Here is a 270,037-nt window from a genome sequence, read left to right as displayed (position 1 = left end):
TCCTCGGGGTGCTGGCAGAGTCCTGGAGGGAGTGGGGTGCTGGAGCTGGAGGTTCTGCTGGGGATGGGGGGATTTGGTGGGAGTGCCACTGAAGGGTGCTGGGGGCGCTGGAGGAAGGGGTGCTGAATAAAGGGGTGCTGGAGAGGGGTGCTGGAGGAGGAGGCGGCACCGGGAGCGCCGGGAGCTGCCGGGTGGGGATGGTGAAGGAGGATGGTGCAGGAGGGAGCGATGAAGAGCGCTGGGGGGCTGGGGGCGGCAGAGCAGGGGATGCCGGGGTGCAGGGGGTGCTGCAGGTGGTGCTGGGGTGCAGGGGGTGCTGCGGGGGAGCAGCAGGAGATGCAGAGCTGCAGGGGCAGCAGAGGGGGCGCTGCTGGGTGCCGGGGTTGGAGGGGGCGGTCTGAGGGTGCAGGGGGGCAGGAGCAGAGCACAGGGCGCTGAGGAGGGGGCGCAGCCCGAGTAGGGAGCGTCGGAGGGTGAGAATGGGGTGCAAGGGAAAGGGAGCGAGGGGCTTTGTCGGGATGTTGGGGATCCTGGGGATGCCGGGGGACAGGTCAGGGCGCTCCCAGAGGTTCCGAGGAGGAGGTCCGGGTGCTCTGGGGTGCCGGGGGTGCCGGCCCCACTCCTGGCGCTGTCCAGCCGAGCTGGTGCTGAAGGGGCGGGCGGGACGGGGGGGACCGGCTGCTTCTTTTGGGGGCGGGGGGCTTGGCACGGGACGGCCCTGCCTGGCACAGGGCTCTGCGGGCACGGAAAATCCTCGGGGAACACGGAGCGTCCTGAGAGTCCTGAGAACTCTGAAGGACGTGGAGAGTCCAGAGCACCCTGGGAGCTCTGCTGGGGATGGAGAATATAGCAAGTTCCTGGGTTGTGGGGTCACAGAAAGCCCCATGGGCTCTGTAGACCATGGGCACCCTCGTGGGTTTCTGTGGGACATCAGGGTTCCATGGTGATGCTGAGATGTTCAGACCTAGACCCAATTCAGTTCTTCTGCCCACCTCAGGGTGGAGGCCAAGGGGACCAGCTCCCTTTCCTTCCTGAGAAATCCACTCTGGCTGACCCTCTTCTCCTGTGTCCACTGCTAAGGACAGTGTCCACTCAGGGGCTTTCTCTTATTATTATTTTGTTATGCATGATTTTTCAGGCATGAAATTGCTCTAAGAGGATTATGGTCCATTATCATCAACAGAAGTGTTTTGCTGGGGTTTTCAATTAATATTCCAGTGCATCTCAGTGGTGTCCATGTGGACCAGGCCATGCCAGTGGGGCACTCAACCCACAGCATGGTTTGCCTGGTTTGCCTCCTGTCCCTTGGCCAGCACTGCAAGTGAGTGAGGCAAGCGCCCTTTCAGCCCATTTTGGAGGCTCAGTGCTGTTTTTATCTCCATCTCTCAGAGAAGTCAGCCTTCCCTAACGCAGAAAAACTTGTTCTATTGTTGAAGAGGGTGAAAAACCCATTATCTCCCCCCATCCACTCTGCACACTGCCTCTGCCGTGATTTACTGCGACTCGTGGAGGATGTTTTGCTCTATATTACACAGATGCAGCTTAATAGCATGGGGGAGGGAGAGGGACACAGAGTCCAGACTCCTGCCTTCTCTGTTTTCTTGTTGATATACTGTGTGACTCAAGGGAGACAGCTCTGTGCCGCAATTTCCTTTAGAAAATAGGGACATTGGTCACCTGGCCTGGTGAAACCTCTTTGAGATTCCTGGATGACCAGTTCTGCAGGGGAAAGCAAACCCTTACTACTACAGCTAATATGATAGTAATTATGATTATTAATCACCAGGCAGCCAGGATTTAAGGCTGGCCTCCTGCCCTCCTCTCATGCCATAAATCAGCCCGGGATGTTCATGGGCACATCACGTGGAGGAGGATGAGTCTGACACAAAGGGCACGTGCCAGCCCAGAGCCTTTCTGGGGGGGGTCCCCAGAGTGGAGGGTGGGGGCACCAGCACAGCTCTGGGGCAGGGAACAGCCCCGTCCCTCCAGCCCCTCTGCAGTGACCCCAGAAAGGCTTGTCCTGCTCCAGCCATAGCTGTGGGGCCCCTCTGATCCCCCTTTCTCCAAGCAGGGCGTTTGTCCCAGCACGTGGAGGAGCCTCTCCTACCAGCCCTCTTCCCCACATTGCATTTGGAGCTGAGTCATGTCATTCCCTTCCAGGTTATTATTGACCGAGCTCCAGGAGCCTCCCAGTGCACCCACGGTTGTTCCAGTCCCCTCAGAGCTCCCCAGGCCCCTCAGTGCATCCCTGCAGGGCCAGGTCACCCATGCAGCTGCCACTCCATGCCCTGCCCTCTTTGGAGCACTCTGTGCCCAGACTTCTTTCAATTCCCTGGGTTTTAAGCATATGCTTGTGGTTAATCCCGCGCTTACATTTTATCCCAAATTGGAAAAATTGGGGTCTTTGGGCAAATTCTCCTGCTGTTCAAGTCAGCTGAAGGGCTCCCTCTAATTTAACTGAGCAGTAATCCTCTCTCTCCCTGCCCTGCTCTCCTCCTCCTCCTCCCTCACTCAGTTCTACTTCTCCCTCCTCCTCCTCCTCCTCCTCCTCCTCCTTTTTCTCCTCACTGAACGTTTTGGAGGTTTTACTCCTTTCCCCTTATTTTTTTTTTTTCCCTTCCTTCCCACACCCTGGGGAATCAGTGGGAGATTACCTGGTTTCCAAGGGCAAAGGAGACCTGGGTGCTTCCCGAGGGTGTCCTCCCCCTCCCTGCTCCTGGCATTTCTGATCTGCGCAGGAAATCATCACCTGCTCAGTGAGGGGTTGCACAGGCACGTTGGGAGAGGAGTGCAGCCTTACTGGGGTATGGATTTATGGTGGGAGGTGTGGGATGGAGGGGCTGGGAGCCCGCCTGGATGCCAGCATGGCAGCTGCCGGCTGGCACTTGCCAGGAGAAATGTTTGCCAACCGAGACGCGACATTTCTGCCTCTCTCTGTAATTAGAGCCACACTGCAAACACAGCTGGGAAGGGAGAGACAGGGCTCTCGTGGTCCCCAAAGCTGCCTCCAGCCACCAGGACTGTCCCCAGGCACTTCAGGCGTCCTTCTGCCTGGCATGGCTCATGCCTCTGCCTTGCCCTTCACCTTTGGAAGATGCTCCACGGATTTGACACGGGATGGAGGAATTTGGGCTGTAAATTTATTTTTGCAGGTGGAAGGATGCTCCTTGTTTTGGCTTCTTTCTCTGCCTCACCACTCCAAATCTTGATGCATTTTTTCAGGCTCTCACCTCCGCGCTGTTTGTTTGTTAAGTATGAAACAAAAGCCCAAAACAAAGGTAAAAATGTGCAGCCAAATCGAACTCTCATCAGCTTGGGCCTTCCCAGCCCTGGGAGACTGCAAATCTGGAAAGGACTCGGTGACATTAAACCAAGTCACAGACGTTGTTTCCTGACAAAGCCACTTCCACTTGTGAGTGGCAGGGAATGCCACGGGGACTCTGCTCTGGGCCGTGGCCACTCCGGTCATGGCATCCCCCTGGCACCCTGCCTGTCCCCCCTGCCCAGCAGGGGAAACTGAGGCACGGGGCAGGCTCGTGACTCACCTGCCAGGAGGATGGATGGGGCCTGCAGGCTGCGAGAGCTCGTGATGCTGCAGGGAGGAGCAGGGAGAGGCAGCAGGCAGCGGGTCTGTCTGACTGGAAACTCCCCTGGAAAGGAGCCCTTGCCGAGTTCCCAGCTCTTTTGGTGGGGACAATTCTCTCCCTGTCACCTGGGATGCCTCAGTGGGACAGTGCCAGCTCAGGGGGGAGCCCCAAAGGGTGGGGACAGTTCCCCGCCAGCAGTGGGACATGGGCAGAGCCCGTTTGGGGTGCTGCTGCTGAGGCACCCTGGGACAGGGCCATGGGGCTCTGTGGGGCTGGGGAGGCGGTCAGCACATCTGGAACCCCTGGATGCATCCCCTGGGGAGGATGGCACCCCACTGGGTGCCCAGTGCGTCCAGCCACAGGCGGGGATGGCACCCCTCCATCAAGGCTGGACATCAGGAGGGTAGCGCTGTCATTTGCCTTGGATCTGGCCCTGTCCCCCTTGGTAGGGAATTCCAGCTGAGCCATGGGGCTGGGAAGAGTCTGAACTTGCTTAGGGGGGGAATAAGGGGTCTTTCCTTCACCCCCCAAATTCACCTTTACTCCCCTCAGCCCTGCTTGAGCAGTGGGAGGGAAGGATGGTGCTGACCTGAGCTCCCAGGGATCTGCAGGGATGGAGCTCTCCCAGCCCCTCCTGCATCTCACTGCATCCCTTCCACAATTCCTGTCCCCTGCGACCCCCCCGAGGCCACCTGGCCCCTCTGTCCTGCCCACGGTGGCCCCTTGTGATGGCCCCAGCTGCTGCCAAGCTGTGGCTGCGCCTTTCCAGGCGCTCCCTGTCCCCCGGAGGGGAATGTGAGGAACGCAGCCCGTGCACCCTGCCTGCTCCTGCCTGGCCACCCGCCGGCTAAGAATAGACCTGCCCTGGCCAGGCCCCACCAGCACCACGGGGCTGTGGCTGTGGGAACCCCAGCTGCCTTCCTGAGGGGAAAAATGGACCTAAAAATCCCAAAAAATCGGTTATTCTGATGGCCCAAGGGTCCTTGTGCTGGTGAAGGGAGCCCAGAGTGTTTCTTGCTTTGAATTAATGTGATTTTACAGCAAATCTCCTCTGGAAGCTCCATGTACAGGCAGGGGGGTGCAAAGCAGCCCCTCAAGCTTGGTACCTGCTGCCTCCTGAGCTCCCCTCCAGGAGCTCTGTGAATTAAGGGGGAATCTCCTCCTTTTTTCTGCTTTTACGTTTCTTTTTTCTCCTTAGGGAATGATTTCGCTGAGCCTCCTAATTTCAGCTGCAGGCATGATGCAGAAGGCAGAAGGCAGCAAAATCTCTCCAGATGTTATCACAACGGGGAAGGGAAATCATCCTTGGTTTAAAGCTATCTTGTAAAACACTGCTGCTGGCTTGGCAGAGCCCTTGGGGCACGAGCTGGTCCTCGCTGCCCTCAAAAGTCTCACCCAGGCCCCCCATCTCAGCCAAGAAGCTCCAGTGGAGCTCAAGGTGGGACCTTCAGCCTCCCCCTGGGCTGGACTGGGCATAACCTTGTGTCCAGCCCCATCTCCTGGGTGGACTTTGCACCTGTGTTGAAGGCAGCCTGGTGGCCAACCCCATCCCATCTGCTGCGTGGACCTTGGCCCCGTGTGGAAGGTTGGCTGGTGTCCAATCCCACCTGCTGCACACAGCTTGGACCTGTGCTGAAGGAGCCTCTGGATTCTGCACGGCTGGTGGGCCTGGGCTGCGTGTGTGCCTCTGGACACAGCTCAGGGCACCCTCATCCACCCTCGTGTCCCTGGCAGGACAAACTCAGCTCCTGTGTGGATTCTCTGATGTCTAACCAGTGCTGAGTGTGTGTTGCACTCCCTCAGTGACAACGTTCAGCGTGGCTCTATTTTTTTCTTCCTTTTTAATCCTCTTCTCCAGAAAGCAATTTTCATGAAACTCACAGGATCTTGATGACCTTGGAGACCTCCTTTCCTCCACTAATGGGGCAGAAAAGGAGCCAAGGAGCTCAAAATCACCAGCGAGGATCCGAGCTGGATGGAGCACACCTGCACCAGCCTGCTTTCCCAGGCTGAAAATACACTTGGCTCCCAGCTCAGCTCTCACCGTGCCAGGTCTGTGCTCCGTGAGGAGGGAGCCTGGTGTGCCGGGATGGAAAGCAGATGCCCCGGGGTGTGAGAGCTGCTGGGGCTGCTGCTCGGGGCCTGGGATTGTCACAGAACCAGGGAAGGTTGGGGTGCCACCTCGCCGTGGGCGTCCTGCGCTCGGGGAGATGGAAAGCAAACAAACACCCGAGCGTGGGCGGGCAGACACCTGCCTTGTGCTCCTCTGCCAGGTGCAGGGAGCCGCTCCCAAGCCTCAGCTTCCCGTGACCGAGGGCAGAGGCCACGGGATGGGATAGGGACGGGTGGATCAGCCAGATCCCCTCATTTCCCCTGCTGCTCCGGGCTGCAGCAGATCACAGCTCTTTAAGGCTGCAATAATCCCCGGCCTGGGATTAGTTTTGCGCCTAATCACTGCAGAACAAATAGGAAGTTTTATTTACAGAAGCAGAAGAAAGACGAGGCCGGGGATGGGGAGGACGGGGGGGGGGGGGGGGGGGGACGGTTGGGCCTCAAAGCACGGCTGATCCCAAGATAATCAGGAGCTGGAGGGCAGGAGGCGATCGCTGACCTTGGAACCCCCTCCCCAGCTCTTACGTAAGCGCGGCACTGCTGCTGGAGTCACAGCAGCGGTGAGCTCCAGCCTGGTGACCCCCAGCCCTTTAAACAGCTCGTGTCTGGACTTTGGGGATGCCTGGCCCTGATTCAGCCCCTCCCTGAGGCACGTGCTGCGCTGGGAACCCACGAGCTGTCAGCTCTGACGGAGCCGCGGTTCAGGGGAGGATGGAGGTGCTGCAAAGGGATGCTCATCTTTCACCTGCAAGAAGAAGCTGAGCTGCTGCTCCAAGGGGTACAAGACACAGGTTTATTTTTCATCCATGCAAGCGAACAGCCTGGTAGCAGGCAAACCAGGATGTGCTCCATCCCTCCCCAAACTGCCCTCTGTCACTCAAGTCTCTGTGGCTTTGCCCACAGATCAGATTTGGCTGGTGGGTGACCAGGCTGGACCAGCTCCAGCCCTGGGCACAGGGGCAGCTTGTGACGGCTCCGTGCCTGCCGGAGCCTCAACTTCTCTTTCCCCTGATTCAGACATTGGCAAATAAATAGCTCTTCTCTGCTCTGGCTCTTGCATAGTGGAAAGGAATGTCTGACCTGATAGGAGAGAGTAATCCTGGGTTGTGGAAACCCATGGCTTCCTTGGCAAGTGTGCCCATGGCATGGCTGCCAGCCTGGCCAAGTGCCCGTGCTTACACCCTGTCTGTTGCCCTGCTGGTGGCTCTGCCTTATTTCAGTTCCATTTCTGAGATGGATGTGAAGGCCTTTCCCCTGACTAAGAAGAACTTGACACCAAAGAAGATGGTGGTGATCAGGAAGAGGAGTGCCAGGGCGAGCAGGACCCAGCCCCCAGCTGTGGCTTGACTTTTGGTCAGGGACATTCCCAGGAAATCAGTTTTGCTGGAGTCATCTTGCTGGGCTGGAAAAGAGAGAAAAGAGAGACATGGGCTGTGGTATGTTGGGCCACCTTTCTGGTCTCTTGGATGCCCTTTGGCCTCAGCTCCACGAGGAATCAAGGAGAAGTATCCAAACACCCTGTGGTTTTTGGGATGGCCGAGCGGCACCAAGAGAGCTCCATTTCATTCTGCCCCTGGTGAGGGCTGAGCCCTGGCCAGTCGTGGGCCTGCTGTGCTTGGCTGAGCCCTGCATACCTGTGTAAGGAGTCCAGCTGTACTCGGGCCAGCCCAGGACCTCCCCGTTCTTCTGGTTCTCTTTCTCCAGCCACGTCATGAGTGGCTCGAAGTAGCTCATCAGGGCCTCTGCTGACATGTTGGGCTGTCCTGTGATGAGCTGCATGGCTTCGGGCCACGGCTTGCTGAAGCCCAGCTTCAGGGCATCCCTGTGGCAGGAGAAATCAGCTCCAGCGCGTTCCCCATCACCCTCTTGGCTGCCAGCCCCTCCCTTTCCCTTGGAGCTCTTGGTGTCAGCATCCCCGGGTACAGTCTGAGCCCCCAGAACCATAGGGCTGCCAGCCTGGAGCACAGGGAAGGACATTTATCTGTGGGGGAAAGAGGGCTTTGCATGGGTTAAAAACCTCTTGTGAATCCAGCCTGATGCTGAGCAGTCCCTGGGTGAAAGAGTTAATTTTGCAGGTGCTTTGCTTGCAGCAAGGGGGTTGTTTTCCCTAAGGAACTGGGGGCTGGGAGGAGGAGGAGGAGGAGGAGGGAGCCTTCCCCCTGTCAGGGGCCTAGCTACCATCTAGTGGCTGCCTTTGCAATCACAGCCCCAGCGCCCAGCCCAGGGTGTCCCCCCAGGTATGGGATGGGAGGGATGAGCAGGGGCTCTGCTGCCTCCTGTCTTGCTGGGCTGGCTTTAAGGTATTTGGGGATATTTTTGCCTTGGCTTTACCCTGCCCACACACCTACCCCAAGATCTTCCCAGCCTCCTTGGACTGGTAGATGTCACAGGTGTGCAGGGGACCCTTGTGGCCAGCTGCATTGCAGAGTGCCTGGTGGAACTGGAACTGGATCACAAAGCTGACAAAGTACCTGGTGGAGAGGGATGAAGAGATGGGAATGGACCCTGCTTGTGCCTGTGCAACAGAGGATGCGGCTCCCCTCATTCTCTGGCTGCACCCTCCCAGTCTGGAGGAGCATCAGTGGCTTTGGAGCTACACCTTCTCCAGCTCAGCTCAACCTGCTGAGGCCATTTCTCCCATAATGTGTTTTATGTTTGTTGGAGTGGATGAGCTCGTCTTCCTTGGATAGGGAGAAATTCCCCTAAATTCAGACTTCTTAGGGTCTCTGGAGCTGCCCAGCCCATGCAGGATGATACCACCAGCCATGGAGAAAGGTGTCATTGCTGGCATCTGACCTGGGGATCCTGCTTCTATGTCCAGGTGGTGTCCCTCGTGCCCCAGCCCTGCTGGCTCACCTAATGTAAGGGACGTTGGCAGGAATGTGAAACTTTGCCCCGGGGTCAAAGTCATCTTCTGACCTCAGTGCTGGTGGGCACAAGCCCTGGTACTTCATCCTGTGTGAGAGAGGGAGAGTCAGGCCAGCTGGGGAGGAGGAGATGGGGCAAAGTGGGAAGGAACAGAGTGGGGTGTGAGGACAGAGGGAGGGGCTGTGCATCTCATCATTCCCATTGCAGTCGGCTGGACCACAGGGAGAAAACACCCAGTGGGATGACAGCCTTGTTTCAGAGAGGAGTCTGAATTCAATCCTACCTGAGGTTCCACCACTCCTTGTTGTACTCATCCTCCTTGATCCGCCCATCAAACACCTTCCAGCGCCACTGGTCCATGAGGTACCCGAAGGGCAGGAAGGCAATTTTGTCCAGGGCGATGCTCATCAGGTAGTTAATATCACTTTCTGCCCAGGGCATGAAGATGTGAGCAAGTCAGTGCTGTACCCGCCTCTCCTCCCTCCGTGGGTCATTCTGCCCCAGAACTGGGTGTCCCCAACAGCTCCTGTCCCCTCCATTCATGCAAAGCCACCATGTGTGTCCCCGAGCCCTTCAACCTTGCCCAGCCCCTCCTGACCATGTGCATTTCCAGCTGTTCCCATCAGCATCCCCACATTTGCTCTCCAATTGCACATTGTGGCCCTCCAGCTCACCTTTGTTTTCCATGACCTGGTCCAGCAGATTGATGCTGTGGAGGTGTTTGGGGGTGGAGACAGACAAGGCCATGACATCCCCAACAGCCTCATGGAAGCCAGGGTTGGCCCCGTCACGGAAGGAGACAGGCTGGTCCTTGTACTGCAGGAAGTACTGGACGTGGCCCATCTCGTGGTGCACTGTGATGAGGTCGTCCATGTTCACCACGGTGCACTGCTTGATCCTGGACCAGGACACAGGGGTTGGGGGAAAAGGGAGGGAAATGGTGGCATGAAAACCTCCAGGAACCATCAGATCCCCTTGAGCTATTTTTCCTTTCTATGTGCCCCCTCCCCACATCTGATGCCACGCCAGGCTGGTCCTACTCCACTGGGTTGGTCTCTTCCTCCTCCTGCATCTCCTGCTGCCCATTCCCTGTCCCTGTTCATCAGCTTTTCCATTCTCCAGGGCAGGGCAGGCATGAATTGCCCTCCATCCACCATGGGGACTCCTACCAGCATCTTGGCTACCAAGAGAAGTGCCACAGCTGGGGTGCCGCAGCCACACTGCGATGGCATCAGCCCACCTGCCCTTATCCTACAAAGACCCTTTCAGCCCCAGCACCACAGCAGCAGTGGGCACCCCCTGCTCCCCAGGGGCACCTGAAGTCCTTGCGGTTGTAGAAATCCCAGGCTGAGGCGTGGCACACCACCTCCCGCCCGTCTGATGGCTTCTCAATCATGGACTTGTCCCAGAACTCCTGTGGCATCGGGATGAGGCCCAGAGAGGTGAAGAAACGGTCTGACTCCTCAAACATTCTCTTGGGTGTCCAGCCCTGGGGGAAGAGCAGAGACCTGCTGAGGGGCAATGTGGAAGGATGCGAGGACAGGGATAACCTTGTTCGAGGCAGGGGAATCTCCTGGAGTCAGCTAGACTTGGATCCAGGTCTTGGCATATATAGAGGTAGGGAGAATACAGATGAGGCATGGATTTTTTTAGCAGCATTAGAGCATTTGGCAGCATGGGTGGTGGTAACAGCCAAAGATTGCTGGGTCCCAAGGGACTTCCCCAGAGCAGCCTAGAAATGCACTGACCTGGTTTTTCATGGCCGGGGTGGCATCCACCTTGGTGGCATCTGGGAAAGGTACCACCAGGTCGAAAATGTTGGACCATGACTGAGCCCACATGTTGCCTGGGGAGCACAGAAGGATGACACATGTCAGGAGGGTGACAGGGAGAACAACCAGTTACTCCCTCCTCCTGCACAGGTGGATCACCCTGCCTGGTCCCTGCCCTGTCTGCATAAGGGCAATGCAGGCAGGAGCCCATCCATGCAAGAGAAGCCAAATCATGCTGAGCATGCTGCCCTTCCCTGGGGCAGATTGTCCTCTATCCCCATCCCAGGGGACTTTTCCCTTCAGCCTGAGGTGGACAGAGACCAGTGTTAACTCTTGGCATGGCACAGAGACAGCCACACCTGGTGGGAGAAGCAGCATTGCTCAAGGAGAGCCCTTACCTAGCAGATGGGCAGGGATGGGACCCTTCAGGTTGATGTGCTCTGGACCATAATTTTTGTAGAGGGCTCGCCGTACATAAGCATGCAGGTTGAGGTACAGGGGCTGCAGCTGCAGGTACAGCCTCTCCAGATCTTCCTCAAAGGTGGGTGTCTCATACAGGGATCTCCAGTAGGCCCCGTTGTCTGTGTAGCCTGTGGTAGGGCAAGAGCAGAAGCTGTCAGACTCTTCTTCTTGGGCAAGACTCTGTCTTGCTGTTTCGACACTCCAAGAAAGTGAGAGTAGATCTGGGAGTTAGTGAGACCTCCACACCCTTGGGATTGTGACCCCCAGTTGGGTGAAGAGGGCCGTGGTGGGCTCTAGGGGAGGAGGGCACTGACCATTGAGCACGGCTGCCTTGTTGCTCAGCTCCACATATCGCTTGTAGTTGTTCCTCATCTTCTTCCCAGAAGCATCCCGCCAGCCTTTCCAGGCAAAGAGGAGCTCATCGTAGTCCCGATAGGTGGCCATTATGTTTGTGAGGTCTGAAAGAGAACAACAAAGCCACTGAGATGCTGTTGGATGGGCTGAGCAGGTGCAATGGTTCTGTACTGTGTTGCTCAGGGGCCATCACAGAGAAGGTGAAAGAACCCTTCATGGCCTTTCTTCATGCCCCCACTTAAAAAATTCCCTCCCTTCTGATGCCCCACAGGACACCCTGCTAGATCTTACCAGGGTCCAGTGGGTGACAGGTTTTGTTCTCTCTGCAGACCTTGGCCACGCTGTAGGTGGTCTCCATGTCTGAGAGCAGGGTGTTATACTGCAAAGGAAATCAGAGTGTGTAAAGTGGTTATCCTTGCTCCGGATATTGGAGGATATTGGAGGGTGTCCCAGCCCATTGAGGTTTTTGGGTGTTTCACTCTGGTCCCTTCCAAGATCAAGTGTGACCCCAACGGAGGCAACGCTGAGTCCATACAAGAGGCCCTGGGGCCAACAAGCAATGTGCTATTGTCACCCAAAAATCCAGGCCCTGCTGCAGCCTGGGATAGGCAACCTTTGGGTGGGAAACCCTGAAGACAAGGACTTTGGCTTTGTGTAGAAGGTACCAAGATATCACCTTCTTCAAGGCAGATGGTGGCTGCTCAGTGGCATTTCCTAAAGTTTGAGAGAAACTTTTGTCTTCACACGAGGTGATGGCAAGGGACACCCTCTCTTGCTCTGTCCCCTTGCCACTCACCTCCTTCAGCTCATCCTCAGGTAAGGCTGCCCTCTCAATGACACTCAGCTTCTTGAGGATGCGGGTGACACTTTGGTCCTGGAAATCGGAGGTGTCGAACTGCCTGGCCCTCATGCCGTACTCCAGGGTGTGCTTGGACATGGCCAAGTTCTTCTCCAGCTACAATGGGAGAAGAAGAGTTACTTCAGGGAGAAGACACAGGCCACTGCTAGAAGCACCACCTGGCATCCCACAGCTGACACCTTCCCCTTTGTGGGCACCTCATGGGATGATGAGGGTTTTCAAGGAAAAGGGTGAGAATGTTTTCCCTTTACAAGGGGCAGAATCTGCCCTGGTTTTCAGAGCTTCTGTGAAGCGTGCCCTGGGTACCACCTGCCCTCCCTGGCTGCTGGCTCTCCCTGCACAGCCCCAGGGTCGTTCCCATACCATGATCTCCTTGTTGTGGTCAGTGATGTTGGTGTTGTAGACCCAGGAGGCCTCGGTGTAGGCATTCCACACTTCCTCAGCTGTGCTGTTGTACTCGGACAGGAACTCTTTGGCTTGTGCCTCATCTGCTATTTTGTCTAGAGGAGGAAATAAATGGGGGAAGAGATGAGAAAGGTCAGGAGAGTTGCAAGAGCACTATGGAGAGGCTTTTCCCAGAACTGCAGGTCCACTGAAGGATGCCACAACTTGGGAGCAGGCTGAGCTAAGAACTGGGGGAAGAGGTGCCCAGCTGGGGTGTCCACCAGACAGAAGATGGGACAATAGGCTAAGTTGCATGCTCTAGACTCTCCCACATGAGCGCAAAGGATACAATTAAGAAGAGAAACTCTTCACGCCATGACTGATGACACCACTACACAGCCTCAGACAATGGCACCTGCCTCCTGGGAAGCAACACCCCATGGGACTTCACTGGAGCTGGTTAGTCCTCTATTCCTGATAGGGGGAACACCCCACCCACAGCAGAGACCTTCCTCTGCTTCTGCCTGTGGATTAATGATGTCCCTTGGAGGACTTCTTCCTGGCCCTCCCCAAACCCAGGATGGAGCTGCAGCCTTACCAATGCCTTCAGGGTAGCCTTCAGGGACAGGGGGACGCCAGTCAAACTCAGGCCAGCCCAGCACCTCGTTGGTCTTGTTGTTCTGCTCCTGAAGCCACTTGGTGACAGGGCTGAAATACTCCAGAAGGGGTCCAGCATCCATCTGACCCGAGCCAGTGAGATTCAAGAGGATTTCCTGCCACGACTTTGAGGATCCAACTTTCAACACTTCCCTGTGGAGGAGCAGAACAGCAAGAGCCAGCATGAGGCCAGAGGACGGATGGGAGAGAAGCAGTGATATCATCTCAGCATCTTAAGGTTGAAAATGCTGTTCCAGGGTGGGACATGAACCTGGAACTGCTCTGGAAGCCACCACCTGTCCCCAGTGTGGGAACTGAGGATTCCTTGTCACACACTCATGCATTTAACACCCAGGGAATCAACAGGAGCCAACTGTGCTTTAGTGACCTCTAGGTGGGAGCTCATGGCTGGAACAATAGCAACACTCTGGTGGTGAGGACCACTCACCCCACCCCAGTGCTTCCACATATTTCCATCCATCCATCTGCAAAGCTATTTCTCCAGTTCACTTTTCCTTCCTTTCTTCCTTCCTTCCTTTGCACACCATCAGCTTCCATGCACACATCTGCCCATGGCGATTTTCCTGACCCTCCTCTGTCCCCACCTGAGTTTGTTTCCAGCCTCTTTGGACCTGTAGATGTCACAGGTGTGCAGGGGGCCGGTGTGGTTGGCGGCCTGGCACAGTGCCTTGTGAAACTGGAACTGGAGGATGAAGCTCACAAAGTACCTGCCAAGGAAGCCCATGAAGGTCAGAACTGGGGACAAAGGGAAGCAGACAAGTCCAAGAGCTCAACCCCAACATTTGTGGTCCGAGTGTTGGGAGATCTCTATGTCTTGAGCAGGAGCAGCACATGACAGTCCCTGCTCACAGAGGTCATACCCCACCCATTTCACCCCAAACCTTGGTTCCCTTACCCACATTTCCTCTACCTGATGTAAGGAGTGTTCCCTGGGATGTGGTACTTTGCTCCAGGGTCAAAGTTGCTCTCATTCCTTGAAATCGGGGCGCAGATGCCCTGGTATTTGGTTCTGTGGGCAACATAAGCATGGGAATAATAAAGGGTCAGAAGAATCTAGTCAAAGGATGGGAAGGCTTGGCACAGTGCTGAAGATATCTGCACAGTTAGAGCATGATTCCATGTATATCCATCCATCCATCCATCCATCCATCCATCCATCCACTGTTCTCCCACCATTTCCATGGCTACTTTTACGCTTTTTCTTTCCTCTTTCCTGCCTCCCTTCCTTGCACACGCCCAGCTCCCACAGCCACGTCCCCCCTTGGTGACTGTCCCCACCTCAGGTACCACCAGTCGTAGTTGTAGCGGCTCGGCGGCGTGCGGCCGCTGAACACGTTCCAGCGCCACTGGTCGATGAGGTAGCCAAAGGGCAGGAAGGCAATCTTCTCCAGGGCCATCTTCAGCAGGTAGTTGATATTGCTCTCTGCAGGAAACAGAGCCTGAACCAGGCTGGAAAGGATTCTGCATAGACAGCACTACAGGCACCAGAATTTTAGTGGGCAAGAGGGTGGGTAGATCTGGATGAGAAATGGGCACAGCATCTCAACTTCCAACCTTTTTCCTAGAGAAGGTTTTGTAGGACACAGGAGGTTTCTATAAATACAGTTACACGTGCCTTTTACTGAGTGGGGACAAATGACAATGACAAATATGGTGTTCCCTTGTCCTTAGCCCAGCTCTCGGAGTTAGAAGGCCTTTGGTGAGTGTAAATCTTCACTCTTCCACCCTGGGGCCACAGGATGAGCGGCTTTGGGGGAGTTTGTTCTGCAGTCACACCACTGCAGAGGCTCTGATGGTTCAGACCCAGAACCAGAGTCAACTCTAGGACAGCCACCACCGTACCACGAGGAGCACAGGGGATGGTGACATCTGTTCTCCCCCTCAAGGAAACCCAGGGAAGGAAGTTTGGAGAAGGACCTGCTGGAGACCCAGCTGAAGCTGTGGGGTCAGGGAAGGGTTGGCAGCACTGCCCTGAGGGGCTGTTGGCTGCCTCCACCATGGCAGCCGGGCTGCCAGGGGCTGGCAAGCCGGGTAGCAATGGCTTGAGGCAGAGACCATCTGCCTCGCTGTGTTTATGCAGCGCTGGCCCAATGCTCTTGGCTGCTGTGATGTCTTTCTTGTCGTAAAACGTATTTAATGACACAGCAGGAGGATCCCAGGACTGTCCCTCCTCCGCCAAGCAGCGCCTGGGGCAGGTCTGGGAGTGCTCAATTTCTTCTGCCACCATCTGGTTTGATGTGTTGGCTGAGGGATGTCAGTGGGAGGAAGAGGCTCTTGATGAGCTGGGCAGTGCCTGCAGTGACAAGTCCTGCCCTGCTGTGCTGGCTGGCAGCTGGACACGTCACCCTCTGCCTGCCCTCGTGACTGTGCACGTGCATGCTTGGTGCCACCTCCCCAGAGCCACAGCAGCAGCTCCACTGGTGGATGCTCCTTGGGCAGGGAGGAATGCTAGAAAGGTCAAAGCCAGTCAAGCACAAAAATGTTGTTTTCCAGTTTGGGCTCTTTTGGTGAAGGGAAAGGCACAGATGAGCTCTGGAGAGCATCACTCCTGCCTCAGGGGTGAAGAGTATGGAGCCAAGAAGGGCTCTACATGGACCCATGGAGACAGGAGGGGGCTGTGCATGGACCCATGGAGATGAGAAGGGGTTGTGGCAGTTCTGGGCTGCATTGCCAGACTGCAACCCACCCTGGCATGTCCCAAACCCTTCCCAGTGCCACGGGCAGTGCCAGGCCACCCAGCTCCCCAGAGTGGCTGCCATACCTTCATCCTCAGTAGCATTGCTGAGGAGACCGATTTTCTTGAGGTGGCTGGGGGTGGAGACAGAGAGGGACAGGACATCCCCGATGGCCTCGTGGAAGCCAGGGTTGGCCCCGCTGCGGAAGGACACGGGCTGGTCCTTGTACTGCAGGTAGTACTGGATGTGGCCCATCTCATGGTGCACCGTGAACAGCTGCTCCATGGTCACCGTCGTGCACTGCTTGATCCTGTGAAAACAGCACTGCCTGAGCCCAGTGAGGGACCCCTGAGCTGCCTGTGCACCCCCTTGATGGGAAGGACTCCCCACAGTCTCAGAGAGGGTGGCAGCACCCCACAGGGTGAGGGAAAGCGGAGGGGACGGCAGGGCAGCATTGCCACTCCAGACCTCACCTCAGAAAATGCCACATTGGGCTGCATGGCCAGGCTGGGGTACCCAAAAGGGTGGGGGGCTACCCAAAAGGGTGACTACCAATGGGGATAGGAGAGGGTCTTGCCCTGTAGCCCTGGGTCCCCGCATACCCCCACAGACCTGAAGTCCTTGCGGTTGTAGAAGTCCCAGGCCGAGGCATGACACACCACCTCCCGCCCATCTGTCGGCTTTTCCAGCATGGAAAACTCCCAGAATTCAGGGGGCATCTCCAGGAGCCCCAGGGAGGTGAAGAACTCCTCCGAGACCCGGAACATGTGAGTGGCATTCCAGCCCTGGTGGGAAGCAAGCAATGGGTTATGGCTGAGGAAGGGGCTGCCTGTGCCCTGGGCATTGCCTCCAGGGCTCCAGGACTGTGGGAAGGGGGTGAATTTCTCCCCAGGACTGAGGTCCTGCCCCTCTCTCTGTGATGGGGAGGCCCAGCCCCAGAACTGGTGTGAACATTGCTAAAAAAGCACCGAGCAATGATGCTGGAGCTCAGCAGGGGCAGGAGAAGGGAGCAGGGCTTATACCCAAGAAGGGCTTGAAGCTGTGTGATGGTGTGAATGCAGCAATGTAGCCCCCACCCTGGGGACTGGCAGCAGTCCCAGTGCACTGCCCACTTTTGTCCACCTGCTGCCTCATTGGTCATTGCCAGATATGGAGTAAGACCATTTCTTTGTCCCTTCCCCTCCCAGACATGGATTTTCTGCTGTCCCCTATACAAGTATGAGAAATGACTCCCATGGGGTCACTGTCATGGGCCAGCCCTGGCAACACCTCCTGCTTTTTCTCCCTGGTCCCTCCAATGAGTCCCTCAGCCCATCACCTGCTGCACCATGGTGCTCGTGACATCAAGGTTGGGCTTCTCAGGGTAGGGGATCATCAGGTCATAGATGTTGTTCCACTGCTGAGCCCACATGTTCCCTGAAAAGAGAAAACAGCTGGAGCAGAGCTGGTGGCAGGTCAGGAGAGAAACACAGTGATAACTGGGACCTCTCTGGCCTTGTGTGTGCCCCTCTGGGCACAGGCTGGGGGAGGCTCATCTCTTACCCAGGAGGTGAGCAGGGATGGGACCCTTCAGGTTGATGTACTTGGGCCCATAGCGGTCGTACAGCTTCCTCCGGACGAAGGCGTGCAGGTTGAGGTAGAGTGGCTCCAGCTGGTTGTAGAGGTGCTCCAGGTCCCTCTCAAAGGTGTCTGAGTCGTACCAGGAGCGCCAGTAGCTGCCTGTGTCATTGAATCCTACCAGGGACACAGGGAAAACCTCTGTCTCCAGACCCCAAACGCTGCCCCCACTACCCACCCCCAACAGGTGCGACCAGGGACTAGCAGCAGGATTTTTTTCCCCTTTCCCTAAACTGTTGATACTTGGGAAATAGAAGCTGGATGCCTGGCTGCATCCCAATATCCCAGTTCCTGTTTCCACCCCAGCTCCCTGATCACGCCCTGTTTGGGGACCCCCTGGGTTTGTACCATCCTTGGCGTAGGCGGCGTTGCTGAGCTGCACGAACTCCTGGTACTTGGGGCGCAGCGGGTTGCCCGCGGCGTTGTGCCAGCCCTCCCAGGCAAACAGCAGCTTCTTGTAGCTGCGGGACGTGGCCATGATGTCTGACAGGTCTGGGACAGAGGGGACAAGGAGAACATAAGGAAGCGGAGCCCTCCTATTTTTCGGATATTTTTCAGATTGCTGGAGAGGGAGGCACAGCTCTGCAGAGGTGCCACCACCACCCCAGTGCCTGTCACTCTAGGACATGAAACAGAAAAACGTGGGCACTGGGTTTTCTAAGGGGAAAAAGAGGGAAGTTTAATTCTGACTTCAACATTTGTAGATTTCCAAAAGGGACAGTGGCTCTGCAGAGGTGCCACCACCACCACCGTGCCAGACCCCAGTGCCTGTCACTCTAGGACACGAAACAGAAAAATGTGGGCACTGGATTTTATAAGGGAAAAAAGCGGGAAGTTTAATTCTGACTTCAGCATTTAGAGACTTCCAAAAGTGACAGTGGATTGAAGGATGAAAGTGCCACCTCTCCAATGACACTGGGCAAACTAACAGTTTATTAAATTTCTTTTATAAAAGAATGCAAAACTATAAATTATTTACATCAAGTGTGTGAGAAAGTTCATTACAAGAATGTAAACATCAGAAGGCTTAGAAGAACTTAAAAAAACAGGGTGACAAGTGCCCATTCCTCACACTGGGACAATTCTGATTAACATGGGTGGAACCCAAACCCACCAAGGATGTGGGGACCTGGACAAAGTCCTGGCACCATGGGGTGCCCAGCAGCTGACAGGATCAAGGGGACAGGGACCATACCTGGCTCCAGATCCCAGCAGGTGCCATTGGGCAGGCACACCTTGGCCGTGGAGTAGATTTTGTCCATGTCACTCAGGATGGTGTTGTACTGTAGGAAAGGAAAAGAATGCTGAGAGGAAAGGGGGTGCCAGGGGACAGGAACAGCCCTTCAGGATCTCCCTGCTCTGCAGTGTGTGTGTCCAGATGGATGTGGGGAAGGATTGGTGTGTTTATACAGCACATTTTTGGTGAGATAAGTGTGTTATCACTCGGGGTTTTGGCGTGGTGGGAGCAGGGAGGCTCTTTGGGACAGACAATCCATGCTCCAGAGAGGGGCTGTTTATAAAGCTGTTTGTCAGTGGGGCCACGGCACAAGCTGTTTATCTAAATGGGTTAAAAAAACCAGGAGAAGAAAAGCCAGAGGATGAGGGGGGTTTATTCCTGTGAACTGCAACAACAGCAAACAATAGCAGCAGGAGGTTTCCTGGAACATTCCTGGGAAGCCCACTGTCAGGGAAGGAAATTGCTCTGCTCTGTCCCTCTCTCCACTCCCATTCCTCTGCTCCATCAGTGCAGAGGGGATGGGGATGGGGACAGTGGTGGCTGTGGGATGGAGCTGCCCAGGGATGGGAGAGACATGACTGATGAGCAGGGAGGAGACATGATGTTGTCTGTTGTCTGGAGGAGGCAGGGATGGGTTTCCTGGAAGGAACTGGGGCTGACAGCACTCCGGAAGGGATTGCATCACGAGGCTTTGCCAGGGCTTGGCTGGGAATGGCTCTCAGGGAGCTGTGGGTCAGGATGGAAGGGCCTGTCCTGTGCTCATGTACAGCAGAGTACCTGCCAGCTTCAGTCTGGGCAATATTTTCATGCATGGAAATCAAAATTCAGATAAACTGCCCTGAAAGCTCAGGATGTCCTGATATCCTTGGCATGGAACAGTGTCACCAAGGCACAGCAGACTGTGTCTTATGGGGAGCTCAGGAGCTGGGTGGCTGCATCAGCCCTTCTTTTCAGTGGGCTGCACACCTGATGAGCCCAGAGGGGTTTGGACAGCCTGGCTGGTCTCCAGGTGATGCCCAAGACTGCTCTGTGTAAGCAGGAAATCTCCAGTTCCTGCTGGGACAGCTCTAAGATAAGGTTAGGGCTGGCTAATAGGGCCAGAAGGCATCCTGCATCCCCTGGAGATAGCACCCCATCTCCTCCTCCATCACTGTGTAAGGCCAGTGACACCCTCCAAAACGCAACAGGCCAGCAGTGGAGTCTGGATGCTTGTGAGAAATCCCCCTAGGGCATTTCACAGCACCCCACCCTCGCCCAGGGCTCCTCCACCACCTTGCCTACCTGCTCTCTCATCTCCAGGGGCAGGTTGGAGGGTCCCAAGGTCTGGATTGATCCAATGATTTTCCTCAGCTGGGGGTCACTGAAGTTACTCCAGTTGTTGCCATAGAGCTCCTTGGCTTTCTTCCCCCATATCTCTGTGAAGTTCTGCTCCTCCAGTGATGCTGCCACCTGCATGGCGAGAGGGGACGTGGGGGCTCAGGACCAGCCCTGGGAGGTGCCAACACCCAGGCGATGGTTTGGGAGCCAGGGCAAAGCTGTGAGGGTTTGTGGGAGTCAGAGGTGACAGGACATGGGGTGACAGGCAGGGCTGTCCCCAGCCCTTGGCACCCATGGATAGAGACAGCAGCTTCCATCTGTGTCTGCAGCCCCTGCTCGCTGTGGAGCTCTCCATGAGCACCCATGGGTGGCCTGTGAGGGTGTTTAGGAGGAGCTCCAGGGTCTCATAAGGGATGGGAGTGCTGGGATTGGGCATCCAGGCCATGCAGTCAGGGTGTCTGGGTGCTCCTGGGCTGCCTTTGACATCTGCTGGACCCTGCTTTTGGAAGGAGCTCTGAGGTCTGGCTTATTTTTATTTCCAATCCTGCTGTTTCTCACTTTCTCAGAAGCCCAAAAGAGAACTATAAAGGTGCCACATCCACCTTTCTCTTTCCTGTATGTCCCCACTATGTCTGTACATTTCTATTTCTCTACATTCCTCAATTGGCTGTCTGCACCCTAAATGCCACATCTGGTGTTCACCCATTTGCTCTGAATCCCCAGTTTTGGGTGTCTCTCTGCCACCCAACTCCTGCTAGCCCTGATCTCCCTTCCTGGGGCCATGGGCTGCCTGTAAGCTGCTCAAATAACACTGTGGGGTGTTATTTAGGCAGCTGGGGCTGTGGCCCTGCTTTTGGGATGGGGTGCATTGCAGGTGTTTGTATCCCAGCCTGATCAGTGTCAGCTGTATTCTTGGGAAGCTGCAATCTTTTCAGAGCGTCCTGGCCCTGTGCAGGGGGAGTGAGATGGTGCAGAGTGCCTGGTCAGTGTCCATGTGCCATCCTGGTGTGATTTATGGAGCTCATTAGCTGTGACTTGTGGCATTTTTAGCCTGGATCCAACACGCCTGGTTTGTTTTATTTTAATCTTCACATTCCCTCAGCAGGCAGCAGGGAAGGAAGGGAGTTGTGGTGTGGCAGAGTTGGAGGCAGATACCCACACAGCTGTGGGACACAGGGGTGGGAATGCCAACAGTGCCAGGTGCCCCTGGCTACCCCTCACTGCTTCCCTTGGACATCCCAGCGCCCACAGCATCACTGGCATCAATCCCCCAACAGACACCCTGCTCTTGCACCACCCCTCTCAACAGGAGATGCCTTTACCCCTTCCCAAACCCCGTGCAGAGCTGGAGGAAGCAGAATTCAGCTGTGTTTTGTTTTGTCCTTGAACAGGCACCTGTGTTTGGTCAGGCAAATCGTGCCCTAAACCCTCCTGACAGCTCTGGCGGAGTGAGCTGAGGCCGCTGGTGCTGCCTGAGAGCCCCTTGCCGTGGCCATGCCCAGCAATCCTGGCCCTTCCTCCTGTATCTGGGCGCTCTCTGTGGGGTGCTCAGGAGCCCCTTGGCACCCACAGCTTCCAAGCTTGCCCCAGTCCCTCCCTGCTGGGAGCACAGTGAAGGCTCAGGATGCAGCTCAGGGCACTGGGACTGCCTTGGCCCAGGCATTCTGCACCCAAACATGAGCAGCTCCCAGGCCCCATTGCCAGCCTCTTGCCCAGAATCCCAACTTGTGAATGATGGTACATCTGTCTGTCTGTCCATCCCTACCTCTGATCTCCTGCCTCTCATGTCCCTTTGTCACAGGGTCCCCTTTTGTGGCAAGCCCCAGAGCTGCCCATGCCCTGGTGGCCTGGCTCAGCCCCTCTTGTGTTATGGATGAGCAGGGTTTTCTGGCCCAATGCTCCCCCAGATCCCCCAAATTCAGCCTTTTGGGTCCTGCTGGCCAGCTGTTGTTCCTTTAGGATCCAGTGACTCCCCATCCCAGCACACCTCCCTGCTGCCCCACCATGGGCTGACCTCAGGGATTCAGATCCCCTCCTCTACCTGTTCTGGCTTAGGAGCCTTAGAAAATCCAGTGTCCACATTGCAGGGAGCTCCTGGACATGATCCTCACACATTTAATAGCACATAAAGGGGGGAAAGCTGCTCTGGAAACACCTTCTGAGAGAAGTCCATGCAAGGTGCTCTCCTGGCCTTAATGATGGGCTCAGTGTAGCTGGGATGTTCCTGCTCTGCCCCAAGGTCCCTCGCCCCACCACATCTGCAGCTAGAGCTGGATGCCTGCCCAGACATCACGTCAGCTTGACAAAAAAAGGCTGAGGGGGCACCTGGGCCCTCTTGAGTGTCCTGCCAAATTGGCAGTGCCCAGACCTGGCAGGGATCTTTCCCCTGCACAGGAAGATGCATTTCCTTCCTGCACAGGGCACACTGTGCTCCCGTCCCCACAGCTTCTGGAGGGTTCAGGGCTCTGTGTGCCAGCCCCTGTGTGACACTGGGCTGGACAAACACACCTATGGGCTGCACTGCCCTTGTGCCTCTGTAGCCACAGCACTGGCAGGTGTGCCCTGAGCTGTGGCTCGTCCCTGACCCCGTGCTGGGGCCACCAGCAGCTCCCTGAGCACAGCTGGGACTGGGGAAACCACTGCAGCCTGTCCAGGCACTGCCACTGCCCGGGCTGGGCTGGGCTGGAGCTCACCTGACCGAGAGCAGACCCAGGGCTGCTCCCTGCCCCACTTAATACACCCCAAACACATCCAAACTCCTGGGAGAACACACAGCAGCCTGAGGGATGCGCACAGCATTGCTCCCTGCAGAGGTTCCTCCTGCACTAATCTGGGCTGATGTCTAATTCCCTACAGCCTGGAGTGCTTTCCCACCTCTGTGTTTGTCCCCGTGGGCTGGGGGCACAGGGACAAGAGGTGGCAGGCTCAGTCCCGATGCCACCCAGCTGCTTGTGTGCACTTTGGGCTCCTGGTGTTCGCCCCAAACTAAAACCCTCAGCACTGGAATGTGGTGACACCAGGCAGGGACAGGGACATCTGACAGCTGGCCCAGTTCTGGGAAGGGGGAAAGTGGGAGGTGCTGGGAGCAGGGAATCACCTCAAAAAATAACCTTGACTCTGCTCTGGGACCAGAGCTGTCATTCTGGGGCAGAGTCTCTCTGAAAGCAAATTTGGGGCAAACCCCTGCAGCTCCTGCACTACAACTCCCACCCTCGGTTTGCCACCCCTAGGTGCTGAGACAGAAACCCGCCGGGAGGAAGGGAACCCCACCAAGTGCCTCCACCGCGACCCAGCCCCCCCAAACCCTGCGCTGGGGACCCCGCCGCGGCGGCATCGCCCCCGTCCCGCCACCCACCTGCAGAGCGGCGTTCTCGGCCGTCAGGTTGGTGTTGTAATTCCAGCTGGCCGAGACGCTTTTGAAGAGCACGGTCTCGGCCGTGCTGTTGTAGTCTGAGGCGAAGCGGGCGGCCCCTTGCTCGGTGCTGTCGTACTGGAGGGGCCCGAGGTCGGAGCCAAGGGCACCTGCGAGGCTCAGCCAGAGCAGCAGCGCCAGCGCCGCGGGCATCGCGGCCGGAGCGCGGCACCGAGGGGCCCCGTTCGGTGCCTTCCGAGACGGCTTTGCCTCCGCCGCCGGCTGCTTATAAGCCGGCAGCTTTCGCGCAAACCCTGCCCACCGAGCCTGCCTCCCCTCGCAGATAAGAGCGGAGTGTTCCGCTCTCCCTCCGGCGGCTCCGAGGCTTGCGCGAAGGAGCGGCGAGAGAACGCTGCCTCGGGGGGCAAAGTCCTTTTGGCTCCTGGCAGTGCCGGGAGGGAAGGGGAAGGGGCTGGGATAGGAGGGAGGGAAGGAGATGGAGGAGAATCCAGGGAAAGGCAGAAAAAAGAGAGAGGAGAAAGGCTAGGGTGGATGGGGTGGGTGAGATGCAGCTCCATCCCTGCAGGGTCCCAGTTCCCTCCTGATTTGGCGCAGTGGTGCTTAGCAGAAGTCAAGTGGTCCTTAGCAGAACTCCTCTCACCTGCATCACACGGCACACGCCCCTCGGCAGCACCCTGAGCACCTGCGGGGGCTGCAAGGGCAAGCACAGGAGGGAAACTGTTCCTGTGGGACACAGCCAAGGTCTGTCTCGCACTTCTTCCTGCCAAAGGGACCCCCTTCCCAACAGAACCTCATTTTTCAACAAAACAGAGTATTCCTCCTGCTTGTGAAGGAAATCGCATCACATCACACCAAGCGTTTTGGACTTGGAGGCTGATGACAAACGAGTAACAAAAAGTTCCTTCAAAATGAAAACCAGACCTGTGTTGATGGGCTTGATAGCTCCTTTGTTTTGTTTTGTTTTCTATTTACTCAAATAAATCCCTTTTCCCCAGGGCCTGGCCTCAGCCCTGGGAATGGTGCCTGGGCTGAACTTAGACCCTGGGTTGCCTGACCTCACGACTCCTTGTTGGAGCAACCACCCCATAGACACAATAGTGAACACCTGCCAAGAGAGAGCTTTTATTAGGAGGGAACAGAGGGAAATCCCTTGACCTTTTATCCCTGATGGGAGCTGCAGAGCAGCTGGACACCATCATGGACCCTTGAAGGAGTAACTGGGGTGACTCCATGGGGACAGCGTGGCCACTAGAAAAGGGACACATCCTCCTGTCAGCACTGGGCATCCTATGGGGTGTGCACAGCCACTAAAAAACAAACAAAACTTAGAAGACTGCAACCCTCTGATGTCTATTAAACCTCACACCAAAAATCACAACTTCACACCCTGTTCTTGCACCCTCCACCTGCACAGGCTGATGTGAGCACATGAAAACCCTTTATCCCCCTGACCAGGAATCCCCCCTGCACCAGCACCACCTGTGAGCCTGGGCATTGCAGAGCTGGTGGCAGAGTCAGCATCTGCCTCCAGCCCCCCTTGCTGACCCCTTTCCTCACCAGCCATAGTTTTCTGGAAAGTCCAGTTTACTGGGAAGTTGGAAAAAAAAAAAGGTTGGTTTGGGTCCAATTTGGCCGGAGACCAAGGGCCAGTGAATGGAGATTTCCTGTCCCCCTGCAGCCTCTGTTCCCAGCGGCACCAGGGAGGGGTTTTCCCGGCCCTGGGTCCTGCTGCAGCCTCTGGCACCAGTGGGGGCTTCAGGAGATCAGTGAGGCCAAAACAGTCAGTGCAATGTCACTGGTACCCGGGAATCACAGCATTTGAAGCTTTTTTCCAAGGCTGATGTGTCCAATGGATGATCCTTCAGGAGAAGGGTAGTGCTCCATCCTTTTATACAAGACTGTCTTCCAAGACTGGTCCAAGTAGGGCTGCTGCTGCTGGACATTGTGCAGGAGAAAAAGTTCCTCTCCAAGGCTGGATCTCCAGGGATGCCCATGGCTCTGTGTCACCCTATCTTGTAAAACTCCAGCTGCATCAGGCAGAAAGATATCCCACATGTAGGAGAGCACTGGCAGGTTGTGTTGGTCCAGGAAGGCAGGTGAGACACCTGCAAGTTGTCAGATGCTCGTTGCCACCTCTGTGCTGCCCCAAATCCATTCTGTGCTCCCACCAAGGATGGGCTCTGAGTCACCTGTGGGCATTCTGTGGAGCACTGGGACCAGTGCCTACTGTCCCCACCCCTCTCAGGGCTGCTGGGGTGAGTGATGGACATCCATCAGCTCCCAGCCTGCAGGGTACCCAGCGCTGCCAGCACCACAGACCAGAGGGGCAGGAGATACCGAAGAATGTGAAAAATGCGTTGCCAGGGAGACGGATGCGGAACTGCTCGAGAGGATGTGGGCTGGACGTGATGGATGTCCCCAGCAGCTGCCCTGGCCCAGAGGGTGCTTCCCATCAGTTTGCATCGCCGTCATCACTCCGTGGAGACCTTTCCTTCCCCCTCCCTGGGGCACGTGTGACAGGACACGTGTGCCATGGCCGCGGTGTCACCGCAGCGCATCGGCCGTGACACTGCGGCCGTGCCTCACACATGAAGGAGCATGACTTGCTCTCAGCATTTTGGGTCAGTTCCTTGGCTTGCCAGACCTGCAGAATCTCCCTGCCCACAGCCAGCAGTGCTGGTGCAGCCCAGAATTCCCCAGAAGAAATAAATAAGGAGTTTTGATGGTATATATTTCTTAATGGGGCTGCAAGGTGTCCATGATGGTGGTGTGATGGGAGACGGTAAGCAGGTGTGGTGGAGCAAAGGAGCAGGAATTTGGGGATGGCCCTGGTGCTGGCTGGGAAGATGTGGTGATTTATGTGTGTATATCCCAGCCTTAAGGCCTCTGGCTGGGGATGGTCAAAATTATTTTCCCCTTCTTTTATTGTAGACCATATTTTTGGCTTCTCCATCCCACCATTTCTTAAAGGGTTCAAGGTTGCTTCATAATTTCTGTCTGATCCATCTCTCTAAAGAACCAAGGAGCTTCTGGAGGTGAGACAAAGGATTCCCTTTTGCAGAGAAATCATTCCTTCTGTATTTAGACCCAAAAGGAGCTTTTTTTAGCCCAGAGTGCAGTGCTGCGTGTCACTTTTCCTGGTGGCTGTGGTTTCATGGGCATGACAACTCCTGCACCTGTTGGTACAAACAACTGCATTGGGATATTTTCCTCCCTCTCCAGACCCTGAGTTTAGAGGTGGCTGCTTTATTTACTGATGAATTCAATCAATTATCATAGCATGTAATTCGCTAAGCTGCTTTCCCAGCTGTGGTGATGCTGTCATGAGGGAGAGGGGGAAAAAACACCCCTCCAGTCCAAATTTTTCATCTAAACAAATAGCTTTTTTTCCCCTCAGCCTTCCAAAAAACTAAAAGAAATGTCCAAAGCAATCAGGCTTTTTACCATTTATTTCAGACCTCTGATTGCTAAGATAATTTTTAGCTATTCCAGTGAGTGTTGGGGCTGGTGGAGCCCCTTGATGTCACCTGGATTTGGGGACTGCAATGGCAAGAGGACACAAAAATCCTTGCTCCTGCTGTCTGAGTGCAAAAGGTCTCTGCTGAGCAGTTTTGGCATAACTGTGAGGCTGTTTCCAGCTTTTCCCTGGATTTAAGGCGTGTTGAAAGCCTGGTGTGTCTCCTCTGAGCGGGGATGGGGGGCAATGAGCTCCGGGGGAGCTCACCCTGGCCCCATGAGTGCACACTCAGTAGAATGCAGCAGAAAGCTCCTTATCGTCAAGTTTCCACTCCACCCCATAAAAACTCCTTCTCGCACATTCCTGCCCTAGGACAAGGGTCCATTGTCCCATGGAGAGCGGACCTGGCGCAGGTGTGGGGACACGTGTGACCCAGCTGGCTGCACGGGGCCGTGTGTTCTCCCCAGCTGGGCAGCTCGGTGGGGCTGGGGGGGAGTGGGAAAGGGACACACATGTGGTTTTCACCATCAGAGCTCCTCAGCCTCATTCCCAGACTGGGACCAGTGCCAGCAGCTCGGGGATGTGCCCATTGCAAAGAGAGTCCTGAGGATGTGCTGTGACACTGCAAGGCCACGAATATGCAGTGTGCTGAAGGTACTGGGGGACTCAAGGCTGCTAAATGATTCCCATGTTTTGGAAGGGTCCTAAATAAATGTTAAACCCCAGTAGTTCATCTCTTGGGGAGCCCCCAGGCACAGTGCAGGATATGTGCACAGTGCCAGGCACACAGTCAGGAACATCTCAGGACAAGAAGTAAAAACCTGGTGAGAAATCATTGCTGGTTCTTCATCTCTCATCCTTCATCTGTCCTCCTCAATTCCTCCTTCCTCCACCTTAATTTCTCCTCTTTCATCTCTCATCCTTCATTCTTTGTCCTTCATCATTATCCCTCATCCTTCGTCACTCCATCCCCCATCTTTGCCACTCAGCCAGAGCTGGGCATGTTACAGGGTGAGCAAAGAGGCCAACGTGTTCCCCTCTGCACCTATCAACCCGATAAAACACGGCAAAGTCCATTATTCCCCCCCCACCTTTAATAAATGAAAACAATCCCAGCCCTGAGGCGAGCGAGCGTGACTGTTCCTGGAGCATTAATCATCCTCTGGGAGCCCAGCACGGGTTATCGACGCTGTTTATCCAAGCTGCTATTAAAAAATGGCCATAAACTTGCCTTCAGCCTCCCCTGAAGGAGATTAAGTGTCTGCAGGGGCTGCGCTGGGCTGATTGTATCGCCCACCCCACGCAGCAGAGTTGTGTTCCTGGGGAGGAGGAGGACAGGGTGGCTTAATTGCTGCCAGGAGGAGAACCAGAGTCTTTTCCAGCTGATTTGCAGCCTGGGAAGGATCCAGGTTCTTGAGGAAGCTTTGTCCCAGCTGGGAATTACCTGTTTTTCAGCCCTCACAGCTTCCTGGGGAACTGGAGATCAGCCCTTTTGATGTTAATCCCAAGCCATCCTTCAGCCACCCTCTTGGCAGCCACTGAACCTTCCAATATGACTGTTATTATTTCTCTTATATTTAGTGAAAAATGGTTAATTTAGCCCCAGGTTTGGGGTTTCACATGGAACAGCAGCAGCTTGAGGTTGTTTCAGGCTGCACCTCAGCTCCTCCAAGGCAGCTGGGCTCTTGAATCTCAGTCCTCAGGGGAGGCATCTTGCAAATTAGCATTTCTTAGCAATAAGAATTTGATTTAGGAAGGAGAAGAAAGAAACCAACCAAAAGAAGTTAGATCAGCAAAATGGTAATTTAATAATCCGTAGCGGAGAGAGGGAAGACGGCCATGCCAAGGTGGGAGGCACAGTTGGGCAAGGACAAGAACTGCTGGTTTTTCCATGAATTATCAGTTGATGATGCTCTTATTGATCCCTGGATCCTTGACAGCCCAGGACAAGCCTGGAACGAATTCCAGCTCAGCCAACAGCTGGGGAGCTGGAGCAGCATCTCCAGAGCCACTTCAACTCACTGATCTGAAGGAATCTGTGGCAGTCCCAAGCACACCCGAGCATGCTTGAACACCTCTAAGCATCCCTGAGAAGCCTTGAGCATCCCTGAGAGGCCTTGGGCAGCCCTGAGCAGGCCAAGAGCTCTCAAGCATCCCCCCAACCTGCAGGTCCATGCCAGGACAGCCTGCACAGGTTCTGGTCCCTAAGTGACACATCCCCATGCCAGCAGTGCCACAAGGATTTCATTACCTCCAGCCTGGGGAAAGCTCAAGCAGATTTAATAAAGCCATTATGCCCCTGGCAGAGCCTTTAATTAAAGAGCTCGTTATAAATGGCTGCTGCTCCCTGGTAAGAGGAACTCAGCAGTGAAGCAGCTCATTTGTCCCTGGATTGGCTGCCACCACGGCCCCTCAGCAAACACTGCCATTGTTCCTGCTGTATGGATGGGACAAGATCCACCTCCATTCAGTCCTGAAGGCTTAAGGGCTGTTCTCTTTCCTTGTCTGCTGGAAGCTGAGATAGTTCAGCTGGACACATGTTTATAAACATTTCTAAACCTATTTGGTATTGGGTTACACAGTGCTGCTCTCATCAAGGCGAACCTTTATGCCTTGCCAAGTATCCTAAAGGATGAATCCCCAAATCTGATTCAATCTGTGGATTTTCCAAGGGTCTCAGCTGGGCTTTAGATGGGGGGAGTTCTCCCTCTGCTCTGCCCAGCCTATCCCAGCCATGGCACAGCCTGGTGGCTGAAGGTTTTGTTTATGGTGTCTTTTATGGCTTTAGCAGATGACTCTGCCATAAACCATTTTCCAAGCAGAGATAAAGCCCCGGTGGAGGCTGGATAGTGACAGTGACTCCTCTGGCAGCAACATACCCCATGGCCCATATCCTGTGCCTCACCTCCCTCTGCTCGGGGTGGTGGCTCTGGGACTCTGCCCCGGACTTTGCTGCTGCTGTGTCAGGGCTCTGGGGCTGCAGTGGGGTTTCAGTTCTGCTGAATCATGCTGTGGTGGCAGTGGCGGGTCCCCATGTCCTGGGGTTTGTGTCCCACAGCACAAGTCTCTGCTGGGCAGGGAGAAGGGAATCAGGATGTTGGTGGGGGTCTCAGCTGGGACTTCGGGTTTCTCAGGGTTTCTGTGTGGGTGACAGCAGACTCCAGTGCCCAAGAGAAGGGCTGGGGGAGCAGCCCTGCACCCCAACAGAGGCTGTTACACCTGAGCCTCTGCACCACGGCAGCCCCAGGTGCCACCAGCCACTCCGAGTGCCAGGATGCTCCAAGCTCCCGTGGGTGGTCGGGGGCAGAGGGTGCTGCAAACCCCACCATGAGTGAGGGTGTGCTGGTTCCCCGGGGTGCTCTGGCTCTGGGGGGTCCCTCTGGGGGTGCAGCCTTGAGGCTGCTGCCGTTCCTACCCTCTCCGTGTCTGTCCCCTACGGGCGATCCAGGGCCGAGGATGCTCCAGATCCTCTGGGCGCTCCCTCCCTCCTTCCCGCCCCAGGGCGCTGCGCGGCGCGGGTTCCTGGTGACATCTAGTGGTGTCACACACAGGGACAGGCACAGAGATAGACACAGGGACAGACACAGGGACACGGACACACGGACACAGCGATGGGCTGGTCCGCAGGTGCCGCTCGCCCCACTGCTGCATTCCCGGGGGCCCTGCCCGCACTCGGCCAGGAAAAGCTGAGATGGGGACACCCCTCCTCTCCCCCCAGTTCCCTTATTTCCCCTCATGTCGGGTCTCCAGGCCTTTTCTCCCTCAGGGATTCTCCGCAGGCAGTGCAGGATGTGCCCGGTGTGCTGGGAGGGCTGGCGGTGGGGCAGACGGAGGCCGGGGGGTGATGTTTGCCATTCCCCTCTGCCATTCCCTTCTGCCATTCCCCTCTGCCATTCCCCTCTGCCATTCCCCGATCCACCAGCCCAGCCAAGGGGCTCTGGTTCCCAGGATGTCACTCCAGGGCTGCTGGTGGCTGCAGGGATGAGCCACCAAGGCCCAAACACAATTTAAATGGTGACAAAGGCCCTGTGCAGGGGACAGTCCTTGGCCTTGTGCTGGGGCCTTGTGCTGGGCCGGCAGGGCCTGGTGCTCCTGGCCTGTTTGGGATGTCACAGGGCGCAGGGGCTCGGGTGGGTGCCTGGAACAGTGTGTGGGTGTGGGGCTGTCACACACACTGTTAGTGAGCCACCTCCTCAGGGACTGTCCCCAGAATACACAGACCCTGCTCGGTGGTGATCCCCCTGTTGGCACTTTCGCAGCCCCCCTGCCTCTGCTCCTCGCAGCCTCCCCCTGCAGCCACGCTGGGGTGCAGCTCCCCCTCGCTTTGTCATCGCTGCGTTGCCGTGCCAACGCCGTGGCCCTGTCCCTGCTCAGACACTGTCACCGCTGGGCCTGGCACAGGCAGCAGCAGCAGGCACCCACAGGTAGGCTGGGGAACGTGGGGGAGCAGTGTGGGGATCTGCCTTCAGCCCGTGTGGGGATCTGCCTTCAACCCCTCCAAATGTCACTCAGACCCTCCTCAGCTATGAACTGGAGAGAATCCCCTCCCCTGCATGAGCCTGTAGCCCCCATGGAGAGCAGAGACAGCCCCTGAGCCCCCCTTGGCGTTTTGGAGAGGCCACCGTGAGGGGGGCCCGGGCTGAACATGCATCCTTCCCCCCAAGGGGATTAACCAGATTAACCAGAGAAAACTCCCTGCCAAATGTAAGGAGCACTGGATTTGCCCTGGGAAGGGGGAACTGTGGATGTGCTTGGGGGTGCAGGGAGACAGAGGTTGGGAGAGGAGCGGGCAGGTCCTGGAAGGGGTCCAGTCACCTCCAGTTTTCCCAGCACTCAGTGGTGGTTAATGGGCAACTCAGAGTATCCCATTCCCACAGGCGTGCTCTGTGTCCTGCTGCCAGGCCCTGTGGCTGGGGGTGTTCATTGCCTGTCCCTCCAGCCTCAGTGCTGCTGGGGACTGTGTTTGCCCTGTGTGACTGCCAGCAGGGCCAGATGTTTGCATCTGGTGGGAGGGCAGGGCAGGGCTACATGGGTCTGCAACTCCCAGATGTGCCAGCAGCCCCTCGGTGTGATGAGAGTTTGGGGGAGGCTGTTGTGAAATGGGGGGAGCCAGTGCCTCTCACTGTCCCCCCCAGCCTGGTCCCCCTGCCCATCCCACAGAGCACCCCATGGCCCCAGGCACTGAGGCTGGACACAGGCGGCCTTTGCAGTGCAACTTAATGGGATAAACCAATTCCCTTAACCCATTTATCTGGCTGATCCAATAAAGGTGGCTGGGAATAAAGTGTGTGCGTGGTCTTAATGCATTCCCCCTCTCCATGCTCCCCCAGTCCTGGCAGCTTCGTGGGTCTGTCTGCCACAGCTGGCAGGGGGCTCCTCCCCAGAGGCAGTGCAGAGGGGCCAGGACAGAGGGGACGTTGGACCTGCTGGCTCTAGGTGCCAGGGGAGAGAAGAAGTGGCTGTGGCAGTGGTGGAGGTGGCTCTGATCGATTGAGGGACAGTCCAGCACAAAGCACAGAGCAGGTGAGTTGTGGGGGCCGTGGGAAGGGTCTCTGGGGTAGCTGTGGTTGGGTGACACCCTGTGTGCGTCCCCCCCCACCAGCACAGACGTTCACTCAGCCCCATGTCCCCAGGGGCCATTGCTTTTACCATGCAGGGGCTCCCTTGCTTACCCTTGCATTTCCTTCCCCTCAGGGTTTGGGGGTTGTTGTGGGGGTCTGGGAGTGGGTGAAGGTGGGACGTGGGATGGGCATGGAGTGGGAGGGATGGGGATGGAGGGACAGTGTTGGAGGGACGGGGATGAAAAGGATGGAGGCAGGGACAGGCACAGAAGGACAAGGATGGAGGGGTAAGGATGGAGGGGCGGTGGTTGCAGGAGGGCTGGGGCAGGAGGAATGAGGCACGCGGGGCACAGGCAGGGGCAGGAGGGTTGGGAAGAAGGACAGGAGCAGGCAGGCGCGGACAGGAGGCTTGGAGAGGAGTCCAGGAGCAGGCAGGAGGTGCAGGAGCGCGGGGACGGGTGTGCCATGGGCGGCTGGGAGCCACCTCCAGGTGCGGGTGACGCAGCGGGACCAGGAAGCTCCGGCTCCGTGGCAGGTGAGGGTGGAGCAGAGGTGGCGGACGCTGCTCGGAGCCGGACCTCAGCCCAGGTTCGCCCAAGGGGGACCTGCCTGGGGCCGCTGCGGCTTCGCTGCCCCCTCCTCTCTGTCCCCGCAGGCTGCCATGGATGGGGCCCCGCCGCCCCCCAGCCCCAGCGGGCTCTCGGCGTACGTGGCCGTGTCGCAGCTGCTGGGCCTGACCCTCCTGGGCACCACCGGTGCTTGGCTGGGCCGCTACCGGGGCGGCGTGGCCTGGCACAGCCCCCTGCAGTTCAACGCCCACCCCCTGTGCATGGTGCTGGGCATGGTGTTCCTCCAAGGTGACGGTGAGCAGAACGGGGGGACGCGCGCCCTGTCCCAGCTGCAGCCTCCAAAGCCCGCAGCTGTGGTCAGGCAGGGAACGAAGGGGACAAAGCGGTGACAAAAGACACGGGGAGGGTGCAGCAGCATCCCTGGGCAGGGCTGGGTGAGCCCTGTGGATGCTCAGGTGCCCTCTCTGTGCAGCTCTCCTGGTGTACCGGGTGTTCAGGCACGAGGCCAAGCGTTCTACCAAGGCCCTGCACGCGTTGCTCCATGGCCTGGCCCTGGTCATCGCCCTCGTGGGTGAGTGCTGGGCTGGGAGGGCTGGACTGGGCAGGATCAGCCCTGCTGGTGACGGGCTGGGCTGGGAGGGGTGGACTGGGCAGGATCAGCCCTGCTGGTGATGGGCTGGGATGGGAGGGGTGCACTGGGCAGGATCAGCCCTGCTGGTGATGGACTCTTCTCCTCAGGCATCATCGCTGTGTTCGAGTCCCACCGGGCTAAGGGCATCCCTGACATGTACAGCCTGCACTCCTGGTGTGGGATGGCCACCTTTGTGCTCTACCTCCTGCAGGTAAGGGCTGGGAAGCCCCTGGCCCCCCCGGCAGGGAAGGGGCTCTGCAGCACCTGTGACATCCCCGCGTCCCCACAGTGGTTCCTGGGCTGTGGTTTCTTTCTGTTCCCTGGTGCTTCCTTCTCGCTGAGAGGGTGGTACAAGCCCCAGCACATCTTCTTTGGCATCACCCTCTTCATCCTCTCCATCACCTCCTGCTTGTTGGGCATTACTGAGATGCTCCTCTTCAACATCAGGTGGGTAACCTTTGCCATGGTGTGTGTCTGAAGGATGAGGATGGGGATGAGGAGCGGGTCCCAGCCAGGACAGGGATAGGTCACCCATCCCTTAAGGCTTGGGCATTCCTCTCTATGCCTGCAGTGATTCCTACAGCCACTTTGTGCCTGAGGGCATCCTGGCCAACACCCTGGGGGTGCTGCTGGTGGCCTTTGGGCTGGTGGTGGGCTACGTGCTGACACGGGAGGAGTGGAAGCGCCCACCACTGGCAGAGGAGCTGGCCCTGTCCATGGACTTCAAGACCCTGACAGAAGGAGAGAGCCCTGGTGGTGGCAGCCAGTGACATCTGCAGCTCCTGGTCTCCAGCATGGGCTCCTTGTGATGTCTGAAATGTTCCTGTGCACCCTGTCCCTGGTGGTTTGCATCTCTGCCCAGCCCAGGGTGACGAGGACAGCTGGGGAAGGACATGCTTGGTGCAATGCTGCCCGCTGGACTCAGCTTGGCTTGGCCTTAATCATCCTGAGCTCTGTCCTGTCCAGGCCCTGGTGACCCTGAACCCATCCCAGCCCTGTGGGAATGGCAGTGCTGTGGGCAGGGCAGGGGCACAGGAGAGGGGTCTCCGGGTTCTTCCTCTTCCCTGCTCTGGGGATGGAGTGGGAGCGGAGATTTCTGCACTGTGGGCCAAAGCCTTTAGGCTGTTCCCAGTGCTGGTGGGCAGAGGGGATGTTTGCCACCACTGGGATGTCCCACTCAGTGGCAGCCCCTCTCCCTCAGCATGGGATGCTCCCCTAAAGGGCTCCTGGAGGTTCGGAGTGACCCTGTGCCTGTGCAGGCTCAGCAGCCTCGTGTCTGAAGTGTTTTCTCCCCACGCATGATGTGTTTGCTCAGTGGATGCTCCTGACCTAATAAATGTTTGCAGCTAGCCCTGTCCTCCTGACTCTGCCCCCTAGATCACAGTTTTGGGGTATCCTCGAGCTCCCACACACCTGGGCAGGAGCTGGGAAAGGAGCTGCCTGGGGGGCTGGGAGGGTGGGTGGGCACTAGGGGTGGGATTGTCAGTGGTAGCTGTGTGAGGGACCCCATGGGCCCATCTCCAGGGTCTGGCCATGCACTGGGTGTTATAATTATTATCCACTCTATTATTATATGCCCTTTTTGGTGGCAGCAGTAGTGCTGCCTCTGTTGCCCCCCACTCCTGGTGGTTCCCAGGTCTCTGTCCCCACCCCCATGCAGTGACTGTGAGACCCAACCCAACCATCACTTCCACACCAAGAAGCATCAGAACACTCCTTCACTGACCCCAGTGTGGGAAAAACAGCAGCACAGACACCATTTCCAAGTGTTAACCATTTATAAATAGGTACATTTTTTCATACATACAGTTTTCATTGTACAGATTACAATCTGTATACATTGGGGGGGGGAATGCATTCTTTTGAACTTTTCACATCTATCTCACAGCTCACATGTACAGACAAGAAAACTCTGCTCAAGCAAATACAGCAAAGGAAAAAATATGTTTTCTTTCCTTAGAGATGAGAGGCGAAGGCCTCTGCTGTTGGCAGGGGCTGCTCTTCCCACTGCACAATATCACAACTGTGTGGTGTTCAATATATCAGAGAGAACAGAACATGCATTGGATAATATACTGTACAGAGAGAAAGTCCTTTACATCTGAATTATAGAAAAGCTAAAGGAAAATTTAAGTGTCTTAAAGATCTTCCCAGCAAGTGTCTCAGAGGATGGCAACCAGGCAGTTGTACAAAGCACAAGGCAGGTGTAGTGGACGTGTTTGTACCCAACTCAGATCCTCTTGGGTGTGAAGACAGAAAGGAGATGGAACGCTGAATGCAACACTATGGCAAAGAAAAGGCTGGACAGGGATGAGCCCGGCAGTACTGGCAGAGTCCACACGAGTCTCTGGCTTATCAGTGGAGCAACACAATGGACTTTATGTAGCACACAGTGCTGCTCTCAGTGGCTGGCTGAGCAGTGCACAGCGAGGCAGACCTGTGGGGACCCAGCCCTATGGGCACGAGGCTTTCCCACCTACCCATTCCCACCCGACTTGCCTCCCCACCGCCGTCCCTGGACAGCATCACCCAAAGGGACAAAGTCTTTTAGCAAAGCAGCCCTCTGTTTTCACAGCCATCAGATGGGACCTGGCTGCTGACTCCCCAGTACCGTGACAGCTAGAAAAGGAGCAGGAGGAAGGACACAGCTGGTGGGCTGGGTGTCTGTTGGCTTTCCCCGTGACGGCCGCGCTCGCTGTGACCTCTTGGGTCGTTCTGTACCAGTTTGGTGAGATCCAGCTGTAGAGTCGAGAGTTGGACACGAATGCATCTTGCTAAAGAATTGAGCCCTTAGTGGTTTATATTAGAAAAAAGAGTTTGATTGAATGAAAATCCAGCAATTATTCACATAAAGCTGAAAAAAACGCAGATTCACTTTCAACCATTGTGCTTTGTGTCCAACACACCCTCCACCAGCCTGCGAAGCGCAGCCGGCATGGGGTGAAGGCTTTGATTTGCAGAGGTCCCAGCAGGTACAGCAGCTCTTTCCCTAAGCCCTTGGGTAAAGGCTGATAAACCAGTAGAGGAGTTACCTTGAATTCCCAAGAGTACAGCAAAGCACAACCACCAAGGAGCTCGCGGCAGCGCACTATGGACCCCCGCGGGCGAGCAAGGCGGAGGACGAGCAGGCACGCTGGCTTGCTTGGTTCTCTAGATAAGGCAGAGCTGGCACTTCGGTTTTAGCTAGACTTCTCCTGGGTAACCCTGAATATACAGCAACCTTTGCAAAGGAGACTGAACCGCTCCCAGTTTACCACCCAGCCTGGTTCCAGACCTAATCCCAGCACGACTCCGGTGTTTGGCATACCCACGCTCACACGTTCACGCCAGCCATGCGGTTTTCTTCACGGCCAGGTTAAAGAAAAATAACCAAAAAGTTCAGTGCTCAGACAGACTGAGCTGGGCACTGGTGCCACAGCAGACAGACAGATGGACTGACACACATTTCAGATTGTTGGAACCATCACAGTCCTCCCAACCAGTGACACAGAGAAGGCAGCTCAGGCTGTACCTCCTTTGGAGACGGATCTCAAAAGGATCTCTCTTTGCAAAACCTTCCTTTTCCTCAACACTTTGATGCCCACTCAAGACTGTGTCCAAAGCCCTCTGATGCCACTCCCAGCCTGGCTGGTGGGATTCTGCAGAGCTCCCCACCGCGTGGGTGTCCACTTCCCTGGGACCACAGCATCCTCCTAATGTGGGAGAAAAGCAAGAGCCAATGAACCCTCACTGATGGATGGGGCAGACACCCACACCTGATGCTGGGAGAGAAGATTCCAGCTCTGTGGCAGCACACCTGGGTCTCAGAGCAGCCACAGGTGAGGATGGGAGACACCTGGTGGGAAGGTTGGCTAAATAAAGGGGTCAGCTTCAGCATCACTTTTGGCACTGCCTTCTGCATGTACCCCAAGAATGAAAACTGGAGTTTCAATGTCATCAAGAACCTGCTATTCTTAGTGGACCCAAAATCCTGCTTGCTCGAAGGTGGGGCTTGCCAGTGGTACCACTGCAGTCAGGAGGGCATGAAGGCACCAGCTGGCAGCATTGACCTGCATCTTAATTACTCAAAAAGTAATTAAATACATAGCACAGACATACAGGACAGCTCAGTGTCTGAAACTGAATGTGATCCCACAGTGTGGCCTGATTGTCAGACCCAGATCTAAGAGAAGAGGATGAAGGGTCCTCAGGGTGAGATCTGACCTTGTGCTCCCCCAAGCACACTGGGGCCACGCCAGCACAACACAGAATGACCTCTGCTTCTCCTAATGCAAAGACCAAATCATGACTTTGAAGACGTAGGGGACTGAGCAAGAACAGCTTTTCCAGGAAGAAATGTGCTTCTTACCCACCTGGTGGCCACAGCAGCCGTCCTGCCTCAACTGTCCCTAAGAGAATTGCCAGGGAAGTGCTTTAAAACCACTGCAAATAATTTTGTATTCAAAAATTACTCAATCTGTTGATGCTTATATACAGGAATCAGTTCTTGTGCTATAAATATTATGATTCATTGCTTTGTTTCTTTTCTCTTCTTCTTTTTTTTTGAAAAATACACTAAGAGACATGAGCTGTTTTGCTATTTCTCTAATGAAGACACTACTCACGCTTAAATATCCAGTATTTATCATAGTAACAAATCCAAACAGTAAAGTGCACCCATTTACAGAGAGAACAGATGGAAAACCATTAGTGCAAGAATCCTGTGGAAAATGTAACACGTGGAATTGTGAAAAAACCTGCATGCTGCAGTGTTTCAAGCCTTCTTCAGCTTTGTGGTTGTGTTAAAAGCGTGAGCTGTTTTCTCCTAAAACATCTTCAGAAACTGGGAAGTTACACACAGGAGTGCTGCGGGGGGATGTTCTGAAGGACAGGACTGGGAGCACAAGGCAGTGAGTGGCGAAAGCAGAGCATGGGCAGCTCTGTCACTGCCCCTGGGCCACCCTGCTGGCGTGGCAGGGGAGAGCACCCATGGCCAGGTAACACGGGCACAGGGCTGGACTGGGTTGCTTTTTCCTTTCAAAGAAGCAACTAAAGGTAGGAAGCCACTCACTCAGGCAGAAAGCTGGAGGATGAGAGGCGCTAAGCAAAGTGACTGATGCTGCTCCAGACCCAGGACACGTCTCCCAGCTATGGGCATGTGGGATGTGGAGGAGAAATCAGTTATTCCTTACAATACAGAGCATGTTATTTCAGAAATGAAAGGAAGAAAGAAAACCATCACACCCCATTTGCAAGGAGAGAAACCATGCACAGACCTGGGTGTCCCCACATCGAAGGGGTCCCAGCCAGCCCCCATTTACAGAGCCCTGGGATAAAGCAGAGTCAGCACTGGGTTGCACCTCAAGGAAGAAAAAACACCAACCTCAATCCAAATACTGGCTTTGACAAAGACCAAATGGCCCCTGGGGCACCCCAAAAATGCCAAAACTCATAGAGGAACCCCCTTTTCCAAATGCTCTCCATGTGTCTATGAGACACAAGCCTCCCCTGGCCCAAGGTGCGCATGTCCCAGCTTGCTCTGAGCAAGTTAGGCAATGAAACAGCAATGAGATGTGCTGAGCCACACACAGGGAAAAGAAAAAAGCCCCATCAAAGCCAGGGTTTGCTTAAAGAGTTCCAGACCCTGTCCTGAGCTGGTGTGAAAGGGTGCAGCTGCAGTGATGTGTTGCTGGGATATGCTCACTCACACCAGCGGAGGCTGGAGCCCGTGATTTGGTTCAAGAAGTCTTGCAATCGATTCTCAGTAGCCCTTTGGAGGTATCACTCCCCTGCTCAGCACTGAATCGCTCCCCAGAGTTGATATGAGTGAGGTTTGGCATTGGGCAACAGGCACTAGTTTGCTTTAAAACAAGCTACAGCGTTATCACTCTCCCTCCCATCATCCCACCCTTCACCCTCAGAACACAAAAGGCAGATTACAAACCCACCAGGAACAAAAGAATCGGTAAAGGAAGTTCTTCCCCCCACCTCAAAAGAAATTTTCAGCAACTAATTGAAAAAATTTTTGAAAATCCTATAAAAAGGATTTTGGAACCGGCCCCTGCTTTTCGTGCTGTCTTGATGTGACTTGCATTTGATTACAAAACTGAAAATAATAGAAAAAACCCAACCTGAACTGGAAAATGTCCTGAAATAGATAACATAAATAAATTATAAATAGGTCTCTCTGAACTACAGCTTCTTAAAAAGCAACACATGGTTTCTACCATGTACAGATATGGAACAGGGTGTCCCTTTCCAGGATTTTGGGAACAGAGAATCTTAGAGGAGCACAGCCCTTGCTACAGCCACTGATCCCTGGCAGGACTGAGCCAGAGGGAAGGGATTGTTGCAGGCCTGGGACTGCAGAAGGACCCTTCCTCTTTTGGGACCATCATGCCATGTTCTACATGCTCATCATAAAAAAAATTAAAAAAAAAAGTAAGAATTGCAATTTTCCTCTTTGAATACCATTTCCTAAGTCAGATTTTTGCTCTTCCTTGCAAGTAATAAACCCCCTCCCAGATGAAGTCCCCAACACTGACTTGCCCCGTGCAAATGCTGTGGGTGAGGTGAAGTCTGCCAACAGTGTGAAGAAATTAGTGCAAACCCAGTTCATGCACAAGAGGCTCCTGGCCAACTCCCTTGGCTGATTAAAACCCATAACAAAGGGCCAACCTTACACCCTCAATGCTTCTAAAATGCCCCAGAGCAAAGAAATCAGTGTGAGGGCACCTGGTAGGTACTTGGAAAGCAGCAAAGTGCTGTGTGATCCCCACCCCTTCTGACCAAGTTAAGTAAGGAAGGAAAGCACTGTAAGCCAGCAGAATCAGAATGGGTATTGTGGGTGCTGTGCATAGCTACTGGTGCTAAATCACATCACTGAGGGTATTCCCCTCTTTGGGGCAAAGAGCCAAACAACCTGGCTGGCACGGGGACCTGTGGATGCAGCCTTGGGAAAGGCTCCTGTGGAATTCCCTAGGAATTCCCATCAGAGTTGAGTAAGAGATCACTGAGACAAAAGAAACCAATTTAAAAATCCAAGGCAATTGTCTCTTGAAAAAGAGCTGGTTACCTCCTGCTGCGTAGGGATATCTCTGGACCACCCCACACCATGGACTAAGATATCCTGGTTGGAACTTTGCTGGAATTGGGCAAATGATACTGGCTCGGCTGATGTTGGCTTCACAGTCAGCTGGGGAACAAAAGGGCTGGAGCACGTGCATGGCTGTCTGACCACCACATAAAGTACCGGAGAAACTTGATCATGTAGCTATCAAAGAGAAATAAAAATAATAATAGTAATAATAATAATTATAATAGTATGCATGGAAATCAAGCTTGGAAGTGTGTGCTGAAAACATGAGGGTCTCACTCCAACAAGTGTCTTTTACACATTAGACTCCACAAATGGTCTCTTTGGTTTGATTGGGGACGTCTGCCCTTGCCTGGAGTCCCTGGAGAGCTGCCTGTACAGGTTATCCTGGTAGGCCTGCGCCACGGGCAGCGTCCTTGCCACCTTGACGTCGGGGTATGAGGAGGCTTGGGTGACTCTCTCCAGGAGGTCTCCCCGGGACCCATTGGCCAGCATCCCATGGGGGCTGTAATAGTCTTCCTCTAGCAAATGGCCATTCTGTGCATTGTTGGTTTTGTTATAAAAGGCAATGTTGCTGATTGAAGAGGGTGGGCTAAAGGATTCCGGCTGGGGCAGATTGCCAGGAGACGTGGGACTAATGACAGTGTCCACTGAAGACACAGCCCAGGTCCGGTTCTGCTGATGGAGATGGGGGTACTGCTGAGTCCGAGCAGTTTTATCTATGATTCCCATGAACGGCGTGGTCCGGGAGCGGGCTGGCTCGCTGGGGTAGCCCCCCTGCGTGGGCGACACTGGGGACAGCTCATCGCACGCTCTGTCATAGGCTGGCTTCAGGGGGATCTCCATTTGCTGAATCGAGGCAGAGGGGCGAAAGTTGGGAGTCAGGTTGGAGGTGGAGGAGATGCTATTGCTGGAAGGGGAGAAGCGGAGGCCAACGCTCTGAGAGTGGAGTAGAGGCCTTGGAGTCGGTGGGTGAGGCTTGATTTCGCTGGGATTGACTGTGATGGGCCTTCTTATGAGGTGAGACACATCTGGAGAGCCCAGCTGGTTGGCGGGGAGGGAAGAACGCTCCAGGTCAAGTTTTGAGTGGCACACCGGATAGTAGGAGGCGGACTGGCTTCGCCCAATCTGAGGTGTCTGGCTGTATCTCATCCCCCCTCTGTACGCCGAGGACGGTCTCTGTGGAAGGTCTTCTTTGGCCAGCCCTCCATGCTGACAGATGGCTCCGGCGCTGAGACTCGCCTGCACGTGCTGCACGGGCCTGCTGTCACCCACGATGCCCCCGATGGAGCCCTGGTAGACCAGGCGGCTCTGGCTGACCCCCATGTCCCCTGATGATGACTGGTACTTGCTGGCCATCGAGTGGGCAACCTGGCTGTAGGCACCAGTCGGGATGACAGTACTGGAATGCACGGCAGAGCTGGGCTGGTTGCTCCTCACGATCTGCGCCTTGGCTGGCTGCAGCCTCAGCCCCGGCTGCGGCACGGCCACGGGGAGCTGGGGCATCTGGAAGGATCTCTGCGTCATCTTGGACAGAGGAGACTTGGGCCGGCCGGGCAGCTGGGAGACGGCGCTGGGCTCCTGCTGGTAGCGCACCGGGGAGCCGGACTGGGAGCGGTACACGCTCATGCTCTCTGCGGGGGGACTGGCGCGGTACTGGGGGCCTCTGCGCAGCGGAGACGGCGGCGGGCTCTGATACTCCTTGCCCTGGCTTCCCACGGGAGGGGGGCTGAAGCGGTAAGTGGAGCCCTGGTGAGCTGGGGATGTGTGCGGAGGACTGGGTCTGTAATGTGAGTTTTGGTGTGTTGGAGACAGAGCAGGAGATGTGGACTGGTATCCCTGCCTGGTCGGTGAACCCACAGAGCTGTTGGACCTGAAATCAAAGACCTGATGAGAGCCAAGAGGTGAGCCAGAAATATAGGCTGAGTCCCTGTGAGCTGGAGATTGGGGTGGGCTCTGGATGATGGGCAGCCCTTGGTTTGGCCTGGACTCTGTCTGTAAGCCAATGGAAATATTTTCTACATCCTGCTCGAGGTATTCCTCCTCAAAGATATCTTGCACAGAATACAGCTCTTCATGCTGGGCTTCGGGTTCTGGCTCCACTGGGAGTGGAGGTGATGGCTGCTGCTGCTGCTGCTGCTGCTGCTGTTGTTGCTGCTGCTGTTGTTGCTGCTGCTGCTGTTGCTGCACCTGCCTGCACTCCTCCTCCACCCGCATCAGCAGCCGCTGGATCTCACGGTTGTTTGGACACAGCTTGATGGCCTCGTTCAGGTCCTCCAGGGCTGCTGAAAACTGCCTGCTTGACAAAGGAACAGAAATGAGAACTGAAAGCACTCTGGATTTGGATGGAGCTGTTTTCAGAGATTCCAGGGGAATAAAGTGGCTTGTGCCTGTTACTGAGGGAGAGAGCTGTGGGTGCTACTGCTTGCTGCACATCTCACACGCTGCCTAATGGGCCTCCCTTGGATTTATGCTATCCAAAGAGAGGGAAAATTCTAGAGAAGAAGGGAACACAGGCTTTAGATGGCACAACCCAGACTAGCAAACACACCTGCCTCTGCAGCTTACGTTAGGGGCTGATTAATTACTCCCCCTAGCATCAACATGAGCATCACCTCTGTTTTAGAGAAGGGGACACCAACACATTGATCACACAAGCCCAGCTCACCGACTGCTGTAAACAAGCTCTGACAGAGCTACAACCATGTACGCCAGTGAGAATTTAACTCCTGCCTGATGCCAAGACCACACAGCGTCAGGCCTGGCTCCAGAGCTCAGGGGCTCCCACAGGTCAGCGCTCTGGGCAAGGCCTGTCTCTCCAATTTTGCAGTGGATTTTGGCTAACTTCTTTGGAACGAAGCAATCAAGCAATGTGAGCCCAGGGAAGTCTTTGTGAGGGAAAGGCCAGCCTAGGGGGTGTAACAGGGAGGTGGGGGTTTGGGAAGGGGGGTGTAATTTACAGGGACGCTGTTCACTTTGCAGCAGAACTATGTGTTTGAACATGACTGTGATCTGGGAAAACCTACCCAGATGGGGGAAAAGCTCCCATGTGTGATCCCCCCAGCACCTCCCAACACCAGCTGAATGTTCTGTACAGGCCATGAGTCACATTCTGCTTTGAGTCCAAGTTGTGGTCAAACTAAAGTGCACTTTGAAAAAGAACACCCCACTTTGGTGCACAGGTCTCCAGTGTTGTAAGATGTCCAGACAAAGATCTCCCAGAACATTTGGACTCAGAAATCACCAAATGAGGGAGGGCATTACTTTGGAGTTCAGGACGTTTATGATCTCACTAATGAACACTCCTTAGCATTTCTTCCCATGGGGGCATTGCCTGGCTTTACAGGGTGGGTGCCCACACTTGATGTGACAGGCTGGCAGAAACTGGTCCCTCACACCCTTCTCTGTGTCCCTCCTCACCTGCTGCTGCGTTTGGCCCTTGCTCTTGCATAATAAGCTTCGTAAGACTTCGGTTTCAGCTCCAGTGCTTTAGTGGCAAATTCCTCCGCCATTCCAAAATCCTGCCATTTGAACAGGTGTGCAGGTAAGTAACTGAATGCATTCAGAAATAAAAAATACATACAGCATGGAAGAAAACACACTTAGTACGGACTTTCTTTTTTGTATTGCATGGAAAACTTGATGGTTTTGGGATATTTTACATGGATTCAACATCATTTATAGACAAGGAGCTATGATGGCATTTTCAAAGACTCAGGTGTTGTTAACCTAAGTTGCTGTCATCACTCTCATTGTGTCCTCAACATGTGCATGTAAATCCCTCTCCAACAACCTACAGTCCTGAGGAAACATCTGGTCTTGCAGAGGCTGGAATTTTATCTCAAGAACGATTTTTTCCCATAGTTGAACACAATAGGAAACCTTTCCCATGCCTTTCTGCTTCCCTGAGCACACTGACATTCTCTGAGGGGCTGAAGAAAATTGCCTGTGAAGGACAGGGCTGCATTAGCTGCAAGCAGGACTTGCCTGGCAAAGGTCTCCTATCAATCCCACTGTTCCTCACTTCTCCATGACAGCTCACCTGGGAGGGTAGTTTGGGAGCAGGGAGAGGGTGCAGTGTGGGATGGGACTGCTCTGGGTGCTTTCCAGGGGCAGTGCCAAGAGACCAGATTATAAGCTCTGGTCCAGACCCTGTCACCAGCCTCCCTTGCCTTGTTCTGAATGCTTCATGTCCTGCTCAGCTCAGCACTTGTGAAAGAGAACTCCTCCTAGTGGGGAGGATTCCATTTCACAGCCAAACACTGATTTGGATTGCTGCACTGGGCTATGACCTGAGCAGCTCTGGGAGAAAAGACTGAATAGTGCTGCTCCTGATTTGTTCAAAAACTTGTGATGCCAACTCTTGCTATGGGCATTCCCTGCCCAGGGAACATTATACTTCTCTTTGTACCTGCAGTAGCAGTTACTGTCCAACAAACTGAACTGGGAATGCAGTCATGAGGCATCTTTATGGTCTCATCTATAGGTGCAAAAACTGCAGGAGCAATTACAACCCTCTAAAATTTTCTATCACAAAAGCTGGCATTCCCTAGTTAATGATAAACCAAAAATCTTGTCCTCAAAGTACAGGACAAGACCTGGAGTTGATTAGCTGTGAATTGGCTGATTTAAAGAGAAGGTTCACACTTTTTCTCCAAACTGTGTTTGTTCACCAGTATTAAGATTTTACTCCCCTTGTTTTCCACTTTTCTTCCTCACAGAATAAAAAAAAAAAGAAGGTGTCCCAAAAGCTCCTTCCCTTCCAGTGTAACCTTTGCTGGCTCATGACCTCAGCTGTGTCACTTTTGAGTTTATGGGGACTTTAATTTGTGGAAGTGAAAGTCCCTGCACTCCAAGTCAGGGAAGGGTGGCAGAACAGGCATCTGCACGAGCTGCTTGCTGGATGCTGCCAGATTGCAGTGGGGAGAGTGACAGGGATCTGGAAGTTCTGGGCTGAGAAGGAGTCTTGTGGAGGTGTTTCTGGATGAGTCACTGCCCTGGGGAAGTGCTAACCCCCTAAGCATATGCTCCTTCATTTGAAATTAATTAGTATTCAAAGGAGCACATCTCCTGGCTCCTCCTCACTGCTGCCCCAGAAATCTGGAAAATGCCTCTGCCCCCATGTGACGATGTGAACATCATCATCAAAAGGGAGTAATAAAAAATTCAAAGAGCTATAAACACAGCAATGAATTTTTAATCGTCTGAAACGCATACTAAACCACTACTGCTTTGGAATTATAAAATGTCAGCGCTCTGTGAAGGACAACCAGGTTAGAGGGAGGAGAGATCTGAGAGGCCAAAGCACCACTAGGGGTGGGCATGTCTCTGCAGAGGCACAAAGCTGCGGGGCTGTACCATAAGAGGGGACACTCACGTTCATTTTCCGTCGACACCGGGAGAGGTTGAGGAGCAGCGACACCTTCAGCTCACGGAAGGTTTTCAGGTCTTCTCCAAACCCTTCTCTGGGGAACTTTTTCAGAGCATACTGGTAGCGCTGGGCAGCCTCTTTCACTTTTCCTTTCTATTGGAAGGAAAACATGTCAAAACTCATCCTTGGGTTGAGTGCACCTCCCTGCAGAGAATTCACTCACCAGCCCAACCAATGTTTTAGGTGGCTAAGGAAGCACAACTCCACTATTTAGCTCTTTCCTAGAAAAGAAGGGCAGAACATTTGATCAAGGGAACATCTGAGCTGGAAAGGCAGATGCCATGCACAAGTTGAGATCTCCCACTTCATACAGGAGCTGTCACACTACAGCAGGAAACGTGGAGAAATGGTGTTAACTTGATACAACTCCATCTGGTTCTTGGCTGGATGGTCTTTTGAGCTGGGTGATCAGTTACCCATTCCTGGAAAACACCCTCCACCCAAAGCTTAATACACATCCAGGAGGGTAAGGAACAGAAATTGTGGGACTTTGTGGAGCTCTGGGGCTCAGAGAAGCCTCTCAATAGCAAAGACAAATGTTACAGCACGGCTGTGGCTCTGAACTTGGACAAACAGGGTGAGATTCACCTCCCTGGACTTCAGATGTTTAAACCTCTACATCTAAGTCTGTTAAGTGGGTTCCTTTTATAATTATTGGTATGCAACAGTCACCTTCAAAGGTGACTCATCTCTGCTATTTTGGGCAACTAATTTTGGGATGGGATGATGTGCACCGTGAAGGGGGGCAGCCAACACAGGGTGAGAGAAAGAGGGCAGGATGGGATCTAGGACACACACAGTTCCTCAGGACACAGACATAAATTTTGCAGCTACAAACAGTGATTTTTAAAAACCTGTAGACTCAGGTTTCTCAGCTGTATCATCTATCTCTGGCAGGCAACTCCTACTACAATGCCAGCTTTGCCTATTTTCTGCTTCACCCTTAGAGCCTCACAGTGAATCACTGTTGTACTTGCACAATTTCTATGTGTGTGCAAATCCCCAGGGTTTAAAGACTGGCTTAAAGCAAACAGAGAGCAAAAAAAGACAACCTAACTGTAACAGTGGAATGCCTCCCATGGGCTAAAGGACATGACAAAGCCAGCTGTGTCCTGACAATCTGTTCTCATTGCAAGAAGTTTATTCTGGGAGCTTTTCTGGGCTATTCTATCCTGTTGCCTTGATCCCCAACAGTGAGCTCACTAGGTAATGACAAGGCTGCCACACCTGATGCAATGACAGCAGCACTCCCAACACACACTTAGGTCCTGCTTGTTTTCAGAGAGGAAATGAAGTGCTGGCTCTAATCCAATGCAACTTGGCTTTGCTTCAGCTTTGTTACAGATTTGGGCAATCAATCCCCTCTTCTCCAACCCCACTAACCAAAACCAAACAGTTTAGAACACAAGGAACGTTGTCAGAGGGAGCTTTTACTTGGCATGGGTTAAGGCAGCAGCATTAGGATCACAGAACCATTTAGGCTGGGGAGGACCAACCACTGACCCAACAGGGCCAAAACCTCACACCAAGTGATGCTGCAAGTTACATCTGTTCCATGTTCCAATCCCACCCTTCTCACCTTATAAAACATGTCTCCCTCCTCCATCAGCTTGCTCAACAGGATGATCATGATGTCAGGTTTGGAGGTTGCCATTGCCCAAGTTGCTGGACCTGTAGTGTACAGGATGCATGATGGGTAAAGAACTCATACAATGCAAGGGTGGTAGGAAGCTGGGTGGAAAAAAATACCCTGGGGTGGGAATTTCTGCTGGAGAGAACAACTTGGCATGGTCAAAGGGCAGAGTGCTCCAAAGGACTGAGCTGACAATTCCTCTGACACCTAAATTAATGTCATCCCCCTTGCAATGGTTTTCCTTTGCAGTCATTAAGGCTAATTCCAGTGGCCTGGGAAAGCATGGAGCAGTTTCCACAAGAGGGCAGTGCTGAATATGGGACATGCTGAGATGGGGGAAACAAACTGTATTTAAAGGAAAAATCAGAGTGGTTACATAAAAGCATTTCTAAACTCAAATCTATGGACGTGTACTAGGGAATCTGCAGTTTGACTGTTGATAGGTGGTTTGTGGTTAAGTGGATTGTGATTTCCAGCTTCACAAGATGTGAAAGGCTAGAGTAGAAAATCCATTAAGGCAGAAAAAAATGACAAAGGGAAGGTTGTGTGTAAATGCTGCTGGTGCTGAAGGCATCACTGGGCTGGGGGCACTGGCTCTGCACAGGAGCCACCCTGCAGAGCCAGCTCCTATCTCAAGGACTAATACTGGGAGGGAAGGGGTGGCAAAAATTTGAGGACAGCTCATTAGTGTGGGTGAAGAGTAAGTCAACAATATTCTATAAGTAGATTCAGTACGTTTTGGGGGAAGGAGGTTAGTTTTTGAGTTCAAGTTATTCTCTGCAACAGTCATTAAAAAAATTATTTGAAGGTGAGGTAAATTAAAAAGATTAGAGGTGTTGGGGACGCATGCAGACTAAATCAAATAGGAGAAAGCAAGGCTAACAAAGCTATCAGATCGAAGCTGATGCTGACAGCAATGAGATATACCTCGTGGGCGACTCGGTAACGTCTGACAACCTTCAAAGAAAGGAGAAAACAAGAAGTTGTAGGAGAGAGGGGGGAAAAAAATGGATGAAGGTGAAAAAAAAAAAAAAAAGAAAGGAAAAAAGCAGCTGTGAGAGGCAGGCAGCGAGGAAGCCAATGCACCAGCAAAATCCCCTTTCACAGGAAAACGTAACGTGAGCGGCTGTGTGGTGCAGTGCAGGTACACTGAGGTCTGGAAGCATACACAGAGCAAGTGAATGCAGCAGCTCACAGCAAGGCATGGACACACTACACTTGGCAACTCAGACTAGTAAAGATAGAAAAAGCATTACCAGAGGAAAGACCTTGCCAAAGAAACAGTTGTTTATTGATTAACTTTTGCTAAGTAATACCACAGGTAAAAAAATAAAGTCCCCGTTTTAGTAAAGAGAACCAAGTAGTCCTGACTCGCCGTCTGCTTTTGGAGTGTGAAGCAGTGGCCAGGCCTGAGGCTGCCTCTGGGTTATACTTGTATTTTTTAGGATGCCAGCCCCACTGTTTGAGTCCTGACTGAGCACAGAGCTGATGGCAGTGTCCCCCTGCTCCTACCTATCTTTGCTCCTTTCTTCAGGAGGGTGACGACAACCGAGGTGTTGCGGCAGCCCACTGCTCTGTCGAGGGGCCGCATCCCACTGTAGTCAACGTGCTCGATCATGGCCCCATGGTCCACCAGGAACTGAACCTGCAATGAGAAGCCCAACCAGTCAGTTCTGTTCTTGGCTGAGACCCCCACACACTGCTGGGGATGCAGGATCAGCAGGAGCTTGCTCTTCTCCACTGCCTGGGCTAAAAGCACCTCCAAGGTGTCTGAGTGTACATTGTGGGAAGCAGCTTGAGGGAGGGGATTCTGTCCTTCTACTCCACTGTGGTCTCTGGTGAGACTGGAGAGCTGTATCCAGCTCAGGAAGGACATCAACCTGTTGGAGCAAGTTCAGAGAAGGCCATGGAGATGCTCCAAAGGATACAGCACCTCTGTTAAGGAGGCTGGGAGAATTGGGATTGTTCAGCCTGGAAAAGGTAAGGCTCCAGGACTACCTCAGATCCCCTTCCCTTTTTAGAATGCCTAAAGGGACTCTAAAAAGATTGGAGAGGGACTTTGGACAAGGGCCTAGAATGACAGAACAAGGGGGGAATGCTTTAAATTGAAAAACAGTAGGTTTTGACTGGATATTAGGAAGAAATCCTTCCCTGCAGTGGTGGTGAGGCCCTGGCACAGGGTGCCCAGAGAAGTTATGGCCTCCCTATCCCTTGAAGTGTTCAAGGCCAGGCTGGACAGGGCTTGGAGCAACCTGGGATAGTGGGAGGTGTCCCTGCCCACATGGCACAGAGGGGAATGAGATGGTTCTTAATTCCCTTCCAACTCAAACCATTCTGGGATTCTCTGATCAGCTTCTCTGGAAGCACCTTCCCATAGGGAGGGCCAGGACTACACGTGTTCACTGCTACATTAAGCTGAACTGTTTGACTTTATGGCTTTTACAGCAGATTCCCCTTTTCTCCGGGTGTGCCAGGGCCACTCACCACCTCAGCGTCGCCGTAGAACGCCGCCAGGTCCAGCGGTGTGCGGCCGTTCTTGTCCGCGTGGTCCGTGGCAGCTCCATTCTCCACCAGGGAACGCACCACGGGCAGGTGGCCCTTCAGGCAGGCCCAGCTGAGGGCTGTCAAGCCCTCTTTGTCCATCAGAGAAATGGAGGCACCTGGAAGAACAAGCAGCAGTTCACTTCAGAGCTCTCCGTTGTTTAGCACTGTTTACCGCAGACCCTCTGCTCAGCAACGACAGCTTGTTTTCAGAGAGCTCTGTACATAATTATTAATTCCTTTATTAACGTTTCTCCCGCCACAGATCCCACCCTCTGTGGCAACTTCAAATACACTTGATGGGAACTGTGGCAAATGAGTTGGTTCACACCAAGCTGCAAACTTTTTCACGCCTACCTCTGCAGGCTTTCCTGGCAAACATCTGAGTAGCACGGTAGATCTGACTTCCTTCATCTGAGACATCATCTTTTTAACTGCCTTTTTTTTTTTAAACTTAATCCAACCCCTTCCAGCTTGTGTGAGTCAGAGATGAAGACCATTTTGCTGTTTCAGCAGGTCACCATGGGGAATTAAGTCAATTCAGCTCAGTTCTCCTAGAAAAGCACATATTTTCCCTTCTTCACTCCCCTCCCCTTTACCCAAAAGTACACAATTTCCAGCAGTATTTCTTCCTGAACTTTACCCAATATAAATACAACGTTGTGGGATACACTGCTGCCAACTGCAAGCCAGGGAGAGGAGGACTTGACGTTTTCTTGGATGAGGAAATGGCGCTGCCATACCAACGGGTCAGTATTGCTCCACACGGCATATGGATACGGATATGAGAGCTGAACAGCAGCTTTAACTGAACACTCCTCTTCATGGCATGAAGACAACTCCTGTTGCCATGGCACAGGCATGGCTCTGGCTCTGGAGAGTGCAGAGATTATCTGTACCAGCTCTGCTGCTCCGAGGAGCTGCAGCTACCGGCGGGATGCTCCTGCCAGCAGCTGGGATGAATTGAGGCTGCAGTGCTTTTCTCCTGGAGGCAAACTCTAAACCTCCCAGCATGAGATTCCCTGCCTCTAGAATCTTCAGCAAATGTGGGTGTGATTGAATTTCCAAAATGTTCCCGTTCATCCCAGCTGACACATCCCCGGTCTGCACAGGCTGCCCAGCTGAAAGCAGACTGAGAGTTCTCCCTGCTGGCACAAACTGTTTGTGGAGGAGTACACCACAGCAATGTTTGCTCCAGGTGTGCTCAGAAACCTCTGGCCAGAGCTCTCAACACAGCATGGAGTGAGGGGAGGAGGCAAACAGCACCTGGAGCCATCAGGAATGCCAAGGTGGGACAAGGGCTGCAAGGTACAGGCTTAGGGAGGACAATGTAGAATCACAGACTCATCTAGGTTGGAAAAGACTTTAGTATCATTGAATCCAACTGTTCCACCAGCACTGCCAAGCCCTCCACTAACCATGTCTCCAAGTGCCACATCTTTAAATCCTTTAAATCTCTCCAGGGATGTGAGCTCCACAACTGCCCTCAGCAGCCTGTGCCAGGGCTCAACAACCCTTTCATCCCTCCCCCAGAGCAACTTGAGGCTCCTTCCTCTAGTGTCTTATTCCCTGGGAGCAGAGCCTGACCTCCATCTGGCTTCCTCCTCCTGCCAGGATATTCTGCAGAGCCACAAGGTCCCCCCCAAGCCTCCTTTTCTCCAGGCTGACCTGCTCTTAGCTCCCTCAGCCACTTACTGTGCTCCATATCCTTCCCCACCTCTGTTTTCTTCTTTGGACATGCTCCAGCACCTCAACACATTGCCAGTGTTTTCTCACATTGCCCACACTGCATCCAGGAACCATTCTGAAGCTGTGGGAAAGCCCCTCCAGATGATCCTGAGCTGACCCAAGCTCAAATTTTGCTCGGGATGAAGCTGGAGCTGGTGTGGTGGGATGCACCACGGCTGGTCCCCAACACCTCCCAGCACATGCTCTGACCTTGTGCAAGCAGGAACTCCACAGTGCCCAGGTGTCCCTCGGATGCAGCCATCATCAGCGGCGTCCGGCCCTGCTTGTCTGCCATGTTCACATCAGCGCCGTGTGTCAGCAGGAGATCCACGATCTGCAGCACACAGAGCCAGGGTTACACGTGGAGACACAGCTGAGGAGATGCCAGAGCCAAGGAAGAGCAGAACAGACCCCACATTATAAAAACTCCCACCCCTACAGGCATGGCGGCCTCTGGGATTGCTGGATGGATGATTGAGGATTATGAAAATGAAGGGAGGTATAAGGACAGGAAAAATATTCTGGTAAGTCATGAGCATCCTGTTTGCTTCTCAAATGGTGAGATAACCAGAGAAGCTGTGGCTGCCCCACCCCTGGAACTGTTCAAGGCCAGGCTGGATGGGGCTTGGAGAAACCTGGGATAGTGGAAGGTATCCCTGCCCACAGCAGGGGGATGGAATTAGATGATTAGATGATCACTATTCCATGATTCTATGATAACACAGAACTTAATCAAAGCTGTCTGTAGCCAGCCAGAGCTTGCGGTGATAGAAGAACCAGTATCACTTCTGTTTGCTCTGACCACTCCCCAAAAGAGCTGGGGCTTGTCTTCTCCATTCCAGCATGAGAGAAGGCACGGCCTGACCCAGCAGGGCGAGAGGACCCCACTGACCTGCCAGTGTCCCTGTCTGACGGCGCTGAAGAGCGGCACGACCCCGCGGCGGTTGGGCTGCGCCACGGCGGCGCCCTGCTCCAGGAGCAGCCTGCACACCTCCAGCTTCCCGCGCCCCGCCGCGGCTGTCAGAGCTGCACGAGACAGGAAAACAGTGAGGGAGAGAGCCACGCGCTCGCTGGAGTGTTCTCCTACCTGGAAATGCGTCTTTCTCCTGCATGGGGTCTGAAATGTCAAAGCTGTCCCGCGGTGGGAAAAGCCGACAAAGAAAATGGGCTGGATTGGTACAGCTTCCACTCTTGTAATTTTAGTTAACCTCAAAGGTCAACTCTTCCATGAAAAGTTTACATAATGTCATGGAATGATGCTGTTTGGGACAATCAGCTTTTACTGTTTTCTGCGAGTCACAGTGAAACGGGATGAGAACCCCAGTAAATGTAAAATAATCTACAGGCACTTGAACTGAGGTTCAAAGGGTGTCTGAGGTTCAAATTGAGATTAAAGGTGTGACTTCGGTTCAGGTTTAGCTGCAAAGAAATGTGATCATGATTTCAATCCTGTCTTCCCTAATGCCAAAGCCATAGGCTGTGAGGCCCAATGTGTCTGAGAAGGGGCACAATATCCAGAGAAAATAAAGGTCTTCAGGTACTTGACAAGACCTTCTGCAACCTGGCACTGCCTCATGCCACCATGAGTGCAAGGGAGCAAGTGAGGGATCCAGCAGGAGGCACTGGCAGATCCTGCCAGCCACTGGTATCAGTCCCATCTGTGGCATTTCTTTGTCCAAACAAGCACAGAGCAGTGTAATCCAGATGGAGGACTTTTAATTTCCATATCCCACTTTAGTCTGTAGATCTTTGAAACCAGGGAAACAATGGGAAAGCAAAACAGGGTGGATTTGTTCACCTGTTTTCCAAAAAGAGCAGTATTTCTGGGCTTTGTTTCTGGCCAGGGCTGATCCTACCAGCCAGGGTCTTTGTGCAAACCCAAAAATATCTCTCATTTTCATATGCCCATGATATTACTGGCGCGTAGAAGCAACACCTGAGAGCTCTTTCCCATATAAAATGTGCTCTGTTAACTCAGAAGTGTGGCTGAGTTAGAGAACACATATTCAATCTGAAAATAGTTCCAAGTTCAGGACCTGCCGGTGGCTTGTTTCAGTATTAATTTTAGATTTTCTGGTTCCTCCCTCTCCCTAACTTTCTGTGCACTTCAGCACAGCTCCACTGGCTCCACGTTCTGCTGCTTCTGGTAGGAGTTGGAGCAGAAGGTGGGAGTCTATTTCTGACTGATGTCGCTTGTTTTTTCTTTGAAATACATTTCTGTGGGTTGGCCGATTACAAGGTGTTGATGGGTTTCCAACTGCAACACTGTTAATGGTGTGGGATTTAATTAATTCTCAATTCTCTTCCATATTATGGCTGAATTTTCTTCTCTTGGGGTTGAGAGACACCAAGAGTTAAATGAAAAATCATTTTGCTGCCACAAGCAGAACGTTCTGCAAAATCTATAATCAGATCCATGTGGGTTTTAAACGTAAGCTACAAATATAGAAGGAAGCAGAGGGATTGGCATGCAGGGCTGCTGAATTCCACTGCTAAACCTGCTTGCACTCGAAATGTTGCAGGTTAATTTGACGTATTTTACATCAAAATTACTTATATTTGTGACAATGAAAATATTGTGAATCACTCCAGTGTTTGGTGTTTGTTCTTTGGAGAAGACTTTACAGAAACAGGATTATTTGACCCATTAATTGTCTACTTTCCTTTGCAATTCCTTCTTTCTGTAGTGACACATCTTTCTGCTGCTCTGTCCCTCAAGGTCCAAGCAACTGGAGTGGGGATGTGGCTCCAGCCTGTCCTTTGCAGCTCCAGCTCAAGGGAAGCTCAAAAGCTCCAGTGCCACTGAGCAGCCAGACCTTGCTCCTCCAGGAGGAATTAAGGAAGATGAAAATGGGCTGGTTTGAAGTTTCACAGTCTGCTGGGAAGCTCCCATGGCCCAGCACATCTGAGGTGAGTCCACTGAGCCCAGCCAAGGAGCAGCAACCAGGATCCAGCACTGGTAAAAGGAATTGTGCAGCTTTTCCACGAGGATGTACTTCCAGAAGGACCACTCACCGTGCAATAACCAAGTCCTGGCATAAACACCACACAACAACTGCTGTGTTTCTCAAAACAGCTCAAACAGAGCCTGAGACCAGGTTCAGGTGTGGATGTGCCCATCTCCATCAGCAAACCACAGCCTCCCACACCAGGGATCTGCAACAGGGTATTCTGTTTCTGCTGCTGTGTTTTCTTGTAGAAAAAAACAACTTTTATCTAGAGAAGGAATCATTAAACTGCTCCTATCCAGCACGTGTATCTGTTCCACAGCCGGGCAGCAAGACAAACACTTTGATGGAGATGTTTTTTGCACCTCCAACTCTGATGGAGATAGCATAAATGACTCAGAGACTTTTCTGCTGGGTTTTGATGTTAGTTCTGTCCCAGGGGAAAATGCTCCATCTGGAATTGGCTGTAGTGTGCTGTCAGCAATTCCTAAACTTATGATGTCACTTGGCACTGCCATTTGGATGATATCAGGCTGATATCATCAAGCCAGGCATTTGGTTCTACTCTGTGGAAGATGAGACATGAGCAACAAGTACCAAAACTCAGACAAGCAAGGATTCAGATTTTCAGAGCAGACTGCTATTTTTAGGTGAAAACCTGCATTTCTGTCCAAATTTATTTAAACTCTCTATTTACTTTTGGGAAAATAAATAATACAGTTATGTGAAAGTGAGTCTTGAGTTTTACATGAACTTACAGACTTGTTTCATGTAGACAAAAGGCTGCTCAGTTTGATGGTTGGCTCATTTTTGCTCATTTTCCCATCACACCTACCACCAATTTTAATGTAAAAGTGCATATTCCTTTGAGATGGCTCCCCAGTTTGTGTGTGATTCGTCAATCCCAAATCCACATTCTCAACTGTCCCAGTTAATCAGAACCCCTCTCTGATAGAGAAACTCCAAGATGTCTGGTCAGTATAGATTTTTGTATTTGGGGGGCAGAGGTGTGGCACAAGAGAGATGGAAAAGGAAGGGAAGGGAAGGGAAGGGAAGGGAAGGGAAGGGAAGGGAAGGGAAGGGAAGGGAAGGGAAGGGAAGGGAAGGGAAGGGAAGGGAAGGGAAGGGAAGGGAAGGGAAGGGAAGGGAAGGGAAGGGAAGGGAAGGGAAGGGAAGGGAAGGGGACAGCTTCTATAGAAATCACCTGTCTCTCCCCAGAGGCTGTCAAAGCTGTTGATCTGTGCTCTCTCCACCTCCTCTTCATCTTTTTCTGGAAGATCGAGCAGGTAGGAGACGATCTGAAACAAAATGATGTGTCAGATCATGAACTGGAATGTGTTATACAGGAACTGCTGACACCACCACACGAGCTGCTTGTAATACACAGAGGGAAGGGAACAGTCTCTGCCTGGCACCTTGAGATCAAGGAAATATTCTTTCTGAGATTAATCACTGAACTTGCTGCCCTGTACAAGCAAAAAAACCTTACCAAGTGTCCTGATATGATGGCAATGATGAGACTTGGTAGGGTCAGCTCCCTGTGACTGTGTCTGATCTGTTGGAGATGACCTGGTGTGTAAAGTGGGTGCAACTCCTGCAGGAGGTGAGGCTGAGAGGAGGTATTTGGTAGGAAAGAAACTCATTCTTAAGGAAAGGAGAAGGAACTGTGGGTCACTGGGGCTCTTTGGAGTACTAATGGCAGTGCTGGGCTTGGCACTGGCTCAACGGTTGGACTCAATGACCTTAATGGTCCCTTCCAACCTGAACTATTCTATATATAATTTTCCCCATCATAAATCTTTGTCAGGATGGCAGGAGGAAGCTCTCTGGCTCTTCTCTCCCTCAACACACAGTCCAAAGTTACATTTCTCACACTCCCCATGCGTGCTGGAGGAGCGGTGCAGGCAACGTGTGTCCATCCATCTTAAAAGTTTACTCCAGAAGTTTATTCTGACTACTTAAAGGCTTGTTATCCTTCCTCTCCTGGATGCCTGCCCAGACCACAGGGTTTGCCAAGGGATCTGTGAACACTGGGATGGCACAGGGAGGAAGAGCAGGACAGAAGTACTCTGGACTCCACCTGCAGACGTTCTCAGGTGAGTGGGCAGGAAAAGGCCAACCCCTGGTGTCCCTCCCTGCAGAGGCAGAGCAGGTCCTACCTCGGTGTAGCCCATGCTGGCAGCAGCAATCAGGGCCTGCTGGATTGCGTGGCTCTTCTTGAACACTCCCTGCTGCTGGCCAGCCATGCTCCAGTCGCACTGGATCAAGAACTTCACCACCTCCAAGTGTCCCCTGAGAGCAGCATGGACCAGGGCACACTGCCCGTTTTTGTCCAAATGATCCACCTTGAAAAAGAGATGAAACAATGCAATTAAACAACATCATGAGCAACGCATCTTTGCTTCTTCAGAGTTTCCGACCCCTGTTCCAAAATAATGCCACATGTGCAAAATGTGCATTTTTCTGGTAAACTATCACTTCCATGGCCGGAAAACAAACACTACCAAAACAATGTCCCAGGCCCTGGCATTATCTTGGCCACAAATGCTTGCTTTGGGGAAAATAGAATTACTTTTCTTTTAGGTTTCTCCAGTTTTCTTCAAAAACTCAAAAGACTATAAAAATATTTTTTCTGTTGTGCTCTGATGTCCAGCATTCAAATTTTCTTGTGCATGGAAATACTACTACCTGGCCCTGGACACTTCTAGGGATCCAGGGGCAGCCACAGCTTCTCTGGGAACCTGTGCCAGGGCCTGACGCTAAATTACAGTTACATAATACATATGAGAAATATTTAATATATTACAACACATTCACATAAATAATATATCAATATTTCTCTTTTTTCAACTCCTTCAGTAATCAGTACTGCAATTTTCTGCAAATATCTACACCAAATTGTGTTTTGGAGTATTTCTCAGTACTGTTAGGGATATTCAAGGAAAACTACGAGTGGCAGGACTTATGTCACTAAACTCTCTCAAAATATCCAACAAGAGCAAAATTCTTTTTTTCCTTCATACTATCCCTACATTATTACAGACAACACAAGCCAGCAAGATTTAAACAGTCCCTCAGTCATCCTGCCATCCATACCAAAACTACATAAACCCATATTTTGCCTTTTGAACTAAAATTAAAGATATAGGGAAACCACAAATTGTTTCCAGGAGGCTCTGCTTCAAAAATCAGCATAATTTTCTTCTTCAACAAAGCATTTTCACTTGACTCATAATATACAATTAAAACTCCACTCATCACAAAGCTAAACAAAGGGGATTTTTCTAGGACAAGCCTGATGAAAATTTTAGGAGAATGTGTCTCAGGGAGATATTTAAAGAACGTTTTGTGCTGGAAAAGCAGCGTTGCCACTTTAACCTTGTGGAGTTCAAGGATTTCTCCAGAACATCCTTATGCAGGTCACCAGTGCAGCGTCACTAGGCAGCTCCTAGCTCAGACCTGAATTCCAGACACCAATTACTGACTCTCAGGAGTTGCTGTCGGTGTGGGACTTTTAAACCCACTACATTTTAGCAGAAAAAAAACAACACCAAAAGCAGCTTCTGGCTTCATCTGCTGGAGGACGCTCCCTAGCAAAGAGCTCCGTGTCCTGCCTGCAGGTCCTACCAAACCTTGAGCACGTGTGGAGCAGTCCAGATCAGCTTTTGAGCACTGTGGCTCCTTTACCTTGGCGCGTTTCTTGCACAGCAGCACCACGATGCTCAGGAAGCCGGCGGCAGCCGCGTAGCCCAGCGGGGTCAGGCCGCTCTCGGAAGCTGCATCAACGTTGGCCCCAAACTCCAAGAGCAAGGCCACCATCTCTGCGTAGCCCAGGTGAGACTGGACACACAGAACGGGGGCGTTGTTCAGAACTTCCGTCCGGTAATTCACATTTGCACCTCCCAAAATCAGCAGCCGACTGACCTGCGCAAGGAAGGAGAGCCTCAGGCTGAGCTTCACAGAGAGACAGGAGTGATACCACAGCAGAAACCAGGGCTGTCGCAGACAACTTTTATGAAAAATCCTTTCCTTAGGATTTTTCCTCCTGAGGAGCTGGGAGGCCTCAGGAACAAAATGCAAGCAATGGTTATCTGCTGCTGTGGAATGCAACAGGTGCATCTGGGATTGGTCTCATGGGGTTGTTTCTGATTAATGGCCAATCACAGTCAGCTGGCTCGGGCTCTCTGTCTGAGACACAAGCTTCTGTTATCATTCCTTTCTATTCTTAGCCAGCCTTCTGATGAAACCTTTTCTTCTATTCTTTTAGTATAGTTTTAATGTAATATATACCATAAAATAATAAATCAAGCCTTATGAAACATAAAGTCAGATCCTTGTCTCTTCCCTCATCCAAGAACCACTGTGAACACAGTCACACAGGGCCTTGACACATCCAAACACACAAAAGGACATAAAATGCTCAGTAAAACCATCTGCCCAATAGATGGTCCCACTTGATGCAGATGGAGCGATTTAATCATTTCCCAAGTGGCTAGGAAGTGGTCTGAAGGTGCTGCAACCCTTTGTTTTGGAACAAAGCCACTCCAGCCCTGCTGCAGCATCTGGAGACATGGAGGGGATGGGGAATCAAAGCACACAGCTGGAGAGAGCTGTACTCAGCACGCTTCCCATGGGATTCCTCTCTAGGGCTGGTCTGGCTGTCCCATTGCACGGCTCCCTTTGCCCTCAGCACCAGAGAAAAAGCCTGGACCTGATGCTCGAGAGTGACAAGGAAGGGACATGGGGACAGACACTGAGCTCACCTTGCCTGGGTGGGAAGGACCTGGGATAAACATCCTCCCATGTGAGAAAACAATTCCAAACCTGTATCTGTCTGAAACCCTTTCTGCTGTAGAGATGGGCTCACCTAACTCAACACATTCATCTTACCACTGCAAAAGAAGTGCCTGAACCAGCACATCCACATGTGCCGTTGGATCTGGAGTCACCTCAGAGTTCATGCCTATCTAAGCCAGAACCCTTTACAAATTCCAACATCAGTTAGCACATTCCACATCTTTGGGAAGGAAAAAAGTCCCATTTTGCACAGGCACAAACTCACTATTTGCTCATTGCAATGAAAAGGAAATCCTTTGTCAAAGTAGTGGAGCTGACAGACCACCTCACATGGTAAAAAAATCTCAAAGGACTAAAGGCTTCTCCTCAGCTCAGGACAAACACCCAGCAAGCTGCTCAGCCTGGCCAGGACACTGGACACAACTCCAGTGAAAACTCTGCATGGTCACTGCCCATTGCTGGAGCTTCTTTTGTGAATTCTGAACCCCCCAGCCCTCCACCTCCTCCTCCAGTACCTTTATGTTTGGGGTGTAGAGATTTCTCAGAGATGCCAACGCCATTGAAAGACCTTCAGTACTGTAGGAGATCCAAAGCCCTTGCAGGATGGAGGAAGATACCCCAACTTTTTTACTCAGACCCTGAAAAAGAGGAAGGAACTTAGATCCACACTTACAAATGTGCTCAGTCACACTGGGCACATCCTCCTGGACTTCAAAGGAGTTTCAGGACAATTATGACTAGACCCAAGACAATGTGACAATTTGCCATATCTGACCTTCACAGTCAATTTATAAGCTTGCAGAAAATTACTTGTAAAGGTAATGTAGCCATCTCCAAGGTCGAGGAAAGGTAGGATTTAAGTGTGAGCAACCAGATCCATTCAACACCCTCACAAAATGCCGTTTTAGGAACACAGATTGCTGCTTTTTTAGTTTTTAAATAAAGTACACAGTATCTGCTCACAGTGGGATAAATTCAGGAACTTTCAACCACAGCCAGGTATCTTGTACCAGATTGTGTCCAACTTTTCTAGCTGGTGCCCATGATCAGGTTACACATAATATATTGAAGGTCTGACATATTTTCCAGCACCCCTAATTGGCAGAACATATTTAAGCAGGTTTCTCCCTCCTGTGGAAGGAGCCACAATTTCTCCACAGCCGACAGATGTGAGTGAACAGCTGGATGGAGGAGCAGAGGGGTGGGACGGCGACTCCAGCAGGAGCCATGCTGTCAGCATGCCCCGAGTGCTGCTGCTCTGCTACTGATTTCCCACGAAAGCCTGCTGATTCCATGGAAACTGCACAGGCACCTTGCACTGCACACTGAATTCTGTCTGGAAATGCAAACCCTGCTTTCTGCTCTCTCGCACGCCGGGCGGGCGCTCCCACCCCTGCAAAGCAGCAGGGTCCCAGCTCTGGTTTGTGTGCCTGGGATTGGGATGATGCCACAAAACCTCAGCACAAGGTGGGGTTTCTTTCCTCTGAAGGAATCATCATCCCAACCCCTTGCTGGAGTCAACTGCAACCTCTGATTTCTCTGTGTGAAAGATAATCTGCAGCATCACCCAAGCCATCAACAGATTTGTCATCTGAAACGGTTTTATCACCAAAAGAAGCAATAGATTAGACAAGCTCTTATAAATAACAGCTCCATGTACTTGTTTCCTTAAAATTCAGGGAGCTAAACCACAAAAGATACCTGCTGCTTGTGTTGAGGGAAAAAGAGCTCAGGAATTTGAGCCACTGTGAAATGCTGCTTTTGAAATGACACAACACAAGACATTAGAGGTCAATATTAAATTTCATGAACGTCAGGACAGTGACATTGGAAAAGGAAAGCATTTTTATAATAAACAGTTAAAATAATTTAAAAATAGTTATACTACTATCAAGCCTATAAATAAGTTGCCTGAATCACCATCAGGAAAAGGAAAAGGGTAGATATTTTGAGAATAGCCCTCTAAAGATAATATGCTATAGAAATCTTAACTGTTGCATTAGAATATATATATATATATACACACTTAGATATTAGTGCAAGACATAAAAGGTGACATTTACCCCTTAAAGAAAAAGTACATTCAACACCATTATCATTCAGTTAGCATTCAAGCAAAAGCCTGCCCTACTTCTCATTTTTTAGCTCACATCTTCCTTTTCTAATTCCCCCTTCAGAACAGTGGGGCACAGTGAATCCTACAGCAAAAACAAATCCCAGCTTCATACAACATCTACATCATACAGAGATCAGATAAAAATACAGCCTTGTTTTTACTAGTGTTAAGCACCCACAGGTCCTAACACTTTTAAGAAAATCTGCATTTCCTGTGACCTTACAAATCCACCCTCTCATTCCCACCTTCTGGTGCCTGGGCCAGCAGGAAGAATGATATTTAATTTATGGGTCATATTGGTATTCACATCCAAGTTTTGCTTTTCAATTACCCAGGTCTTAAATGTCAGTGTGAAGAGAAGGATGGACCAATCAGCCAATTTCAACAACAAATTTTCCCGTTACAACCTAAATTTTCATTAGACTCTTCAAAACCACTCTTTTTTAAAGAGATGCTTTTTTTCTAGATGCTGCTACAAGAATTCATCTTTCAGGGCAGGAAGCATCTTATGGAGGTGAGAGAGGAATTTTAGGTAAGGAGGCTATCTGCTGAATTTACCATCTGAAGGAGGGTTTAATTTTAAGGATTTCTTAGGTACCACAGCCAATTTTCTAAACTCACTTCTACATGCTTCAGCAGCCTCAAGCAATCACACTCCTTACACCAACCCCACAATGAGACTGAGCGCTGCTGGTGCTGTGGATGAGGTTGGTGTAAACCTTCATCTGAATTTTTGCTACCTTAAAAATATGTGCTTTGAGGATGTGATGTCCCAGTTCAATAGTCTGCTGTCTGTTTAATTTTCCTTCTTGTCGAGAAAACCAGAAGGCAAGTAGTGTGTGGCCACTCCTGAAATCAGAAGGAAAAGCGTGTCAATATTTCTCATTACACCAACAGAACAACTTTTGAAGACAAAAATGCTAATCCTTCAACCACATCCAGCTTTGGGAAACAGAGCTGGCTGAATTCTCACTTGTAAACCAACAACTAATTGCATCCTTTATTACTGGTGATCACTGACAGCTCAAAACCTCTCAGACATTGGCAAACAGCAAACAAAACAAACCCCAATATATTTTCTATATATATTTTCTATGAGTAGATGTAAATTTAGAAACACCAAAGGTACAATGCAATGAAAGCTGAAGTGCTACTTTTATTGTCATTTCACAGAGGCAAACCACATTTGCAAAGCTTGTAACCAACCTGAAGCCAGTAGAAAATGCTATATTTAAAATATCCACACTTTGAATAAAATGTCCTTTAAATGACACCTGCACTCACTACCCTGTGGACAGTCCCATGGAATTAAACAACTTTATTGCTTTGTAAAACTCCTGCTAAAAATGTTCTCCAGCTTTTCCAGTAATAAAGATGCTTCTGGCAATGCCCTACCAGACTGACAACCACAGCAAATTAACTGAACTACACACCAAGTCCTGTTTAAGGCAAAAAAAAAAAAAATCTATCAGACAATAAATTCTGTTGATTTAAAGATGATTTTATGGACATTTTTAAACCTTTAAACATTTACAGATTTCCATCTTGCAATGCTGCAAGTTCAACATGGCTGAATCTTCTCAAATATGCAAGAAAATTATTCTCCACAGAGACAAAAAACACACACATGATGCAGAAATGTGAAGTTTTAATACCATTTCTAGGTGAGATCAGCAAATACCTGCTCCTGCAGGTGCCCCAGGCACATCTGGATGCCACAGCAGGACATGCAGCAAGCAGAGCAGGAGCCAGAGAAGCTCCACCCTGGGACCTCAGTGGTCTGTGTGATGTTTTTTTGGTTTTACCAACAAAATTATATTCTTCCTTAAGCCTCTGGCTGATCCCAAGGGAGTCCTTTTAAGCCACTTCATTTCTGGAAGTACATAAAAATGTGACTGCACTAAAAGCAATCTAACCCCTTCCAGCCAAGGAAAATAAAATATGATATCAGCTGTGGCTTTAAAAGGGCCTTTAAGGACAGGAAATGTTATTAGCTCATCCCTGTCTGGCAAAGCAAAGAAATACCTTGGATGGCCAAACATCTAGTAAATATTACACAAGATAGAAGCTTTCACAGCAGTGGGGATTTACCAGCTCATCCCCATTCAGGGATGAATACTACCCATATCAAAATAAACTCAGAAACAAAGTGAATGACTTCTAATGCCCTGGCCAGGTTTTTGGCAAGGTGTCCCCTGAGCCCTGCCAATGAACCTCCTTTTGGATTGGTAACACATGGATTTGTGTGAGCAGAGCCCAGGGATGCTCTGTCAGCCCTCATGGTGCTGGGAGGACAAGAATGTGCCTGCTGGAAAAACAAATAATAATAATTTTTCTTATGAGGCAAGAATTGATCCCCAGGTTTGGACAGGTGAGAGAGCACCACATCCCATTTACAGGTAATAAAACCGTTGCACTGGTGGGGAATTCTGTTGTGCTTCACTCCCCTGTTTATAGAGGCACCATCAACTCAACTGGTTGCTGAAATGTTTTTAGTGACTTGCAGTACTTTCACTCTTAGGTCATAAAAAGAAATTGAAGAAAGCTCCCTCTTCTTGTCTGTCAAGCTGCTCTCCACACCTTGGCCTGGCACAGGGCCCGTGCTGGGATCCCACTGCTCCATCCTTCCCCTGACTGGAGGAAAAGCCTCTCCAGATGGTGACTCTGCCCATCACAACACTGCTCTGATGCCTCAGCTGAGTGCTGAAAACCCATCACCATGTCCTAGTGCAAGGGAGTGCCTCTGCTCCATGCATCTGTGCTGTGAGAACTCTCCATACAGCACCAACAGAAGGGACAAAACAGAAAAAGCTGGAACAGAAGGGCCCTGAAAGTGCTTATAGCACCTTGAGCTAACCCCAAAGCTTGTTGCTTTGCCTTCCTTTGGCTTTTCCCCTCTTTGGAATGGGAGGAGAAGTTCAGGTCTCCTATCAGAGAAGATAGACAAATGCTCATTACAGTGGTTAACCCCTGGGAATGTCCATGGGAAGGAAGGAGATAGAGATCAGAAGGAAACAAGGACTAAGAAACACAGCTTGAGTGGTGCCAGATACTGCTGGAAGTCAAGTGGAACAGCAATTGCTGGATTGAACCTGGCCCTGTTCTGCCAGATGATGAAAACCTGTAACTGCTGTAATACCCTCAGTCCATCCCATTAACTCATCAGATTCACAATGCTGTGATGGGTTTTCAGAGGGGCCAACGAGTTCAGCTCCACCCGAAGGTTGGTGGTGCTCAAGAACTTGTAATTCACTGACCAGGGAGCTGGAGAGAGACTTTGGACAAGGATCTGGAGCGACAGATCAAGGGGGAACAGCTTCAAACTGACAAGAGAGTAGGTACAGATTAGACATCAGGAAAACATGCTTCCCTGTGAGGGTGGTGAGGCCCTGGCACAAGTTTCCCAGAGCAGCTGTGGCTGGAAACGTCCAAGGCCAGGCTGGAGCGGGTTTGGAGCAACCTCAGACAGTGGAAAGTGTCCCTGCCCATGGCACAGGGTTGGACTGGATGGCCTTTAGGGTAATTTTCAACACAAACCATTCCAAGGTTTTATGATTCCACCATTCAGCTCCTTCCCTTTCAGGGGAGATCCTCAGGCAGGGATCAGCAGCTGCATCCTTCTGCTCCAGACTGTGAGAGGCTGTGCCCAAAGACTCTTCAGCCACCCCTCTGCCTCTGTGCTCCACATCACAGCAGAGCAAACAACACCAGCTTTCTGCTTGTTGGTGAAAAGCTCTTTGAGAACGTTTAGGAATGCTCTGTTGGATCTGTAGCTGCATTAATCCTAAGCATGAACTGAAAATCCAGAAACTTCACCAGTGACACACCAGTGCAGTCAGCTCCCAAACTGCTCTTCAGCTGCAGTTGGAAGGGCATTCACCTAAATTTCATTACAGACATGACTTTGGTGTTATGAATAAAGCATGTACAAACTACTCCAGAATAAGGTACAGTATTCATGAGTAATGCATTGCCTCTGCAATGCTTCCCAGACCTTGGCTTTCAGCTGCTTGATAAATACTTGTTCTGTCAACATTAATTGGAAACTAAACCAGACTGCAACAGCACAGGCTTTTTTTTTTTCCTTTAATACAGCAGAGTGGCAGTAATGATTTCTACATCAAGGAGCTCAGTGAAATGATATGCTTTGAATTTCACCACTGCAGAGTTTATCATCAGAGATTTTTCTATTTTTAATGTAAGGTTGTTGTTTTTGGTTTTTTTTTGGTGAAAAATTAATAGCACTGCCAGCTCAGCTCCTGCAGCTTTAATCTGCTCTCTGTGCCTGTATCAACTCCTGTCATGGTCAGGAGTCTGCCTACATGGGCACAGAGGTGTTTGTGTGTAGAAATGTGCATATATACAGTGTGTATATAGATAAATAATTATATATGTAAAAAAGACATTAAAATGAGTCTCTAACCATTCCAACACAGCATGAACCAGCACACACCTACAGCAGCTCTAAGGAAGGTAAGAGAAGGCTGCAAATGAGGTTATGTGGAATTATGGAATGGTTTGGGTTGGAAGGGACCCTAAAGTCCATCCAGTCCCACTGTGCCATAAGCAGGGACACTTTCCACTGTCCCAAACTGCTCCAAGCCCTGTCCAGCCTGGCCTTGGGCAGTGCCAGGGATCCAGGGGCAGCCACAGCTGTGCCAGGGCCTGCCCACCCTCACAGGAAAGAACATTTTCCCAATATCCAATTTAAACCTACTCTCAAGTCATTTTGAAGCCATTCCCCTTTGTCCTGTCACTCCATGCACTTAAAAATAGAAGCTGGATCTGATCTCTACACAAGTGTCCCTCATCCACCCAAACATGAGTCACACACAGCTCTGGGTGCAGAGCAAGATGCTGCTGGATGTTGGTACCTCAAGCACAGTCCCCAGGTGACCTCATTCCTCACGTCACAGATGGAAAAGGACAAATCTCACTGATGAAATACTGGTGGGACCAAAGAGCAGTGAAACACAGCAGATTAAATACAAAAGAAAATATTGAAAGCTTCCAGATCTGTGCATCATCTAAACTCTTCCAGTTCTCAGGTAAAAAAAGATTTTAAAGAGTTTAAAATTACTCTGGGGTTAAGGCATTGTAACACCAGAGTAGAAGACAAGTAAAAAATAAATGAGAATCAGTCCTGTTCACTTCTGAACCTCCCAACATCCAAATCCCCTGATTTATACCCACATCTCCCCTCTTCCAGCTAATCCCATGAAAACATTCCCAAATCAAGAGATTTGACACTGTGCCCAGTGAATCTGGTCTTCAAAGAGATGTGTATTCACATTTTACTCAGCTCTGCCAAGTGTAATGTCATAACTGCAGTGCAGAGACTGATGTGTGCTCTGACAAAGCCCAGAGCCTCTCCCCTGCAGAAGGACAGCTGGATGTCTGTCCTGCAGAAAGGCCAAGCTCAGCTCCAGGAGCCCCTCTCAAAGGAACAGTTTATCACCTAAATTGATTTACTGATTTTTTTTTTTTTTTGTAATGTAGTTTCCCTCTGATGTCATAACTGCAAATTTACTTGGAAGGAATTCACATTATAAAAACAAATTTAAATAAAATAGTCAAGGCTACTCTCTCCTGCACTGCTGGAAGATGACTTTGCTCTAAAAGTGGGTCTTAATATTTCAGGAATAAAGTAAAAAGAAGAAATTCAGTAACATTTCTTTCTTCAATCAGTTTCTGGTTAACTCTATTCCTCTCTACTCCTCTCTTTTTGGTGGCTCAGTGCCACAGGATGAATTATTCTGTGAATATTTTGTTCCATTTAGATGTGGAAATGGCCCAGCAGACAGAAGTTTAAAGTCCAGAAGAAAAGAAAAAGATCAGATTTTATGAGGACAGTAACCTAAGATACTGAATATATTCAACCCCTCCCTGCATCCCAGTGCTGAGGTTTGCATGGCTAATGAGCCAGTTAAAACGAGCTGATGTCCTTTATGGTGGCACTGATCACATCTGCTCTCCATCTCATCTGTCACCATTTATAATCTGTGCCTTTTCTCCTTGTCTCTTCCAACTGACACTGCAGCTGCAGTTCAGGGCAAAACCTGCACAAAAGTCACTTCACTGCACTGCCAAATCCCTCTTACAGACTCCCAGCTTGCTACCAGTGGCTTTAGTAATTTGGTTTTGATCTCTGATTTCTGCACAAGATTAGAAAGGGACTCCAAGACAGCTGGAGAGGGTCTGGAGCAACAGGACAAGGGGGAATGGCTTTCCACTGCCACAGGGCGGGGTTAGATGGGATACTGGGAAGAAATTGTTCCCCCTGAGATTGCTGAGGTCCTTGCACAGGTTGCCCTGTGGCTGTCCCATCCCTGGAAGTGTCCCAGGCCAGGCTGGATGGGGTTTGCACCATCCTGGTGTAGTGGAAAGTGTCCCAGCCCATGGCAGGGGTGGAACTGGATGGGCTTTGAAGTCCTTTCAACACAAATCCCTCCATGATTCTCTGATTAGAGTTAATATTTAGAGATGCTGGAGATGTGGGATTTGCATATGATAAGTTTCCTTCACTCACTTTCTTGAGTTATTACCCATTCTTTTACATTTCAAAATTACTGGGTTCCAAGTAATGCAATAAAAAAAAAAAAACTTTTCTGGAAGACATATGGGATGCCTAAAAGTTGTATTCTCAGAGTCAGCACTCCATTCTTGGTGAACAGATTGGGTCTGCCTCTCCAACTTACTGGAGGACATGATGATGGACTCATCTCTGGGATTCACAAATATGGCACTCAATAAATAGGCTTGAGGGGTAAATTAAAAGAGTGAGAAATGTTGTATTCTCCTTCCCTTTGAATGGGTGCAGAGGAAGTTCTGCTCCAAATGACAGCTCAGCCACCACTTCTACCACACTTGTGCCAAAATTAGAGCTGTGGAAATGATGAACAACCAGACCTGGTCATTAATTGCACTAACTGAGCACAGGCCTTGCACAAGTGCAGGTGACCAGACAGCAGGCTGGGCAAGGAAATAACCTGACCTCACGTATTTTGGGGGCATCCAGCCCTTGGCTGGGGATGGCAAAACAACTGACAACATGTCCCTTGTGGCTGTGCTGATGTGGAGAGTGCTGCCTGCACCTTGGGGCCCTCAGAGAGCCCACTGTGAGCTACAACATTGCAGAGCTACAAAACTGGCACTCTGGAACAATGAAAAAGACATTAAGACATAATTCCAAGTGTAAAGGAGTGCTGAATAATGACAGCAGCCCCTTTCCAATTTGGAAAACCTGATTACTCCATCTCTGGCCCCACAAGGTACTAGTGGGCACTGCATTATTTTTAATTTTCTGCCTAATATATAAGGAATTCAAATAAATTCTAAACCCATTATTCTGCTTCATCTTGAATTCAAACAATGCCTCTGCTTTGCTGGGTAAAATCTATCCCTCATGGATATGGAGAAAACAATTAAGACCTACCCTGGGTTTTGGTGAACACTTGATCATTTCAGCTAGCAATAAATCTGAGTATATTTTAAGAGCTTTTGAGAGTCTTGTAATAAAAAAGAGAAAGAAAATCAATTAATCCATGCACCATAATGCCCAAGTGATGGCCATACGGAGGACTGATCTGGCGGTAATTTTTAAGAAGTTAAGACATGTAATGCAAGAACCAACTCCCCATTTAAAGCTGTTTGTTTATTCCTGAATTGCTAGAAATATCACTTTCACCAACTTCTTTTCTCTCCCAACTTTCTAAACGAATTATCTTTACACTGAGGACTGTTATTTGTCAATCAGATTCAGCATTCCATCAAAATAAAACAAAACCCCCAATTTTGCTCCAAAGCCTTCACTCCATCATTTTGCTGGGTAATAACATAAAAACATTAATTTCGTGCAGGGGAAGTCTCCACTTGCAATGCGATCTCAAGAGAGAAAAAGGAAAATGTAAAATACCTACAGAGCATTGTACTGAAAGACAGCTCTGCCAGAAACCATGGCAACTGGGGTGTTAGATGAGAGCTGTTTCCTTCTGCCTGCACTGCTGCTGCATGTTTATCCATGCAGCGTATCTTCAGTTGGGGTCTGACAAACAGATCTGGTTGATGGATGTCAGAGAGGAGGGAAGAGGTGAGGAAACGGCCTTGCTGTGGGTTCATAAAATGCCTATCCTTCAAAACCCACTGCCCTAGGAACAGCAAAGCTGCACCAAAGGCACCGAGCGGCTCTGCCAAGCTCCAGTCCTGCACAGGTCACCTCCCTGTGCCCCAGTGACCCTGCAGGCCAGACAGGGATGGCGTTTTGGGCTTCAGCTCACCCCAGTCAGCAGCCAGAGGAGGCCACATGAACTGCTCCAAGGGCTCAAGGAGATGGGAGTGACTGCCTGAGCAACAGACACCTGGATGGCAGCCCCTAAAATCAGGGGAGTTTTGGCTTCACCAAGCCAGAGGTGAAGCACCTGAGGTGAGGATCTAAAATGCTTCATTTTGCTAAGGTCCCATGGATGCTGGGACACCCCCAAGCAGCACAAAACCTCTTCCCTCAGCCACCAGCACCAGCACCTGGTGGTCCAATGCCACCCTGAGACACAGAAGCCCAAACTGGGATACTCATACAGCAACAGCACCAAGAGTATCTTTATCCCACTCAGCTTTCCTGAACAAGGGTAGAAAATCTGTGAATCTGCTTCAAAACCTTGTGTGTGGGGTAGAGGAGCAGCCTGGGAAGATTCACTTCATCCAGCCCTGTCAGAACTGGAAACATCTCCTGGGGAGCCCATCATCCTGAGATTCCTCATAACTCAGCTGGAGGAGATGCTTCCCAGGCACTCCTCATCTGACCTACTGCAGCCTTGTAGCTCAGGATGAAATTAATCACCCTAATTTCTCTCCTCTGACTATAAAGCAAGTCTAGACAAGTAACTCAGATGTTTACACTTAAACCTGGATAAAGTAATTTCACTTCTGGGGTCCATATCTGACTACAGCTCTCTTACTGCCTTGCCAGGGAAAATCACTTCATTTCTGTCTTGCTCACAGCCCTTTCAGCAGCAGCAAAAGCATAAAACATTTATTAGTGTTGTAAAAATATGGAAAATAATTGCATAGACGTTTCTGATTAAGTCTGGGCAGAAAAAAGCACTGCATTAGAGCAGAATTTAGGTTTAGAAATACAAGTGTAGGAGAACATGTAGTAAGAACTACTTTCTCCAAGCACCAGTCACAAAGGATTGGGTCTTCCCCTAAAATGTTTTAGCTATTTGTCAAGGAAGCCACTTGTGCAAGCACATCAAGTGGCTGATGTGCTGGCCTGACAGGCTGGGGAGGTCGTTACTGCAATGCTGGTTAAGTGCTCTGACAAATGCCTCACTGGAGCCCTGTGTTAAAAAATGGAGGGGTCCCTCTCTGGGGAGAGCAGCAGTGAGATTGTTCCCCTTCAGAGCCAATTAGCCTTTGCTTTGGACACCAAACGCATGATGAGGGTTCAGAGAAGAGGGTCAGCATCTCAACAGGCTAACCAAAACCCCAGAGGGTGGATATCTGCTGTTTTTCCTAAAAGCATAGAAAAATGTGATAATTCCTGGACACGGTGTTCCTGCTCTCCCCTCCCCTCTTTTCCATGCTTCTGAGAACATGAGAACTCGCTCTCACTAATGAAATCAGGGAGATTAGCCCAGATGCAGTGCTGGGATATGAGTGGACACGAGGCCCATTATCCCAATTTCCTTCATAATGGTCTCACACCTGGACACTCTGTCAGGGTCAGTCAATTAAAAGCAGCTTCACAAACCCACATTTCACGTCAAAGCTCTTCTTGCAGGGAAAAATATCAGCCTCAGCAACCTTATTCTTCACCTACTGTCACCGTACTGACAGGGTAGGGTCGAACTGCTTCGTGTATGACAACCCTGAGGACTGCTCTGTACAGTTGTCATGTCTTCTCAATGCCCAAACGAGCAGAAAGAAATCCATCTGTCTGTGAACAAACCAGATGCAGGCAAATTTTCACAGGCTACTGCTGTGAGCTCTGTCAGTGGCCAGCTCTGCTTCTCTTCCAAGAAATAAAATGAAAAATCATGACTTAGCTTAATTGCTGCTCAGGGTTTCCCATGCTCTGAGCTCAGTATCAGCTGGACAGGAGGATTTTGTGGAGTGTTGTAGCTCAGGGATTCCTCTCTATTAATCTCTGGATTGCATCTGGTTTCATTAATTACCATCAGAGCATAATGTAATTAGTGCACATTATAAATCAGAGATACATACTAGTCCTCCAGTATGTATGGGCTCATGCCCGTGGTAGTGAGAGCCTGTTGATGCACTGGAATTTCTTTTTGCCTGTGGGAAGGAGCTAAGCCAGGTCAGCTCTGTGGGGATAGCACAGAGCATGAGTGGTCTCCATAAAGTCATCATTAATTTCCTCACAATAATGGCACATATGAGATGGAAAGTGATATCTGAAAATCTCCTAAATAGTCTTGAGGGCAGCACAATGTGTTTGTGATGCTTGGGAAAGGCAGCACCAAACCCAAAACTAGAGCAAAAATCTTTCTGGTGACCTGCTGAGTGAACATGGTCCAATTTGTACCTTCATGTTGATTACACACTTTGTTTCAGTGCAGAAAAATCTAAAGCGCAACACATCTGAATTTCCTTCTGAATCTGGCGCTCTAAGAGTGAAATTTCCCACCACTGTGAAGATGAAGAGAATTTCCGGACCCTCAGTCCCAGGTAACTCAGCCACAGGCACTGCTACCACCCACAGCACCCAATACACACCTCACCATCAGGGAAGCATCCTGCACCTAGATTCTATTTTCATGGTACTGATGGAAAGCAGTGATTAGGAAAGCAGTGATAAGGAAAGCAGTGATTTTCTGAGCTGCTCTTGTTAGGGATCATTCTGGCAGGTGCTGTGTGATCAGTGATAATTGCCAGGAGTACTGGCTGCTGTCCCCTCACCCAGCTCACAGCAAGCTCCCTTGCCTTGCAGCCAGGCCACACAAAACCAGTAGCACCAGGTGGGAGTGACTGGGATGGAGGAAGCTCCATGATTATGATTTTAAATGGGCAGAAAAATGGAGCAAAACTTATGAGGGTAAATGGTGAGAATTACAGTCAGATGGTGTGTTTCCACTTGTCACTAGAAACAAAAGTCATGTTGTTGATAAAGATCATTGGGCTTAGAGAATATAAATCTAACTGTGATTAAATTCTGTTCCCTGTGAGCTAAGCCAGGAACTCAGCTGCTGTCAGAACAGAGATTACAGATGCATTTACAGTGCAAAGCCACTACAGAACAATTCTGTTATTTTGTTTTCAAAAAAACCTTTAGTAGAACTACGAGGAGCACAACTACCTAAGATGTATCCACACTACTCATCTTTCCACTTCTTATCTTCTACTTCGTGTGCTTTTGATACCTATGGAGAAAGGGATGATGATGCCCCTTCTCCAGGACTGAGCTGGCAGGAGTAACCTGCCTCTGCTGATAACTGAGCTAGGCAGCCTGGGGCCTTCTGAGGAACAGCTCATCTCATTCTAAAGATGAGTGCTAGGTTTGCCAAGTCAGGTGTGTGCCCAGGGGTGCTTGTTTCTTTCCAGGAACAACATAAAGACCTCAGGTGATCAGGACAGAACACGGAGACCTACGGTGTACACAGAGCAAACTGTGTACAGAGTAACTGCAGCCATGTGCAACTTCATAAAATAAGATGATTCAGGTAACAGTGTAGAGTAACACATTGGTAAGCTCTGGTTTCTCAGAGCATTTGCTTACCTTGGATCACAAAGAAACTTGGTTTTTTCACCTTCTTCTCTCCAAATAAGCCATTCTCGGAAAGAGGGATGAACAAACATTCGCGTCATGTCTCTACGTTTGATAAGAAACATAGAAAGGTTCTCCATCCTCTGCTGAAAGTCCTCCCACTCCAAAGTGCCCTCAATGTTACCTGCATTAATGGCCTGAAAAATATGTTCATCTGTTAATGGGTGCAGAGAAGCCACTGCTACGTTCAAGAGAGGCATGACCCGATCAAAGGAAGACTGTGTTGGGAACTTCATATTGCACTGCAACAGGTACACTTCAGACAGGGACACTGGCACCACTTTGTAGCTGGAGCTTTTTAGAACTAGGTATCCTTTCTCTATGAGATCAAAAGTAAGTTTCAGGTATAGGTAGGAGCCTTGGCTCAAGGTCTTGAGGTGAGAACTGAGTTTGCCAAACGTAGTGTTGTCCATTTTGCCGTTGAGCGAGATGTTGTTCTGGATCTCCGAGCTGCTGTGGATCCGGTGAAGGATGTATGCCTGCAGGTCCTGGTCGATGGCTTCATTCTCCTCCAGTCTATCCAAAAATATTCTGTGGAAGGGCAACAGCTTAATTATTTCCTACAAAGAAAGAAAGAAAAAAAGATACTCATGCCTGCAGTGTTTACTATTCATTAAGCAGACTTAGTTTCGATTACAACAGCACCTTTGAGACTCCTTTAAGACCTCCCATCAGGGCAAGAACACAAACAGCAGTTTGTGCCCTCAGGGCCTCACACTCCCATCTATAATCAAGCAGGTTGTGTGTGACACATGACTGATATAAAAGCAAGGGACACTTTCTAACAGTACATCCATGGAAAGGGCTGGTAAATTCACACAGAGAGTGCCCTTGTCATTCCCATCCCTCCCAACCACGGATTGACCTCCCATCCCTTCTGCTGTCCAGGACATCCAGATGACAGACCTGAGGCCACAAGAAACTTGCTGAAGCTGAGACCTCCCTGGGAGCATCCTTCTGCATTCTACATCCACAAATGCACAGAAACATCAGGACAGACAACAGTGAGTATTTTCCAGTGCAAAGCAACTGTGTCTGTCTGCTGCAGGACACTGCGCTCAGGAAAAGCTCATCTACTGAATTCCCTGGTTCAACATAAACCAAAGATCACCAAAGGCCTCTCCAAAGAAATTCCTGCCTCATGTGCTCTCAGTCACTGTGAGGACAGGAGAAGTGATGCAACAGATCTGTACAAGGCCAACTCCAGGAAAGCCAGAAGCTCTCCAACAAAATAGAGAGGGAGAGCACAGTGCGAACTCGAGTGGCAGTGAAGACTTTACGGATGCAAAACCCTAATTAAATGAGGAATTCAAGTCATTGGGATCCAATTTGTTTACAAAGATTTCTTCCAAATGATATTTAATTTACTCCATTACTGAGCGAAAAATGGACCCCAGCACTCAACAGCAAATAGTCTGTGCTCTGCTGGATCTTGGGAAGCAGCTGCCATTCCCAGTGACAATGACTATGTGGGCACTGGCTGCTCTGATGGGGCTGGAACCACTCAGCTCCCTGCTGACCTGCTCACAACAATCTTGAACCGAGCAACATCTTGGCCTAATCAGACTGAAATCATCATGCTCTGGGTCACACTGAAAGGAATGAAGATCCAAATTCCTCTGCCCTTCCACATGGAGCTATTAGGAAGGCAGGGCCTGGTGTCTGGCAGCCTTCCTAATGGCTCCATGAGTCAGGCCCTACTGGCATGTGAACAGTCTCAGAAAATGATCTGAGCTATTTGCTGATGAACATTTATTTACATGAATAAGCTATGATGGATTAGATCCTTCCAAAGCTGTAGAGTGAGCCTAAGGACATGGATGTAAATCCACGAATAAAAAAGCTAAAAGGATAACCTGAAATAAAGGTTTTGAGCAAATCCAGAACATCCAATAAGATCTTCTTTACCAAAGTCCCATCATGACAATGACACAGTTTATCCCTGTTTTGGGTCTCAACATACCTGTAGACTTGTCCTGACTGTCACAACCAGCTTCAGCCAGGAAGGGAATTTTCCAATCATTTTGCTCAGGAACGATACTATGGTGTCTCCATAATCTGGCTTGTGAAATTCAGCCTCATTTAAACCATCAATTAATATAATGAAATCTTCATCAGGGATCTTCCTCTCTGAGAGAAAAAGAAAAAGCATTTATTGGATAGGCCATAGACACACAACCATAATGTACCGCAACGTCACTACAGAGTTTTAAACCATGAGCAGATATTGCCAAAGAAGAAAACACCTACAGCAGCAGCACCTTTTTAATGATACATTAATTGCATATTGACCTTTAGAGATCATCTCATTCCACCGTCCAGCTGGGTAGACAGGGACACCCTGTTGTTGTTCCAACCTGGCCTTGAAAATACTACAAGGAGTAAATCATGGACTGTTTAAACAGGATTTTTTTGCTGCTGGAGAATACAGTTACCCAGGTGACGCTGACAATGCAGTTATTTTTTCTTTGTCAGACACTGAGAGCTGAGTATGGCTGAGTATCTCAACTAATGGTAGAGATACCTCCGGACTTGTATCTTAAGCTCAAGGGATATCTTCTCGATGGTAAATTTGTCTAGTAAGACTCAAAACCAGGTGCAAAATGTGAAATCTGAGTCTATTGATGGCATATGCTATTCACATGTACCATATGTCAGAATTTAGGGCAGATGGGGGTCGACCTCCTTAACAAGAAAAATAAGAATCCTCCAAAACACTCTGAAATCAAGAGCAGAAACATCTCCCAAGGAGCTACTGTAATAACCAAGAATTATTTTCCTCTAGAGCAGCAGTTCCTAAATGTATCCTTTTTCTTTTTGCCAAGAGCGATGATAGGAAAGAGCAACCACGCTCCTTCCACAGTGACATTTCCCCATGCCAGGAAAACCAGCCACTGCCATGCTGTGCTGGCTCTACATATGCTTTGTGCCTAGTGGAACAGGGCAGGTTGGACCCAGATGCTGCTGCTCAGAGCTTGGACACAGCTTTGAAGAGCTGATTTGAACATCAGGGCTTTGAATCTGCCAGAAGCTGCATCTCCTTCATGTTGGATCTTACACTGTAGTGTGTAGGGTGGTAACAAAATTAACTGAACTATTTTTGCAGCCAAGATGCAGCACAGGCACAGTAATAAACATGATTCTGCAGGACAACAGTCTTGAACTCTGCAATGCTCTGACAGTTTTCATGGCAACGAGCAAAGATCTTATATTTAGTGACTGTCACAATGAATTACTTATAACTTGCAGAGGGGAGAAAGAAAAGAAGACAAAATCAATGCTGTATTAGAAAAAGCTCTGTTATCAGAATAAGGCTTGTCACCAGCTCCCCCAGAAGCTTTACACATGGTGTCTATGGACTTTTTGATACCAGTCCTTTGGTGAAAGCTTCAGATTCTCCAAAACCCGCTAAATAGTGACAGGGAAAGGGAAAAAAAAGTCACCCCTACACAAATAAATCAGAACATTTTCCTGTTAGCAGTGCTGTGAATGGAACTGGTTGCTTGTTTTCACCTTGAGAACTGCAAGGACAGCTTTGGGAAGTGAAAGAAGCAAGAAACGGGAAGGCCAAATGGGATATTGGGAAAAAAATTCCTTCCTGTGAGGGTGAGGAGGCCCTGGCACAGGTTGCCCAGAGAAGCTGTGGCTGTCTCTGGGTCCCTGGAAGTGCCCAAGGCCAGGCTGGATGGGGCTTGGAGCAGCCTGGGATAGTGGAAGGTGTCCCTGCCCATGGCTGGGGGTGGAATGGGATGAGCTTTAAGGTCCCTTCCAACCCAAACCATCCCATGATTCTCAGTCTTCCCAGCTTCACCAGCTCCCACCTCTTCCCTTCAGCTCCAGAAGCGACGCCGGCAGATCAACCCATCCCTTCATTCAAACACCCATAACCCCAATTTAGCATCATTTAAAAAACCACAATAAAAACAGGCACGTGGGAGGCTGGGACACAGCAAGGAACAGCAGTACCTTTGTGCAGGCTCTCCAGGGGCTCCAGGACGCCCCTGCGGAAGGAGGCCATGGGGTCCTGCACGCAGGAGCGGAGGCTGAGCAGGCTCTGCAGGTGCGGCTCGCGCAGCAGCTGCTCCCGGTACGCCACGAACTGCGGCGAGCGGCAGAGCAGCGCGGCCACGTTGTGCACAAACTCGGGCACCAGGCAGGTGTAGGCGTTGTCAGCCTGGCAGTAGTGGTAAGCTACGACCTAGCAAAGAGAGAAGAACGAAAAATCCCGCGTCTTCATCAGAGCCACGCTGGGACAGCTGGAAAAGCAGCGGTTTTTCCTCTGGTGAGTTTGAGCTGTTCTGACAGGTGAAGTCTTTAAGAGCAATGAGTGTTAACTGCCTATGACAAGAATCCAGACAAATCAGTTGGTAAAAACAGGCACTGATGCTGAAAAATGACTGGACCTCCCGCTTGATGAGTAAATGAAATTAAGCCGTAGCTGTTTGCAGAGACAGACAGTGACAGCGGCTGACGTCTCTGAAGTGCTGTGCTGAGCTTGTTCTGTGCTCAGTTCTGTTTAAGAACTAGGTGCCAGTAAAAACTTGTGATTGTTTTCTTGAACTTATTCTCTATTTGCTTTGTTTTCACACGTCAAGCTCTGTGGAAGTGGACAGACAGCACTCCCTGAGTCCATCACAGTGAGGCAACACCGCGGGTACAGATTCCCCTGAGGCGGGGGCGATGGCAGCTCACTGTACTTTACTCATACATTGTGATCCCACACTTCATTAAAAAAATTAATTCAATTTAAAAAAAAAGAAAAAAAAAAGTTATCCTTTTCCCAGCTTTCCCCTGACTTTTCCAGCTCAGCAAACCCTGCTAGAACCCTGCTACATTCTGCCCACTTATTAAAATAAGCAGAAAACCAGTGATATCTTCTCAGGCCATGCTGCCAACCTTCTTGTTTTCTTTTGCAATATAAAATAGGCCCTCAAAAATCTGTGTCTGTTTGTGAATCCCCTGGGAAGCTGCTCTGGCACTACTCCAGCCCAGCTTCTCCTGCTCCCTTGCTGCCTCCAGCCTCAGGCACTGCCTGCCCATTTGGAATGAGCCTCTGCCAGGGCACAAAGCTTTTCTCCAGCTCCCATTCTGGACTAGGTTTTCTTTTCAAACATCACGGAGTATCCAAATATATCCCAGCAAGGCAGGTGGGAGCAGTTCTGTACCAAAACCACCACTGCCCTGGAGCACCGTAGCACAGAATGTTGCAAAATAAATTGCATTTTTGAACTTGGGAAGGACAATATAGCTGAGAACACTGTGAAAAGGAAAAGCTCCTCTGGAGCTCAGGGCAGCTGGGATGAAATGTGCCCATGGCTTTGGACATGATGAAGGCTTTCTGTCTCTCCACCTGCAAAACCTGTCCCTTAGATAACAGGTGGCTCCAGGATGGCCAGGGCAGTGAAGGATGGTACCAAGGAATGAACACATCAGGCTGTGGGGTCCTCAACCACTGCTGGTTCAGCACTGGCTTTTAATTTTCAATATGAAATTACCCATGGGATATAATGCAGTAATTTCCTTTCCCAGTCAAAACGAGGTGTGACACATGCAGCGATGAGAAAGCTGGGCTGTTATTTCAAGCATCAAGCTCTAATACATGTATTTAAGTTTTAATGGATACCTCCAAATTCCTTACAGAATTTTTCCTACCAGACAGTTAAAATATAATGAATTCCCTTAGAGAATGCACTATGTTAAGTAATTACAGAGGTAATGATTTCTTTTCATCAATCCTATTTATTTGGGGATTATAACTTGTGCATTCAAGTTGCCATTCCTTGATATCAGGTTCCACTAACAGAAATTACTCTGATTTCCTATGCAATTTGTGTGTAGACACAAAAATAGTCTCTTTTAATGAAAGGCAAATATATTTCTTCCAGGAATCTGAAGAGTCATGTCACGGAAAAAGGGTCACCCATAATCATCATCACCATCAGATTTTGGGACACACATGCAATTACAACCCAATTAATTTCAGCCACTTTTCATGCATTACAGTTGGACTTGATGATCTTAAGAGGTCTTTTCAAACCTTAGCATTCTGTGATTCCATAATTCCTGATCTCTGTGCTTGATTTATGGGTGTATCAACTAAGCCTTATAACCAGTAGGATAAACATAATGCTTAATGGGTGGATCTGAAGCTAAAGCAGTAAGCAAAGGAAGATTCTGGGAAGTCAACCAAATCAAAGGCAGAATGACGTTCTTAGAAAATGCAACCTGAGCCAGAATTTCATCTTGATGTTATTTATTCTCTGTGACATTTTCTCTCAAATCACAGAGAGGCTGCCAAACGCCAGTGCTGCGAGTGGAGCCTGGTGCTGGAGATGGGGCTGAGAATCAGGCTCCTCACTTACATGGAGCTGGGTGGGAAGCAGTTTTCTCACACTGTAAAACTTTTCAAGTTTTACAATCCTGTTCCACCCTTGGGAATGAGACCAGGTGAATGTGAGAAGTGTAAGAGCCTCCAGGATGGCAAGGGGCTGGCGTGGATGGGACTCACCCCAAACAGGTTCAAACAAGGCAGAATGACGTACTTAGAGAATGCAACCTGAGCCAGAATTTGCCATCACACCTCCTCTGTGGTTTGTCTTGGCTTCCTTCTGGAAGTGTGTCATGCAAGAGCAGCCAATCCCTCCTGGACCAACCTCCCAGACCCCTGAGCTCACAGCAACACCCCACTCTTAAAGAGCTTCAGTATTGTATTTTAACCTTTAACAAGGCTTTTTTTTTTGACCCATACAAAATAGCTTCAAATAAATGCAGTGTAACACTGACCTGCCACTATGCCACATGCCAGGCACAATGCTGGCTGGGAAAATGGAAATGGCCATTAGCACTGCATGTGACTGTGACCCAGTATGTGGCACGTGTGACCCAGTTTATTGGGAATGTTCATTACCTTTACATAGCTGAGTATGCTGGTAAATGCTTTCTGAAACTCATTAGTGGCCCAGGGCATCAAGGCTCAGCAGCAATGAATCCCTTCACCTCTGTGTAGGGTAGGAGCACTCTGTTTTTATATGCCTGCAGCAATGTTAGTGATGCTTTGGATATGACTGGGAGGATGGGGAGAAGAGCCTCTGGAGCCACCAGCTGTGTTCAGCATCAGAAAAATGAACTAATGCAATGGATGTGCAGCTCCTCCACCAGCTGCTCTGCACGGGGTACAACCCATTAGTGTAGCTGAGCTGGGTTTCAGGTCCATTTGTTAAAGTGCTGCTACCACACAGCATCCAGAAACCCAAAGAATAAAGCTGTTCAATGGGTTAGTTAAAACTGGGTAGCCAGTCCATTAAAAATCCTCTGTGAGTAAAGGATAAACCTTCAGGGAAAAGGAAAGGTCAGCAAGGCAGGACCAAGTCGAGCTCCTGCTTGCCAGTCAGCAGTTACTTAGTTCTAAAATTAATGATTTGTTAATCTCTGACATTAAGAGCTAAATGCAAACTTTGCCCCCAAGAATTTACTGTATAAAAACCAGGCATAAAAGTACAACCCTGAGTAATCCAGAGGAGGAAAAGCAACTGTTTGCTCACCTTTCATTTCTGTCATCACAGATACACAACTTCTGAATATTGGGATAAGTGACATTTTCAGAGGGAAGGGGAGTGGGTGAGAGGACAACGAGCTTCCCACCAGCATTCTGGAGCCTGTACCAGCCATTACCTAAGACTGTTTGTATATTATTAATCTGCTTTTGTAATGATCTGCATTTCTCCAGCACAGGGACCTCAGCCCAATCTGAGAACATTCTGCTCTGCTCAGTGCAGGCAGAGGTGGAACATCTGCACACAGCTTTCTCCAGCTCCTCACATATGGTTCATCCAGCTCCTAAAATAACCCTGACAATTGTGGTTGTCCATCACTGTCAACACTTTCTTCTGTGCTTCAATTCTGACTTCAGTGTAAACACAACTATAAAACACACACATCCAAGAAACACTTTTCCATCCAGATAGACCAAAGGACCTTAAAACCCTTCCTAAAGAGTCTGCAGCCAAGGTACAACAACATATTTTTACTTTAATTTTGGCTGTAAGGATTGTTTTTAGCTCTTTCTCCAGCGATCAGAGATGCAAAAAAATCTTCAGTGAGCAATCTATGCTGTGGATGTGACACAGTGTTTGAAAGAGCCATATTCCTTACCTTTTCCAAGAGGAAACAAGCTAAACCAGCATCCATTTATCAATTACATACCCAGCAGGATGACTTAAGCACTCAGGGGAAGTGATAGATGAGGTATTTTAAGCAGAGATAGCACACTTTACTGCCCTTTCTGGTAGTCTGCAGAGCTTCAGATTTGCAAGGAATACAATGACTAATGCAGCCTGAGCAAAACCAGACCTGGGCATTGCACTCCTTTCAAGAACTCCATGTGGAAGAGGAGAGTACCAAATCTTAGTATTTATTTATGCAGCACACGCTACCTGCCTGGCTATCTGTGTGCAGCAGGAAAGCAGACAGGACAAGACAGTATCTGGCACAAAAAGCCAAGCAAAACACGTCCTGGTAATAACTTCAAACAGAGACTTTTCTTGCTGTTTTCCTCTCTGAAGTGGGAGGAGGTGACAGGAAAGCATTACCTGCTCCCATCCTCCCAAAAGGTGGAGGAGGAGCAAGAGCAAACTCCTTGGATTTCAAAGCAATAGAATGGCACCTTCCCATCTCCACAGAATTAGGGTTAAATCTCAGTAATACAATAAAATTCAAGCTGTAAATCTTACGTACATAAGTGTCAGTGTTCCATGTGTTCCACACAAACCATTCCTGCCAAAACAGCCAGTAATTTGTATATTGTTCCAAAGGCTATGGTCTACTTTGGAGAATTTTCCAAAAAATTCCCAAGTGCACACACAGCATTAACACTCAGCTTGTGCCTTCCCCAAGTACAGTATCTGCCCTTTTCAAACAAAACACTGCTCAAAGACTGAGCAATTTTGTTCTCAGTGCTGAAGAAAAACCACAATTATTTCAATAATTGTGTCATATCCTAACATTTGCAATGAGAAAGTAGGCTATGAAAGACAAACCCTCAGAGTAACAGGGAAGTGCATTCAATCTAGAGGGAGTTTCATTTTAGAGAAATAACTTCCCCGGGTACTAAAACCCCTTCCAGAAGTCTCTCTCCCTCGAGGTTCCCCAAGGCAGCATCTGAACAGAGGGATTTTTCTAAGTGACGTCAAGAGGGAGAAGTTCCAAGGAGTGGCTTGAGAAGTTCCAAGGACTAAAGCTGCCCATTTCCCAAGGAGTCCCCAGCCCCAGGTAGGGCAGTGCCGTACCTCTGAGGCCAATCTCCGCATGGCCCTTTCCCCAAGGAGCCCCTAGAGCTTTTCCCCAGGAGCCCCCAGCCCCAGGTGGGCGCCATACCTATGAGGCCAATGTCTGCACGGCCCTTTGCCCCAGGAGCCCCCAAGGAGCCCCCAGCCCTGAGCAGGCAGTGCCATACCTCCGAGGCCAATCTCCTCATGGCCCTTTTCCCAAGGAGCCCCAAGCAGGAGGCCAATCTCCTCATGGCTCTTTTCCCCAGGAGCCCCCAGCCCCGAGCAGGAGGCCAATCTCTGCATGGCCCTTTCCCGAGAAGCCCCCAGCCCTGAGCAGGAGCCAATCTCTTGCATGGCTCTTTCCCCAGGAGCCCCCAGCCCCGAGCAGGAGGTCAATCTCCTCATGGCCCTTTTCCCCAGGAGCCTCCAGATCTTTTCCCCAGGAGCCCCCAGCCCCAAGCAGTGCCATACTTGTGAGGCTCATCTCCCCAGCCCCAAGCAGGTGCCATACCTGTGAGGCCAATCTCCCCATAGCTCTATTCCCCAGGAGCCCCAAGCAGGTGCCATACCTGTGAGGCCAATCTCCTCATGGCCCTTTTCCCCAGGAGCCCCCAGCCCCAAGCAGGTGCCATACCTGTGAGGCCAATCTCCTCATGGCCCTTTTCCCCAGGAGCCTCCAGGAGCCCCCAGCCCCAAGCAGGTGCCATACCTGTGAGGCCAATCTCCTCATGGCCCTTTTCCCCAGGAGCCCCAAGCAGGTGCCATACCTGTGAGGCCAATCTCCTCATGGCCCTTTTCCCCAGGAGCCCCAAGCAGGTGCCATACCTGTGAGGCCAATCTCCTCATGGCCCTTTTCCCCAGGAGCCCCAAGCAGGTGCCATACCTGTGAGGCCAATCTCCTCATGGCCCTTTTCCCCAGGAGCCCCCAGCCCCAAGCAGGTGCCATACCTGTGAGGCCAATCTCCTCATGGCCCTTTTCCCCAGGAGCCCCCAGCCCCAAGCAGTGCCATACCTGTGAGGCCAATCTCCTCATGGCCTCCTCCTGGCGCCGCCGCATCTCGGGCGTCCCCGGGCAGCTCCCGCTGGCGATGGATGCGTGGGCAGAGGGCGGCTGTGCCAAGGGCAGCTCCCGGTTGGCATCCACATCTGCCCAAGGAAAGAAGTTAGGACAAGCACTGACATTATTAAAAACTAGGCAGCTGCTGTTTTCTAGGTTAAAAATACTTCCCCCACAAATACTCTGGTTGGGATTTCAGGGATTTCCAGGCCAGAGGCTTCTCAAGAAACTTCTTTTGGAAGCAGAAAATGACCACTAAGAAAAAGCCTTGAGTTTGTCTTATTCATCTTCCCCACTGTAATTTCATTGACTTCTAAATAATGACAATAATGGAGTGAACTGGGCCCTCTGGCAGGCTCTGCCCTCAGGTTTGGTGGATTTGAGTGCAGAGCTCTCCTGCTCTCCACTTCTGCCAGCAGACCTTCCCTTGTTATGAACAATCACTGGTTAATTTGGTTCCAAGTCCTCCTTCAGCACAGACAGCCAATTTTTCTGAATTACAGGCCTATTTTCTAACATAAATAAACGAGGAGCCCCAGCTAATACAACCATCTGAAGCCCATTAATTTAATCAGGGGGAGAGGAGCAGGAGCAGCACAAGGACCTGGAAAAGGCTTGCAAGCAAATAATAAATTATCCTGGAATCATCTCTGGCAAGTTTAACTGTGTTCTAGTGCATTTTAGCTGCTTCTTTTGCTTGGTAAAGCAGAAATCGGCTTTACCAGCAGATTGCTACAGAAGCTCATCCACCTGGCTTTTGTGGATAACATTCCCAAACTATTTTATTTTCATTTCAAAGTACTCATATGGAGGGTTTTTGAATGGCACCATAACATGCAGCACTTGGTGATGTCTAATTATTGATTATTTTAAGAACACCACCACTCTGAAGTGCTGTCCGTGCTGGCAGAGGATTCTCCTGACTGGATTGCTGCAGTGCATCCCTGAGCTTGACTGGAAATAATCATGCAAACAATGACCCATTTAATGGCAAACAACAGAGGAGAACGACTGCTGCCTCCATAATTAAACCCTGAATGTGTTAGAATGAGGCACTTTCTTGATTCTAAGCATAACACCACTGTCACCTGTATTAATTTTCTGAGAGAGGAATTAGAAATATGAGGCTGCATTGAAGCCAGTTTAATTAGCTGATTGCACAACTGCCATAGCAGAGTCAGACCACCTGATCAGCACGTATTAATTAGCATAGATTTAATAAGCATAATAGATTTTTTTTTCAGCATGTGGAAAAAGAAATGACAAAGAAACTTATCACAAAATCAGAGATGAATCATAGAATATCCTGAATTGGAAGGGATCCGCAAGGATCTTGCAGAATAATGATCTTCTATGGCTAGACTTGTGATCTCTCTAGGAAATCAAGTCTAATTAATTACTGATTCTGAAGGTTTCCATCCTAATAACTAACACTGAGGAATCATTTAGCTTTAAACTCCAGGGACACACCAGAGTGAACTAAAACAATGTGTTAGGTGGGACCAAGGACCTTCAGCATCTGTGGACAAAGGGTGCAAGGCACCACCCCATGTGAGAAATCCAGCTTTTAGTCCAGGAGTTTAGCACAGCCCTATCTTTAATGTCCCCCATCATCCTGAGGAAACTGGGGACACACACTCACAGCTGGTGCACTGCAGAGCTGCAGGTAAAATACAGAAACAGGCCCTGCCTTTCACTACACATTGTTTATTTAGCTCTGACAAGTGACACTGCTCAACATGCCAATCCCAGTGACATTTCTGCTCTTCTGATAGGGCAAGAGCACAGCATTTCCAGTAAACAGATTTAACTACAGCTTCACTGAGATACAGTGACCTACATCCTTAAAGATACCTTCAGGTACCTAACTCAGTATTTTTAGTCCTGTCTTACTCACTCACTGCAAGCTGAGTGATTTTAAAATGTTGTCATCTCTACCTGCAAACCTGCCAGGGCTTAGTGATGGGAATTGGATGGGACCAGAGGAGGCAGAGCAATCTTGGGTCCTGAGCATACAGGGGCTTCTGACCTGCACGAAATATTTACACCATGATTCAAGGAGATAAAAAATCTGTATGGGAAGAAGAATGCATTGGCATGGATTTATAATCATAGAACACTAACTGCCTGATCTGGCTGGAGATGTCATGAGCAGGGGGATTGGACTACATGACCTTTAAAGGTCCCTTCAAACCCAAACCATTCTGTGATTCTAAAATTGGAGGCTTCTCAGCCAGAGAAAGTCTGTGATGTTTTTAAGCCAGACAAGTCAGAGACAGACTATTCTGACTCTTCAAAAAGCAGCTTTGGAACAGGAGCAGTATAAAAGCTGACTGTATCAGTACCTAGAGGGACTCCAAGAGAGCTCAAGAGGGACTTTAAACAAGGGCATGGAGGGATAGGACAAGAGGGAATGGCCTCAAGCTGAAGAAAGGTAGATTTAGATTAGGAAGAATTTAGATTAGGTATTAGGAATAAACTGTTCCCTGTGAGGGTGGGGAGGCCCTGGCACAGGTTGCCCAGGGAAGCTGTGGCTGCCCCATCTCTGGAAGTATCCAGGGATGGATGAGGCTTGGAGCAACCTGGAATAGTGGAAGGTGTAGCACAGGGTTGAAAGTGGAAGGCCTGTAGCAGAGGGTTGAAATGAGATAATCTTTAAAGTCCTTTCCAACCCAAACCATTCAGGACTTCTATGACACACTCTCAAAGGTCCTTCCTTTGCTACACAACAAAGACTAAGCTGATTCCTTGGGCCTGAAGAGAAACGGGATTCTTTCAGCCAAGCCCACTCTAAAAGCTGCCGTAAAAACTCTGAATTTTGGAGACCCACATGCTGCCATCCTTACGTTTTGGAGAGGCGTGGGGGCTATCTGAAGCAATCTGCCTCATCCTGGTGCCGTGGCAGCTGAGCGCCACCAGCCTGGAGATGATGGCGGTTTTGCCGAAGCCGATGTTGCCGACGATGACCACGCCGCGGTTGACGCTGGCGTTGGAGCTCTGCAGCTGCGCGTCGATCTCGTGGAACACCCAGTCCCGGCCCACAAACACCGACTCCGTGGTGATGCTGGGCACCTCGAACAGCAGCGGCTTCAGGGAGATGTCGGGGGGTCTGTAGGGCGCGAAGCGCACTGGAAAGGGAGACAAGGGAAGAACATCAATGTCCACGCCTGTGCTGAAGATTGCAATGCAAGCTGTTTTCCATTACCATCTGTATGGCAGATTTGTCAAGTGGGCAGTTTGCTTTACCTCTCTCTTTGAGTGACCACATTCACACCTCCCTGGTAACAGACTATTGGATGTTACTGCATGGCTGATAAGAGCTACAGCATGCCACTATGAGATGCTCCGCCCAGAGGGAGGAGCCAAGCATTCCTACCCAGATATAACCCAGAGGGAGGAGCCAAGCATTGCTGCCCAGATATAACCCAGAGGGAGGAGCCAAGCATTCCTACCCAGATATAACCTAGAGGGAGGAGCCAAGCATTCCTACCCAGATATAATCCAGAGGGAGGAGCCAAGAATTCCTACCCAGATATAACCTAGAGGGAGGAGCCAAGCATTCCTACCCAGATATAACCTAGAGGGAGGAGCCAAGCATTGCTGCCCAGATATAATCCGGAGGGAGGAGCCAAGAATTCCTACCCAGATATAACCTAGAGGGAGGAGCCAAGCATTCCTACCCAGATATAACCCAGAGGGAGGAGCCAAGCATTCCTACCCAGATATAACCCAGAGGGAGGAGCCAAGCATTCCTACCCAGATATAACCCAGAGGGAGGAGCCAAGCATTCCTACCCAGATACAACCCAGAGGGAGGAGCCAAGCATTCCTACCCAGATATAACCCGGAGGGAGGAGCCAAGCATTCCTACCCAGATATAACCCAGAGGGAGGAGCCAAGCATTCCTACCCAGATATAATCCAGAGGGAGGAGCCAAGCATTGCTGCCCAGATATAACCTAGAGGGAGGAGCCAAGCATTGCTGCCCAGATATAATCCGGATGGAGGAGCCAAGCATTCCTACCCAGATATAACCTAGAGGGAGGAGCCAAGCATTCCTACCCAGATATAATCCAGAGGGAGGAGCCAAGCATTCCTAACCAGATATAACCCAGAGGGAGGAGCCAAGCATTCCTACCCAGATATAACCTAGAGGGAGGAGCCTAGCATTGTTGCCCAGATATAACCCAGAGGGAGGAGCCAAGCATTCCTACCCAGATATAACGCAGAGGGAGGAGCCAAGCATTCCTACCCAGATATAACCCAGAGGGAGGAGCCAAGCATTGCTACCCCGATATAATCCAGAGGTTTTTGAGACATCAGCATGGCTTTCTGCACTGGATTCCCCAGAGGAACAGCAGCTGTCTCTCCTTCCACTGGATCTTCAGAGGAAGAATACATCCTTCTCTACAGGACCCCCTTGCTCCAACAGAACCACACCTGAGATACTTCAGGAGGGCTGCAGCCACAATTCCAATGGGACTGCCACCAACACCCTGACCCACAGGGTGTCAGGTTGGGTTCTGACTCTGGCAGTGTTGTTCATGTGTACTGCATTGTTTATTTTATCCTTTATTTTTTTTTTCATTTCCCTATTAAAGAACTGTTATTTCCTGCTCCCATATTTTTGCCTGAGAACCCCTAATTTAAAATTTATAGCAATTTGGAGGGGTGGGGAGGGTTTACATTCTCCATTTCAGGGGAAGCTCCTGTCTGCCTTAGCAGACTCCTGTCTTTCCAAACCAAAGACAGCCTGTCATATTTTCTGGAAAAATCCCTTTGCTAGGATTTCTCTCCTGGGAAGATGAGAAGCCTCAGAGAGAAAGGAAAACAATATTATCTCATTTGCTTCTCCTGTGTTGTGCTGCTTTAGAATGTGGTTTGAAGATTGTTTATCCAACAGGTGGTTGCTTCATTGGTTTCATGTGAATTGTTTTTTATTTATTAGCCAATCACAGCCAAGCTGTGTTGAGGATCTGGAAAGAGTCATGAGTTTTTTATTATTATCTTTTAACCTTCTATCAGTATCCTTTCTGTATTCTTTAACATTCTTTAGTATAATTTAATATTCTTAATATAATAATAATTTTTAATATAGGTCTGCTGACATTTGTTTTCTGGAGAAGAAAAACCACGGTACATCACAGCCCTCAGCTTGTGCCTTGGGTTACAGCAACCTGAAAAGCCTCAAATCCCCAGGGATGAAAATGGGGAAAGCAAAAATTGCCTTCCCCATCCTATTAAAAAGCTGTCACTGGGAAGAATCCTTATCACACTCTTAGTGCTGGGACTCCTCTATTGCTCCCTTGCTTAAAATAATTGATTTAACAAAAAGCAACAGAGACAATCTCCCATTTAGTCTCTCTCTGAGATTTTGGAACCCTGGGAACAGACAATGGGCTGTAATGTGTCCCCCAGCACAGGGCCACAAATGTCTTCACTATTTCAGCCCAGTGCCAAGACTAGGGATATTAAAATTAAACACAAATTTAGGATTTCCAGCTGGAACAAAGAGCTGCAGTTTGTAACAGCCCAGATTGATGCAATTTCACAGCAATAGCTGCAAAATGCAGCATTTCAGGGAAGAGCACCCCCCTTGCATATGCAATGACATGAAAATGTTTCCAAATAGTGATGGTTTGCTTTTTCACATCTTCTTCTCCCTCTCTTTTTAAAAACAGCACAGAACCTCAGATAGGATAATAAACAAAAAACCTGAAACATTGCTGCTATTCTCATGCAACTGTCACAAAAAGTGGAAAAAAAGCCAAAACGCAGAAGGAAAATATGTAGTGCAACAAGGGTTTCAAAAGTGTGTCTGGAAAACAATTTGATTCTGTTCCTACAATAAAATTGAATGTTTTGGATGCAATCACCGCAAATTACACAGCCTTGGCAAGCTCCTGCCTCCGAACATATGGAAATTTGGTCTGTCAAACTTTGCTTCCTTCACTTACTGCCTGCTAATGCACTTCTAGAACTGCCTCAGCAGCCAGGAGGATTTCATTGCACACTGCCATCCAAAGCTCACAAACCCACTCCAAATTTGGGGGGGTCATGTCTTTGGGACAAAGTCCTGCCAGGCTGTACCAGGTTGAGTATGTTGGGTGAAAACTCAGCCTGTGCCTTCCAGCTCCCCAGGTCCTCACCCTAAGATGGTGGGCTCAAAAAAACCCCCTAGAGAACAGGAAAGTTTCAGGTATGGCCAAAAGAAACCCTGTTCTATGCACAGGGGAGAATAAAGCAGTCTCATGGCACAGAATCAACCTGAAAATATCCCAAATGAGCTTTCTTGGCCACTTACTCATCTGTGCAACAAAAAATGATGAGGCTGAAGCCTGGTGATCTGCTGCAGACTCAGGACTGTCACACTGACAGCTTCAGCACGTGGTGGAAGACTGAGCTCAGATTAAAAGAGGGATGTAAGTTGAAGGATGGGCTGAAATCCCAAGGAGATGGAGCAAAGTGAGCTAGAGCTGATTGGGAATAATAAGCAAAACACCAAAATGTCAGCCCTGGCTCCTCTTCTCATTGCTAACGTCTTGTTTGTGGAATTTGCCACAAAAAAAACCACAAAAATTTCCTCTTCAAAAAGCTTTTTAGAACTCAAAGAGCTGCCTAAATACAGGCATTGTGAGCAACCCTACAAGCAGTGGCTGAGCTGGTGGCCTCATCACTGCACTGGGCTCCTTCCCCACTGGCACACTGCAGAATGCAAGGGGGAACTGCAATCCCTGGCCTTGATTGAAAAACAAGACAAGAGTAGTAGTCCATAAAGTTTCTCATTTTGAATAACTTAGCAAATTATTAATCCCAAGGAGACCAGCTGAGAGCTGGGGGTATTCATCCTGGAGAAGAGACAAGAGAATGCTCTGGGATGACCTTACTGCTGCCTTTCAGTGCCTAAAAATGCTCCAAGAGAGCAGGAGAGGGACTTTGGACAAGGGCCTGAAGGGACAGGACAGAGGGCAGCGTTGGGTGAGATATTAGGAAGGAATTGCTCCCTGTGAGGGTGGGCAGGCCCTGGCAGAGGTTCCTAGAGAAGCTGTGGCTGCCCCTGGATCCCCAAGACCAGGTTGGATGGGGCTTGGAGCAGCCTGGGACAGTGGAAGGTGGCACTGGGTGAACTTTAAGGTCCTTTTCAACCCAAACCATTCTGAGATTCTGTTTTTCACAGGGACATGGATGGAGTTCCCCACACAGACACCCCCAGGATGGGAAGCCCTGAGGGCCTCATTGTGCTCCTACCTCTCAGGTCCTGCTGTGCCCGGGCGCTGGCCACGCTCTGGCGCGGCATCCGCAGCGACGTGCGCAGGGGAGTGTGCCTCTGCTCGTCCAGGTAAGCCAGATCCTCCAGGTGGGCTGAGCTGGTGGCTGCCACGAGAAAGCAAAGGACATCACGCCTGGCCCTTGGATCTCATGCTCTGGTTACTGTATTTTTTCCGTTTTTAATGAAAATACATGGAGGTGTAAGTACCGTGAGACAACAGAGCTGATGTGAACCAAGTACTATTTCCCCTAGGTAAAGTGTTTTGGTGACTTTTTCTCATGCTTCATGTTCTCATGCTTTTACTCATGTCTCCTGTTGGTTCCCGAATAAAAAAAGACACCTTCTACTATTCCAGGGTGCTCCAAGCCCTGGACACTGCCAGGGATCCAGAGGCAGCCACAGCTGCTCTGGGCACCCTGTGCCAGGGCCTGACTCCCCTCACAGGGAAGAAAGTGTTGTAAGAACTGCACCCAGTTGTAAACTGCTCAGTGACACAATATATTCAGTGAGTGTACTTTGTAGGCTGTTATAAAAATGGGTATTTTTGTGCTGTTTTGGAAGATTTTTGGGGAGAGTCTTAAAAAAAACCCAAAAACCCTAAAAAGAAAAAAAAGCAGAAAAAAAAAAAAAAGCCAGTAGGTATAAGTGCTGCTATGCTTTGCTTCCAAAGAACAGAATGTATACAAACTCAACTGTATTTGAAAAAAAAAAAATAGAAAAGAACCTGTTTTAGCAAAGCTGAGAATTCATGATTACTCAAAATGTGGAATATCATGGAATATCACAAAGAAAAGCAGCTTTTTGCCCCATTCCAAGCTACACTGTATCCACACTGATGACCTTGAGGCTCAAAATTATTATATCTATTTTCTGGTGGGTTAATTTTCAGTTGGATTAGTCAACTAATCTGGTTTATCAAGTGGTTACCCAATGTGTGTCACTGCAGCAAGGACACTGGCAGCTCAGTATTAACTCTTTAAGCAATGTCACATTTGCAGACAGACTTAAATCAACTCTGAAACTACACTTGGCTTCCCTTTCTCATCACTCAGGCATAAAGATAATGAGGTTAAGATAATGAGGTTAAACTCTTCGGTGAAAACCACCCATATAAATCCATTACCTAAACCCCATAATTTTCTGGTGCCATGAGCATATAGGAGCTATTATGTGATCATTTGATGATAAAATGTTAAGCCAAATATTGAATTCTCATCATATTTACTTTCATGATTTAAGCGGGGACATGAACTGTGTTAGCTGACACAGTACTTCAAAGCAGCAAAATCTCTACCAAAAAATAAACATCTAGAAGGAAAAGTTGTTCCTGAACTTTACTGGATAGTTTCCTCTTGAAATAGGATTTGCCTCTAAGTGCACCAAACAAGTCAACAACTTCCAAAGACAATTAAATGAACACACATGTATTTAAATTTATGGTGCTCAGCCTACTCTGTTTGCTTTGGAAGATGTTTACACCGTGTCATTTATAAGGAATTCATCTAAAGCAAGCAGGCTATGGAAGCAGAGTTTTTGAGTTTTTCTATCCCCTCCCTTTAGTCTGAAATCTCAGATTTTCAGTCTGTGCTGCACCTCCATGCTCTGGGTTTGTATTTCACCATCTATAAATCTAATTTCTGCATTGCTTTTAGGTCTGTGACCAGCCAAAGCTGGATTAAAAAGGAAAGCTAATCCAGTTATGCAATGCAGCCTGATTCACCAAGGGATGCTGATTTAACAGACAATGTCCCAGGCTCTTTGGGGCATCTCTCAGAATTGTCTCTGGGTTTTCTGGACTCAGAATCCAAAGTGTGGATTTCTCCACATGTCAACAGAGACACATCGACAACACATTTTATTCCAGAGAAATTACCCAGCAAGAAAAAAATATGGGGCAATAAAGGAACAGGGAGTAATTCCAGACAAGCAGCTTTGCAGCAAAGCTTTAGTATTTCTAATTCCATCTCTTTTTTCTGCCCTGCTGTTACCAGCTTCAGGGCAACGCTCAGCAGGCTGGTAAAAGACATCAATAAGGTATGGCACAACATCATTCAGAAATGTTTCAAAGAACAAACATGAATTTAAATGAAATTAATGTTGATTTTATGCCAAAAAATATCAGTCACTAGCAAACATCAAGTGGTGTGAGGTGTGAGATGTTTGGGGCACAGTCCACCAGGAGCATTGGGACCCAGAGCAGATCTGTAGACAGGAAGTACCACCATTCTCTTAACTCCAGAGCTCTTAAGCTCTTCAGAGAACATGAGACAGGTTATTTTACTTGCAAAGAATCCTTTGAAATAGTAGAAATGGCTATGATGTCGCAGCACCTTAAACCCAAAATATTTGCATTATAATGACAGTAAAGAATCTGGCTTTTTCTTTTTAAATATATTCTCCCGTAATCTTGTACAATTTTGTAAGAAAGGCATAATAAACTGCTGAAATAACCATTAAACACCATCAGAAACAGTTTTCCACAGAGGAATTTTTCATTGAGAACCAAGAAATCAAACAAAAACCCGATTTTTGTCATTCTTAAGTACGATGACTCCAGGAAGGAGATTTCTTTTTGGATAAGGGAACACAAGAAGGGCTGTGGCATCTGTGTGCTGTGCCTGGCTGTGACCCAAAGGCACAAACATGGATTTCTTACCTGCTACTGAATTTGGCCGTGGCATAAGGTACAGAGGAATTGACTGCACTGACTGGGACAGGACTGTCTCCAGGTTCCTCTCGGGGATTTTGTTGAGGCTGTAGGTGGAGGCTGACATGTTCTCATCCACACGGTACAGGCAGGAGTCCATGCTGGATTTCTGGGATTGCCACTGCTTCAGGTTTCCCCCAGATCCAAGTTCCTTACTGCTTTCCCCTCCGTATTTAGTGCGTTCCACATTCTCAGAGTAACTTGTCAATGTAGCTTGAAGGAAGAAATGAGAAACAAAATGAGTAACAAAGAAAGAATGGTTTGAACGCACGCTGCTCAATGCTGAGCTGAGCCATGCAAGAGCCAAAAATGATCTTCATCAAATTTTCCATATCCACATAAATCAGAGATTATGGATTTTACTTTAATGATACTGTTTCTGCTTACGACTTCTAAAAGAACATTTAAGCTCTAATGTTTTGGCTCATACTGTTAAAAGCCATTTGTAATTACAAAGAGTATTAAAAATTCTGCGCTGCATTGTATTCAAATACACCATTCCAGAAAGAACAGAAATTATTCAGGAGGAAACATTACCATGGCTCCTCATGTCTTTTAATTAGTATCATAGTTTCTACATTTCCTTTTCCAGGGAATATTTACAGAAGTTTGCAAGGTCTGACACTGAGAAGCCTCCACTGACCTGCCTAAACAACCAACTCCCATGGATTAGTTTGGCTCAGTATCTTTGCATCCCATCAAATGTCCCAAAATTTAGTTGCTTGCAATGTATTTTGAAATTTAAAACCAACACATGAAACTGCTACGAATTGGTATTTATTTGTTGGTATTTATACATAGGCTTGCTGTCAGGTAAACATTTATGATTTAGGATAAGAAAATCAGATAAAAACAGAAAACAGCTATTCACACATTTCTCTTGCTCCCTCAAACTGTCTGAGAAATATCTTTGAAATGATCCTCTATAAAAAAACTCCATTTCAAAGACTGGGTTTGCAGGGCAAGGCATGCCATGTTTTCTATTCACAGAAAAAAAAATCCCCATTGATCCATTAGGATCCATTAGAATCTGTTAATTTAAAAAATCTATCTCAGTATGTGTCTAATTAGTCTTTGTAGAAACAAATCAGCAGCTGACATCAGTCATCTTCCAACACATCAAACTGAGGAAAAACAAAATAACCATGTGTCAAAGTAAGTTTTCTTTAAGTGAAACGACAAAAAAAGAAAAAAGTCCTATTAAGTCCTGCTGCCCCTTTTTCTAATCAACAATTTGTGTTCATTCTAAACATAATTTTCTCTAGTTTACACTAAAGCTGTTTTATGTGCAAACTCATCATTGAAGCAGATATTTAGGACTGTTCCCTGTGGATTAATTTACCTGCTGAACAGCCCTGGATGATCTAAGTGCTGCTACACATGCTGAAGTGATGGCTCTATGGATTTAATCTCTTCTAGGAGCTATTTCAAACCACAATAATTTAAACTTCAGTTAAAAAGCAAAAGCACCAGGTTAGCTGTGAGTCAGCAGCATGAACTGACATGCTGAGCACATCTCCCATAGTGTGACCCCCAGAGCTGCTCAGACACTACACTTTCACACTGACAACTGGAGAAAGCATATTTCAGGAAGATAATTTCAGAAATTTTACATTACCTGCAGCTACTAAGATGTGGAGTGATATTCAGGGGAGAAAAGTTACAAACATCAGATTGGCAGATAAATACAATGAAAGTACAAAGATTTGGGTCAGGGAGTTGGATCAGGTGGTCACTGTAGGTCCCTTCACATGGAAATATTCTATTCTATTCTATTCTATTCTATTCTATTCTATTCTATTCTATTCTATTCTATTCTATTCCATTCCATTCCATTCCATTCCATTCCATTCCCATTCCCATTCCCATTCCCATTCCATTCTATTCTGACAGCATGAGAGGAAACAGCCTCAAGTTGCACCAAGGAAGGTGAAGGTTGGACATTAGGGAAAATTTCTTCATTGAAAGGATGGTGAAGTCCTGGAACAGGCCATCCAGGCCAGTGATGGAAAAAACATCCCTGGAAACATTCAAAAAACATGTGGATGTGGTACCTGGGGGCAGTCAAGGGGACTGGAATTAGCTGGTCCTTAAAGGTCCCTTCCAACACAAACCACTCTGTAATTCTATGATTTTTAAACACAAGGACACCTCATTAATCAAAAGCTCAAAAAAAATGCAACCTTTGAACTGACAGCATGCTCTAAACTGGGAAGAGATAAACTGATAAACTCAAATTTATCAAAGAGCAGGAATTTTTGCCTTAAGCCATCTGCAGAGAAGCAGATCCTTCAACCCCGGTCTCCAAGGGAGAGGTGGGACGTACTGGAGGAGCCACAGGGGCACCAGAGGCTATGGAAGAACACTTGAGGCTCTTCAATTGCTAAATCCAGACAAAAAAGCACAACTCTGGTGAAAAAAAAATCAGAACTTTGCCATGCCTGGGCCCTGCTCTATTGGATCATGCTGACCACAGTGTGTGCTGGTGAGCTGGGAGCAAACAAGGCACTGCAAGGATGGAGAAGGACGGGACAGTGTGTGAGTCACACACAGAACAACAGAAACCTGACATGCACCAACAGCTGAGGTTCCCTATAGCACCCAAAAAATACCACAGGGACATAAATATAGATGTGTGTGCATATAGATCTGGGTATTTATAGATACATGGCTGTGTCTCCAGTCTCCACTGGTGCAGTCTCACGCTATTTAATGTGAGCACAGAGAATCTGAGGCTTCCAGATCATCTGACTGCTGGAGAACACACAATGAACGATATCCCATGGAAAGCCCCTTGGATGAGTGTGCAGGCAGTGTGGTGCCTGTCTGCAACCCTGCCTGCAGCTTTCTCCTGGGATTTGCTGAATCTCTGTCCCCATGATCCCAACCCACCCACAGCACCAGCACCACCTGCACCAGCTTCAAGCAGCTTTGCAGGCACATGGACTGAGGTGCCAGGAGGGAATACACTCCAGAAGTGCTGGAGTCACTTCACAATCCCACCCTGCTTTGAGCACTCAAGATTTACTCCTGTGTTTCCTCTGTCCACCTTTCCTTTCCCAACCTGCCTTGTTTCCCTTGGAAACAAAAGTTTTGATTAGAACTTTTTGCAAAAGACACGGGTGAAATATTTTAATTTCTTTGGGGAAATAACAGAGCTGTACTGAAGCAGCAGCAGCGCCCTCAAGACGGCACCTCAGCCCTACAAACAGCACTACACATCTCAAGACAGTTTTGTGCATTTACAGGCCACCAATATTATTTCTCATTTAGCTGCAAGCTGGCCTGTGCCCTGGGAGGTTTTCAACTGAATGTGTCTCTAGTCAAACACACAAGGGAATTTTTACCATCCCATCCAATTTTCCTTGAGGCAAAGACCATGCCTGGAAAACATCAACCTTTACATTCACCTTCCAGCTGTAACTGTGGGAGAAGCAGTTTCTGTAGGTCCCACGTGACAATGACCAACAGCTGTATCATTAATTATATGTAAAGATTTATAGTGCCTCAAGTAAGAACAGGGATTTTGTTAATTTAAAGAAATAACTGCAGCAAAGCAATGAGCTTTCATATGCTGCACTGCAACGAGCTCCAAACCCTGCCTGAATTAACCTCATTTCACTTCAGCACCTCTTGCCTCATTCCATTAGAGACGTCCCAGCTAACACGTACAAGTTGGCAAGGAGTGAAATAAATTTTTTACCCTAATCTACATAAGCCTCCATAAACTCAGCCACAGAAGCATACACCTAAATATAGCCACATCACCCCAGACCACCACTCCAGCTGCCAAAGAGAAAAACTTGGCAGGCAGAAAGTGGAAGTCCAAACCATTCCCAAGGGCAGGGAGCAGCCTCGTGCAGTCACACACTGTCTGTGCCACAACAACCTTGGTGCACCTTTACAACATTACTCTCTGCTGGACACCACCAGGCAGTGAGTTTATGGCATTTCCACACCAAAAAAACCCAATCCCAAAAGCCCCAAGGTGTGTCCTGCTCAAGGCTTGAGGCCAAAATCCACAGCACTAGCTGGATGTTTAACTTCTCTATCAACAGTGGTCTCAAATAGGAGAAAAAGAAAATTAAGATCACTAGCCTAATTCACATAAACAATCCCACAAATAGACAGACATTAAACAGGTAAAGCCACTTCTGTGTCAGGCCTGGGGGTGTTATAAATCATGGTGAGCATGCAAAAGGTCTTAAAACGAAATGAAAAATACCTCGACAGTAGCATCACCTGACCCTAAATCCATTCTGTGCTAGATCTGAATTCCCTGCTGCACCAGCTGACAAGCAGGATGAGGAATGGGATAAAGAATGGGATGACAAATGGGATGATTGCCTTGCAGGGCTCTATCCTGGCTGCTACTCAGGCTAGAAATGCAAGGTTTGGGTAAAACAGAACGAGACCCTGCCATCTCCTGGGCCCAGCTCCCTGCAAACACTGAGACAGAACAGCTCAGCAAAGCTTCTGTTTAGAAACTGCAGTTTATTACTTGCAAGAACGAGGTAATTGATGTCATAAAGCACACTCCACTACTGTAAACATGAAAGAAATCTGTTAAAAAGGTCCCAACTCTACAGAGGTAGCAGCCTTAATGATCATTCCCCAACTCTCTTGGGGGAATGAGCCCAACTAGAAGCCATTGAGATTCAAAAAAAGATCTGTAATTCTCAGAAATGTTATTCATTATTAACAGAGCATTTCATAATACTGATGAGAATGTCAGAATTCAAATGCTTTAACTGTAAGATCACAAAAATATTTAACCTGAGTTAAATTTGTCTTGATGTGCCTTTTGAGCTTTGTTCCCTTCTCGAAGCAGATGAAGTTGGAAACAAATCCATCTTGTTTCATTGTCAGCAGCATCTATTCTGCATAGCAGCATCTATTTTGCTTAGCAGGCACTTAAACAAATTTATTAACAAACCCATTTTTAACCCAGAAACACATACATCTGTAGAAGGCAGCATCTTGATGAAAGCTTAGGAATAAAAGGAAAAAAATAGCAAAAAAAGAGTAAATGGAAGAAGCTACAGACCAGGGATTCCAAAGAGGGAATGGGGCTCCTTTCTATGTTATTTTCCACCGAATAAATCCACAAAATCTGAGTGAAGACATCTTATCCATACAGTACCAGGCCTGTGCACTTCACCACAGCAGTGAGGCCAGATTTCCACTGCTCACTGCTTTCCCTTTGAAGCTGCTTTCCCCTCACACCTGTGTCCCTGCACAGCACGATCCCCTGACACTTCAGCAGGGAACAGAGCGCAGAAAAAAAGAGTGGCCCCATTTCAACTTGAACACACTCCCACAGGAATATGCCACATGGAAAACAGCCATTCCCTAGGAGATTGCTGCTAATGATATAAAGTGCTGCCTGAGCATCACTGGGATAAGCTGGCAAGAAAAGTTTGCTGTTTATTTCAAAGGATTGCTAAGACTGGTGGAAATTTTCCTGTGTTCTGCTGCATTCCAGCAGCAAAGCTTCCAAGCTCACACCAGAGGGGCCGTGAGGTGCAAAGTTCCCTCAGAGCAGCACATGATTCTTTGACCAGTTCTCTTTTCAGTAGCAGATTTCTGAACATTAACAGTTGGCTGCTTTTACATAGCGAGAGCCAAAAAATCCTGGAAGCTATTCAGAGGTTACAGTCAGGTCAGGATTTTCACCAGCCATTCTGTTTTATATGGAAAGAATTCCATGGCATCCAGGAGAAAGGGCTGACTTGCTCCTACCTCTGCTCTTGTCTTACCTTCTCCCCCATTCCTTTTCTTTTACAAATATCTGAGTTTGAAGATCTGGACCTTGTAATTTTTTTTTTTTTTTTTTAATCCTTTCAACCTTTTCTCAGCTTTTAGAGCCAAGTGACAGCTTGGGCAGAGGCAGGGATCAAACACCCACTTGTACTCAGTGTGACCCTCCAGCCCAGCCCAGCTTTGGGGCTGGATGTGGGAGAAGGTGCAGCTCTGATGGTGGGATATGTGAGCAGGGAAGTGAGGGGGTGGGATCCTGCAGTGACTTTGCCAGGATTCATTAACCTACTTCGGCACACAGCTCAGAATAGCTCACCCATTTGCATTTTAAGATCACGCAGGCAGAAGTGCTGCAAGGGTTGCTGTGGCATCCAGGAGCTGAACTAAGCCCAGATTCCCTGATCAGCCAAGCAAAATGTTAACCACTAGTGCAACTAACCTCCCCAAATTACCAACCTGCCTTTCTTTTTTTTTTTTCTTTTTTAACCCTACATAAATTGTTAGCAAAATAAAATCTTCTTAAGCTGGGGAAATACTCAATCTAGAACATGTGGCAAAGACACCCAAGTGACAATCATCCTGTTTGATATCATATAAACATTAACGTTTTCCCATTGTGCCTGTACAGTTACTGAACAAAATTGATCTGTGCATATTTTCTCCAGATTCTTTACACCTGCAACCCACTGATCACTCAAATGAAAAACCTGCTACAGAAATTCACTGAAATTTGTAATAATTTAGTTCAGCTCCTGCCCAAGGCTTCCTCTTCCACCATTTAAACAATTTCCAAAAGTTAATTAATTGATCCAAAGTTATCAATCTCATACATCCCAATTTTCACCAACTACTATGTAGTTCTGCCCATGAGAAATGGAAGATGGAGGGGTACAGATCACCTTGGTCACTGCAGTATAAACCTGAATAATGCAAAATCATTCCCCTAAATAGCAAACACAGATAAATAATATTATATAAATAAAGCACTGCATCCAGCTCTGGGGTTCCCAAGGGACATGAAACAGGGTGAGTCCAGAGCATCACTGAGTTGATGACATGCCTGGAACCCCTCTGCTCTGGAGCCAGGCTGGGAGAGCAGGGGTGGAGAACAGAAGGCTCCAGGGAGACCTTAGAGCCCCTTCTGTGTCTAAAGGGGCTCCAAGAGAGCTGGAAAGGGACTTGGGACAAGGGCCTGGAGAGATAGGACAAGGGGGAATGGCTTCCCACTGCCAGAGGGCAGGGTTGGATGGGATATTGGGAATTAGGAATTATTCCCTGAGGGTGGACAGGCCCTGGCACAGGTGCCCTGAGCAGCTGTGGCTGCCCCTGGATCCCTGGCAGTGCCCAAGGCCAGGCTGGGCAGGGATTCACCTGGGATAGTGCAAGGTGTCCCTGTCCATGGCAGGGGTGGAACTGGATGGTCTTTAACATTCCTTCCAACCCAAACCATCCTGGCATTCTCTGACTATAAACCAAGCCTTGTTAGACCAGCCAGCAGCAGCGAGGAGGAAGAGGAAGAGTACGGTCCGACACTCACCGATGATGCCGCTGTCTCTGCTCTCCAGCGTGGATGTGGGGCTGGTGACAGCGCCATAGGTGCAGTCCTTGGCTGTGACAGTGGCACTGACGGGTGGCAGGGTGGAGCAGGGGCTGCTGGCGGGCGGCGAGGCCGTGCTGCTCGTCAGGGTGGAGCAGGGGCTGATGCGCTGCGTCACCGCCGAGCTCTGCAAAACGGGGGAGAGCAGGGGCACATCACTCACCACAGGCACTGCCAGGGGGAAAGGCTTTCTGTAGCTCACACTTGAGGATTTGCTTTGTCTGGTGAGGTTAAAAAGTGCCGTAGAGTTCGAAATGAAAACATCCATCAGGCCGCCCCCCACCTGTGGCAGACACTGGGCTCGTTCTCTCCTTCACGCTTCAGAGATCCCAGCCTCCATGCTCAATAGGAGCCACAGGAAACATAAATAGCAGTATTTATCAAAAGCCTGATTCCATACTCGATCAGGAGTTTTGGTTGTTTTGTTAGCACTGAACGGAAAGCTTAAAAGAAAAAAAGCACAAATAAGCAAAAACCGTGACAGATAGGTAAATCTGGTGCTTCTGTTCAAGTGGAGAGTTCTGGGGAGGGAAACACAGTGTGATCTCACCTTTACTTACAGTTACAGTCACCATATCCAGGAAATCCTATAAAGACCTCTGGGCCACTTCCATCTGCTCAGAACCCTTGTGGGGCTGCAGTTTTAATTTTGCTCTATAAATGTTTCCTCCATTCAAGGAAAACAACAGAGATCCTTTATCTAGATACCAGATGGCCCTTCCCTGCCCAGGCATGCTTTCCCCACCAGATAAAATTTAAACAAACCCTCAATAATGGAAAACATGGCACAGAAAGCATCATACCTGCAAACTGCATAGCAGGCTTGACCTCTAATTTTTTTCCCTCCTCCCTATTCTCTATTTGAAACTTAAAAAACGTCTGGGAGGGACTTTTTTAAAGGTGAACATGGTGTTTTATATTAGGACACCCTAATGGCAGCTACCACGTGAAGCCACCAGGAAAAAACCTCCTTTGTCCAAGTATCCTCATGGGTTTTGTAAAAATCCTTACTGAGAGAGGAACTGCCCTGGTGCTGGAGGAGCACAGAGCATCCCTGGCAGGGGGATGGGGCAGCCACCCCACAGCTCTGCTCTCATGCCAGAGGGAGCTGAATCGACCTCAGCCTAATTACAGAATCTCCCAGCATGGATCAGTGCATCAGCAAACCAGGGACACAGTGCCAATGTCACAGCTCTGCTGGCAGGTTTGTGTATTAACACAGACGCCCCAACACAGCAGAAAATGAACTGTGTGAGGGTTTCTGTGTTCATTCATCATCTCCCTGTGGTACCCATCAGGGTTGGTCTCTTCTTCCAAGCAGCATGCATCAGGATAAGGGGAAATTGCCTGGAGCTGGGCCAGGGGAGGTTCAGGTTGGATGTTAGGGAAAATTTCTTTGCTGACAGAGTGGTCAGGCATTGGAAAGGGCTGCCCAAGGCAGTGGTGGAGTCACCATCCCTGGAAGTGTTCAAACAACAATCAGATGTGATTGTTTGATCACATATCACTTTGTGATATGGTGGGATTCACTCAAAGGCTGGACTTGATTCTCTTGCAGGTCTTTTCCAATCTTAATTCTAAAACACCCACAGTGTAAATGATGGCTCCCAACACATGGTCATCTCTACTGAAGTACCTGGGACAAGCAAAGCAACTCTCTCCTCTCTCCATCCTATTTTTAAAGTGCCACTGGAAAATCCCATTTGATCAGCTTCAAGAATGTAAAGCTTTATTACTATTATAAATTCTTTATGGTGGAGTTTTTCTATGTCTTTGTTTTAACTGTCATTTTAAACTAATCCCCACTGAAACTTATCTCAGTACAAAATAACATCCACTAACTTTAAAACATAGGAATCATTGCACTTTAAAGTAAATTAAAATTCGGTGCAAGGATGGTACACTTATCTTCCCTCCAGCTTATAAAACTATTGTTTCATGAAATGCCAGAAGTGATATAAGTTCCTTTATTTGCTGTGTTATCAATGCAGCTCCTGAAGAACAAGCTCCTTGCAACTGGAAATTATGAAATAACACAGTATATCACTTGGCATTGATTGACATGTTTTATTCTTGTATTGATATAGAAAAATGTTCCTCTGTGTGAGTTTTAAATATAAATTTCCATTGACAGAACATTCTGTATTATTATTATTGCTGCTGTTTCATCTGTCACATTTTCACTGAACTTTGAAAAATTACTCTGTTCTGCCAGCACCTCAGTGTCCTTTGTGCTGCTCTGGCAGACAATACAGTTAGAAAGAATGTCCCAAAAAGTAGGAGAAAAAGGATTTAATCCTCAGCATTTGGGATCTCCCATTAAGGAAATCACGATTAAGAGCACAGAAAGAATATATCCTTGGATATATTCAAAATAAGGGAACTGGGGGAAAAGGCATCATAGAGATGTACAGACTGGGCAGTTTCAGTGCAAATACTCCCATTCCTTATCTTCCTTTCAGCTTAAGCACTGGTGAGATGGCAAATAATTATTGTCTCGCCTGAGAAGGCAAAGCATGGCTGGAATAACAAGCAGCAGCTTTTGATACAAAGAACGTTTTCTTCGCTGAGCTCATGTAAATTAACACATTAAAAGCCAACAAATTGTTCTGATTTTTAGATTCAAGTGCAAACTACTGGTGAAAGTCTCAATCAGATTTTAATCAATCAGTGGCTAACAGAAGAATTAATTTAATTAATGCAAATCCCATAAACGTCTCATTGCGTGATTTTCAACATGATTGGAAGTAAGGTAGTGGAAGAAATTCAGTGTGGGATGGAGATTTGGAGAGGTTTTACCAAATTTGGTGCAATTCAGCAGCAGCTTTAGCTTGGACAGGATTTGTTTGCTGACACAGCCAGTGGGAGATGGCAGAGTCAGAAGAAAGCCCCAAAAATGTGAGATGGCTGGGGCTGAGGTGCAGAGGCTGATGGAGAAGATTCGTTCAGCCTACAGAAAGGACAAAGGTACACTGGATCCAAGGATAGGCAGCTGCACCCTTCCACTATCTGCAGGGCCTGGAGAGAAGACACAACCACGCTCCAAAGGGAAAGGACAAGGAGCAGCAGTCGCAGCCTCCATCCAGGACATTTTCTACCAGGTAGAAGATTCTTCACACCTGAAGTTGGTGAGCCCCAAGAGAGGCTGTCAGGAGAGCCCACTGATCTCCATCAGTGGAGATTTTCAAACCCTGCTTGGATGAGCCTGAGAACCACAGTGCCCCCCTGAATCCAGCCCTACTTCTGGCGTGCGTGGATGGGTTGACCTCACGAGGTCAACTCCAACCTTGAGTATTCCAGGATTCAAGGCAAGTGCTGACATCAGGAGACACTTACAAAGGAAGGAAAAAATTAACTTGGTAATTGAGGAACCAGCCTCTCTTTATCTTCTCCTGAACATGAACAGCATTCAAAGGCCCTGGACAAACTTTTTCATGCAAAAATTAGCACGCAGCCCAAGATACCAATCTAGTTTAGAGGACAAGTCTGCTATTTCTCTTTAGATTTTTTCTTTTATTTATTCTCCAAAGACATCTCTGGCTTTAGAAAAAAAAGATTGGATTTTAATTTCTGTCAAAAGGTAACAACAAAAGGAACCATTTATAGTAGAAAGCTCTGCTTGGCTTTGAAGTATTCAGTTGAAATAGGCGCCTGTTAAAAGGACATTTTCTAGCCCAATGTATAGAACAGTCCATTTTAAATCCACATCTTGCTTTAAGAAATTGAATGGGAAGTCTTAAAAGTGTAACATACGTGTTAAAGGCAAAAACTTTACGAAATCCCATTTCTTGGCTCTCAATCAAACTAGCTCATGCAGGAGATCAAAAATGTCTTGTGTCAGTCAGTCAACCCAACCTGGCCCTGGGACACTGCCAGGGATCCGTAGGCAGCTACAGCTTCCCTGGGCACCCTGTGCCAGGGCCTGCCCACCCTCATACAGAGGAGTTCCTTCCCAATATCCCATCTAACCCTGCCCTCTGGCAGTGGGAGCCATTCACGTCACTCCAGGCCTTTGTCCAGCTCTCCTGGAGCCCCTTTAGGCACTGGAGGGGGCTCTAAATTCTCCCTGGAGCCTTCTGTTCTCCAGTCTGAGCATTCCCAGCTCTCCCAGCCTGGCTCCAGAGCAGAGAGGCTCCAGCACTTGGACCAACTCCGTGGCCTCCTCTGGACTTGCTCCAACAGGTCTGCATCTGTTCTGTGCTGGCGACAGGCCATTTCTCACTGACTCTCTTTTTAAGGAATTCAAGTTCTCTGAATTACATTTATGTTAAACATCTGAGTGACTCATGCAGAGTCACCCAATGGCAATTAAAAGAACAGAGAATTGCAAGTGGTTGATGAGTTTTGTGCTCTTCTGTTACATACTGGATTAGCCATCTGTCAATTTAAATACAAGAAGGGGTGGGGGAGGAAAGGCCTCCTATTTTCACTCTCAGCAAAACTGCTAATTGTTGGTACCTGAGGCAAAGGAGGGAGAAACTCAGGCTCAGGCAGTTTCTACAAAACCTGTATCATAGCCCAAAGCTTTCCAGCCAGCCAGGGGTATAACAAGCTCTGTCACAATAAAGATTTTATGATTTGCCTTCTTTATCTGTTTTCAAGCATGAAATCACCTTGTTGGGCAAATATGAGCAAGAACCATGACTATCTGTAAAATCAGGCTACTACTACTTCCCTCTCCCTTCTGCAGAGACTGAGTCTTTATGTAACACTACTGAAGTACTTCTGAAATATCACCGAGAAGATGCCAGGCAAGAACAGATTATTTTGGTCACTATAATCTGATTAGAAACACTGCCCACTCCTACATTTGCAGAAACAGAAAAACAACAGAAGCTGTCTCACATGGCTGATCCCTGAACCGCGGCCTGCTGTTCTGCGAGGATGACTCACTGTGAGACAGGAGATACAACCTTTACCTCAGCACCATTATTTCATTGTTACACCTGGTCCCCATGGAATTAGGCAATAACCACCCTCTCCCGAACGCCACAGTGATCCCAACCCATGCCACAGGGGATCAGGGGGCCATACCTGGTTCTCGTCCTGCACCTCCATGCTGTACTGGGGCCCTGGCTGAACCTCCGTGACTTTCTCTCCGAGGAGGAAGCCCAGGCGAGTCATGAGTGTGTTCGCTGCCTCATCTACGGATGGAGGGGGTCCCAGCTCTTGCTCGGTATCACCTAAACACAAGAAAACCAGGTTCAGACAGGAATTGTTCGCTTTCGGCTGCTGCTCAGTGGTTTTTACCGACACGGCACCTGTACCTGCTGTGTACCCTCAGTATCCGGGTTTTCAGGTTATTCACGTTATTCGAGTCTGTTTTACCATTCCGTGCTGGTCATTAATTTTAGGTCATGTACCATAGATGTATGTTTTCTCCAATGTTAACTGTTGCTTCTCCTCTCACTGCTCATTATTTTTGCAGCACCTCCCATGGAAGCACACCTAGGTATCTTGTCCCTGTAGCAGAAGTACCAGAGCTACCAGCGAACAAGATTTTCCAGACCAGCATTGGTTTGCTCTCTTCCCTCTGTTTCTCATAGAGAAGTTACTCACAGAGAAGACAAGAAGACATTTAGAAGGTGCTCCATGAGCTGCAGAGCTGAGCAGTGTTACTGAACAGTTAATAGGAAAGACCAGGACAGAAAATACATTTGTGGAAATGCAACTTCCACTGTCACCTGCTGTCCCCAGCACACTCACAGTCATATGGAAATCAAGTCTCTCCAAATAGAACTCACTTTCTGCACTCCCCCTATGGGCCATGCCACAAATTCCCCATCAAGTCTGCAAAACAGGCCAAAACAACATTTGTAATGATTTTTTCTATTTTTTTTCCCACCACCTGAAGGGAAAGCAGCACAGATGAGTTTCTAGCTAGCAATGCACACCGGGAAAAGGCCCGGCATGTACAGTGGCATTTCTGTACCCTTTTAATTTTATAACAAAAAAGGAAGAATAAAAACCTGTGGAGGTATTTGACTTTTAGTATCACACATGTAATTTGGGTTCTGAAAGTCAAGTTCCTTCCTGCTTACACCAACAGCAGGGTTAAAGCCTGAAGGTCAAGTTCTTACCACTTTACACTGAAGTAATACTGTGCTTAGTGCAGTTATAGGAGACTAATTAGGATTTGCAATTAGTCTACAGTTAATTATTCATCTGATAATGTAGAATTTGGAAAAGAGCCCATCTCCATTTCCTAGCTCTGTCCTGGTTTGGGCTCCTCCAGCACTCAGCCTGCAACAGTAAAAGGATGCTACTTTAAATAAAATACTGCTTTTTGATAACTGTAACTGAAACCCTGTAACTGAAACTGAAAATCATGGAACCTGGGACATGTAAAAGCCTCAGGAAATTTAAGCCAGTTGCTTCCAGAAATTCACATTTAATCTCACAGAGCACAGCTCACAGAAGTTTACAGCAATTTTTGGATGTCTCATCTGCACTACTGCAAATTAAAAACCCAGGAGCATCTCCCATGCAACCACGACTGCATTCCAAGCACCACCAGCTCTGGGAGCTGAGCATCTGGAGCTGTCCTTCCACTGTGGCTTCACTGTTATGAAAATGGATGATACAGTAAATCCACGTAAGCTGAGTTACTGAATCCCCATTGTACTGCCTGAACCGACGCTGACGTGAATCCCATAGATTTAAGAGAGACAAATTTAAACGGATGGCCCAATTTGAGGAACTGCTGACCACCCACAGTCAATCTGTGGGCATTTACTGGCTCTAGGAGCCCGAGCCAGAACACAGACATTTATGTAAAATGATAACTAGAGAGACTTTTATTTCCAAGGTTGTTTCTTTCTTTAAAAGGTATACTACATTTTTAAAGGAAGATTTTTTGGTAAAAGCCATTCCCTGGATATGGCTCCACAGCTTATTGTGCATTCATATTCTGTCTTTACAACCACGATATCAAAAATATTCTAATTATGCTGACTTACACATCTGGGGCAGAAAGGAACAGCTGGATCTATCTCTGTATTGCCCACTTGGGAGGATTTAGGAGTGCCCAGGTGAGGCAGCTGCAGGGCACTGGGCACAGCCAGTTTCCTTTGGCTCAGTGCTGGGAACAACTCCCAACCAAACTTCACTCATTGGAGCTTGAGTTTAACCTTGTCCTTAACCTCCAGCTTCTATTAAACCACCCTTTAAACATCTCCAAGAGGCACAAACCTGGATTTCACCTGTAAAATACAGAAAACTACAATCTTGCCTCAAGTCACTGTACAGGTGCACAGAAGATACAGAGGATAATAATTACGTGCTTTGATAACAGCAGGGCGTTGGAACCACAACATCTTCAAGATCCCTTCAACCCAAACCAGTTTGTGATTGTAATTCACAGAACCATGGAAAGGTTTGGCATGGGAAGGACCTTAAAGCCCATCCATTCCCATCTCCTGCCCATGGCAGGGTATCTTGCACTGTGTCCCAGGGTGCTCCAAGCCACATCCAACCTGTCCTTGGACACTCCCAGGGATGGGGCAGCCACAGCTGCTCTGGGCACCCTGTGCCAGGACCTCACCAGGCTCACAGGGAACAATTTCTTCCTCATATCTGATTTAACTCTGACCTCCTTCACCTTAAGTTCTTCTGCCTTGTCTTGTGACTCCCTGCTCCTTCCCTGCGAAATGCTGGGTCATGGTACAAGGTGTCACCAGCTGAGCCACAGCAGTGGAGCTGTGAGACCTCCAGATTTCATACAAAACTATAAATTATTTTATTACAACCTGGCTTTCAAAGTACAGACAACTTTGAATTTAAGCAAAGCGCCATTGTACTGGATTAACCCCTCCTAAAGTCTTAAAAAATAAGTGGAATCATTTAACTGAATGTCAAAGAACAGACAGAACAGCTCTGAAGTGAATGGGAATTATGGAAAAAATCTGTATGTTGCCTTTCAGGGCTGACAGTAAGACCTAATATTCTCTTCCTAAGTTCAGTGAAAGGGTATAACTGTTTTTTTTCTCCCTTCCCCTGTGTGTTATCCAGTTGGTGCTGCAACCACATTGTACTTCAACTCTCAAATGAGAGTTTGTGTCTTGGCTCAATTCTGCCCCTAATGAGAGGTCTGCTGCAACAAGTGGAGATACCCAAGGCTCACACAGGTACCTTTTTCTCTTTATTCTGAACAATTTTAGCAGATCCCAGCAGTGAACACCCCCATACTTTCCATCTACTTCTGCCTCATTTTTAGTTAATGACTTTTTCTTTGACTGAACTGCAAAAATGCAAATTAGAAATACAACCTGAGCTTGTCAAGCAATTTAATACCTCTGATCCTCCCTTCAAAAAATGCAACCCACTTTAAATACGTCAGCAGATCTCTGCAATTCACCCTGGAATTTACCTGATTTAGGCCATTTAGGAGCAATTTTACAGAGCCTGGCAGCTCTCTCAGATGGCTTATCTAGAAATACCCTTTGGATTTCTGAAGGGGTCAACTCTTAACACCTCTGTAGGCATCACATGCAGCAGGATTGAGTTCATAAGTGCTCATAAATGTTCAGATTATTCCTTGAAAACCAAATATATCATTTTACGGCAGAGTTACTAGGTTTGCTCTTCTCAAGAAACCGTAACATTCAAAATGTCCAATATGTTTTTTGTACATTGTCATTTTCAAACAGTGTTTCTGTTACCTCCTTTCAATTCCTATATGAAAGTTGCCACATATTTCAGCTGCAATTGCTTACAAGCAAATGAAATTTCTTCATGATTTATTTGGTAATGCTGTGACTGGTTTGATAGCCACCTCATCTAATTCTAGATAAATGGTGGAGGGTGGTGCCCCTGGGACACATTAACAATGCATCTGCAGTCCATAGAATATTTTTAGTTTAATTGCCATACTTTTACTTTCAAACCAGCTGAAACCTATTGCAGTGAGTGGCTAACAAGAACTGGGTAACAGTTCCCTTAGAGGCACCCATCCCCAAATTTGCCTATGAGACTGACTTACCTTTAGGAAATCAAAAATTCTTGAATTAGCAATTTAAAAAAAATAGCTACATGCAAAAGCAAGCACTTATGGAAGGGCAGAAATAAATTATACCATTTAAGACCCTGATCTTCAATTACATAACTGCAGAGTTTTATCTAACAACTTCCCTACCTCCATGTGACCTGAATCTGTCCCATTATTATGTACATCTGCTTTAAATTATTCTGGATACACTTGAGCTGTATTTGGAAAATATCCTTGACCATTTCTGCATATCCCCCTAATCTCAGAATTAATGGAAGATTTTTTCATTAGTCTTGTTTACATCGAGAAGAGATTTAAAAAAATTTAACTACTAAGGGATGAAGGCAGCCCTATGAAGACAGCCCTATATGCATCTCTAAAAATGTCAAATTTTGTACTGCTGCACCTCCAATCCTGGGGTCAGTTTTGGAGCCCCAGGAGCAGCTGAGGGAGCTGGAAAGAGGCTCAGCCTGGAGAAAAGGAGGCTCAGGGGGGCCCTTGTGGACCAAAGAAAAAAGAATGGGGGAAATGAGAGGGCACTCATTAATGAACATCCATCCATCCATCCATCCATCCATCCATCCATCCATCCATCCATCCATCCATAAAAGACCAGTTATCATAAATACAAGCCTGGGCATCTGGAATATCTCCTGGAAGCAGGATTACACTTTGATCCCCAAAAATGTTCCTGAGCTCTTTAACAAATCAAGGACACCAGGACGGAAGCAGTAAGTTCCCCACTGACGGAAAGCAGTGGCAATGGCGGGCAGGCAGAGGCAGGCACACCCCCAGGGGTGGCAAACAAAATAAAACAAACAAAATAAAAACAGACAACTCCACAGCCTTAGCAGGGTGCTGAAACCACGGGGTGCTGGGTTTGAGTGTAGTGAAAAAGCCTGAGGGAGCAGCAGCCGGGTTCCTCTGCAGCATCCGCCTCAGCCGGGGAGACGCGCCCTTCGGGAAGGGGTGCGGGTTTTCCTCCGAGGCATCCCAAGAGATGGTGAAGGTCCTTTCCAGCCACAGCGGGTGGAATAAGGTTCCAGTTCAGCAGCTGCTCTTACAAGCAAAGCTCACCCATGGTAGGAGAAGAATTGGGAGGATAAAAGCAGTGAATCCTCCCGGCAGTGAGCGCAGGCCGGCTCGGCTGTCCCTCTGTGCCCGTGTTCACAGGGGTTCTTGGATGAGGGAAGAGATGAGGATCTGACTCCACGTTTCAGAAGGCTTGATTTATTATTTTATGATATATATTACATTAAAACTATACTCAAAGAATAGAAGAAAAGGTTTCATCAGAAGGCTGGCTAAGAATAGAAAGGAATGATAACAAAAGCTTCTGTCTTGGACAGAGAGTCCGAGCCAGCTGACTGTGATTGGCCATTAATTAGAAACAACTCTATGAGACCAATCACAGATGCACCTGTTGCATTCCACAGCAGCAGATAACCATTGTTTACATTTTGTTCTTGAGGCCTCTCAACTTCTCAGGAGGAAAAATCCTAAGGAAAGGATTTTTCATAAAAGTTGACTGCGACATCCCTCCTCTGATGCCAAGAGCCCAGCCCAGCGCCCACCGCCCAATTCTCACAGCATCTCTGCTCTTTTAAAGAGAAAACCCCTCAGGTAAAGAGTAGCCAGCTGCATCCTTCTCCCTCCTCCTCCTCTTCCCAGCCACATCTTTTGTTCTCTGAAGTATCCGTAGTTATTGTCTCTTAGCAACAAATGGGACAAAATTTCACGAGAGAAAGGAAAAAAAGTAAAAATCCTAACCTCCACCAGCATGTTGCATTATAACCACCCAAATCATCTATTTAATTCCAGTAACTCTCTTTCAAAATTTCTCACATTCCTTCCTCTGATTTTTCACATCATTTATTTCTATCAGGTGATAGAAATCTGACAAGAATTTTGAAAACCCTGCTCCGTTTGTGGGAAGGCCAACACTGGCCAACCAACAGGGGCACAAAGTAAGTTGGAGGAGACTTTCAGAAATATATACATACATATATAACATAATATTTTCCATTAGTTTCAAGGGAAGAAGAAGATTTTGACAAAACACCTTTCCTTCTTCCAAAGCAGCTTTGCCAGGTCAAAACACAACGAGCATTAAAATGAACCAAATGTTTAGTAAGGCAAATGACATTTTACTGCCACCTTTGACCACTGTTAAGTGGGAAGTCACCAGCAAGAGACAAGACAGCACAAAGACCTTGCCCTTACCTGATCTGATCTATTAGCACATTCCCAGGATAAATTTATTAAAAGCAAATCTGACTAAATTATAGTCTTTGCATTTACGACACTGACAACAATCTTGAAAACCTACCATTACATACCTGAATAAGACTTTAAAAGTTCTGTTTGGATGTAATAACTGCTACAGAAATAGAATAATTTACTGTTGCCAGCTTTTAAAATACCGAGTGAGACTGAACAGGGCTTAAACCTGGTCTAGTGGAAGGTTCCCTGCCCTTGGCAGTGGGTAGAATGGTCCCTTCCAGCCCAACCCAGCCTGTTATTCTCTGATTCTTTTGGGGGCTAATTTCTAACATAATCAATGTCTAGGGCTGTTGCTAATTGTGTATCTTCAATGACTGGAGAAGGACTACTGTCCATGTGGATGAGATCAATTTAAAATTTGTTTTTTCTCTAACTATATGAAAATCTTACCCCACTCAAATAAAATAAAATCACCCACACTGTCCTCACAATGCCCTGAAGTTATGCAGATCAGGAGCTGTAATTTCATCTGTAAAATGCAGGTGGAGAAACACCACTGAAGTTACTGAAGGGGGCAGATACAGGTGACAGATGTGCAGGTAACTGCACGTAACAGCTCAACTCCTCTTGCCAGGCAAGACAGATGCCCAGAATAGATGGGAATAGTGCAGAGAGCCCAGGAATGCTACCCCAGGCAGACTCTGCCAGCAGCCAGGAGCAGAGAACAGCAGCAGGGACCTGATCGAAGTGCTGACCATATGTGGTGGGACAGGGTTCCTCATGGGAACATATGGAAGAGCCAGTGGGGATTTCACTCTGAGAAACAAATCCAGCAGGCACAGGAGTCAGGGAGGAAGGCTGCCACAGTCTCAGTCCAAACACAAGGATTTTGGAGCCTGCAGTAAGTTACAGGGCACTGGAGGAATTTGAAGCCAGGTTGGTACAACCAGGGCTGCGCTTTCAAGCTGGCAGCTGGCCAAAATGGTCATGGTTTGGACTCAAGGTAATTATTTTCAAGCAATTTGGAGTTAAATAATTAGTGACATAAAACGTCAAAAATTCTGCTTAATGAGGTGGAAAATCTACCGTGGTACAGGAGGTTATGCACAAGTTGATCTCCTTTCTTCAGGGTCCAAGGGCAGCTGTGCTGCCCTGGAGAACAGAGCAGATGGGACAGAGGGAACGCTGACGACTGAAGCCAATTTCACCAGGGGAACAACAGTCACGCTAGATAAGAATAAAGAAGTTCTTGTTCTGCAACCCTGGGGAGGGTGAGGAAGTCTCAGCAACTGGCAAGAGAGCACAAGTCATGGTGTGGCTTTCAGAGCGCTGCATATTTTCACTTATGGGCAGCTCTCCATAGCATCACTGAAATTCAAGGACTTTCATCCGTAGGCACTGGGACATGGGAGCCAGGCTTATGAAAGAACAGAGCAGTCTCCTACAAATGTAATCATCCCTTCTTCTGTCGTTACAGCTAACAATAATGGTGAAATGAATACTGAGGGGGTTGCCTCCATAAAGAGGTGAAACAAAATAACAGCATCTCAAAACACTGTAGGAAAAAAAGAAATAGAATTACTGGCCACTTCCTCTTTCTTTCCTCTCTCCTCCAGCTACATTTTTATGACAAAAACAGGCTGAATGGAGCTTGGAGCAACCTGTCCTAAAAGGTGTCCCTGCCCATATCAGGAGGTGGGACTGGATGATCTTTAAGGTGCCACCCAACCCAAACCATGCTGGGATTCAAGAGCATCAGTGCTCCTGTTGCCAAAAAATAATATGCTAGAAGAGGAAACTCCTCTGCCAGAGTCACTCCATCAGTGAGAAACCTGCTCCCCACCTGCTCAGATGTAGGAAAAAAGGTTTTACATTGATCCTCACAGGCCCAACACTGACAGTTTCAAAACCATCAGGGTTGGTTTGCTTACGTACATATTTATTCGCTGCCAGAAAGCTATAAATATTCAAAACGCCAAAGTATTAGCACAAAAATGTTACTGTTTCCCAACAGATCAGTTGAAAGCAAGCACTGCAGCTTGCTGAGGCAAAACAACTCCTTAAATTCCCTGGGATCTGTCCGGATGGGCAGCCAGAGGTGCTGGGCTGCTGCTGCTGAAGGATCCAAAGCCAAACACACCTCAGGAGCCATCCAGGTTACATCTGTGAAAGCAGTCACAACACTTTAAAGTTGGGCAGCTCATCACAAAAACAGAATTTGGATCATTTACAGCCTTTCCCCCTCTTTTCTCCCTTTTTTTCTCCTCCAGGTAGATTGAACCCAAACCCTGTAAGGGTTGGGTATTAATAGATTACACCAGGAAGCTGCAAGAAAAGCATGTTGTCTCCAGTTATTCAGCAGTTAAAATATATGGGAACAGTGTATGGGATTAGTATTATTTTTGTTTCTGATCTTGAACAACTCTGCTTTGGTAAGATTCAATAAACCCTAAACTCAGGACCCTGCCACTATTCTCCAAGTTGCAGCTTTCAGTTCAAGCAAACTCGATGACACCTAATGGCAACTGGTCCGTGGCCAATCCCAAAAGGATTCACACCCAGAACTCCAGCAATGCCTTCAATATTCCTCCCTCTGATCCAGAATTCCAGACCAGACCGGGGCTTGTTTTGTAATACACGAGTTTATTCTGAAACTGGTTCCATCTCTTGATCTAGCAGAAGGAACCAAGAGCATCCTCCCAGGAACAGCATGAGAAAAGTCAATTGCTTCCATAGCAACCAATGTGCCAAATTACGGCTCTTCTGCAATTAGGGCTGATCACACAATGATTTCCCATTCCCTTCAGGTCAGTGGGCTTGACAGTGCTGGGACAAGCACAAGATTCAACAGTAAAACCATTTGTCAGATCACGGTTGGTTCGATTATTTCCTCTCCTTCCCCCTCCCAGTTCATCACTGTTCAATGAGACAGAGGTTGGACCAGAACCCTGCTGGCTAAATTTGTTTGGGGTTTTGTAGGATTTTTTTGGCTCAGTGCCTGTATTTTCACAATGAAAAATCAGAGAGTACTGCTGGTTCCCACATTCCCTCTTAAAGGGATTTTTCTAAGACCTGAGAAGCATTTTGCTGTGTTTAGGAGAAACACGTGGATAATGTAAAATGAAAAATCCACATTTTACGTGATAAAAAGAGAGAAGCAGCAGCAAGCAGATGTCAAGCTCAACGATTCTTTAACCAAAGGAAGAGAAAAAGGAGCGATGAGATGAACACAAGTGCTGCTGCCATGGTAAATCACTCCCCTCCCTGTCTGTGGCAGGAGCACCGCAGTGATTCCTAACTCAATCAGGGATGAAAACAGACGTCTGCCAGCCTCATGTGCAATACGAGCAAACCAGACACTCAAGATCTGTGTCCCAAAATTTCTGAAGAAGGAGTTAATCAAATTAAAAGATAATGTCATAACAGACTTAGCCTTTGGAACACAACGCCAAGGTAATCAATTACATAAAACGCAACTGCAAACATTAATCTGAGGCAAAAGGCCATTACCTGAAAGCACCATCCATCTCCAACAGATTTTCTGAGCACTTAAAAGTCAAAACATGTTTTAGCTACCGTGAGAAACAAAAAGCAGCTCAAAGAAAGATGTCCTTGTGACCACAATTAAGAACCAAGAAGGCAGGACAGTTTACCACGCAAGCAGCGCCTCTTGGCAGGAGTGAGGTGTGATAAAGTGGGGGAAAACCCCTACACATTAAACTGAGTCACTAGAATCACTGCAGAAAAGGTTTGACAGTTGAACAGCAGAGGTTTGAAGGTCAATTCCTGCTATTCTACGTTATCCTCCTTGAAGAGCAGTGATGGATGTGAGGGCGGCAGCCCCAGCCTCCCTGACTCCACAGGGCTGACAAGAGGGAAAGCACAAATGCCTCTGTTGAACAGTGTCGGCAGGACTGGAGCAGAGACAAGAGGGAAGATGGATCAGAAACCTTCCAAGACCTTCCTTATAAAGTCTCTGCTATGTCACAGAGTCACAGGATGGTCTGGGTTGGAGGAGATCTTTTAGCTCATGCAGCTCCACCATCCACTAGAGCAGGTTGCTGTAAGCCCTGTCCCACCTGGCCTTGAACATTTCCAGGGATGGGAGACCTGTGCCAGGGCCTCATTACCCACACAGGGAAGGGACAAGCAACTCCTTCTCCACCAGGGACACTTCAAGTCAAGGACTGAAACCTGAACAACCTCTGCAACTAAAAACATCTACAGAAACAATCTGACTCAATGATCCTTGTGGGTCCCTTTCAACTCAGCTTATTCTGTGATAATTCTGGTAGAAAGGGGTTTTTCAAAGTCATGGAACAGCGCTTTTTTTTGCCATCATCTTAGTTGCAACAACTATAAAAATATGGTCCAAATTCTACATCCATTTTAGAAGATTTATTAATTTTTAAATATCTACATTCTTTCCTCTATACAATGAATGTAATTGAAAAAAAAAAAGAAATGGCACCAAGCTTAAAACTTCACTATTTGTGCTTGGTATTAGAATGTCCCTCCATGATACCACTCGGTATTGTGATCTTCTTTCTCCCTCCTCAGCACTGGAACGTCGGGAGCACGTCACTCCCCCACACTGACTCACACTGAAGATGTCACAAGCAAATCTTCCCCCCAGCAGCATGAGGGGCACTGCAGTTGCTCAGGAAACCACCTCCCTGGAATGTGCTGAAATTCGCCTGAAGCCTTAAAATAAACATTTTGATACCGAGCAAAATTTCACCTCTCGGCATCTCAAATTGAAATCGTTATTCCTATATCTGCAGAGTAGCTAATGTTCTCTTTTCTTTGCTATTTAGTGTTTTAAACTGCTTTAAAGTGCATAATTAATTACATTTTTTTGTCAGGGATCACATTAAAAACCACTCCACCTCCCCTCCACTGCCAGGCAGATCATCAGCCTAATTTCTTTCCTTCTTTCAACTCACACCGTTATTCTTGGAAACGCTCAAGGATTTAGCGCTGTGTGCTACATCTTCACAGGATGCACACATTTTAGAAGAGGGTTAATATAAGCCTAGCACAGAAGAAAGGAGTTGTATTTCCTTGGAAAACTGATTCCAGGCAGTGGCTGAAGCTTTGCCATGATCCAGAGCAGGACTCTAATAAACCAGGAGCTGGATGCTATGTCCCCTTTGGTTCCTGTGAGCTGACCACAACTTAGTTCTTTCTTTCTTTCCCTCTTTACACAAGGATCCTCCCCCAACCACCTACTTCTTCCAAGGTGGAGCATTTCAAGCTTGGAATCCAGCCTTCCACACCAGCAAAACCTCCAGCCCTCACATTGCTGCTACTTTCACAGAAGGATCCATAAATTTGGGCAGTTTCTTCCCTGAGCAGCTTCAGAAATCCTTCCCCAATGGATTCTATCCTCTCCTCTTCCCTCGCCTGTCCCAGCTGCCAATATAAACCTGGCCACAGTCCCTGAACACGGCACACGTGAAGAGAGCAGCTCCCTAACAGGTCCCTGGCGTCACATTTAAGGAAACTGAAACAAACTGAATTCCCAGCCTGCACTTTCTACCTTGACTCCAAGTCCGTGCCCTTCCCTGGCATGCTCTGTTCTGCTCTTATCTCATTTCCCTTTTCCAAGTACACCAAGATGGCACTTGGGGACACAGTCTCATGGTGGCTTTGGCAGAGCTGGGTTTGCAGCTGAACTCAACAGCTCTAAAGGGCTTTCCCAACCTTGGTTCCACTGTGACAACTCTGCCATTGTCACTTTTTCCCTTCCTTAATGACACTTCATGGTCCTTTAATGACACTTCAAGGCAGTACAAAACTCCACTTTTCCTTTCAGATCACTAAACTATCAGCAAGAGAAGGAGATCAAATAGCAGCAAAAAGAAATTAAAGAAATGGCAGATCCCATTGTCAAAGCCCATCCCTGGGCTTGGCAGGAGTCCTGCCCTCCAAAGCTCTGGAAGAGGGGAGGCACATGTCTAGGTGTGGGAATGTGGAATTTATGTTTTCTTAATCTTACAATGCAATGATAATTCTCTGTGGATGCAATCATAATAAGTTTATAATTATTAACAATTATAAACATGACAGTTGAAGCCGTTCAGTTAGAAAAAAGGGCTGCAGCAGCACAATTTTAATTGAAATTCATGATGAACTGAAAAAGGAGCAGCACTTTTCAAGGCAACTGTGGTCTCAAATTAGGCATTGCCAAGCACAGGAACTGTCTTTTGATTTTCTGGGACAACTTCTCTTTCAGACAATACATTCAAGAAAGCCCACATTCAAAATCTGGACAACATTCAATTAATTCCTCCAATTTTGAGTACTCTACAAGTTCATCAGCCACAGGAATAATCAACACCCTGATTTCACAGTCATTTATTAATATGACCTTGGCGACTGCAGCTACAGATTTCAGAGGCAGATGTCACACATTCGCCCACCATTTCAACATATTAAACATTATTTTTTCCATCCAAAGCCTATAGTGAGTATGGTTCATTAGCAAGGAAAGCCAGGGGAAGAATGCGCAGAATTCAGCACAGAATCCACCAAAAACACTTGCTGCTGTTTTCAGCCTTCTCCCAGCACCTCCAGAGTCTCCAGCCTTCCCCAGGTTGCCACTTCCAAGTGGAAATGATACCGAGCTGCACATTCCAGGCACTCACATGTGCTGGGTTTGCTGGGGCTTGGGGGATTTAGGTAAAGCCTGCCCGAGCTGACAGACATGAACAGGGCTGAGCCACGAAGGGACATGACCCACTTTATTTATTTTTCAACCAGAGGCCTCAAGCAACATGTATGCATTTCACAGCAACTGCTACAGGATACATAAGTTAGAAGGAATTTCTTAACAAAATAAAAGTTAACACCCCAATATTCCTTGATGCAGGTAACAAGGTCCCACAGTTTTGTTTTAGCTGATTTAATGATGTTTCTGAGATGTGGTTTTATTCCAGCCTCTCTGCAGACCAGCATTAAAAATTAAATTTAAAGCAAGTATGTTTATTGGCTCATTTTTATCTCCTCAAAAGCAACTCTCTAGACCTTCTAAATTATTCTGAGGGGAGAGCAGCCACACGCAAAATTGCAAGCAACAAACGTAAACGGGCAATTATCAGAAACTAATGCTTATTCAAAATTCAAGTCACTGAAACTTGGTTAGGGAAGGTCCAACCAACCATCCAGCCAAAGGAGCCATATTATACATTTTAAAAATCTTTCTGCCTGTTGCCCCTGTTTGCACAGAGCCTTTGCATGCAGCTTACCAGGGCAGAATGCATCAACGTCCAGCTTCTGCGCAGAGAGGGTTGGGGAGCCAAGCTCGGACTCTGGGATTCGAGGGCTCTCAACAAACTTTGCTTTCCTCAGAGGGGCTAAAGGAGAAGGAGGGGGAGAGAAAAAGAGAGGTCATGAGTAAGGGAAATAGCAAGCAACAGATGGAAGCACTTAACTAAACGACACTGTCAGACTCATATCAGGTTACCTTTTTTTTTTTTTTTTCCTGCCAGGAAAAAAAAAAATTATCTGCATTCTTTACAAAGGAGATGGCTCTTGGTTAAACTTTCAAACTGCACAGGCTGACTTTAAAGTGTGTGAGCACTGAGGCACATTCCTGATACTCTAAAACATTTTCTTTTCTCCTACTTTAATAAAAATTTTTATAGGAAGCAAATGAGCCTGGATCCAGCCAGCAACTGTGGAAAAGCAAAGATCATAGGGAGGTATACAGAGCCCATCAGATTTCAAGATATTTAACTGTAAATATCTGAACACATAAATGCTATGTTCAGTAATTGTTTCCTTGAACATAAAATTTGAATTTCAAGACAGTCTCGTTGTTGGACCAAACAGGTTTGGTGTTCAACACAAAAGAGCAGAGCAAAGCTAACACTGTGCAAGCCAAAAAGAAGCACTCCACTTTTATCCTTGCAAATCCATAAAAGATCAAGAGACTTAATAGAGGATGGGGAAAAGGTAAAAGTGTCTGTAACAAAGCATCACTGACCACTTGTGCTAGAAAAATGGGATTTTCTCCACATTTTAACAGTCTGAACTGTAATAGACATGAAATTCTGTACAACAATTTTTTGGACTAAAATTAATAAAAGTGGTTTAGTAAAAGTCTTTAAATATATTCCAGACCAGAGAAAGAGAACTAGAGAAAAAGTTACATGCAGAGGTTGTTATATTGCATTTCCAAGTTAAACACTCATGCCCATTACAAAGAAAGGCTAACTTGAAAAGTCCCTCAGCACTGATTCTGGGGATCAGTGGCTTCTGCCCCTCCATTTACATAATTTATCTTTATAGTTCCCTGTCTTGCAAATTAAATTTGGGATCTGCAGATAAAGATTGTAAGATTGCTCTTTTGCTTCTCCTGTAATAAAAGACCAACAGGTAAGAGGCAGCAATAAATCTCTTGGTTTTAGGGAGCTGCTGTGGCGCTGGGAAAGGCTGAGAAGGTCCAAGGGCCTGACAGACAATGCACAACCAGATCACTCAAACTCAGCTACACATTAGTGATCCCAGATTTTTTTTTTTCTTTTTAATGGAGTGTGCAAAACAGAGATCCGGGTGTGGTTTTTCACTATAAAGTCCCCTTGAAGCAGAAGAAAAGCAAAGAAACAACCCCTCCATCTCTGCACCCAAACAGGTGAGCTAAAACCCCCCCCTCACGATCCCCCTCAGGAGATGTGCTGAGGGAACACAGGGACCACACTTCCATTTTACACACAAAACCCTGGATGAACAGGAGACAAACTGCCAGCACATTCCCTGCAAGGCCATCAGGGCCCGAGGAATGTGAGAAACTCAGCAAGGACAGCCTGCAGCCCCTTCTCCCCCCACCCCACCACGGCCATGGATGTGCAGCACCACTCAAACACACAACCTGATGCTAAACAAGCCAGCAGTCAATTCTGTATAATCCCCCCCCTGGAAAAAATCCCACATGTGCACACACAAACACCCCACAGCCACAAACTGGCCAACACCCGAGAAAAATCAGTCCCAGTAACAATCTCGTGCCAGATCCTGATGTAATGAAAATATTTTAATATTGAAAAGATTATTGCTATGGCCTGAAAATGGTTTAAAGTAATAATTCTGCACTGGTCAACCCTTTAACATTTAGTTTGTAATTGCAGTTTTAATAAATATGCTTTACCAAAGTCTCAGTAACCGTTATTTCAATAATATATATAAAAAATAACCTGTCTTTTCTTTATCATTTCTGGCTGACACCAGGACCATATATCATCCCATGCACATGTGGCAGTGCTCACACTGTGTTCTAAAATACAAAACCCACAGAATTTTCAGAGTTCAAGAAAAGTTAATAACTGATGGGATCGTCACTAGAAGGTTCTGCACTAAAAGGTATTTTTGAAAAGAGGAAGGAGAATTTTAATGAACATGGAGAGGGCAATGTGATCACTGCACTACTTGCTGTGTGGACACACAGGTCTGTGGAAGATGTTCTGACAGATCTGCACTGAACAGTTCACCTCTCACCTGTAAGGAAGGGTTTGATTTCCCATTCTGTTGGGTTTTATTTCTACGTTTACTCTGGATCTCTTTTACTCCTCACTGAGGTGCCCACTGCCCCACTAATTCCTGCCTTCCCCATGGAACTGACTGATGCCCACAGATGTGGATCATGGATCCACAACAAACTGATCCACCATTTTTTCTCTTTCCACCATTTTTTCTCTTGAGGGCAATAAAGAACATCATATCCCCAATGTGGTGAAGTCTCCATATACTGCAAGTTCAGCCATACACATAATTTTAATGCATTTCATATTATCACAAAATCACAGACTGGATTGTGTTGGAAGGGAATTTAAAGCTCATTCAGTTCCACTCCCTGGAAATAGGCAGGGGACTCCTTCCACTACACCAGGTTGCTCAGAGCACTGTCCAGCCTGGCCTGGCATCTATTTTATTATGTTTTTGTTCCCTCAAAAGCACAACCTGAGCCTTAAAAACACACTTCCACCAGCCAAGACACACCATGTCACCATGACTCACAGACAACAGTTTACTCTAAAAGGCTCCAGTCAATACAATCCTCCCCATGTAAATACAGGTGGGGAAAAAATCACAGAAGGAAAAGTTTCTGTTATTACAAATACCCTAAGTGTGGAAAATACTAAAACTCCTCCAAACTCACCTATAACCCGATTACAGGAAAGGAGGATTCTCATGTACAAGAATTAAGCACCTCTGACTCATGTTCAAATGAAGATTATCCTGACAGATTCAGATTTGGGCATTAGTCTTCTATTGGAATAAATAACAAATGGAAGTATCATAAACTCTAAAACCTGGTTTGACACTCTACAGCCAAATGTTAATGGATAACATTGATCTTTTTATAAAAGTGGCTTTTCAAGGTACAACGGTTTGCCTTGGTCCTGAACCCCTTCCTGAGAGCAAAGGCAAATCCTATGATCACAGTCATGGGATGAGCTTCTGGCAAAAATTATAAAAACTAACAAAAGCATGAAACAATTATTTGAAGTATTCTGTACCTGCTCAGTCCTTTAGGCCTCTTATTCCTGTAAGGATTTTCTATATGAAACCCACCAACTCCAGGTGTTAAACAGCATGAAAATAGCCCTTCATGTTACACAACTGGAGTTTCTCTGAGCACAGAAAATGATGTCTTGCAAGAACACCAAAAAAAAGGATGTCTGCAACAACCAGTTATAAAAATATAATGGATTGAGTAAAGATGGAAGTCACTAGCAACGCTGGCTTTCTAGAACTGCAAAACTAGCATTTTAAGGTATCTTCCCACCCAAACCAGATCTGGGATTCTGTGACAGACTAACTCTAGGGAAAGTATTTCATTAGTAACTGCCATGTCAGCAGCCTGACTTTTTAAGTCTCTTTAAAAACAGGGAGCAACCTTTGGAAGCTCAGATTTAAAGAGAGGGAAAGTGGGTGCTCAGTGCATCCTCCACTGCCACCTTTCACTCATGCCAGAGCCTGACTCACGTTTGGAAGTGTCCCAGCAGCTCTGCAGTGCTGTGCAGAGCTGACTTTAGTGAAGCCTCCCTCAAACTGAAATGTTTTTAGTGCTGCAGAGTTATTGATCCATGGAGCTCCTGGAACAAATAACTGTCACACTCAGCACAGCTGCACACAAGCCAGCACATGGGTGATGAAGCTTTGCTCCCTCCTATGTCCCAAAGGACTCTTTATTTGGCTGAGGTAAGAGCCATAAAGAGGAAATCATGGACCACGTGAATATTTTTGCTGTGGCACTAATCCTGGAAACCTAGAATGGTTTGGGTTAAAAAAAAGACCTTAAAAGAAAATGATCCAGGCCCATTCCCTGTCATGGGCAGGGACATGTTCCACTAGACCAGCTTGCTCCAAGCTCCATCCAACCCAGCCATGAACAATTTCCAGGGATGGGGCAGCCACAGCTTCTCTGGGAAACCAGAAGAAATAACATACCAGCTGTGTGGAATAAGGATTTTTAGGTATATATTAAAAAAAATAAATAAAATTAAACCAGTGACAATACATACAATGAAGGTTAACATCCTCTTTACATAATCCAGCATTATTTTATAGAACCCATTGCGTAACAGTTTTTTCCTCTTCTATTATTTGAGACTATAAAAGCTTTTTAAATTACATTTCCCAGCCTCTCTCCTCTCATCCCACATTATCACAGCAGTGAGGGCAGGGCAGCACAGAAGAGTGGTGAGAACAATGTGTTGTCTGGAAACATCACATTCGTTCCAAAACTTTCAGAAAACATGTTTAGTTTAGGAGATAAGGCCCTGAAACACGAAAATTGAAGGAAACATAGGTGGAAAGAGGAAAAGAACAAATAAAAGCAGGAAGAGAGTTCAGCAAGCTGATATCAGGACAAGCAACGGGAAAGGAGAGCTCAAAAAGGCAACTACATTAATGTAGAAATTCTTCTTTAAACTGTAGATGTGTGTAACATGAAGGTTTTGCCTATTACTGCCCCTGAAATTTATTTTTCCTTTGCAGAACTTAGAAACAACCTTCTCCAAAGCAATGGATTCTGCAATCCCATGGGACCACAGAAACCTCTTGGAACATTCTTTCCTCCTCTCGGTCTCTCTCCAGATGAACAAGGCACAGAAAATATCAGCAAGAATACGTTCAGTGACCCCAAAAAGGAATGAGTCTTCTGAAAAACTGTAATTAAACCAAATTATTACCTATCTAACCAAGATTATTACAAACCCTCCCAAATAATTGATCAAAATGATTTTCTGTCTGAATAGACATCCCTAATCAATGCTCAAGGGAGAAAATCACCTGGTTTTGAAAAGGCTTTTACGAATTTTAAATATATGTACAATAAAATAATACAGACTTCTGCCTGAAGTGTTCAATAATGGCAATACAATGATGCTTACAATACATTTATATATTCAGAGAGAAAATAATTCCTCCTAAAACACTAACCTGGCTGTAGCCTGTGCTTCCAAAAGGAATTCAGCTCAATTTCCATTTTGCTTATTATTATAAACAATTTTCTCCGATTCAGGGGAAGTGGAACAGTGATTTTTACCAGTGCTGGAGACACCAGCCAGCAAAGTCCCCTCTCCCAGCTCAGCCCAAGGGGTTTAGGAGCATCCCAGTGTCAATCTCCTGAGCAGATGCTCCCTGGAATACTCTGGCAGGCCTCAGGGAGAAAGCTGCTCCTATTATTGATCCCAAAAAGAAAAACACATCCTCACTTTCCCCCTAGATAAGGCTTTTTTTTCCATGTGGGTTGCCAACAAGTCTTTGTTCATGTAGGGGACAGCTTTGAGGAGAAAGAAGTTATTTAATTAAAATATAGACATGGCAGGGGGAGGAGATGGGAGTTTCCTCTTCCCATCCAAACTTATCAAATCTTTTTGACTCCTTGGAGCTGTGGCACACTGTACACTTCTCCCTGTCATTTCCCATGGAAAATTCTTCTTTTCAGCATCTTCTGAAGCCTCTTAGAACTGCCTTTTTTAGCAGAAATTCCTCATCTGTGACTCAAGGTAGAACCCTGTGCAGGAGACGAGGAAGATGAAAGCAGAGAAAATAAGGCAGCACCACCTGCTCCAGCTTTCTAAGTCATCTTGTTATGAAAACAAGCAATAAATTTCTGTTGCAGTCACTCTTGAAGTTTCAGGCTTTGTTTGCACTAAAAAAATATAAATAGAGTGACTGGAGAGCTGGGACTAGGGGATGAAACCACGTCATCAATATTTTAAGCCTACGTAACCTCTGCTCAAATACCCCAAAGATCCTCCCAAAGACAGGAACAGGGTAGAGCTGGAGGGGAAAGAATTCCTCAACTCCTCATATCCCTTTCCCCAACAGTTTTATTTCATTAAATGTTAAATTTAAAACACATGAGAGGAGAATAGTACAAAACACATGTACTGAATTGCATTATTCTCATTCAATCTCCTACTGTCCTGGAGTTCTCTCTGTAATTCAGTGACTCAGATATTGCACTGGAACTAAAAATGAGGAAAAATGTCCAAAAAGCACCTGGATGTACTGTAAGGGATATTTAGTCTATAGAGAGCAGCGAAGAGTTCTGTCACTTTAATCAAATTATAGGCAACCCTGGTAATTCACTGGTTAGAAGGAACCTGTTACACCAATTTCTAACAATGCTCAGATTTCAAGCTAAACTTTCAAGCTTTTTGAAATGGTCTGTGTTGAACATGCCAGTCAAATCCTTTCTGGATATTGACAAAGCTTAATTTAGACACTGGAAAAAGAGAAAATATCTTTAACTGATGATTCTTCCCAAAGAAGACAAGAACAAGTGAAATACAAACAGTGCTGAAATGCAGTTTATCTCCCTAGTGTTTTACTCTCTTACACAGCTCTTCTACAAGAGCTGCAAGGTCCCTTCTCACCCAAACCATTGTGCAAATCTATGATTCTCTCAATTCCTCTTTACACTTAAAAGTGTTCACAGGAAGGTCTCCCTGCCCATGGCAAGGGGTGGAACTGGATTCTTGTTAAGGTCCTTTCCAACCCAAACCATTCTGGGACTAACTCTGCCCCTCAGACCTCAACTGGATTCTTGTTAAGGTCCTTTCCAACCCAATCCAAGCCATTCTGTGGCTGTGATTAACTCTGCCCCTCAGAGCTCAACTGGATTCTTGTTAAGGTCCTTTCCAACCCAATCCAAGCCATTCTGTGGCTCTGTGGTCAACTCTGCCCCTCAGATCTCAACTGGATTCTTGTTAAGGTCCTTTCCAACCCAATCCAAGCCATTCTGTGGCTCTGTGGTCAACTCTGCCCCTCAGATCTCAACTGGATTCTTGTTAAGGTCCTTTCCAATCCAATCCAAGCCATTCTGTGACTGTGATTAACTCTGCCCCTCAGATCTCAACTGGATTCTTGTTAAGGTCCTTTCCAACCCAATCCAAGCCATTCTGTGGCTGTGATTAACTCTGCCCCTCAGATCTCAACTGGATTCTTGTTAAGGTCCTTTCCAACCCAATCCAAGCCATTCTGTGGCTGTGATTAACTCTGCCCCTCAGAGCTCAACTGGATTCTTGTTAAGGTCCTTTCCAACCCAATCCAAGCCATTCTGTGGCTCTGTGGTCAACTCTGCCCCTCAGATCTCAACTGGATTCTTGTTAAGGTCCTTTCCAATACAATCCAAGCCATTCTGTGACTCTGTGGTCAACTCTGCCCCTCAGATCTCAACTGGATTCTTGTTAAGGTCCTTTCCAATACAATCCAAGCCATTCTGTGACTCTGTGGTCAACTCTGCCCCTCAGACCTCAACTGGATTCTTGTTAAGGTCCTTTCCAACCCAATCCAAGCCATTCTGTGGCTGTGATTAACTCTGCCCCTCAGATCTCAACTGGATTCTTGTTAAGGTCCTTTCCAATCCAATCCAAGCCATTCTGTGGCTCTGTGGTCAACTCTGCCCCTCAGACCTGCTCCTATTCACATGTTCCACACACACACCAGGCCAACAGGTCTGCAGCATCCCAGAGCTCCCTCCAAGCCCTTTTTAGCACTCGATGCCACAACCAGCACCTGTCAGCTGCCTGGTGCTAAGAGAGTTATAAATGAGCATTTATCCAGCAGAGAAGTAATTCAGCACCCTTGGCCACCTCATGCTCAGCCCAGTTTGCTTTCATGACCTGCTCCACCTTCCCAGACAAAGCTCTGCCATCCTGTCTCTGCAGTGCCTGTACCCACTGCTCTGACTCTCTGTAATTAGAGCAGTAAAACATTAAAACCTGCACGAGGGGTCTGGAAAGGAACCGAAAAAGAATAACAAATGCGCTCCAGACAGCACTGCAAGAGTGCTGCTGAAGTATTTTACAAGGAGCCAAGAATGATCAAAGGTAGGTATCAAATTATAGCAGCAAATTAAATTGGAACAGGAGTGGCAGGGCAAAGGCCAGCAGTGAGCCTGAGCTGCACGTAAACAAAATCTCATTCATTCTCCCACTATATCCTTAAGAGCAAACCAAGATATTGTAACTATAAAAGAGAGAAGAGTAAAGTGTAAAATATCTGACCATTCACAGCCCAAGTAATCCCAAGTTAGAGCACGTGAGAGACTGGATCCTGCTCACTATATAAAACATTGTTTATGACCAGGACTACACAGTTACAAGCCAATATAAATTCACTCCTTGATAACAGCATTTTATAATAAAGGCAAGACATTAAGAACAGCTAAGGTAATTTTATTTCTGTGCAAGTCATTCAAATTTTGTGATGCTAAAACTAATTTAGTTGGGTTAGTTGATACCACCAGAGCTGTAATTACATTGACATATATGCAAAACTGTTCCATTCATATGAAACTGGATTTAGGATCCCTATTGCTCTGCTGGTAGCAGCGTCACAGAATATTCTATCCTTAAAATGAATATTCTATCCTTAAAATGACACTGCTTATCTGGCAAGGCACAAGCCTGAATTAGCTGAACTTGTTTGTTAACACTTGAAAAACTGCAGTATGCTGCATTTACAAGGTGGGTTTTACCTAAGAAAGTTTCTAATTCAGCCATCTGCAGTTCTCAGTAATTTATTTGCTTTTCCAATTCTTCACTTCCTTGCAAAATTAAAGGAGCTGTTGGAATTTTCTGTTTTGGGGACTGATGACTGCTCATCATCCTTTCCTTCCACAGAGGAGCAGGGACAAGGACACATGTCACGCCTCAAGGATTTAATTGAAATATCTAATAGCCATGAGATTATTTGTGTGAACACAGATGGTTGAAGCAGACTGTTACTGACACAGGAGTGCCATGCTCTTCATCATGAGCAGATTTAAGACCCAAAACTCCTCTGAGGCTTTGGTGCACACAAATCCTGTGACATCACCAATGTCCCAGGACCAGGGGACATTAAAGTGTAAATAATGGGAAGGCAGCACTTGCAGGGCCCCTTTCCATGCTGAAAGGGCTACAGCCATGGCATGCAACAGAGCCAGGACCATTTACTGACAGAAACACACCCAGCTGGTGACTTCCCTTCTGAAAACCACTTTCTCACTTACACCTACTCACTTCCATGGCTGAGAAGATATAAAGAAAAGCAAAACAGGGATAAAACCTGTTTTGTCCTGATCCTGCTTTCATCTCTGCAGAGGAAATGCTTGTAGAAATTTCAGGTTTAAGCCTTCCACTGCAACCAAAAGGGATGGGGACATCTTCCACTAGCCCAGGTTGCTCCCAGCCCTGTCCAACCTGGCCTTGGACACTGTCAGGGATGGGGCAGCCACAGCTGCTCTGGGCACCCTGTGCCAGGGCCTGCTCACCACTGCAGGGAAGGATTTCTTCCTCATATCCAATCTAAACCTACCCTCTGCCAGTTTAAAGCTGTTCTTCCTTATTCTGCCACCACAAGCCCTGGTAAAAACGCCTTCTCCATCTTTCTTGCAGCTCCTCTATCTAGGAATCTAGGAAATTTATCTAGCGCCAAGCTATCTAGGAATTCCTGAGCATCAACAGCTACTCCAGGAAAATAACCACAGAGCAAGGAAAGAGAAGTGCCAAAGCAATGGTCCAGAGCCAAAGATCCAGCTCAATCCTCAACCTCCTGCATGGTTTGAGCATCAGTCAGGGGATCTGTGATGAAAAATTGGCATGTGACTCTGCAATGACCCCACCAGGATCCTGTCCATGTTGTGCTGGAACATCTCATGCGTGGCATTCATCCCAAACTTGGTGATAAGACCATGAGTTTAATTGAACCTAATCAAGGTTTCCTGCATGGTTAGAGCCAGCCAGGCACAAATCACATCAGAAAATAATTTCTGCAAAAGTAATGCTCAATCTTTGGGCGTGTGACTCAACCCAACACACCTCTGTGTGGTCATTCCTTCTTCACACAGGAAGAAGTTTCCAAAACAGGCTGTCCTGCTGTGACAGAAGTAGGAGAGGACCAAAGAACGTGCCCAGCTGGAGATGACGCCTTTTCCTTAGAAAACAAGGAGAGTGCAGGGGCTTATTCCCCATGAGTGTATCCTGTGAATGCCTCTCTGCTCCCAAGTGCACAGGACACCTCTGAAGGCACGTTCCAGGAGTAGGAGGAAAGACGTAGCCAAGGCAAGAGTGATGGCCTGATTTAACTCCACAGGAGGCTTTCTGCACCACCTCCTCTTGCTATAGAAACCTCTTAGCTATGTCTAAAAATTAAAAATTCTCACACGCCAGAAGTGTAATCGTGACAGATGCTCCATTTTGTGCAGCCCCAGTGTGAAATAAGGACAATTTCTCTCTCTGAGCATCTGAAAACCCATGGAGTTAAAATGCAGTATTTTTGCCTTTTAAACACTATCTACACTAGAGAAACTTTTGGGGTTCTCCCTCTGTTTAAGCATCTACACAAGTGTCTGAAATGCAGAGCTATTATCACCTTTTCCCAGCTCCAGTGCTGTGATGACATGTTTACCACATCCTCTGCAAGGCTGAGCATTCCAACAGCCTCGATGCAAATAAAAATAACCTTGGGAAGAGCAAATTCTAAAGGTTCTGCAAAAACCTCACACCACCACCAAGGGAAAAACAAGGGATTTTCTGCATATCTCTACTGCAATTTCTGCTCTGTCAAAATGAAAGACAGTTGGGTGTCAAAATAAGACAGATAGGGTTTGTCTTGAAAACAGCACTGAGGAAAATCCATGCTAGAACTGGTGAGTGTCTTTCAAAAGCCAATAAATATGATATGCCAGCTTTTTCCTTCCCTTTATTTAAGAAAATAAAAGTTGCATCCAAACTATCCTGAAATTAATGCAGAAATACCATGAGTTTGACAGGTCTCCAACAAACAAAAACCCTTCAACACAGGATTTGGTTTAATTCCAAAAATTACAAACAGACACACTATTTATCTGAATAAATTTCAGGGACAGATTTGGAGCTCCCAAAAATTTAAATCAGAAATTTTCTCATTCCCCACAAAGAATTATGTTGGTTTGCTAGAGACAAAAGTCCATCTGTGAGTACACAGGGACACATTCACCCACCTGTTTCATCTCTGCAAGCCCAAATGGTTTCCATTTGAGTATGAGCCTGTCAAAACAAATCACATGTCCCAAAATAATGGATGAAGAATCCCAAAAATGGATAGTAAGAACTGACACACCAGGAAAAATATACTCAATATGTTATTGTAACTGAACGAGCATCCTCCTTCTCCAGCAGGTTTCATTGCTGGAGAATCTCAGAATAACTGAGGCTGGAAAGGACCTCCAAGATCATTGAGTCCAATCTGTGTCTGACCCTCATCTTGTCACCATCCCAGAGCACTGAGTGCCACATCCAATTACTCCTTGGACACCTCCAGGGACAGGGACTCCACCACCACCACCCTGAGCAGCTCCTTCCAGTGCCTGACCACCCTTTCCATGAAGAAATTCCTCCCGAGACATCCGGATTTGTCACATTAAGAGCATAAAACAGGACCCAAAATCCAGATGGCCAAACCACAATGAAAAGTTGTATGTGTTTCAGGTCATTTTTTTTAAAAAGGGACAACTCAGTTATTCTGACAAAACACAAGTTTTCTACTCATGAAACCACTAGGCTGACAGAGATTGCAAGGGATCAGGGAAACTTCAATAGAAAATTAATTATGCCCAGAAAAAATATATTAGACACTGGAAGCACTGAAATCTCCTGGCATTTTCCAGGTAACTGGGTCCTTGGCACTGCTATGCATTCTGAGACACGGGGTGGGCCTCCCACCCAACCTCCACTCCTACACAGCAACAGGAATTTCAGATCAGTGTCACACTGACAGCATGACAGAGAATTCAATGAAAAGAAATGTAAGCCCACTGCAAACACTATGGTATAAAAATACCTTAAAAAGAGCAGTCTCTCCTGACGCCAACAACCTGAATATCCTTCAAAAATTAGCAGCAACATGAGCATCAGGCACTTCAACAGCTTTTTCTCAAATTCTACCTTGGTAATGGTTGTTTATTTACTTTTATTTCTAGATGCTCACTCTTTCGGTGAAAAGCAAGTATTTCTTTCCCTCAGCACAAAGGAGTTTTATAATCCACTCAAATCGAATTTGTGGTCATTTCAGAACACAAAAGGAAAACATTATCTCAATCCCATTGTTCTAACATTTTGAAAACAAACGACTTGGTGTCTGTAGCATTTTCAAGTCACTCCTCAGCAGTTCTATTTCAGCAATGCTCAGAAATCAAATTTTTTCATTGCATGTTCATTTTATGCTTTGTATGAGAAATTCTGCACATCTGAGCAAGGAGGTGACAAACTCAGATTATGTAAAACGATTGCAACAACTAGAACACAAATAACCACCAGCAGCATCACTCCATCTGACACTAACTCCCTCCTAGTAATGGCTTCCTTACCAGCTAGGAGCCCCACAATCCCTTATTGTACACTGATTTTCTGCAGTTAGAGGAGGAATGCCCAACACAATCCCCATCAAAGACCGTGCGCGACAAATCGTCCAAATACTCACAGGGCTTTGCTTGCTCTCCCCATCAGCCAGGCTGGGAATTCAGGGGTACTGCTGCCTGGAGAGCGCTCTGGCACAGATCCTCCTCTGATCCCTCCCTCTCCCTAGCGCTGGCTCCATCCTGCTGCTCCCCACGTCAGGGTGATGTTACAGGTGACACCTCCCGCCGCTGATGTCAAAAGCTCCGCTCCCAAAATCACAAAGCACCGTCTCCCTGCGGCGCCCGCTGCTCCTACGAGCATCACCTGCACATCCTCTGGGTGCCAGGAAAACGAGCTCCAGCAGGATTCCAGACAAGCTCATGGACACACAGCCTTCCCTCTTCGGCAAGTCTCTCCCAGTCTTACAGAGCTGCTTTAATTCCTACCAGAACGTTGCAGCAAATGTTGCCTCTACACCTCCCCTGGGTGGGGGGGGGGGGGGGGAAAGGATTTTTATTTTAGGGTTTCTTTCTCTGGTGCAGCTTAATTTGCTCTTTTCCTAGAGCAAACTGCTGAAAGAGCAGGGAAATAATGGATCAGGAGAGCAGAGTGACTGACTCATGGATGCTCTCCCGAATATTTCGGAGTAAGCTGAGGGGCTGGTGATGCAGCCCAGGACCAGAGCTGATGAATGGCGCAGTGCTGCTGTTGTCATGGCAACTAAGAGGAAAAGAAAAAAAAGGCAGCACCATATAAGGAGTTGTGACATGGATTCTGGGAACAATTTATACTAAAAGGCTCTAAAGCCCTAGGATACTTTAAAGCTGCAGCACCCCCTTGGTTGGGGACAGGTTGCGCTGTTCACATTGAAGAGTCGGCACAAATTTCTGACAGGATCACTCACATCCAGCCCAGACATGTCTGCATCAGGAGGGCTGCACCAAAACAACATGATTCTGCAGTGTGTGCAAATAACTGGAACTGAAATAATTGAAATTATTAAATAGCTGGACACTAATAAGGATCCAAACTAATATCTGTGAAAACAGAGTACCCACAGGTAGGCACAGCCCCACACAGGTGAGGAGCTCTGTCCCTACAGAGCGAGGCTGACATGAGCCAAACTGCAGCACCATCAGGTGGCTGAGTGCCTGAGTGGCACTGACACCAACACAGACCCTGCCAGAGACAGAGAACATTCCCAAATTAACCCATAACCCAGGCACTGCTGGGCAAGGGAGGCTGGCAGGGCCCCCAGAGCACCTTCAGGTATGGCAGAGCAGGGAAAGCCAGCTCACACACATCTGCCAGCACAAGCTGTAAGCAAGGCCAAGCTTTGTAGTCCATGAGCAACACTGGGGAAAAACACATTATTCACCAGAACCATCATCAGCTGCTTTTCACTTAATGCTCAAACAAACAATACACAGTGAGGGAGAGAATGGCCACTGTCCACCCAGCACAACCACAACACTGCAGGGCTGCAGCCTGGGCTCAGCAACTGAAGCTTTTGTCAGAAATCCTTCCCATTGATGATTTATTTATTTTTAAACACAGAATCCCAGAATGGCCTGAGCTGGAAGGGACATTAAAGATCATCCAGTTGCCACTGCCATGCCACTCCCGTGCCCATGGGCAGGGACACCTTCCACTGTCCCAGGTGGCTCCAAGCCCTGTCCAGCCTGGCCTTGGACACTTCCAGGGATCCAGGGGCAGCCACAGCTGCTCTGGGCACCCTGTGCCAGGACCTCACCACACTCACATCACAGAATCATCATTGCTGTGGCTGGAAAAGACCTCGAAGATGATCAAACCCAACCATCAACCTTGCAGCACCACCACATTCCACACTAAACCGTGCAATCAAGTGCAAGAGCCACACGTTTTTCGAGCACTTCCAGGAGCAGTGACTTCACCACTTCCCACATGTGCCAGCACTGACAGCTTCCCCCCAGCACTCCCACCCCTGAAGCTGTGCCTCATCATCTCTCACGCTCCCACCCAGCTGAGCTGGTACAACAATTTGGAGAGAACATGTGGGCCTGGGGGCTGCAGTCATTAATCTGGGTTTATCACCACTAAACAAGAAACAGAGTTTTCAAGTAGAGAGATCTGAGTTTCTTAGTCCCACTATTACAGTTAACATCAAAGAATATTGGACCATCTGCTGAAGACAGAGAGAAGGGAGATGTGACACACTCCTTGTGGCTGCTCCCAAGAGATGCAAGGGTATCCCACGAGGGATGGGGAGAAGACAAGACCCCAGCACCACAAATGATGTGTGATGGTGGCACAGAACATGCTGGGTGTTGAGATCCCCAGCCCAGATGGACCTGGAGGGTGTTGAGAACCACAGTGGTGGGTCCTTACTGGTATCACTGGGAGGAGCAAGCCTCCATCCTGCTCAGCCCTGCTCTCACCATCTCTGAGGGATCTAGTGAAAAAATACACATCTTCTGTAGGAAAGAGGCTGCTATCAAGTGCCTGAACCCACTGATTTGTAGGAATATCCCTACTGATTTATATGAATTCTATTCTTAGGGAAAGTTCCCACATTCCCCAGACACAAGGGAGGAATGCTCTCAAAGAGAGATCTGCAATGAAACCAGTTCCCCAGGCCCATTTCTTTGAAGAAACTGAAGCAAATTCACAGTGGATACAGCAGGATCAGGCATCTGAGAATCCAAACTGAAACATCCAGGCCAGGTTTTTGTTAGAAAAACACGATTTCTTTCCTAAATTTCTTGCTAATGTTCTCCCCTCCTCACTCTCTGCACAGGCACTCACACACATGCTCTTTCTAAGAGAATCCCAATGCTTGCAATCTGTCATTCAATAGAAAAAATAGCAATAGCCAAGTACAGTGATGAATAAAATTATCCCTGCGCATATAAATGTACAATATGCAAATGAACACTCCTTCCTGAGGAGGAGGAGGAGGAGGAGGAGGAGTGGGATGCAGCACAGGGCTTTGTGCAAACCCTCTGCAAATGGTGGGTTCCACAGGAGTGGAATGAAACACCATGAGCTGAGTCTTTCAGCCCAGTATCTCCTTTATTAACCTAATGCACGTATTTTTGGCATCAATTCCCAAAAGCACTTACATACATTCACCCCTGAGCACCCTCCTGGAAAGCACTGCTGTCCTCAAGGCAGGTATACAGAGCACCTGCATTATTTTCATCACAGTTATGGCTTTGAGTCAGCAATAACACACCCTTGATGTATAGCAGAATATTTAAGCTCATTGTTTCAGCATCAGCTGCTCTTTGTGCAGCGAGCACAGTAACTTTTGAGTGCTGATTTTATTGCAGACACACACCAAAATGGTGTCTTCCATTACTTAACCTGGGCTGGGAGGGTGGGGAGTTTTCTTTCCCTTTATTACATATTTTTAACATTCTTTTTGTTAATAAAGCCACTATTATTAAAAAGAAGAAATAAATAACACAAACTGAGGTTGAATGTGCTGATTTAAGTCCGTTTTCAGCCAGCGCTAAACAAGAGGTGGCAGGAGGGGGAGAACTGATTACTTATGCTGACTATTACTTCACCCCTTAGAATGACAATGATCTTAGTTTTTTTAATCACCAGACTATTCAGCAGAGTGGAAATTGCACCCACGTGGAATATTTATCACCCTGTGAACCCAGCCATGTCTTCATACCCAGCAAACCCAGATACCAAGATGTGAGTGAGTGACCTTAGTTCCTCTAGGTAAAAAACTTTCACTCTGTGGAATGTGTTCCTGAGGTGTTTTTTTACCAAAAATGGACATTTTAACTTTTCTGTGGATGAAAAGCTGCCTTGGTTAAAAGCAGACAGATTAGGCGCTTCAAAAGATTATGTTATCATAGAATTACGGAATTATTTGGGTTGGCAAGGACATTAAAGCCCAGCCCAACATCTACCACTGTCCCAGGTTGCTCCAAGTCCTGTTCAACCTGGCCTTGGGCACTGCCAGGGATCCAGGGGCAGCCACAGCTGCTCCTGGGCATTTGTGCCAGGGCCTCACCATCCCCACAGCCAGGAATTTCTTCCACACATCCAAATCTAAATCTCCCCTCTCGCAGTCTGAACCCAATTCCCCCTTGTCCTGTCTCTCCAGTTCCCAACAGAAAGTCCCTTTTTGGTTGTAGGTTCCTTCAGATAGTGGTAAATGGTCCTAGGACATAAATTTTTATTTTTAAAAAAATAAATTAAAATATAAAGGTTTTTATGTACCATACATGTGAGGTACATAAACACCCTCTCACCAACCACTCTGCAGATACAGAATTATGGCAGGAAGAGAATTTCTCTACCCTGTCCTTTCCAAGTTCTCCTTTCACCAGAGGGCAGAGGAAACAAAAGGCACCAAGTGCATCAAAGCTCCCTTTTGTACACATAGACCAGATTATATTCCATAAAAACTCTTTTTGGAGATTTCCCTCAGCACAAGCACAGGATCCTGGCTGACCATAAAGCTGGGCACAGACTTAAGGCAAAAAGCGAGTTTCTCAAGAACAGTTACCAGCAGAAATACTTCTTTTCAGGCTTTTATATGGAAGTTGGACTCCAAGTGTTTTTGAAATTCACACTACTGCATCATCTCTAGGTATTCATACCACAGTCCTGACAGGTTACATAAACAAAAAGCAGTATCTAAAAATATGCATGAACTAAAAAAAAAAAAAATCTGTCATCCAGATTTTTTTTTTTAGCAAAGTATAACTTTGCTACAGAAGTTCATAATTTCTCTGATGTTCTCTCAACATTCAAAATTTAAGCATCAACTTCTTCAAAATCACTGTAATGCTTCCACAGTGCATAACAGCAACACAAAGTGGAACTGAAACACACTCTGACAGAAATTTCTCAAAAATGAGAGAATATTTGTAAACCAGAGAGACCTTTCTCAGCAAAGAAAGATTTCTCTGTCAACACAAACATCCAATCCATGCCCAGGTTTGACTGAAGCCGATGCTGCAATAAACAAGGGAACGACTTCCACACAGAAACCATTCAAAGCTTTTTTTTTTTTTTTTTCTTACAGATTTTTGCACCAACGGACCTTAAAAGCCCCAGCGAACTTTATTTAAGTCCTTACCAGTTAACTTCTTCACAGGTTGGAGCCGAACACTGATAGACTGATGTGTGAGTAAGGGGGAGGATGGAAGGGAGCGGGACATGCCCTCCATTATCCGAATGTGCTGCATACCTTCGGTCACTGGGAGAGGAGGAATTGCGTAGTCAGGTTCAAAAGCACAGTCGTTCTCTGTGGAGGTGCCTAGTGGGGGGAGGAAAAGAAACACCAACGGGTTAGAACGCAAGGGAAAGCATCCTGCATCCATCATTCCAAAAGGCCTGGCTGGAGGGAGCTCTGTGCAGAGCTCAATTGCCAAGCGCTTGCTCGCTTTGCACGCTCGCGACACGTCCCTTGCTGTACCTCTCTCTATATGATGAACAGCAGAACCATGAAGAATTTCTTCCAATGTTCTTAATTTGTCTTTCAGAATCTTTTAATCACCAGACTATTGCACCCACGTGGAATATTTATCACCCTCTGAACCCAGCCAAGTCTTCACATCCAGCAAACTCCAGTTTTCAATATAATGGCCGCAGTTTTTAGATTGTTGGTTTCTAATAAAACCGTCCCAGCTAAATTAAATTTCAATAGGAGCACCTTTAGCCTAAAAAAAACCACAAACCCCAAATCAAATGAAGAACAAACACCTCTAAAAACAGCCACCAGCTCCAATTCTCTCAAGAGACACAAAAAGCACACGTGGGGGACGCATCATTACACATCCACAATGCAATACATGAAATAACATGAGAACAAGTGAAGATAGAATAATAAAAGGACTTGACCCTAATTGTAATCAATATTAATGAACAGTGAAGGGAAGCTGCTTCAGATCAGCAAGAGTCAGGAGCCATAAGGTTCCTCCTATTAGTAGCAGATATGGAAACCTTGGGGTTGAGGACACCTGGATCTCCACTCTTGTCAGTAAGATGAACAATCTAACCCAGACAACTAATAATTCACATGCAAAACCAACCCAAACTGTTATCAATGATATTTCACTAATTTTTCAACAATGTGAGAAGGCCAGACTTGTATCACTCTGTTCCGAGATAGATTTTAGCTCTTATTGATGCTGATGTTTTCCCTCTATAAAGACATTCCTCACTGGATTTCCACTGGGTAGCTGTGCTGCTCTCACTGGCTTGTGAGAGTGCTTTTAAAAGAGAAAATATTTGCTGGACAGAAATGGAGATGGGCAAGAGTGGGAATAAGACTGAAGGGCAAGAGCCTCAAATGCATGGTACTTCAGAGGAGATGATGGACAAGCTGTATTCCCAATATCCAAAGTACAATGTGAACAACCCAACATATTGCATACAATCAGCAGAAAAACCCATGTTGAAATAACTGTCAAAAATCTTGGACCAGTTCCCAAAGGGTTCTAGAGGGCTGCAGCACCAGTGGCTGAAGTGCATCCATTCCTGGTGCCAGCAATCAGGAATGTCTCTCAGCAGCTCTGTCATGCTCTTTACATGAAAGCCAAATAAGCACTAACACCCTTCACACCCTCACTGGCTTTGACAGTTCCAAACACAGCTCACTCCCTGCTTGCTCATCACTCACCAGTTACCAGGAGCTCTCTGCAGGCTCTGCCAGCCCAGCCAGGCTCACCAGGAGTGTCAGGAACCACCACCTCTGCCAAAACTAGCACCCAAAAGGCCAACCCATGATGGGCTTTTAAAATACATTTGGCACCAGGCATGAAAAAACAGATTTGCCACCCATGATTTTGATTCCTAAAAATAATTTCAGTTGCCTCAGGCTAAATTTTAGGGAACCACAAACCATGGGCATCTCCTGCAGCTTAAAGTCTGGGAAAGACTTACAAGTCTATGTGCATTTCACTGGTTATTATGGTGTAAGTTCCCAGTGTCTTTGATCAATCTACTTAAAATCAAGGGCAGTATGTTATATAAAAATATAAGTAATTACAGGTGGGCAAAGTTTTTTCCTCTTAAAATTCAAAGGCTTTACAACAAAACAGTGAACTCACAAAACATCCACAAGGTACTACCTTCATTTTGCACGTACCAAAATTCCTCTCTCCTCCTTGGCAGAGTAAATAAACACACAAGCAAAACCCTGAAACAGTCTGAAATTTGTTTTGATCAGAAAGAATATTTGGCTTATCAAATCCTGGAATTAGGGTTCATTGACGGCTGAACTGGAACTTAACAGTTTGGTTATGTAATATATTTAAATAAAACATTACTGTGAAGTGCATATTTGAACTAATAAACTATTTCTTGGAGTTTTACAAGATTACCACAGAATCATTCAGGTTGGAAAAGATCTTGAAGATCACATTCAACCATCAACCCAGCATCACCACGATGCTCACCACTAAGCCATGTCCTTAAGTGCCACATTCACACATTTTTGGAACACTTCCAGGGCTGGCGACTCCACCACTGCCCTGGCCAGTCTGTTCCAGGGCTTGACAATTCTCTCCATGAAAAATATTTTCCTAAACCAACCTAACCAAAACCTCTGACCTAAACCTCCCCTGGCCCAACCTGAGGCTGTTTCCTCTTGCCCTGCCAATGAAGCTTTGAAGACACCTGGGCATCACACACGGTAGCATGGAAGGTCAGACAGCAAGAAAACAACTGTCCCATTTCAGCTGGATGCTTTATCCAAGGATAATAAACTTCCTCAACCCACCACAATGAAAAATACCCATTAGCACGTGCAGACAGATTTCAAGTGATGGACACAGGGCTGGGGAAAGTTAGAGAAAATGCTTCTATAGAGCAAAGAGCTTTCTTCCATGCTGTAGAAAGCCTGTCTCTACAATTGCATCCACTGATCCAAATGGAAATATTCAGCTCAGAAGCTTGTTGCTCCAAGAACTTGGAAGCTTTTTAACCTTTTCCCCTTCCATTCCCTCTCACGCTGAAACTTCTTGCTGGTTGCTGCAGTTCCTTCAGTCAGTCACCAAAGAGGTACAGATCAGTGATTTTTGAGAAAGGATTTGCAAAAACAAAAAAGATCCCCTCTTACTCTGCCAAAACCCATGCCTTTCCCACAGCAGCAGAGATCCAGAGTAGATGGGCTGAAAGGGAAATTGAGAGAATAGAATGTGTTCAGATAGCTCCCAGCAGCAGCTGCATCTGAGCTGCTCTGCCCCATAACAAGAAACCACTGGACACAAGCCAAACACAGAAAAGGACATGCAAGGCACCCACAGCAGAGCCTCTAGCAAAGTTACACACCAACAACTTCATCTGAGCTCAGCTGGAAAGAACAGCCAATCTCTCTGAACATCAAAGCACTCCTCCTTCTATGCAAGCTACCATGGAATCTGTATATATGCTATAAATCACCTGGTTCCTTCCTAATTTTACTTTAACTCCACTTTAAAACAATAAAATTAAAAATAATACATTTAAATGCAGTAATTGAAAGATCCTATGTGAAAAGAGCAGCTGACACTTCTGAGCTTCAGGGCTTTAACTACCAATTCCGATCCCCGTAATTCTGATCACAGCTTCAATAACTCAAAATCATCTCACCCAGGCAACATTGGAATACTGCCAAAAAAGGACAATTCTCTGGAGAAAATGTCCCCATAATAAGTCATTAGGACACCATGACAACAACAGGCTTGAGCCTAAATGAAAGGAAAATTATTGCTGCAATCCCAAAGGCAGAGTAAGTCAACGAGCATAGAACCAGAGCCCTTACTCACAAAAAATGCTGCTCAAAGCTGTGTGAGAATACAACATTTTCACAACCTTCACAAATGAAAAAAATGCTTAAAACTTAGTAAAGCTGGTTCAAAGGACATGTAACCCAGCACAGATCTAAGACCAGCTGCTGTCAGGGACAGAAATCCCCATTACAGGACTCTCTGTGGTGTTAACCAACCACCAAACCTACTCTGAGTGACAGAGGCTGTTGGATTGTTATTTAAAGAATATAAACCCTGGTTTTAGTACTTCCTTCCTTGGATCTTTTGTCCTTTTCCTGTGGGATGAAACAAAGCAAAAGGTGTAAGGTGGGGCTGTTCAGCCCCCAGACAGGTACACACAAGTCCTTTTCTATCACATCCCAGGGCTTGGGGAAGGATAACCTGGTTATGGTGAACTGCCTGGTTATAGTGAACCTGCCTGAAGCTCTTTGATATCAGGAAAATAAGCAGAAACTTGGAAACTGAATGCTGGGTTGGGCTGGCGTGCGCTGAAGAATTCCAGCTCCAACAGCAGAACACTCGGCCCCTGTGGCTGCAGTATGGAGACACCGCGCTCTGTGCTGCGCCAGGAGTCAGCCTAAACTCCTTCAGCCACTCCAAGATTGTCTGGTTTGTCAATCTCAGAGCTGCGTGGACAATAACCACGGGTGCAGAGTCTGTCAGGTCACACAGTTTGACGAGAAACACGACACGTGGGAAACAGCAAAGGCGAACAAAGGAGACGAGTGCCCGAGGCAGAACAACACTCAGGTTTTACCTTGCCCAGCTCGGCTCTGACGGGAGTCTACACTTGCCTGTCTTCGGTCTGGTGGCTCCTCGTTCCCTCCATCTGCACGAGAACCAAAACAGCACAAGTAGAACATCACAGTGGACAGGTCAGGCAGATGCAACTTTTCCTTGAGTCCCATCACCTATCTCAGAGGAACAGCAGGACAAAAGGTCCCTCTGGCAGACAGAAACTGGGCAAACTGCTGCTTGGCTCTGCTGCTCCTTCTACCTTTGCCCCAGCTCACTGCAATGAAATCCATGAGGTCCTTGGGGACAGAAGGAAGGTTTTACTTGCTCCTATTGATGCCACAGATAAAATGGCATCATGAAGGAGATAAAAACCAAACTGTGCATCTTCAAAGAGCTCCTTCACTTTGGACTGTTATATCAAAACATAAAAATATTAAGCACTGGAATTAAGAGATCAAAAAAAAAATTTAAAAATATCTGAAATATGAAATTTGAAACTGTGTCCCTTTAAAATTATTTGTCCGCTAAAACCCAGGAAGGCTGGGAAGAATAAAACCTCTTATTGCATCCTCTTGAAGCTGTTTAGGAAAGCAGCTACAGTTAACAAATCCCAAATCCATCTGTGTGAATGCAGAGCGGGACATTATGTACAATATTATACAATTAATTACAGGCTGCTCTTCATTGATCAACTGACCAGATTAGAAACAATAGATACACCCATCAATACAGATGCTTGAGTACATGGAGTCTCTGGCAGCTGAGAGCAAAAAGAAGCCCAACTCCACAGACTGGGGAAAAGCAAACCCATGGATTTCAAATTCAGGCTGTATTTCAGCAGCTCTTTCCTTATGGTAGAGGAAGGGGAAGCTTTTAAAATCTTGAAAACAGTTTTGAAATAACTGAATTCTTAAATAGCTGTTAAAAACTCAATAGCCAGTTTAGCATTGATGTGTTTTGATGACACTAAAAGCAACTGCATTTTCATACATTTGTATCTCTGGATAGAAATCTCTCTACATAAGTTTTTTGGTGAAGAGGCCTGTTGTGCCATAATTTATCAACTCCTGCTGTATCTGAGCTATATCTGGATTGATGGAAGGTGTAAATTGCAGCACAAGAGCAGAACTAAAATGGGGATTAAAAATTTTAGTCTACCTCCACCCCCAAAAAGAGAGGAGCCACACCCCAGGCCAGGAGAGGTTTTCTGCTCCGTCTTCCCTTGGTGAAATGCTCCCAGCCCTCAGTTTTCCTCAAGCAATGCTCTGGCACCTTGAACAGATGCCAGGCAGGCCGTTTCTGCCACCTTTACGTCTTTCCCTGCTGACACAGCAGCTGCACGTGAAGGTCGCCTGGCTACAGCAGCCCAGAATCCTGATTTTAAATGAGCTGCACCCACCCCAACAAGCCAACAAATCCCAGGGAGGTCACAGACCATGACACTCGTCCAGTTCCCTTCTGCACTGTGGCTGCCAGAAGGATGTCACACTGCAAATACAACTGGCAACTGCAATATCATCATCATCATCACCATCCCTAATGGCCCCTGGTTATGACCAGCAACCATTAGGGATGACAACCTCTAAGTCACGGAGAAAACAAAAACCCTTCTGAGCTATGAACATAAATCCAAATGCAAAATAACCCTAAGGACTAAACAATTCAAAAGACAAGAGAGTCCCAGTATTAAAATCAGGAGTAAAGCCCTGTATTAATCCAAAGACACACAATCACCAGCAAAAGAGAAACTCCCTCCCTGAAAGTTTCATCATTCCTTTGACACCAAGCTACATGGGGCTTGTTGAGGGGACTCGATGAGCTTTAAGGTCCCTTCCAACCCAACCCTGAGATCCCTGATTTATTTTATGAATCAATCTCCTTGATCAGATGGAAAGACATCTCTGCTGTACAGTTACCCAGGTGTATCAAACCCTGCCTTGAGAACAAGCCATGGCCAAGGGAGGGGCTGGGGGCAGCAGATTTGGGGTCCCACTCCCCAAAATGCTCCAACACTCAATGGTGGGACACAAAATGGTGACAACAGGCTGCCAAAGCCATTGGGTCGGAGAAGAGAAACAGGAATCAAGAGTCTGGGATGGATCTCCCTGCAAAGTTACACAGCATATTAAAGGGGAAAGAAAGCTCACGGTAAATTAATCTCCAAAATGCATTTAGCAGGTGGGAAAGGAAAAAATAAATCCGATGACTCAGCAGATATTAAATCTTCAGTCAGCATACAACAGCTGCTGCATTTGATCTGGATGCAGCAAAGGTGGAGCTTGGTGGAAACCAAGGATGGGAAGGAAGAGCCACAGTTAAGAGCTGAATAACTGAACTATTTAATTCTTTTTCTCTTCACTACAAATAAAAATGTTGGGCATAATCTGCTCCCAGCAAGGTTAGCAGGGAACAATACCACACTTAATTATGAAGTTATCTCACTGGACATGCAGAAAAGGGGAGATTACTGTTTCTAAGGGAATATTAATTCTCACATTCTTTGAACTTCCAAGTGCTTGTATTTACATCCACCTCTGTCATCGCAGCAACACTCATAGATATTTCCTTTATGCATGATTTTAGGTAGTTGTTACTATTTGCTTCAGCAATAGCTATTGTTTATAGACATGACCTACTATACAGACAACATCTATGGACAGTATCACTCCTGAAGTTCGATTGACTCAGTTGCTGTAATGATTGCCAGGGTGGTGAAACACCAAAGTTATTGACAAATCCCTCAATGCAACAGCTAAAATAGGTCACCAGAAGTAAATCAGTTGTGAAATCATTGCTAGAGAACACAGCTATCCATGTTAATTTAAAATAAAGACCAGCACAGACTGAGATGAACCTGGTTAAGGAGCTTTACAGAAGTTGTCAAGCAAGAGAAAACAATCAAATGCCATGAGGGAAGTGAATAATATTGTAAATATTGACTCAGTAATTCATATTCTCTTGCACCCCACTATGAAAGGGAGAAAAACTTTTGTGATCTTTAAAAAATCTCAGTGATAAGAAAATCCATTAACTCTTCCACAGCATTTTAATTTTTGAAAGCTGCTGTCTGCTCAGTGTCCAGCATCTGTCCACCCGGGGTGCTGGACACAGGTCAGAAACCCGACAAGGCTTCCGAGTGCCTGATTCTGAGTCCAGAACAGAGTAAACAGTCATGGCTATTAACTCTTTCTCTCAGTTACAAGGAGATGAAGGGATCTCAGAGATCATGATGAGTCACAGGATCAGCAGAGGAGCCTCTCCTGCTATAGCCAGGTATGAGAAACACTCCTGCTTCCTCTTCTGCCCCCATCCCCATTCCACCAGCTCTCCATTAAAACCAATGACACAACAAATCCTCCCCAATACACACAACTGGATTCTTTGAACTGACTGCTTTGACAGGGAAAGAAAACCTCAAGGTTTCAGCATTCCTAAACAAATCGCCGCACAAAGCACCACAATTAGTATGAGGGGGCTGCAAACAGGAGCCAGATCTGCACCAGCATCTGCACCAGCACATCTGATGTCAGTAAATCCCACAGCACCTCTGGCATCAGCTCTGTCAGCACCTCCTGCCAGGCATTCTCCTTAAAGGCAAACATAACAAGTTTCGTACAAAATCAAGTGCTAGCAGCCCAATATTCCTGGTTTCCTACTTAATTAAAAGGCCTTTAAAACCCACACTGTGACTAAACGTCTCTCAAGATCTGACAAAGCAATTTTTAAGGCAGAAGAATCCAAGGGTGGGTGAGGCTGCTGCACGCATGCTGGGGAATCTGCGGCAGGAACCGACTGCATTGGACGTGCTGCTGCTCTCACAGCAACCAGCAGAGCACACCCCACTGTTAAGAGCTGATAAATCAATAGTTTAAATCCATATCGTACCGAAATTGTATCTGGAAAAGGTGGAACACTCACACAAAGGCAGTCAAGCCGCGAGGGACGGATCCGACTCCAGCCCAGCCCAGCATCCCTGCAGAAGCATCCCCGTACGCACGGCACGGCGCCTGGAGATGTGGCTCCCGGCTGCCATTGTGCTCCCAAAACAAAGACACAGGGGGGAAAAAAACCCCTTGAAATAAATAAATCAGACAGCTGCAGGGGCTGGAGCCCACCGGGAGGATGCTGGAGCTGCCGGCACTGCTGCTGCAGGAGCCGGCGCCGAGCCCGAGCCCGGAACCCGCCGCAGCGATGGAGAGGGAGCTGCAAATCTTGTTCTCAGCATTCCCGATGGATTCCTGCCTGCTAAGAAATGACACGTGCCACATGATCTGCCTGCTGCTCTCCCACGGCGAGATGTGCCTGGGAAGGGGCAAAGTGTTTCCCAGCCGGAGCAGGAGGGAACAGGGAGCCCAGTCTGGTACTGGAAGCAATTATTTGAATCAAAAGTCCTGATCATTTAGTTTGTGAGTATTTTTCAGCCTCAGAAAACAATATGCACCCCCACTACAAATTCTTATTATGCTATGATTAATTCTATTTTAAATTATATTAAATATTCTATTAATTCTATTAAATATTCTATTAATTATATTATTATTGTTGTTGTTGTTGCTATAAAATAGCAACGTGGCTTAATAGGCTTTGGCAATTCATAAACATACTTAAGTCCATCCACTTATCATCCAAATTCTTCTTTGAGCAAAGTAATTTGGGCAGAGCAGGAGTTACAGATTTTGGTTTTCCGAGGGAACTGTAACACAGATCCAGGGAAGCATCACCCAGCAAATGTGATGCTAAAATGCCTCAGCACCTCCCAAAAGTTGGCACTTTTTTTCCTCCACCTGCTCCTGCATGCTCCAGCTACATTTTTATGGCAGAAACTTCCTCTTTTTAGAAGCAGAAAGGGCTTTAAGGTCCCTTCCCAACCCAAATCACTCTGCAATTCAATGATAAATGGACTTCAAACTGTAAAGGTCTATTGTCTTCTTCTGGGATATCCTGCATTAACTCCTCATGTTGCTTATTAGTAATGAAAATCCACAGGAATAAAAGACAACAAAAAACCAACAATAAAACCAACTCAGTGGTCAGAGGCCAAAAGACTTCTTAGAGGAGACACAGACCAATAACAAAAAATTCTTTGCCTCTGCAAATACATTTGTGTTTATTTTTATTGCTGCAGTATTTGGAAGCCTGAAATTAAGGGCCTACTGTGTTAGCAGCTTGTACAAAAAACACAGCAAGGAAACACCCTTGTCATATTATCTTTATTAACTTAAGTCCTATTCCTACAAGGGACATTGCCAGCATTCCTGCCCAGGAATTTCAGACACAAGTACAAATGAGGTTTTTCTCCAGCATGAAGAAATCATATATGCCAACATCTGAGTTATTCTGGGGCAGAATGAATCCTAAGTTCAGATCTCAGTGACACAGATCTGTACCTTCACCATCTCAGAAGCTGTTATTTGTCATTGGAAAAAAGCAGGTACTTCTAATCTGGGGTACAATTCATCTCACCTATTTCATACAGAAAAAGCAGCATCCTTCTTTCTATTAACATCAAGTAACTCTTTTATCCAGAGACACCTATACTGAGTATGTAAATCAAACCCAACAACCCCTCCCTTTTTTATTCTTTTTTTTTTTTAATGTGGGAAGATGACTTCATGACAAAAATATATGGAGTAAAAAACTGTGTGGCTAATAATATTTGGGAATTATACAGTCTATTTCATTCATTAATTTTAAAACCACCGTAACGACGTATAAGTCAAAAGCAGACTATATTTATTATATAATTAAATTGTGTCACTTGAAATCATAACAAAAAAACACCCCCAAATATAAATTAAAAGCCTCTTTTTAAATCTGTATGTTGGAATAATGATCTTTATATAATAATAATCCATGATCTTTATTTCTTACTCTAAGAATGATCCAAAGATCCAGTTCAACAGATTAGTTTTGTCTACCAGCAAATCAGTAACAGTCTCAGAGGAGAAGTGATGGCTGAACTCACCTAAAGAAGATTTTCAAACCTATTTAGATGACAAAAAGTACGTTCAGATGAGGTCTGAACACCTTATAAAGCTTCTAATCAAATGTCCATAGCTTGCTTCGATTTTGAGGGGATTTTTGAGGGGACTAAGAGAATATGGGTCGGCTTCTATACTGATCTCATCCTCAAAAAGAAAATTATATAAAAGGAAACATAAATCCTCCCACTTCAGAAAGATCTTGCAGCAAAAATTTCCACAATTCGTTCAAATAGGTCAGTTATAGATGGAAGCTCCAGCAAAAATTATCCATGAGTTATCTAAAAATATATCTGATACTAAAAAAATTAGTCCTCACAGACATGCTGAGAGGAGAAGTTTGTGCAAGCAATAGAAGAGGCTGAAGAGGAGAAACTCCTGAAAAGGTGCTGCTTAAAAGTCAATCCTCTCCCAAAGAAAAGATGATTTTTCCATTAAAAGTATTAGTAAGTTAGAGACATTTACTCCTTCTTAAGGAAAAAAAGGGAAAAGGGCAGCTGCAATCCCAAAAAGAGAAATTAATGATGGAATTGCAGAGTCATTCCTCACACCTGGCACAGGTACTTCCTGCAGCCCAGAAATGTTTTATGTGATCCAAGTGGAACGTGCATCTTGGAAAAGCTTCACATGTACAGTGCTGATCATAAAAATCCTTCAAAAATAAAAACATCAGTCATATCAATATAATCTAAAATGGATCAATACAGATTCAGCATCTGTCAATATAATAAACACCTGCAAGAATCTGCACTAACACTTCCCAGGGTCAAGCAACACTGAATATAAATAATATTTATCTTTAGGAACTGGGGGGAAAAAAGCAATATGGAAAACTCTCACATCTTGGACAAGAAAACATTTTATATATTAAGCACACTGAGGTAAAATGGCAAAATCAACATGCAGGTGTTGAATATTTCTAAAACAATTTATTTATTTAGAAACATTTAATACTTACTAAGTTTCTAGAATTATAAGAAACATTACTTTTAGTTTGCTTGTATAAAATCCAAAAACCCATTTTAATAGATCAGATTACAGATTTTGTTTAAATCCTACTTTAAGGGAAGGAATCCAAGTTTGTTCCTCGGGCCAGGCCTCTCCTAGCAGGAAATCCCCAAGTTATGACATCTCAGTGATTTCTTACTGATTTTCCAGATGAAAATGTTGAATTCACTGAAATACACATTATTTTCTTAAAAGATTTGATTGGATTGTTAAAGTATTACAGATATACAAATCCTTAAGGTTTCTTCAGGCATTCTGGAAAGGACATTTCGCTTTCCCAACTGTTTGGCTGAACAAATCCCTCAAATTGGTATAATTTCCCTTTGAAGGTAGTGTGTATTTGAATTGTATATGAGAATATCTTTTTTATGTTGAATAAGAGGAGACAAGGTCATTTGATGTGGGAAGATGGAACTTCAACCCCTTTGCACATCAGCACAGGAATTTCAGTGGGATTTGATGGAAAACTCCTGCTCCCTCTACTGGCTTCAATATTTCACCACAAATGTGTCAGTAAATGGGAGTAAAGCCACAAAATCCCACATGTACCCAAAATGTGAGTTCTGTGTCCTGTTTTGGGGTCCCTCCTGCAAGAAAGGCCATGTCCAGGGAAGGGAATGGAGCTGGGAAAGGGGCTCAGCCTGGAGAAAAGGAGGCTCAGGGGGGACCTTCTGGATCTAGAGTTGGTGATAGTCACACATGTGAAAATATTTATGAATCAGAATTAAATAAATAGATATTATTCTAATACAGGCTGCTAAAATTCCCTCTAGGATAGTAGTGCAGGAGAGAAGCAGAAGTTTCTTTGTCCAAACATTTTGTATTTGACTGGGAAAAGAGTTTGGTACATGAACAAGACATATTTTGATCAAATAAATCAGAATACTAGAAACAGCATGCCTGTGTACATAAACATCTTCCTGATACACTGCCTTCTTCAGAAGGAAAATTCTGAATCACATAAATGCAAAACAAACTTTCAGGAAAGGTCAGTTCATGCTTAAACAAACTCAAGGACAAACTTTACTGTGGTCAGAGGATTTGTCAACATACTCAAGTCTTGCTTAGAAATGGATTTATGAAAAACCAGCTGTCTTTGTGGAAGAACAGGATCTGAATTATTATTATTGGGGTGGAACACCTTGAACATGTGGATACAGTCAGTATTCAGGACCATAATTCATGATGGGTCTTTTAACACCTCACTTTTAACACTTTATTAAATTAAGTCACCCAACATTTATAGGACCCACCAACTGGATCTCATCACTCAGCAATTTCTTTCAGAAATGAAATTGAAAAAGCAATTGTGACCCTCAAACTCTTCTGGGGTAAAAGTTATCCTCAGACTTCCACAAGAGATCAGACAGATGAGAAAGTGCACAGAGATCTGGCCAGGCAGAAATGAGACCTTCACAGAAATGCCTTTTATCTTCAAAAGGCAGGAATCCAAGGAGAAGAGCATTTGACAGGAGCCCTTTCAGTCCCAGAATTAAAATATAAAGTGGCAGGTTCCAAAAAGCCCTATAAATACATTGGAAATGAGAAGTAATTGGGTCTTCTGCAGACCAGGAAAGAAGAAGAGGTTTTTTAAAACCCTGCGCCAAAAATATTCTGAATGACAGGCAGGCTCCTGGCTGGGAAGCTCCAGATAAAAATTGTGCATTTTATAGTCAAGAACAAGCAAGATGTAATTCCTAACTAACTCAGAAGAGAAAAGCAGACCCTTTGGGCTAAGGATTACATGCCTCAGATTTTAGAGTACTTGCCTTGCCTTATTTCTTGTTTTTTCTGTGTGTGGGTGGGGTTGTTTGTTTTTAGTTTAGTTTTGTTGTTATTGTTACTTTCTTGATGTTTCTTTGCTTTGTTTCATTGTTCTTGTTCTTTTGTTGGTTTTTTTGGTTTGTTTTCCCCCTGGTTTTTTCTTTTGTTTAATGTTACATTTATCTTGGCCTCTGTCAGAAATAAACAGCACAAATTCTTGGGCTTACTCCTCACAAAGTGAAGGGAAATAAAAAACCCAAACAAAATGTGCAGTTTTGCAGCTGAATTTCAGCAGGTTCTAAAGGGAATCCAAACTCTTACAGCAGCATTAATTTAATGTGATAATGTAAGAGGGAAATAGTCCATCAGCTTGGAAAAGAACATGGATAACTGTAACAGGTGAAATCACAAATGCCTTACATGGATTTATTTCCCTAACAGGATACTGGAATGAATACAGGGGGATTGATTTGATGTGCACTGCTTCAATACACACCCAGACCAAGGAGTGATTAATACAAGCAAGAAAACTGCAGATAAATGAGACAGGTCCTTAACAAACCAAATGAAAACAATAGAGAACCTCATGGTCTCTGGATTCAGAAAACAGAACTGCCTCAGAAGAACTGAATTTGGGGGGAAGAAGCCACAAGCATCTCTTACAAGCAGCAGGTTTGCCTTTCTGCAGATTAATACACCTGCTAGCCCTGATCATAGGGCTCTGGCCACAACAATCCTGCTGGATCTTCATCCAGAAGGAATAACACAGGAGAAAAACACAGTCCTTTTATACTTTAAAACAAACACATCTTACATAATATAGCTCTGGATATAAAACAAATGAGAAAGCTTGTATGGCTGAGTATCTCTAAATTAATTTACACTGGGAAAACAAAGGTAATCTGCAACTATACTGAGATCAGATTTCAGCACCACAGATGCTATCTGGCAGCTTTGTGGAATATCCATTTATATCAGAAAAAAAAAAAAAAACAACCTAATCAAAATATTGTTGCGGGCATATTGTGTCCTCAAGGCATTACTGTAAACCATCCAGAGCACTCTTGAGTCATGGGAGAATTTTTCTTAAGACAAGACAAATATGTGCACACATGTGCATTGAGCACTGTGTGTCCACTGTGAAACTCCAGCACTGAAAGGACAGCCAGAATTAATCACAGGAGATTACACAGGCTGATGCTGCAGTAGAAATTAATTCATTTTAATTAGCACTACTGAATGTAACCGTCTACTCAGATGCATGTAATTGTATTCTTCTTTTATAAATATTTCGTGTGTTACTGAATCATAACACCCATCAAGCAGCAAAGGGGAAAACCCACCCTGGCTGAGGTAAAATAAACGTTAATCACAGTTCTCAGAGAAGTTGCTTAGCAGTTTCTAAAGGAGGAAAATTAAGAAGGCTACTGCTGTCATTACCAGTGTTCTTTTAATCACCAAGAATTATCAAAACCACATCACGTCTAGGAATCATTAGCTTGACTCCACTGCTCCTGTTTGTCAAGTGCTACTGCAAATGAAAGACACAGCAAAGCACGGGGATTTCAAAGGCCAGCGTGCTCCTTTGGATTCCCCAAGAAAAGAACACAATTCCCTTAACCCTGCTTCAAAGGTTTCTTCCCACACTGGAATGCAAAGTGACTGGAGTGCAGGGAATGAAGACACAGCACAATTTCACAGAGACAGCCGGGTGGGCTGTCACCAACCCACAAGACTCAGACTGAGTACACGGCACACCTGAAACCTCCAAAAGATGATTTTCCTAATGTGGAGTTTAGGATTTTATTCACAGTTCTCAGAGATGGGTGTAGCTCTGATGGGGCAAATCAGAGCACCAAAACCACCAGGAAAGCTTAATTTCCAGCTTCTAATTAGCATTCTAAATCTTGTTAAACAAAATTTTAACATTTCAATAAACACATAATCTTTTTAGAGCTCTTGAATGAGAAAAAATCCAAAACCTGCAGTGTCCCACCTATGTCCCCATAAAACTGCCAAGACAAAACCCACCAATGAAGACAACACCGTGGAGGGACCTGAAGGACAGCACTGACTACCAAAAGTACCAAATTTGTAATTTGCCAGAACTGCAAAGTAAATAAATACAGCAAGTTTCAGGCTTACAGTACTGCATGCAACACAGAAAATGTACAGTGAAGATTTACTGATTGTTTTCCTTACTGTGTTGCAAAAAAATACTGACTTAAATATATTTATCTAAAAAAAGATCTAGGCAGCAATGAATTCATCTAATGTCATGTAAGAGTTTAGAAGATTACCAACTATCTGAAAAATTATTATGCAGTGCAAGGATGTTTGCCACTTAGTCACAAACAATATAAACAAACCTGATCATCTCATTTTCCCATTCCCTCTCTTGCCCTGAAGAATGCCAAGCAGAACTTCTCAATAAAGCAACTTATTTCAAGGGCAGAATTGCAGTAAATTTAACATACACTCCAGTCACTAGGCATTAGAGAGAACCTCATCAATTCAATTCTGTCATATTATTTTTCAATATATGAATGAGAAAACCCATCTCCCCTTCAGCTTCGCCCAAAAGCAGACTGTCGAATCTCAGTACTTCAGAACTGACATTTTTCATTCACAAAATAAGAAACACGTATTTGCAGAGCTTGGCATATACAAAATCCTTAATATTGCTTCTGGGAGATAAGCCAAAAGGAATACCAGGGCCTGTTAGCAGCACATCTGACAAAGAGAGGGCTTTGTAGAGAAATCACAAGCTAAGGTGATTTGTCTATGTACAGTTCTCTAAAGGTATCATCAAAGGACTTGTACTTTCAAAGAGCAAACGTGACACAAATCACAAGAGGATGGAGCCATCTGCTCACAGGTCTTCCACAAACCTCTCTTTTCATGCAGGAAACTCCCTCACACCAACCACTCCTGCCACAAGAGACTGAGGAGCTCCTATGGGAAGGAAATCTCCACAAAAGCAATGAACAGCCAAGACCTCAGGCCTGAATTCTTATGGTGCCTTTGCAAAACAGACTTTTACCTGCTTTGAGATCCACACCACAGCTCAGGCTTGAGCTGCCCAGGACCAACCAACACCCCACAATTACCACCAGACACTGGAAAAAGGGACCACTGATGTCCAAAGCATCAGCGCTGCCCTGCAGCTCTCCTTCCCCAAATACAACATGGCCAGGAAGATATTAACAGATGGGATTAAAAATGGCCAAATTCTGGCAGTCTGAGAAACACACAACTTGCTGAAAACCAAAGGAAAACAGCCCATTTTCCCGCTGCCTTTACCAGCACTGTGTCTCCTCATCCTCACCTCTGGTTTCTCAAGGAACATCCATATGAACATCCATAACATAAATATCCACATTACACAGATGCACAAGTACAAATAAACACTGTGTCCCAAAATATTTAGCATGTGCTGCCAGATGGCTTTAAAATTCAAAATGAAAGATCTAATTAAAAGCTCTTCTCCTGCCAACACTCCATTTTTGGAAAAAAATACAAAAGTTAACTAAAAATGTTTTTAAAGCCTATCAATATTTTGTAATGTTTTGCTTTACAGTTACAATCTCCCTCAATCTCTGTCATGGATGAAACAGGCCAAGTCACATGAACCAATACTAACTGTAAACTCCTTTCCTGAGATGGCGGAAAAACAAAATTGACATAAATGATGACTAAATTTGGGCAATTCCTCCTTTAATTTCAACTATTCCCGTTCCTCTCTCTCCGTCCTGTTTAAAAATAAAAGCTTAAAAGAAATTGCTGCTGCTCTCACAAGTTTTGCCTGTAATTAACTTGTGGCAGTGAAACCTGCTTATCACAGACATTTCAGAAGAAAAAAAATTTCAAGCACCAAGGTTCACGTATGGAAAGTACATAAATGAAACGTGAACCTTGGTGCTTGTTTACTACAAGATTACGCAGAACTCTTACTTGGTTTTCCCTGCATCTTATCACCCCAATAAAACCAGATGATGGTTCTACATCCATTCAAAAACAAATATAGCTTGAAATTAAAAGTACAGCGCAATATTAAAATGAAGTATAATGATGTCTAGAAGATCATCAGCTGAGCACATCTGTTCATTAAGAAGGAGGAAAGTCCTGCTAAGACCAAAACAAACATGAAAGGGGTGGATTCTGAGGAGGTGACGGTTACTTACCGCTGGACCTGTTTTTGCGGTTTGACTTCCCTCCTGTGAGAAGCATCTTGAGACTGTTTCGAAACATGGCGATCCCGTTCCGCTCGGCTCGGCGCAAACCCTGCGGGAAGCACAACAACAGACACGCAAAGTCAGCGCTCCCACTCGGACCGCTGGAAGGCGTTATGGGGAAGGGAAGAGGAGCTAAAACCAAGGTGAAATGATGGAAAAATTAAAATTGAAAAGTTGAAATTGAAAAATTAAACCGCACAACTACATTTTTACACATTGCAGTGTCACTGTTAAACAAGAGCTAAAACCAAGTTAAAATGGAAAAATTAAAATTAAAAAATTAAACCGCACAACTAGATTTTTACAGAATGAAGTGTCACTGTTAAACAAGAGCTAAAACCAAGTTAAAATGGAAAAATTAAAATTAAAAAATTAAAATTGAAAAATGAAACCGCACAACTACATTTTTACAGAATGAAGTGTCACTGTTAAACAAGAGCTAAAACCAAGTTAAAATGGAAAAATTAAAATTAAAAAATTAAACCGCACAACTACATTTTTACAGAATGCAGTGTGTCACTATTAAAGAAGAGCTAAAACCAAGATGAAATGATAAAAAATTAAAATTAAAAAATTAAAATTGAAAAATTAAAACACACAACTACATTTTTACAGAATGAAGTGTCACTGTTAAGCAAGAGCTAAAACCAAGTTAAAATTGAAAAATTAAAATTAAAAAATTAAACCGCACAACTACATTTTTACAGAATGAAGTGTCACTGTTAAACAAGAGCTAAAACCAAGTTAAAATGGAAAAATTAAAACTAAAAAATTAAACCGCACAACTACATTTTTACAGAATGAAGTGTCACTGTTAAACAAGAGCTAAAACCAAGTTAAAATGGAAAAATTAAAACTAAAAAATTAAACCGCACAACTAGATTTTTACAGAATGCAGTGTGTCACTATTAAACAAGAGCTAAAACCAAGGTGAAATGATGGAAAAATTAAAATTAAAAAATTAAAACGCACAACTACATTTTTACAGAATGCAGTGTGTCACTATTAAAGAAGAGCTAAAACCAAGTTAAAATGGAAAAATTAAAATTGAAAAATTAAAACGCACAACTACATTTTTACACATTGCAGTGTCACTATTAAAGAAGAGCTAAAACCAAGTTAAAATGGAAAAATTAAAATTAAAAAATTAAAACGCACAACTACATTTTTACAGAATGCAGTGTGTCACTGTTAAAGAAGAGCTAAAACCAAGGTGAAATGATGGAAAAATTAAAATTGAAAAATTAAAATTGAAAAATGAAACCACACAACTACATTTTTACAGAATGAAGTGTCACTGTTAAGCAAGAGCTAAAACCAAGTTAAAATGGAAAAATTAAAATTAAAAAATTAAACCGCACAACTACATTTTTACACATTGCAGTGTCACTATTAAAGAAGAGCTAAAACCAAGTTAAAATGGAAAAATTAAAATTAAAAAATTAAAACGCACCACTACATTTTTACAGAATGAAGTGTGTCACCGTTAAACAAGAGCTAAAACCAAGTTAAAATGGAAAAATTAAAATTAAAAAATTAAACCGCACAACTACATTTTTACAGAATGCAGTGTGTCACTATTAAACAAGAGCTAAAACCAAGGTAAAATGACAAAAAACTCTTTTGCCAATAAAATTCCTAACAACAACATTATCCACATAAAGCCTACCATTCAGTTTGCTTACAGTTACCTAGGCTTTATTTCCAGGACAACACAATTCCAGTGCTGCTGGAATAGCCATAACCAAATTTTGCCAAATAATTTATCATCACACAGAAGTGGGAAAGACACAGCATTTAGCAAATTGCCTCCATTTCCCACCACTATTAAAGCCAAACCCATGAGAAGGAGCTGCTGCCCTTCCTGCTGCCCAGAAAATCAATCCTGCTGACACCAAGCACAACTCCAGATGCTCTGCAGCTCCTGGGCTGGTTGTCTGTCACATTCTCTTGTGAGCTGGATAAATTGTCATGAGGAGACAAGTCACTCAAACCCAGAGTAACTGATGCAAAAATATCAAACAGAAAATTTATCCCTGTATTTTCCTTGCTGTGTATGTCTCGAGAGGAAAAAAAAAAAAAGGTTGTTTGAGTATTGCTGAAGATGAAAGAGTGTCTGGGATCACCAGGCACACTGACAGCCTGGGCTGGGGAACAGCCACTTATTAAAGCATGTAAAGCATGAAAACACCTACAACAAAAGCAGTTCAAACCAGACCAAAAGAATTGTGAAGAGTTTTTGATCAGTACATACAATAAACCACAATTTTCTTTCTATTGTACACATGATATTCCATAGTTACAAGATAACACGTTCATATTGTAAAAATAGTGTCTTTTTTTTTCCTGTAACAATATTTGGTTCCTCTTGGAGGATGCTCAGTAAATGCCATCTTGCATTTCTTCCCATTTGTCTGATACTTTCAAGTCTAATAATACAATAATGCTCAGTTCAAAGAGCTTTTAATGTATGTTTAAAGCCAGTGAAAGTCCTTTTAATATGGTGTTACTGAGAGACACCAGCATTCCAGGGCAGCAGCTCAGAGTACATACACCCCAAACCCCAGTCAGCAAACAGGGATGGCACCAACTGCAGCCTTTCCTGACAAAAGTTCACATTCCCAATCCCACAAAGTGATTTGGGAGTCTGTGTCCCTTCATGGATGAGTATTAAAAATGGAATCAGTATTTCCTTTGAATTTATGAATCACTTGAGCATCCCCTGGCACCCTTCTGCCACCAAAACACAAGGAGCTGGTGCTCAGGCTCATTCCCATTAGGAGCCCCTTCAGAGCATCCCACTGTTACATGTCAAAAAAAATTCTATTTGGGTACACAGACAATTGTTTAGGGACTTTCCCCATACTGGTTTGCACTGCAGAGAGAACTGAGCAGAGCTACACCACCAATGCTGAGCTACAACGGAATTCAACCAAATTCTGTCAAAGAAGCACATATCGTTTGCTAATAATTATATTTATTTACCAGGGCCAGGAGGTGCAGTGCTGCTACTAGGGCTGAGTTAAGGCCCTGCACAGGGCACAGACAGAGCCTCCATGAATTTGCTCCTAAAAACCCCAGAGTGGAGAAAGAAGTGATGTCCTGAATAAAGACCCTGGGTTACCAGCCAAGGGACATCCCAAGGACTAATTCCATACTCTCAGGGCACTGCTGGACCACAGGAAGATGACTCTGCCCATGCCAGGGGCTGGAACCAGGTGGTCTTTATCCCTTTAAGGGACCTTCAACCCAAAGCACTCGGTGATTCTGTGACTCTCCGTTTCCTGATACGGTTCCTCGTTGTCACTTACACACAATACTGATGTATTCCACGTGTAAGCACTCATTAGACTTACATCCTGATTAGTTAAGGTGTTCACAACACAGAGGAGCAGGTGACCAAAATAAATCAGCTGCTGGTTTTCATTTTCATGCACAGCTGTGTCCCTTTGTGGCTTTGAGCAAACACGGTCACAGCTCCTCCTCTGTTCAGCCAACACCACTAAGCCAGAAGTAATATTTAGGAAGAAGCACTCTAAATTAAAAATCCTGTTGGTTGCGTTAGTTCATGGAATTAGAAGCATTAATAGCAAACAGAATTACAGTATTAGGAAGAGCTGGATCAGAGAAGTTTTCATCCTAACCTGTGAATTCCTTAATGCAGCTCACAGCCCAGGTTAATGCCTTTCTCCAGGATCAGCAGAAGCAGAAGCTGCAGGAATGTGATGGGGATCCCTCACACCTCCACTAACACAGGATGCTCTGGCAACAATTTGGGCCACGAAGAGCTACTGCACTTGATTTGTCCTTTATCTTGTCATTTGTAAGTTCACCAAACCAAATTAAGACAAGCACAAGTCTCCAAACAGTATCAGCAGATGAATAAAAATGATATAATCTCCATGCAGCATTTTTAGAAAAAACAGCTCAAGAATCTCCTGGTTTATGTCCAGACACTCTGACACATGTTGCTTGACCTTCTAACAAATCTAAATTTCAGTGAAATTCACAAACAATAATAACTTTCTGGAGCATGAGAAGGCAGAAGTACAAATATGATGAGGAAAAAACGACAAAGTGGAGGGGGTAGAGGCAGACTGAGCTCTGCAAGCTGCAAACTTACACAAAATGCTAAGCTTGAACAAGTCAGCGACATCTCATTAAATCCTTTGGGATGACCAAGGCCTATTTCAGTGTTTTCTTAATCTTAAAACAGAGTTTGTAGACAGGCTGCAGAAACCACCTCATGTTTTTGGTGGCTACACATTATTACAGCCCACAGAAGTAACTTTTGCTTCTTTTTATAGAGATATTGTCTGTCAGACGAAGAATTACAAATCAAAGCGAATTTTTATGCCTATATACCACCAGTAGAACAACCAGATCCCTGTATTCTCCTCCTCTCTGATCACCCCACTAAAAATAAAATTTTATTTTATATAAAGCTGATTAGCAAAGCTAAGCTCTTGTTCAAAGGAGTGTTTGATGTCCAGTGAGTCGTACAAACATTGCTGGCAAATTTTGTGCATGTCAGCATTAGGAGCTATTAAATGTATATCTTAAGATTAGAATTCTGTGTTTTTTCCTATAAAACCAATTTCTTGACAAGTGGCAGGAGCTTCATGAACTCCATTGACCATCAAATCCATTAAACTCTGCCTCACCACACAAGTGGGAATAACTGACTACAACAACACTGAAGTCTAAGGAAATATATATTTATAAGCTTGGTCCATGCACATTTAAACACACAGGAGCAGAATTTAGAGATTAAGTTTAGAGATTAAATATTTCCAGGAACTTTAGGAATGAAAACAGCACTGTTGTGACCTAGCAAGCTTGCCAAGAACTTCTAGGATTATTTGGAAATACAAAAACAGCAAAGATATTAAATGCACTAAACCCTACCAATTAGAGGTCTTCAAGCAATTAAGAGTTTATTAAACAGAGTTCTCTAATAGGTTTAGAACAACGAAATTAATTGTTTTATGTTATGTTTCTCCACAAAAGCCTGAACACCAATAACTGTCTTGGGGGGCCTGACATGAAAGCCAATCTGCCGATCCACTCTTAAACAAAATATCTGGAGATCTGTGGACAGGATCTTTCCTACAGATCCTGCACAGATAATAATCCTAGAGCCCCTGCACTTGTGCTGTCTCCTGTCCTCCTGATATGACCCCACTGTCTTTGCTTCTCCAACTATCTTTGACAGAAACACATAAAAATACACCCCTAAAACACCTAACAGCATTCCCACTGGAAAAACGTGTGCAGGAAGTCACCATAATGTTTCCAAGGAGGCAGGAGGTTGGCCTCAATCCCTGCTTTTATTTTATCAAAAGAAGCAGCTGCTAATGCTCCAGTTAAAAAGCAATCCTGAGAGCGTAACAAAGTAATATTCCAATGTTTGTGAACAACAGCCCCAAGGTGAACGTGGCCACACAAAGTTCTTGATGAGTCTGTGGGGATTGTGTTCACTCAAAGTCTGTGGCACTTATGTTCAGAGGTAATTTTTATACAGTTACAGCCTGGGAGGAAGGAGACAAGCACTGTGTTATTATGGAAACCCACACAATTTAGCAGAGGAACAGCTCATTTTGGAACACAGCACTTGCAGAGGCTGGAGCTGAACCTGGAGGAAGGTGCAGCGCTCAATCCCTCAGCACTCACCTGCAGGCTCGAGCTTCCCCTTCTCTGCTAGCATGAGCTTGTTTGTCTTTCTGTCTGGAACACAGTCATACTTCAAGTAAGGACAGAGGAGAACAAAAGCACGGCTGCTCTCAGAGAAAGCCGCACTGACAGACAGCTTATGACTCACTCTGAAGCCAGAGAAACTCACTACTCTCAAACAATAACAAAACTCATGAGATAACCCTGCCAGCCACAGAATACCAACTAATAGACTCTGTAACCATAAGGTCTTGGTCAACATTTGAATTTGCTTTTCTGGGAAAAAGATTTCTGCAGCAATACTTAAGTGTTGACATTTAACACCTATTTAAAACATTGCAGAGAAGAATGCAATCACTCACTAGGAGAAAGCCAAAAGTCAGTTCTCACCTCAACATGAAAATGGGATGACCTTGAAATTCAGGAAATTTAATTTTGAACCAGGCTTTGTCATTTTGCATAACCTGGTTTCTAATTCTAGATTAATGATACAGACTGAATTCCCAAAGGACACTTCCATTCTCCATATACAACGTCATAATTCTCCAGCCTTGGAGAAAAATGACAACCAAAAGCTAGAAAAGCCATCACCTCACTTTCATCAATTCACCTGTGGCGCTTTTAGTGTCTTCTGTGTTGCTCATAACAGTAAAAATTATTGCTTTGGTTTTAAATATTACTAGTAACTGCCTCCATCTACAAGCAAGGGAATAGGTATCTAAGCTTGAAATAAAATGGCACAGTTGTGCACAAGCTGAGTCTTGCTAAACTGCCTTGAAACAAATTTTAGGGCACTTCCTACAAGCTGGAATCATAAAATGGCCAAAGCTGGAATGGACTTTAAAGTTCACCCAGTCTCACCCAGGGATGCAGGGGCAGCCACAGCTTCTCTGAACACCTCACTTTCCTCAAAGGGAACAACTTCTCAATCTAAGCAAACCTAATATGTGCAAGCTCTCACATCTTTTTCTCTAATACAATCAGGTTAAGAATTGGTAAAATTCTTAGTAAAACTTCTTGGTAAAACTGTTATAGAAAGACAGTGCCCTTGTTCCACTTTCAGGTGATCACACATCAACGAAGAAACAACAAAAGACAACTGCAACTCTAAACAATTAAATTATGCCTGCAAAGAACACATGGGATTGTAGGAAGAAAAAAAAATTCCTACCTTGATATCTTTAGACAAGTTAAATCTTTAGCTAGAAGTGTCCTCCTCCATTCACTGCAAGTCCTGAAAGACAAAGAAATGCAGCAGAATTTAGTGGCATCTTCTCAGCACCCTCTGTGCCCCACCTTGTCCAGGTGCACACACAGAGCTACAATAATCCCATCCCAGGAATAAACCCACAACTTTTCCAGAGAATTACTGTGTAAGGATCAGGCAGACCCCACTCTTCATCCTTACACTTAAAAAGTGAATGCTCCTGCTTTTAAATCGCTGTTAATCAATGCTAATTTTGGTCACCTGCCTCTTCCTTCTCACCACTTTTCAAATGGGAAGAGAAAAAAAGCAGATATACTGTCCTTTGACACACATCATATAATACATGATTTAACAAGTATATTTCCCTTCATCCTACCAAGTTCTGCTAAAAGCCTACAACCTCCCCACCGTGTTTTTTTTTAAATTCAACCCTTAAATAAACATAATTCCCAAGAGGGATCCAGCACTAAATCAAGGGTTCAGTACTTGGTCCTTTGCTCTGTCATCATGTCCTTAGAACATGAGGTTCATCAATGAAAAGCCACATGAAATAGATCTTGCCACTTACTGAAAAAGATGACAGCAGCTATTTTATTCCCAGCCTGTGTTTTATTTGTGCTGACGATATTGCACTACAGCCTTCACCAATCTATTGTTTTAGAAATCTCATTTGAGAACCAGCAAGTAGAAGGCAATGGAGACACATTTCATTTGTCACCCAACCAACAAACAAAAAGAATCAAAGTAAATTGAGGCCACCTTGTATTTGCAAAGTAAAGTGTTCAACTGCATCAGTCAGGTTTTTTATTCTCCTGCAGGAGAAGTCATTGACAGCTTTACTTGGGATTCATGGTGCTCCCAGAACTGTAACAGCAACTTCTCCAATGGCCTTAGATTAATACTTTTGTATGTAAAACTAGAACATTCTATAAATTAATATAAAACCTTATTTTGTTTCTCAGGGCTGCCAATTACCTCCCTGCTTTCAATTTTTCATTTCTCTGGGAAAAGAAATAAAGACTTAGCAACCAGCACAGCCCTTCCATGGGAGCAGGGAGGTTTCCTTCAGCCAAGCAAGGAAACATCTCCAAGGCAGCTCATCCTGCAGCACTAAGGGGAAACCTTTTATGGGAGCAATGTCAGAGACCCCAGCTCCCACACAAAGCCCTGGGCTCTGTTCCATTCTCCTGCTTTGTGAGAGGATGCTCCTCCTTCAAATTCCCCTCCTGGCCTGTACAAACTGCCCGTGCCCCAAACCACCTGAATGCCCAAGCATTCAGCCTTTGGCAGAAGCTGTCTGCTCAGAAAGACTCGGCTACAAATTTTTCAGCGTCCAATCACATGGAGCACAAGACCAGCATGGAACCTAAACCCAAACAGGCTCAGATCAAGCAAGACTTTTACTGGATATCACTTCACATGATTTAAGTCCCTAGAAAGGGTTTTTGTAAGGGCATGGAGCGACAGAACAAGGGGAGAATGGCCTCAAGGTGAAGGAGGGCAGGGTTAATTCAAATATTGGGCAGAAATTGTCTCCTGTGAGGGTGGTGAGGCCCTGGCACAGGGTGCCCAGAGCAGCTGTGGCTGCCTCTGTGGCAATGTCCAAAGCCAGGCTGGACATCAAGAGCAACCTGGTCTAGTAAAAGCTGTCCCTGCCCATGGTATGGTGTGGAACTTGATGAACTTTAAGGTCCATTTCACCCCAAACCATTCTGGGATTCTATGATTCTAAAATAAACCCTCTATTCCTTAGATCCTAAATATAGACAAAAGAAAAAACAGATCTTAAAATAAATATTTGGCCTTCTCCACAATTCTTTTAAACAGTCCATATCTGGGTACTTGCAAACACCTCAGGTGAGTGAGTAATTTTTTTCAAAAGCAGCAACGTTACAATTTTTGGAAAACTGAAAACACCCGTGGAATAACTAAAAACAAATCCTTATAAATGTTTCAGCATGCTGCCATCTATCTTCTTAATACAGCTCTGAATGTGATACCCTGTAAAACAAAGAGCAGGAATGTTCTGTGCTGTGTGAGCTGCAGACAAGCACTTCCAAGCCATCAGGAACTCCCCATCTGCATTCCATGAGCAGATCCAATGAGTCTGCTTTGCACTGAGCTTTTAAACAGCAGAGCTTTTATCTGCTCACAGGATTACATTAAAAATCTTTACATGAACGCAGCAGATATTAGTGGGTTGTCAATAAAACCTGAATGGCATTGAAGTGCTTTAATTCTTTAAATGCCTTTAACCCTCTAATTATATTTGTAAATTCTGCTGTTGAACTGTAAGAAAGTTACGTATTCTGACATGTTGTATCACAACAAATACATTTAGAGACTAATACACAAACAGCTTTGGTGGCAGAGAATCACTTTTAGAATCATTCCCTCTTGATTAAACACACAAATCACCAACTAGCACACATTGTAGCTGCAGTATTTTCCTGTCAGGCTAAAATCCATGAAGGAAAAAAAAAAAATTAAAGCTTAAGGATTCAAGGCAAAAACCAGAAAAGCTGCCTCCATGGAAACTTGACTACATAGTCTGAAATCACACCAGAATGTTTGAATTCACAGCAACAAGTTTGAGAAATGTCTTGAGATATCTTGAGCTGAATACCACTCATGCTATATTTGAAAATATTGAACATTAGTACTGAGAAACATCCAAATAAAAAGCTGAACTAAGACTGGTTTTCTATTCACCCTAGAGTAAACAAAGGAACCTTTTTCCCCCTCAATCCAAGCAAGCAGGTAAAATAAAAACTCACAGCAATTTTGAAAAGCTAATTGAATCTGAAGCCTCTGGAGCAAACATAGCAAAGGTCACACGTATCCTGATCTCAACAGTTTAATTATATTTTCCCAGAGAAATTAGCAACTTACTCATACTTTTATCAACAGAACATTAATACACAGACATTAAACACAATGGCCATCTGTCTTTGAAAACCAAAACTACCCCAATGATCAGAACATGCTGCTCAACCAGTCCTGCTGGAAAGCAAAGGCTCTAAAATGCTCTCATGAATAGGGATTGCCATCTTTAAATGCAGTTATTTTTCTAGTTTTGGCTGTCAGATGCGCCAGCTGGTATAAATTGAGCAAGCCTGGATGGTATTCTAAAATCAAATCAAATCACAGTTGAAATTCTTTGCACATATATACATGTTGGAAACAAAATACATGCAGACTAAAAATAATCTTGATTTCAGTTCTAACTTGCATAAATTAATTTTAAAGCAAAATGTGTGTTTTAATGATGTCTGTCATGTAACAAATCAAAGATCAGGAAAATGACAGCATTCTTTAAATTATTGTCATGTAACGATGACTGACCTAATTTTACTGGGGACTAATCTGGAAAAAAAGTCTCATGTTTCCATCTTGGCAAAGAGTTTGTCTTCTGAACCTCATATTCTCTAATTAAAAGCAAGATTTAAATCATATGTTGCCATACATAATGACTGCACTTACACAGTTCATTACACAGGAAAGTAGACCATTGATAAATCAAGAATTCCACAAATAACACCATACAACATAACACTCCAGTCCAGAATTAGATACCTCTTGGCTGATTTTCAAAAGTATTAAACAAGCATCCACTCTACCATATTTTAAGCTGGCAACAGTTTCTTCATGATCATCACTCTAAATAACAACGGGAAAGCATCCAGACCTCAATGGAATAATGAAAAAAACAAAAAATCAGAAAACTGACCATGATTTGAATTAAGATTTTTTTGCTTATCACGTATGCCTTAAAAAAAAAACCCACCCTGTGTGTTAAATGCAGACGACATCCACATTCTGCTCTTCACAACCCAGACTCCTGCTTTTACATTGCAATTATAAGGAGCTCCCATTTTATTTCCTGCTCACAAATAGTTCCAACCTATTCATGAAGGATTGCATTTTTCAGCATCTTAATCATGCTTATCAAAATTTACAAACCTACATATTTACCACCTTTTCCCCAGCAATCTGGGGGCAGGAGCTGTTGCTGTTTCATGGTACCTGGTGGTCCCCAGCCCTCACCTCTCATATTTTCACACTCTAATTACCATCTTATGTTTAATAACTCTGGCAGACAGAGACTGTTGGAGCAATGTAGGAGTTAGTGGTGGTGCCACAGCAGAAAGGAGCAATAAGTAAGTGTAAGTCTTGGGTCATGCTACTCTCACCAGCAAATCTGCTCAATGGCTTTAGAGAGAGAACCAAGTGTGAGTGTTGATTATTCCTAGACTGGTTTTCATTTCAGGTATTCCAATACTGTAGGCTCCAGAAGGAAAGCAAGCCAGTTATTTTTGTTGTTTCTTCTTGTTTTCCTTGGTTGTGTACGCTCTTCAGTGCCAAGAAATGGATAGGATTTGGGTTTTGCCTCAGTGAATGATGACATAAGTTATTGATGATTATACATGCCTACATTTGCATTCCAAATGTAGGGGAAAATACATTCCCTCTCTTTCCATCTCCAGGAGCCATTAGATTTTCTCCACAGGACAGATTATAGACAGGATTTTAAAAATCAGTTTGTTTTTGTGGTTATGCAACTTTATGGAATAATCTCACCCATAACTGCCAAAGTTTTAGTAAAACTGGGGGAGCAGTTTAGAGGCTTTGTCTAAAACCCCAAACCAACTCTGCTGTGTTATCACTGGCTTTGACACACGCTTTCTGATACTCCTGACTACATCCACGAGTCATGCACTGAGCATTTCCTTTCCCAGAGTGAAAGGGAACAGTGTCCCTGAGCATTCTGGCGCTGGAGGGACTCAGAACAGCACTGGAACTGCAGCATCACCTGGTTTTACTGTGAAACCAGGGAAAGGACCGTGCAGTAAAGCAGGCAGCAGGGGTAGGGCAAAGCAAATTGCACCTCTGGTTTTTCCAATGCTCCTGTGTGGGATCTCAGCACCTCAGGATGGAGGTGCAGAGAGGCCGAGACCACCCTTGGGGGGCTCGGGAGTCCTGGAATGTTGCCAGAAGTGTCTGGTGGCTGGACTTTGATCCTACACAGGAGACGACGCCTGTATGAGGACTGGGAGGAATTCACTGGGTGTATGGTGAAGGGATAAGTTAGAGTGTAAAACACAGGGTTTAGGATTTTGGTACAGGGGGGTCTAAAGAAGTAAGATGGAGGAATTGGGGCGTGTCCTGTTCTTCTTCTTCTTCTTCTTGGCCTCCATCTTCTGTGGTGGTGGTGGCACTTTGGGATTGGTTATTACTAAAAGTGCACCGGTTAATAAGGGTAGAAGGTATTGGGGAGAAATGATAAATATTGTACACGTAACTTCGGGTATAAAGATAAGTGACCGCCCCGGGGGCTCGCAGTGTGCCCATGGCTGACTTGCTGTGCAGACCTCTGTCGGGCTGAAAGAAAATCTTTTAGATAAACAATTAATAAACACCAAGACCGAGACAAGCTCAGAAGTCTCTCCTCGTCCTTTGAAGCGTCGGCTCTTCAAGGCCATCCCTGGGCCTTTCCAGGCCACCTAAACAGCCTAAACAGCAGCAGAAAACTTACAAGCCTAAACAGCCGAGAAACCGAGCAAGTGGCATCCCTGAGCTATCTCAGGACATAAATCAGCCGGAAGAAACTGAAAAATTTACACTCCTGTACCAGCCAGCTGAAGTGACTGAGGCACTTCTGAGCCACAGGCAAGGATCCTGAGGCCAATATAATGTTTTGTTTAACTGGGGTAAGTTAAGAGGGTACTTGGTATTCAAAGCCAATTTCCTAAGCCATACTAATGTAGTTTTCAGGAGTCACATTGAAAGTAACTCAGTCTTGGATTTGGGAAGTGCTCAGCTTACTCTGGCTCTCTCACTATGAATGTTTTCTGCCCGCTACTGTTTATCTCCTCAAGGCTTTGTGGACTTGGTTCTTTGATTCCCTTTTTGGACCCCGAACAGCTTGCTCTATGGTTAGCTGATTTTTCCTGTTAAAAAAAAAAATCTCACTGGGCTTTCAGTTCTCACTTGAATCACACTGAGGAACTACAGTTGTTTTTGCCAGAACTGTAACTCTGCATATCTCCATTTTTTGCTGCTGGTTGTGGGATGAAACCATAAACTCCTGATTGTGCTGTTAGCCGAGGAGGACAGTGTGAAGTGGAGTTCGTGTATACAACACTGAATTCTTCTGAAGCCTGCTATGTGCTGTAATTTCAAATGTACTCACACAATGGCTTCATTTATAACTCGTAGTTTAAACACACTGTCTGAAGTAACCCCTTTGGTTACATTCCCCATTCATTGGTCTCAGCCTCAAACAGCAGCCCATTGTCTCCTTTGCTGTAGCTGACATAGCCAAAATGCCTGATTCACCTTTATTATACTCTGAAACAATGTCTATCAAGAAACAATGGTCCGAAATCTCCTCAGGCAACTTCTGCAGAAAAACATTTCTGACATCAAGATGCCTTACAGCAAATACAGCAATCGCCTGGCTGCATCACCACCCGTATCAAAATGACTTTTTTCTTTAGCAAGAATGAGTCAGAAACATGAAAAATAGTTAAATGTTCAGAATCTTGTAGCTAGATTGGATTATCTAACATCTAAATTAAGTATGGACAGCATGTTTTCCAAAGTTCATTGCTCTGAAAGCCAAATAATGCAAATGATACGGCAGAAACACTTCAGGATAGTCTTAACACAAATCTAAAAAAAGGCGTATTTCCTCAGCTACCAGAGAGCTTTTATGCTTTATAAACACACACAAGGAAAGCAAAGGAAGAAAAATTTCTGCTCTCAGCTTTTGGGCTCTTATATTAAAGCAATATTCATAATCCCTACTGCCCAGCTGTGTGATACAGTCATTTAACTTGTTAGCCTTTAGAGATCACAAGACCCATGAATAAATCCCTCCTTAATACAAGATGGAAGCAACTCCCCAGCTCAGCAACACCTCCCAGGAACTGAGCCAAGGCGAGGAGATGAACACAGACACCAAAAAACACAAGAAAAGCAGCATGACCTCACTTCCAGCAAGGATTTAAAGGGCATCATGCTGAGAGGCAAGCATGGTACATACATATATTCCACTTGAAATCCGTGCTTCATTCACCCTTTTCCAATAATTGGTTTTAAAATGCATCTCCTTCTCTGCTACACAGCTCCTCTGTACTCCATCATCCCTTTGCTACCTAAGCCATGTCCTGTTTCAAGTCTTCCTCAGCTCTAAAATATCTTCTATAAAACAAATGAAACAGAACAAAAGCGACTCTTAAGAAAATTTCCTGGTCTACTTTATTTACAAGTTTGTTGCTATTAACCAAACCACTGAGCCACTACGACATCCCTCCATAACAACTGATAGAGATCTCAAAAATTCCTTTAAGGTGAAACTATTAAAATACTGAGGGAGAACACAGGAAAGCTGCTAAGAAATAATTTCGCTGCTCTATAAAGCCCAGCTAGAAAATTCATTTACTAGCATTACAGTAAATGAAACCTGCAGAAAAACCCAAAACTCTTCCTCCTCCCAGCAAGCTCACTGTGCAGAGCCAACAGCAAGTGTTTGTCTTTGGTTTTCCGGGTATAGGAAATGCATTTCCTCTGCTGCTCCTGCAGCCCACTGCAGGAGAGATTCACAGAGCAACAATGCCCACAAAAAGAAACTAAACTAAGAAAATCTCAACGGAGTCAACACTGAACCTAAAATTACTCCTTCAGTGTCAAGCTAAGGTCTCTGCTGTTAAAAGGTGACTCTGCTCATGAGTGACTTTTTGTGTAATAATTACTTTTAATACACTAATACACACAGACAGTGTGGTTTCATTGTAGTTCCTCTGCTGCTCTATCAAGAAAAACAAGGATTCTTTCACTTGCACCAGGATAAAGAGGCTTCCTCCTTCCCAACACAGTTTGAATCATGCATCAATATGTGACATATAATACAGATTCTGTGTTAGTTCTGGGTAATCTGACAGTAGAGAATTAGATCCCGAACTTGAAATCCTTCTAGGAAGTTATTACTGCTGCAAAATTACTATAATATGACTACTGCAACAGTTAATTAAAAAGATCTGTCACCATGCTCAGGAAAGAATTTTTCACAGGCTGTTTTTGCTACCAGCTCCACCTGCTTTAAGTACTCACACTATATTGGCAGTAAAGTGGAATGCTTAGTTGAATCTATGTAAGCAAATTTAAAATAACTACACCCCTGAAGTAATGAAAAGAGGAAGATAAGGAATGAATTTCAGTATTATTAACAACACCCCTTCTCTTTAACTCTCAATTATATTTGTTTGTATAAAATCATTTGTGTCAGGGCACATTTTATTAGCTTGTTCTAAAACATCTGTAGAAAACTCAGGCAGCAATTAGACAGATTAATGTCTAATACTGAAGAGTAATTTACCCCATTCCCCACTGCCAGCTAAGAAATGCTACTTAGCCCTCCCTAAATGTACTCTTGCTACATTTTTCCAGACTACTGAAGAATATAAATTATGGCTATAAATACATACACATAGAAATTTTTAAACACTATATCAAATTGTGAGAAAAAGGGAAACCATCTAAAATTCTCTATTAAAGGTTGCAGTCAACAAGACACCAAGTCCCAAAGACCTTATTACAAATACACATAAACAACATGGTAAATTCAAAAGAACTTGGGGGAAAAAAAGAAGTCATGAAGATTTACCAGCTTCCAATACTCAGCTAATAATTAAATGTGAAAATCCACTAAACATCCACTGAGAAGATGCTGCTTAGAGCAAAAGGTGACCTGTAACCTTTACTATGAGGGTGTGTAGAAAAATAATGCTGATTCGCATTCCAATTCAGTCTCAAGCCTGCCTGCCCTGCAGATAAGATAAATGCATCTGTAACACCAGGCAGTTTTCATCAGAAACACACAACTACATTCCTTACAGCTCAGTCTCAGCAGCACCCACCCCCTGAACCACTGCCCCACATACATAATGCATAATTATTGGGAAAAGCGCATTAAATAAAATTTTAAATTCCTTTCCTCGCATTTATTTAGAAATAATAATAATAATAATTTTTAAAACCTTTGATCCAAGGTGCCATGAAAGGGCAGTATATGTGCATTCAAGGAGAAAAAGCAGCTGCACACTGATCCATCCTTGATAGCAAGTCACCCCGAGTGCAGTGATCCATTCTGTTCTAAGGGATGTTGACTGGCATTTGTAGCACAGGTATAAATGTGTCAAAATCCTGTTTGATTTCTAAATCACTCAATCAAAGTCAGTCTTAATCTCCAGATGAGCTTTTGTTCTCTCTAAATGCTCCATTAGGAGATTGGGAGCCTTTTTCACACAAGCTTTTCAGAATACATCATTACTAAGTTCACCACTTTTCAGTTACTCTTCCCACCAGCCTATCCACATCTTTATTTACATACAATTACCTACTCAGGAAACACATTTACAAATTCAGAAACATCTCATTGCTGCTCTCTTCCCTCAATGTCATCTTCACTACCTGAGTTCTCCAATAATTTATTGGCTCATCTTCCTTCACCCTCAGGATGCACAAGACAATAGTGAGAAATGCAAGCCCTGGTATTCACAGACCTGCATCTGCAGGAGCAGCTCATGGGAACAAAGAAAATAACATTATTGTCACACACAGGGTCATCCTGACAAGCAGGACAACTCAGGAGGGAAAAGTATCCAGGAATGCTGGAAAGGCAGAGATTGCCATCCCAAAAAAGATTTCTTTTCAGCCTACTGAAAAGCACAGAGCAGAAGCCAGAGTTCTCACAAAAAAGGACTTTTAAATAATAGGGATGACGACCTGGTATCTTTTTGGGAAGCTCACAGGACGAAGGACAAGCAGATTTGCTCAGCCCAAGGGTGTTTTGAAGGTGACACTGCAAATATCAGACACCACTCACGGCCCCTCAGTCCTGCAGTGCCCTTTGGAAAAAAAGAACAATTTCCCACACGCTTCCCTTATTGTCACACACATGTAACCCTCTCAAGGCCAGGTAGAAACACTTTCACAAACTTTTTAGAACATTAACATTTAAAACAACAGCAGGATGAGAAGGGGGAGGCAGGAGGAAGAGGAAGAGCATAAATAAAGGAAGGAAAACCAAGCTGATGTTCCTCTAATGAGCAACGTGCAAATCTCGTCCTCTGATATCTATACTGGGTAAAAATAACTTTTTGGAGGAAAACAAAACAGTTGAAAAAACAGCAGGTTCTTTCTGAAGCTTTCTTACAATATTTCCACATTTTTGGCTACAGTATTTCTACATATTATTTAGTAAAATATGTAAGCATTTAGTTTATTATTATTTAGTAAAATATATAATTTTTAGCAAGCTGCACACAGATAAAATCCGTCTCCTCAAGGAAAATCGAGAATTCCCAGAGGCACACAAGTAACACAATATGAAATATTGAAATATGAAATATGAAATCCTTTATCTAAAAGGCAAACAGATATAAATGTGGCATCTTTCCATCAAATTAGGCACATTAAACATGTAAGTGAAGTGACTAATATTTTAAGTGGTTTTTTATTTGGAAGAAAATAATAAAATTCAATTTTATGAAGTAGTTACACTTCCAATAATCATCTACTGTTTCTGTTTAATATTTTTTAAAGAATCAGATCAAATCCAACTAGCACAAGCACTTCAGATAGAAAAACTTGACACCAGGAATGAAAACTCAGGATTTTTCAAGAGGGAGAATGGACACAGAGTGCTTTTCCCTGGGCTCTCTCTAGTTATATTTGATGTGAATGATGCGTTACAGAGCATCTTAAAAATACAAACAGACATCCTACACAACAATTTTGTAGTTCCTTTTAATCACATCCTGCAGTTTACACCCCAACCAGCCACGCCGCATCCTTTCTCACACACAATATTAATATTTATTCCAATCACAATATTAATATTTATTCCAATTTTCTTGAAAAACTTATCTAGAAATCAGTCAGTCAACAACTTGTCGTGATTTATAGTTGGGTTTTTTGGTTTTTTTTTCCTAGCTATTCACAAAGAGCCTGAGCTCAGAATATGGAACAGCAGGCCTGCTGCCAGCAGACTTCCTGCGCTCCAAGCCTGAAGCATATGGATAAGCTCTTAATACAATACAGAAAGACACTTCTTGAATGTAAGCAGGCAGGATTGCTGTGCACAGAAGTTCAGCACAAGTGTATAGACTATGAGCAAAGTGCCAGCAGATATAAATCTGGGGATTTATGGTATAGATGCTCGACAGGAGAGGTTTAAGCTGCCCAAATTCCAGAAGCGCACATGGCAGCCAGCACACGCATCCATCAGACACAAGGGCACAGGTGGCAGAATGTGACATCTGAGAAGGGTAAATAAACACCCACATCCACACTCAGCTCTAGTGCACCCACAGCTAAACAGGCAATCATTAATACTAACATTATTTTGAATATTACACTGCTCTGAAACTGAGGAAAACCAAACCGGAGCACGCGGTACATAAAGATGGACTCATCACTTGGAAGCTTTGTATGGTTCCTCAGTTTCCAGATAATGAACTTATGTTACGTGATTTAATCTTCCCTTAAAGATTGTTTTGTCCAAACTTGGAAAGCTTTTTCTTTTGCCTCCATTTATGAAGGATGTTTATTTGCATCTGATTTTTAGTGGTTATGCTGGAGTAAAAAACCTTGACTAGACAAAAAGACACGTACATGTCACCAGTAAAGGTGACAGCCAGCTCCTTGTAGGGCCTGATCTGCTTTTACAGCTGCCTGTCTGCAAGGACAAAAGCAATGCAAAAGTTTATTGTAATGGCTTTCTTAGTGCAAAATTTTAATTGTAACCAAGCAACATTAGAGAACACACTGTCTACAGTTACATCAGCCACGCCATGGATTTGGTTTAGGTGAGTGCTGAAACTTGCCACAAAAAATTAACTAATTAAGGTGACTATTCCAAAATGGAGTATCTGACAAACTGTATTTCTTAACAGAAATAATTTGGTAAACAGATTAAACAACCCCACACTTAAAAAATAGCATTTGTTAACTCACTTAAGAAATCTGCACATGTATCCACCAATTTCAACTCAGATTTCTACTCCCAAAGGCCCAAACTACAGTAACACAACATGGAAAACTGACTCAGTGCAAGGATCGGGGGTGTGTTCAGTAGACTTGGACAGAATCTTTATTGACCAGATTTGGTAAACTGAGCTTCTGGACATTTACAAGAGGAAGAAGCAGTTTAAAAAAAACCCAAAAATAAAACAACAACAACAACAAAACCACCACAGAAAGAAATCAGCGAAATCAGAGTCCAAAGCAAAGCTTAGACACATTATGAGGATTCCTGCAGGATTCCTGGCAAATCCCTGTGCTGAGACAATGCACACTGACAGGAAAGCAGCTACATCTGCCCAGAAAATCTGATGAAGACCAAAGCCCTCTTTGAAAGCCTGTCTGGGTCTGTGCAGAAATTTTCTCCACACTCACCCAAAGTATTGACAGAGTCTGAGCAAGTCTACAACAAGAACCCAAGTCTGAAAATGGGCACAAATTCACAACTCTCCCTAAATTTCCCTTGCTCTGAGTACATGCAAATGATATTTTTCAATTTTCAATTTTATTTATAGTGGTGACCATTTTTATTCTGAATAAACGCTGACAAATTAACCTGCTCATACTCCAAGCTTCTAATTTTTTCAAGACCCATTTGGATGTAATATTTTCTTCCTATCCCTGCAGCACCTTGAAAGCCAATGCCATCCACAGGTTTTACCAATCCCTCCATCAGGTTACTAAGCAACCTGGTAACCAGCTCTGCAGCCACTGCACAGCACTCCTGATTATGCCACATCCAACTTTTCAAACAAAAATACCACAGGCCACCATACTGAAGTGATTCACAAAGCAAGATCGAGAGTTTTGCAGCTCATTACAAAGTTTCTCTAATTTTAGAGCAGCAATTTGTTCAAGACTAGTTAATAGTGCCAAAGACTGATATCTTCAGTCCCCACTGGGTAAAGTCTAAATCAAATCAACAGACCATTTATATAGCCTTCAAAAAAAATTCCCCAGTTTCATGGATTCATCAAGTTGAGGCTTACATAATCCCAAAAAAAGCCAATTTTTTTTAGTGCCTAGGAGCTGGTCTAGCAGGCATCACAGCCACACTCGTCTGACTTACTCCCCTCACACTTTCTCTCAAATGCCAGCAACTAAAACCCCAGCAGAGCCCCCCATGACTGAAAATACTTCTCGAGCTGGCAAAAATAAATACTTGCATCTCTTTCTCTTTGAAAACGTACACTGATTTAGAGTGACACCATTTGGCCTGTGATCACAACTTGTAACTGGCAAGAACTCCCACTGTTATTACTTTTTGGGAGAACTGCTACCCACATGGTGCCAGATGGTCCTTTCCACCTCTGCTGAGGAGGTGGGGCAGCACTGCCTGCTGTCAGCATTACAGCTTCTTCACTTTCTCTAAATCAAGACAGAGATGATATTACCAGAATGAAGAGAAAGAGGGTGGGCACTTGTAGCTCCATTGCAGCTTCAGCCTCCAAAGAACAATAATCCTTCCTTTCATGGCGCCTCTTACACCAAATCCCCACTCCTGAAGGAAACAAGGGGATGTCATGGCCCCCATGCAGGTATTAAGCAAAGGCTGGTGCCAGTGAAAAGCTGCTCAGAAAGATTTCAATCAAACACAGAAGTTCTAACTGTGAAGATGAGTATCTCATACTAACAACGGGGCGAAGCAGCAGGAAACTGAGTCGGGGTCTTCTAATCAAATCTAGACTGAAAATTAAATAGAAAAATTGTTTGAGTAAGAGGAGAAAAACCCATTAAGTAAGAAAATGGGGAATTTGCCCCTCCATAAAATATAAATTATTTATTACACTAAGATTATGTGGAACTGTAAAAGCTGCTGGGAAAGATAATCAGCAGATAGATAATTAGATAATTAGACTCCAACTTACACAGAAAGTAACAGATGAAGCAGCACACAGCTACACACACAGAATACCTGCCACAAGCCAGATCATTTTGCACATATCCTTAAACATAAAGTCACATGAAGAACACCAGAGCCTGCAAGCTGGGATAAACCAGCAAAATCTGCAGACACAAGCATTTATTTTGATCATTCAAATCACACTATCCACTTGCATTTGCACCTCTTCCCAGGCTCAGTTTAACAATTCTCATAAAAGTTACACACACTCACACACCCTTTTGTCTTTCTTCTCCAAGCATAGATTTCTAAAAATCCATCCTCACTACTTCACTTTGCTTTTCCCTCTGTCGGAACCCTTCCATACTCTACTCCAGAAAACCCCTGAGGGATAGAAAGTTGTTTATCTGTTTGCCTGCTAAACTGCATTTTGCTGGAGACTTTCCTCAGAGCACTTGCAGGAACAGCCTGGCTAAGCCCATCCCAATTATCCACTCAGTCACTGACTCCTCCTGCTCCCAAATCTCCTCCTGCCCAGGCAGGGAACCAGCAATGTGCCTGCCCTGAAGGAGCCTGGAGAAACAGGAGCAGCACAGGGGTCTTAGCACTGAAAAGACAACACTTCAAATTCCAAGCAGCCTAAATAATAAATGAATAAATGCTGCCATCCCCCAGTCCTGCTGCAGAACACGCAGGCTTTGCCAGCGATGCCTCCCAGCATTAAAAACATGGAGCTCATTCCTGCAAAAGCACTTTGTACCTTTATCTTCTTGTTACTACACTTCTTCGCTACCTGGAACATTAAGAGCACCTAGCAAAAAATAATTTCTAGACAGAGAATAATCCTACACAACAAAATGGAAGATAAGGCAAAAGGGAAAATCATTTGTTATTAAAGGACCGACCACTACAAATATTCAAACTCCCATTCTGAAAGATATTGTACTCTGTCTTTAACTTTGGTATTTTTCATAAGCACTGCTGGTTTCTCTGTTTCATCAAGGTTCTCATCCAAACTATGAAGAAAACACAAATTTTTAGGAAAGACACCTGAAAAGAACACAAAAAAAGGAGGAAACCACTTAGACCCATATACAAGCCTTACTCATTAAGGCATATAAAAAATAAAAATTGTAGCAGAGGTGTTTCCTACTGATTGCTTTGTAAAAGCATTTTGCTAAAATAATCTGAATTCAGAAAAATAGCAGCAATCTGTCAAATATTATTGTACCTGCCACGGAAATTGTACAGGCATGAAGGGGAAAATCAAATAAATACCCAAAATACTTAGAAAGAAAGTAAGTAAATAAGAAACTCCCCATCATAAAACACAAATTAACTATCTCTTTTCTCACACTTCTTAATTAATAACAAATACTCAGTGTAACTTGTACTGCAAATAACAAATCACTTATCCAAAATACTTCTTTCATTAATGAGATCATTACAAACATTAAATTTGAGATCACTACAATTCAATCATAATTAGCAATTATAGCTGATGTAAGTAAAAATAAGACAATTGAATATTCACCAATAAAGTGAGGAACTCAAGAGAAAATTGATGGACTTATCCTATTCATTGTTATTTGGGAATTTTTCCTCAACTGTGAAGCTATTCTATATTTTAATCTTAAAATTATTCCCTGCAGATGAGGGTAAAAGATGTAGTTCAACTAGTCAGCTGAATTTCATCAGTGGTGTGATATGAGCTTCAACTACTGCACACTGGAAACGTGCAAATCTGATCTCTGAAAACCAAGTCAATGGCAGAAAACCAGGACATATGGAAATCTGGATATAAAGACAAATAATTTCAAATGACAAGCAGACCCTCTGCCGTCTCACATGCAATCTATTTTAAAAGAAATTATGACAAATTTATGAATTAAGAACTCAAGGAAAGAGCAACAAGAAGGCTTGTCTCCATCCTTCCAAGCTCTGGGCTGGCTGGGATAATGGCAGACACACTTTTGGTATTTGCAAATGCACAGAGGAACAAACGCAGCTTTCAGCCTCTCCGCTTTGATGGGCACAGTAAGGTCACAAACGCTCATCAGATGACTTTTCAGTAACTTCTGAGAAATGGGGCACCATGAATAGAACTGCTTGTGGTGCAAGAAAGGATCATTCATCCACCCCAGGTCCTCCACTCCGGACATACCGCTGGATTCTTTCTCATTAAGTACAAGTGAGCAACTAATGAGCAACAAGTTGCTCCAAGACTCTGGAATTGCGTGTCTGAAAAGATCTCTCACAACAAATCCCCTCTGCAGCCAAACAGTGAAATCAACAGCAGGCCTGCCCTCACCCTGCACAGCTCCCAGTCTGCTCAGGAAGATGCTCCTTCGGTCGCAAATATGTTCTTTTCATAAAGGACGAATAAATAACAAACACTGGTAAGAGCTGAAATGTCAACATGCATGATTCATTGCTCTCTTCATTAACGATGCCAGCACCACTCTCCCAGATTACTTCCCTGCCATTAGCTCACACAACATCACCCCTCAGCGTGCAGGGACCTGCCTGTATGGGAATAGTAACATGAACTCACCAGGATCCTGTGTGTTCCTCAAGTGTCTGCATGCGCCTCTGCCAAATCGGCTCTTAAGGATTCCTACCTCAGGTTACTTCTTCAGTAAAGCTAAATAATCCTCATCTTTACAACGCAGCAGGACGGATGGGAGAGGAAGGGCAAAAATAAAAAAAAAAAAAAACTTTAAAATATCTGCTCAAATTTTAAGTTCAAAAAAAGCAACATTTTTTTTTTTAGAAAATAAGCCCTGCACTCAGAGCAGGAAAAAACTTTGCCAGAGTGTTATAAAAAATACTGAGCAAGCAAAACTTAGAGCAAAGTTTGCTTTATGCAGAATACACAGAAACCCAACTATTACAAAGATTTTATAAGAGCCATGAATAAGTAATGATTCCTTCAAAATCAAATAATGATGCAACATGGCACAAACCCAAAGCTGAGTCAAAGAAGCACACGGTACTTTTCATGTTTTATCATTACTAATTAATGCTTTCTTACAGAATATTTTTCAAGACAGAGTTTCTCATGCCACAGTATAAATTCTGTTATTTGATGAATTTTGGAAGGATAGGGAACAAATGCTACCCAGGAAGAAAGCCAGGCTGCTCAGGGGACTCAACAGATTATTCAAAGATTTTTCTTCCTGAGGAGCTGAAACACCACAGCACCCAGGACATACAGCATTTTTATTCACAACCTAGTAAAGTAACTTCTGCTCTCTCCTCAGAATCCCACAGGCAATTCCATGCCAAATTCCTCTCCAATGTGTCCAGCATCCTTGCTAAACTCGATCCTTTCATCACAGGCTGCTGAAGTAGAAACTTGAGGAACCCAGGGATGGGACAGCTTCACAAGGGTCTAAATTCCCAGTTTTTCCCTTTCTAATGCAAGTCCACAAATCAAGTGCTAATTCCTCTAAGTAATGTAGAGTTTGCATTTAAAGTAATTAATTTTTAAATTAATGTAAAACAAACAACTGCATTTTAGCCCCATACAATAATGGGACTGGAACCATTCTAAGGAACACAACCAGAATTTGGTTTTTCCAAGCTCATAAAATCCAGCTGGCAAATCAACCAGAGACAAATGACCCAGTTCACTGGATCAAGTATTTCCAGGTGCAGCAAGCTCCAAGCACACTAATTTATCTCCAGCGAGCGCAACAGGCACGTGCTCCACTTTCCAGTTGAAATGAAGGTGCCATTCTGGGTTGGCTGGAGCTAATTTTCCTCACAGTAGGAATTTTCCTCACAGTAGGAATTTTCCTCACACAGGGCCGTGTGTTGGTCGAAGACGTGAACTACAAGAGTCAAAAACAACCAGTGGGCTGGTTACCAGTGTTACCAGCTGGTTACCAGTGTTACCAGCTGGTTACCAGTTACATCTGTTACCTGTGATGACCATGGTAACCTCCCAAAGCCCTTGCTGGCAATGTCACCATGTCCTGTGTCACCACAGAGCTCCACATGTCCTGTGGATGCTGAAAGAACTCCTAGAGGTGGGCACACCTTTACCACATTGGAAGCAAAGCACAAAACCTGAAATTACTGGTCAGGCTGACTGCAAGGGTTATAACCAATGATGTAACAAAGGCTGCAAATCTATGAGTATTTGTGGAGTACTAAACATAAAATCACTGATTTCTGTACACCAAAAGGTGCCATTTTAAAGCTTTGTGCAACACTCCAGACACAAATTCCCAACTGGAATCAACCATTCACAGAGCTCATAAAGGACAAACCCAGCCACTCTATTTCCCACCCCTGCATCCTCCTCCCTTCAGGCTTCACAGGTGAAGTTCAGCTCGTTGATCCAGCAAGAAATGAAATAAACAGCTGTCATTCACACAACAGATGCTCAAAAGTTCAATGCAGCACACCACAGAGGGTCCACAACACTGAGGGTGGGAGAACAGGACAGTGATTCAGCACAGCTTCTTAAAATCTGCCTAACCTCATCAAGAAACAACACCCAAAGCCATCCGCCTGTCTGGGTGTCAAAGGAAATTACCTTGTCAAAGGAAATAACCATTGTGCTCGAAAGAAAATTCACCCTCAAAAGTTGAAAGAATCGATGTTTATACATCAAAGAGACAAGAAACAAGGATTTTGCTTTTGAAACAATTTCAAAGCAAAAGATTTTTTTTTTTTATAGTGCATAATATGGGATTACAGGTGTTAGCAGACTCTCAGCTGATCTCATGTTTAACCACCTCTAAAAAAGGGAAATCTTGATAAAACATAAGAAAGGACGTAATCCTTCTCTTTTTCTAATGAGAAAAACCATGCACAAATTTGGGAGAGTCACAGGTCCATTTTTTTTGTTTTTAATGTACCAAGGGGTTGTTCTAGTTTTCTGGCTTCCCTCTTACTGTTTTTCTTTTGCAGTCTAACAAAAAAGTAGGATATACTACTATGAATTTTAACAAGCATCCTGAAATTAAACAAAATACAAGATTATAAACATATGAATACACAGTATAAATAACATAAATGTGTCACAAGCAGGCCTGGCATCAAAGTGTTCTTCTGGAATTACATATAAACTTACACCTGCAAAACTCAAGAGTAAACAGTGCATAATGCTGTGCATGATACATATTTGGGCCTTGAACCATTTGCATTTATGGTCATTAATATTAATAAGCAAGAATTTGCAAGCAGGAAGTTAGGGATGCTTGCCTGTAATGTATTAAAAAATTCATCTTGCAAAAATTCCCTGCACATAACAGGTATGCTCATGGATTTCTCAACATTAACATATATATCACTGGTATTTCTAAAGGTTTAGCTGAGAGTAAATCTAGTGTGTGCAACCTGAAATTTAAAACAACCCAGGAGCTCACACAGGATCATGGGAAAACCGATGGAAAAGACAGAAAGATGAGAACAAGGGAGGAATTGCTACAAGGCAATCAATACTGATAAGGAGTTTATTTTATAAAATTATATTAGTCATCCAGTTACCCTGAATATGTAAGCAGTAATTCACACAGTAATTACAAGTCTACATTGCAGGCCAGCATGCTCCAATATTCCACGGCCACAGCAGAGATCCAAACAGGATACAACCCTGCCACTCCAATGAAATTGGGGTAAATTTGGGTTACAGTCTTTCACTGTGTAGGATGAGTCACTACAGAAAAGAAGCACAACTCTAGTTTGTTTATTTTCTTAGAAGCCCAAGAGTCCTAAAAGCCCCAGACCTCTAAGATAGTCTTTGCCTAAGCATTGCTGCTCGCTTTCCACCAACGGTTTGTTTGCAGTCAAAAAATGAGATTTTGATTCTGGCCAATGGCAATATGTTGTATTTTCTTCATTCAACCACAGATCTATCATGCATTTAATAAGTAAACATTCCTCCACACCAACTGCCCATAATCTGAGGTGTCTCTCACCGCACAGTAAAACGCCTCGTGTGACTGTACCCAGCAAATCCCCTTCAAAAACATTCTCACCAAAAGGCACTTATTACACCAGCTCCTTTTTCCTGTTTTATTCACACCTTAGGAACGGATGTTCCCAGGCGCAGGTTTGGAAATTAAATTCTGAAGATTAAATAAGGAAAACAACAACCTTTAGCATTTTGCAGGAATCATTCCACGCTCCAGCCTGGGCAAGGTCTCCTGGCCATGTTGCTGCCCTCCATGCACAGCACTCTTGCAGTATTTCTTCTTCTCCTCCCAATCCAACATTGATTTGCCTTCGCTCCTACAGCGCAGCTATGTTGCAGCGCTAATTAGCCCCCATAATTTATTTAACTTCCCCAGCTATTTCATTTTCCTCGCACTATTTCCACCTTGACAAAACCCCAAAACCCACACCGCTCCATCACTGCCTAAACCAGCTCGCCGCAACTTCCCAACACAAACAGCCACGAGAATCCGCCTTTTCCATCCAAAACACCCCATCCGAGCGCCGTCTGCCTCACCACCATCTCGCATTGCTTTTCTGCATTTTAGCCCCCACCGAGCAACCCACGCGTGTAACGGAGAGACACAGCGTGTGTCATTGGACTCCGCACGCCTTACTCACCGCTCCGAGGGCGCGCACCGAGCGGGTTTAACCCTCGCGGCGCCCGCAGCGGCGGGGGCGAGGCCGGTGAGCGCCCGCATCACGTGCGCGGTACCTGCGGCACCTCCCGCTAAACACGGCGAGAGGGAAACGGCCTCGCTCCGGCCTCCGCCGGGCCCGAGGGGACGGATGGGGCGGAAAAAACACCCATCGCTGACCCCCCCCCCGCGCGCGCCGCTTTCTCCTTAAACAAAACGCTCGGTTTCCTCTGCGAACAAAATAGTCAATTTCTCATTGAAGAAATAGAATTTTTCGGCAACTCGCTGCTCGCGCCGACCCCGCCTTTCCCGGCGCTCGCCGCCGCCGCCGCATCCCAATCGAATGAGCGAGGCACCGACAGCGCCGGCTTCGCCTGCCCGGGAAGCGCGGGGAGGAGCCCCCCGCCCCAGCCCTGTTGTTGCGGTGCCCTCGGCCCCGTCCCCCGCCCGCGGGAGGGGCGTGGCGGGGATCGCGATCTCCCCCTTCCAGCCCCCTCCTCACGACCGCCGGGCGTTGCCCCCTCACGGTGTGTCCCCGTCCGTGTCCCACCCTCACCCCGCGCCCGGCGCTCCGCTGCTCCTTACCTGGCGCGGGAGGCTCCCGGCGGCCCCTCACAGAGCGCGGCTGCGCCTCCCTCCTCACCGCATCGCCGGGAGCCGCCGCCGCCGCGGCGAGCGCGCGCCCGAATGGGAGGGGACGGGGGGCGGCCGGTCTCGCCCCTCCTCGGCGGCTCCTTCACCGCCCGCCCGCTACAGCGCCCCCTCCGCCCGTCCGTCCGCCCGTCCGCGCCCGCCGCGGCCTTCTCGGGGGAGCCGCCGCTCCTCCCCTGCCGCTTTCCTCTTCCCTTCCCCCGTTCCTTCGCTCGGTCGGCTCCGAGCTCGCCGCCGCCGCCTCACGGGAGCCCGCGGAGGGCGGGGAAGGGAAGCGGCGCGCGGGCGCGCGCGCTCCCGGGGCTCCCTCACCCACCGCCCCCCATGAGCGCACGGAGGGGCGCGGCCAAGCGCGGATTCGTGACGAGGGCACGGTTATACAAAACAGGCGCGCCACGCTCCTCCGGAGCGCAGCGCTGCTGCCGGCTCCGCGCTGCCCGCATCGCCTTTCCTTCCTTTCCTGCCTTTCCTTTTTCTCCCCACCCCTTCCTCTCCGGCCGTACCTGGCGCGGCCGCGGGAGCCGGCGGGGGATGCGCCTCGCTGACACCCGGCCGGCCGGGAGCGGGGGAGCAGCGCCCGCGCCCGGCGAGACGCGGAAACACTGGGGGCGGGCGGGGGCAGGATCCGACGGGGAACGCGGCTGTGACCGTGGCCGAGCAACGGGACGTGCCCGAGCCATGTGCGCTCGCAGCCCGATCTACCCTGGGCTGCCTCCCCACTCCCTGTGGGCAGCAGGTCCAGGGCCTCGCTCAGGTGAGACCCCACCTGCAGAGCTGCCTCTGGGGTCCCAGGAAGGACGTGGACTTGGTGCCTGCTCTGGACTCCCTCCAACAAGATGATTAGAGGGTGGAGCAGCTCTGCTCTGAGGAAAGGCTGAGAGAATTGGGATTGTCCAGCCTGGGTGGCCTAAATTGCTCCTTCCAGTACCTGAAGGCAGCCTGCCAGAAAGGTGGAGATATTTACAAGGACAGGACAAGGAGGAATGGGTTCAGGCTGAATGGTCTTCAAGGTCCTGTCCGACCCAAACCAATCTGTGATTCTGTGAGGACGTGGCCTTGTTGGAGGGAATCCAGAGGAGGCTAGAGGGGTTGCAGCAGCTCTGCTCTGAGGAAAGGCTGAGAGAATTGGGATTGTCCAGCCTGGGTGGCCTAAATTGCTCCTTCCAGTACCTGAAGGCAGCCTGCCAGAAAGATGGAGATATTTACAAGGACAGGACAAAAGGGGAATGGCATCAAACTGGATGGTCTTCAAGGTCCCGTCCAACCCAAACCGTTGTATGATTCTGTGAGCTGCAGGATGGTCGCCCACAAAGAAGGGAGCAGGAAACACTTTCCAGGGCAGCTCCATGGGCAGGAACAGGTCTCTGGCAGCTCCAGGCTCTGTCAGGACCTGCGCAGGGCCAAGGCACCAAAGCCACCTCTGAGGGCTGAACCTGTTCCTGCAGGTACTGGGCACTGAGGTGATGGAACACGATGACCCCGGTGCCTGTGTGCTCCTCCAGGTACCTCTGCAGGTGTGCCAACACCCTCACTGACTTCCACTGCTTCTTCATAACAAATGAGACTTCTGGGAATAATACCTGGAAACTGAAATGTTTTACTGATCATCACATACAATTGAAGGCCAGAGGCACAAAGAGCACACAGGAAATGCTGTATTGCCTGTTAAAACTAATATAAACATTTATTTATATTACCTAAATAGTGTAAGGTAGCCACTGAAACCAGCAATCCAGTCAGCATCTTGGCATTGCTTAATTGCCCATGTGAATGAAATGTAGCTGACAGAAATCTGGGGTTCTCGTCGAACTGAAAAATATTATTTTTGCACAATAAAAATATATGGTAAACAGAATATTGGGTTTTCATTGGCTATTTCCCTTTAAGAAAAATAATATTTATGTCTTAAGTCAACAAAATAATCTTTTTAGTCCAGTACAAAATGTTCCCTTTAATTAAATTATCTCCACTCCCTTGGGATGGATGCCTCATTAAACCTCCTGGGTGCAGATTGCTTGCCTGCATCTCACCCTGGAATGGTTAAGAACTTTACATCACATCTGCCCACAGTGCCAAATTAATCACCAAATAAATGAAGCAACAGGGTAATCTTCAGTTGTGAGTCAAGAAAAGCACTTGTACAAAAAATAAGCTGCAATAGAAAGAATCCTACCTAGGAGGTGTTAATGAAACCCAGAGACTGCTCTGCTTTGGGTTTTATGCATATTTGTAGCAGAACTGATGAACAAGATGCCAAGTTTCTGGAATGAAGGTGGCATCAGAGTGAGTGCAGACTTGTCATCCACATTATCTGTCAGTGCAGTCACTGGGTTTGCCTTCACAGGAAACAGTGCAACAAACACTTACACAACAAATTACAGCAGGGAAATCTTCCAGGAATGTTTTCCTCAAAATCTATACCCTCCTGCCTCCCTTGATCCCTGTGGGAATGGTACTGCTTTCCTCAGCATCCCATCCTGGTTGCTTTTGAAGTCCAGAGGGGACAGTAAGTGACAGGATCTGGTGACAGTGTGGCTGTGTGGCTTGTGCCACTCCTGAGCTTTTTGTGGTGCTTCTCCCCTAAAAGAAGGTGATGTGATAGCCCCAAACCACTCTGTACACAAACAGGCACTCTAGAAGGAGCTCAAGCCAGAATAATTCAGACCACCACTGGAACCTTTCAGCTCATGCCTAGAGCTTTGCCATGCCACTATTTTATCATGAATATCTGTTGTGTAACAGCAGTTACTTTGCAGCTAATTTTTTTTTTAAGGTAAATCATATTTGAACGGAATCAAAAATAAGCAGGAGCTAAAATATCTGCAGTGCTGGGGCTGTGCCAAACACCCACAGATTCTGTACCCTGTACTCAAGCCTTGTCAAGCGGCTCAGCACATCTTTATTCTAATCATTTACTTTCATTTTATGCCTAACAGAGAATTGTCCTGATTACTCAAGCAAAGCACAGCAAGAAAAGCACAGAAAACATTTGGTCACCTTTGGGTCCTTGGTGCTCCTGGCGTAGCTTTAACCTCCACAGTCTCTCACCATGAAAGATTTTGGTGTATGTGGAGTGATCACATAGCTCTTGACTGGATTTCCACTAAATCTCCTCAATAAGTGATTGGATCACTCTAAGCAGAGAGGCAGCAAGAACTGCTGGAGGTTACAGAGTGACTTGAGCAGCTGAAAAAGTCCCAAGGTTCATAACTCTTCGGGCAATGCAATTCCAGCCAGGAATTTATTGTCACACTGCTGACCATGGACACCCTGACACAGCAGGGCATGGACTGAACGAGTGCTTTTCACTTGGACAGCTCTCATCTATGCACAGACACTGGTTAGGTGATAAAATCACAGAGTAAGGGGATCATTAAGGTTGGGAAAGACCTCTCAGGTCATTTGGTGATCCTGGAGGTCTTTTCCAGCTTTAATGGTTCTGGGATCATTGAATCCAACCATCAGCCCAGCACCACCACGTTCACCACTAAACCATGTCCTCAAATGCCACATCCACATGTTTTTTGTGCACCTCCAGAGATGTGAGTCCTGGGCAACCTGTACCAATGTTTTCCAACCCTTTCTGTGAAAATATTTTTCCCTAATAACTATTCTAACTCACCCCTGGCACAACTTGAGACCGTTACCTCTCATCCTGTCAAAGACAAAGGCACTTGGTCCACATGATAAAGATGAGCATTATAGAGCACTCATCTTACAGACAGGGAGGGGTGCAGAGTGAGATGGACAGGTCCCCCAGGGACCTAATGAGGGGAACAGGGTCCCCAGCCCTGCTTGCCAGTGCACTGGATGAGCTGGGAAAGGAACCACAGCAGCCTCAGCTGTTGAGTGAAGATATTTGGCACCCCCAGCACCAGCAGCAGCCTCTGCAGACAAGTCCATGCAGCCTCCTGCTCATCTGGCAGCTCCCTGGCATGACCAGCATCACCATGGGAACGTTTCTGAATCATTATAAAGAGTTCAAAAAAAAAAATCTCTGTTCTCCAGTGAGAATGGGCGCAGTTACAGAGCCCTGGAATGGTTTGGGTTGTTGTACTCAGGTTTACCAGGGGTGGAGATCATCCCCACTCCAGCACCAGGCTCTGGGAGAGGAGCTGCCCCTGCTGTCCTTGCCAGCGCTCCGGATTAGTGTGCACAGGGAATGCTGACTGTACCAGAACAAGGAATTCCGTGATAACATGCCCAGCTCAAAGGCAGAGTCTGGAACAGGGAGAAGGGCGAGAGCAAAAACCAAAGAGGAAATGTGTAAAACTCCTGCTGTCGGGGAAAGGCTGAGAGGACTTTGTGCTCTGGGCCCAGGGCACTGCAAATGGCACCCTGAGCTGATCAGGATGAGTCCTTACATCAGAGACCCAGCAGCACAACCCTCTGTTTGTGCTGTGGGCACTGCCTGCAGCTGCTCTCTATGCCACTTCTTGGACTGTCCTACCCCCAGACACTCATTTTCACAGAAGTGCCTGCCTCACCTTCTAATACTCAGTTAATGATTGACTTTTTAAAGTATTCCTCACAATAATAATAAACCTGCCAAATAGTGTGACCTGGGGGGCAAAAGTAACCTGGTCCTCCGTCTTTCAGAGCTAGAACTTCAGAGCTGGAAAAGTTTGGGTGCAGTAGGTTAAAAGTTAAATCAAAGTTAGAACAGTTAACTTGAAGGAAAAAAAAAAACCCTACAAATTCCAATCATTCAAGTACTCAAAGTTAAGGTGGTCCTGAAAGGAAGAAGCCTGAAAATGTACATAAGCACTATTTGAGCAGGAACTAGAAAATGCCTATTGGGAACAGGCCATGATTGTGGTGGAACAACATCTCTGCTGCATACAGGTAATACATTGAGACTCCTGGTGAGATTATTTGAGGATTTATTCTCTTCTTATTGAGGATTTCTTAGAATAGGAAAAATAAGTAAATGCAAAAAGCATCTTAGATTAAAAAAAAAAAAAAAAAAAAAAACACAAAAAACTGGCTGAAGAACAGTCATTTGCTGAAGCAGAAGGATGATTTTCCTGGGACAGAGATTATGTGCACCAAGGTGAGTAAAGGCAACCCCATGTCACCTGCTCCTCACCCTGTGCCCCCATTCTCAAACTGTTCTGCATCCCCACTGCCTCTTTTATATTCCCTTTTAATACAGGAAAAACCCATAACCTGACAAATGCTGATAGCACAATCCCAAATCTCCGTATTTACATCCCTGAGTGCTGCTGTTATTGACAGAGCCCTCCTCCAGTGGCTGCCATCAAACCAGTCATTTATTCAGCCAACACTATGCAAACACAGATTGTTTATTCAGGTACTGCTGACATTTCCTGCAGTTTGTTTAATCCACCGCAGGGACCCTGACAGGGGAGAGGGGGCATATTCACCACCAGTGGGAGATCCTGTCACAGCTCCCCATGCCATTCCCACTTGGTTATAAAACAGGAGGTAATTTTAGCAGCATTCTTTTTGTTTGTTTGTTTGTTTGCTTGTTTGTTTGTTTGTTTTTCTCTTTTTAGACACCAAAAGTTAAACCTTCTGAGGAAACTTTGGGAGCTCACTTGCCATTAGGAGCTGGAGAGCTGCATCCAGGCCTGGGATCCCAGCATAGAAAGGACAGGGACCTGTTGGACCAAGATGATCTGAAGGATGGAACAGCTCTGCTGTGTGGAAATACTGAAAGAGTTGGGATTGTTCATCCTGGAGAAGAGACCAAGGGTGGCCTAATTGTGACCTTCCAGTACCTGAAAGGAGCTTACAAGAAAGATGGAGAGAGACTTTTTACAAGGGCCTGGAGTGCCAAGACAAGGGGGAAAGGTTTTAGACAGCCAGAGGGCAGGGTGAGATGGGATACTGGGAAGAAATTGTTCCTTCTAAGGGTGGTGAGGCACAGCTTGCCCAGAGCAGCTGTGGCTGCCCCATCCCCAGAAGTGTCCAAGGCCAGGTTGGACATTGGGGCTTGAACAGACTGGGACAGTGGAAAGTGTCCCTGCCCATGGCAGGGAGTGGGACCAGATGATCTTTAAAGTCCCTTTGTGATCGTGTTCACAAGGGTTTTCAAATGAGGGAAGAGATGAGGATCTGACTCCATGTTTCAGAAGGCTTGATTTATTATTTTATGATATATATTACATTAAAACTATACTAAAAGAATAGAAGAAAAAGTTCTCATCAGAAGGCTGGCTAAGAATAGAAAAGAATGAATAACAAAAGCAGCTGTCCCAGACTCTCTGTCCGAGCCAGCTGACTGTGATTGGCCATTAATTAGAAACAACCACATGAGACCAATCCCAGATGCACCTGTTGCATCCCACAGCAGCAGATAACCATTGTTTACATTTTGTTCCTGAGGCCTCTCAGCTTCTCAGGAGGAAAAAATCCAAAGAAAAGGATTTTCATAAAAAGATGTCTGTGACATCCCTTCCTACTCAAACCATTCTATGATATCACAAGTGACACATTGACCTCAGCAGCAGCAACACAGCTGAAAATCTTGGATTCTGGATCAGAGTGCAGAGCTGTTGGGACACTTGCTGAGGGCAGGACCTGCCCATCTAGGAGATATTTGCCTTTCAGCCAACACTTTTATTCACACACAGTAAAGGTTTTCCCCTTTGTTCATTGCTTCCCACTGCCTTTCCAGATGCTTTTTGGCTGAGTGTTTGCCACAGAACTGTTCAGAACTGTAAAAAGCCAAAGGTTTTTACACCAGCCATTGAGCCACAGCTCCACTGGAGACATCCCAGCTTCACACTGGGGCTTTGACAGCTCAGTGTAAACACACAATTGCAGGCGTGCAGGTTAAAGGAATAATGAACAGGGAACAGCTGGAGGCAGGGGTCCAGCGCAGCATTACCTCTGCTTTACACACTGAGTTACTCCTGTGCAGTCAGGATGTGGAATTCCTACAGCAGGAACGTGGAGGTGGTTGGTGCCCTGTGTCAATAACAACCCAACAGGTGATGGAAAGCAAAATAAAGCATGTAGCAGAAACAGCTCAGTTCTAAATAATCAATGAAATCAATCAGGAGCCTCAATTTCTTAAGCTGAAATCCTTGGCTTTGCAATTCTAACATCATTTTCATTTCATGCTTAATATTATTTCCTAGACTCTCTTGGTTTGTTATTTTTAGAGGAATAGGAAAAGGAAATGCTCCACCCCCTACAGGACAATTTAAATGGGTCAGAAAAATTTTACAACAGAATTAGTATTAGGAAAATAAGATTTAATTTAATTGCAACTCTTTTTGAAAAGTAAAATTTTGATTAGTTTAATTTTATTTAATTTCACCTGTACTTGGAAAAAGATTGCTTCCAAACATGTTTCCAGGCTTTTGCAGAGTGAGCTTTCCCTCCTGATGTACACACACACTTCTCTACTATTTTCCAAATTTTTCCAGTTGGAAGACAGTAGAAATATGTGGGAAACGCTGTCAAGCTGTGGAACACTTTTCAAACTAAAATAACTTTCAGTTTTGAAAGTAACACTTACCAGGTGCTAAGTGTTTGATGGGCTCATTTTTAAAATGACTGACTGCATAACCCCAAAGTGGTTTTTAGCCTGTTTGGGCACAAAATGTCAGGGTCCTGCTCCAAAGAAGCTCCAGAGCTCTGGTCTGGTTGACAAGGTGGGAATCAGACACGGGCTGGACTCAGTGAACTTGGAGGTCTTTTCCACCTGCAATAATTCCAGGATTTTCTTAAAGCTGATGCATTTTTTTCCTTTAATCAAATCAAGTGCAGATCTATGTGATCACATGATGAATTATGTAGTAATATTATGACCCTGCCACAAAAATGGAAAATCAGTGGGCAGTGTGTGAACTCAAAGATTCCTAAAAAACAACCCGTAAATATCTGCAGGGGAAGCAGCATCTTTGGAAAACAATGATTCACACAGGTTTTGTTTTCTTTCCTTGCCATCCTGAGCACAACAGGGAGCTAACATGGGTAGTAGCTGCTAGCATGTTTGTCTTGCACCAACTGCTTCATGTCTGAGAAGAAAAGGAACCCTTTAAAGCATGATAAAGCTAAATATTTGTCCTGGTTCTTTTTTTTTTTTTTATTATTATTTTCCCTTGGATGAAGCGCTCCATTTCCAGTCACTTATTCCCCGAGTGTTCTGGCTTTTGAAACACCTTTTGATGTTTTGTTTCTCTTTCTCAAAATCCATTAAAGCAACATTTTGCCTTAAAGAGATTCCCAAAGAACCTGAAACGTGTTCAGATGATGGGGACTGGGGATCAGCACATACAGAGAACACAGAGTGGAAATATAATTCAGTCACAGGTGTATGGATTCTCTCAGCATAACCCAGAGAGGGGGAAGATGCCAACCTACAGGTGGATCCTTTTAATCTCATGGCATCATATACAGACTGAAGTAGGAAGAGGTTTTCCACAGCAATCACCACCTGGCATAGCTGTGTTACTCCTGAACAAATATCTTTAGCCTCGCTGTGATGGAATATCTAAAGTGGAAGTAATATACTGAATATTGACATTGAGTCGTGCCAGAGTTTGAGTTGGGAGGGTCCTGAAAGCTCATCTTGTTTCCACCCTGTGCCATGGGCAGGGTCACTTCTGACCAGACCAGGTTGTTCCAGGACCAATCCAGCCTGGCCTTGGACATTTCCAGGGATGGGGCAGCTTCTCTGGGCAACAAATCATTGCAATGTTATCCTTATAATCTAAAACTATTCAGGCAGAATCCCTCCAGACGTATGAAACAAACCAGATTTTAAATGGGATTTGCAGTGCTGGTGATTCTCAGGCAGTCAGAATCCAGTCACATTTACACAGATTGTGGATAAATGGGAAACTGCTGCCTTTGGAGCTGTCTGTTCTTCACTAGCACTTACTGCAGGGGATTAAAAGGACCAGTTACAGCTGACAAGAGACTGGGTTGAAGCTGTGCAGGTACAGGACTCTGCTCTGCCTCAGCGAGGCCGTGACACACCTCATTAAAACAGCACCGGTCCATTTTTGTGAAGGTGATAAAAATGTATTCTCTCAAAGCAACAAAGATCAGCTTTCACAACCTGTTTGCTAAATAGGTGCAATGTGAAATTACTTCCCCTGACAATGAGCATTCTAAGGGGACAGTACAGGCACAGCACAACATAACAGGAAATTTGAAATAAGAGCACACAGGGCATTATTAAGTGTCAACATTTGTTGGCGCTGACATATGGGACTAATCACAGTGCTTTTAGGGTTGATGTTAAGTTTATAATTTTTACAAGGATTGAGTAATGTTAAATATCACTGTGGGCGGGTATAATTGTTATTTAAAAGAAAATTGATACCAGATATGAAGGATCATGTCTACAGTCACTGTAACAAGCTGGTACTGCCTCTTTCAGGACAGCACAGTGATCCCAAATAAAATCATAGAATCACCATGGGTTGGAAGTGACCTTAAAGATCATTTTGTTTCAATGCCCTGAATGGGCAGGGACACCTTCCAGTAGATCAAGTCACTCAAATCATCTAGGACCCTTCTTGCTGTATCCAAACAAATTCTCACGTGCTGCTAAAAAATCCTCCAAACTCAATATAAAAGCTGTGCCACCAAATTTAGTGTTTACATCTGCCTCAAGAAGCACGAGCACAAATTAATCTCAGGCTTTGGCATTCATGAATTCCATGGCCAAAGTTAAGGGCTTGCCCTTGGTTTCAGAATATCATTAAATGGACCATCACCATCTTCATGATTTCCTATACTTTACTAATTCACTAATTTACTAATCCTTCTCTACAAGCAGATTATTATCAAAACCACTCTAAGTACTGGGGAGATAAAACAGAAGGAATGAGAATCAGAGCAGAAACTAAGAGAAACTCCCAAAGAGCGTTTCAACACCTGCATTTTGGGAGGCTTGTCCTGGACCAGGACATTGGATCAGGTGCTGGGAATCAAAGGATGCAGCTCCTCCCACCCTGGCAGATGGTCTACCTTTAATACCTTTAATTATTCTTCAGCAGCATGTGTTGAATACAACCTTTTATTTTTTTTTTTTTTTTTTGGTAAAGAAATGGACTGTTGACTTTACCTCCCTATGAGTGTTCCCATACTGAAAATTCCTGTTAGAGAAACCGTGGATGGGGAGGTCCCCACAAAACAGGGATCTGTCTGTAGCACTCCACAGCAATTATTTAGCATCAGAAAGACCAAAGTTGGCAAAATGAACACATGATCAAATTCCTGGGCAATATTAAAAAGCACTGGCTGCATTTCCTAGCTGTGGGAGCATAGGAGTGGGTTGCTTGGTAACAGCTCCTGCCACGATGTGCTCGGAAATCAGCCTTAAAAGCAACTCCCATGCCATTGCAGCGTTGCTACAGCAACATGCACAAGTGATGGATCCCAAGTTAGAGACACACCTTAAGCAAAAATATGTTTCCTGTCATTTTAAACCACTCTCCAACCCATAAATACGTGGTGTCTGCCGTTCTGAGCAGCTCCCAGCAAGGCTGGCTCCCAGGGGCTTTGTCAGCATTCGCATCGGTTGAGAATTTCTACGTGTAGGGAAGCAATTAGCAAGGGGGGGGGAAAAAAAAAACAAACCGTGATGTCTGCAGCTCTGGATTGCAGCATTTCATCCAACACTGAGGCGCCAGCACAGCAGCCATGTCCCTGCAGCCACACAGGGCACTCAGGAGCACGGCACAGGTTTCTCCCTGCGGGTGTGAGCTGCACTGGGGCTGCAGCAGGGACCGGGTGCCAGTGGGGCTGTGGCTTGGAAAACCCTTCGGGGGCTCAGCAGAGATGCTGCAGGTCCACCTGTGCCTCACACAGGTGGGATCTTTGGCCCACAGGAGACACCTGCAGCAGACCAAGCATAGGTCTCAGCCCATGGGGAGCGTCCTCATGGGCTACAGGTGAAGCCTGGGACAACTGACCAAGCAGGGAGGACAAATCCTCCCTATTTTGCAGGAGGGCAAATCACACCTTTGGATGATTGACTGTTGGGAAATTTAGTTGAATAGAGACTGGAAAAGTACAAAGCCGTGGCTAATTCCAAGTCTTGCACCTGTGAGATAGCGTGTCCTTGGGCCTAGCTGTAGTAGGATAACAAATAGTGAAAGAGACATGAGAAAAGAGAGATGTTACCCCTAAGGAATGAGGGAGAGTTAATGGTATAGTTTAACCAATAGATTGCTTGGCTTACAGAATATTCATAAGCTTATTATTTGCTGTATAAGTGTTTGATGCTTTTTTCAATAAACTGGACCTGTGATGAACCAGCTGGTGTCCTGGTCCCCTTCCTTCGACAGGGCTGTGGCTTGGAAAACCCTTCAGGGGCTCAGCAGAGATGCTGCAGGTCCACCTGTGCCTCACACAGGTGGGATCTTTGGCCCACAGGAGACACCTGCAGCAGGCCAAGCGTAGGTCTCAGCCCATGGGGAGCGTCCTCATGGGCTACAGGTGAAGCCTGGGACCAAGCAGGGAGGACAAATCCTCCCTATTTTGCAGGAGGGCAAATCACACCTTTGGATGATTGACCATGAACTTGCTGTTCAGGACCCCTGAGTGACCCAGGATAAACAGCTCAGAGGGAGATACCTGTGTGCAAGACACCCACTTTGATCTGAGAGCCTGTCCTGCTGCTCTCTCAGCGCACAGCTGTAACACAGTTAGAATATAGATACAGAATATAGATATAGAATCATGGAATGGTTTGAGTTGGAAGGGCCTCAGAGCCCATCTCATTCCACATTCCACCAGCCCAGGCTGCTCCAAGCTCCATCCTGGGACACTTCCAGGGATCCAGGGGCAGCCACAGCTTCTCTGGGCTCCCCATGCCAGGGCCTGCCCACCCTCACAGGGAAGGATTTATTCCCAATATCCCATCCCTCTGGCAGTGGGAGTTCATTCCCCTTGTCCTGGCACTCCAGGCCCTTGTCAAAAGTCCCTCTTCTGCTCTCTCAGAGCCCCTGTAGGTACTGGAGGGATCTCTAAGGTCTCTCTCTGCTCCAGGCTGAATGCTTCCAGCTCTCTCAGTCTCTCCCCATAACAGCGGTGTGCCAGCTCCCTGATCATAAAAACTAAATAGAGAGCTGCCATGTCCTAAAAAAACAGCCTGATGGGGAAAACCTTTACTACAGCCACGCAGAAGAGTAAGTTTGCTGACTCCCAGAAGTGAGTCCTTGCCCTGAAGTGGAAGAGTTCAGTCACTTTGCAGCATGTCAGCCCTAAATGTGCTTCCTTGGCTCCAGCAGCTGCTGGCCACGACCTCTCCTGCACACAGAGATGCTGCCACTAAACCAGACATTAACAGGGAGCTTCGCTTTCCAAAGTCACTCAGTGCCAGTGTATAACAATGTCAAATCCGTGCTCATCTCACGGGTGGTGCTGGATCCTCAGGCAAGGGCCAAGTGCCCATGATGAGCACAGACACAGAGCTCCTCTGTCTGTGGAGTGACTGGCAGCTGAGTATGAAGGGGGTTAACAAAAGATGAATTATTTTTCTCTGAAAAGGTCTAAAATGGCCCCACAAACCAAAATTATAAAATAATTACACCCCGCCTTGAGCCGAACACAAAAAGGTTATTCACTACAAAGCCCTAGCAACCATCTTAGCCTTAAAGGAAAAGAAAGCAGACTGCCAAAGCAGTAATGAAATGACACACAACTGCTAATTTCATGTCTGTTTTTCAGAGGTCTGTAATAATAACCAGTAATTGCTTACAAAGCAGCCATTCTTGCTCCCTAATTCCCACCTGAGGATATTGAAAAGCTTAACCATTCCCTGGTTGTATCTTTTAGGAGGTAATGTCCACTTCATGCCTTAAATATAGGCGGGCTTATTATTTTTTAAGGGAAAAAATCAAGTTTATAAGGCTCTATAAAGTGGTCAAGTGAGTCCAAAGGGCCAAACAGGACCAGCAATGACACCTGGACAGGTGGATTTATTTATTCTGTGACCCAGCACGTGGCAGTTTGGTGGCCTCAGCACAGCACAGTGCTGCAGGGCAGAAGGTCACCTTGCAGAGCCTTGACAGCTCTGGGCAGAAAAGAATGAGAGCTGCACAGGTTTATGTTGTAATTACTACTATTTCATCATCACCATTTGTGTGTCTTCCAAGAGGCCATGGATTTGTTACCGAGTAAACAGAGATCTGAAAATTATAGCAAAGACAGGCAGGATTAGGAAGAACTCCTCTAATTGTGCCTCAACACAATGCTACCACATAATCACAAGGAATTCGGTTCCAGAAGCAGAAATCTTTGTGCAGCTCCTGTGATCAGCCACTTGAGAGATGGAGCTGCCTCCAAAGATCGATCCTGCTGTCTGACTCAGGATTGACATTAACGGGTCTGCTGGTCTGCTCTGATGTACACAGGAATAAAATGGGATACAAAGAGACTTGTGGTGTCAGAAAAACACCAAACATGTTCACATAAGGTCCCTACTCAACACAAAGAGATGCAGGCACACAAATGTGCGATTAAACAGGAGGAATTTCGGTGCCACTCCTTGAGAATTCATCCAGCACTGTTCACCTCCTCAGCATCCAGTGCAGAATCTGCTCTGGTTTGAGTTGGAGAAACCCTCAAGGCAGTGTCGGCACAGTCACTGGAGCCCCAGTTTGAATTCCTGAGGCTCCTGCACTGAGCTCCTCATTCTCTCTCCAAAGGACAAGCTGTGCTCTTCATCAATGGGATGCAATGATCCAACCCTCTGCCTCAGCAGCATCTTCAAACCACCTCCATCATCCTTCAGCTGCTTCCCACACTAATCAGCCCCTGGATGTATGGGTTTGGTCCCCAGGGCCAATTTCTGCCTCATGTTCCCCAGGAATTCTGAATTGTAACCTAGAGCACAGCACTGCAACTGCTCTCTGTCACTCTGTGATGGCTAAAAAGCAATTCAATGAGCGTTATATCTTATTTACATCTGAAAGAGCTGAAGTAAAATATTCTGCGCAGACTATGCATAAGTACACAAAATTTCTGGTTCTTCACTAATGAACTATTGTGTTTAATAAAATTAATCTCATTTCACCCATGATAGATCTGGTTTAATTTTTGAAGCGGGGAAATTTATCCATGCAATTTGTAGAATGGGGGAGCCAAAATTCAAGAGATTCACTTTAAACCAATCAGGCAGTTGTTTTATTTATGTAGCACCCTTCAGAAGAACTATCTGAAGGCACTTGACAATGCAAAAATAACTCCACTTGGCAAACATCCAGGAGGGTGGTTGCTGCTGCTGCTGCTGCTGCTGCCCATGATGCTTCAGATGCTGCTTGTATGGCAAGCAGATTCCTTAAAGCTGCCTTTTTCTACCCAAATTTGCTTTGTATCCTAAAGTCACAGCTCCAGTCACTCCACACAGATATTTGCTGAGAGCTCAGGCTCGCAGCTTGTCTGACAACAAGGTGGGCTGACAACTCACCTTCCTCCCCATCATTTGGGATATCAGTTCCCCCATCACTTGGGATATCAGTTCCCCCATCATTTGGGATATCAGTTCCCACATCACTTGAGATATCAGTTCCCCCATCATTTGGGATATCAGTTCCCCCATCACTTGGGATATCAGTTCCCACATCACTTGGGATATTCCCTCCTATGCTCCGGGCAGGGCTCTGATTTATTTCTGCCTTTGAGAAGGAGATGGGAGGGGACAGGAAGCTGGCTGAGCCCTTTTTCTGCATTCTGCATGCACTGGTGCAACACAGGGCTGTGCGTCCTGCAACAGAGGAGCTGCAGGACACACACTCTGGTGGAGCTTTATGGAAAATACTCACAGAGCAGACTCAAAAGCAAAGTGGAGCTCCCGGAAACACAGCAGAGCCTCAGGAAATGCTGCTGTGCTGACTTGTGCCAGCAAGCCCTGCATGTTTTCATTATTTATAGAGAGCTGGAGCCGAGCACAGCAATGTGCGCTAGGTACAATGCGCTGCACAAACAAGAGGCAGCTCCGAAAACGCTCGGTCTGACAGCACCAAAGGAGCTCAGAAATCAACACAAAACACACTGGGGTGCAGGGTGGGAGGGTGCCATGGAGTAGAATCGGTTTTAAGAACCATTTTTAGAAAAAACAGGCCTTTGTGAACTCTGGATTAGAACAAAGGGGAAAAGCACAAAGCCAGTAAGAGTGAGAAAAGAGGGAGAGAAGGATCTGAACTGTGAACTGTGTAGGACTCAGGACGCCAAAGGTTCTGCGGATACACATCAGAAGAGAGCCCTCAACAGCACCTTGATGAGCTGGATCGTGATATGGAACAGATCAAGAACCTGAACCCACTGAACAAAGCAGCACAAGATGTTTTAAACAAGGGGAAATGAGCCCTGGCACAGCCAGTAGATGCTTCACTGCTAATTTTAATTTAGAGGCCCAACAGTGAACCTGGAGTTTAAAGCTGCGCTATCAAATGGCATGTCAAAATAAAAACTGGCATTTAGATTTGTGCGTCGTCATACAGGATTAGTTGCAAATGGTTTTTGGCTATGTGGCTTTGTCTTCTCTGCATAGCTTTCTGAAGGAACTGCTGGGATTAGGTTCAAGCTAAAATTCAGCCTCAGCTGAATTTTAATAATAAATTGAAATAATATAATAATATATAATATAATAATATATAATATAATAATATATAATATCTATAATAATGTATAATTATATATAATAGTATATAATAATATAATTTAATATATAATAATATAATATAATATAATATAATATAATATAATATAATATAATACTATATAATAATATATTATAGTATAGTGTAGTATAGTATAGTATTATATATTATTATATTACATTACATTGTATTACATTATAATATATATTATAATCTTATATATAATAATAAATATATAACAATATACTAGTAAATAATTAATAATATATAACAAAAATATTATAATATAATAAATAAATAATAAATAATTATAATCTTCACTACAAGAAGATCTACAAAGCATTATAACGACATGGAGAGAAAGAGCCCCAAGGGGTACAGTGCAACAAGCACATTTATTCTGCAAAGATTGATGCTAAGGATTTTTTTTTAAGGAATGTAGTAAAATACATTCTGGATAAAACCTCTTGTGCACCACAGACAGACTTGATTAACAAAGGCCTCCCATGCAAAACCACTTAATTCAGTCCCTTCACTAACCTGGAGGTTTTCCTGCCCCAGAGTGGGACGTACAATTGATGACTGGACCCCAAATCCTCTCCACGGGGAATGATGTCCCTACAATTGTTCAGACCTTGATTACAGCATTGTCTTTGCATCTCTTATCTCCACTCTGCATAAAACCCTTTGTTAAACACCGATGTCCCTGAGCTTCTGGCTCAGTAAAACACACTCCAGCAGTGACTGTGTTCAGAAGGTCAAAGGCACAGAACTGAGGCTTTGGTGCACACTTGTGTTTATACACTCGTGTTTATACAATAAGGCGTGTATTTAAAGGTGAAAAGCAGGATGTGTTGAGTGGTTAACTCTCTGGTTCCCTGCTGGCATCACTGGATGTACAGATTATACTAAAGGCTCTTCAGTGTTTTCTGCCCATCGCATAATACAAAAATATGTGCTTCAGCAGGGAAGAAGAAAAAAAAATCGGCAATTGTTGGCATTGACCCAAAAGGCATCAAAGGACAGATCCTGAATGGCAGACAGTAAAGTCAGTGCAAAATCAGGTCCTGCAGCATTCCAAGAGAAGCATTGGAGCAGGTTGCCCAGAAGAGCTGTGGGAACCCCATCACTGACTGAGGACAGGCCAGGCTGGATGGGCTTGGAGCAAACTGGGGTAGTGGAAGGTGATGGCAGGGAGGGGAACTGGGTGTCCTACAAGGTCCCTTCCAACCCAAACCTTTCTGTGATTCTGTGATTGTATAACCACTGGAGGGCAACAGTTCCTGTCTTACTGAATTCTAACAGCAACAGGGACACCCTGCTTTTCCAAAAAAAACCTCAAACACCACCAGTGAACTGACCAGCTCCACTTTCCTTCTCTGAAAAAATGCTGTCTCCAAGTTCCTGATACACATTTAACGCCTAATTTGGGGCAGGAAAAAAATGGTTAGAGCCCATTCTTTTCCTCAGGAAAATCTGTAAATTCCTCCTTCCTCCTATAGGAGCGGTTAGTCCCAATATTTTTGAGGGAATATTTTCGAGGGATTGATGCTCTGCAGGTTGGAACAGAAATGTGCCATGACAGGGAAGGGAGAACTTTGTGCTCTCACCTGAGACACCAGGTCACCAATACATGCAACACTTTGTCAGACAGACTTCAAAACCCTTTCAAGCCATTCAGAATTCCCCTTTCTCTTCCCAGGTGAGGTGGCCAGAGCAGGAGAGGTGACACAGCACAGAACAGATGGCACAGAGAAGCCTGTCCTGTTCTTGATGGGACAGACTGTGCCTAGTGTAAGCTGAGGGTTTTTCCTTCACTCCACAGATTTCCCAGTGTATTTTGCATGCTGGTTTTGTTGCTTTGGGTTTTGGTTTGGTTTTTTGGGGTTTTTTTTTTTTTTTTTTTTTTTTTTTTGGCTTAAGACATGTTGCTCAACAGAGCTTTTTCCATTCTTTTCTGGGAAGAACACGCTATTTTGGGAGATTTTCATCCAATGACCACTAAAAGAAAGGAAAGCACAGGAGTGAAAATCAAGAAGTTCAATCACCTCAGAAGCACTGGCTGGTTTTTTTTAGGAATACTGAATAAATAGATTACTGTGGGGGTTCCCCCTCACCCCCTGCAGAATACCTCTGAGGGTACATTGAGGACTTTTTTAGGACTCCCAGTTTTCCCCCCTGTCAGATCCAAGCTCAGTTTTCCCCGTTTCTCCCAGAATTTCTCCCTGCAGAGAATTCAGCGCAGGGGAGGCTCGGGCAGGCCCAGATTTCCCGTGAGCAGTTCCTGTGAGTGGTTCCTCACCCTGTGCTCTTCCAGGCCTTGGTGCTCCCACCCCACATTCCCTGCCCAGCACAACATCCCACAGCAGCTTCCCAACCTTCCCCTGAAGGATTTGGGCAGAAGGGAGGCTGGAGGATGAGGAAAAGGAGGAGAAAAGAGGAGGCACCTGCAGGTGAATCAGGGAACTCAATCTGCAAACGCTTTCCTCTCCTCCTGAGCTAAAGCCCTGCTTCCCATGGGCATTCCCAGCAGGAATTCCCCGCTCATCTACCATCCCAGCAAAGCTCATTAATCCCAGCACAAAACCCACGTCTTCCCAAAATCCTCCTCCCTTTCCTCACCAACTCCCTCTGCTGGGAATCAACACGGAGCCTGCACACACCTTGGAGGGGAAAACCTGCGAATTCCGGGCTTCCCGACCACGTTTTTGGGGGATAAAAAGGCGTAAAAGGGGAGGGGGCACCCGGATTTGAACCGGGGACCTCTTGATCTGCAGTCAAATGCTCTACCCCTGAGCTATACCCCCACCTGGGCAGGTTGGGCAGGTGAGACTACTTGTGGTCAGGTGAGGTTCCCTGTGCTCAGGTGAGGCTCTTCATGGCCAGGTGAGGCTCCTTGTGGTCAGGTGAGGCTCCTCACAGCCAGGTGAGGTTCCCTGTGGTCAGGTGAGGCTCCTCACGGCCAGGTGAGGTTCCCTGTGGTCAGGTGAGGTTCCTCATGGCCTGGTGAGGCTCCCTGTGGTCAGGTGAGGTTCCTCATGGCCTGGTGAGGCTCCCTGTGGCCAGGTGAGGCTCTTCATGGCCTGGTGAGGCTCCTTGTGGTCAGGTGAGGCTCCTCACAGCCAGGTGAGGTTCCCTGTGGTCAGGTGAGGCTCCTCACGGCCAGGTGAGGTTCCCTGTGGTCAGGTGAGGTTCCTCATGGCCTGGTGAGGCTCCCTGTGGTCGGGTGAGGCTCCTCACGGCCAGGTGAGGTTCCCTGTGGTCAGGTGAGGTTCCTCATGGCCAGGTGAGGTTCCCTGTGGTTGGGTGAGGCTCCTCACGGCCAGGTGAGGTTCCCTGTGGCCAGGTGAGGCTCCCTGTGGCCAGGTAAGGCTCCCTGTGGTCGGGTGAAGCTCCTCATGGCCAGGTGAGGTTCCTCATGGCCAGGTGAGGCTCCCTGTGGTTGGGTGAAGCTCCTCATGGCCAGGTGAGGTTCCTCATGGCCAGGTGAGGCTCCTCATGGCCAGGTGAGGCTCCCTGTGGTCACTGACGTGGCTCTGTCACATTCCAGGGGTGGCTGTCACACTCCAGCTGCTCCCAGCCCTGCCTGGCACACCCAGCCCTCCCTCACTGCCCTCACCACGCTCCTGGTAAGGCTGGTACTGAATTTCCCACCTGATGCCCTCTAAAAAGCCCCAAATGTGGCTCAAAGGAAAGGAGCATTTCCAGCATTGACTTCAAAATGTCACCACAGGCTGTTTGGTGTCAGGGTGTGCCCAGCCTGGCTCAGGAATTACTGCAACACCAAAAATCCTCCCCCAAAATGTTTAATCCAACCCTGGAAGCTGTGGAGAAATCCTTCACAAAGTAGGAGTGGTAAAACTGACCACAAAAGCAGATTTATTGGGGTTTTATTGGGGTGGTTCCTTACACAGTGCAGGTCCCTGTGATGCTTTCAGAAGGCTGAGCTGGAACTGAGGCCAGAATTCCAGAATAAAGCAGGGATTTGTTGAAAGCATCTCCTCCATGGATCCACCTTGGACAGCACAAGAGCCCAGCCAGGGTTGTACCCAAGGTGAACCAAAATGGTCACAAAATGAACCCAAAACGGTCACAAAATGAATCAAAAGGGTTACAAAATCCACGACCACTCACAGGGTCTCTCACCTTTATAAGTTCTGCTCCATTTGAATATTGGAGTTAATTGTCCAATCTTTGGGTTATGAAGTCCCATCCTTCTTGTTTTTCTCTCTCCAGCCCACGGTGTTTGTGCTCCTGGGCTGAGATTTGGATCATTTGTCCTTGGTGCCCAGCTGGAGCAGGAATTGTTTTGTCTCCCTGCTCTGTGCACAGAGCTCACCATCCCCTCATACAAGCCCAGACCCACACACTAAAGCAGCACAGAATCTATAAAAATATAAAAATTAAAACCTGAGGCATCACCGGCACTTCTGGACTGATGGTCACTGCTTGGGAAGACAGAAATCCCCTCCAGCTGCAGGTTTGGGGTGTTGGGATCACCCCCAGAGCAGCGCTGGGCCCTTCCAGAGCTCCAGGGAATAATCCACGTGCGCTCACCTGCTCCAAAATTCTGAAAACAGAATTTTGTGACAGTGACCCTCGGCATGTGCAAATCCCTGGCCAGGATTGCTCCTGCTGCCTGCACCCTGCTCTGGGATAGCCAGGAATAGCCAGGAATATCCAGGAAAGGTCAGAGAGGTTTAAAAACCCCGCCCAAAGCGGGGATTTGCGCAGCCTTGCCCGGGATGGTGCTGCTGAATCCAGGAGGTGTCGCTGCCTTCCCGCTCTGAGCGCGGCACGGAAACGCCGGGAGTGGCAAAAAATCATCGGGAATGGCACAGGAACATCGGGGATGGCACAGGAACGTCGGGGATGGGACAAAATTACCGCGAATGGCACAGGAACATCGGGAATGGCACAAAATTACCGCGAATGGCACAGGAACATCGGGAATGGCACAAAATTACCGGGAATGGCACAGGAACATCGGGAATGGCACAAAATTACCGCGAATGGCACAAGAGGAACAGGGAATGGCACAAAATCATCGGGGATGGCGCAGGAACATCGGGAATGGCACAAAATTACCGGGAATGGCACAGGAACGTCGGGAATGGCACAGGAACGTCGGGAATGGCACAGGAACGTCGGGGATGGCACAGGAACGTCGGGGATGGCACAGGAACGTCGGGAATAGGACAAAATTACCGGGAATGGCACAGGAACATCGGGGATGGGACAAAATTATCAAGAATGGCACAAAAGGCATTGGGAACTGCACAGGAATATCAGGAATGGCACAGAAACTTTGGGATGGCACAAAAGGAATCAGGGATGGCACAGGAACATCGGGGATGGCACAAAATTATCGGGAATGGCACAGGAGGAATAGGGAATGGCACAAAATCATCAGGAATGGCACAAAAGGCATTGGGAACTGCACAGGAATATCAAGAATGGCACAGAAACTTTAGGATGGCACAAAAGGAATCGGGAATGGCACAGGAACGTCGGGAATGGCACAGGAACGTCGGGGATGGGACAAAATTATCGGGAATGGCACAGGAACATCGGGAATGGCACAAAAGGCATCAGGAGTGGCACAGGAACGTTGGGAATGGCACAAAAGGCATCGGGGATGGCACAGGAACGTCGGGAATGGCACAGGAATGTCAGGAATGGCACAGGAGGCATCGGGAATGACCCAGAACCATCAGGAATGGCCCAGAATCACCAGGAATCTGCAGAAGTGCAGCAGGGATGAGCTCGGTGCCAGCTGGAGGTGGGAATTGCCCCTTTTCCAGCCCCGTGATTTGGGGTCAGGGCTGGAGGTGGGAATTGCCCCTTTTCCTGCCCCATGATTTGGGGTCAGGGCAGCCATTCCAGGCATCGGGGACCCAAAGCAGAGCCCCAAAGCCACCCCACCGTCACCCGGGAGCCCTGGGGTGAAGTTTCCCCGTCCTGTGGGCCAGGGAATCCCAGCTCCCACCCAAACCATCCCTCCTTTTGCTCCAGGAGCACCACAAACAGCCCAAGCTCCTCCCTGGACATCTCACTCTGCTCCTGAAGGTTCCAGCTGACCCCGAGCTCAGCCCAGGCTCTCCAGGTGACAGCAGAGCCGGGCCCTGTCCCCAGCCAAGGGACGTCATCCCTCAGCTCCCAGTGCTGCAGCTCAGCCCCAGGCACTGTTTCACTCTGAACAGCTGAATTGCCCATTCTGGAAGAAAATTCTGGGATTTCTCCAATTCTGGGAGCTCCAGCACAAAGGCACAGACCGCTCCCAGCTCCCCTCAGACTCAGGATCACTAAAATTTGAGCCACTCCAGGGATTCTTCAGGAACCTGCCTAAAAAAAAAACAGAACTCAAATCCCCCAATCCCATTTTCCAGCTGGGGTTTCCCATGAAATCACCTCCCAGCACAACCCTGCTCCTGTTTGGAATGAAAACACCACGGAGTTGGTACAAGGAGTTTTATTTTGTATCCCTGGCCAGGGGCAGGATCGGGATCAGGCGATGCTGCCGGCGTTGGAGGCGATCCTGGGCCACAGATCTGCACATTCCTTGGCCACGGGGCCTGTGATGGCTGAGCCTGGAAAACAGGGACAACAACAACAGCCCAAGGTCAGCGAGGCTCACCTGATCCCACAGAAGCTGTGGCTGCCCCTGGAAGTGTCCAAGGCCAGGCTGGAGCACCCTGGGATAATGGGAGATATCCCTGGGGATGAGCTCTGAGCTCCCTTCCAACCAAACCATTCTGGAATTCTGTGATTTAGAGCTCACAGGTGGTTCAGGGCAGCATTTCCCAGCCAAAATCCCACTCTCTGAGGGGAATCTTGAGTCCTTTTTCCCCACGGGACACAATTGCCAGGCTCACCTTTCATTTCTCCTTTGTTATTTACAATCACTCCTGCGTTGTCCTCGAAGTACAGGAACACCCCATCTTTTCTCCTGTAGGATTTCCGCTGCCTGATCACCACTGCTGGATGCACTGGGAGGAAAAAGTGTCACAGCCCTCAGGAAAAGCACACATCCCACAGGAATCAAACCCAGATTCGGGGTGGGTGTTGTTTTGCACCCATATTTGTGGTGTTTTACTCAAAAGTTAATACTTTATAGTCAACAGTCCCATTAAAACTGACCATGAAATATCTGCTCCACCTACATTTGGAAAATCCAGGGTTTTCTCACTCTTACACCTTTATTTTGAAGTTAATTATTAATTCACAAACAATATTCAGCAAAAACTCCTCTGGAGCAGGAGCAAACCCATGGCAGGGGGTGCACCTGGATGAGATTTAAGGTTCCTTCCCATCCAAATCATTCCGTAATTTTCAATTTTATGGATCCATGCGACATCATTTCTCTTTTACTGATGGACAGCTGGGCTCAGGAGGGGATTTAGGGAAGGAATTCCTCCCTGGTACAGGTTGCCAGAGCAGCTGTGGCTGTCCCTGGATCCCTGGAAGTGTCCAAAGCCACCTGGGGCAGTGGAACATGTCCCTGCCCATGGATGGGGTTGAAGGTCCCTTCCCACCCCGCCCATTCCAGGATTCCCAAACCCCGTGTCCCACCGCTGATTGAAATCAACAGCACCGGCAGCTGCCACTTCACCCAAAAGCGGCGCCTTTGCTCTGCCCTTCCACGACAACTCCCTGAGCCACGGCACGGACCCAACGAGTGCTTTAGAGAAGGGGGAGGTGACTCCGCGACTCTCCGGGGACAATTCGGGACGGCGGTGGCGGCACTCACCCTTCTTCCTCAGCTCCGGCTTGCCCTTCTTCACCGTGGCCATCACCATGTCACCCACGCCGGCCGCCGGCAGCCGGTTCAGGCGGCCCTTGATGCCCTTCACGGAGATGATGTAGAGGTTCTTGGCCCCTGCGGAGAGCGGCGCCGCCGTTATCCCGAGACACCGGGCAGCAGCGTCGCCCTTAGCCCGGGACACGTCCCACTGCAGGGACACCCCACGGCGCTGCCACTACCACGGGCCCAGCGAAGATTCCAGAAGGAAAACGGAGGTTTGGGAATTCAGGGAACACCTCACCGTGAGGTTACTGAGGGGGCCTTTCCCGAGGGGCTGCCCCGGTTCCCGGCCCGTCCCCCCGGCCGCCCCCGCGGTCCAAGCCCCGCACTCACCGGTGTTATCGGCGCAGTTGATCACGGCCCCCACCGGGAGACCCAGCGAGATGCGGAACTTGGCCCCGGACGAACCTCCGCGTCCTGCGGGTCGAGAAGAGCGTTAAGAGCCCGGTACCGCCTCACGGAGCGGCCGCGGCCTCACGGGGAGGGCGACGGCGCCATGACCCGCGATATCCGCTCCCGCCCGGGCTCAGGCGCCTCTTCCCGGGTCCCCGCTGCGCCGGGGCGGCCACGGGGACGCCGGATGGCGGCGGATGGAGCCGGATGGCGGCGGAGAGCGGCGCCCGCCTCACCTCTCTTCGACATCTTGGCGGCGGAAGAGGCGGCGGATGTCACGTGACGCGCCCGCCCCGCCTCGCTCCGCGCGTGGCGCCCCCTAGCGGCGGCGGGAAACGAGACACCCTCACCGGCACCGGCGGCACCGGCGGCACCGGGAGGGAGCGACGGGGACGGAAAGAACGACCACGGATAATTGGGGCGAGAAAACTTGGGATTGAAGGGAGGAAAAAAAAAAAATAAGCTAAACAAGGGGGCACCCGGATTTGAACCGGGGACCTCTTGATCTGCAGTCAAATGCTCTACCACTGAGCTATACCCCCGCTGCTCACCAGGCGCGGCTGGGTGATACTTTACTGTACACTCCGTGCTGTTCTGTGAGTGAAATGGAGGCTATGCGCGCGCGCAAATGTGGCCGGCCCGCCTTAAACCTCCCCCCCAATACCCCGGAAATATCGACAAAAAACCGAAAAAAATGGGTAAAAGGTTGAAAACACTTCTCGAGGGGGCACCCGGATTTGAACCGGGGACCTCTTGATCTGCAGTCAAATGCTCTACCACTGAGCTATACCCCCACTCGCCGCGCGCTTCGCCAGGTATTCCCTGTAGCGGCGCCACGGACCCAAAGGTTCCCGGTTCGAATCCCGCCACGCCCTCAATGCAAATTCCTTGTGGTTTTTACGCTGGTTTTAGCCCTTTTTAGGGGTGTTTCAGCTCGGCGCTGCCTCCCTGGGGGTGTGCGCCCCGCTCGCACGCGCGTTACGTGTGCGCGCACGCGTAGGTGCACGCCCCGCCCCCGCGGTCCCTCCCCTTTCCTTTTTCCCACCGCCTCCTCCCCCTTCCCGACTATTTAAAGTCGCGACATCGCGGGCGGCGGCTCAGTGGAAGAAGAAGAAGAAGGCGGAGGCGGGTTGGAGTGATTTGGTTTTTTTATTTTTTTTTTTCCTCCTCCACGCGAGTTTTCCGCCATGAATCCCAACTGTGCGCGCTGCGGGAAGATCGTGTATCCCACGGAGAAGGTGAACTGCTTGGATAAGGTGAGCTCCGCGGGGTGGCACGTGGGGACCCAGACAAGGATTTGGGGTTTTTCCCATAGGATCGCCTCTGCATGGGATGGTTTTTCCCCTCACCCTCGCTCCCTGAAGGGTTTTCCGTGGGATCTCGTTGTTTTTTGGGTTCTCCGGTAGGATTCCAGCCTCCCTCCACCCGCGGGTGGCACTTCTTATGGACGCGGCTGTCCCCCCGCCCTATTCCCGGGAATATTTCCACGCTTCCCGCTCCAAACCCCGCTTTTCCCGGGGGGATTTACACGCTGGATCCCCTCCTGGTGGGACCCCAGGGGATCTGGGTTCCTCCCACCCCCATTTCCCGGGGGTATTTCCATGTTTCCCCACCGTGTCCTGGGGGTCCCCATGGTTCCCAAGGGGAGGGGACAGGGACGGAGCTCTTTGCCCTGGGGGCTTCGGCAGCATCCCCAGCTCTTCCTTCCATAGCAAATATTTCTGTATATTGGAATATCTCCCATTCAAAGGCGGCACATCCGTGTGGAGGCCCAAGGAAAGCAACAGTTAACGCTTCCCTGAAACCGGCAACCTCATCTGGTTTCCATTATCGAGCTTTTTTCCCCTTTTTTTTTTTTTTCCCTCTTCTTTATTTTTTCCAAATCTCCCATCCCAGTTTCTACTTCCCTGTTCCAAAATCCCATCCCTCCACTCCGGGGCTGCCTCCCTTAACCTGGAATATTTTTTTTGGAGTAGTTTCCCCTCAAAACCAAAGCTCTGGTGGAAGCTGGAGGTGGGGAAGGTGATGGTGGGGCTCCATTCCCGCTGCTCTTCCCATGGGATTTCCTTTACTCTCCTCCCCCTTCTCTCCCAGGCTTCTGGGACAACCAGTTTAGGGACTAAAAAAAGTAACTGGGAAAAGAACACTCCGCTCTCCAGCGGCATTCCTGAGCTCCGGCAGACCCTGTTGCTCGCATTTTTAAGGGATGATGCTTCTTCCTGAGGCCGGGAATGGCTGGGAGCTGAACTATCACCCCTAAATCCTGGGATTTGGGGCTCTGAGTGACTCTGGGCCCTGGGAGCCTCCAGGAGCTGCTGGGTGTTGGGATTGGGGACAATAGGAAGGGAAGGGGGGTTTGGGATTTGTGGATATTTGGAAGGGAAAAGGGTTTGGGGGCTGTAGGTATTTGGAAAAGAAGAGGGGCTTTGGTATTGTAGGTATTTGGAAGGGAAAAGGGTTTTGGGATTGTGGATATTTGGAAGGGAAAAGGGTTTTGGGATTGTGGATATTTGGAAGGGAAAGGGGTTTTGGGGATGTGGATAAAAGAAAGGGAAGAAGGGTTTTGGGGATGTGGATACTTCAAGGGAAGGGGGGGTTTGGGATAACTGGAAGGGAAAAGGAATGCTAAGGCTGGGGATGTTTGGAAGGGAAAAGGAGTGCTGAGATGGGGGATATTTGGAAGGGAAGGGGGGTTGGGGATAACTGGAAGAGAAGGGGAGTGTCAGGGTTGAGGCTGACCGGGAGGGAAGGGGGCTCCCAGGATTGCCGGCAGGGAAGAGGATGAGCTGTGGCTCCCTGGGCTCTCTGAGCTCTAGGAGAGGGTGTGGGGGGCTGGAGAGGTTCTGTTCCAGCTGTGGGAGCCGGCAGGAGCCCGCAGTCACCATCTTGTCCCTCCTCGGGCTCCTCAGCCACTTCCTCTTCCGAAGAGCCGGGGCTCGGCCCGCTCGTGGTGCGGCTCTCCCCGCCCCGGAGCGCCTCCGGCTGCCCTTTTCCCGGAACGCTGCCCCAGTTCCCATAAAACCGTGGGCAGGCCTTGGAGTGCCTCTGGCCCTGCTTGGAATTCCCGTGTCCCTGCTTTTCCTGGCCCTTGGAATTCCCGTGTCCCTGCTTTTCCTGGCCCTTGGAATTCCCGTGTCCCTGCTTTTCCTGGCCTTGGAATTCTTCTGGCCCTGCTTTTCCTGGCCCTTGGAATTCCCGTGTCCCTGCTTTTCCTGGCCCTTGGAATTCCTCTGGCCCTGCTTGGAATTCCTCGGTCCCTGCTTTTCCCAGACCTTGGAATTCCTCTCTTCTTCCTTTTCTTGGCCCTTGGAATTCCTCTGTCCCTCTTTTTACTGGCCCTTGGCTACAGTCTCTCTGTCCCTGCTTTTCCCAGCCCCTGGAGTCCCTGTCCCTCTCCTGTCCCTGTTTTTCCTGGGCAGAGTCCGAAGGGCAGCCGGGCTGTGCTGGCAGAATGAGGGCACAGCCCCAACTTTGGGATGTGCCTTTGCTCCCAGAACCAGGGCAAACCCCACTTCCCTTTGAGATTTATGGGAAACCCAGAGTGTCACCACCTCCCCACAGCCCTGACCTGCCCCGAGTGGCTTTGGGGACATCGCTGTCCCTGCCCCCACGGGGACAGTGCCACTGCTGGCTCTGGCTTCCGCAGGGGAAGTGACACCCGAGGGCTGGGCTGGGCTCACCCTGAGCTGAGTCTCACCCTGGGCTCGTCTCCTTCAGCCCAGGGGTATCCTCTGGGTGTTATCCTAAATCCTGGGGTCCCCATGTTATGGGGTTTTTGCTCCCCAGATTATGGGGTTTGCCCCAGGTATGGTGCAAAGGCTTTGCCTGGTGGGAAAAGAGAAGCTGTGGCTGCCCCTGGATCCCTGGAAGTGTCCAAAGCCAGGCTGGACAGGGTTTGGAGCACCCTGGGACAGTGGAAAATGTCCCTGCCCATGGCACAGTGGCACTGGATGAGTTTGAAGGTTCCTTCCATCCCAAACCATTCCATGATTATAAATCCAAGGAATCCTTCATTTCCCCAGCATGGATTACCTCTGACCAACTCACCTGGATAACCTGGAAAGTTTTAGAGCTGTTTTCCTTTAAAATCTGTGATTTTTCCACTGAGGTTATGTTGGTCAGAAGAGTTTCCAAAATGTGCACACTTGGAACTAAAATCCTGTCCAGCCTGCTGGGATGTGGGGTCACCTGGGATCCCCTCCAGGCTCAGGATTGGGAAGCACAGGGAGTTCATCCTCCCCCAAACCCCATTTGGATCCTGTCCTCTTTCCAGAGCGAGCAGAACGTTCCTGGAAGCTGAAATAACTCCTGCTCCCCTGTGTCCAGCCCTGCTCCAGCCTCCTTTTAGTGCTGCCTCAGATTTTGTGGATCCAGCATTAATTCCGCTCCGTCTGTGAGCCAGGGAATGTGGCAGCGAGGCTGAGGACAGGGAAAATGCTCCATGGGTACTTCCCAAAGGATCCCAGATCCTAAATCTCTTCCCAGGTCCCTTGGGAAGAGCCTTGGGGTGGGAATGGCCGTGCTGAGCAATTCCTGGTGGGAACTGGGGCAGGAACGTGCTGGGAATGCTCTGGGATGGGGGCAGAGCCTGCCAGAGTCCTGCTGTGGGGTGGGATTGGGATCAGAGGGATCTGCAGGATCTCAAATCTCCCTGGATTTGGGATTGGGGTTGTTTCCCTGCTGAATCACAGGGATTTGCTGTTCCTGGATTTGGGATTGGGATCAGAGGGATCTGCTGCTGTTCCTGGTTCTGGGTTTGGGGCTGTTCCCTGCTGGATCCCAGGGATCTGCTGCTGTTCCTGGAGCTGGAATTGGGATTCTTTCCCTGCTGGATCAGAGGGATTTGCTGCTTCTGCATTTGGGACTGGGGTTTTTCCTCTGCTGGATCCCAGGGATCTGCTGTGGCTGTGCCAGATCCTCCTGGGAGCTGGGACATTCCTTGAGGAGAAGGCTCTGGGGTTGTGCTGCCTCTCAGTTTCCCCCCTTGCAGATCCACAGTGCCATCCCTGGCAGCTCCTGAGCCCCAAAAACTCAGGATCCAGCCTCTGATCCATCCTGCAGGAGCCCAAAAAACTGGGAAAGGGGCAAAACCAGCCTGGGAAGGGATGGAGGAGCAAAGCCCCTGCAGCTGGAGGAACAAATCCGTGTCTGAGAGCAATTAAAAGGAGGAGAATTGTCCTCTCCAGGGCTGAGTCACGTCCCCAGAGCCTGGCAGTGTTTGTGCACGGGGTGTGGCACCTGGGGAGGTGACAGCAGGGCTTGGTCCCTGCGGGGACACAGATCCAGGCTGGCCTTGGAGAGGGAAATCGGCTGCTTGAAGGGTTTAAAGTGGAAATCCCGGCAAAAAGCAGCAGCTGGGCACTCTGGGTGTGATGGCTGAGTGTTAAAGGGCACTGGTCTGTGCTCTAATTAGTGCTTGGAGCTGCTAATTGGGGTTTTGGTGGAGTTTTGCCTGATTTTTTGGGGGGGTTGACCTAGGGCAGGACTGAAGGTTTTGCTCCAGGCTGTGCTTTCCCTTTTTCCCTGCTCCAGGAGGAAATTCCCATTCCTCTCTGAGCCCCGGGAATTCCCACAAATCCCCCTGGAAAAGTGGTGTCTGGACTCTGGCAGGACATTGAACTCGGTCTGTGCAACCTCAGAATGACAAAATCAGAATATTTTTACTCCCAGATCATCAAATCCAACCTTTAACTCCAGCTCTGAGCTGTCCTCAGGCTCCTCTCAACTCAGAGCCAAGTGGGAATAATTTCTTTAGGAGCAGCCCTAAAAAAGAACTTTAAAATTCTCCAATTTAGGGTTTGTCACAGCCCAGGGTGTGGGGTCAGGGTCTGGCTTTTTGAGGTTGTGTCTTTCTTGTGGATCTGTGTCTGCTTCCCATGAGAACCTTTTCCTGCTTGGCTCGTGCAGCCTCACCTGACCTGCTCTTCTGGCTGGCACCGAGCAAAGAACAGCAATAAAATAAAATAAAATAAAAAACTAAACCCAAAGCAGCATCTTTGAATCTTCAAACACAGCTGTTCCCTCTGCTGTGGTGTCACTTGCAGAAGGAGCTTTTCCTAACCATGAATTCTTGGATTTATGGGAGGAAAAAACCTCCCCTGGCACTTGGGAAGATCAGGAGAGATGGGATTTTATCCTGAATTAACCAGGATAGTCCCTGTGCTCATTTAACCTTTTTTTTTTTTTCATTTTCCAAAAGGATCCTGATTTCTGCTCCCCTTTCTTGGCTGGTCCTGAGCTCTGTGGACCCAAAATATTTCTTAATATCTAGAAAAGAGCTTGGAAATCTCATTTTTGTGCCTGCTCCTTATGCACTGGCAGTTCCTAGAAGGAAAATTTGCTTTTCCTGGGGTCACAGGTGGCACTGCTGCCATGCTGGGTGGGGACTGTGGGGTTCCAGCAGGGTTTTGGGATCCCTGGTGCTGATGGTTGGGGTTTTCTGTGTTGCAGTTCTGGCACAAATCATGTTTCCACTGCGAGACCTGCAAGATGACCCTGAACATGAAAAACTACAAGGGCTACGAGAAGAAGCCCTACTGCAATGCGTGAGTGCCTGTTCTGTGGGGAATCCCTGATTTGGGGTCTGCTGTGGGATTTTTCTGGGGGATTCTGCTTTAGGGTTTCTCCTATGTGGGCATCTCTCCTCTAGTACCCTCCTGTGTGGGATCTCTTCCTGTGGGGATCCTCCTGTGTGAGACCCTGCTGTGGGATCTCCTGTTCTGGGAATCCTCCTGTGTGGGGACTCTCCTGTGGGGCCCACTGGGGGTCTCCTGTGCTGTGGGGACCGTCCTGTACGGGGGTCTCTCCTGTGGGGGATCTTCCTGTGGGATCCACTGTGGGGATCCTCCTGTGCTGTGGGGCCTTTTGTGGGTCTTCTGCTGTGGGGGGCCCTCCTGTGAGGATCCTCCCATGGGATCTCCTGTGGGGTCCACTGAGGGTCTCCTGTGCTGTGGGGGTCTCTCATGTGGGGATCCTCCTGTGGGGGACCCTCCTATGGGAGTGCTCTCCTGTGGGGACCCTCCTGTGCTGTGGGGTCTCTCCTGTGGGGGAATCCTCCTGTGGGGTCCACTGGGCCTCTCCTGTGCTGTGGGGGTCTCTTCTGTGAGGATCCTCCTGTGCTGTGGGACCCTCCTGTGGGGCCTTTTGTGGATCTTCTGCTGTATGGAGTCTCTCCTGTGTGGGGGTCCCCTTCTGGGGGACTCTCCTGTGAGGATCCTCACATGGGATGCCCTGTTGTGGGGATTCTCCCATGGGATCATCTGTGGAGTCCACTGAGGGTCTCCTCTCCTGTGGGGGATCTCTCCTGTGGGGGACCCTCCTATGGGGGTTCTCTCCTGTGGGGATCCTCCTGTGCTGTGGGGTCTCTCCTGTGGGGGAATCTTCCTGTGGGGTCCACTGGGCCTCTCCTGTGCTGTGGGATCCTCCTGTGGGGCCTTTTGTGGATCTTCTGCTGTATGGAGTCTCTCCTGTGTGGGGGGACCCTCCTGTGAGGATCCTCACATGGGATCTCCTGTGTGGGGGCCCTGTTGTGGGGACTCTCCCATGGGATCATCTGTGGAGTCCACTGAGGGTCTCCTCTCCTGTGGGGGACCCTCCTATGGGGGTTCTCTCCTGTAGGGATCCTCCTGTGGGGTCCACTGGGCCTCTCCTGTTCTGTGGGACCCTCCTGTGGGGCCTTCTGTGGATCTTCTGCTGTGTGGGGTCTCTCCTGTGTGGGGGTCCCCTTCTGTGGAGGACCCTCCTGTGGGATCTCCTGTTGTGGGGACCCTCCTGTGGGGTCCATTGGGCCTCTCCTATGCTGTGGGGTCTCTCCTGTGGGGAATCTTCCTGTGCTGTGGGACCTTCTGTGGATCTCCTGCTGTGGGGTCCACTGGGGGGATCTCCTGTGCTGTGGGGATCTCTCCTGGGATCTCCTCCTGTGTGGGGCCCTGTTGTGGGGATCCTCCTTTGGGACCTCATGCTATGGGGGATCTCCTCTGGAGTCTGCTGTGGGGTTTTGTGGGGGATCCTCCTGTGGGATCTCCTGTGCTGTGTGAGGGTCTCTCTTGTGGGGTTTCCTCTGGGGATCTCCTCTGCAGATTTTCTGTGGGGTCTCCTGCATATTCCTCTCTCAAACTCCAGTCCTTGGGCTCTGTGGGACACCCCAAGTTCTCCAGGAGCAGGAATTCCAGAAATTCTGGAATTCCTCCAGAAATTCCCTCTGTGCAGGGAACAGACCCCGAAATTCCCTTTGTGCAGAGCTCACTAGGCCAGGCTGGGCTGGGTGCAGCCACCTGAATTTCCTGGCAGAGAAAGAATCCCAAGGTAAATAAACCTGGGAGGTGAAATCCTTGGTGTGGGGGATGGAGGCAGGGCAGGGTGGAGCAAGAGCTCAGGGTCCTTTTTTTATTTCCCTTTATTTTTTTTTCTTCTGGGACTTTTTTTTTTTTCTGGGCCCTTTTTTTCCTTGAGCCCTTTTTCCTCTGGACCACTTTTTTTTTTTTTTTCTGGGCCCTTTTTTTGTGGGGGATCCTTTTTTTTATTGTGGTGGTTTTTTGGGGTGGTTTTTTTTTGTTTTTTTTTTTTTTCCTGGGTCTTTTTTTTTTTTTTTTTTTTTTTTTCCTGAGCCTCTTTTTTTTTCCTTGAGCACTTTTTCCTCTCTTTTTCCTCTGGGCCCTTTTTTTCCTGGCCCTTTCCACCTGTTCCTGACCACTGAATGTTCCCTTCCAACCTTTATTTTTTTTTCCCTTATCCAGAAGGACCCTGTGTACCCAAAATGCTTCTTAATATCTAAAAGGCAGCTTGAAAATCCGATTTATTTTTTTAGCTGCTCCTTATGCACTGGCAGTCCTTAGAAGGAAAATTAGAGAATATAATTAATGTAATTAATTTCTTAGTGCTGGATTAGGGTGGTCTGTTCACAGGGTGCTTTAAAAATGCTGATCCTGACAAGATCCCTGTAGGAATTAGGGAATTCCAGGGTGGTTTGGATGAGAAGGGACCTTAAATCCCATCCAGCCCCATGGGCAGGGAGACTTTTCACCAACCCACCCAACCTGGCCTGGGATATTTCAGGGATGGAACAACCTGTGAAAGAGCCTCACAGGGGGGAATTTCTTCCCAATATTCCTGATTTTACTCTTAAAAGTTTTTACTTTTGCTCTTTAAATTCACTCTTCTGAGTTACACCGAAAGGAGAAGTGGTGAGAGCAGAGCTTGGCCAGACCCTCCCATTTCCGTGGGGGTTTTTTAGGTGTTTTGTTTTCTTGCTGGGGGTGGCTGTGGCTTGTCCAAAATCCAAAAATTCAGCTGGACTGAGAGGAAATTTGTTAAATTCCAATTAGGGCAGGGAATGGCATTTCTTGGCGGGGGGGGGGGGGCGTCTCACCGGGGTGACAATGCAAATAACTGGTTGAAAATAAATTGATTTATTTGTGAGGGAACAGCACTGTTGGAGCTCCAGTTTTTTTGTTTTTTTTTTGGGAAAAAGCAGGAAATTTTGGGGTCTTTTTGGGAGGGATGTGTGTGCTGAGGCAGGTGGGCTCTGCTTTTGGGAGGGGTGATGATTTTGGGGTGTCCTGGCAGAGCTGAGCTGTTCTGAGTGTCCTGACCCAAAATTCCCCCCCTGGCCCTGTGGGATTTGCCCATCCCCAGGCTTAGGGTCCTGTTCTGGTGCTCTCCCTGCCAGGGAAGTGGGATAATAATGGGAAATTCCTGACATTCCAAGGAGTCTGCGCAACCTCGGCTTCTCACCCCCCTCTCTGGGGGCTCCCTTTGATGCTGCTGCTGCTTTAACCCTTCCGAGCCCGGCTCTCAGCACGGAAACTGCCCCTAAAAATCCTTTCTTCCTCCCATTTTCCTGGTCTGAAAGCAAAGGGAGCAGCTGGAAGCTGCTGGAGGATTTCCCAGTGGGTTGGGATGTGGAAAAAAGGGAAAATTTAATTTGGGGATTTGGGGTTGGTTCTTTCTCAGCTACTCCCAGGAGTATCCTGGGACAGCAGAAACTCCAGCAGAGCTGTGCCTGGCTGGGGACATCCCAGGAGGAGCTCAGCCTTCCCAAATTTCCTGCATTCGGAGGGAAAATGTCCTCTGATCCAGGAGGAGGGGGTGGAAAAGCAACGTTTATCCTGGCAGGGAAGAGGCTGCTTCTCCAAACAGGGTCCTCTCTGTTCGAGCCCGTGGCCCCCTGCCAAATTCCTGAGTTTCTTTCTTGTGGGAGAGCAGGAGGAAAGGAAGAGGGCTGGGCTTCCTCCTGCCATAATTCCAGCAGAAACCTTGGGGAATGGCTGGGTGGCAGATGGGACGGTCCCCAGCCCCCTCCCTGTCCCCTCCCTGTCCCCTCCCTGTCCCCAGCTGGGCTCTGGGAGGGACTGGTGGCTCACTGGAAGGGACATCCAGGGCTGGGCTGGGCTCCTGGCCTGAGCACTTGGAGCTAAAAGTGGGAGAAGGGAAAATCCAGGGAAGTCTGAGACTTTTCCCAGATGAAAAGTTGGGATACAAGAGGCAAGGGTGGAGTTCCAGCTCCAGTGCTCCTGAAAACGCATTTTATAGAGATTTTTATATCAAATATACACTTTATAAATACATTAAAATATTTTTATGCTTATTATATATATTAAATATATTTTATAAATATTTTTTAATGTTAAACTTGCTATGCTGAGGCTGAGGGATGAGGGATTGGGATTCCTTCCCTGCTGGATCCAGAGGGATTTGCTGCTCCTGGATTTGGGATTGGGGTTGTTTCTGTGCTGTATCAGAGAAATTTGCTGTTCCTGCTCCTGGATTTGGGATTGGGGTTGTTTCCCTGATCAGAGGGATTTGCTGTTGTTCCTGGATTTAGGATTGGGGTTGTTTCTGTGCTGTATCAGAGGAATTTGCTGTTCCTGCTCCTGGATTTGGGATTGGGATTCCTTCCCTGCTGGATCAGAGGGATTTGCTGTTCCTTGAGCTGGAATTGGGGATCCCAGGGATCTGCTGCTGCTCCTGGATTTGGGATTGGGGTTGTTTCTGTGCTGGATCAGTGAGATCTGCTGTTGCTGGAGCTGGGATTGGGATCAGAGGGATCTACTGCTGTTCCTGGATTAGGGATTGGGTTTGTTTCTCTGCTGGATCCCAGGGATCTGCTGCTGCTCCTGGATTTGGGATTGGGATTCCTTCCCTGCTGGATCGGAGGGTTCTGCTTGCTGTTCCTGGGTTTGGGATTGGCCTTGTTTCTCTGCTGGATCCCAGGGATCTGCTGCTCCTTCTGGATTTGGGATTGAGGTTGTTCCCTGCTGGATCACAAGGATCTGCTGTTCCTGCCCCTGGATTTGGGATTGGGGTTGTTTCCCTGCTGGAAATTGGGGTTGAGATTGGGAATTGGGGGTGAGATTGGGGATATGGGATTGGGATGGATCCTGCTGCACGCAGAGCTGGTGAGCAAATCCCCAGTCCCATTGCTGGCCCCAAACCAGCCCTGGGATCGGCCTGGCCATGGGATTGGCCTCTCCTGGTGCCAGCCAGGACGCTGGGACAAATGCTGGGGAAATCCTGTCCTCCACAGAGCTGCTGGGCTCTCTGGGAGCAGCTGGCCCAGCCACCCTGGAAACCCTGGGAGGATCCCAGCCCTCCCCTGTGCCCATTCCCGGTGGCATCTCTGCAGCCTGGGGCTGATTTGGGTGCTGACAAAGGCTCAGTTTATTTTTTAAGCTGGTCCTCAGCCCTGTGAGAGGCAGGATGTGACCTCGGAGCCTCCTGGCAGAGCACAGCCAATTGCTTCCTTTGTTTAACTCTGCTCTGCTGAATCCTCCCCCAAATCGTTCCCAAATCCCTGAGCCAGCTGGGGGGGGGTGCAGGGACAGGGAGTGTTTGCATCCAGAGCTGCTCCTGGGTGCCAAAATCTGCTTTAAAACCTCAATATAAGCAACACTCGGAGCTCCTGAGGTTTTTTCCAAGCACTAACATCATCCATGGGGTTTTTTTGGGGATCAGATTCAGGGTTGGGGATGCAGGGTCTGCTCCTGGGGCTCCCAAATCCCATCAGGATCCCATCAGGGCCATGCCAGGCTGCACTCCCAGGAGTTTTTAGTGGGGTTCCAGGATTTATCCTCATTTCCAGCTTGGGAAAAGCTCCAGAGGCAGCAGCTCATGTGTTGCTGGTTGGGATGGGAGGTTTTTTCTGGGGGAAATGCTGCTTTTAGGCCAGGGATGGAATGGGATGTGAGTTTTGGGAAATTCACCTCCATCTGGAAGTGGGATTGCTCCAAACCCCTCTCCTGCTGTGGGGTGGGGAATTTGGGGAATACAGATCCCATGGAAACCAGGCACAGTGCTGCTGTGGGGAGGAAGGTCTGGATTCACTCCCTGACATCCCTGTGGAATTTCCCTGCCTGGGGAGGTGCAGGAATTGCTGGTGGCCCCCAAAAGAGCCTTTACCACCCATGGGGCTGCCGGGAGCAGGGGGATCCTTCTCCTGGAGGGGTGAACTTCATCCCCTGGGAATTGCTGGGTTCCTAATGAGGGAGGGATGAACTTCATCCCCCAGGAATTGCTGTGCTCAGAGGGACGAATTTCCATCCCCCAGGAATTGCTGTGCTCAGCCCCCTCCTTCTCCCAGAGAGATGAATTTCCATCTCCAGGGAATTGCCAGGAGGAATGAACTTCCATCCTCATGGGAATTGCTGTGCTCAGCCCTCTCCTTCTTCCAGAGGGATGAGCTTCCATCCCTGGGAATCTCCAGGCTCTGAGGGATGAATTTCCATCCCTGGGAATTGTGCTCACAGGGATGAATTTCCATCCCTGGGAATCTCCATGCTCACAGGGATGAATTTCCATCCCTGGGAATCTCCAGCCTCTGAGGGATGAATTTCCATCCCTGGGAATCTCCAGGCTCTGAGGGATGAATTTCCATCCCTGGGAATTGTGCTCACAGGGGTGAATTTCCATCCCCTGGGAATCTCCAGCCTCACAGGGATGAATTTCCATGCCTGGGAATTGTGCTCACAGGGATGAATTTCCCTCCCCTGGGAATCTCCATGTTCACAGGGATGAATTTCCATCCCTGGGAATCTCCATGCTCACAGGGATGAATTTCAGTCCCCTGGGACTCTCCATGCTCACAGGGATGAATTTCCATCCCCTGGGACTCTCCATGTTCACAGGGATGAATTTCCATCCCCTGGGACTCTCCATGCTCACAGGGATGAATTTCCATCTCTGGGAATTGTGCTCACAGGGATGAATTTCCCTCCCTGGGAATCTCCAGGCTCACAGGGATGAATTTCCCTCCCCAGGAATTGCCGGGCTCAGCCTCAGCCCGCCCCTAATGCCGGCGCCAGACGGGAGCTGAGCCCGGGGAGATTCCTCTGACCTGATTTAGCAGCGCCACAAAAGCTGCCTGCTCTGGGCTGCTGGCAGCAGGAGCCGGGGTTTTGGGGGGTTTTGGAGGGATTTTTTGGGTTTTTTTTGGGGTTTTGAGGGTGGGAAGGGGTCCCTCCCACTGTGGGGATGCTGCCTGTGGGGTTGTGTTTGGGGTCCCTGTGCTGTTGTGTGTGGAATACTGAATATCCTGAGTTTAAGGGACCCTCGAGGATCGTGAGGCTGACTGCTGCAGAGAGATGGAGGGATGGGTAGAGGAATGGATAAAGGGATGGAGGGATGCCAGCAGTGAGGAGAGACCCCAAAGTTCCCCACCCAATCCCCCCTGGCTGCCTGTTAGCTCCATTCCTAAGATCTCCCTGCTCCTCTCCATCAATCCCTGGGATAATCCCTGTCTGGCCGCTGCTGGGGCTCCTCACACCCACCCTGGGCACTGCAGCAGCCACAGCAGCACCAACCCAGCGTTCCCAACACCCACCAAAATCTGGATCCCATCCCAGATTCCATCCTGGATCCCCCTCCTCCAGCCTTGGATTCCCTAAGGGCTGAAACACCTTCTCCACAGGGAACTGGGGAAAAGCAGTGCCCAGTCCTGGGGGAGGATCCCAAATCACAAATTCCTGAAGGGCTGGAGCTCCTCCTCCCCAGGGAACTGATGGAAAAGCAGTTCCCAATCCTGGGGGAGAATCTTGAGTTTTGTTCATCCCATACCCAGCACAGACTGCTCCCTCCTGCCTGCTAACTCAGGGCTGAGCAAAAGCTGCCTCAAATCCTTGCGAGATTTCCTCAAAATCCAAAGGAAACCTAATCCCAGCTTCATCCCTGTCTGTCTGCTGCTCCCCCAGGCTGGGCTGGAGCAGGACACAGCGCTGCATTCACTCCAGCCAGGCTGCTGGTTGTTGTTTTCTGGGTTGTTTTTAATTCCCTCCTCCTCCTCCTCCTCCCGTGGTTTCCCCGTTCTCCTGGGCTGCACAGGGATGGATTTCTGCCTTTCCCAGCCCTCCTGGCCAGCAGTGCCTGATCTCCTGCCTGTTATCAGTGCCCAGGGTAGTGATGCAGTTGCCATGGCAATGGGAGATGCTGGCTGGCAGATCAGGGATGGTGGGGCCAGCAGGAGCAGGGGGGTCATTGTTCCCCTGGAATTGTCACTGGTGAGGCCACCCCCCAATTTAGGAGGGGCTGGAGAGTGTCCAGATGAAGCAACGAGGCTGGTGAGGGGTCTGGAGCACAAACCCTGTGAGGAAGCCCTGAGGGAGCTGGGGGTGCTCAGCCTGGAGAAAGGAGACTCGGGGTGCCCCCATCACCCTGCCCAGCTCCTGAAGGGTGCCCGTGCTCAGCTGGGGCTGGGCTCTGTCTGCAGGCACTGACACAGCCAGAGCACACAGCCTCGAGCTGCACCAAGGGAAATTTGGGTTGGATATCAGGGAAGAGTGATTTACAGAAAGGTGATAAAGTTCTGGAATGGAGGTGGTGGAGTCGCCATCCCTGGGGGTGTTTAACAAAGCCTGGATTGGCACTGGGTGCCAGGGTTGAGTTGAGGGCTTGGATCTGGGTTGGACTCGATGATCTTGGAGGTCTCTTCCAACCTGGTCATTCTGGGAATTCTGGGAATTTTGGGACTGGGGAGGTGGTGGAGTGACCATCCCTGGGTGAGTTTAACAAAGCCTGGATTGGCACTGGGTGCCAGGGCTGAGCTGAGGTGTTGGGGCTGGGTTGGATTCAATGATCTTGAAGGTCTTTTCCAACCCTGTAATTTTGTTTTTCTGTGAATTCTGTCAATGCTCCGGGCTCTGGCTCAGCTGCTCTGGTTGCAGAGGAGCCTCTGCCCTTGGCTGGGCCGTGTCCCTCTCTGTGCCTTTCCTGAGGGATGTTGGGATGTTCACATTGGGAATGTTGGATAAAAGCACTGCTGAGCCACAGAGAAAACCCTCAGGGTTTGTAAAAACCCCGGGCAGAGGTGCTGGAAATCACCTCGGAGGGCTGGGAATGCTCTGGGATTCCCAGGGGGAATTCATGATTTGGGAATTCAGATCTGCTCCAGGTCAGGTTTCCTCCCTCCCAGGGCATTTCCTGGGAATTCTGGGGCACGGAAGGCCCTGCCAGTCTGGGAATGCTCCTCTTGCTCCAGGCAGAGCTGTGGGACCAGCTCTGGCTCCTCAGGAGTGGGACAAAAAACCCCTGGAATGTTCTTAGCACTTGAGTGTGGCCCTTGGGGACACCGGTTTGGGGTGACACAGTTGGGCTCAATGATCCTGGAGGGCTTTTCCATCCTGAATGACTCCACAATTCCATGAATTCCATGGTGGGAATTGCTCTGCTGTGCCTGGGCAGGAGGGGACAGTGGCATTAACCCTTTCCTTCCCTCTGCAGACACTACCCCAAGCAATCCTTCACCATGGTGGCAGACACGCCCGAGAACCTGCGCCTAAAGCAGCAGAGTGAGCTCCAGAGCCAGGTGAGCCCCTCAGATTCCCAAAATTCCCGTGGGGAAAACCCGCCCTGACCTTTCCCCGTTGTGTTTTTGTTTCTGTGTTCTGGGATTTTTCTGGGTGCCCCTCAAATTCCCACGGGAAGAACCCACCCTGACCTTTCCCTGTTATGTTTCTGTCTCTCAGGGTTCTGTCTTTTGGGATTTCTCTGGGTGCCCCTCAAATTCCCAAATTCCCATGGGAAGAACCCACCCTGACCTTTCCCCATTGCATTTTTGTCTCTAAGGGTTCCATGGCTTGGGAATTTCTGTGCATTCCCTCTCCAGAGGGGCCCTTTCAGCCCTGACAATTCCAGGATTTTCTGGGTGCTTCCCAAATTCCCTTGGGAAAAACCCATCCTGACCTTTCCCATTTCTGTCTCTGAGGGTTCCATGCTTTGGGATTTCTCTCTTCCAGCCTTGGAATTGACACTTCCAAGTCCATTGGAATTCCATGATTTTGACAATTCTGTGATTCTCTGGCTGCTTCCCAAACCCCTCCCTCCTAACTCCTGCTACATCTTTCATAATTCTACTTCTCCAAAGTATCTATATTCTCATTTACAAAACCCTCCTTTAAAACTTATTTCTAATTTCATTTCTCTCTCAACAATATCCATAACATATTCCATAACATTCCCAAGTCAACATTTCTTATCTCAAGAGCGTTTACACACAGGTACAAACTTTGTAAACCTGTCAAACTTTAAAAATTTCCTACAAATCCATTCCCAAACCCATTCCAAATGTTTCCTGTAAACCTGAACCTCTCGGGGCTTGGGAGAACAAACAGCTGGGAGGGAGCAGGGCTGGGCTGGAGGAGAATTCCTGATTTTTCTGGGAAGGGCAGAGCCTGTGGGACAGAACTTTGGGAAAAGGGATGGGAACTTCAGTTTTGCAGGAAAACTGCTGGAATTGGGGGATGTGAGGCTGCCTGGGGAAGGGGCTGGAGCAGCAGCAGAGGCTGAGGGAGATGGGGAAGGGGCTCAGCCTCTGGAAAAGGAGGATCCAGGGGGGTCCTTCCCAATCCCTAAAATCCCTGGAAGGAGCCAGGTGGGATTCAGGCTGTTCCATAAATTGTCAGGATGAGAGGAAACGGCCTCACGTTGTTCCAGGGAAGATTTAGGGTGGAAATCAGGGGAAAAACCATTCCCTGGAAGGGTTGTGAGGCATTGCAAGGGGCAGTGCTGGGGTCACCATCCCTGGAAATGTCCCAAACCCAGCTTGGGCACGTGGGTTAATGGTGAACTGGGGCATGCTTGGGCTCTGAGCCCACAGAGCTTTCCCAGCTGTGACAATTCCAGGTTTTCCTGGGCTCTGGCTGTGCTGGAGCATCCCCTGAGCCGTGCTGAGAGCTTTGATGTCAGCCCTGCTCACGAGCTGAGCTCACTGTGCTGGAAACAATCCCATCCAGAGGCAATCCTGTGTGCCAGGAGAGCTCATGGGGGCAGCTCCCTGGGATTCCTGCCCCCAATTCCCTTTTTTCCTTGGAAAAGGGGCACTGGGACAGCCCAGGGTGCTGGCAGCAGGGCTTGATGCCTCTCCTGGGTAGGGATTTTCCCTGATGGGTTTTTTTGGGATTTTTCCCTGCTGTTTTCTGGGATTTTTTTTTCTCCCTGCTGCTGTTTACTGGGATTTTTTCTCCCTGCTGCTGTTTACTGGGATTTTTTCTCCCTGCTGCTGTTTACTGGGATTTTTTCCCTGCTATTTTCTAGGATTTTTCCCTGCTGTTTTCTGAGATTCTCCCTGCTGGTTTTTGGGATTTCCCCTGCTGTTTTCTGGGATTCTTTCCCTGCTATTTTCTGGGATTTTTTTCCCTGCTGTTTCCAGTCGGTTTTTTGGGATTGGGATCAGATCCCTGCCTGCTGTGCTCTGAAGGATGCTGTGACCTTCTTCCTTCTCCTCCCATCAGCCTGAGAATGCCAGGAGCAGAATCCTTGGATCAGGAGGAGGGGGAGCATGGGGGAGCCTCACCTGCAGCACCAGGACCCCAAAATGGGGTCCCCAGAGCTCAGCTTTTGTCCCCAAAGCTCAGCTTTCCCCCCAGCTCAGGCTCCAAGCTGAGGCCAGCCCGGGGCTGGATTTGTGTCCACGCAGCGGTGACAGGGACAGGGGGGTGACAGGGACAGGGGGACACCGTGGCTTTTCCATGGCAACCACGGAGCTGCTGCTGCTGCTCTGGAGGCTCCAGGCTTTCCCTGGGCTGTTGTTGATGGAAGCAGAGCCAGGGGAGGGGGTTGAGCTCTGGCTGGGGGGCCCTCACAGCCCTGAAGGAAGGGACGGGGGGCTCTTGTTCCGTGGGCTGGGCACCACAGCTCAGCCCCTGTGCCAGGTGTGCCCAGCTCCTGGGGCCTGCCAGGCTCAGGGGACACTGGGGTGACAGGGATATGGGGTACAGGGATGGAGCTGGGATGGGGTACAGGGATGGAGCTGGGATGGGGTGACAGGGATATGGGGTACAGGGATGGAGCTGGGATGGGGGTACAGGGATATGGGGTACAGGGATGGAGCTGGGATGGGGTACAGGGATGGAGCTGGGGTGGGGTGACAGGGATATGGGGTACAGGGATGGAGCTGGGATGGGGTGACAGGGATGGAGCTGGGATGGGGGTACAGGGATATGGGGTACAGGGATGGAGCTGGGGTGGGGTGACAGGGATATGGGGTACAGGGATGGGGTGACAGGGATATGGGGTACAGGGATGGAGCTGGGGTGCCTCAGGGGTGGAAGAGCTTCGTGCAGGGCAGGGCAGGGGCTCCTCAGGGTCCCATTCCCAGCAGGATGAGCTGCAGAGGGGATTTCTGTGGGTGCTGGGCAGGGGGAAGCTCTGAGGGGTGGGAGAGACCCTGCAGAGGGGCTGGGAGGGGTGGGATACAGAAAGGGAGGGATGCAGGAGGGGTGGGATATCAGAGATTTGGGATCCAGGAGGGAGGAGATACAGGAGGTTGGGATGTTGGAAGTTTGGGATAACGAATGGGGGGATATCAGAGGTTTGGGATACAGGAGGTTGGGATGTAGGAAGTTTGGGATAATGAGTGGGGGGATATCAGAGATTTGGGATCCAGGAGGGGTGAGATATCAGAGATTTGGGATGCAGGAGGTTTGGGATAACAAATGGGGGGATATCAGAGATTTGGGATCCAGCAGGGGTGAGATACCAGAGGTTATGGGGTAGGGTGACAAGGATGAGGAGCTGGGTGGGGGTGACAGGGATGGGATGACAATAATGGGACAATGTGCTGGGCACCTGCAGGGATGGGGTGGCAGGGACAGGGTCCTGGACACCCACAGGGGTGGGGTGGCAAGAATGGGACCCTGGGCACCTGCAAGGATGGGGTGACAAGGACAATGAGCTGCAAGGATGGGTGACAGGGTGGCAGGGATGGGACACTGGGCACCTGCAGGGGCAGGGTGCCAGGGACAGGGTGGGTGGCAGGGCCAGGCCACAGCAGTCCCGTGTCACTCCTCTGTCCCCTCTATTTGTGTCCCCAAGGAGGCGCCTCCCGTTCCGCTCACGGGAAGCTGCTGCGTAATGATGTCCTGGCAGGCCAAAAGTGTCCCCAAAGTGCCACCCTGGTGCCCACAGGCTGCTTCTCCCAGCCCACGTGTGGCAGGGAAATTGCAGGTTCCCATCCTGGGGCTCCTTTTCTGGGCTTTTCCTGGGGGGGAATTTGGGCACTGCCCTTCCTGCCCGAGGGTCCCGTGTGGGGGTGGCAGTGCCACTCCTGTCCTGACCCGGTGTCACCTCATGCTGGTGACAGAAAGGGGAGGGTTGGATGTGCGAAGGGATTTTAGGGTTTGATGTGTGAAGGGTTTTTTGAAGGTTTTTTCCTGGCTCCCTTTGGTAACTCATGGATGCACTCGGAGTCACGGCATGGAGGGAGCAGCTCCCCCACAGGAAAATTAATTGTGGGGTTAATTAATTTGTTGAATTATTCTCACCATCATCATCGTCATGGGGGTGCTGCCAGGTGGTTTTTTAGGGCTGAATTCCTGTGTCCTGAACATCAGCAGGGTGAAAAACCAAGGGAGATGGAGCAGGGTGGGATTTAGGAGGGTAAAACCAGTGGATTTATCAGGGGATCTGTCCTCCCTTGGGATTGTCAAGAGCTCAGTGATTCCTTGTGTTTCTTGCCTCAGGGAATTCTAAGGGATGTTTAGGAATGTTGAGGGAGCCTCAGGGATGTTCAGGAATGCCCAAGGAAGCTCAGGGATTCACTGGGGATGCTTAGGAATGTTCAGGAGTGCACTGGGAGGCTCAAGGAGGATCAGGGATGTGCAGAGATGTACTGGGATGCTCAGAAATGTTGAGGGATCCTCAGGAATGTTCAGGGAGGCTCAGGGATACACGGGGATGTGCAGAGATTCCCTGGGGATGCTCAGAGATGCACTGGGATGCTCAAGGAGGCTCAGGAATGTTGAGGGATGCACTGGCAGGTTCAGGGATGCCCTGAGGTGCTCAAGGATGTTCAGGAATGCTCAGGCATGTGCAGGGATGCACTGAGATGCTCAGGGATGTGCAGGAATGCTCAGGAATTCACTGGAGATGTTCAGGAATGCTCAGGGACATGCAGGGATGCATGGGAATGTGCAGAGATGTACTAGGATGCTCAGGGATGTGCAGGGATGCTCAGGAATTCACTGGGAATGTTCAGAGAGGCTCAGGGAGGCACTGGGATGTTCAGGGATGCATGGGGATGTTGAGAGATGTTCAGGGATGCTCAGGGGGTGCCCCTGGGCTGGGCAGGCCCAGCTGTGCCCTGTCCCTCCTCTGTCCCCTCTCAAACCCATTTTCTGCCGCCCCCAGATCCGCTACAAGGAGGAGTTCGAGAAGAACAAAGGGAAGGGATTCAGCGTGGTGGCCGACACCCCCGAGCTGCAGAGGATCAAGAAGACTCAGGATCAGATCAGCAACGTGAGTGGCCTCTGTCCCTGCTGCGACACCGCCGTGACCTCCAGGGGGAGCGGGGAGGGGACACCTGGGACAAACAGCCCCGGGGGCACAGGGTCCTGCAGCCCTGGCACAGAGCAGCCCCTCTCACCCTCTGGCAGCGTTTCCAGCAGCTCCCGAGCCTGGCTGCCAGCCCGGGTGGCCCTGACCCACTTAGGGAGCTGCAGGCACAGCGCTGTCCCCGGGGCCAGGGGAGGTGGGGCTGGCCCAGCCCTGCCCCACAACGGCCTCAGGGTGGGGACAGGTGGGGACAGCCTGGGAATGGGGCTGGGCCCCTCTGAGAATGGGGCTGGGCCCCCTCTGGGAATGGGGCTGGGCCCCCCTGGGAATGGGGCTGGGCCCCTCTGGGAATGGGGCTGGGCCCCCTGGGAATGGGGCTGGGCCCCTCTGGGAATGGGGCTGGGGCCCCCGGGAATGGGGCTGGGCCCCCTGTGGGAATGGGGCTGGGCCCCCTGTGGGAATGGGGCTGGGCCCCCTGTGGGAATGGGGCTGGGCCCCCTGTGGGAATGGGGCTGGGCCCCCGTGGGAATGGGGCTGGGCCCCTCTGGGAATGGGGCTGGGGCCCCCGGGAATGGGGCTGGGCCCCCCCTGGGAATGGGGCTGGGGCCCCCGGGAATGGGGCTGGGCCCCCCCTGGGAATGGGGCTGGGCCCCCTGTGGGAATGGGGCTGGGCCCCCTGGGAATGGGGCTGGGCCCCCCTGGAATGGGGCTGGGCACGGCCTGAGCCCGTCCTGGGGCTGCTCCTGAGGCTGTTTCTGATCCTGAGCCCATCCTGGGCTGTCCCTGCTCCTGTTCTTGTTCCGGGGGCTGTCACTGATCCTGATCCTGCTCCTGGGGCTGTTCCTGAGGTTGTTCCTGTTGCTGAGCCCATCCTGGGGGCTGCTTCTGCTCCTCTTTTTGTTCCTGGGGCTGTCCCTGTTCCCAAATCTGTCCTGGGGCTCTTCTTGGGGCTGTCTCTGCTCCTGGGGCTGTCCCTGATTCTGAACCTGTCCTGAGGCTGTTCCTGATCCTGAGCTTGTCCTGCTCCTGTCCCTGCTCCTGGGGCTGATCCTGATGTTCTCAAGGCCCTTCCTGGTGCTGTCCTTTGTCCCTTATCTGTCCCTGCCCATTCCCAGCTCCCAGTGCCCTCCAGTCCATCACTGTTTAACCAGGGCACATTCCCAGGCTCCAGCTGCTAATCACCCACCAAATTTTACACATCCCTGAGCTGTGTCCCCTCCCTGCAGATCAAGTACCACGAGGAGTTCGAGCGGAGCCGGATGGGGCCCAGCCCCAGCGAGGGCTCGGAGCCCGAGCGCCGGAGCTCCCCCGAGAGCGGCGCCTACCGGAGAGCGGAGCAGCAGCAGCCGCAGCACCACGGCCAGCCCGGGGCCACAGGTGGGGTGGGGACACCCCCGGGGCTCCTCTGCATCCCCCGCGGCCCAAATCACCGTGTGGGATCCAGCCACATCCCAGCGAATGGATCCACCCAAATCCCGGGGCAGGATCCATCCAAATCCCAGGGCAGGATCCATCCTTCCCTCCACATCCCAGTGCATGGATCCACCCAAATCCCAGTTCATGGATCCACCCAAATCCCAGTGCAGGATCCATTCAAATCCCAGTTCATGGATCCACCCAAATCCCAGGGCAGGATCCACCCAAATCCCAGGGCAGGATCCTCTCACATCCCAGCTCATAGATCCACCCAAATCCCAGGGCAGGATCTATCCTTCCCTCCACATCCCAGGGCAGGATCGACCCAAATCCCAGTTCATGGATCCACCCAAATCCCAGTGCAGGATCCACCCAAATCCCAGTTCATGGATCCACCCAAATCCCAGTGCAGGATCCACTCAAATCCCAGTTCATGGATCCACCCAAATCCCACTTCATGGAAACGCTCACATCAAGGGCAGGATCCATCCTTCCCTTCAAATCCCAGTGCAGGATCTACCCAAATGCCAGTGCATGGATCCATTCACATCCCAGTTCGTGGATCCACTCAAATCCCAGTGCAGGATCCAACTTTCCCTCCACATCCCAGTGCAGGATCCAGCCAAATCCCAGTTCATGGATCCACCCAAATCCTAGTGCAGGATCCATCCTTTCCTCCACATCCCAGTGAATGGATCCACCCAAATCCCAGTGCAGGATCCACTCAAATCCCAGTCCATGGATCTGCCCAAATCCCAATGCAGGATCCATCCTTCCCTCCACATCCCAGGGCAGGATCTACCCAAATCCCAGTGCAGGATCCCCATTCCCTCTCCATCCCAGTTCCCCTCCCTGTCCCTCCCCATCCCAGTTCCCCTCCTCGTCCCTCCCACCCCAGTTCACCCCCCTGTCCCTCCCCAGTTTACCAGCAGCAGCAGCAGCAGCCGCCTCCATCCCAGTCCTACGGCTACAAGGAGCCAACTGCGGCCTCCTCGCAGCGCAACGCCCCGGCCGGAGGGGGGGTGAGTTCAGCCAGACCCCCAAATCCCCACCCCAGGGGTCCCTCAGCCCCCCATTCCCACCCTGGGGATCCCTGTGCTCTCTCAGCGCCAGGAGAAGCCGTTTTGGGGGGTTTGGATGCTCAGTTTGGGCACTGAGACCCGCCCGGGTCCAGCTCCCAGCCTGTCCCTAGGAATGGGCTGTGCCAGTGACCCCCATGTCCCCTGGGGCTGTGACAATGGTCCCTGAGGCTGTCACAATGTCCCCAGGTCCCCCTGGGGCTGTGATAATGTCCCTGTGTCCCCTGGAGCAATTCCATGTCCCCTGAGGCTGTGACAGTGTCCCTGTGTCCTCTGGGGCTGTTCCATGTCCCCTGGACCTATTCCATGTCCCCTGGGGCTGTGACAATGATCCCTGAGGCTGTCACAATGTCCCCAGGTCCCCTGGGGCTGTGGCAGTGTCCCTGTGTCCCTCGGGGCTATTCCATGTCTCCTGGGGCTGTGACAGTGTCCCTGTGTCCCCTGGACCTATTCCATGTCCCCTGGGGCTGTGACAGTGTCCCTGTGTCCTCTGGAGCAATTCCATGTCCCCTGGGGCTGTGGCAGTGTCCCTGTGTCCCCTGGACCTATTCCATGTCCCCTGGGGCTGTGACAGTGTCCCTGTGTCCCTCGGGGCTATTCCATGTCCCCTGGGGCTGTGACAGTGTCCCTGTGTCCCTCGGGGCTATTCCATGTCCCCTGGGGCTGTGACAGTGTCCCTGTGTCCTCTGGAGCAATTCCATGTCCCCTGGGGCTGTGACAGTGTCCCTGTGTCCTCTGGAGCAATTCCATGTCCCCTGGGGCTGTGGCAGTGTCCCTGTGTCCCCTGGACCTATTCCATGTCCCCTGGGGCTGTGACAGTGTCCCTGTGTCCCTCGGGGCTATTCCATGTCCCCTGGGGCTGTGACAGTGTCCCTGTGTCCCTCGGGGCTATTCCATGTCCCCTGGGGCTGTGACTGTCCCTGTGTCCCTCGGGGCTATTCCATGTCCCCTGGGGCTGTGACAGTGTCCCTGTGTCCCTCGGGGCTATTCCATGTCCCCTGGGGCTGTGACTGTCCCTGTGTCCCTCGGGGCTATTCCATGTCCCCTGGGGCTGTGACAGTGTCCCTGTGTCCCTCGGGGCTAGTCCATGTCCCCTGGGACTGTGACAATGACCACCTCCATGCCCCCTGGGTCTGGGACAATGTCCCCCTGTCCCCTGGGGCTTTTCCATGTTATCTGGAGCAATTCCTTGTCCCCTGGCGCTGTGACAATGTCCCCGTGCCCCCTGGCGCTGTGACAATGTCCCCGTGGTGTCCCCACAGAAGCGTTTCCGTGCCGTCTATGACTACAACGCGGCGGACGAGGACGAGGTGTCCTTCCAGGACGGGGACACCATCATCAACGTGCAGCAGATCGATGACGGCTGGATGTACGGCACGGTGGAGCGCACGGGGGACACGGGCATGCTCCCGGCCAACTACGTGGAGGCCATCTGAGCCCTGCCCGTGTCCCCTCCCCGTGGGTGCGGCTCCTGTCCCCTCCCCGCCCTCCGAGCCGTGTCCCCTCCGGCTCCGGTTTCGGGGCCGTGCGGGGTGGGGATCAAAGCTCCAGGGCATTTCTCCTCCTGTCCCTCCTGTCCTTCCTGTCCTGCCCTCCCGGGAGCCACCGGGATGCCAGGAAAGGGAGGGAGAGGCCAAATTCAGGACCAAATTCCCGCTCTGGGGTGGGGGAAGCAAAGGGGGGCTCACCTGGGCTCGGGGTGGGCTGGCAGCTCCCCCTGCTCATCCTGCTCCTGGCTGCCCTCAATCCTCCAGTGCTCAGAGCAGGAAAGTTTTGAGCTCAAATCTCCACAAAACCTCTCTGCTCTGGCTGCTCCTGCCTCGGGCTGGGCTGTCCTGAGCCCTCCGGAGCAGGAGCAGCCCTGGGGCTCGTCCTGGCTGGAGGGCTGGGCTGGGATGAGCTCTCCAGACTGGGATCAGGCCCTCTGGACTGGGATGAACCCCTCCCCAGACTGGGATGAGCCCCTTGAAGTTGGGATGAGCCCCCCACACTGGGATCAACCCCACTGAACTGTGATCAGCCCCCCAGACTGGGATGAGTCCCCCCAAACTGGGATCAGCCTCCCAGAGCTCCAGCTCACTCTGGGGGTCCCCCTGGGGTTGAGCCTTTTCCCCCCACCCAGAATTTTCCTGCTTTTCTCCTCCTGCTGCTGCTGAGTGCTGCCACCCCTGTGGGCCCATCCCGGGTCGCTGTGACACCCCCAGCCAGCCCACACCTCTCATTGCCAGCGCTGGTGGCAGCTTTTTGGGACCACTTTGGGGTCGTGTCACGGACCAAAACATCAAAGCACGTCCCTGTCCCCTTCTCCTCTGGGCTCCCGGGGGGGATCAGGGTCGGGTTAAACTGGAACTGGGCAGGGAGGGAGGAGCGGGGACCTCCAGAGGGTCCTGGGAGGACCTGGGACAGGACCTGGGACAGTGGGGGTGTCCCCCTGCCAGGACCTGGGACAGTGGGGGTGCTGTGGGGGCAGCTCCACCTTTGTTATTCCCACTGGAAAATCAGGAATTAGGGACCAAAGCAGAGTGAGACGTTCCTGGGGACACCTCCCTTCACTGGGGGCAGAGTCACGCTGGGAACGGGGAATTGTGGCTGCAGTGGGATTGGGGACAGGGATTTGGGGTGGCAGCAGGGCAGGATGGGCTGCCCAGGGTGGGAATCCCAGCTGGTGCTAAAACAGGGAGCACAAGGGCAGGGGGAGCCTCCTCCTCTCCCTGCTGAATCCTCTTCGTAATCACGTTCTTGTCTGGGAATGGGGGGGGAGCCTCAATGTGAATAAACCCTTTTTTTAATGGACCAAATAACACAGGAAATTCCCTTTTGGGATACAGATCTTTTTTTAATCCTCCCTCAAAACCATTGTCCCTAAATTCTCCCCTCCCATGCTCCTTTCACCCCCGCCATGGGAAACAAACCTCTTACTGCTTGATTTCTGCCTTTTCTCTCAACTTTATGCACTTTTTTGCCTTTTTTTTTTCATAGCTGAAAAGCACCTAAACCTGTATTTAAAAATAAATAAATAAATAAACGAGTTAAAAAAAAAAAAAAGGAAATTACAAGGAAGAAGAACAATTAAAAAGCTGAATAATTGCTTCTCATCACATGTAAAATAGACCTTGTCCATCCCAGCTTCCCTGGTTGTGTCTCAGTGCTGAGCTTAGAACGTGTTTTCCTCGGGATCCGTTGCTTAATTGGGGTTTTGTCCTTGTGTCCTCCTTCCCGGGTTGAGCACCCACCAGTAAAAACAAAAATTTTACAAAATGATTTGGCCTTTTTATCCAAAATAAAAAAAAAAAGAAAACCCACGGAATGGAACAACCCGACCATCGATTCTCTTGCTGGTTTACTCGGATTGAAAATAAAAGTTTAATTTTTACCTGCTGATTGTGCTGGCTTTGATTGTGGCCGCTTTTCTGGCTTGGCTGGGACAAGGGGAGGCTTCCAGAGCTTGGGGTTGGGGACCCTCCTGGGCTGCAGCTCCGGGGCTCATCCCCTGGTTTTGGGTGTTTTGGAGCCCTGGGAGTGCAGGTGGGATTTCCAGCGGTGTTCAACCAACATCTGGCGGGTGTGTGGGGACGGGTGTTGTTTATCAGCAGCTCAAAGAGAGAGGAAAACAGGAGAAGGCAAAGGGCGGTGCTGGGGCACCCCAGCGGCACAGCCAAGGCGATTTCGGGCTGGGGGCCGCGCTCATTTTCTCATTTTTCCCTCTTTTCCCCAAAGGATGGGGTGGGGTCATATCCCCGTGGGCATCCCCTGAAGTGCTTTGGGAAGGAAGGAGCGGGGACAGAACAACCTCAGCAGGGACGGAACAACCCCCGAGGGGACAGAACAACTCCCGTGGGGACAGAACAACCCCCGAGGGGACAGAACAACTCCCGTGGGGACAGAACAACCCCCGAGGGGACAGAACAACCCAGCGGGGACAGAACAACCCCCGAGGGGACAGAACAACCTTAGCAGGGACAGAACAACCCCCGAGGGGACAGAACAACCCCCGAGGGGACAGAACAACCCAGCAGGGGACAGAACAACCCAAGGGGGACAGAACAACCCCCGAAGGGGCAGAACAACCCCAGCAGGGACAGAACAACCCCCGAGGGGACAGAACAATTCCCGGCGGGGACAGACGGCCCCGGGCGCCAGGGCTGGGCCGAGCCCGGCTGCCCGCCGGGGTTCATCCCTTGATGTCCCGCCGGGGTTCATCCCTTGATGTCCCGCAGGAAAGGCGGCTCCATCAGCTCCGGCATCGTCTGTGCATCCTGAGCGGAGCGGGGAGGGGAGGACCGGGGGCGGCTCTGCCCAGCAGCGCTGCCCGCAGCCCCCGCCGCCTCCTCCTCCTCCCTCCCTCGCCATGCTGGACATTTTCATCCTGATGTTTTTCGCCATCATCGGCCTGGTGGTCCTGTCCTACATCATTTACATGCTCTAAGGAGCCGCCGCCGCCGAGGATGCGGCTCAGCAGCGGCCTCGCCCCCCGAGCGGCGGCCAGCTGAGCTCCGAGCCCCTCCAGGTGCGAGTTTCGGGGGAGGATTGTGCCGGGAGGGGGGCTGGGGGCAGTTTGGGGCTCGGTGCTGTTGGGTTTGGGGGTGATTTTCCAGTCCAGGCCGCTCAGCCCCGGGCGCTGCGCAGCTGCTGCCGGGTTTATTGGAAAAGCCGCTCCTGCAGCACGGCCCGGTGGCTTTTTGTTTCCGAGCTGGGAGAAATGGAGAAACCGGGAGAAACCGGGCGGGATCCCGGCTGCGTCATCCTCAGGAGCCTCCCGGGGCCGGGGGCGGCTGCTCCCGCTCGGAGCTGCTCCATCCATGCCCTGTTCTCCCGCTCGGAGCTGCTCCATCCATGCCCTGTTCTCCGGAGCTGCTCCATCCATGCCCTGTTCTCCGGAGCTGCTCCATCCCCCGTTCTCCCGCATTTCTCTCACACCGGCCTCTCCTTTCTCCTTCTCTCCCGCAGCCTCCGCCCGGTGCGCGTCCCTCGGAGCCTTCTGGAACAGCGTTAACCTCTGCGAGCCCGGCGCGGAGCACGGAGCGGACACGGAGCCGGGAACGGCAATGGGGGGACACGGGAGGGGGCTCCGAGGGGCTGTCCCGCTGCCAGGACCCGGCTAATCCGGCTGCCAGGACCCGTGTCCTTCACCCTGCCAGGACCCGTGTCCTTCCTTCACCCTGCCAGGACCCGCGTCCTTCACCCTGCCAGGACCCGTGTCCCCCCCGCTGCCGGGATGCTCCCGGTGACGCCCGCGGTGTCCCCAAGGGGATGGGAAGGGTCCTGTCCCCCCCCTTGTGTCCTGTCCCCTCGGTCCGAGGCCGCTCGCCCGGGCTCGGTTTTAGGCAGCGGTTTCTGTTTTTGATGAGCGATGTTCAGGGAGCGGAATAAAGAGGAATGACACGCGAGAGGGAAGATGGCTCTGGTGTCGCTGCAGGGATGGCGGTGGGGGACACGCGGCTCCGGGGACAAATCCCGGCGATGCCAGAGATGGGAAATGCAGCCTGAGGCACCTCTGTGTCCCCAGCACGAGTGGCTGTCCCTAGGGAGGGGTCCCCACCAGGCTGTCCCCTCCCTGAGTGTCCCCAACCCTCCCTCGGGGCCCTCTCTGGTGTTTGGGGAAGCTCCAAGAGGCCTTGGGTGGGAAAAGGAACGCTTTTAGCACAATGGAAATTTCTGTGGGATGGAAAGAACGCTTCAGAGCTTCGTTTTTCCTCCACTTGGAGATGCCTGGGGAGGTGTTTGGGGCATCAGGAGGATTTTTCCTGTCCTTTTTTGAAGCCCTGCATCCATCCCTGCCCTCCCACTGTCACTCATGGACAATAATTGAAAGTTTCACCCTCCTAGAGAGCAAAATTTCCACATTCCTGTGTCTCGCAGGGTTTTATATTTTTTTAAAGCAATAAACACCTGAAATATCCATAATGGGGAAAACTTTGTGCCCCTTCAGCTCTCCCTGGCAGCACCACACAAGCGTGTGAGAGAACAGGATCCAGGGAGAGCAGGGGGCCAGGAAATGCTGGAATGGGCAGCTGTGACTTTCAGGAGAGGGAAAAAAGAGATTTCAGAGCCTGGGAATGCTGGATGTGCTCAGCGCTGCCAGCTGAATGCTCCACACTGCAATTTCCTGCCAGTAAAACTCCCCAGAGAAACTCCAGGCTGGGGATTTCACCCCGGGGCGTTCCTGGAGCCCCCGAGGTGAGGAAACGCCGCTCCCTCTCTCCAGCACCAAATATAGCCGGGAATCGGGAGCCTGAAATATTCCGGGAGGAATTTCTGCCGGCACAAGTCGCGTTCTCAACAACCTCCCCTCCCTCAGGCCGACATCTGCGGGGATGAGGGCAGAGCGAGCCCAGAGGAATGTGAGGAATGGGGACTCAGCTGAGTGTGAAACCAGGAACGATCCTTTCCTCTGACTCCCAGGCCTCGCAGAGCTGCCAGAGAAATCCCTTCCCGCAGGTGCTGGGAGGTGGCAAAGGAGCCAGGGCAGGAGAGGGGTTTGCAAAAGGGGCACAGAGGGCAGGGGCACACCTCAGGATCCAGCCCTGCCACCCTGGCATGGGGCATTTGCTCCTGGCCCTGCCTTTTACCCTCTCTCTCCTACAGCTGTTAAAATTTGGCAGAAGAAGGAAAATCAGCCTTTCCTCAAATCCCCCCAGTCCAGCTCATCTGGACCTGGATCCTGTCAGAGTTTGAGCTGATCCAAGGGGAGCTGGGAAAGGAGGGAGCAGAGCTGGTGGCATTTCCCAGTTCACCCCAAACTGGGCAGGGAAGCAGGACTGGGCTTCACTCCTTTGGGAAGGAAAGTGCTGTGTGATGGAAATGTGACAAAAAACTGCCACCAAATATTCCTGAAGTGTCCCAGGCCAGCCTGGATGGGGCCTGGAGCACCCTGGGACAGGGGTGGCACTGGATGGGTTTAATGTCCCTGAGGCGCTGGGAGTGCCGGAGCAGTTAATGACAATTAATAAAACCATCAATAATTCACCAGGAGCAGCGCCGGGCTGACATTGCAGCCCCGCCGGCTGCTCCAGGGAATCAAAGAGCTCCCTTTTCCCTTTTCCCTTTTCCCTTTTCCCTTTTCCCTTTTTTCCCCCTGGCTGAGCTCTCATAAAGGCCCCCCTTGTGCCCGGCTGGAATTTCTGGGGATGACCCGGGACACGGATGGGGACGCACAAAGGGCCGGGCTCTGCTCCCTTCTCCTGCTCCCATCCGCTGGAATTCTCCATCCCGAGGATAAAAGGACAGACAAGGACCCGGGTGGAGATTCCTGGGGGCGTTTTCCCGTTCTCACACCGAGGTTTTTTCTCCTCAAATTTCCGGATCGCTCCGGACACGTTCGGTTCCCAGAGTGGAAAGCAGAGCCTGGAATTTCTCACCTTTCAGAAATCATGTAAAACGTCACCTTGGAGCAGCCAGAAGGGGGAAAAAAGGGATTTCCAGCAGCTGGGAAGGTTTCACCTCTGCCATCTACCGGCACCACCGTCACTGGATGTCCCGGAGGCGGATCCTGCCTGGAATTGTGGATTCCACAAACAGGAATTTGGGCACTCAGACTTTCCCAGGTGGCGGCTGATGGGGGCAGGTGGGGACAGCTGACATAAATCGGTCCCGCTGCAGCTGTTCCCACAATTCCCGAGCTAAATGTGGGAAAAGCTGGTGTGAGGGAGGGTTGGGAAGGGAATATTCGGGTGGGAAAGCGGCTCTTGAGGAACCTGGAGGCTGCAAACAGCACAGAGGGTGTGAGTGCCTTTTATTGCCATCACAGGGTTGGTCTGGAAGGCAACAGAGCAGAAAATCAACTCTGAGCAGCAAACATTTCTTCATTTAAATATTTAAATTTAAATTTATCCATTTAATGAACCACTGCTCCAATTTAATGTGTTTAATGGGCGTCTTCAACTTGGCTAAATCCTAAAACACTTCAACTCAGAGCAGGGGGAGAGATTTGAAGTTTCTTTTGCTTTCTAAAACCTGGAGATTGAGAGGAAGAAATGCCTTTCCAGATCAAAGCACTGGAATTGCTTTCAGAAATCACCTTTCCCTAGAGCTGAATGTACAAACCATGGAGCATTTCTGTCACAGAGCCTGAGTCAGACATCTAAAAATGCAGCTCCTCAAATCCCATCCCTCCCTTTCTCCTCAGATTCCCAAGAGAAAACAAATGTAAGGGCTCAGAATGTTTTGGGTTCTGGGCTAAGACAACACGAGCTTCAGTTGGTGTCTGCACATCAGCTGGGGAAACCATGTCATTTTTATTGTGTGTGCAAACACGCACAGTGGGAAAAGAATGCAGTTGGTGTTCCCAGCCCTCTTCCCTGGAGGAGCAGGCTGGATGGAATTCCACTCCCCAAGCCCTCCCTGAGCTCACTCAGCTGGCCTGGCACGGATGGGCCCAACTTCTGCCACCCCAGCTCCAGCTGGGATGGGGAATTCAGAAATAATCTGAGACTTGTCTGCAAAAGTTCCAAGGAAAAGAAAGAGGAATCCAGCAGGGACAGGGGAGGGCTCTGTGGAGCTCAGGAGGTGCTGCTGGTGCTGCCCATGGCCAGGTAGAGGATTTCCTTGTGGAAGTTGGCCTGTGCATTCATCAGGTGGAACAGGTTCAGGAAGCTGCTGTCCTCCTCATCCCTCTCCCCTGGCAGGGCACAGAAAAGGGGTGAAATGGGGGAATTCATTAAGGTCAGGTGAATCCCCCTGAGGCAGAGCTCTCAGCAGAGGGAGGCAGCAGCCTGAGCTTGTGCTGGGTTTATCCTCAGCCCATGGCAGCACAGGAGGAGCTGAGCCTGAGTTTAGTGCTGGGTTTATCCTCAGCCTCTGCCATGGCAGCACAGGAGGAGCTGAGCCTGAACTTGTGCTGGGTTTATCCTCTGCCATGGCAGCACAGAAGGAGCTCAGCCTGAGTTTAGTGCTGGGTTTATCCTCAGCCCATGGCAGCACAGAAGGAGCTGAGCTCAGCCTGAGCTTGTGCTGGGGTTTATCCTCTGCCATGGCAGGACAGGAGGAGCTCAGCCTAAGTTTAATGCTGGGGTTTATCCTCTGCCATGGCAGCACAGGAGGAGCTGAGCTCAGCCTGAGCTTGTGCTGGGTTTATCCTCAGCCTCTGCCATGGCAGCACAGGAGGAGCTGAGCTCAGCCTGAGCTTGTGCTGGGTTTATCCTCAGCCCATGGCAGCACAGAAGGAGCTCAGCCTAAGTTTAATGCTGGGGTTTATCCTCTGCCATGGCAGCACAGGAGGAGCTGAGCTCAGCCTGAGTTTAGTGCTGGGGTTTATCCTCTGCCATGGCAGCACAGGATGAGCTCTCCCAGACTCCTTCCAGCCTGTCCTGGGACAGACAGGAGCAGTTGTGAGCCAGGACAAGGAGCTGAGCTGAGCTGGGTTGGGCTGGGCTGGGCTGAGTGGTTTTAAATCTGTCCCACCACAAAGCTGGGCCCAAATTCCCTTTTGGGCTGGGCTGAGCTGAGCTGAGCTGAGCTGGGCTGGGTGTTCCTCACTCCAGCAGCTGGTGCAGCTTCAGGCTCAGCCCAAAAGGGACTTTGGGCCCAGCTTTGTGGTGGGACAGATTTTAAACCACTGTTGGTTTCAGCATCCATGGCACCAGGAATCCCTTAAAAATTTGGTAATTTAAAATAAGTTTTAAATTAATAATAGTAATAATAATAATAATAACAATAAATTATAATATATAATAGTAAAATTAATGTAAGAAATAATATAATATAATATAATATAATATAATATAATATAATATAATATAATATAATATAACATAATGTAATGTAATATATTATATTATATTATATTATATTATATTATATTATATTATATTAATACCATAGTATAGTATACTATAGTATACTATAGTATATAATAGTAGATAATAGTATATAATATAATAGTATATAACATAATACAATAGTAGATAATAGTAGATTACAGTATAATAATAAAATTATCATTTATAATACTAAAAGAAATATAATTCTATATAAAATAAAATCAATATATAGTCATATATAAGTAATACTAATATTTTATAATTCTCTACAATAATAAATATATTGAATATATAATAATTATATAATAATTTTTTTTAAATTTTAAATAAATATTTCTTCCCAACTATGACACTCGCATGGTTATTTTTGCTGCCCAGAGCAGCCCCTGGATCCCTGGCAGTGCCCAAGGCCAGGCTGGGCAGGGCTGGGAGCAGTGGCACAGTGGGAGGTGTCCCTGCCCTGGCACTGGGGTGGCACTGGATGAACTTTAAGGTCCTTTCCCACCCAAACCAGTCTGAAACTCTGCAGATCTGTGATTTTTATGTCCTCAAGCCCTTACCAGCCAGCACTGCCTGCAGCATGTCCATGAGCATGCGGGCGAAGGAGTTCTCCAGGCACTGCAGGAAGTTGTTCCTCTCACAAGGAGTGCTGAAAACATTGCAGACCTTCTGCATCATCTTCACTGCCCAGTCCATGCAGTACAGGTCCTTCTCACACACCTGGAGGGCACAGGAAGGATTTAAATCATGGTTTTTATGGTGCAAAGTCAAATCTCAGCGTTCACTGCTGGTTCTGGGTCAGCTGTGCCAAGGCCTGGAGGATCTGGGCTTGTGAGAAGCACACAGAGGTTGTTCTTGCTGGCACAAAGGGAATTCTGAACCTGTGGAAGCCCTCCCCAAAAAATTCTGTGCCAGAATTGGAAGATGAATGGAACTTTTGGGTTTTTGGTCTTCTTTGCTGTTTATTTTTCTCTTATCAACAGTTCAGCACTCTGTGTACTCTCTCAGACCTAGTGTAAAAAGAAAGGGCACCAAAAGTCACCAGACACACAGGTTCAAGGTCTTTTAAAGCTGTTTTGTCCAATTAACCCATAGAGCATATTTTATTTCTACCTTTCTACCAATAATTATTTGTCTGTTCGTGCAGCATCTGCATTGCAGCTCTTTCAGTGCCACCAACCCTGCAGAAAATGGAGGAGGTGAAGAAGGAGATTCAGACAATTCCCAAAATCCTCCATCTTGTCTCCTATCCACCTCCATCCTAAAACTCTGAGTTTTTCCCCCTGTGATAAATTAATTACACTATTATCTATTTCACACACAGAAAATTCCAATTCATCCCAAAGTCTTGGAAGTTTTCTCCAAGGATGAAGGTTAAAAGCAGTGTTCTCCTGGAGGTCAGAACTTATTCCCTGTGCCCTGGGTTCCAACACGACCCTTTTGCTGGTGGTGCTTCTCCTCCTCAGGGAGAAAAAGCAGAGAGGTGGAAGAAATTTTTCTTACAGCAAAAAGGAAATACAGTTCATGAGGAAAAAAAAGTATAAATAAAAGATGAACAATTGTTTTCAATCCCATAAATTAAAGACCAGTGAGCAAGGGCTGCCCCAGCCTGGGCTAGGTGGGATGTCTGCCTCAAATCTCCTTTCAGCTGCTGTTTGCCTTAAAATTGACTTTTTGCACCTTGCAATGGAGTGGGTTTGGTTCCATGGCACGAGGACCTGGAGGAGAGAGGTGAAAATCCCAAGCCCAGCTCCTGGCTGGATTTATTCCTGGGGGTAAAATTTTCCAGCCTGAGGCAGCAAATGTGGGGCAGAGAGGCTGAGCTGTACTCACCAGAACCATGAAGACCATGAGCCTGGCCAGCTCCACAGCTCTGCCATTCACAGCTTTGCTGGCCATGAAGGTGAAGCAGATGCTGTTCCCACTGAGGAGCAGCAGCCGAGCGTTGTTCTCCATCAGCCACTCCTGGGGAACCACTTCAGAACGGGGGGAGAGAGGATTTCAGTGCCCTGAAATTTCCATAAATCCATTTCCATCGTGGGAAATGGATTTAGAGAAAATTCTCAGACCTTGACAGAAGGTTTACTTAGTTTGTGTTTGGGTGTAAGCTTTGAGATAAGAAATGTTAACTTAGAAATGCTATAGAATAAGATAGATAGTGTCGAGAGGGAAATGGAACTAGAAATAAATAAATAAGACTAGATATTTTAGAGAAATAGAACTATGAAAGATGTATTGAACTAAGACCTAAAGGAGTAATTTTAGATAATTAGCTTTAAGATATTTATAGCATAGTGTGACTAAAGCTGATAGGGTAAAAAATGCTTATAGTGTATTGTAATTAAAAAATAGCTTCTGATTGTGATGGCAGGAATTATAACATCTGTATTTTCTCACCCTCCTCATGAAAGTAAAAAATAGAATAAAAGTTTTTAAAACACCTCTCAGTTGCCCCATCTCTGGGTCAGAAAAGGGAATAGTCCAATAACCTCTGAGCAGAAGGGGAGCAGTGAAATTGCACCAATAATCCCTGCCAGTGATGGTCAGAGCTCTCCACACCAACTCTGGGACACAACCTCAGCCAAAACCCTCAGTGCAGCTGGGAAAAATGCTCAGGAGAATTTTGCCTGAGCAAATTCATGTTTGGACAAAGTTTCCTGAATAATTCAAGGTGAGATTTGAGTTTTAAAGGTTTGTATGGGTTCTTAAAGGATTTCTCCACGGGGAAAGACAGCCTGGATGTGTAAAACAAGCTGGGTTTGTCTCAGCCCAGTTTGGTTTCCCAGTGTGAGGACTTTTCCAGCTAAGCCACAGCTACTGAGAGGAATTTTGCAGCACACAGCTGGGTCTGGAGGATGTGAGGATCCATAATCCCAGGGATTAATGATAAAGGCAAAAACACACCTGACAGCTCATCCACAAGACTGATAACATCATCTGCTGTCCATTCTCTAGCTTCTGTACCATACAGCAGCTTAATTGCATCAGCTAAACCCTTCAGACTGGTCTCATCTGTTGGTCCTTCTATCATTTTCTGCCAGACCACGTGTCCTGGGTGATATATCAATCACAACTGCTGGTAAGTGACAGTTTTTAAACAAGGGAGGTGCTAAACTGAGCCTCAGGGCAGAGGGAGAGGAGAGGAGAGGAATTCAGGGGACACCATTGAGGCTTTGTGATTGTTTTCCATCTGTCATTTCAGCAGGGACAGTGAGTCAAACTTAAAGAAAGTCACTTTTAATAATTAAGTGAGAAAATGTGTTTTCCCTCAGGGAAATGGGTGCTTCTTTGAGATGGATTGGAGTCTCTGCAAGCAGGGGAGAATTGAGGAACAGAGGTGTAATTGAATCTCTTCATTGAATTGTAACTTACATGTGTATTTGTGTGTATAATTTATATATTTTCTGTATGTTAGTGATGCCTGGTTGAGCAGAACAATTTTTTCCCAGGCAATGCAATGGCTCCAATGCCTTCAGACGGACAGAGGGCAGGTTCAGATTGGGTCTTGGGAAGGAATTCCTTCCCTCCCTTCCTCATGGGAGGATCCTGTGAGGGGCTGCAATGAGGCTGCCCCATGCCTGGAAGCGTCCCAGGCCAGGTTGGATGGAGTTTGGAGCAACCCTACACTGGTTTGGGACAGTGGGAGGTCCCAACCCCTTCCATGACTCCACGATTCCAACACAACGGCGTTTTTTGGGTTTTCCTGCCAGATCCCCTCCCTTCGCTCACCATCGCGGGAGGACACGGGCCCGAAGATGATGTAGAGCAGGCGGGCCTGGTTCACCATGGGCCAGGGCTTGAGGATGCGGGTGAGCCAGAAGGCGGAGTCGCTGCGGCGGCTGCCGGGCGACAGCAGCACCCCCCGGCAGAAGAGGCGGATCCGCAGCTCCAGGCGCCGGGCGCTGCCTGCAAAACCGGAGGGATCAGCAATTCCCCGGCCTGGATGCCTGCAAAGCTCAGCTCCTTCGCAGGGAGGGAAAGGAGCGGGGTTGTGAGGTGTTTCATTCGGGTTTTGTGTCTTGCTGCCTGAGTTTGGGTGGTTTGCCCTAATTCAGGTGGTGGAATGTGTGGGTGCATCCTCTGGGGTTTGGCCGTGGGTGATGTGGATGGAATGCTCCTCAGAAATTATCCAAGCAATTTCTCCCTTGAGAAATTCTCATCAGGAATGGGAGAAATGGGAGAATTCCTCCACAGGCATTAGTCCCATTAATGCTGGGGTTCAGAAAAGTGAAACCTCACTTTTACTGCTTCATTCTATTCCGAATTTTTATCTCCAATTCCTCTCCCGTTGACAGCTTCTTTGTAGGGAGGGAAAGGAGGGGTTTTTATAAAGTGTTTGATTTGGGTTTTGTCTCTTGCTGCCTGAGTTTGGGTGTTTTGCCCTAATTCAGGTGGTGGAATGTGTGGGTGCATCCTCTGGGGTTTGGCCATGGGTGATGTGGATGGAATGCTCCTCAAAAATCCCTTGTTCTGGGCAATGGGAGAAATTCTCATCAGGAATGGGAGAAATGGGAGAATTCCTCCACAGGCATTAGTCCCATTAATGCTGGGGTTCAGAAAAGTGAAACCTCACTTTTACTCCTTCATTCTATTCCGAATTTTTATCTCTAATTCCTCGCCCATCGACAGCTTCTTCATAGGGAGGGAAAGGGGGGATTTGTGACGTGTTTGATTTGGGTTTTGTCTCTTGCTGCCTCATTTTGGGTGGTTTGCACTAATTCAGGTGGTGGAATGTGTGGGTGCATCCTCTGGGGTTTGGCCGTGGGTGATGTGGATGGAATGCTCCTCAGAAATTCCTGGTTCTGGGGAGCAAGGGATCAAAACAACCCCTTGGGATCAAGACAATTTTTCCCTCGAGAAATCCTCAAGAGGAATGGGAGAAATGGGAGAATTTCTCCATAGGCATTAGCCCCAACACTGCTGGGGTTCAGAAAAGTGAAACCTCACTTTTACTGCTTCATTCTATTCCGAATTTTTATCTCTAATTCCTCTCCCGTTGACAGCTTCTTTGTAGGGAGGGAAAGGAGGGGTTTTTATAAAGTGTTTGATTTGGGTTTTGTCTCTTGCTGCCTGAGTTTGGGTGGTTTGCACTAATTCAGGTGGTGGAATGTGTGGGTGCATCCTCTGGGGTTTGGCCATGGGTGATGTGGATGGAATGCTCCTCAGAAATTATCCAAACAATTTCTCCCTTGAGAAATTCTCATCAGGAATGGGAGAAATGGGAGAATTTCTTGATAGGCAGAGTCAGGAGACAAAACCCCCCTGAATCCCACACCCGGGAGCCATTTTTTTGGCTGAGATTTTTGGGATTTTGGGGCTGAAATGGCACTTTTTGGGGATTTTTGGGGCTGAAATTGCACTTTTTGGGGGTTTTTTGGGGGGCTGAAATGGCACTTTTTGGGGTTTTTTAAATGGCACTTTTTGGGGTTTTTTAAATGGCACTTTTTGGGTGTTTTTTTGGGGGGCTGAAATGGAACTTTTTGGGGTTTTTTTGGGGGGCTGAAATTGCACTTTTTGGGGGGTTATTTTGGGGGCTGAAATGGCACTTTTTGGGGTGTTTTTTGGGGCTGAAATGGCACTTTTTGGGGGGTTATTTTGGGGCTGAAATGGCACTTTTTGGGGTGTTTTTTGTGGGGCTGAAATGGCACTTTTTGGGTGTTTTTTTGGGGGCTGAAATGGCACTTTTTGGGGTTTTATTTGGGCTAAAATTGCACTTTTTTGGGGTTTTTTTTGGGGCTGAAATGGCACTTTTTGGGTGTTTTTTTTGGGGGCTGAAATGGCACTTTTTGGGGGGTTTTTTTGGGGGCTGAAATGGCACTTTTTGGGGTTTTTTGTGGGGCTGAAATGGCACTTTTTGGGTGTTTTTTGGGGGGCTGAAATGGCACTTTTTGGGTGTTTTTTTGGGGGGCTGAAATGGCACTTTTTGGGGTTTTTTTTGGGGCTGAAATGGAACTTTTCGGATTTTGGGGCTGAAATGGAACTTTTTGGGGTTTTTTGGGGGGCTGAAATTGCACTTTTGGGATTTTGGGGCTGAAATGGCACTTTTTGGAGTTTTTTGGGGGGCTGAAATGGCACTTTTTGGGGGGTTTTTTGGGGGGCTGAAATGGCACTTTTTGGGGTTTTATTGGGGCTGAAATTGCACTTTTTTGGGGTTTTTTTTGGGGCTGAAATGGCACTTTTTGGGTGTTTTTTTGGGGGGCTGAAATGGCACTTTTGGGATTTTGGGGCTGAAATGGCACTTTTTGGAGTTTTTTGGGGGCTGGAATTGCACTTTTTGGGGTTTTTTGTGGGGTGAAATGGCACTTTTTGGGTGTTTTTTTGGGGGCTGAAATTGCACTTTTTGGGTGTTTTTTGGGGGCTGAAATGGCACTTTTTGGGGTTTTATTTGGGCTGAAATTGCACTTTTTTGGGGTTTTTTTTGGGGCTGAAATGGCACTTTTTGGGTGTTTTTTTTGGGGGCTGAAATTGCACTTTTTGGGGTTTTTTTGGGGGCTGAAATTGCACTTTTTGGGGGGTTTTTTTGGGGGCTGAAATGGAACTTTTTGGGGGGTTATTTTGGGGCTGAAATGGCACTTTTTGGGGTTTTTTTTGGGGGCTGAAATGGCGCTTTTTGGGGTTTTTTTGGGGGGCTAAAATTGCACTTTTTGGGGTTTTTTGTGGGGCTGAAATGGCACTTTTTGGGTGTTTTTTTTGGGGGTTGAAATGGAACTTTTTGGGGGTTTTTTGGGGGGCTGAAATGGCACTTTTTGGGGGGTTATTTTGGGGGCTGAAATGGCACTTTTTGGGTTTTTTTTGGGGCTGAAATGGCACTTTTGGGATTTTGGGGCTGAAATTGCACTTTTTGGGGTTTTTTGGGGGGCTGAAATTGCACTTTTTGGGGTTTTTTTTTGGGGCTGAAATGGCACTTTTTGGGTGTTTTTTTGGGGGGCTGAAATGGCACTTTTTGGGGGGTTTTTTTGGGGGCTGAAATGGCACTTTTTGGGGTTTTTTTGGGGGCTGAAATTGCACTTTTTGGGGTTTTTTGTGGGGCTGAAATGGCACTTTTTGGGTGTTTTTTGGGGGGCTGAAATGGCACTTTTTGGGTGTTTTTTTGGGGGGCTGAAATGGCACTTTTTGGGGTTTTTTTTGGGGCTGAAATGGAACTTTTCGGATTTTGGGGCTGAAATGGAACTTTTTGGGGTTTTTTGGGGGGCTGAAATTGCACTTTTGGGATTTTGGGGCTGAAATGGCACTTTTTGGAGTTTTTTGGGGGGCTGAAATGGCACTTTTTGGGGGGTTTTTTGGGGGGCTGAAATGGCACTTTTTGGGGTTTTATTGGGGCTGAAATTGCACTTTTTTGGGGTTTTTTTTGGGGCTGAAATGGCACTTTTTGGGGTTTTTTTTTGGGGCTGAAATGGCACTTTTTGGGTGTTTTTTTGGGGGGCTGAAATGGCACTTTTTGGGGTTTTTTTTGGGGCTGAAATGGAACTTTTCGGATTTTGGGGCTGAAATGGAACTTTTTGGTGTTTTTTTTGGGGGCTGAAATTGCACTTTTTGGGGTTTTTTGTGGGGCTGAAATGGCACTTTTTGGGTGTTTTTTTGGGGGCTGAAATTGCACTTTTTGGGTGTTTTTGGGGGGCTGAAATGGCACTTTTTGGGGTTTTTTTTGGGGGGCTGAAATGGCACTTTTTGGGTGTTTTTTGGGGGGCTGAAATGGCACTTTTTGGGGTTTTTTTGGGGGCTGAAATGGCACTTTTTGGAATTTTTTGGGGGGCTGAAATGGAACTTTTTGGGGGGTTTTTTTGGGGACTGAAATGGCACTTTTGGGTGGTTTTTTTGGGGGCTGAAATGGCACTTTTTGGGGTTGAAATTGCCCTGTTTGGGGTTTTTTTGGGGCTGCTGGCTGCTCGGGGTTACCTGGTTTGCTGCTGACAACCGTCTGCACCTTCCGGGCTAAATTGCCGAGGTCCCAGAGGAAGTTGAACACCCGGTGGCACTCGAGCTCATCCCAGCCCGCGGTCAGGATCTGCAGGGGAGGCAAAAATGGGCTGAAAATGAGGAGATTTGGGAGAAATTCCCTTCCCAGTGCCAGCAGTGCCAGCAGATAAAGCGATTTTATCCCTCTCTCAGGAGAGGGAGGGAAAAGTCGGAGCTGGGTGGAGGTGCTTAAGGATTTGTAGTAAAATTGGCCAGAAAATTAAATTTATGAAATTATTTGAAGCATAAGAAAGCTGAGATTCATCAGGTGGTGCTTAAGGATTTGTAGTAAAATTGGCCAGAAAATTAAATTTCTAGTGTGATTTGAATCAATAGAAAGTTGAGATTCATCAGCTGGTGCTTAAGGATTTGTAGTAAAATTGGCCAGAAAATAAAATTTACAAAATGATTTGAATCAATAGAAAGCTGAGACTTATCAGGTGGTGCTTAGGGATTTGATAGTAAAATTGGCCAGAAAATAAAATTTATAAAATGATTTGAAGCATTAGAAAGTTGAGATTTATCAGGTGGTGCTTAAGGATTTGTAGTAAAATTGGCCAGAAAATAAAATTTCTAGTGTGATTTGAATCAATAGAAAGTTGAGATTCTTCAGGTGGTGCTTAAGGATCTGTACTAAAATTGGCCAGAAAATTAAATTTATAAAATTATTTGAAGCATAAGAAAGCTGAGATTATTCAGGTAGTGCTTAAGGATTTTGATAGTAAAATTGGCCAGAAAATTAAATTTATAAAATGATTTTAAGTATTAGAAAGCTGGGATTTATCAGCCTGATGCCTCCCAGAAATCAAAAATTTCTGAGAGTATCCCAAAATCTGATTTGTGGCTGTGATGTGGATTTGCTACAAAATGTCCCAGCACTAATAATCACCTGCTCTTCTAAGAGACGGTTTTAATTTTTAATTTTTATTTTTTAATTTTTATTTTTTAATTTTTACTTTTTAATTTTTAATTTTTAAATTTTTAATTTTTAATTTTTAATTTTTTAATTTTTAATTTTTAAATTTTAATTTTTAATTTTTAGTTTTTAGTTTTTAATTTTTAATTTTTAATTTTTAAATTTTTAATTTTTAATTTTTAGTTTTTAGTTTTCAATTTTAATTTTTAATTTTGATTTTTAATTTTGAATTTTTAATTTCTAATTTTTAATTTTTAATTTTTAATTTTTAATTTCTAATTTTTAATTTCTAATTTTTAATTTCTAATTTTTAATTTCTAATTTTTAATTTTTAATTTTTAATTTTTAATTTTTAATTTTTAATTTCTAATTTTTAATTTTTAATTTTTAATTTTGATTTTGAATTTTGAATTTTGAATTTTGAATTTTTGATTTTTAATTTTTAATGTTTGCTTTAGATTCATTTTAAGCTCCCACAAACTCTCCTGGCCTTTGTTGTGTGGAGCCATTTCCCTGGAAATTAAAGTATTTCTGCTCTTGACCTGTGAAGATTTTTTTGTGAAGATCAATTTTGGGGCTAAAATTGATAAAATTTTCCCTTTCTCTTCTTAGGTAATAAATTGCTAATTAAAAAATTAAAAATCCAGGCCAAGAAATCCTCATTAATCAAATCAACTTCCAGCAGCAGAAAGAAAACCCAGACAACTGTATGAAAAAACACCCCAAAAAAAAAATAAACAGTTTATATTTTTAAAAAATCTGCCAAAACACAGGTTAATTTAGATTTAAAAATGCCTGAAATTTTGATTTTTTAATGAATTTTGTGTGCTTGGGGATGCTGTACCTGTAAGAAAACCCCGTAGCACTGCAGGCCCAGGCAGTGCAGGGGACTGGCACAACCATTCAGCTTGAAACAGGAAACCTGCAGGGCAAACAGAGAAAAAATTGTACTAATTAATTAATTTTTAATTGGAAATTCGATGTGTTCCGCGATTTAGAGATCTGCAATTATCAGGGGGGAAAAACTCCAATTTTCAGGGAAAAAAACCCAATTTTCAGGGAGGAAAAATCCAATTTTTAGGGAGGAAAAATCCAATTTTCAGGGAAAAAAACCCAATTTTCAGGGAGGAAAAATCCAATTTTTAGGGAGGAAAACTCCAATTTTCAGGGAAAAAAACCCAATTTTCAGGGAGGAAAAATCCAATTTTTAGGGAGGAAAACCCCAATTTTCAGGGAGGAAAATTTCCAATTTTCAGGGGGAAAAAAACCCAATTTTCAGGGAGGAGAAACCCAATTTTCAGGGAGCTAAACCCCCATTTTCAGGGAGGAAAAATCCAATTTTCAGGGAAAAAACCCAATTTCCAGGGTGGAAAATCCCAATATTCAGGGAGGAAAAATCCAATTTTCAGCGTGGAAAATCCTCATTTTCAGGGTGGAAAAACCCCAATTTTCAGGGAGGAAAATCCCAATTTTCAGGGTGGAAAATTTCCAATTTTCAGAGTGGAAAATCCTCATTTTCAGGGAGGAAAAACCCAATTTTCAGGGAGGAAAACCCCAATTTTCAGGGTGGAAAACCCTCAATTTTCAGGGTGGAAAAACCCAATTTTCAGGGTGGAAAAACCCAATTTTCAGGGAGGAAAACCCCAATTTTCAGGGAGGAAAAACCCCAATTTTCAGGGTGGAAAACCCTCAATTTTCAGGGAGAAAAAAACTCCAATTTTCAGGGAGAAAACCCCAATTTTCAGGGAGAAAAAAACCCAATTTTCAGGGAAGAAAACCCCAATATTCAGGGAGGAAAAACTCCAATTTTCAGGGTGGAAAACCCCAATATTCAGCGTGGAAAATCTCCAATTTTCAGGGAGGAAAAACTCCAATTTTCAGGGAAAAAACCCCAATTTTCAGGGAGGAAAAACCCAATTTTCAGGGAGGAAAAACTCCAATTTTCAGGGAGGAAAATCTCAATTTTCAGGGAGGAAAAACCCAATTTTCAGGGAGGATTTAGGATTTTCCAGCCTTTAGGATGTTTGATTTCCTGGACTAAACTGAGTTATCAGATTTAAGGGATTTCAAGCATAAATGCTAAGAATACTTACAGCTCTATAAAGAATATAAATAAAATAAAACAAAATAATAATAATAGAAAAAATTAATATCCTCATTAATATTAAAACTAAGTTCCATTGAATTTTTAATTTTTAAACAATGATATTTAATTTTCAATACTAATTCTCAATATTTAATTGAAATATTAATGTCAAATATGATTTAATTTTTAAATTAATAAAATAAATAGGAATATGATTTGATAATTAGAGTTTTATGGAAGTTATATGAAAAAATAGGTGAAAAAAATTTAATTTTTTCCTCAGACTTACCCCTGAGAGCACCTTGTGCACATATTTGAGCCTGTCCCTGGTGGGCAGCAGCAGGGTGCATCTCTTGAGCAGCAGCCCTGGGGGAACAAAGAAACAAACAGGGGGGAAAAAACAAATTTTCAGGGAAAAAAAAACAATTTTCAGGTGGAAAAACCCAATTTTCAGGGAAGAAAAAAAACCCAATTTTCAGGGGGGAAAAAACCCAATTTTCAGGGAAAAAAAAAAAACAATTTTCAGGGAGGAAAAAGCCCAATTTTCAGGTTGGAAAACTCAAAATTTCAGGGAGGAAAAAGCCCCAGATTTCAGGGAGGAAAAAAGCCCATTTTCAAGGAGGAAAACCAAATTTTCAGTGGAGGAAAAACCCAATTTTCGGTGAGGAAAACCCCAATTTTCAGGGAGGAAAAAGCCCAATTTGCAGGGAGAAAAAAAAAAGCAATTTTGAGGGAGGAAAAACCCAATTTTCAGGGGGGAAAACCAAATTTTCAGAGGGGAAAACCAAATTTTCAGGGAGGAAAAACCCCAATTTTTAGGGAGGAAGAACCCAATTTTGAGGGGGAAAACCCCAATTTTCAGGGTGGAAAACCCCAATTTTGAGAGGAAAAACCTCAATTTTCAGGGAGGAAAAAGCAAAATTTTCAAGGAGGAAAAGCCCCAATTTTGAGGGAGGAAAAACCCCAATTTTCAGGGAGGAAAACCAAATTTTCAGGGGGGAAAATCTCCAATTTTCAGGGTGGAAAAACCCAATTTTCAAGGAGCCAAACTCCCATTTTCAGGGCGGAAAATCTCCAATTTTTAGGGGGAAAAACCCAATTTTCAGGGAGGAAAATCCCCAATTTTCAGGGGGAAAATACCCAATTTTTAGTGAGGAAAAACCAATTTTCAGGGAGGAAAAAAAACCAATTTTGAGGGAGGAAAATCTCCAATTTTCAGGGAGGAAAACCCTCAATTTTGAGGGAGGAAAAAGCCAATTTTCAGGGGAAAAACACAATATTCAGGCAGGAAAAACCCAATTTTCAGGGAGGAAAAACCCCAAATTTCAGGGAGGAAAACCTCCAATTTTCAATATATATATATATATATATATATATATATATATATATATATATAACTTGCCTATATGTAATCAAGGGGGGACACACAGGCTTTTTTCCAAAAATCAGAAATTTTGGGATGTCAGAAGGGGCAGAAAACACTGGAATTTTTTTTCCATAAAACAAAAATTTGGGACGCCCACAAGAGGCAGGAAACACTGGAATTTTTTTCCATAAAACAAAAATTTGGGATGCCCAGAAGAAGCAGGAAACACCGGAATTTTTTTTCCCATAACTCAGAAATTTTGGTACACCAAGAAGAGGCAGAAAACACTGGAATTTTTTTCCGCAAATCAGAAATTTTAGGATGCCCAGAGAAGGGGGGACACACAGACTTTTTTCCAAAAATCAGAAATTTTGGTACACCAAGAAGAGACAGGAAACACCGGAATTTTTTTTTCCATAACTCAGAAATTTTGGGACACCCAGAAGAGGCAGAAAACAGAAATTTTTTCCATAAAACAAAAAAAAATTTGGGATGCCCAGAAGAAGCAGGAAACACTGGAATTTTTTTCCCATAACTCAGAAATTTTGGGACACCCAGAAGAGGCAGGAAACACTGGAATTTTTTTCCCATAAATCAGAAATTTTGGGATGCCCAGAAGAGGCAGAAAACACTGGAATTTTTTTCCGCAAATCAGAAATTTTAGGATGCCCAGAGAAGGGGGGACACACAGACTTTTTCCCATAACTCAGAAATTTTGGTACACCCAGAAGAGGCAGGAAACACTGGAATTTTTTTCCCATAACTCAGAAATTTTGGTACACCCAGAAGAGGCAGAAAACACTGGAATTTTTTTCCGTAAATCAGAATTTTTGGGACACCCACAAGAGGCAGAAACACCGGAATTTTTTCCCATAACTCAGAAATTTTAATACACCCAGAAGAGGCGGCACCCACAGGCTTTTTTTCCATAACTCAGAAATTCCGGAAGAATTCCCGGCAATTCCTCAGCGCTGGAAAGGATCCTTTCACTCCTCTATTTTTCAGCCACACCCTCAGCATTCCCCTGTTCATCCACATCCTAGGAGAACCATTTGGGGTGAGTTTGGCCCTCACCTAGAGCCCTGTAGTGCTCCAGGATGGAGGCTCCCTCTCTCCTGGCAGGGAGCTCCTGGTGGAAATCCTGCAGCAGCAGCCGGCGGCTCCCGGATGAGGTGGAGATGTAATGGATGAGGCGGCCGCTGATGGTTTTGGACACCATGCTCAGCATGCTGATGTCCTTCACTGCAAAAGCAAAGGCCAGGACACTCCTGAATCCCCTCAGAGGGAGCTCAGCACAACATTCCTGATGTGCAGAGTCACCGAGAGCACCCTTGGGGCGCTCGGAGGTCCTGGAACGCGGCCAGAAGTGTCTGGTGGTTGGATTTTGAGCCTGCACGGGAGATGAGACCTGTATGAGGACTGGGAGGAATTCACTGGGTGTATGGTGAAGGGATGGGTTAATTAGAGTGTGAAACACAGGGTTTAGAATCTCCTTCCAGAAGGACAAGATGGAGGAATTAGGGCGTGTCCTGTCCTCCTCCTTCTTCTTCTTCTTCTTCTTCTTCTTCTTCTTCTTCTTCTTCTTCTTCTTCTTCTTGTCGTCCATCTTCTGTGGTGGTGGGTTGGGAGTTTAGTTCAAGCATGGCTTCATGGCCTTTTTCTTTAAGCCATGCTTGAACTAAACTCCCGACAGTTGTGGGATCTCAGCACCTCAGGATGGAGGTGCAGAGAGGCCGAGACCACCCTTGGGGGGCTCGGGAATCCTGGAATGCTGCCAGAAGTGTCTGGTGGCTGGACTTTGATCCTACACAGGAGACGACGCCTGTATGAGGACTGGGAGGAATTCACTGGGTGTATGGTGAAGGGATAGGTTAATTAGAGTGTGAAACACAGGGTTTAGAATCTCCTTCTAGAGGGACAAGATGGAGGAATTAGGGCGTGTCCTGTCCTTCTCCTTCTTCTTCTTCTTCTTCTTCTTCTTCTTCTTCTTCTTCTTCTTCTTGTCGTCCATCTTCTGTGGTGGTGGGTCGGGAGTTTAGCTCAAGCATGGCTTCATGGCCTTTTTCTTTAAGCCATGCTTGAACTAAACTCCCGACAGTTGTGGGATCTCTTGTGTCTTGATCAGAAGGCTTGATTTATTAATATATGATATAAATACATTATTACTATACTAAATAGAATATAGAGAGAGGTTTTGCAGAGCTGCTAGCTAAGCTAGGAAGAGATAGAAAAGAATCCACAACAAAGCTGTGGCCAAGGACTCAGCCCCCTGGCTTGCACTGGTGATTGGCCCTTAATTATAAACATAGAAAATGAGCCAATCAAGGTGTTCCTGTTGCATTCCCCAGCAGCTGATAATAATTGTTTACCTTGTCTTCTGAGGCCTCTGGCCTCCCGAAGACACAGAAATCCGAAAGAAAGGATTTCTGCGGAGAAACGTCTGCGACAGGTGAAAGGTATTGGGGAGAAAAGGTGAATATCTTACAGGTAGTTTTGGGTATAAAGATAAGTGACCGCCCCAGGGGCAGTCAGTGGGCTCATGGCTGGCGTGCTGTGCGGATCTCTGTCGGGCCGGGAGGAAATCTTGTAGATAAGAATTAATAAACAACACTGAAGAGCGAAAAACCTGAAGGCTCCTTTCGTCCTTTGGAGCGCGGGCTGCCCCAGGGCCATCCCGAGCCTTTCCAGGCCATTAAAAACAGCCAAGAAAGGGACACCCTCTGCAAGGGAAAGTGCTGATCACCAGTGAATGGCTCCTTCTGGTTTCAAAAAACCAGTCAGTGACTCCTCAAACCAGTCAGTGACTCCTCTGGTTTCAAAAAATCAGTCAGTGACTCCTCAAACCAGTCAGCAACTCCTCAAACCAGTCAGTGACTCCTCAAATCAGTCAATGACTCCTCAAACCAGTCAGTGACTCCTCTGCCTTCAAAAAATCAGTCAATGACTCCTCTGGTTTCAAAAAACCAGTCAATGACTCCTCAAACCAGTCAGTGACTCTTCTGCCTTCAAAAAATCAGTCAGTGGCTCCTTCTGGTTTCAAAAAACCAGTCAGTGACTCCTCTGGTTTCAAAAAGTCAGTCAGTGACTCCTCAAACCAGTCAGTGACTCCTCTGGTTTCAAAAAACCAGTCAGTGACTCCTCAAACCAGTCAATGACTCCTCAAACCAGTCAATGGCTCCTTCTGGTTTCAAAAAATCAGTCAGTGACTCCTCTGCCTTCAAAAAACCAGTCAATTATTTCTCTGCCTTCAAAAAACCAGTCAATGACTCCTCTGCCTTCATAAAACCAGTCAATGACTCCTCAAACCAGTCAATGACTCCCTGGTTTCAAAAAATCAGTCAATGGCTCCTTCTGGTTTCAAAAAATCAGTCAGTGACTCCTTCTGCCTTCAAAAAATCAGTCAGTGACTCCTCAAACCAGTCAGTGACTCCTCTGGTTTCAAAAAAATCAGTCAGTGACTGCTTTGCCTTCAAAAAACCAGTCAATGGCTCCTTCTGCCTTCAAAAAATCAGTCAGTGACTCCTCTGCCTTCAAAAAACCAGTCAATGACTCCTCAAACCAGTCAGTGACTCCTCTGGTTTCAAAAAATCAGTCAATGGCTCCTTCTGGTTTCAAAAAACCAGTCAGTGACTCCTCTGGTTTCAAAAAGTCAGTCAGTGACTCCTCTGCCTTCAAAAAACCAGTCAATGATTCCTCTGCCTTCAAAAAATTAGTCAGTGACTCCTTTGGTTTCAAAAAACCAGTCAGTGACTCCTCAAACCAGTCAATGACTCCCTGGTTTCAAAAAATCAGTCAATGGCTCCTTCTGGTTTCAAAAAATCAGTCAGTGACTCCTCAAACCAGTCAGTGACTCCTCTGCCTTCATAAAAACAGTCAGTGACTCCTCTGGTTTCAAAAAATCAGTCAATGATCCCTCTGCCTTCAAAAGAGCAAGGCCAGGAAATGGGATTTATAAATAAAACAGAAATTAATGAATGTTGATCTGCTTTGCCAGCGAAATGGAGTTATTAGAGACGGACAGATCTAAGGAGTAATTTTTACATTTGATAGGCAGAAAAACAAGTTCAAGTCGGTTGTCAAATATATATTGGTCAAATGTGTATTGGTCAAATATCATTGGAGTTTTGGTCAGTTTTTTCCATGCTCAAAAAGCTGAAAATTCAGAGTTGAAGTCACATAAAATTATTTTAACTCCTTAAAAGTGACAGTATTTTAAATAATAACGGTTTGTAAGTTTTAAAATAAATAAATAAATAAATAAATAAATAAATAACAATAAATAAAAATAAAAAGAATAAAAATATAAATATAGATATTTAAAATTTTCTATATACTTATATAATATATTTTTATTTATCATTTTATATGGCTATATATAAAGAGTTCTATTTATATTTATATATATAAATATATAAAATTATCAAATTTATATATAATATATAAAAATTATTATATTATATTATATTATATTATATTATATTATATTATATTATATTATGTTATGTTATGTTATGTTATGTTATGTTATATTATATTATATTATATTACATTACATTGTATTGTATTGTATTGTATTATATTACATTATATTACATTATATTACATTATATTACATTACATTATATTGTATTGTATTATATTACATTATATTATATTATATTATGTTATATTATATTATATTATATTATATTATATTATATTATATTATATTATATTACATTACATTACATTGTATTGTATTGTATTGTATTGTATTACATTATATTACATTATATTATATTACAGTACATTACATTATATTATATTGTATTGTATTGTATTACATTACATTACATTACATTACATTATATTATATTATATTATATTATATTATATTATATTATATTATATTACATTATATTGTATTGTATTGTATTACATTATATTACATTATATTATATTATGTTACATTACATTACATTACATTACATTACATTACATTATATTATATTATATTATATTATATTATATTATATTATATTATATTATATTACATTACATTACATTACATTATATTATATTAGATATAGATATATAGCTATGTAGTATATATAGAATATACAGAATTACATTACAATTATAAAATCACAAATATCTATCAATGTTTAGGTATTGACGTTTCCGCTCAGGTCCTCACCGGAGAGATAGTTCAGCACCATCTGGAAGATCTCCAGGGGGAGGCTCTGGAAATCGCCCAGCGCTGACGGGGCCGGGCATTCCCTGCCCGGGCTGCGGCCGCAGCGGCGGCTCCGCCTCTGCTTCTGCCCGGGCACCGAGGCGCTGCCGCTCCCCGCGCCCGAGGTCATGGTGCCCGCGCTGCCACGCACTGACCTGGAGAAAACACCAAAAAATGTATGAGAGTCTGAGTTTCTGAGGAGGAAAAGGCTCCCAGAATGAGAAAATTGCTCCCTTGGAGTGTGTGTGTGTGTGAGGGGATAAACTGCTTGGATTCAGTGAGAGAAATTTGCTAAATAACCTTTAGTACATACAGAATAAAATGTGTTCTGACTAATTTATAATAATTGTTTATAATTATTATAACAATATATCATAAGAATATTAAATACATAAAATAAAGAAATAATTTTATATATTCTGTAATTTAAATAATATTAACTATATTAATACAATATAATACAATATAATACAATGTAATGTAATATGATATATGATTTCATGATATGATATGATATGATATAATGCAATATAATATAATGTAATGCAATGCAATGTAATGTAATATAATGTAATATAATATAATATTATATTATATTATATTATGCAATATAATGCAATATAATGTAATGTAATATAATATAATGTAATGCAATGTAATGTAATGTAATATAATGTAATATAATATAATATAATATAATATAATATAATATAATATAATATAATTATATTGTATTATATTCTATTATATTATGTTATATTATGCGATATAATGCAATATAATGTAATGTAATATAATATAATGTAATGCAATGTAATGTAATATAATATAATATAATATTATATTATATTATATTATATTATATTATATTATATTATATTATGCAATATAATGTAATGTAATATAATATAATGTAATGCAATGTAATGTAATGTAATATAATGTAATGCAATGTAATGTAATGTAATATAATGTAATATAATATAATATAATATAATTATATTGTATTATATTCTATTATATTATGTTATATTATGCGATATAATGCAATATAATGTAATGTAATATAATATAATGTAATGCAATGTAATGTAATATAATGTAATATAATATAATATAATATAATTATATTGTATTATATTCTATTATATTATGTTATATTATGCGATATAATGCAATATAATGTAATGTAATATAATATAATGTAATGCAATGTAATGTAATATAATGTAATATAATGTAATATAATATAATATAATATAATATAATATAATATTATATAATATTATATTATATAATATAATATTATATTATATTATGCAATGTAATGCAATGTAATGTAATGTAATGTAATATAATATAATATAATATAATATAATATAATATAATTATATTGTATTATATTATATTATGTTATATTATGCAATATAATGCAATATAATGTAATATAATGCAATATAATATAATGTAATGTAATGTAATGTAATATAATGCAATATAATATAGTATTATATTATATTATATTATATTATATTATATTATATTATATTATATTATACAATATAACATAACATAACATGACATAACCTAACATATAATAGCATAATGATAAATATTATATATGATATAATAAATAATTAAGAAATGTATGTTTAATACTATGAATAATATTACATATATATTAATGATTCATAATGATTTCCATTAATAATTTCGTGTGTTGAAATGTAAATAAAGTCTGGGGAATGGAGGGTTCAGCTGATTTTGGGGGAGGAAGAGACAAAAGCACTGAGGGCACAGAAAATGAACAAAACAGCTCTGGAAGGGAATTTTTGGGGAATTCCATGTGAGGCTGCAAGCTACAGTAATTAACAACATCACTTTAATTTGTCACACTAATTATTCAACAGAACACAAAATTCCAGGGCTGTTATTGAAAGAATCATCACCGTTCCTTTAGAGTGATAATTACTGATTGTGCAGGGCCAAAGCAAAGATTAAAACTCCACAGTGATGCTTCAAACCCTTCTTTTCCTGCAGCACTGATTTGGTGCAAGGCTTAATTTAATATAACGTATAAAAATACATAATGTAAAAATAATTATGTACATGATATAAAAATCAATGACGCAGCACTGCCCTGCGAAAATGTCAGTGCTTTTCCAAAACCGCGAGGAGCTGAAAACGAGCTCTGAAAAGACCAATAAATCAGATTATTTGCTTCACCTTGTGGGTTTTGAGTGTTCGGTTCACAATGCCAGGCAACACTGGGGATTGCTGTGTCTTAAATTTCTGTTTTAACTGAGATTTTTCACAGTTAAATTTCTGTTTTAACTGAGATTTTTCACACTGGTCCCTGATTCCTGCAGCTGAGGCACTGCCAAGTGCTGGGGGTGATTCCAGGAAAAATTCTCCCTGAGAACAAACCCCATTGTTGCCAGGATTAAAAATGTACAAAATGACAACCAACAAACTCCAAACATCCTCCCTGTTTGTTATCAAACAGCTCCAGCCAGACTCTGATATCCCACGGAGGGCCCTGACCACAACGGGGGCTCTGTTTGTGCTGAGGAATGGGGGAATTTTGGGAATTTTGGATCTGGGCAGACTGGGAATTGGATATTTAAGGGATTTTTAATGGCATTTGGAACGTTTTTAATTTAGCTGTGGGATATTTCTGGCTTGCTAAAGCGGCAGAAAACTTTCACAGGGCTCGGGAGGAAATGTGACTGCTGCTAAAATGAGTGGGTTTAGGATTTTAAGGAGGGAAAATGGACAAAATTTCCTGAAGAAAAATCACCTATTAAAAGTGCTTATCTTCTAAAAGCAAGGATTTTTACACACAGAATTGTGGGTTCCATATAAACTCCTGCTGTGCCACATAAAAATCAGCCCATTCCCTGTTTATGACCAAGCACCATTAAACTTGGCTAAATCTGGTGCAGATTTCTGATCCAGGCTTTAGAAATAAAGTTGCAATCCTGAGATAGTTTCTTCTCTTCCCACTCTTCTTTCTGTTTGGAGCTGTTAGGATTTGTGGGATCTTTCTTTTTTTTTTTTTTTTTTAATCTTACTTTGGCTTTCCAGTTGTGGAAGGAAAAAATACTTTGCCACCAGCGAGGTTTTTGGCAAGGATTTGTCTAATATTTGTTTATTTCTGTCCAATCTGGTCAAAGTTAAATTGATTATCACTGTTTTCATGCAGAGCAGAGCTAGATAAAATTAATGTAAATAAAAATGAGTGCAAACAGTCAGTTTTAAAGCATTTTCTGAAAGATCCCGTTTGCTTCCTCTTTGGCTTAATGTGAAGTTTTTTATTTCTTAGGGAGTTGAGGCAGAGCGGGGCAATGGACTGTGCATCTCCATCTGCTGCTGGGACACCAGTGTTTGGAGAGCTGCTTAATCCACACTGGAAATTGAAAGGTAAACGTTAAATATTTAACAAGCTAAACTCATAATATTAGCTAAGAGGGGTCATCTTATTTGTGGCTATAAACTAATTTGTTTACAAGGCAGAAAGCATCAACTTCCACCCCTGTTGGTCTTAAGCAGTTGCTAAACTCCTGCTAATGGATGCATTTTAGTCCTGATATTTCTCGGAGCCCTGTGTTAAGCATTTGGCAAACATTTATTGCAAAAAAGGTGTTTACTCTGGAGATTGGTTTGGGATGTTTCCCTTTCCCTTCCTCATCACCAGGAGCATAAACCCAGTGGCTTTGAATATTAACCCCATGGGGGTTTGTATTTGTTTTTCCCGATTTTCTCTCGTCTTTTGTGGTATAAAAAGGAAATAAAATAGAGTGGAAGAAAATAGAAGTAAAAAAAATAACCATTTTCAAGCTGAAGCTGAAGTGGGGGATGACAAACCTTAGAACACTGTGTTCACCCATGGAGTTACCTTGTTACCCTTAACCAACACTGAAAATTTTTGTTAAAAAAGAGTGGTTTTATTCACGATAAAGGCTCTATGTAAGACTCATGGTGCAAATTGGTCCCAAAACCTCCTAAATTGGAGAATAATGTGAGTACAAAGCAGAGCTGAGGGTTCCTGGCCTTGTTGTTGATGGTGGCCGGGTTGGGGTGTGAGGGAGCTGGTTCCCAAAAGAGGAGGAAAACCCTAAAAATGGTCCCTTTTTCTCTCACTTCAGCCTGGATTTGCTCCTCAAGCTTCAATATTTGATGACATGTGTTATTTTGGGTTATTTTTGGCCTTTTGCCTGTGGTTTTAGATCAGATCTGGATGGGCTACGACCTTTAGGCCAAAGGATGGGCCAGGCTGTGGCCTCCGCCATGACCCCTCTCCCCCAAGCTACCAAACTTCATGGCTAAAGGGCTGAAGTGGGGGATCTGCACCCCAAAACCTACAGAAAATTAACAGAGGATGTCTCACAGTTGATGATACTCACACAAAACACTTTATCAGCTGTTTTTTACCTCACGGAAACCCCCTCTCCACAAACACCCCCGGCCGGGCGCCCACAGCGACTCTGAGGGAGCAGCAGGGGATGGGGGTGTGGGGGTCACCGAACTCTGTGTCCCTGAGGGGGAAAGAAACCCCACAACCACCATTTTTAAAATTATTATTATTAAAATTCAACTCTTCAAAGCCTTATTCCAGTCAAATGTTGCTAGCTATTTGGGTTAAAAGGGGTTGTGGTCCTAGGAGCAGAGGCGGGTGTGTACAGGCAGCACAGCTGTGTTTGGGAGCCTCAGAAATGTTGGCAAATATTAAAACCAACACAGCAAGTTTCTCTTTGATAGCTGCCAATGCAACCACAGACGCGTTGGAGGGAGGAAATTATCACAGACAACAACAGCACGCCCCTCCAGCCGTGTTTCGTTCGTGTTATTGGCAACTTTTTGCCCTTTTTAGGTGAATTTATGCGAATTTTGTCTAATAATGATTTTCCCGCCTTTTTGCCTGCGGCCCCTTTAGGCGCGCGGGGGGGGGGGGGGGAGGGGGGGCGAGCGGCTCGCGCGCGGCTTTTCGCGCCCACGCTGTTCCCGCCCCTTCATGAATATTAAAAATTTTAGCCACGCCCCCTCCGCCATAACGAGACCTTTCGCGCTCGTTCGGCCACGCCCCTTAATGAATAATCAATGAGGGAGCTGATGTGATTTGGCGGGAGGGTCCGGCGGGGCAAGGGGACATCGGGGCTCCTCAGGGGTGACCCGGTGTCCTCGGGTACGTGGGGTGTGGTGGGGCAGGTGTGGGCGCGTCCTGGGGCGGGGAGGATCAGATGTGTGGGGCGCCACAGGTGTGGGGTACAGCAAGGATGGGGTGTCACAGGTGTGGGATACCTTGGACGTGGGGTGGGGTAGGGATGGGGTGCCACAGGTGTGGTGTGCCTTCGACGTGGGGTTCAGAAGGGATGGGGTGCCACAGGTGTGGTGTGCCTTTGACGTGGGGTTCAGAAGGGATGGGGTGCCACAGGTGTGGGGTACAGCAAGGATGGGGTGTCACAGGTGTGGTGTGCCTTGGACATGGGGTTGAGCAGGGATGGGGTGCCACAGGTGTGGGTGCTGCTAGAATGGGTTTCCACAGGTGTGTTGGGTGTCACTGGGTTTTGGGGTATCACAGGTGTGATCCCACAGGAGTGTCACCAAACCTATCTCCATCCTTCATCTCCATCCTTCATCTCCATCCTTCATCTCCATCCCTCATCTCCATCCCTTATCTCCAACCCTCATCTCCAACCTTCATCCTCAGCCTTCACCTCCATCCCTCATCTCCATCCCTCATTTCCAACCTTTATCTCCAATCTTTCTCTCCATCCCTCATCTCCAACCTTCATCTCCATCCTTCATCTCCATCCCTCATCTCCATCCTTCATCTTCAGCCTTCATCTCCATCCCTCATCTCCAACCTTCATCTCCATCCCTCATCTCCAACCTTCATCTTCAGCCTTCATCTCCATCCCTCATCTCCATCCTTCATCTTCATCCTTCATCTCCAACCCTCCTCTCCAATTTTATCTTCAGCCTTCATCTCCAACCTTCATCTCCATCCCTCATCTCCATCCCTCATCTCCATCCCTCATCTCCAACCTTCATCTCCATCCCTCATCTCCATCCCTCATCTCCAACCTTCATCTCCATCCCTCATCTCCATCCCTCATCTCCAACCTTCATCTCCATCCCTCATCTCCAACCTTCATCTTCAGTTTTCATGTCCATCCCTCATTCCAACCTTCATCCTCAGCCTTCACCTCCATCCCTCATCTCCATCCCTCATCTCCAACCTTTATCTCCAATCTTTCTCTCCATCCCTCATCTCCAACCTTCATCTTCAGCCTTCATCTCCATCCCTCATCTCCAACCTTCATCTCCATCCCTCATCTCCAACCTTCATCTCCATCCCTCATCTCCAACCTTCATCTTCATCCTTCATCTCCAACCCTCATCTCCAATTTTATCTCCATCCCTCATCTCCAACCTTTATCTCCAACCTTTAAACAACTCTAAAATTTATTTTTTTATCAATTTTTTTATCAATTCTGTTTCAGGAGCAGCTCACTCTGAGTAACTGCAGAGATTTTTGTCTCCCAGGACAAAATCAGCAGCTGGAGCTCCTGGGAGAATTTTCCTTCCTTGCTGCTCCAAAGGCAGCTCCCATACGATGGCAGCAGAGGCCTGCAGCTGCTCTGAAGGATTTTTTTGCCCAGTATTTTTATTTTTTCCTCAGTATTTTTCATTTTTCCCCCAGTATTTTTCATTTTCTCCCCAGTACTTTTTATTTTTTCCCCAGTATTTTTTATTTTTTCCCCAGTATTTTTAATTTTCTCCCCAGTATTTTTTATTTTTCCCCCCAGTATTTTAACGTTTTCCCCAGTATTTTTTCCCAGTGTTTTTAATTTTTTTCTCCTGTATTTTTATTTTTTCCTCCAAGGTTTGTTTTCCTTCTTGGCTTGTTTGTTTTTTTTTAATTTTCCTTTTTCCCCCCTTGTAATTTCACCAAAAGAACTCTCTCCGGAGAAGCTGAAATAGAAACAAAGCAAAAATCACCCTCAAGTGGCACCGTCTGAGAACAGCTCCTTAAATTAACGAGATGATGACATCACCATGACTGCAACATTTGTGCTGAAAAGTTAAATTAGATAAATGTACAAAAATAATGTGCTTTGGAGCAGAGCAGCAGAACCTCAAATGAGGCTGTTCCTGGTTTTTTTTCCCTCCTGGGAGGAGGAAATTGGACTGAATATTTCCCTGAAATTGGATTTAATCTTGGATTGGACTGAATATTTCCATGGAATTGCATCTTGCCTCCATAAATCCTATTGGGTTCATTGCAGCCCTGCATTCCACCCCCAAAAAAACCCCCAGAAAATTCCAGATTCCTTATTTACAATGATAGAAATTTCTAGAAATTCTGCAATTTTCTAGAAATTACCAGAAATTCCATTGGGGGGAAAAAAAATCAAATAAACAGAGGTGTTTATAGATTATATTGTATTATATTATATTATATTGTATTACATTATATTGTATTATATTATATTATATTATATTATATTATATTATATTATATTATATTATATTATATTATATTATATTTATTATATTATATTTATTATATTATATTTATTATATATTATATTATATTATATTACATTGTATTATATTAAATTGTATTATATTACATTGTATTATATTATATTATATTGTATTATATTATATTTGTTTCATCATTATATATTTGCTATTATTTTAATATGTATTTATTCTTATTTGTATTTTATTTTATTATTATGTGTTTATTTTATTTTATTTTATTATTATGTGTTTATTTTATTTTATTTTATTTTATTTTATTTTATTTTATTTTATTTTATATATTACCCTGGAGGATCCTGGGACAGCTGAGAGAATTTTAAGGATTTCCTGAGTTTTCGCCCCAGAGCTGGACCTACACAAACACTGCAGTGCTTGGGGTAATTAACACAATGAGTTAATTGCATTAATGGGGTGACAGCATTGGACACTTCCAGCTCTGCAGAAATCAGCCCCAAAATTCAGCAAATTCCAGCTCTGCACATAAACAGAGACCAACTCCCCGAAAAATCAGTGTATTCCTGAAAATTCCAGCTCTACACATAAACAGCCCCCCAAAAAATCAGTGTATTCCTGCAAATTCCAGCTCTACATATAAACAGTACCCCCAAAAATCAGTGTATTCCTGGAAATTCCAGCTCTGAACACAGAGATTAGCCTCAAAAAACCACAGTGGATTCCTGAGAATTCCAGCTCTGCAGAAATCAGCCCCAAAAATCAGTGTATTCCTGAAAATTCCAGCTCTACACATAAACAGTCCCCAAAAATTCAGTGTATTCCTGCAAATTCCAGCTCTACACATAAACAGTCCCCAAAAATCAGTGTATTCCTGAAAATTCCAGCTCTACACATAAACAGTCCCCAAAAATTCAGTGTATTCCTGCAAATTCCAGCTCTGAACACAGAGATCAGCCCCAAAAATCAGCAAATTCCAGCTCTGCACATAAACAGAGACCAACTCCCCGAAAAATCAGTGTATTCCTGAAAATTCCAGCTCTGCACATAAACAGCCCCCCAAAAAATCAGTGTATTCCTGAAAATTCCAGCTCTGAACACAGAGATCAGCCTCAAAAAACCCAGTGCATTCCTGAGAATTCCAGCTCTGCAGAAATCAGCCCCAAAAATCAGTGTATTCCTGGAAATTCCAGCTCTGAACACAGAGATCAGCCCCAAAAATCATCAAATTCCAGCTCTGCACATAAACAGAGATCAACCCTCAAAACTCAGTGTATTCCTGAAAATTCCAGCTCTACACATAAACAGCCCCCCAAAAAATCAGTGTATTCCTGCGAATTCCAGCTCTGCACACAAACAGAAACCAACCCCCCCCCAAACCAGTTTATTGCCGATAATCCACGAGCATCCCAAGCCCGTCTCCTCCTGCTGGAATTGCTGCTTTTCCCTCCTCCTGCTCTTTAGGATGCAGCATCCAGCCCCAAGCAGATGGGAAGCTCGGCTTGATGATCTTCTCAGCTCCCCTGGAAAAGATTTTTTTCCTTTGGGAAAAAAAAAAACACTCAGGAAATTCTGGTTTGGGTAGGGATTAAATTCTTAAATTCTTCCCAAAGTTGCTGGTGAAGGAGGGAAAACAGCCTGGGCTGTGCTATGGAAATGCCAAAAAAGCAAAAAAAAAACAAACAAAAATTGAATTAACGTGATAATTGATTCAAGGTTTCGGGTTGGAATCGTGGAGTTGTTGAATCATGGAATTTTTTTGGGCTGGAAAAAGAGTTTTAAATCAACAAATCCAGGTCAAACCAGTGCTGATGTCCAGCACTCACTGATGGCCTCATCTCTGGTGTTCCAAACACTTCCCAGATCCATTCCTGCTGCTCCAAACCCCTCCCAGCTCAATTTTTGGTGCTCCAAACCCTTCCAGATCTATTCCTGGTGCTCCAAACCCTTCCCAGATCCATTCCTCATGGTCCAAACCCCTCCCAGCTCAATTTTTGGTGCTCCAAACCCTTCCCAACTCCATTCCTGCTGCTCCAAAGCTTTCCCAGATCCATTCCTGGTGCTCCAAACCCTTCCCAGATCCATTCCTGGTGCTCCAAACCCTTCCTAGATCCATTCCCACCACTCCAAACCCTTCCCAACTCCATTCCTGCTGCTCCAAACCCTTCCAGATCTATTCCTGGTGATCCAAACCCTTCCCAGCTCCAATCCTAGTGATCCAAACCCTTCCCAGATCCATTCCTCTTGCTCAAAACCCTTCCCAGATCCATTCCTCATGGTCCAAACCCTTCCAGATCTATTCCCACCACTCCAAACCCTTCCCAGATCCATTTTTGGTGCTCCAAACCCTTCCCAACTCCATTCCTGTTGCTCCAAACCCTTCCAGATCTATTCCTGGTGCTCCAAACCTTTCCCAGATCCATTCCTGGTGCTCCAAACCTTTCCCAAATCCATTTTTGGTGCTCCAAACCCTTCCCAGCATAATTCCCACCACTCCAAATCCTTCCCAACTCCATTCCCACCACTCCAAACCCTTCCCAAATCCATTCCTGCTGCTCCAAACCCTTCTCAGCTCCATTCCCGGTGCTCCAAACCCTTCCCATTTCCATTCCCACCACTCCAAACCCTTCCCATCTCCATTCCTCATGGTCCAAACCCTTCCCAAATCCATTCCTGGTGCTCCAAACCGTTCCAGATCTATTCCTGGTGCTCCAAACCCTTCCCAGATCCATTCCCACCACTCCAAACCCTTCTCAGCTCCATTTTTGGTGCTCCAAACCCTTCCCAGATCCATTCCCACCACTCCAAACCCTTCTCAGCTCCATTTTTGGTGCTCCAAACCCTTCCTAGATCCATTCCCACCACTCCAAACCCTTCCCAGCTCCATTCCTCATGGTCCAAACTCTTCCCAAATCCATTCTTGGTGGTCCAAACCCTTCCCAAATCCATTCTTGGTGCTCCAAACCGTTCCAGATCTATTCCTGGTGCTCCAAACCCTTCCCATTTCCATTCCCACCACTCCAAGCCCTTCTCAGCTCCATTTTTGGTGCTCCAAACCCTTCCTAGATCCATTCCCACCACTCCAAACCCTTCCCAGCTCCATTTTTGGTGCTCCAGCCCCTCCAGGTCATGAAGGTCCCACTCCTGCTGCTGCCTGCTCAGCAATCCCAAATTCCCAGTGCCAAATCCTCTGTTTTTCACGGATCCCACCCAAACGTGTGTCTCTTTTCCTGTCAGACCCTTCCAGGAGCCATCTCAGATCCTCATTTTCTCATGGACGGTCTGAGTTTTCTCCACCTGCTCCAGCTGGGAAAGGTGAAGGAGCTCAGAAATCGTCACCTTCAATTATTGTGGAATTTTGGGTTTTCTTATTATTCTGGAATTCTGGGGTTTCTCTTTATTCTGGGTTTTCTCTTTATTCTGGAATTCTGGGTTTTCTCATGATTCTGGGTTTTCTCTTTATTCTGGAATTCTGGGTTTTCTCATGATTCTGGGTTTTCTCTTTATTCTGGGTTTCTCTCATTATTCTGGAATCCTGGGTTTTCTCTTTATTTTGTAATTCTGGATTTTCTCATTATTCTGGAATTCCAGGTTTTCTCATTATTCTGAGTTTTCTCATGATTCTGGATTTTCTCTTTATTCTGGAATTCTGGGTTTTCTCATTATTTTGTAATTCTGGATTTTCTCATTATTCTGGAATTCCAGGTTTTCTCATTATTCTGAGTTTTCTCATGATTCTGGATTTTCTCTTTATTCTGGAATTCTGGGTTTTCTCATTATTTTGTAATTCTGGATTTTCTCATTATTCTGGAATTCCAGGTTTTCTCATTATTCTGAGTTTTCTCATGATTCTGGATTTTCTCTTTATTCTGGAATTCTGGGTTTTCTCATTATTTTGTAATTCTGGATTTTCTCATTATTCTGGGATTCTGGGTTTTCTCATTATTCCGAGTTTTCTCTTTATTCTGGGTTTTCTCTTTATTCTGGAATTCTGGGTTTTCTCGTTATTTTGTAATTCTGGATTTTCTCATTATTCTGGGATTCTGGGGTTTCTCTTTATTCTGGGTTTTCTCTTTATTCTGGAATTCTGGTTTTCTCTTTATTTTGGGTTTTCTCTTTATTCTGGAATTCTGGGTTTTCTCTTTATTCTGGATTTTCTAATTATTCTGGGTTTTCTCACTATTCTGGATTTTCTCTTTATTCTGGAATTCTGGGTTTTCTCATTATTCCGGGTTTTCTCATTATTCTGGAAGTCCCTCCTCACCTGGAGGAGTCAAAAACCCTCCATCAACCAGGAGGAATCATGGAAAAAAACCCTCAAGGGCAGCACCAGGGAGGAACCTGCCTGCAGCTCCTCACAGAGCACCAAACCCACAATTATCCTTCCAAATTTGCTCCTTGCAGCCCTTAAAAAAAGCAAATTTCAAAGGTTTTTTTCCTCCTTTTTCCTCAGTGATGTCACCTCTTTGCAGGGAAAAAAAAATAATAAAAAAGGGTTTACATGAGTTCTGCCAGCACAGGCTGGAGGTTTTGTCAGCTTTTTTAAAAAATTTAGCAAAAGCTCCTGACAATGTTTGATGGCTGAAATCGAGGCGGGAATCAGGAAAATTTAGCTGGGTTTTCCTGGAAATGGGGAAAAATTCCTTGCTAAACAATGGGTGAAAAAGAGGAAAGGGGAGAAAAATAAAGGGGGAAATGGAAGAAAAATAAATGAAAAATGTTCAGAATTGGGTTTTCCCTCATCTTTTTTAACAGGAAAATTGTGGAAGGTGATTTCAGGATCCTCTGGTGGCAGCTGAAGGGAAATGTGCAGATGTTTCCTGCTCCTTTAAATTCATTTTTTGCATTTTTGGGGGGATTGTGGTGGCAATTATCCCACCCTGGGATTCTGCCCTCTCCCCATCCCATTCCTGCATTTTGGGAGGGGAAAAAGCAGCTCCAGGTGATTCCATCCAGCCTTAAAAACACATTTTCCCTTCAAATATCCCCCCAAAAAACCCAAATCCCCAGGTTCTTTGCTAGAAATGAAACCATTCCCATCCCTCCCTGCTGAGTGAGGCACAATAAATCCATTTAATACCCAAATTCCCCGCTCCCACTCGCACCCAGAGCTGAATTCTGCCTGGAAAATGCAGATTCAGAGCATCTATTTGAGGTTTTATTCCTCCACCCACGGGCCCTGCTGGAGCAATCTGCTCCCTCCTTGCTGTCAGTGCTGTTAATTATGGCTCAAGATGCTGCTTTGGACCTGGGGTTGCATTTCCAGGCTAAAAATCTGTGTTTATTTGCATGGCTGAGGTGATTTTCCCTCTATTTTGGGGGGTTTGTTAGGTGTGGAAATC

The 270,037-nt window shown here is 46.9% G+C and overlaps 6 protein-coding genes and 3 non-coding genes across 9 annotated transcripts; 2 read left to right on the top strand and 7 right to left on the bottom strand.

Annotated features, from left to right (window-relative positions):
* Nucleotides 1–6,540: 6,540 nt before the first annotated feature.
* Nucleotides 6,541–23,852, bottom strand: ACE (angiotensin I converting enzyme). Its single transcript, XM_058820566.1, is given in 26 exon segments — nucleotides 6,541–7,101; nucleotides 7,334–7,521; nucleotides 8,048–8,170; nucleotides 8,556–8,654; nucleotides 8,851–8,995; nucleotides 9,242–9,465; nucleotides 9,884–10,056; nucleotides 10,316–10,413; nucleotides 10,738–10,929; nucleotides 11,116–11,259; nucleotides 11,447–11,534; nucleotides 11,952–12,110; nucleotides 12,378–12,514; nucleotides 12,997–13,208; nucleotides 13,661–13,783; nucleotides 13,987–14,085; nucleotides 14,355–14,499; nucleotides 15,838–16,061; nucleotides 16,364–16,536; nucleotides 17,070–17,167; nucleotides 17,294–17,485; nucleotides 17,717–17,860; nucleotides 18,564–18,651; nucleotides 19,887–20,054; nucleotides 23,278–23,513; nucleotides 23,516–23,852. Coding segments are annotated over 26 exon segments (4,200 nt in total). The 3' UTR covers nucleotides 6,541–6,910.
* An 8,291-nt stretch (nucleotides 23,853–32,143) lies between these two features.
* LOC131568605 (transmembrane ascorbate-dependent reductase CYB561) lies at nucleotides 32,144–34,747 on the top strand. The gene is made up of 6 exons (XM_058820700.1): nucleotides 32,144–32,275; nucleotides 32,969–33,176; nucleotides 33,355–33,453; nucleotides 33,621–33,724; nucleotides 33,803–33,960; nucleotides 34,085–34,747. Exons 2-6 carry the CDS (start codon nucleotides 32,975–32,977, stop codon nucleotides 34,281–34,283), a joined length of 762 nt encoding a protein of 253 aa, XP_058676683.1. The 5' UTR covers nucleotides 32,144–32,275; nucleotides 32,969–32,974; the 3' UTR covers nucleotides 34,284–34,747.
* Nucleotides 34,748–39,461: 4,714 nt separating this feature from the next.
* On the bottom strand, nucleotides 39,462–182,870 carry TANC2 (tetratricopeptide repeat, ankyrin repeat and coiled-coil containing 2). Its single transcript, XM_058820543.1, has 30 exons — nucleotides 182,782–182,870; nucleotides 161,644–161,706; nucleotides 154,749–154,848; nucleotides 141,831–141,902; nucleotides 139,010–139,012; nucleotides 137,398–137,577; nucleotides 119,679–119,786; nucleotides 106,254–106,402; nucleotides 101,160–101,346; nucleotides 93,812–94,075; nucleotides 91,134–91,259; nucleotides 86,734–87,015; nucleotides 83,843–83,976; nucleotides 77,531–77,762; nucleotides 75,528–75,694; nucleotides 73,517–74,124; nucleotides 62,523–62,631; nucleotides 60,182–60,304; nucleotides 58,557–58,793; nucleotides 57,029–57,214; nucleotides 56,074–56,167; nucleotides 52,814–52,947; nucleotides 52,132–52,255; nucleotides 50,137–50,312; nucleotides 49,165–49,297; nucleotides 48,580–48,609; nucleotides 47,599–47,690; nucleotides 45,966–46,112; nucleotides 44,009–44,109; nucleotides 39,462–42,884 (listed from the first exon to the last, which is right to left on the bottom strand). The coding sequence occupies exons 3-30, from the start codon at nucleotides 154,813–154,815 to the stop codon at nucleotides 40,883–40,885; spliced, it is 6,267 nt and encodes a 2,088-aa protein (XP_058676526.1). The 5' UTR covers nucleotides 154,816–154,848; nucleotides 161,644–161,706; nucleotides 182,782–182,870; the 3' UTR covers nucleotides 39,462–40,882.
* Nucleotides 182,871–201,178: 18,308 nt separating this feature from the next.
* TRNAC-GCA (transfer RNA cysteine (anticodon GCA)) lies at nucleotides 201,179–201,250 on the bottom strand. The gene has a single exon. It is a non-coding gene; the product is annotated as a tRNA-Cys (tRNA).
* A 3,649-nt stretch (nucleotides 201,251–204,899) lies between these two features.
* Nucleotides 204,900–207,015, bottom strand: RPL23 (ribosomal protein L23). The gene is made up of 5 exons (XM_058820628.1): nucleotides 206,877–207,015; nucleotides 206,581–206,664; nucleotides 206,194–206,322; nucleotides 205,319–205,432; nucleotides 204,900–205,033 (listed from the first exon to the last, which is right to left on the bottom strand). The coding sequence occupies exons 1-5, from the start codon at nucleotides 206,887–206,889 to the stop codon at nucleotides 204,951–204,953; spliced, it is 423 nt and encodes a 140-aa protein (XP_058676611.1). The 5' UTR covers nucleotides 206,890–207,015; the 3' UTR covers nucleotides 204,900–204,950.
* A 95-nt stretch (nucleotides 207,016–207,110) lies between these two features.
* Nucleotides 207,111–207,182, bottom strand: TRNAC-GCA (transfer RNA cysteine (anticodon GCA)). Its single transcript has one exon. It is a non-coding gene; the product is annotated as a tRNA-Cys (tRNA).
* Nucleotides 207,183–207,362: 180 nt separating this feature from the next.
* TRNAC-GCA (transfer RNA cysteine (anticodon GCA)) lies at nucleotides 207,363–207,434 on the bottom strand. Its single transcript has one exon. It is a non-coding gene; the product is annotated as a tRNA-Cys (tRNA).
* Nucleotides 207,435–207,721: 287 nt separating this feature from the next.
* On the top strand, nucleotides 207,722–232,952 carry LASP1 (LIM and SH3 protein 1). Its single transcript, XM_058820544.1, has 7 exons — nucleotides 207,722–207,896; nucleotides 213,091–213,185; nucleotides 222,349–222,433; nucleotides 227,254–227,361; nucleotides 228,624–228,774; nucleotides 229,735–229,835; nucleotides 231,155–232,952. Exons 1-7 carry the CDS (start codon nucleotides 207,828–207,830, stop codon nucleotides 231,326–231,328), a joined length of 783 nt encoding a protein of 260 aa, XP_058676527.1. The 5' UTR covers nucleotides 207,722–207,827; the 3' UTR covers nucleotides 231,329–232,952.
* A 5,438-nt stretch (nucleotides 232,953–238,390) lies between these two features.
* On the bottom strand, nucleotides 238,391–257,319 carry FBXO47 (F-box protein 47). Its single transcript, XM_058820725.1, has 10 exons — nucleotides 257,151–257,319; nucleotides 253,049–253,216; nucleotides 250,898–250,974; nucleotides 249,367–249,444; nucleotides 247,547–247,655; nucleotides 243,380–243,556; nucleotides 242,555–242,701; nucleotides 241,484–241,626; nucleotides 240,211–240,370; nucleotides 238,391–238,509 (listed from the first exon to the last, which is right to left on the bottom strand). Exons 1-10 carry the CDS (start codon nucleotides 257,317–257,319, stop codon nucleotides 238,391–238,393), a joined length of 1,347 nt encoding a protein of 448 aa, XP_058676708.1.
* Nucleotides 257,320–270,037: the final 12,718 nt, after the last annotated feature.

The sequence above is a fragment of the Ammospiza caudacuta genome, chromosome 27 (assembly GCF_027887145.1).
Source record: "Ammospiza caudacuta isolate bAmmCau1 chromosome 27, bAmmCau1.pri, whole genome shotgun sequence".
Taxonomy (NCBI): Eukaryota; Metazoa; Chordata; class Aves; order Passeriformes; family Passerellidae; genus Ammospiza; species Ammospiza caudacuta.
Note: the sequence above shows the minus strand (reverse complement) of the source record. Positions and strands in the feature narration are given on the sequence as shown.

Coding starts and splice junctions, on each gene's coding strand:
- FBXO47 (XM_058820725.1), bottom strand. CDS start 257,319: ATGACCTCGGGCGCGGGGAGCGGCAGCGCCTCGGTGCCCGGGCAGAAG. Junction 249,445..250,897: donor TGCACAAGGTGCTCTCAGGG/GTAAGTCTGAGG, acceptor TTTGCCCTGCAG/GTTTCCTGTTTCAAGCTGAA. Junction 240,371..241,483: donor TCATGGTCTTCATGGTTCTG/GTGAGTACAGCT, acceptor TGTGCCCTCCAG/GTGTGTGAGAAGGACCTGTA.
- RPL23 (XM_058820628.1), bottom strand. Junction 205,433..206,193: donor GCCGGAGCTGAGGAAGAAGG/GTGAGTGCCGCC, acceptor TTTTCCTCCCAG/TGCATCCAGCAGTGGTGATC. Junction 205,034..205,318: donor TAACAAAGGAGAAATGAAAG/GTGAGCCTGGCA, acceptor CCTGTTTTCCAG/GCTCAGCCATCACAGGCCCC.
- LOC131568605 (XM_058820700.1), top strand. CDS start 32,975: ATGGATGGGGCCCCGCCGCCCCCCAGCCCCAGCGGGCTCTCGGCGTAC. Junction 33,725..33,802: donor TTGTGCTCTACCTCCTGCAG/GTAAGGGCTGGG, acceptor GCGTCCCCACAG/TGGTTCCTGGGCTGTGGTTT. Junction 33,961..34,084: donor ATGCTCCTCTTCAACATCAG/GTGGGTAACCTT, acceptor CTATGCCTGCAG/TGATTCCTACAGCCACTTTG.
- TANC2 (XM_058820543.1), bottom strand. CDS start 154,815: ATGTTTCGAAACAGTCTCAAGATGCTTCTCACAGGAGGGAAGTCAAAC. Junction 106,403..119,678: donor CGTTGATGCATTCTGCCCTG/GTAAGCTGCATG, acceptor TCTTGTGTTTAG/GTGATACCGAGCAAGAGCTG. Junction 83,977..86,733: donor CCCCCACGCCTCTCCAAAAC/GTAAGGATGGCA, acceptor TTCCTTGGGCAG/ATGTGGATGCCAACCGGGAG.
- LASP1 (XM_058820544.1), top strand. CDS start 207,828: ATGAATCCCAACTGTGCGCGCTGCGGGAAGATCGTGTATCCCACGGAG. Junction 227,362..228,623: donor CTCAGGATCAGATCAGCAAC/GTGAGTGGCCTC, acceptor CCCTCCCTGCAG/ATCAAGTACCACGAGGAGTT. Junction 229,836..231,154: donor ACGCCCCGGCCGGAGGGGGG/GTGAGTTCAGCC, acceptor GTGTCCCCACAG/AAGCGTTTCCGTGCCGTCTA.